The sequence below is a fragment of the Pongo pygmaeus genome, chromosome 5 (assembly GCF_028885625.2).
Source record: "Pongo pygmaeus isolate AG05252 chromosome 5, NHGRI_mPonPyg2-v2.0_pri, whole genome shotgun sequence".
In the NCBI taxonomy this organism is placed as follows: Eukaryota; Metazoa; Chordata; class Mammalia; order Primates; family Hominidae; genus Pongo; species Pongo pygmaeus.
In genome coordinates this window covers 37,559,245-37,814,415 of record NC_072378.2, presented here as the reverse complement: position 1 = coordinate 37,814,415, position 255,171 = coordinate 37,559,245, and the positions used below count along the sequence as shown (strand labels likewise).

Genomic DNA, 255,171 nt, shown 5'->3' with positions numbered 1-255,171 from the left:
AGAATGAGGACAATGTCCCACCAAATAGAGAAAATAAAGAGATAAAAATTACTTTTTAAAAAAGAACCAAATAAGACTTAATTGTCTTCTCCAAAAATTTATATGTTGGAGTCCTAACCTATATCATGACTGTATTTGGAGATGGGGTTTTAGGATGTATTTAAAGTTAAATGAGGTCCTAAGGATGGGCTCCTAATTTGATAGAATTGATCATCTTATGAGAAGAGGAAGATCACTCACTATCTCCCTCTCCCCTTCCCATTCCTCCATCCCACTCTTCCTCCATGTGCACACAATGAAGAAAGGCCATGGCCCACAGAGAGAAGGTGCCCATCTGTAAGCCAAGAAGAAAACTCCCACCAGAAGCTGACCATGCTGGCTGCAGAATTGTGAGAAAATACATTTCTTTTGTTTAAGCCACCCAGTCTATGGTATTTTGCTAGGACAGCCCTGGCTGACTAAGACAGCACTCAACAGCAGAGTTGAATTGTCAAAAAAAGAATCATAAAACTTGAAGTCAAATGAGATTACCCAGGCTAAGGCACAGAAAAAAACAATAGTGATGAATAAAAATGAACAAAGCCTCAGACACCTATGGGACACCAGCAAGTGTACCAACAAACACATAATGGGAGCCTCAGACATAGAGGATAGAGAGAGGAGCAGAAATAATATTTGAAGAAATAAGGACCGAAAACTTCCCAAATTTACTGAGAAGCATTAATCTGCACAACCAAGAAGCTCAATGACCTCCAAGTAGGATAAACTCAGAGATGCACACTACATATCATAGTCAAAGTATCAAAAAAAACAATGAGAGAATCTTGAAAGCAGCAAAAGAAGCAACTCATCACATATAAGGGATCCTCAATAAGATTAACAGCTGATTTCTCATTAGAAACCATGGAGGCCAGAAGGCATATTCAAAATATTGAAAGAAAAAGACTCGCAACCAATAATTTTTTTTATCACTCTCACTAAATTTGTCTAGCTTATTAATACTTTCAAACAACTACCTTTTTTTTTTTGAGATGGAGTCTCACTCTGTTGTCAGGCTGGAGTGCAGTGGCACGATCTCGGCTCACTGCAACCTCCACCTCTCGGGTTCAAGTGATTCTCCTGCCACAGCCTCCCACGTAGCTGGGACTGCATGCACGTGCCACCACACCCGGCTAATTTTTGTATTTTTAGTAGAGACAGGGTTTCACCATGTTGGCAAGGATGGTCTCGATCTCTTGACCTCATGATCCTCCTGCCTCGGCCTCCCAAAGTGCTGGGATTACAGGTGTGAGCCACTGTGCCCAGCCACAACTACCTATTTTTAAAGAGATGGTGTCTCACTATGTTACTCAGGCTGGCCTTCATCTCCTGGGTTCAAGTGATCCTCCCACCTGAGCCTCCCAAGTAACTGGGATTACAGGCATACGCCACTATGCCCAGGTTCAGCCAAGAATTCCATACCCAGCAAAACTATCTTGCAAACGTGAAATAGAGGCCGGGCGCTGTGGTTCATGCCTGTAATCCCAGCACTTTGGGAGGCCCAAGTGGGCAGATCACGAGGTCAGGCGTTCAAGACCAGCCTGGACAACATGGTGAAACTCCATCTCTACTAAAAATACAAAAATTAGCCAGGTGTGGTGGCTCATGCCTGTAGTCCCAGCTACTTAGGAGGCTAATGCAGGAGAATCGCTTGAACCTGGGAGGCGGAGGTTGCAGTGAGCCGAGATCATGCCATTGCACTCCAGCCTGGGCAACAAGAGTGAAACTCCATCTCAAAAACAAAAAAAAACAAAAAAAAAGTGAAAGAGAAATGAAGACATTTCCAGATAAACAAAAACAAAAAAGAGAATTTGCTGTTAGCAAACTTGCCTTACAAAAAATATGGAAAAGAGTCCTTCATGCTAAAATGAAAGAATACCAGACAGTAAATTGAATATACACACACACACACACACACACACACACACACACACACACAAACGAACAGATGTTCCTCAACTCAATACGGGGTTAGACCCCAATAAACCCATCATGAGTTAAAAATATAGTAAGTCAAAAATGCATTTAATACCCCAATAAACCCACTGTAAAGTCAAAAAATTGTCCATTAAAGCATTGTATGTTGTCAACTAGCTGCCTCAAATCTATTTTGGGAATAGGAACTGGAAAGAAATTATACTCAGAGTTCTCTGTTTCATATTCTCTTCCATTTTCATCCTTTCCTCCTGAGCAGAAAATCAAGTGAGAAGCAACTTGAGAAGACGGATTTTTTTCTTCTTTTAAAAATAAATAAAACAAATACCAAAAATAGTCCAAATTCACTAGAGCAATTAAAATTGAGTATTTAAAATTTTCAAATAATCCAAAAGAAGGCAAGAAAGGGAAAACAGAAGTACAAAAAACAGAAAAAAAAAACAGAAAACAAATAATAAAATGGTAGACCTAAGTCCAAACATATCAATAGCTGCATTAAATGTCAATAATCTAAAAAAAAAAACAATTAAAAGACAGATATTATAGAAGGACTTTTTAAAAATCAAGAACCATTTACATGCTGTGTACAAGAAACTCACTTTAAATATAAGGGTATAAGCTGGGTCTGGTGGCTCACCCCTGTAATCCTACCACTTTGGGAGGCCAAGGCAGGGAGATTGAGCTCAAGAGTTTGAGACCAGCCTGGGCAACATGGCGAAAACCCGTCTCTACTAAAAATAGAAAAAAATTAGCCAAGCATGGTGACATGTGCCTGTAGTCCCTGCTATCTGGGAGGCTGAAGCATGAGAATCACTTGAACCCTGAAGATAGAGATTGCAGTGAGCCAAGATCATGCCACTGCACTCCAGCTCAGGAGACAGAGAGAAACTCTGTCTCAAAAAACAAATAGACTACATATATATATATATATATATGTACACACACACATACATACATATATACACATATGTACATATATACACACACATATATACTATTTATTTATATTATACATTTTATATATGGATATAGGTAGATAGAAGGGTATCAAATGATACAACATGCAAACACTGATCAAAAGAAAGCTAGGCTGGGCTCAGTGGCTCAAGCCTATAATCCCAGCACTTTGGGAGGCTGAGGTGGGCATATCACCTAAGGTCAGGAGTTCAAGACCAGCCTGGCCAACATGGTGAAACCCCGTCTCTACTAAAAACACAAAAATTATCCAGGCATGGTGGCATGTGCCTGTAATCCCAGCTACTCAGGAGGCTGAGGCAGGAAAATCGCTTGAACCTGGGAGGTGGAGGTTGCAGTGAGCCAAGATCGTGCCACTGCACTCCAGTCTGGGTGACAGAGCAAGACTCGGCCTCAAAAAAAAAAAGAAAAAAAAAAAGAAAGCTGACGTGGTTATAATAATATTAATCAAAGTAGACTTCAGAGTGAGAAAAATTACCAGACATTAAAAAGAGGCATTGTATAATGATAAAAGTAAAATCAAGAAGGGATAACAATCCTAAATACGTATGCACATAACAACAGAGCTTCACAATAAATGAAGCAGTCTGGTGTGGTGGCTCACACCTATAATCCCAGAACTTTGGGAGGCCGAGGCAGGCAGATTGCTTGAGCTCAGGAGTTCAAGACCAGCCTAAGCAATATGGTGAAACCCTGTCTCTACAAAAGCTGGATGTGGTGGCATGTGTCTGTATTCCCAGCTGCTTGGGAGGCTGAGATGGGAAGATTGCTTGAGCCTGGGAAGTCAAGGATGCAGTGAGCCAAGATGGTGCCACTGCACTCCAGTATGGGCAACGGAGCAGGACATTGTCTCAGAAATAAATAAATAAATAAAATGAATGAAGCAAAGACTGATAGAAATGAAAGGAAAAATTAACAACTCCACAATTATTGTTGGAGATTTCAATATTCATCTCCCGGTAATCAGTGGAATATTAGATAGAAATCAGCAAGGATTTATAAAAACTGAATAAAATCATCAACCAGCTGGATCTAATTGACACTTATAGAACACTCCATCAAATAACAGCCGCAGAATACACATTCTTTTTAAGTACGTGTGTACCAAGATAGACCATATCCTGGATCATAAAACAAATGTGAACAGATTTACAAGAATTGAAATCATACAAAGTAAGTTATCTGACTATAATGGCATTAAAGGAGAAATTAATAACACAAAGATAACGAAAAAATCTTCAAATACTCAGAAATTAAGTGATTTAATTTAATAGTTAAATAGTTATTCAAAATACTTCATAGGTTGTAAAGATATCTCAAGGAAAATTAGAAAATTAGAAAATGTTTTGGTTTGGGCGCGGTGGCTCACACCTGTAATTCCAGCACTTTGGGAGGCCGAGGCGGGCAAATCACCTGAGGTCAGGAGTTTGAGACCAGCCTGGCCAACATGGAGAAACCATGTCTCTACTGAAAATACAAAAATTAGCCGGGCATGGTGGCACATACCTGTAGTCCCAGCTACTCGGGAGGCTGAGGCCTGAGATCACTTGAACCTGGGAGGCGGAGGTTGCAGTGGGCTGAGACCACACCACTACTCCAGCCTGGGCAACAGAGTGAGACTCCATTTTAAAAAAAGAAAAAAGAAAGAAAATGTTTCGAAGAAAATGAAAATAAAAATACAACATATCAAAATTTGCAGGATGCAGCTAAATAATGCTGAGAGGGAAATTTTATAGTATTTAATTGTATTTAAGAAAAGAAGAGCCAGGCGTGGTGGCTCATGCCTGTAATCCCAGCACTTTGGGAAGCTGAGGTGGGCGGATGACCTGAGATCAGGAGTTTGAGACAAGCCTAGCCAGCATGGCGAAATCCCATCTCTACTAAAAATACAAAAATTAGCTGGGCATGGTGGTGCATGCCTGTAATCCCAGCTACTGGGGAGGCTGAGGCAGGAGAACTGCTTGAATCTGGGAAGTGGAGGTTGCAGTGAGCCGAGATCATGCCACTGCACTCCAGCCTGGGTGACAGAGCAAGACTCCATCTCAAAAAAAAAAAATTAAGAAAAGAAGAAAGGTCCCAATTCAACAATCAAACTGTCTGCCTTTAGAAATTAGAAAAACAAGAGCTAATAAACCCAAAGCAAGGAGAGGAAAGACATAGTAAAAATATAAAGATAAATTAATAAAATTCAAAACAGTAAAATGAGGGAAAAATAAAGAAACCAAAAATCTGGTTATTTGAAAAGATTAATAAGATTAATAAACTTCTTGTCAGACTGACAGAGGAAAATAAAAGAGGATACATATTACCCATATCAGGAATGAAAGAGGGGCTATCTCTACAGACACTACAGTCATTAGAAAGTTTGGCCGGGCACGGTAGCTCCCACCAGTAATCCCAGCACTTTGGGAGGCTGAAGCGGGCAGATCACGTGAGGTCAGGAATTCAAGACCAGCCTGACCAACATGGAGAAACCCCATCTCTACTAAAAATACAAAATTAGCCGGGTATGGTGGTGCATGCCAGTAATCCCAGCTACTCGGGAGGCTGAGGCAGGAGAATCGCTTGAACCCAGGAGGCAGAGGTTGCGGTGAGCCAAGACCACGCCATTGCACTCCAGCCTGGGCAACAAGAGTGAAACTCCATCTCAAAAAAAAAAGAAAAGAAAAGAAAAGAAAATTAATGAGAAATACTGTGAACATCTTTACACACATAAGTGGACCCATTGATAAGGGCCAACTTCTTAAAAATTGCAAACTACTGAAACTCATCCAAGAAGAAATAGATTTCTTGAACAATCCTATATCTATTAAAGAAATTGAATTCATAATTTTAAATGCCATCTTCAAAAATTGAGGTCCAGATAGCTTTGCTGGTGGAGTCCACCAAACATATAAAGAAGAAATGATACCAAGTCTACAGAATCTCTTCCAGAAAATAGATTAAGAAGAAACAATTTGGCCAGGCCTGGTGGCTCACGCCTGTAATCCCAGCACTTTGGGAGGCCGAGGCGGATGTATCATGAGGTCAGGAGATCGAGACCATCCTGGCTAACCCAGTGAAACCCCGTTTCTACTAAAAATACAAAAAATTAGCCGGGCTTGGTGGCAGGCGCCTGTAGTCCCAGCTACTGGGGAGGCTGAGGCAGGAGAATGGCATGAACCCGGGAGGCGGAGCTTGCAGTGAGCCCAGATTGCGCCACTGCACTCCAGCCTGGGTGACAGAGTGAGACTCTGTCTCAAAAAAAAAAAAAAAGAAGAGGAACAATTTGGCCAGGCACAGTGGCTCACGCCTATAATTGCAGCACTTTGGGAGGCCAAGGTGGATGGATCATGAGGTCAGGAGTTCGAGGCCAGCCTGGCCAACATAGTGTAACCCCGTCTATGCTAAAAATACAAAAATTAGCCAGGCATGTTGGTGCGTGCCTGTAGTCCCAGCTATTTGGGAGGCTGAGGCAGGAGAATTGCTTGAACCTGGGAGGTGGAAGTCGCAGTGAGCCAAGATCGCGCCACTGCACTCCAGCCTGGGCAACAGAGTGAGACTTCACCTCAGAAAAAAAAAAAAAGAAAGAAAGAAACATTTTCCAACATATCTTATGAGGCTCAGCATCACCCTGATACAAAAAGCAGATAAAGACAGTAGAGTGAAATAAAATCACAGACCAATATCCTTCATGAATAAAAAACAAATATCCTAAACAAAATACTAACAAATCAAATCCAGCAATATATAAGAAGAATTATACACCATGGCCTACTTGCAAGACTGGTTAAATATTCAAAGATCAATCAACATAATCTATCATATTAACATACTTAAGTATCAAACCTTCACATTAATTGCTGCAGAAAAAGCATTTGACAAAATTCAACATCCACTAATTATTAAAAATTAGTAATAAAAGGGAACTTTTATAACCTGATAATGAAGGATATATGTGTATATTCATATTGGTGTGCATATATATATATATATATATATATATATATATATATATATATATATGCATATATGGCTAACATCCTATTCAAATCCTAGTGGATGTCCTAGACAGTGAAATAAAGGCAGGGGAAAAGGGCATACAATTGGCAAGGAAAAAAGAAAAGTGTCCTTTTCAACACATGATGAATTCACAGAAAAATCGCAAAGAATCTACCAAAAAATCTCCTAGAATTAATAAGTGAGTTTTCAAAGTTTGCAGAATCCAAAGTCAACAGATAAAGATGAATATTTCTACACACGGCAGGGCGCAGTGGCTCATGCCTGTAATCCCAGCAAGCCCTTTGGGAGGTCGAGGTGGGTGGCTTATCTGAGGTGAGGAGTTCGAGACCAGCCTAGCCAACATGGTGAAACCCTGTCTCTACTAAAAATTCAAAAATTTGCCGGGCATGGTGGCGTGCACCTGTAATCCCAGCTACTCAGAAAGGTGAGACAGGAGAATTGCTTGAACCCAGGACTCAGAGATTACAGTGAGCCAAGATTGCCCCACTGCACTCCAGCCTGGGTGACAGAGCAAGACTACATCTCAAAAAAAAAAAAAAGAATATATATGTATATTATATGTTATATATAATATATGTGTATATTATATGTTATATATAATATATGTGTATATTATATGTTATATATAATATATGTGTATATTATATGTTATATATAATATATGTGTATATTATATGTTATATATATGTATATTATATTTTAAATATACTTATATAATATAAAATATATATTTCTATATGCTTGCAACTAACAATTGGAAATTAAACATAAATTTAAATTATTTACAATAGCTTAAAGAAAATGAAATATTCTAACAAAACTTGTGCAGGATATGTCTGCTAAACAATATAAAATGCAGATGAACTAAATCGAGGAAGACCTATATAGAGAGACGTAAAACATTCATGGATTAAAAGACTCAATATAGTTAAGATGTCAGTTATCTCTAAATGATCTATTGATTTAATACAACTCCAGTAAAAATTCCAGCAGGAATTTTTGTAGAAATAGATACATGGATTTTAAAATTTATGTGGAAAGGCAAAGGAACATAGATATCCAGCAACAATTTTGAAAAAGAAGAATAAAGCTGGAGGATTCATACTACCCAATTTTAAGACTCGCTATAAAGCTACAGTAATCAAGGCAGTGTGGTGCTATAAAGTAATAGAAACACAATCAGTAGGACAGAGAATAGAGTTCAGAAATTGGCCACAAAAATACTGCCAGTTGTTTTCCCGCCTTGAGACACACAAAAATACAAACCAATTGCTTTTTAAAAATTTTTTACCAAAAACAGGTATATTTCTGATCAAACTAATTGCTTTTTGACAAAAGTGCAAAGGAATAGGATATTATTCAGCCATAAAAAGAATGAAAGCCTCTCATTTGCAGTGACATGGATGAAACTGGAGGCTATTATGTTAAGTGAAATAAGCCAGGCACAGAAAGACAAATATGTTATCACCCATATGTGGGAGCTAAAGAGGTAGATCTCATGAAAATAGAGAGTAGACTGGTGGTTTCCAGAGGCCAAGAAGGGGAGGGAAAGGAGGGATGAAGAGAAAAAAAAGAATATAAATGTAATTATTACCACTGGACTGTACACTTAAAGTTGACAAAGACGGTAAATTTTACATGAATATTTTACCTCAACAAAAAAATAAAATTGTTTAACATACAAAGACTTAGTTGTGGAGAAAGGGTTGCCTTTTAACAAATGGCGTTAGAACATCAACTGAATATCCATATGCAAAAAATAAGCTCTATCCTTATAGAGTTTGGAAACTCTGTACAAAAATTAAACCAAAATAGATCATAGATCTAAACAAAAATCGTAAAACTATAATGCCTTGAGAAGAAAACAGGAAAAAACCTTAATGACCTTGAGTTAGGCAAAGACTACTTAAATATGACACAAAAATCATGATTCATAATAAGATTGATAAATTTGGCTGCATCAAAATGGAAAACTATTGCTCTGAAAAAGACGCTGTTAAGAAAATGAAAAGAAGCTGCAGAATGGGAGAAAATATCTGCAAATTGTTTATCCCACAATGAATTTGTATGCAGAATATACAAAGAACTCTCAATATTCAATCATAAGAAAACAATTCAATTTTTTAAATGGGTCAAAGATTTGAACAGATAGTTCACCAAGGAAAGTATGTGGATGACAAAGAAGTGCTTGAAATTAGCTATTATGGAAATGAAAGCTAAAACAATGGTTAGTTATACACTTATTAAAATGATTACAATGTTTTTTTAAAAAACCTGACAATACTAAGTGCAGGAGAAGATGTAAAGCAACTGGAAGTGTTTATTTTATTTTATTATTATTATTTTTTTAGATGGAGTTTTGCTCTTGTTGCCCAGGCTAGAGTACAATGGCGCGATCTCGGCTCACTGCAACCTCCGCCTCCCGGGTTCAAGCGATTCTCCTGCCTCAGCCTCCCGAGTAGCTAGGATTACAGACATGCGCCACCATGCCCAGCTAATTTTGTATTTTTAGTAGAGACAGAGTTTCTCCATGTTGGTCAGGCTGGTCTTGAACTCCCGACCTCAGGTGATCCGCTTGCCTTGGCTTCCCAAAGTACTGGGATTATAGGCGTGAGCCACCATGCCCGGCCGTTTATTTTTTTTGAGATGGAGTTTTACTCTGTCGCCCAGGCTGGAGCGCAATGGCGCGATCTTGGCTCACTGCAACCTCGCCTCCTAGGTTCAAGTGATTCTCCTGTTTCAGCCTTCCAAGTAGCTGAAATTACAGGCATCCACCACCACGCCCAGCTAATTTTTGTATTTTAGAGAGATGGGGTTTGACCATGTTGGTCTGGCTGGTCTTGAACTCCTGAACTCAGATGATCCACCCACCTTGGCCTCCCAAAGTGCTGGGATTACAGGCGTGAGCCACTGCTCCTGGTCACAACTGGAAGTCTTATACATTACATGGGAATACAAAATGGTACTGGCAGTTTGGATAACAGTTTGGCAGTTTTTTATAAAAAAACTTAAACACATGCTTACTAAATGACCCAGCAGTCCCACTGAACTATTTAATAACTAGAATCTTATGCTCACAGATAAATTAATCTTATGCTCACAGAACAACCACAAACAAATGTTTTTAGCAGCTCTTTTCATAATTGTCAAAATCTGGAAACCAAAGGTTGTTCAACAGGAGAATAAATAAACTGTGTATAACTATACAATGGAATACTATGCAAGTAATAAAAATGAAGAAACTGTTGACAAAAGCAATGGCATGAAAAAGTTTAAAATGCTGACTGGAAGAAGCCAGGCTCCAATTGTTACATACTGTATGATCCCATCTACATGACCTTCTGGAGAAGGCAAAACTACGGGACAAAGAATATATCAGTGGTCGCTGGGGGTTAGAGATGGGGAGGGGGGGAGTTTGACCACAAAACAAAAGGGAATCTATGAGGGATTTTTCAGGGTGATGAAACTGTTTTACATCTTGATTGTGGTGGTGGTTACACAGCTCTACATATGTATTAAAACTTATAGAACTGTATACCAAAAAGCCAATGTAATTGTATTCTATTAGTTATCCAGAAAATGCAAATTAAAACCACCACAATGAAATACCACTTCCCACTCACTCGAATAGTTAAAATTAAACATACAGACAAAACCAAATTCTGACAGGGTATGGAGCAACCATAACTCTCACACATTACTGTGGGAGTGTAAAATGGCACAACTATTTTGGAAATCAGTGTGGCAGTTTCTCATGAAGTTAAATATACACCTACTCTATGACCCAGCAATTTCACCTCCAGATATTTACAACAGAATGAAAACATGCACACAAAAAGGCTTGCACATGAATGTTCACAGCAGTTTTATTCATAATCACCTCAAAAATAAAATGCTGTGAAAAAAACCATGCACAGAAGAGTATGAACGCTATGATTTTATTTATATGAAGTTCAAGAAGAGTCAGAACTAATCTATGGTGATATTTGAGCAGTAGTTGGCTCTGGGACTGAGGAATTACTGAAAAGAAGTATGAGGGAACTTGGTGGGATGCTGGAAATATTTTATACTTTGATTGATGTGGTGGTTACCCAGGTACATACATTGCCAACACTTATGGAACTGTTCATTTAAGATCTGTGAATTTGGCTGGGTGTGGTGGCTCACACCTGTAAACCCAGCACTTTGGGAGGCCGAAGCAGTTGAATCACTAGGTCAGAAGTTTGAGACCAGCCTGGTCAATATGGTGAAACCTCATCTCTACTAAAAATACAAAAATTAGACGAGTGTGGCAGTGCGTGCCTGTAGGCCCAGTTACTTGGGAGGCTGAGGCAGAAGAATTGCTTGAACCCAGGAGGCAGAGGTTGCAGTGAGCCAAGATTGTGCCACTGTACTCCAGCCTGGGCGACAAAGTGAGACTCCTTCTCAAAAAACAAAACAAAATAAAACAAAAAAACTGTGACTTCACAGTATGTAAAATTTAACACAATAAAAACACTTAACATACATATGTGCGTGTGTGTGTGTGTATGCATGTATGGTAAAATTTATAAAGGAAAGAGCTTTAATCAACTCAGTTCCACATTGCTGTGAAGGCCTTAGGGAACTTACAATCATGGCAGAAGGCAAAGGAGAAGCAGGTACCTTCTTCACAAGGTGGCAGAACAGAGTGAGTGCAAGCAGGGCAAACACCAGATGCTTACAAAACCATCAGATCTCATGAGACTCATTCATTTATCACAGAGGAAACTGCTCCCATGACTCAATTACTTCACCTGGTCTGGCCCGTGACACATAGGGGATTATGGGGATCATTATATGATTCAAAGTGAGATTTGAGTAGGGACACAGAGCCAAACCATATCAGTATATATGTGAAAAGGCTGTTACTTAGCTTAAATAAGAAAATTAAACTGTAAGATGATGTTTGACAATGAATGTTTTGTTACACATTAAATCAATCTTCAAAGGTCGTAAGTGTTGAAAAATCCCCATCTGTGGATTCAAAAACTATTGTTGTAAACAGAATTAAAGTTTCTGGACCTTGTTAAAAATCAAAGCAAAAATAATCCTTTCTTAAGGAATTCAATAATTTTTCAAGGATTTTTGAGTTAAACTTCAACTGTATTTTTTATCCTAAGATCAATTAATTCATCTTCAGTTAGGTCAACATCTTAACATCTTTGATTCAGTTTGTGTAAGAAAGAAATAGATTGCATGTCTCTGGGTCAACTTAGAAGCCATCAAGATAGACATAGCCTTTGGAAGACATCTGAAGTGTTCAAGAAATTTACAGATTTCTGTTTTCAAAGAAAACGACAGAGAATTGTGTATTACAACTCCATCTTAGAACAGCATATCCTCCAGCTTCTTTCTTATTGACCACTTAGCCAAGAATGTTTTTAATTTTTTCAGTAGCATCTATAATGTTGATTTCATAACATTGAATTGAAGGTTCAGCTCATTCATATGGTTTAAAGTATCTGCCAGGTAACCAACACATTGATAAAATTCCTTTTCTCATAATGTCCCAAGAGTGGGTTTTCTTTTCTTTTGCTCTGGTTTTATTTCAGTTAAAGTAAAACTTCAGTCCTTAGTTTGAAAAAGTGCTTCAAGGCATATTCTCATGAAGGTCAGCAAACCTCTGTGTGGAGAGAAGCAATTCATATTTTGCTCTCACATCTTAATGGAAAATTTTTAACATGTTTGACTCGGAGACCTGCCTCTGATAAAGTTGATGATGTTTATGGCTGTTGACACACCTTATTTTTCAGGATTGTTGAAAGAATCTTTCTTGTCAGTACATGCCTCTGTAAAAAAAAAAATAATAATGATGATGCCTATGTGAAGAGTTTGCTTTCTCATTAAAGTAGGAAAACTAGATGCAATATCAAGCATTGCAGGAGCTCCATCTGTGCAGAGTATGAAAGTTTTCATTCCAAAGTTTTATTTGGCAAAAAATCCTTTCACCATTTCCAAAATGAACAGGTTTTGTAGTTTCCAAAAGGACTCACAAAATAAGAATTCTTATTTGATGGCATCAGCATGCATACAGAAACAAAAAGAGGGAGCTGGCTACATTGAGAGATGTCTGCCAGGAGACATGTCTTACTTAGATGCCCTTTCAAGCTGGGCAGATGTGATATACTCTTTCAATTTTTCTGATGTCATACTTCAATTCACATTAATTGTTATAGACACACACACCACTCTGCCTTTTGTGTCCCATAATGTTCAATAATGGAAGTTAAAAAATATAACATATGATCTTCATCATTTGTCATTTTCTGTGACATTTCATTTTAAATTGGGTTTGTAAAAAATATGCAAAGTAGGCCAGGCGTGCTGGCTCACGCCTGTAATCCTAGCACTTTGGGAGGCCAAGGCAGGCGGATTGCTTGAACTCAGAAGTTTGAGACCAGCCTGGCCAACATGGTGAAGCCCCGTCTCTATCAAAAATTCCAAAAATTAGCCGGGGGCCAGGCGCAGTGACTCACGCCTGTAATCCTAGCACTTTGGGAGGCCAAAGCGGGTGGATCACCTGAGGTCAGGAGTTCGAGACCAGCCTGATCAACATAGTGAAACCCCATCTCTACTAAAAAGGCAAAAATTAGCTGGCATGGTGGCACACGTCTGTCATCTCACCTACTTGGGAGGCTCAGGGAGGTGAATCGCTTGAACCCAGGAGGTGGTGGTTGCAGTAAGCCGAGATTGTGCCACTGCACTCCAGCCTGGGCAACAGAGTGAGACTCTGTCTCAAAAAAAAAAAAAAAAAAAAAATTAGCCAGGCATGGTGGCATGCGCCTGTGGTCCCAGGGAGGCTGAGGCCAGAGGATCATTTGAACCTAGGAGGCGGAAGTTGCAGTGAGCCAAGATGGCACCACTGCTCTGCAGCCTGGGCAACAGAGTTAGATTCTGTGAAAGAAAGGAAGAAAAGAAGAAAAGAAAAGAAAAGAAAAGAAAAGAAGGAAGGAAGGAAGGAAGAAAGAAAGAAAGGAAAAGAAAGAAAGAGAGAGAGAAAGCAAGCAAGCAAGCAAGCGCGTGAGCGAGCAAGCAGGCAGGCAAGCTAAAATAAAAACTTTGATCCAATTTACTTGTTTTAACTTTTTTATTTTGAAATAATTCCAGACTTATAGAAAATTTGCAAGAATAATACAAGGAATTTCCATATACTTTTGCTTGGATTCTCCAGTTGCTAACATTTTACCACATTTACTCTGTCATGTTCTTTCATATACGTCTCTTTATGTATACATAGTTTTCTGTATTATTATTTTATATACACACATACTTATCTCTTTATATAAGTAAATATTGTTTTTATGAACCATTGAAAGTAAATTACAATGAGGCATAATGCCTCATTATCCCTAAATGCTTCAGTGTTCATGTCATAGAAACAAGGATAGTCTGTTACTTAACTACAGTATAATTATAAAAATCAGGAGGTTAACATTGATATGACACTTGAATCTATATTCATATTTCACCAGTTGTCCCATAGTGTCCTTTGTAGTAAACAAGAATTTTTTTTTTTGAGACGGAGTTTCACTCTTGTTGCCCAGGCTGGAGTACAGTGGCAGACTTGGCTCACTGCAACCTCTGCCTCCTGAGTTCAAATGATTCTCCTGCCTCAGCCTCCCAAGTAGCTGGGATTACAAGAGCCCGCCACCACGCCTGGCTAATTTTGTATTTTTAGTATAGACAGGGTTTCACCATGTTGGCCAGGCTGGTCTGGAACTCCTGACCTCAAGTGATCCGCCCGCCTCAGCCTCCCAAAGAGCTGAGATTACAGGTGTGAGCCACTGCACCCAGCCGTAAATAACATATTTTTTCCCCCAAGGACCATTTCAGGATCATATATCAAATTATATGTAATGCCTCTTTAGTCCCCTTTAATCTGGAACAGTTCCTAAATTTATCTTCGTCTTTCATAATCTTGACATTTTAAAAAAGTTATCTAGTCGAAAGTCTCTACCAGGTGCATTGGTTCATGCCTGTAATCCCAACACTCTGAGAGGCTGAGGTGGGAAGATTGCTTGAATTTGAGAACAGTCTAGGCAACATGGCGAGACTCCATCTCCACAAAAGGAAATAAAAAATTACCCAGGCATGGTGGCATGTGCCTGTAATCCCAGGAACTTGGGATGAGGCGGAAGGGTCGCTTGAGCCTGGGAGGCGGAGGTTGCTGTGAACCTTGATTGCACCACTACACTCCATCCTGGGTAACAGAGCAAGGCCCTGTAACAACAACAATAAAAGGAAAGTCTCTCAAATGTAGTTGTCTAAGTTTCTTCATGATTAAATTGGAGTCATGTACTTTTGGCAATAATACATCGAAATGATAGTGTCCCTTCTATCAGGAAGGACATGATGTCAGTTTGCACCATTACTAGTGAAGTTAACTTTGATCACCTTGGCCAGGCACAGTGGCTCATGCCTGTAATCCCAGCACTTTGGGGGGCCAAGGCAGGTGGATCATGAGGTCAGGAGACTGAGACCCTCCTGGCTAACACAGTGAAGCCCCTGTCTCTACTAAAAATACAAAAAATTAGCCAGGTGTGGTGGCGGGCCCCTATAGTCCCAGCTACTTGGGAGGCTGAGGCAGGAGAATGGAGTGAACCTGGGAGGCAGAGCTTGCAGTGAGCCGAAATCGAGCCACTACAGTCCAGCCTGGACGACAGAGCAAGACTCCATCTCAAAAAAAAAAAAAAAAGAAAGAAATCCCCATCAAAATACCAAAGTGATTTTTCACAGAATTAGAAAAAACTATCCTGAAGTTCATATGGAACCAAAAAGAGCCTGAATCGTCAAAGAATCCTAAGCAAAAAGAACAAAGTTGAAGGCATCACGGTATCTGACCTCAAATTATACTGCAAGGCTATAGTAACCAAACCAGCATAAAAATAGATATAAAAACAGTATAGAAATAGACACATAGATCGATGGAAGAAAATAGAAAACCCAGAAATAAAGCCACATATCTACAGCCAACTGACATTTGACAAAGTCAACAAAAACATACACTGGGAAAAGGACACACTTTTCAATAAATGGTGCTGGGAAAATTGGATAGCCATATAGGGAAGAATGAAACTGGGTCCCATCTCTCACAGTATACAAACATTAACTCAACATGGATTAAAGACTTAAGTTTAAAACCTGAAACTATAAAAATACTGGAAGAAAACCTAGGGAAAACTCTTCTGGACATTGGCAAAGAATTCATGACTAAGACCTCAAAAACACAAGCAACAAAAACAAAAATAGGTAAGTGGGGCTTAATTGAACTAAAAAGAAATAATCACACAGCAAAAGAAATAATCAACAGAGTGAACAACCTGCAGAATGGGAGAAAATATTTCCAAATTATTCATGTGACAGGGGACTAATATCCAGAATTTACAATAAACTCAAACAACTCAACAACAAAAACATAAATAACCCCATTAAAAATTGGGCAAAGGACATAATAGACATTTTTCAAAAGAAGACAGAGAAATGGCCAATGCGCATATGAAAAAATGCTCAACATCACTAGTGATCAGAGAAATGCAAATTAAAATCAACAGATGTCATCTTACATCAGTCAGAATGGCCATTATTAAGAAGTTTTTAAATAACAGATATTGACAAGGATACAGAGAAAAGAGAACGCTTTTACACTGTTGGCGGGAATGTAAATCAGTAAAACCTCTAAGGAACACAGTATAGAGATTTCCCAAAGAACTAAAAATAGAACTACCATTCAATCCAGCAATCCCACTACTGGGTATCTACTCAAAGGAAAAGCAATCATTATATCAAAAAGATATGCCAGGCACCATCTGTGCGAAAAGATATGCCTGCAATCCCAGCACTTTGGGAGGCCTAGGTGGGCAGATCATCTGAGGTCAGGAGTTCCAGACCAGCCTGGCCAACACGGTGAAACCCCATCTCTACTGAAAATACAAAAAAATTAGCCAGGCATGGTGGCGGGCACCTGTAGTCCCAGCTACTTGGGAGGCTGAGGCATGAGAATCACTTGAACTCAGGAGGCAGAGGTTGCAGTGAGCCACTGCACTCCAGCCTCAGCGACAGAACGAGACTCCATCTCAAAAAAACAAGCAAACAAACAAACAAAACCCCTGCACTCATTGTTTATCACAGCACTATTTACAATAGCAAAGATATGGAATCAACCTAAGTGTCCAACAGGGGATGATTGGATCAGGAAAATGTGGTATATACACACAATGGAATACTACTTATTCATAAAAAAAATAAAATCTTGTCTTTTATAGCAACATGGATGGAATTGGAAGCCCTTAAGTGAAACAACTCAGAGGCAGAAAGTCAAATATTGCATGTTCTCACTTATAAGTGGAAGCTAAATAGTATGTGCACATGGACATAGAGTGTGAAGGGGCAGGCATTTAAGACTTGGAAGGGTAGGGAGCAGAAGGGGGAAGGTGATGAGAAATTACCTAATGAGTACAAGGTACATTATTTGGGTGATGGATGCTAAAAGTCAAGACTTCACCAGTAGGCAATGTATCCATGTAACAAAATTGCATTTGTGCCCCTTAAATTTATACAAGAGAAAGTAGTTTAGGTGCTGTGCTAGAGGGCAACAAGGACAAATATAGGTGAGATAGTTGCAGGAAAAGGGCAGAAATCAAAGAAGATTTTTGCAACATTTCATGACAATGTGAGGTGGGAAATTAAAGAAAAATAAAACTAAAAAGAAAGAGAAATAAGCTTTTCTGTATTAGGCTTACTTGACCCAGAGGCGGCAACAAGCACAGGCCAGACCCAGGAAAAGTCTTAATAATATTATCTAACGTGCTCTGCAGACTCTCCCAGCACTCCCTCAACATAGGGAGAAGAAAAACAAATTTTCCTTTGTTTTATGGTATGAGTTTATAGATTCTTGTTCTCTGTAACTAGTAACTTCAAGTATTCTGTTTTATCTAATACGTACAACGAAGGTCATGAGAAGCCTGAGCAGGCCTGAACTACAGCTGCCTGGGCACCATAGTGAAGGTTATGAGATAAGCCAGTGCAAGGCTCTTTAGAGCAAAACCTAGATAACAGACATCTGGGGTGCACAGCAATGGTCATGTGCAATCCTAAGTTATGAACCTGTTACAATTTAATTAACTGTCTTTGTCCTGCCTCTGTATCCCCGCTTTCACGCCACTGTAAGCTTGCCCAATCCCTTTTGTGAAGTGTGTATAAAAGTCACGTGCTGCCTTTGTTCTGTGCCCAGTCTTTGGACAATAAGTCTGCTGGGTCTGATTGCACTCAATAATAAAGATATCCTCCTGTATACACCCCAAGGTCTCTCTCTGGTCCTCCTAATTCCACAACAAATGCATAATTTGTTCCTGCTGTTGCAGCTGAAAATTAAAGAGAAAAGAGAGTGGGAGATTAAGAGGTATAAGAAGAATATATTATTGAAAATGAAGAGTTCCTATGGACATTTTGTTTAATATTTATTATTTTTAATATCTGTAAGACAAATATAGCCACAAGAGCAGTATATTCATGTATATACATATATATGTATGTGTACACACACACACACGCACACACACACACGCACACAGTTGGTCCTCCATATCCATGGGTTCTGCATCCATAGATACAACTGAGTGAGGATCAAAAATATTCAGAAAAAAAATTCTACAAAGTTCCAAAAAGTAAAACTTGAATATGCCATGTGTCAAGTACTATGTTGAATCCACACAAATGAAGTGATGTGTAGGATTGTTTAGGTATTATAAGTACTCTAGAGATTATTTAAAGTATACAGGAGGATGTGCATAGGTCATATACAAATAGTATGTCATTTTATATCAGGGACTTGAGCATCTGTGGATTCTGGAACCCATGGGGCGTCCTGAAACCAGCAATCCCCCACAGATACCAAAAGATGACTCTGTGTGTGTGTGTGTGTGTGTATTTGTGTGTTTACACTGTTCTTTGACCCTGCAGGTAGCTTCCCCAGACCCTGGACCTCCCTACTTTCTACTTATCAACTCCCTCCTGTTTTCATTTTCCACCTTAGCCAGCCCTGAATCCAAGTTCCATCACTTTAACCCCTATTCATCTCCATGGTACCCCATTACCAAAATCCCAACCCTGGGTCCATCCAGCTGCATTTTCTCCAGATGTAGGGTCTGCCAGGGAAAACCACACAAAAGTGCCTGCTGGTGTCATAAACACCCATGGCCCCCTCATCACCATGCCCCCACACAGCCCAGCAATCCTTCTGTTTCCCTAGTGAGCACTCCCCTGTTCTCTGCAGTAGCTATTTTAGACCATCTCCTCCTTCTTCCAACCTTCCATCCAAACACCTCTCTCCCTTCACACTTGTCAGAAGATCCCTTTTCAACTTCACAGCATAAATAGAAACCATCAGTAAGAAAATTCCTCAACTTCCCTCTTCCATATTTTCAGACTTTTCTTTCCATCTCTATTCTATTTTTTCTCTTCTCCTCCTGAAATATAAGTGCTTATTTTTCACTCAATCCCTAATGCAGGGCAAATGGTTGTTTTGCCTCTACTATGCTACTAAAACTGCTCTTCCAACAGCCTCCTGGTTGCTAAACCTGTTGCTACTTTTTAAATATCTTATCTTACTTGACCAAACAGCAACCTTTGACCCAGTCGACCATTCTCTACTTCTTGAAGCACTGCTCTGCTTTATTGGTCAGGGTTCTCCAGAAAAACAGAACCAAAAGGAGAAAGAAGGAAAGAAGGAAAGAAGGAAGGAAGGAAGGAAGGGAGGGAGGGAGGGAGGGAGGGAGGGAAAGAAAGAAAGATGGGGAGAGAGAGAGAAGGGAAGGAGGGAGGGAGGGAGGAAGATCGGTTATATGGCATGAGCCCACACAGTTATGGAGGTTGACAAATCCGAAGATCTTCAGTCAGCAAACTAGAGACCCAGGAGAGCTGACGGTGTGTGTGGATCTAGTCCAAATACCTGAGGCTTGAGACCCAGACAGAACTGATGTTTCAGTTCAAGTCAAAAGGCAGGAAAAAAAACTGATGTCCCAGCTCAAGGCAGTCCAGCAGGAAGCAATTCTGTCTTACTTGCCAGAGGGTCAGCCATTTGGTTCTGCTCAGGACTTCAACTGATTGGATAGGGCCCACCCACATTAGGGAGGGCAATCTGCTTTATTCAGTATAGCTTCAAATGTTAGTCCTATCCAGAAATACCCTCATATACCTAGAATAATGTTTGACCAAATGCCTGGACACCCCATGGCCCAATCATGTCTACACAGAAAGTTATTTATCACATTTGCCCTCTCAGCTATATCACCATTTCTATCTCTTACCTCTTGCCTCCTACCCTTTATCGGTTTCTGCAAGCTGCTCTCTTGAATGTCTGTTATCCTCAATGTTCTGTCTTGGGTAATTTTTCCCTCGCCCACTCTCCCTAGGGATTTCACCCTCTCTCAGGACCCCAATGACCATCTATACATCCATGAGTCCCACATTTGTATCACCAGCCCAGCTCTCACCTCTGCACTCTCAACTCTGTTGAGAAGCCACAAAATCCTTATGATTGACACCTTCTCCTCCACCCAAGGGCAGCAGCTCCTTCATGTCCTGATATGGGCAGTGATTTCATAAGTTCACTTATTGGGGCATTTCTTTTTGTCAATGTCAACCACAAGGGTTACTTGAGTACATTTCACATGTGAATTTTCCCACAACTGTGAGAGGAAGGTCTTGAAGCAACAGCTCTCCTGCCCCAGCACTTATGCTCTCTCAGTTAGTGGATACTTATCTTGACAACCAATTCAGTGGATGCTGGAACGGGTGTGGGTGTAATAGCATATGGCACACTTAACAACATGTGACGATTTGCTTTTGGGCGTTGTGAAAGAGTAAATTCTCAAATCTACACAATCTAGGACAAATTTAATAATTTCCAGCCATGGCTATGAAAGTTGATGCCCAGAAGACTATGAGGAAAATCTAAATTTGTGTGAATAGCAGAGGGGAGCACACAAGTCAGCATACATAGGGACTCTGTAGACATTCCACGAAATTTTCTCTTTTTTTGAGATGGAGTCTCGTTCTGTTGCCCAGGCTGGAGTGCAGTAGCGCAATCTCGGCTCACTGCAACCTCCACCTCCCGGGTTCAAGCGATTCTCCTGCCTCAGCCTCCCGAGTAGCTGGCACTACAGGCATGTGCCACCACACCTGGCTAATTTTTGTACTTTTAGTAGAGACGGGGCTTCACCATGTTGGCCAGGCTGGTCTCGAACTCCTGACTTTAAGTGATCTGCCCACCTCGGCCTCCCAAAGTGCTGGGATTACAGGCATGAGCCACCGCGCTGGGCGAAATTTTCTTTTTGACATCCCAAAACAGAACTCATGCTTGCTCAACATCTCTAGTGTCTTCCCCAGGCGTGTTCCTCTCCCTGAGTTATTTCAGTGGCGTGTTTCTCTCCCTGAGTTATTTCAGTGAACACTATCACTGAGATTGTTGTCCAAGGCGGAAACCCATGGTCATCTTTCCCTCCAGGCTCTCCCTCACCCCCACATTCAATCAATCATAAATCTTGATCTCTCATTGCCTTCATTTCTCATCTATAAAATGCGAGACCCTGTTTCTACTAAAAAAAAAAAAAAAAAAAGAGTTCCTCATCTAAAGTACTGGTAACAATGCTCAACCAAAGTTACTGTGCTGCTACTAGCTAACATGATTATTTATCTCCCCAAACTCTACAATCCAGTCACACAGAATGCCTTTCACTTCAAGAGGCCATGCTGTTTCTCACCTCCACACCCTCCCACTTCCTTGTCTGCTCCCCAGCCCTATCCTTTTCCCACTCTTACTCTGCTGACCCCTAGTCATCCTTCAAGTCTTAGCTAAGATGCCACATGCTCCTGGAAGCCTTCCATGCTCCTCAGTCTGGGCTAGTTGTCCCCTCTCGGTGCTTTCTTGGCTCCCAGTACTATGCCTACAAACACTTGTTACTCTGTGTGTTCTCCATAAGACAAGCTCCAGAAGGTCACGTATTGTGCCTGTCTTTTTCAGGGTTGTAACCCTAGTAGCTAACACAGTGTCTGGCACGCTAGGTATTTGGTAACTATTTGTGCAACGAAGGAATGTGAGCACTTCTTTCCCGGGGGTTCAGAAGCTAAGTTCCCCTTAGAAGGGACTGGGCAACTCCAGAAGAGCAGGGGAAAGTGAGTAGTCCGCCTGGGCGCGGTGGCTCATGCCTGTGATCCCAGCACTTTGGGAGGCCGAGGCAGGCAGATCATGAGGTCAGGAGATCGAGACCATCCTGGCTAACACGGAGAAACCCTGTCTCTACTAAAAATACAAAAAATTAGCCGGGTGAGGTGGCAGCAGGTGCCTGTAGTCCCAGCTACTCGGGAGGCTGAGGCAGGAGAATGGCGTGAACCCAGGAGGCGGAGCCTGCAGTGAGCTGAGATCGCACCACTGCACTCCAGCCTGGGCAACAGAGCAAGACTCCATCTCAAAAAAAAAAGAAAGAAAGAAAATGAGTAGTCCTACCCTTCACATTCAGGCATGGGAAGAGAAGGTAGGGGAGACTCTTTCTGTTCCTTGAATTTCAGGACCTGACCTGTGGCAGAAGGGTAAGGAGATTTTCCAAACGGGAAGAGGATGGCCACAGCTGCTCTGTGAGGACTAAACACTTAGAAACAAATTACATGACTAGAGGCATTCACTGGGAAACCGGTCTGCTCTCCAGGTTAACCCTCAAGCCCCACGCTATGATCTTTGAGTCAAGGGCAGCTGCCAGCTTCCAGGTCATAGCATGCTTGGGAGGGATTTTCCCAAAAATCAGGAAAGACGCTACCCATGACAACCTGTGCCTTTGCTGGAAGAAGCCAGAGCTGCCTTGCATGGTGGGAACCTCCTGGGTAGAAACCATGTGTCCCAGGGGAGGAAGGGCTAATATCCAGATTCACGTGGCTCAGGGTGAAATGTAGTTCACATCATTCAGCACTGTCTCCAGCCCTGGAGAAATGCCTGGTGCCTCAGCCACAATGCTTTTTTCTCTGTTAAAAGAATTTTTGTAGGAGGCTGGAGGTGGTGGTTCATGCCTGTAATCCCAGCACTATGGGACGTCAAAGCGGGAGGACTGCTTGAGGTCAGGAGTTCAAGACCAGCCTGGGCAGCATAGCAAGATTCTGTCTCCACAAAAAAATTTTAAAAATTAGCTGGACGTGTTGGCATGTGCATGTAGTCCTAGCTACTTGGGACGCTGAGGTGGGAGGATCACTTGAGGCCTGGAGTTCAAGATCAGCTTGGGCAACATAGTGAGATCTTGTCTCTACAAACAATTTTAAAAATTAGCTGGGCGTGGTGGCACATGTCTTTAGTCCTAGCTGTTCAGGAAGCTGCGGCGGGAGGATTGCGTGAGCTCAGGAGTTCGAGGCTGCAGTTAGCCATGATGGTGCCACCATACTCCAGCCTGGGTGACAGAGTGAGACTCTGTCTCTTAAAGTAAAAAAGCTTGAGGCTGGGCATGGTGGCTTACGCCTGTAATCCCAGCACTTTGGGAGGCTGAGGCAGGCAGATCATGAGGTCAGGAGTTCAAGACCAGCCTGGCCAATATGGTGAAACCCCATCTCTACTAAAAATACAAAAATTAGCCAGGTGTTGGTGGCACGTGCCTGTAGTCCCAGCTACTCGGGAGGCTGAGGCAGAAGAATTGCTTGAACCCAGGAGGCGGAGGTTGCAGTGAGCCAAGATTGCGCCACTGCACTCCAGCCTGGGCGATAGAGCGAGACTCCGTCTCAAAAAAAGCTAAAAAAAAAATAAAAATTAAAAATTAAATTAAAAAGCTTGTAGAAGGCAGGCTTGAGGAAGTACAATGGAGCACACTGACTGACTGGCTATGCTGAGGACTGAGGCTATGCTGGTTGCAATGACATCCCTTGCCTCCACCCCTTCCACCAAGTGTGTATCTTAACTACATTGACAGCTATGAGGAAGGAAATGGGGGCTATTTACAGGGGGCGCCATGACATCTACCTTCTCCCTGGCCTCTGGGATAAGTTCTGGGTTCCAGTCGTTATGGTACTGATGGTCAGCAGCAACTTGGTTGAGAAACTGAGAATTCTAAAGGTGTTGGTGATACCAAAGGTGCCAAAATGTGGCCTCAAGTTTTTGGAAGAGACGTTCTCCTGCCTCTGTAGTGACACCGCTACCACGCTGGGCAATTCCAGAGCACCAGGAAGGAGAAGCATTCTTAGACTGAATGGTGGCTTTCTCACAAGAACAGGGAAGACCTGGGGTGAGCAGGCTTCAGGAGTCAACCATGTGGGGAGATGCCAGTGATGCTCTGGTGAATGTTTAACCGCCTCTCCAGGGGTGGGGAAAGCTCCAACTTACAGCGTTTGCCAATTTCCATGGTGTGAATACCCCACCATGGCTGATTACAAACTACCAACATGACCTCACTGAATGTAGAGTTGGGAAGAGACGCACACCATCAGCTGCAGAGCCAGGGCGGCACTGGGACAGGCCCAGGGAAGACGGGCAGGAATTTAGATCAGGAGAGCACCCTCACAGCCAGGCTGAAACTCACAAAGGCTCATGGTCCTGAAAACTTGTCCAGCCCCATCCACCACCAGGTTAAGTTTGGTGCCAATATTCGCATTAGAAACATTCAGCTGTGCTTACCTTGGCTGAAGTATCTGAGGCTTCCACAGAGGTCTCCTGGGTGTCTGCCTACACAGGACAGTGGTATGTGGTGCTTCAGGGCCTATTCTCTATGCTAAGGTGCCAAACTTGCCCTGAAACCTGCCACGGAGATGCCCTTGAAGGCCCCTGGGTAGAGCTGAGTAGAGGCCCAGGAGAGCTTGATCTCTAAGGAGCTGGTCCCTACATCCTGAGGGCCGGTGGGTGGTGGTAAAAGCAGCAGACTGTAAAGGCTTGGGCTACCCAGGTCCTAGAGATGTGAAACGCCAGTTCTGGATCTCGGGATGGGCCAGCGTAGCCTGCTGGCTCTCCTGCGTGGAGGTTGAGGAATGTGAGGAAACACCCAATATTGCTAGCTCAGTAGGTAGCAGTGCCCCTCCCACAGCATCTGATAAAACCTTTGAAACACGTTTGACACCTTTCTAGAACATCAGCTCACAATGGTTGTGTTTTGCTCATTGCCATACCAAACACCTAGAGCAGTGCCTAGTAAGAAAATGGGCATTTGATAACTATTGCTGAATTGAATTTATTGAATACATGCAGAGTACCAACGGCCCCAAATCACAGCAGGTTGAAGTATTCACAGAGCCTGAAGGAAAGTGGACAGCAGAGATAGTGGCTCTGGAAATTGGATGAGGTGGGCATCTGGAATGTAGTAAAGCAGCAGCAAGCAGGAGATACTGCTTGGCGACTAGATGAGCTCAGGTAGCCCATCACTGGTACATTGTTTGGGGATGCTGTAGACAAAGGAATGACAGCATTGGAGTACTTATTGAATACCTATCACAGGCTCAGCCCTTTCCTAGGATTCATATGCTTTTCTCAACGGAAGAATCAAGAAGATAGTTCATTATTTCTCCTTAATACAAGGCCCCATCGTCTTCCCAGGAACCCCACACTCCTACTGCCTCAACTCCCATTTGTGGGAGAAGCTGAAAAAGCTGACCAGGTAGGAAGTTTCTTTCTCTGAATGAAGCTAAACTAGGGTTCAGAACAAGCCCTTGACCTATTGTGACCAATGGCAGATCCTGTTCCAATCAGGCCCCACACCTATGAACAAGTCTGTATCTCAGAGCAAGAGACAGATAACAATTCCAGGTTTCTCCTGATCTTCTTAGATTAGGACCACAATACAAAGTAGACATTCCTTCTCTTACTTTCTATGTCAAATTTAGCTAATCATTGGATTCATCAGAAGCCTAGGGGGTTCAGTGTCGAGATAAACATACCTAGAGCACCCCATGTTTCTGGGTTATCCTTAGATACGATGAGGTGGAGAGATTCCAGTCACCGGCTGTAAAGAGCAAGCAGGCAGTTGGAGACAGCTACCAATCCCAGACACTCCATCAGTTATGGTGACTGCCTGGATGGTCACTCACAGAGGAGGAAAAAGTAGTGAGAGAACTGGAGATAAGGGGGAAATGCAGGTCTTTCTATACAACAGCAGCTTCCAATCAGAGAAACAGATGATGGGTATCCAGCTATCCAATCCACAAAGGACAAAGTCCCCTGCTTTGGCACAGTCTGATTGTTGGGATGAAACATGCCTAGAGGTAGTGAGCCCTTTCTAGGTTAACATAACCAGATATGGGACACCTGCCATTCACTGCAAAGTGCTTCATATAGCTGGCTGCATTCATCTGCTTAATAAAACCAGATAATGAAACAAACCCCCTTTTCCAGTTCCCCAGAGCCCTGCTGTAAAGAATGTGCCTTTAATTAGAGCCAGGCTGCACAGCACTGGGGCTCAGCTGTACTATAGTTTGATGCTGCAAGGCAGAAAAGTTACCATGTATTTTCTAGGCAAGTAAAATGCAGATGATGTTTAATATCAGATATCTCTCCAAGGAAAGAACATTCTGTAGCTCAGACAAATAATGCAAGTTTGGGTTAATTTTTGGTTTATCTTTTAAACACAGTACATTCAGGCTTTTGTTTGTGATCAGGGCAATGATGACAGATATAATTATTTAGAGATGAAGAAACCAAAACCAAGACACAAGGAGGCTGAGTAACTTGCCCAAGGCTCACACAGTTACTAACAGCAGGGCCAAGATTCAAACTCCGCTAGTCTGGCTTTTAATGTTGTTGTATTGATTTATTATTCTTTTTAGTCTGTCTTTAAGAGCTCACTTTCCTAGATGTTGTGGAACATTTGAGAGGGATGTGGTATTCTGTCTGAAAGGAGGGGCTGCAAATCACTCTATGCCCAGCAGCTGTGGGATGGAATGGTCAGTCTGTGAGGTCAGTCTCTGTATGTAGTCTTCAGGCTCAAGTCAAGATGTCTCTTCTTGGCCAGGTGCAATGGCTCATGCCTGTCATCTCAGCACTTTGGGAGGCCAAGGTGGTAGGACTGCTTTAGCCCAGAATTTCAAGACCAGCCTAGGCAACATGGTCTCTATTAAAAAACAATAAAATAATTTTTAAAAAGGTATTTCTTTTTAAAATATCTTTTCTCTAAAGATGTATGTACAAGGGTGTTAACTGCAGCATTGTTTTAAGAGTAAAAAGGTTTGAACCAACCTAGATTTTTATCAAAAGTAAGCCAGAAAAGTAAATGATGGTGCAAATACACAATGAAGTAACAGGCAGCTGTAATAAAGAAAGGAAACTATGTACTGACATGGAACTGTTGCCAACATATATCTGAAAAAAAGCAAGGTTCAGAATAGTGTACAGTTTACCATTTGTGCAAAGCAAGGAAAAAGACTACATGTGTTTTTGCTTGTGTAGACAGATCTCTGGAAGAATACACAAGCAACTGTAATACTTGTTGCCTCTGAGTGGGAAGTAGTCACCGTGGGGAAAGGGTGAGAGGCATTTCATTCTATGCCATTTTGTACCTTTCATTTCAAACTATGTGAACATATTGCCTACTCAAAAAGTGTATGTCTGTACTCTCTTAAAAATGAATTACAATATGTAAACTAAAGACAGAACATATAAAAATTGACATATACCCATGCAATCTGTAAGCAAAACACATGTATGGGGAAACAAGAAGTTATTAAATCAAGGTGGTAACAATCTTTTCCTTTTGTTCTCTATTTTTCCAGAATTGTTATGATGTGGTTATAGTAAGTACCTTTAAAGCATTTTTTCCACATTTAACTTACTTCCTCCATGACTCTACCAGTATTTTGATCAGTAATCATGGGCAGAAGAATGGAAATGAAGACTAAGGACTCCAGAATCCCAAAATTCACAGTATATTCAACAAAGAAAAAATCCCTACCATCCTTAAAAAGTTGGCAAAATAGTTTCCAACCCTTTATGAAAATACATGGGGTATAGGCTGGGAGTGGTGGCTCATGCCTGTAATCCCAGCATTTTAGAGGCCGAGGCAGGTGGATCACTTGAGGTCAGGAGTTTGAGACCAGCCTGGCCAACATGGTGAAACCCCATCTCTACCAAAAATATAAAAATTAGCTAGGTGTGGTGGCACTTGCCTGTAATTCCAGCTACTCAGGAGGCTGAGTATTTCAATGTAATCACTTGAACCTGGGAGGCGGAGGTTGCAGTGAGCCAAGATCATGCTATTGCACTTTAGCCTGGGAAACAAAGTGAGACTTCATCTCAAAAAAACAAAAAAGAAAATACATGGAGTATAAAGAACTATAAAAGAATGGTTCTTGGCTGAGCATGGTAGCTCCTTCATGTAATCCCAGCATCCTGGGAGGCTGAGGCAGGAGGGTTGCTTGAGATCAGGAGTTCGAGACCAGCATGGTCAACAGAGCAAGATTCCATCTCTACAAAAAAAAACAAAAAACAAAAAACAAAAAACAACAAAAAAAGCAGTCGAAAAAGGAATGGTTCTCTAGGTAGGCAGTAAAAAGGCAGAGGGAAGCAAATCATTAAATTACATAACGCACAGTTTCACAACCCTAGCAGAGGGCTCCTAGTTTCAAATGACCATTCTTTAATTTCTCATATTTTCCCTCATTCTCATTGCAGGAAACCAAGGATGCCACAGGTTATCCCTAACCTTCTATCTCCTGAACACCAAAACTAGTTTCCTTTCTGTTTAAAAAGGGGAGGTTGGCCAGGCATAGTGGCTCATGCCTGTAATCCCAGCATTTTGAGAGGGTGAGGCAGATAGATCACTTGATGTCAGGAGTTTGAGACCAGCCTGGCCAACAGGGTGAAACCCCGTCTCTACAAAAAAACAAAAATTAGCTGGGTGTGATGGCATATGCCTGTAGTCCCAGCTACTCGGGAGGGTGAGGTGGGAGGATGGCTTGAGTCTGGGAGGTGGAGGTTGCAGTGAGCTGAGATTGCACCACTGTACTCCAGCTTGGGCAACAGAGTCAGATCTTGTCCCAAAAATTAAAATTAAAAATAATGGAGAGGTGGAGAAAAGAGAGAAAACTTTTAATTTAAAAGAAAAATAAAGAAAAAAGGACATCAAGTTGTCATAAAATCATTGCCTGTGTGTTCATGACGTCAGATAAAATAGATTTGGAAACATTCAAATGCCAGCTGAAGTAAAGGAGTCCCTCCCACCCCTGAAACAAGGCAAACAGTGACTCACCTCTGTAATAAAAAGGAAACCCGGCAGTCAGGGGGTTAACAGAGCTCATCTGTGGCCATGATCTGCGGCTTGGCCTCTTAGGCTGACATTCACTTGAAGTCTATCATCTGATACAGTCACTTTCTTGGTTGTAATCTATGAGCTGCTGGTGTTTACTTGTGAGACTCTCTGGGAGCAGGAAGGGAAGGAAGGTAAATACACCAAAGCCCAGCTGAGCAACTGACAGGTTTTACATTTTATTTCCAGGAAATGAGATAGTATTTTCACAAAGAAGAGGTAAGCCATCCTCTCAAAATAGACACTGCCTTCAGAGGCAGCCATGGGGTAGCACCCAACCTATCCAAAACAACTGTCAACGGAGGTGTTTCTGAGGTATCAAAACAGTAACAACAACAAATTAAAAAAAACAGAAGAGAACTCAAATAACTCTTTTGACATGTAGTGAGGCAGAGTCTATGAAGTACCCTGAAGCAGTTGGGTGCCGTGAATCCTGGTGGTGCTTCAGCCATTGATGGCAGCAGGGCTGGCCACCGTGGAAGGCAAGTGACTGAGGGCTTCCTAACTCAAGTCTCTGTCCCACAAGACCTCTCAGTTGACCTTCAGAGCAGCGGAGTCACGGCTAGAGAGAATCCTCCAGACCATCTCAGGCTCCCATTGCCTGGCAGTCTTTCAAATGCCCTTAGAGCATGGTCTTCAGAACAATCTCTTTGCTTTGGAGAAAAAGAAGAGAAATAAATAAATGAGGAGCCTGCATTTCCCTTCCCTGGACTCCCTGCTTCCAGCCTCGCCACCCTGTCTCTTCCTCACACAGCAGCCATAGCGAACTGAGAAAACAGCAGTCAAATCATGTCACTCTCTGCTCAAAGCCCACTCCTCATTCCTCTCACAGTAAGAGCTAAAGTCAAAGTCCTTTCAAAGGCCTACAAGGCCCTACACAATCTGCATCTTGCCCAAGCTTCCTCTCCTCATCTCCTACCCACTCCCCAGCGCTCACTCCACTCCCCAGCACTGGCCTTCTTGCTGCCCCTCCCACATACCAGCATGCTCCCCCTTACCATTCCCTCTTTCCCTACATGGCAGCATGGCCGCCTCCTTCAGAGCTTCCCTCAAATAGTTCCTGCTCAGAGGTGCTTTCCTTGATTACCCTATCAAGAATTGCCCAGGCTTTCACCATCACCCCTTCTCCCCTTCTTGCTTGATTTTTCTCCATAGCATGAATTACATCTAACTTAGATTTTCAACTTTTTACATCCTCAGCATCTAGAACAGTGCCTAGCACAAACCTGGCCCTCAATATATCTGTTAAAGATGTTAAAGAAGGGAATGAATTATATACAGGAATAGGCAGGGAGAGGCGGGACTTCTTCCTGTCTTCAGAGAGGGAGGGGACAAGAAAGGCTATTTACTTACTAACCTCCAGGCTTTTCCAATAGCTTCTGCTTCCTTGTGGGGATCCTGGCCTATGCCAAAGGCACAATAAAGTCACCAACCAAATTGTCCTCTTTCTCTGAGACTGAATTCTGGAATGCTTTGGTAGGGGATTGAAAGGCCTACAGAAGTTATTCGTCTCCCACTTCTGGGTAGCCTTTGAGGTGGTGGGCCTTGGGGCTGGGCATGCCCTCAGCCTTGGAGAGAGAGAATCAAGTGGGGTTCCCTCCCTCTTAGCTAACGGCCTCAACTATTAGCTCACAGAATACAGAAGCCACAAGAAAGAAATTCTCTGGACGCCCCTCAAGCAAACTTCCTTGCCCCACCCCCCGACATGATACTCTTCTTTCTATAAAATAAAGAATGCACCCTTCTCCTCTTAAAGACTAATTGCTTTCTGAGCTCTGTACTCCCTGTCTTCCCCTGCTTTCCAAAGAATCATGCCCTATCCACTATCTTGGCTTTCCAGCATACCCTTCTCTACAGGCTCCTTTCAATCGGTAATTGAACATGCTCGAATCTCGTCTTAAAAAACAACAAAAACTCCATTTCACCCTACTTCCTCCTAAAATACAGCCTTCTTTTGGTGGTGGTCCTCCCCATCTTAGTCACAGCCAAATTTTGTGAAGAAGTTATCTATCCTTTCTGTACTTCCTCACCTCATACTCACTCCCCAATCACCGTAAACTGACTTCTGACTCCACCATCCCCCACAACTTATACTAGATGAAGTCACTGATATCCCACATGCCTGCACACTCAATGGGCAATTTTTCATCTTTATCTTGTTTAATGTCTCAGCAGCATTTCAAACGCTGACTTCTCACTTCATAACTCTTCATAAACACATATTTACTGAAGAGCTACCATGTGCCAAACACTCTTCAACACCCTGAAAATACAAGCAGTAAGATAAAATTCCTGCCCTCAAGGAGTTCAGAAATCTAGAGGCAAGAGTACACTAACAAATATTATTTCAATCTGGTAAATGCTTTCAAAGAAATAATAGGGCAATGTAATGGGGGGGGGGGGTCTACCCTAGACAAGAATGTGGCCAGGAAGGCTCAAAGGACACCATTTAATGTCCTTTTTTTTAAAAAAAAAAAAAAGAGATGGGGTCTGGCTCTTTTGCCCAGGCTGGAGTACAGTGGCACAGTCACAGCTTACTGGAGACTTAAACTCCTGGGTTCAAAGGATGCTCCAGCCTCAGCCTCCTAAGTAGGTGGGACCACAGGCATGTGCCACCATACCTAATTTTTTTTTTTGAGATGGGGGTCTCACTATGTTGCCCAGGCTGGTCTTGAACTCCTGGCTTCAAGTGATCCACTCACCTCAGCCTCCTAAGTAGCTGTGAGGACAGGCGTGTGCCAGCTCTGCCTGCCCCACATCCCTTTTTTCCATCTCTCTCTTTGGCCATTCATCAGTCTGCCCTGCAGGCCCCTCTTCTACTACTCATCCCCTAATGTTGGTGTTTCTCATGGCTAAGAACTTGCCCTTTGGCTCCTAATACCACAGAGGGGTAACAGTGGTTCATCCACTTCCACGGCTCATGATCCCCAAACCCAGAATCTCAACTTGGCCTGTCCTTCAGGCTCCAAATCCATACATTCAAATACCCACTGAACAGCTCCACTGATGTCCTCAGGTGCCTTAAACTTTCCAGTTGAAAACTCAATTTGTCTGCCCCAACTGCTCCTGTTTTAGTAAATGCATCATCATCAACTCAGGTGCCCCAGTAGAAAGAAACCTGGACATGATCTGAGCTCCCTTGCAGTCCCCACAGCACATCAGTCCCACAGACCTGTGGATTCTACCTCCTTAACTACCTCTTGAATCTATCCACTCTGGCCATCCCTGCTGCTACTTCTCTAGCCTAGCCACCATCATCACTGGCCATGATTACTGCCTTTATTCTTGTTCCCAGCACCATGTCGTCTCTTCACTACAGCCAGACTAACCTATCCAGAAAAACACAAACATCAACAGTCAGATCTCCACTTCATATCTTCTGATAGTTTCCCCCTGCCCCTAGACTAACCCTGCAACATGTCTGTAACACCCTTCATGACCCAGTCCTGCCTACTTTTCCAGGCTGAATGCTCAATATTCTCTCTAGCACTCTGTACTTCTCTCAGCCCCTAAAAACCCCTTGCTTTTGCTTCTTGTCCTTTCACCTAAAATATACACTCCATGTCCTTCACTGACTCAGGGAAGCCTTTCCTTGACTTAGCACCCTTTATTTCTCATATTGTAGGACTTTACCGTAAGGAGCCTAGGGGCCTGTACTTAGAGCAAAAGTTCCATGAGGGGTGAGGCTGCACATGCCCCCTTTGCTTTTATCCCCAAGCACTTAGCATTTAGTAGGTGCTAAGAAAAAGGAAAGACCCAGGACTGGGCATGGTGGCTCATGCCTATAACCCCAGCACTGTGGGAAGCTGAGGTGGGCTGATCCTATGGGCCCAGGAGTTCGAGACAAGCCCAGGCAACATAATGAAACCCCATCTCTACAGAATATACAAAAAATTAGCCAGGCATGGTGGCGCACACCTGTAGCCCCAGCTACTAGGGAAGCTGAGATGGGAGGATGCTTGAGCCCAGAAGGCGGAGGTTTGCAGTGAGCTGAGATCATGCCACTGCACTCAGCCTGGGCGACAGAAAAAAAGGAAAGACCCAGAAGAAAGGAAGCAAGGAAGAGATATTTCTTTGGGGTTGGTTCTGGTTCAAGTTTAATGAGACAAGGGTAAAAGCAGTCCAAACTCTCCAGGATACAGAAAGTAACTGAAGTAGAAGCCCTAGCCAGGAAAAGGAGCATGTCTAGTTATATCAGATTTCTTAAGAACCATAGCAGTAGGCAGTTGGACAGAATATATATCCAGCTGATAAGGTATAATCAGCCATTCTCTATGATTAGTTCATAGAATATCAACTTATTTGAGCTTGCTCTAAAAATACTCAGTGTTCATCTAGGGTTAACCAAGAAACTCAAAGAAAAGCTGCTTTGGTTAACGATGCTACTCTATATTTGCACAGGTAGTCTCCCACAATTGACATTCCTGGAAGTAGGTATGAAAAATCATAAAACTACATGTTAGAAGGGAAGGAGGATCCATTTTTTAGAGGGCCAAAATAACTGTGTTTTCACTAAAAATCAAAAAAGGGCAGGAGAAAATTTTACTGTGGGAAATAGCAATGAACAATCTGAAGTGTCTTCTGCTAAACACCAGAGATGGCCAGAACTGCTCACGTTCCATCTCCAGGCCCTTTTCCCAGCCTGATGGACAAGCTAGGCTGGTGGGCTGATAGCTGGGCTGCAGCCTCCAGCAGCAATGGGATCCCACCATGGCCAGCAAGCACTGATTTTCACTTTCAGTACAACATGGTGGGGGGCTCATTGGAATCACTGACTCTCCTGCATTGGACTCCTCAGGGTGTATTTAAAGCTATTGTAGCCCAGCAGTCAAAGTCAGCCCTGGATCTCTCAACTCTGGCATGCATGGTTCCCTCAAACTCAATCTTCCATACATTTAGGGTGTACTGAAAGATGATTAATAGCATCTAGGAAAGCCACTCTCCTAAGCTGTGAAAACTTTTCCGGGTGCCTGCAGGGCGGTAGCAGCTTTTGGTGAAAGGGAGAAGACACTCTACCACAGAGCACAAAGTCAGAGAACAGCCTTTTGACCTCCAGATGGAAGGACCATTCGGAAATCACAAGGATTACAGAGACAATAAACAAGTCAAGGTTCTAGGACTGCCTGGGTTGCTACTCCATACAATCCAATTAATCCCGCAGCAGACTTCTACTAAGTTTCACCAGGTGAATGGTTCCTATGATGCCCTTGTCATTTCAAACTATGTATTCTGAGGTGCCAATAAGAGTGATAGGGGAAAAAAATTAGGCCAGGCGCAGTGGCTCACACCTGTAATCCTGGCACTTTGGGAGGCTGAGGCAGGTGGATTGCTCGAGCTCAGGAGTTCAAGATCAGCCTGGGCAACATGGCGAAATCCCATCTCTACAAAAAATACAAAAAATTAGCTGGGTGTGGTGGCACGCTCCTGTGGTCCCAGCTACTTGGGAGGCTGAGGTAAGAGGATTACCTGAGCCCAGAAGGCCAAGGCTACAGTGAGCCGTGATCATGCCACTGCACACCAGCCTTTTTCAAAAAAAAAGAAAAGAAAAGGAGTGACAAGGGAAAGGAATTAAACAGAGGAAAAACCACATCTTGATGACAAGGAAGGATACTAGGACACAAAAGAAGAGAAGGAAAAAAGAAGGGAGATGAATAGGGAAGTGGTGATAGAAAAATTAAAAAGCTTCTAGTAACAAGTCTGATAATGTTCTATCCCATTACAATTTTGCAAAGCATACTTTTGCTTTTCTTCTTCTTTTTTGTTTTTTTGAGACAAAGTCTCTCTCTGTTGCCCAGGCTGGAGGGCAGTGGCATGATCTCGGCTCACTGCAACCTCCGCCTCCCAGGTTCAAGCGATTCTCCTGCCTCAGTCTCCTGAGTAGCTTGGATTACAGGTGTGCGCCACCACACCGGGCTAATTTTTGTATTTTTAGTAGAGATAGGGTTTCACCATGTTGGTCAGGCTGGTCTCAAACTCCTGACCTCGTGATCCGCGCCCCCTCAGCCTCCCAAAGTGCTGGGATTACAGCCATGAGCCACAGCGCCCGCCCTGCATACATTGTTTAAAGTAAAAAAAATCTTAAGAGCCGGGTGCGGTGGCTCACGCCTGTAATCCCAGCACTTTGGGAGGCAGAAGTGGGCGGATTACCTGAGGTCGGGAGTTCAAGACCAGCCTGACCAACATGGAGAAACCCCATCTCTACTAAAAATACAAAATTAGCCAGGCATGATGGTGCATGCTTGTAATCCCAGCTACTTGGGAGGCTGAGGCAGAAGAATCTCTTGAACCCAGGAGGCGGAGGTTGTGGTGAGCTGAGATTGCGCCATTGCACTCCAGCCTGGGCAACAAGAGTGAAACGCCGTCTCAAAAAAAAAAAAAAAAAAAAAAATCTTAAGAATATAGTGTTATATGCTATCTGAGTATAAGCATGTGGACACTCCCACCTCATCCTGACCTTGCCAAGATCCATTTTCCCTTAGACAAACACTGTTTTATACAAGGCAGACAGAAATGCTAATTTCATGCAAATGACCCTGATTCTCCAGGGACAGGACTGAGTAGGTTACAACTACCTGCTAACAAGTATTCTGTCTGGAAGAGAGAGGATTACTGCTGCCACTCCCTCAAACATCCCTTTAAAAGGCTGTCTTTCAGCAAAGGAGGATGGGCAATATCAGGGAAAGCCTTACAGATAGGCTGATGGGTACTCTTCAGAGCCTGGGCTTTGCCAGTTTCTCCTGTCCTGTGTTGAGACCACCCTCTACTTAGCCTATAGGAAGCTGGCAGGAGATACAGGCCATGTGGTCTAACCTGGGTCCATCTTCCCAGACACCCCCAACCTCTGGAGGGGTCTTTGTGTCACAGATTCACACAATAGTTCACAAATGCCTCTCCCCACCTCAGCACATGTGAAGGCCATGGCACAGTCTCACTAGTAGCCGCAATTCACTATTACAGTAGCAAGGGGCCAGGCGCGGTGGCTCATGCCTGTAATCCCAGCACTTTGTGAGGCTGAGGGGGGCACATCACCTGAGGTCAGGAGTTGGAGACCAGCCTGGCCAACATAGTAAAACCCCATCTCTACTAAAAATGCAAAAATGAGCTGGGCGTGGTGGCGTGCACCTGTAATCCCAGCTACCCAGGAGGGTGAGGGAGAAGAATCACTTAAACCCTGGAGGGGGAGGTTGCAGTGAGCCCAAATCGTGCCACTAAACTTCAGCCTTTCAGCCTGGGCAACAAAGCAAGACTCCGTCTCAAAAAAAAAAAAAAAAAAAAAAAAAAAAAATAGCAGCAAGAGAGCTAAGGAATGTAGTTTGAAAAAGCCCCTTGGTTGAAAATCACTGTTCTAAAGGACCAAGATTTTATTTCTACATTGCTTGTTTTTTTCTGAGTACAACCTAAAGAAACTGTTAGGAAAAGCAAAACACAAGAGTTTTAACACTCTTGTCAACCAACTAACATCGAATGAGAACGGAAGAAACAGGAGGGGAGCAGCTGACAGAAGACTGCTCTCTCACCTCACCAGCTCCAGAGGGAGATCCTCTATAGGGATTTCAAAAAAAACTTTTCCATTCAGAAAAAATCTCACGTCAATATCCCAGAGAGCCACATTGACTCATGATACAAGACTTACTGAATGTCTCTTATCTGTCCTAGCTCCAGAGCATCCAACTCCAACTCAGGACCCAGCATCCTAACATTCCCATCCTCCTCCTCCCCTCTGATCTCACACAAGAGATCAATGGCTAATCAGTCATGAGACTCTACTCCTCCCACTGACATGTGAAACTTCAATAACCAGCCCAGAAGGCCTAGAAGTGAGGCTGCTCTTGGTAAAATCAGAATACAGGCATGTCTGTATGGGCAACCCCCTGCTACCACAGGCAGGCAGGTCTCTGAATTTATAAGAGCAATTCCTGCTCCAGGGCCTACAGTGTTGGGACTCTGACAATTACAGGCTTGCCAATCCTAGTTTCCAGATCCTAAATTTGGTCCTTTTAAAAAATTCCCATGCAACAGGGATTAAACCAGCTTTCAATTGGCCCTGGAATATGGAAGGAAGGTTGGTATTTAAACTGAGAATTTTCTCTAAACCCAGTGAAGCTGTTGATAGCTCTGGCATGTCTTTCCCTAAATCAGGTCTCAGAAAACCTGTCTGTCTCTAGAGAAAACTTCAAAGCTGCATTCAGTGCGATAACTACAGAAACCAAGATGGGTGCCAGAACTGCTCCCAGCCAATGCATGTAACAGGGAAGCTGACTCGTTTTACTGTGTAGCCCCCTAGTGTTACCAAAAAAGTGAGAGACACCCTCTTTAGCCTTTGGAGAGAAAAGGGGGATCTGTTATTACTCTGCAGAATTAACTCTGTGTAATAGGAGTCAGACTTAAACTTAGGACACAGGGCCCAGGGCCCTTCTTTCCTTTTTTTTGAGACAGAGTCCCACTCTGTCATCCAGGCTGGAGTGCAGTGGTGCAATCTTGGCTCACTGCAACCTCTGCCTCCCAGGTTCAAACAATTCTCTTGCCTCAGCCTTCTGAGTAGCTGCGACTACTGGTGTGCGCCATCACGCCCGGCTAATTTTTGTATTTTTAGTAGAGACGGGCTTTCACCATGTTGGCCAGGATGGTCTCGAACTCCTGACCTCGTGATCTGCCCACCTTGGCCTCCCAAAGTGCTGGGATTACAGGCATGAGCCACCGTGCCCAGCCTTTTCTTTCCCTGATGTTTTGTGAAGCCATTTGCCATGCTTAGATTGCAGGGAAGGAACTTAGGTGGTAGACTGGGCGAAGAAAGCCCATGGGTGTCCCTAGGTCCACCCCACAACCCCGTCCCCCGACTCAGCTGATCTTGGCCAGATCTGGGTTCCTAGATCACTGCTCCTCTCAAAAAGGGAAAGAGGGAAGAAAAAAACATTCGCAAAGCCTCTGTAGATACTTTCTAAGCCTTGACATCAGGTGAATATTATGTCTTGTGTGGGCCACACTGGGAACTGGGGCAGGACAGGTCACTGCTTCTCATGCCTGTGTTTTGCTTGTGCTACTGCCTCTGCTTAGAAAGCTAACCTCCTAGGGAACCTTTAAGGCTCATTCAAATGTCATTTCCTTGATGAAGCTTTTTCCCATACCTGCACCTCCCCAGGCCAAATCAGGTGTGTCCCCTTCCTTTGAAGTTTCATAGCACCCTGATAAGGAACTCATCACACTATCTACTTGCCTTTCTATCTCCTCCGACAGACTGTTTGTGCCGTAAGGGCTGAGATAATGTCTTATTTATCTTTTTCTCCTGATGCCTAGTGTAGTATTCCTATAAATGCTTATGGAGTGATGGGAGGTGAAAAGGAAGAACAATGGGATTCTGCCAGATCAAGTAGCTCTTGGAAGTGAAAATCTGTGGGGGCTTAAATTTAGGCACAAAACCCAGTAGCATACAGCTGTTAGTAAAGTGGTAAAACTTCAGTTCCAAAGAACCAACTTTCAAAGTCCACTCTGCCCTCCCACAGGTCAGAATGTCTTCCTTGGGCATAAGAGGCTCAGACACACGTCCTGCTCAGCCTCTGTGACAAGCCTGCTGCCTCCATTCTGGCTGACCAGCCGAGGGCCAGTTTCAAACCACAGGTGCTTGCAAGTCAGCATCAGATTCCTGGCCCTACTATCCTATTTATAACTCACTGTATACTTAACTCAAGGTTTTTTCAACACCTGGACAGCAACTGAAGTGTCTTGACAACAGCACCATCTAGTGATTGGTAGAGCAAAACGTCTGACTGTGTGTATTTTTTTAAATCACATCTTTATTTTATCCCCACAACCAAGGCACACATACTTAGCCTCCCACTTCCCTGCTGCTCAAATAACAGTTGCGGTTAATTCTATCTCAACTCTTCCTCTCATGCATTATCTTTAACTCCCTTTACTCCTCCCCATTTATTCCATCTCTTCCCTAGTTCAAGAATTGTTTATCTGACTCTTTCTCTTTCCAAAAATATTTGTTGAAGTTTGGAAGTAAATAAGTCCTTTCTTGAGGGGTAGGAATTCTCACACCCACTCACCTTTTCGTTCCCTAATGAGAACAATTCGTCGTTCTTTCACTTCTGAGCTCAGATTATTTACCATCTTATTAATGCAATTGTCCAGAACCAAAGAGTACGTTTTGGACTTAATGTCTTTCCGACAAATGGGGCATTCTATCTTCCGCTTCATCCATTCATTGATACAGTAGGAGCAGAAACTGTGGGCACAGTTCAAGGTGACAGCCTACAATAGGAGTGTGGACACACATATCAGAACTTTCATGCTTACTTTCTCAGGATGCTTGTGATCTCAAAGTTAGGACAGGAGTGAATTTCAAAGGCCAAATGGAAAATTAACAACAATCCCATCTTGAGGGCTTATAAAGAGTATCAGAATCATTCTTGGGGTTGGGCTGGGAGTGATTGCTCATGCCTATAATCCCAGCACTTCGGAAGGCCAAGGTGGGTGGGTCACCCGAGGTCAGGAGTTCGAGACCAGCTTGGGCAACATGGTAAAACCTCGTCTCTACTAAAAATATGAATATTAGCCAGTCACAGTGGTGCACACCTGTAATCCCAGCTACTCGGGTGGCTGAGGCATGAGAATTGCTTGAACCCAGGAGATGGAGGTTGCAGTGAGACAAAATCATACCACTGCACTCCGGCCAGGGTGACAGAGGCAGAAATCGTTTTTAGGGTTGGGAAATTTTTTTTTTTTTTGAGACGGAGTCTCGCTCTGTCCCCCAGGCTGGAGTGCAGTGGCGCGATCTTGGCTCACTGCAGGCTCCGCCTCCCGGGTTCACACATTCTCCTGCCTCAGCCTCCCGAGTAGCTGGGACTACAGGCGCCCGCCACCACGCCCGGCTAATTTTTTGTATTTTTAGTAGAGAGGGGGTTTCACCGTGTTAGCCAGGATGGTCTCGATCTCCTGACCTCGTGATCTGCCCGCCTCGGCCTCCCAAAGTGCTGGGATTACAGGTGTGAGCCACCACGCCCGGCCTGGGTTGGGAAATTTTAAGCTTTATGTTAGACAATTCTTTTCTTTTCTCAAAGTTAAGGTCACAGACTCAGGCTCCAGGCAGGCTGATTTCTCTTTTTCAGTCCACCAACTTAGACCACGCTCCCAATGTGGGCTGGCCACTTTGCAGACAAAATGTTACTGGATATGAGTAGGACTATTAAGTGCGTGAATGTTTACACCTGTAATCCCAGCACTTGGGGAGCTGAAGAAGGTGGACTGCTTGAGCCCAGGAATTTGAGACCAGTCTGAGAGACATGGTGAAACCCCATCTCTACAAAAAAAGGAAAAAAAAAATAGCCGGGCATGGTGGCAGTCTGTAGTCCCAGCTACTCAGGAGGCTAGGGTGGGAGGATCACTTGAGCCTGGGAGCTAGAGGCTGCAGTGAGCCATGATGGCATTACTGCATTCCAGCCTGGGCAACAGAGTGAGACACTGTCTGGAAAAAACAAACAAACAAACAAAAACAAATAATAAAAATTATTATTTTCCACCAATCTGATGCTTTTATAAAACAAATTTTTTAAAAAGAAAAACAAATTTATGTCTTGCTAATTAACATATGAAAGGAAACACATACTAAATATTAAGTATACAGAATTATATAAGATATCATCTCTAAAACTAAAAAAGTAAAATAATATAGAAGGCAACTAAAAATGCTGGGCAAAAAAAGAAACTAAAAAAGTAAAAATGTAGTGGGTTCATTGACAATGCCTGAATATCTAAGTAATGTGCCAATGAAGAGAGAAAGCAAAAGGAAGCCTGTATTTGTGGGGCTCCTCTGAGTAATCCCTCTGGTCAATTTCTGCCTGAGCCCTTTTCACTCAGAAGAATACAAACCTTTTTCTTTGTTACTCTTGTTTATGTACATCTCCTAAGATACAACTTTTTCTGAGGCTCAAAAATGCTCATTCCTGCTCTTAGGATAACAGTGCAAAATAACACAGATATTACATATTTTTCAAATGCCAAGTTGAGCACAGAAGCTAGGAAACATTGTGTTTATTACATGAGACAAGCTCTCGTAAACAGTACTGAAAACCTATCTGATAAAAATGAAGCATCTGGCCGGGATCACTGTAATCCCAGCACTTTGGGAGGCCGAGGCAGGCAGATCACCTGAGGTCAGGAGTTCGAGACCAGCCTGGCCAACATGATGAAATCCCATCTCTACTAAAAATACAAAAAAATTAGCCAGGTGTGGTGGCGGGTGCCTGTAGTCCCAGCTACTCGGGAGGCTGAGGCAGGATCACATGAATCCAGGAGGAGGAGGCTGCAGTGAGCCGAGACTGCGCCACTGCACTCCAGCCTGGGCAACACAGTGCGACTCTGTCTCAAAAATAAACAAATAAATAAATAAATAAATGAAATAAAACATATTTCTGAGACGAATTTTAAGAGGTGAACAGTAGAGTAGATAAGATAGTATTCTGTAAACAAAACATAGGTCAAGTTGTTTACGTCTTATATGTTTCTGCAGATGCTCCAGGTTGGCTAACTCATCATTTATTTCAACCCCCATTCCTTGTCTTCCTCTTATAGAGTCCATAAGCCCTGTCAAAACAACATAGAACTTCTCCAAAGTAGAGAATCAGATGACTAGAAATTATGGGAGAAGTTACGATCTGAAGTCTAAATGGACCCAGAGCAAAAGAAACAGTTCTGCCCAGGAGAGATTTTTCAAGAGGCTAACAGACCCAACTTCCCTAAAGATCACCTGAGAAAAGAAAGCTGTGTGTATATGCGTTGTCCTTTTTTTTTTTTTTTTTTTTTTGAGACGGAGTCTCGCTCTGTTACCCATGCTGGAGTGCAGTGGTGTGATATCGGCTCACTGCAAGCTCTGCCTCCTGGGTTCAAGCAATTCTTCTGCCTCAGCCTCCCGAGTAGCTGGGATTACAGGTACACACCACCATGCTTGGCTAATTTTTGTATTTTTAGTAAAGACGGGGTTTTGCCATGTTGACCAGGCTGATCTTGAACTCTTGACCTCAGGTGATCCGCCCACCTTGGCCTCCCAGAGTGCTCGGATTATAGGCATGAGCCATTGCACCTAGCCTACATTTTTCTTTCTCTTTTTCTTTTTTTTCATGCCTTGCTCTGTCGCCCAGGCTGGAGTGCAGTGGCTTGATCTCGGCTCACTGTAGCCTCTGCTTCCCGAATTGAAGTGATTCTCCTGCCTCAGCCTTCCGACTAGCTGGGACTACATACACACACCACCATGTCTGGCTAATTTTTGTAGTTTTAGTAGAGATGGGGTTTCACCATGTTGGCCAGTCTGGTCTCGAGCTCCTGACCTCAGGTGATCCTCCTGCCTCGGCCTTCCAAACTGCTGGGATTACAGGTGTGAGCCACTGCGCCTGGCCTTCTTTTTAAAGGAATCTGAATAGCACTGTCATTCAGCAACTTGAGTCTAACATTTGTGGTCTAAGGTGAACTGGTCACAAATGGCAGAATTTGTCAAATAAATAAGCCAGTGCAAAAATATGATAGGCTAACAAATGGTAGAGGTTTCATTTCCATAAGGAGCCTCAGAGTCCCTGAAATATATTCAACTTGGGCCCTGAATTCCCAAAGTGACCACATTTTAATGATGTTTACCCCCTCGTTTAAAAGGTTGCACTATAAGCATATTCTCGGCATTGTGCCCATTCAGAGTAAAGAAAGAATAGCTTTTATTGAGCAGTTTTATTCTGATACTTCCAAAATCTAATTTGGCCCTGTTTTCTCCTCAACAACAAAGAGATAAAGGCTTCACTGCAGCTAAAAATGTTAATCATACCAAATAAACATTTAAGAACAGATGAAATGCCAAAAAAGGACAGTGAAGGGAAAGAAGATTATAAAAACAAATGAGAGGTGGTCATCTCTAGAGGTGACTTTGAAATCAAATAGTTATAAGTTCCTGGAAGAAAATCTCTTCAGAATGTTCCCCTATAGTAGAAGCAGCCTGTGTAACCCAGGCTCCATTCAGGGTTGGGAGAATAAGAAGGGGTCGGCTGGGTGTGGTGACTCACACCTGTAATCCCAGCACTTTGGGAGCCCGAGGTGGGCAGATCACCTGAGGTCAGGAGTTCGAGACCAGCCTGGCCAACATGGCAAAACCCCATGTCTACTAAAAATACAAAAACTTAGCCAGGCGTGGTGGCATGTGCCTGTAATCCCAGCTACTCGGGAGGCTGAGGCACAAGAACTGCTTGAGCCCAGGAAGTGGAGGTTGCAGTGAGCCGAGATCGTGGCACTGCACTCCAGCCTGAGTTGACAGAGTGAGACTCTGTCTCAAAAAAAAAAGAAGGGGTGAGCAACTGTTCATAATTACCTCAATGAAGTATTCTGAACAAATAATACATTGGAGCTCATTCTCTAGCACATCATTCATGTGGCTGAGAACTTCTTCCTTCTGTGCTTGCACCTTCTCCTTCTCTTCCTGCAAGACACACAATCCTACCTGTCATTCAGAGAACCAACAAAAATGCAAAATGGGACAGGGAGCAGGGTCAATTATTTAGAAGAGGATTCAGTCTTAATGAATGATTCATTCTGGTGCAGCAACATTAAGAATAGAACACTTTCCCTAAGGGTTATTGTTTCTCAATAATTGTTTCCTAATACAGAACACTAATCTCCTTTCTTTCCTCTTCCTACTTGCTATGATCTGAATGTTTGTGCTTCCTCCCAAATTCCCATGTTGAAACTTATTTTCAAACATGATGGTATTAAGAGGTGGGGCCTTTGGGAGGTAACTAGGTCATGAGGGCTCTATGCTCATAAGTGGGGTTAGTGGCCTTAAAGGGGCCCAAGGAGAGCTCGTTTACCCCTTCAACCATGTAGGGACAGACATGGCAAGACTCCACCTATGAATCAGAAGACAGCCCTCACCAGACACCAAATATGCCAGCATCTTGATCTTAGATTTCCCAACCTCCAGTACAGTGAGAAATAAATTTCTGTTGTTTTTAAGCTACGCAGTTTATGGGTCTTTTTTGTAGTAGCCTGAATGGACTAAAATACCACTTTTTCAGTATTTGCATTGCAGTTTCTGTCTCCTTCCCCAAAATTAATCAAATGAGAAAAATGCAGGTGGCATACTAACCACACCAACCACCCAAGACCAGATGGGACATTAAGTAGTTTATAGCAAGCTGTAGTTCAGACGTTACATAAGATTATCCCGAACAATTAAAAACTCACTGGACAAGAAAAGAGGCATGAATAGTCCAGAGAGGCAGGAAACTTGAATTAGTTATAAAGTTGCTGTGTTCTTTGCAGCTGCCTTTTCTATAAAGTAAGGTACACCTCTGGAGGCAGAAGGCTGGAGAGAGGCCTCTTGAATTACCTTCAGGCTCCATGCTCTAATACCTGCCACTTCCCACTCCTGCAGAGGCCTGCAGTACCATCTCCCCGGCTTTCCCCAAGAGGTCAGACTGCGTGTGGACACAGTTTTTAAGGAGGCTCCTAGGTATGCTCTCTTGAAGCAGACATTTATTTTAGCACTTCATCCCCAAAACAAAAAGCATTAAGAGCCCCTGAGGGGGAGAGGATAGGCCATTTGAGGTATATTTGAGTGGCTGGCTCATTTTTCATAATTTTATTTTCTTTTCCACTCAAAGCAAAGACTGGCAGACTGCTTAGGACAGTGAAGAAGGTCTGGACCCATTTCTAACTATAGTCAAATTCCCTGAGAACTTATGAATCACTGAGTTTAAAAAGATGTGGCAGTTTCTTGGAGGTTGGAGAGGAAGGTATTATGTGATTTAAACAGGAAATCAAACCAATTAAAACAAGTCCCTCCTTCAGCTCTAGGTTGGTACATGGAGGGGGTGGGATGACAAATGCAGTCAGACTCAGGTATTAATTTCAAGTCAGAGGTTGCAAATTGGTGGCCTGTGGACTGGATCCACCCTGCAGACTTGTTTAGTTTGGCCTTCATATTAAAGAAAACACACACAAAAAGCTGAAGTTGTTGCCAATATTTAAAATTTGGGATATTTCACTTAAACATTTGGACTTTCATCTGCTGTGGAAAAATCAGAAGATCTGACAACACTGGGCCTGCACTTCTGGATGGCAACAATTGGCTGAGCAGAGAAGAGTTGCCTCCTGGGATGGGGGTGTGGGCAAGTACCCCATCCAATGAGCCATAGCCCGCACAGCTCCCTACTGTGTTCTTACATTCAGGCCACTTCGCTCACTTTGATTACCAGTCTGGCCCTGGTGGGCATTTAAGTTTATAACCCCTAATTCAAGAGTTCTCCTGATTTGACATGGGAAGGAACTGCATTAAGTAATTCACTTTACTTTATGTAATTCAAATTACATAGTTCAGGAGGAACTATTTCTTGACTACAATATTCCTCAGTCTGTATCAGTGACACACCCTGAAGGAGTACCCACCATAGACAAAGGACTAGAATGCAGGATGCAAGTGCCGTATTCCCAGCATTTTGCTTCTTAACAAGGGAAGGAAATAGATGTTGTCTGACAGGCAGAACCTGCTATAGGCCTCTATAATTTTATAGATTATTTCCCCAGAGGCAAGGAGCAGCCATAATTTCTCTCTTCATTCTCCATAGCAACCCTTGCACTGTTAAAAATGCTGAGTTGCATGCACTAACCAAATTCTAAACTTCCATCTTCTTTCCAGTACCTTGGTCTGCTCTAATTCTTTGTTCTTGGCTTGAATGATTGCTTCAAAGTCCTTCTTGCTGCGATTTAGCTCTTCCATTAGAGCCCAATGCTGCAAAAACATAGCAGACACATACTCAGGATGAACTACAATGCATCCTTCCTTTTAGCCATAAACATGCCTGTTCTCTCCCTCTAGTTAGTGACTCTGGTTCAGGGATCGATAAATTGGCAGTCTCAAAATAATACCTTTATTCCATCGGGCTATCTTACCTACCTGCTGCTTTTTTCAGAGGAGAGGGCAGTTAGGGAAGGCGGCCACCAAATGCACTAGGGCCTCTAAAACTAACCCAACATTGGTGGCCATCCAAGTCAACTGAAGAACTTTCACTGTGTCCCACAGTCTGCTTCTATAGGTTTGGCTTGGAGCCCAGAAATGTGCTTTTTTTTTAAAGGCCACCCAAGTGATTCTGGGAACAGTATTTAAGAACTAGTAAGTAATTAAAAGCTATTCAGAACTGGAAGCGGCTTTTATGAAATAATCAGGAGGAAATGGGAATCAGCGGAATTAGACAGTCATTTTTATTGAAATAAAAAAGATCTTTAACCTATTTATTCTACAAATCACACATTACATGCTCATAAGACAATGCTGCCTGAACCCTGCCAGTGTCTTCTGGAAGAAGGCACACCCAGGAGCTAACAGCTCATTCATTGTGACTAAATGCCTATGATGAATGTCAAGAGGTTCCACATATATGAAACATAATTTATGAGTACTCTCATGCTTAAGTATAGCTTATACTTTAGAATCTCACCTCAAATTATTTTTAAAAGAAGGTGGAGTAAAGTTAAGTATTTTTGAAAAGATATTATTCAAGAACCAAATTTTAAAATGTGTGATCTCCTGACAAAAAAAAGCAGTTATGTCAGAAGGCCTGGGTCTTCAACTTGACTCACTAATTAGATATGTGTATTTTAACTTTCTCATCTATAAAATGGGAAAATATGGCCGGGCGTGGTGGCTTATAGTACCTGTAATCCCAGCACTTTGGGAGGCTGAGCTGGGTGGATCGCTTGAGCTCAGGAGTTTGAGACCAGCCTGGGCAACATGGTGAAACCCCATCTCTACCAAAAACACAAAAAATTTGTCGGGCATGGTGGCGCATGCCTATGGTTCCAGCTACTCAGGAGGCTGAAGTGGGAGGATCACTTGAGCCCAGAAGGCAGAAGCTGCAGTGAGCTGAGATTGCACCACTGCACTCCAGCCTGGGTGACAGAACAAGACAATGTCTCAAAATAAAAATAAAAGGAAATGGGAAAATAGATGCCCCCTCCTCCCTCAGTGTTCATAAGAAAATAACAGGTATGAAAAGCATTTAGAGAAGTTTTTTGAGCTGTATATAAACGCATCTTTTTATTTTCTTTTCCACTCAAAGCAAAGACTGGCAGACTGCTTAGGGCAGTGAAGGTCTGGACCCATTTCTAACTATAGTCAAATTCCCTGAGAACTTATGAATCACTCGGTTTAAAAAGATGTGGTGGTTTCTTGGAGATTGGAGAGGAAGGTATTATGTGATTTAAACAGGAACTCAGTTATAAAAGATTATTATAAAAACAGTTTTTATAATGGTCTGGTAAAGAACAGCTTTCAAAAGTATCAGCATGGTGGAACAAAAAACCACCATTGCATGAGAGTGGCATGTCCCCCAGGCATGATGGTATAGAACCATGACCTCAAAGTATCACTTTTTTTTTTTTTTTTTTTTTTGAGACGGAGTCTTGTTGCCCAGGCTGGAGAGCAATGGCATGATCTCAGCTCACTACAACCTCCACATCCCGGGTTCAAGCAATTCTCCTGCCTCAGCCTCCCAAGTAGCTGGGATTACAGGCATGCGCCACCACGCCCGGCTAATTTTGTAATTTTAGTAGAGACAGGGTTTCTCCATGTTGGTCAGGCTGGTCTTGAACTCCCTACCTCTGGTGATCCGCCTGCCTTGGCCTCCCAAAGTGCTGGGATTACAGGCATGAGCCACCGTGCCCGGTCTAAAAGTATCACATTTTAAGCTAATAAATGCATGGCCAAGTAGCCCATGCAAAATGATAGTGTGTTTTCCTGTCTCAGGAGAGGGTGCAGGGTACTTAGTGATCCCTCAGGGATTTCCAACTAGCAGAACCACATTCTTTTTCAATTTCAAAACAATGTCTGAATATTAACTGAATAATGCTCCAAATGGGAAACATGCCTACTCTCCCACCCTAGAAAATAAACAAGCTCAAAAAATAAAATTCTAAAAAGATTGAATTTATTTTCATCTAATTCTTTCCAAAGCTGTTTGTGCAACCCTCAAGGAGATCAAGACAGGCACCCTGTCGTGCTTACAATACTGTATGACTGTTAGCACTGTAAGGTTGGGAAGTAGGTTTACGATAAAAGGATAAATTCCCCTGAACAAATTCCTATGCGATTTGCTCACTCTCTCCAATGAGATTTGAACCATCCTAACTAAATGGCACTAAACTACTAATCATAATACATAAAAGGTAGAAGACACAGTAGGTTTTAAAGATGCAAAAGAGCACACACACACAAAAAATCAAATGAGAGTAGTCAGGTTAAATTAAATAAATTACAGGCAATCTTTTAGGAGAATTTTAGTCCTGTTGAGCTTTACCCTTTCAATAAATTGATATGTGTTGTTGATTGTTAAACTGCACATTCTCAACCTGGCCTAAAATGCTTAACTGGAACATTCCCGAATTGTTTCTGGTTGGCTACAGCTCAGGAACATTGTGGTAACAGAGGCCTTCACGGGCCCTAGTGGCCGAGTCATACCTCACATTTTCCCTCTGCTGCCCTCACCTTTCTGGAAGTGGAGCCACTTCCCCAGAGAGCCTCTTAACTGCTAAAGCTCCATTCCATCTTCACCAGAGCAACTTCTGCTCAGACGAAGATGTAAGTTTTCATGCCGAGGTCTGGCATGTTTGTAAGCTCTAAATCTCTGATCTGATGGTGTGAGCAGCTGCCACCTGCTCTGTTTACAGACTGGGGATGACACAGAGGTATGGGCTAAGCAGCAAAGGCAGCCAGTGGTCATGTGATGCCTGGTTGCTCCCCACTCCACAGCCCACTATAATCTTAGTACTATGGCAAAGTTACCTCCTGTAGAGCCTGGGCCAGCTGTTGCTTCAGGTCCTCTTCTCCTTGCGCTATCTCCAAATCCTGCAAAGCCAAAACAAAATGGAAGGTTTCTCTGCAGGGAAAAGAAAAAAGGAACACAATCCAGCAACAAGCAGGGCAGACCAGCTAGTATGAGCATCTGGAAACAACAGGGGTGAGGGAGCAGGTGGAAAATCTCCTGTTTTACTTCAAGCTGTTGGCAGTAAAGAATTTGAGCAGAGTTATCTGCTCGAATACTGCACACTTCAGGACTGTCAGCTTTAAGCCACCAATTGGGTTGTTCTGGAAATACTACGGCCTAACAGTCCAAGCCTCCTTCATGGACTAATGCCATGATTCCCAAAAGGATGTAAACTGAGAACTTCTGAGCCCCCAAATACCTAAACTCAGATGTAATCCCCAGTGCTGGCACTCACAACATCTAGCATGCTTCTTTTCCCTCTACTCTGGCCATCCTGTCTCTCATTCTGAGTCTTTACCACTTCAGTTTATACACTGCTCCTCTGCTCCTTCTCTCTCCTTGCCTGAGCTTATGCTGTATTTCCTCATCAGCCCCCTCCAATATGGAAGCTTTCCAGGTGATCATTAACCTACATGTCCAGCACCTTCCAAAAGAACTTCTGGGCCGTTCTGTCCTTAAGAATTACCTACCCATTTAATATGCCAACTTGAAATTGTTCTCTAATTTACTATATTGACTGAAAACTATTCTCTGATTACATCATGTGTATGAAACATCTTGCCTCCTCAACAAGATAAATTCCTTAATGGCAAAAACCATTTGGTAAGCATCTTTATAACCACCAGAATTCCCTAGTACCAGGCAATTTGAGTACTTAAAAAAAAAAAAAAGTGTTAAGGAGCAAGGGTTTAATGAGCTTCTAAACAAGTAGTAGGGGATAGGATAAATCCTTAGGGCTTGGTGGGCAGAGGGAGATGCAGCTGATAAACAAGGGACTAGATACACTTCACTATGAGCAATATATACATGACCAACTCATACCCAGAGAAATTCTCTAAACCAATCCTTTCGCCTTTAACATTTTGGTACAGAAAAAGATTTTGCAGCTACACCTTGAGGCATGTCCAGAGCAGCCACAAATATTAATCAACAGTAACTTGTTCCTGAACATATTAGCCTTTACAGAGAGTTCTGTCCTGGTGAAGGTGTGATATACTAAACACGTAGACACAAACCACCCTCTATTAATTTCAAGAACTAGTCTAGGCTGGATAAGGGAAGCAAAAAGGTACACATAAGCAAGCAGTGTATACTCTCAAAAGACCTATTTAATCCATGGCCTTTGCTAATACTACCACTTCAAGGGGATAGCAGAGATCAGAATGAAATTTATAAATTGCTCAGAAATAAGCCAACACTACCCCTGGCTGTTCCTCACCCTGAGCAACCCAAACAAAAAGCTTATTCACTGTAGTTGTGACTGGTCTGTCTGAGTTCTAAGTCAACAATGGGGAATTCTTGACATTCAATATTATCTGAGCAACTGGGTGGGAGCAAAATGTGCGGTTCCTGCCAGATAGGAAATGACATTTTGAGCAGGGACAGGATCTGCTCTAGCCTAAAGCTTTGTGCAAGAGCTTGTCATCTAAGCAAATGACTGAGGGATGGAAACACATTTGGTCTTACCTTTATACAGGTAAGACAGTCATTATTTTACCTTCCTACTATAGGCACTCTGGAAGGTGGTTTATCATTCAACCCAATAATGCAGTCATGGTGCATCTGTCCCATCACATGCTGGCTGCTCAAAATAGAAACAAAAACATTTTCTGCCTTTTTAGCCCCTCACCTCCTGGCTTAGCTACAGAGTTAACTAACCTTTATAGCTAACAAACTGTCAGGTACCAGGGCAGAGGAACCAGCTGACCTGTACCTGCCCTGAGACTAAGTGATTTGGCCTTGGCCACAGAGCAAAAATAGGTAAGTCTTGAAGACAACTACTGATTTAATTGGACTCTACTGTGGTTTTGTGGCATCTTGACCTTCACCTAACTTCCCCCTGAATTCATGTTGGTTCTGAGTTGCCTCAGCTTTGCATCCTGAGATAAGTTATGCCCTGGCTGGCTCTGCTGGTCACTTTACCCTATCTTGGCACTCTAACCCTGCTCCTGATCTCATCAGCATGCTGAAGCCTTAACCCTCTACTCAGTCCCCTTCCCTTATCTCAAAAGTTTACTGTTCCCATTCCATTTCCTGTCTTTGGTGCTCAGAATTTGGTACCTGGCCCAGAAACTGAGAACTCTGGCCAGAGGCTCATGAAGTGCCTGCCCCACCCCTGAAGACCACTCTTGCCCTTCCCTTCCGTGTGGTACCTGAAGATGCTGTTCCTCTTCCTGGAAAGTCTTCTCTAGTTGCTCCACTCTTGCCTGCTGCTGAGCCTGCTCTGCACACAGCTGGGACTGTAAGTCCTGCAGTTCCTGCTCCATTTGCACAATTTTCTTTGAGTTCCCCTTTTGGGTCTGCTTTTTCACATTCATAACGGCTTCATGTTTTTCCTGCATCTGTATTTTCAGCCTCAGAATCCTGGACATGGTCACCTTAAACATCTGTAAGCCTCTCTGAGATGCTGAAGAGTTTGAGGCTGTCTGCTCATGATGAACCTCTGTGACTTTGGGGAAGCCAAGGTAAATGGGAGCCCCTGTGGTCTTCTTACTTGGCTCAAGGACAGTCAACTTAGGATCCAAATTTTCAGAAGGTGTACTGGACACTTCACCTTTCCCCTGTGATTTCACTGACTGACCAGATTCACAAGACACTTTATTTATTTTGGATTTCAAATTTGAGGGGCCTTCAGCTCCAGGACCTGCTAATTCATCCAAACTGAATTTCCTTTTAGTTCTCAATTCCTTATTTTTTTCTATCACTTGGTCATTCTTGGGGGAAAGACAAGGATATATTGTCTCCCAGTCTTCTTCAGTAACTTCATATTCATACTCCGCATTCTCCTTATTTTCCAGAGGCACTCCAAGTTGGATGTAGTCTCCCTGATGAATGGAATAGACCCTTAAAGGTTCCAGACGTGCTCTGTTCAGCCAAACACCATTTAGACTCTGGGGAAAGTGAAAGAAAGAAGAAATAAGCTTCACGATTTTCGTCTTAAGGGAATCTCTCTCCTGCTGCTGTAAAATCTTCTGCCTTTTCAGAAGGAAAACTCTTGATAACAAATAGAAAACAAAGATTCATAAACGACCATCCTTAGAAACAGCATTCGTCAAGCAGTGCTTTGGCTTTTTACCTATATTTCACATTCATGCCTCCACAGAGAACTGCCATATAACAGGCAGGAATCACCTTATTATTGGTGGATAATTTACTCAAACACATGGAATAGCATTAAAGGAAACCGAAATTGGATAGCTCCTATTAACCTAAACTGAAGCAATGTCCCAAAACTAGAAAAAATGCTATTAGCGAAGAAAGCAGTAGCTAAGGGTGAGGTCCATGAAGTAGGTTCAAATGCTATCTCTGGATGTGGTTCCTTAACACACTGGTAAGCAAGCAAGCACACATAAACCAAAAAAAAAAAGAGAGTACTATATCCGGTACTAGGGTCAAATGGCAGGTAGGATCTGACCCAATTAATACCAACAGGGGTATATGGGCAATACAGGATAGCGGTTAAGAGCTGGAGCTCTGGACTCAGATGTGGGTTCATAGTCTGCACGGCATTCGGCAATTTACTTAACCTCTCCATGCCTCAGTTTTGTCTGCAGAACAGGGATAGTACAGTACCTACCTCACACTGTTCCAGTGAGGAATGAATAAGATAATGCATGTAAATCACTTAGCACAATGACTCACATAGAATAAATGCTTAATAAATATTTACTGTCTGGGAGTGGCGGCTTAATGTCTGTAATCTCAGCACTTTGAGAGGCCGAGGTGTGCGGATCACTTGAGGCCAGGAGTTCAAGACCACCCTGGCCAACACAGTGAGACCACCTCTCTACTAAAAATACAAAAATTAGCCAGGTGTGGTGGTGGGTGACTGTAATTCCAGCTACTTGGGAGGCCAAGGCATGAGAATTGCTAGAACCCAGGAGGCAGAGGATGCCATGAGCCAAGATTGCATCACTGCACTCCAGCCTGGGTGACAGAGCGAGACTCTGTCTCCAAAATAAATAAAATAAAATAAATATTTACTTTTATGGTTTTAATGAAGTCATAGATTGAGGTTAAGAGCACAGATCCTGGAGTCAGACTGCCTGGGTTTGTAATGTGAATCTCTCTCTATCATTTAGCAGCTGGGTGATGTTGGCCAGGTTTCTTGACCTCTTTATGGCCCAGTTACTGCACTGATAAAATGGAGGAAAATAAGTCTCTCCCTCATGGTGTCTGTGTGGATTTAATGAGATAACATATGGCAAGTATTTAGACAGTGCCCGGGCATCGTATTACATAAGTGTTCACTACTATTACTATGCCTTGGTTCAACTGATTCATTAACAATCATTTCAATTCTATGCTCAATGTCATGCAAGGTAAATATATTGAGTGGAAAGGACATGAAAACTTTCAGCAGCTGATGGTAAAGACAATACAAGGACACAAATAAGTAAATGTGGGATTACATGGCATAGCCCGTAAATGCAAAGAAATATCATGTGCAGCTGGGATAGCTAATGGATGCTAAATGGAGATGATAGGTCCTAAAATAGACTTGAAACAAAGGCAAGATTCAGAGTTGAAATATACTGGTGAGCATTTTAACCCATACCAAGGACTTAAGTTCAGGGGATAGGCCAGAGATGAAGCTCACTGCTGAATTGGGACCAAGATTTATGTTTACACTGGCAACTACAGCTACCTTCTTTCAGCTAGAAAAAAATCCCTAGTCAACCCAAATATGAGGGACAGGGGGCTTGACCACAAGGCACAGAGGGTAAAGGGAAAGTAGAGATCAGATCTTAGCTCTGGTTTGGCATTAGGCTCTTGTTTCCAGTTTTATCTTCTATTACTTGGTTTACACGGAAAGAAAGACTGGTATAGATACATACAGAAAGATTAGTCTTAACCCACTATGCATTGGGCCTAACCTGGTTCATCTAGGAAACCTCCTCACACTCTTTCTATTCAGCCTGAGAAACTATGGGGAGTGATAAGTTTTGCTAAATTTTGAAACAACATATGAGAAATAACAAAGGAGAGGGATGGAGCCAGAACAATCTATCTGAGAACAATTTTAGAGCAGGACAGTCAATTTTAGATTATACGCAGGAAAAAGGTCTCAGAAAAAGTAGTAAGACACAGAAGGCCACCTAATGCCAAGGTACAGAAATTTAAGGAAAGTCTCCAAAGCTAAGATAAGGTAAAATAAATAAATAAGATTACAGGAACAGCCCACAGCTAAAGAGAGTAAGAATCCCTCAGAAGCTGGGGCAAACTTTCACGATATGTTGCAGCCCTCCATTAGATCCTCTACATTAACCCATTGCCTTCAGAGCCCTTTTAGCAGCTGGAAAGTAAACTCAAAATTCTCCCATCACGTTTTGTCTTTGGATCCTTGTACATTTACCCATTCATCCCTTCTTGGTGTCATCTAGTGGTATAATTTAAACCAAAGCCCTGAGTCAGGTCTGTTCATATAAGGAGACTAGAAAAGGACAAAAATGCCACGGCTGTACAAGAACAATCAAGTACTGCCGGATACGATCTCAAATACAATGGCTTAAATAATCATGCTCTGTTCAAGGCTTTCTTAATGTTGGTTTTCATAACTACCCACTTGAATAATGCTAGCAGCAGAAAATCATACCCAGAAAAGTCTGCCTGATGTCTCTTATCCACCAATGGGAAAAAAGTGGGATAACTCACATCCACTTATACAGGAATTACTTCACTAGATGCTCAATCTCTGTCCAGCTGCTTTTAAACAGTTATTGAGGAAAGTGGAAACTCAAAACCAAAAGACAATGTTTTCTTGGAGTGCTTTAGATAATTTAGGTAGCTCAGTGGTCCTCAACCCTGGCTATACAGTAAAACTACCTGGGAAGGTTTAAAACAAAGAGTGGTGCCTGGGTTTCACCCTCGGAGTGAGTTAAGTGGTCTGAGATAGAAACTAAATATCAGTATTTTAAAAGTTACATTTATATACCAACACATATAGTTGTGTAACTATATCAAGAAACAGCGCCCCTTGGTAGTCAACCTTTCCTGCATTTCCAGGCAACTACTTATCTGTTCTCTTCCCTTTCTCAGAATGTAATACAAATGGAATCTTATTATCTACACTTTTGAGTCTTGCTTCTTTCACTTAGTGTAATGCCTCTGAGATTCGTCCATGCTGTTGCATTATCGGCAGTTTGTTATATTTTATTGCTGAGTAATATTGAAGGTAGTAGGAGTGGAGCACAGTTTATTCATTCCCTAGTTGTTTTTTTTCCAGTTTTTGGTGAATATTAATAAAGCCACTACAGGCCGGGCGTGGTGGCTCACGCCTGTAATCCTAGCATTTTGGGAAGCCAAGGCGGGTGGATCACCTGAGGTCAGGAGTTCAAGACCAGCCTGGCCAACATGGTGAAACCCATCTCTACTAAAAATACACAAATTAGCCAGGCGTGGTGCTGCATGCCTGTAATCCTAGCTACTCGGGAGGCTGAGGCAGGAAAATCGCTTGAACCCGGGAGGCAGAGGTTTGGGGAGCCGGGTTCGCGCCATTGCACTCCAGCCTGGGCAAAAAGAGCGAAACTCCATCTCAAAATATAAAAATAAAAAAAACAAAGCCACTAGAAACATTCACATACAAGTTTCTGCAAGAACATAAGCTTTCATTAATCTTGGGTAAATACCTAGAAATAGGATCACTGGACAAGTGTATATTTGACTCTTAGAAACCACCAGTTTTTCAAAGTGGAGGTACCATTTTATATTCACACTTGAATGTTGAGGAGTTCCAGTTATTCTGCATGCTTGCCAGCACTTGGTTATCATCAAGTCTTATTTCAGCAATTGTATTAAGTATGTATCCATCAATATATTTTTAAAAGTCTTTACTAAAGCAGAACATGCAAACATAAAAGTGCACAAATCATAAATGCACCAACTCGATGAACAGTCACAAAATGAACATCTTAGTGTAACTACCATGAGGTCAAAAACAAAACAAACCCCACATTATCAGCATCCCAGAAACCCCTGTGTGCCTCCTTCTAGTCAGTAGCCACCTTGGCAATAAGGTGACTACTATCCAGATTTAACAGCACATGTAAATTTTGTCTGGTTTTAAACATTGTATAAATGTCATCATATAATATGTATTCTTTTGTGTCTGTCTTCTTTCACTCAATTTTTTTTTTTTTTTTTTTTTTTTTTTGAGATGGAGTCTCGCTCTGTCACCCAGGCTGGAGTGCAGTGGCCTGATCTCGGCTCATTGCAAGCTCCGCCTCCCGGGTTCATGCCATTCTCCTGCCTCAGCTTCCAGAGCAGCTGGGACCACAGGCTCCCACCACCACGCCCAGCTAATTTTTTGTATTTTCAGTAGAGCGGGGTTTCACTGTGTTAGCCAGGATGGTCTCGATCTCCTGACCTCGTGATCTGCCCACCTCGGCCTCCCAAAGTGCTGGGGTTACAGGCGTGAGCCACCGCGCCCGGCCCTCTTTCACTCAATATTATGTGAGGTTTATCCATGCTATTAGATATAGTAGTTCATTCATATTCACTACAGTATAGTGTTTCAATATAAGATTATTCCACAATTTATCCATTCTATTGTTGATGGACATTTGGGCTGTTTCCCTGGGAGTGAAAATACTGTGTCAAGAGCTATATGTATGTTCAACTTTAATGAATAATGCCAAATAATTTCCCAAAGTAGGTGTACCAATTTACACTCCCAACAGAAGGGTAAGAGCATTCTATCACTCCATATCCTCAATACCTGGCATCACTAGTCTTCAATTTTGGCCACTCTGGTGAATGTGTAGAGGTATTCCATTATGGTTTTAATTTAAATTCCCCAGATTATTAATGAGGTTGAACAACTTTTCATTGGATAGAACCTTTTGTGAAGTGCTTGTCTCTTGCTCATTTTTAAATAGGGCATATCTGTCTTTTTCTTATTGGAGTTCTGCAGATACCTCAGTATAGCCCTTCATTGACTATAATGTGTAGCAAACATCTTCCTCTGAGTTTGCCTTTTACTCTCTTAATGGTGTTTTTTGACGAATGAACGTTTTTATTGTACTACCACCAGTATTTTTAAAAAGTGACCCAGGTGAGAGTAAAAACTGGAAATGGGGTTGATAACCACTGCTCTAGTTGCTGGAGGACCAGAAGCTGAACTGTCCCAAGCAGCAAACTTTGTTCACGTAAGAGTACACTTACCAGAGACTTCAAATGCCAGAGTCTGCAGAAGAACAAAGGTAGGAATCACCAGGCAGCAGGTGAAAAGCAACAGGAGAGGAGGGTAAGAATGGGAAAGGCTCAAGTAAGACGTGACCGAACCTCTAAGGCATTTCATACTGTGACTTTAAAACAGCCAATTTTCTGAAAGGGCTGGATACCAATACAAAGGATGGGCCATCTGAAGAGCTTATGAATTGACCAAAACCTACACAACTAGAACCATCCTCATACTGTGTGCAGACTTAGCTGTCCTCCAAGGTTTTTTTCTATATTTTAAGCCAATTTTAAACCAAAATAACATTTCTTGCAATTTTTGTATCTATACTTAAGCTCTTTCTGACCATTCCAGCAGATAAGAGAATGCAGCTCTGAGTTTTAACTTATTAGAAACACCTATCTCTTGAAAGAGACTTGGCAAATGATTTCAAACACAACCACAGCAATAATACCCTACAGCTGAAATTCAGGTCTCTTATCAGCAGAAGAGGGCTGCCATGGCATCATGCCAGGAAGAAGCCAGAAAGGGGGCATCTGCAGTCAAAAGAAAAGTGCAGGGAGGAGGGGGGATTTACTTGTAAGAATTGTTCTATCAAAACACCCCAGTGCTAGCTTCTCTTAAAAATCAGTTATCTCACAAACAATCACAGCTAAAAAGTTTAAACAGGTTGTTAAGAAACCTATCTTTCCTCTCTATTGCCTGACTGAGACCTGAGAAGAATCACATGATAACAGCAACCCTAGAAGGAAGGGTACAAAGCAAACACTGGAGAGCGAGCCTGGAGCACAGTCATGATCTCATCTTGCACAGGCTGCCTCTGTATCCCTGGGGTTGACATTCAAATAACACTAAAGTTGATCAGCTGTTGGCTTCCCAACCTATGAAAATCTGCTAATCCCATAAGTGGATCACATCTACACTGCACATAATTAAGAAAAGCAGCAGCAGAGAACTCACCTCTATAATATTGTAATCCTAACTCTCATACAGCCTACTCTGATGAGGAAAACATCTTTTCCTAAGCTGTTTTGATATATGCTATTACAGAGGCTTTAAAACCTTGCAGCTATATTTTAAATATGCATAATTAATTGTTTGACGTCATAAAGCCAGTATAGCAAATTGCTTACGTACTTTACTGGTATTTGACACAGGGTATCGCAGAGAAACTTAAGACCTGGCTCATTATAGAGAAGGCCTTGGGCAAGACAGTTTATCTCTCTGGGCCTCAGATTCATCTGTCTACATAAGGGGTTAAAGTAGATAATCTCAGTGCCAATTTTTATCCTGCTCATGGTGCCTTGCTAAAAGTGCTGAACCAATTTACTTAGCATTTATGTACGGTCTCCTTCAATACAGTGCCAACTCAACTTAATTCTAGAGCAGGAAGATACTTTCCAACAGCTTAAATCTAGCAGTTTTATGCACGCAAAATGAGGCTGGCGGGCAGACCTGTGGGATACCCTCCCTTCTAATGGTACCTTTAAAATCCTAACTGGGGCAGTGAAAAAATATGAAATGGCACTTAAAGACATGTTATACTTCCTAAACATTAACTGTTTATGTTAGAATTTCTCTCACCTCATAGTCTGTATTTTCATCACATTCCTGGGTGCTTGTATATGTGCACTTTAGGTATTTTCTTTTCTTTTTGATAGAGACAGAGCTTCACTATGTCAGCCACACTGGAGTGCAGTGGCTATTCACAGGTGCAATCCCTTTGTTGATCAGCACAGCAGTTTTGACCTGCCTTCCTTCTAACCTGGGTCAGTTCACCTCTCCTTAGACAAACTGGTGGTCCCCTGCTCCCAGGAGGACACCATATTGATGCCGAACTTAAGGCAGACACCAGAACGGCATAGCACACTATAACCCAGAATTCATGGGCTCAAACAATCCTCTGGCCTCAGCTTCCCCAGTAGCTGGGACTACAGGCATGTGCCACCACACCCAGCATATTAGGTACTTTCTAATTGCTGGGCTTTATATACTATTGCACCTCCCTCAATATATTTACCACTAAACTAGTGGTTTTCAAATTTGTTTAAAGGAGAAAAACCCATTATTCAAAGGAAATCTTCAGAACACCAATATTTAAAACATGTTTTAAAAGCCAGGGGAGGTTGCTCAGATTGAAAGGAGTGAGGAAGGAAAGGAGCTAAGCGCAATCAGATCAGTTTCTCCCTCCTCCCCCTGTCCACTGAGCCATAACTGTACTCCAGAAGCATCAGCAGATTTTGCAGATTCTCAGGGTCTCTGGGAGCTTCACCTCAAACAGGCTTATTTGCCCAGTAACTTAGTCTAGTTTCTGGAATAGGACCTACTACCCCAATTCAGGTATTCTCTTCAAGGTAACAAACTTCAACCCAAATCAAGAGAAATTATTTTAGCATAATCGAATCTCTGGCAGCATATGGAAGTGGCTGCCTCTGGAAAAGGGAACTGGATGGCTAGGAAAGAAAAAGTTATACTTTTGAATTTTATACCATGAATTACCTATGCAAAAAAAAAAAAAAGTAATTTAAAAACAAATAAAAGTCATTAGGCTTCTGTGAATTCCTGTACCTTGTTGTCCATAATTGTCCACTGGCCCTCAGGATTCTGCTTCAAAACACAGTGGTTTCGAGAAATCATCAGGGGGCAGATTTTTGATACCAGTTGGTATGTGACACCAAATCCTCGTCCTACAGTCACCTGGGAAGACAACAACAATGCAAGCAATACCATCAGTCATTGTGCTGAAAAGGGAGGTCCTTTACAAATCTCATCAACCAGCAGCATATGCAGGTCCTGACTTAAGAAACCAGACACCTGTGGAACCAAAACAGTGCATCAGCTATCTCCTCTTCAGCTGCCTTGAGAACCACCAAGTAGAAAAAGGCAAACAGTTGTGACAACAAGAGAAAGCTGAAAAAGAGTTATCCATGTATCTCAGGGTTGGCAAGATCTTGAGAGGTCATCTGTTTCAGTGACTATGAGATAGAGGAATTCTTTCTACACATCCCATCAACGCATAAATACTGCCAGTAACTTTACATAAGGCAGGCCCTCCAATTTTTAAAATGTCTCTGACTTGGCATCTTTCTCCTTGTAAATTCCATCCATTGGCACTGGCTTTGCCCTGGGCACCATCAGGAAATCTCCAATCCCCTTTCAATGTCGCAGCTATAAAGTGAACACGGTGTTTTCTCTTTTCCTGGTTCTGTATTCCCAGGTACTTCAACTTAACTCCCAGGGGATGGGCTTGAGTCTTTGCCATTCTAATGAGTCTTCAAAAGGACTACTGGTTTATCTTTATTCCTGGATGACATATTAAGAAAAATAAACTTAATTTCTATTACACAGTCAAACGCAAGTGTTACTTTCCCAGTTCTAGATATTATCACTGGAGCATATAAATTGCATTAGCTTTCATAGCAGATCTAGTACACTGCCAGTGTATCCTCGAACTTAGGAATGATTAAATTTCTTGGTCTCCCCCTCCTCCAAGAAATGCTATCCTAAGTCCCGTCTCTTCTGCTCTATACTTGACTGGATGGAAAACTTTGGATTCAAGCGCAGGACCTTAGATTGATTCCTGTTAAATTTCATCTTGCTAGCTCAGCCTATCAAACCAATTTGTCCAGACCTTTCTGAATTTTTAATCTGCCATCAGATCAGACATACTTAATATCCCTTCCACCAAATTTATATGAGATGATGCCTTCTATACCTTCATTTGAGACACAGAATGGGATGTAGCCAAAGGCAAAGTTTTCAGGAAAACCTAGTAAACATTAATCCACACAGTCTGGATACACCTTCAGCCATTTATAATTCAACCAAAAGTCTTTGCATTGGAGTACATATTCTCTGTCTTATCCACAAGAACAGCTTGAGAGCTTCCGGAAAAGGTTGAAAAGAAGCCCCAATTCACATCTATCATACTTTCCTGTTGGACCAGTCTAGTTCATAACAACCCTGTGAAGGAAATGAAATTCTTCTGAGATCCAGATCACAGAATTCCCTTATTCTTTTTTGTTTTTTTAATTTTTTTTTTCTTTTTGAGACAGAGTCTTGCTTTATCACCCAGGCTGGAGTGCAGTGGCATGATCTTGGCTCACTGCAACCTCTGCCTCCCGGGTTCAAGCAATTCTCCTGCCTCAGCTTCCCGTGTAGCTGGCATTACAGGCGCGCATCACCACGCCCAACTAATTTTTGTATTTTTAGTAGAGACGGGGTTTCACCATGTTGGTCAGGCTGGTCTCGAACTCCTGATCTCAAGTGATCTGCCTGCCTCAGCCTCCCAAAGTGCTGGGATTACAGGTGTGAGCCACCGCGCCCGGCTCCCTGCATATTCTTCTTAGTGCACAAACAACCTCTTTAATGACCCATATCACAACCTTAACTGGGAACTTTAAACCAAAGTTAGCTAAAACTGCCTTCTTCTCTTCTTTTTAAAATCCTTCAGAATGCCTGTCCTCCTCAGTCCCTCAAAGACCACCACGACTCACTGACCTAATCTATTCCTCCCCACAAACTCTCATCTCAGTATTCACAATACTATCCAACCAACTACTCAACCCATAACCCAGAAGCCATCTTTGACTCCTCTCTGTCCCTCATCCCCACATTGAAATTACTGGTAAATTATATGGGCTATAATTCAAGTATGTCCTAAGTCTGTTCATTCCTATCTCTGCAGCCACAACCTTAGTCCAAACCACCTGGCCTCCTACTGTTTCTGTTCTCACTCTAGCCCCCATAAGCTTTATATAGTAACTGGAATAGAAATCAGATCACTTTCCTTCTTTCCTTAAAACTGTCCAATCATTCAAACTTCCTTCCACAGCCTATAAGACCCTCAATGTCCTGAGCCCCTCTACTCTCTAGTCTTAGCTCATACCATAGTGCCAACACTAGCTGCTCCAGCCCCTCAAACTTTTTTTTGTTGTTGTTGTTCCTTATGCTCCTCTCCCCGAAGTACCAGCCTACCTGAGGGTCTTTTCACTTAGCCCCTCTGCTAAGAACACTTTTCTCTCAGATCTTGCACAGGCTCCTTATCTTTCATGTTCCAGCTACTCATAAGCCTACTCTATTACCTCTGTCTAAAGTTGGTTGTCTGCTTCCCATCATATTTCTTCAGTTATTAGGACGTACTTATCACAAACCAAAATTATCTTGCTTATTTTACTTTTCCACTCTGTCCCCTTCATAGAATATAAATTAGATAAGCAGGGACTTTATCTGTCTTGTTTACCACTGTGTTTCTATACCTGGCATAGTGTTCAGTTAAGTATTTGAGAATGAATTAAAGAATAAAGAGGTCTTGCATATGAGTCCTCAAGATTTTAGGGTGGGTGTTTTTAGGTCAGAAGTTAGAGACTGTATTACCATTGGAAAATATGGAGCAGCAGTTGGAACTCATACGGTCTCACTTGTTTCTCTTTAAAATGTTGTGGTGATCACTCCACCAACACTGAGCACAAAGATTTTCAGTTCTTTCACACTCTGCCAGAATTATATTAATTATAGAAGTTCCTCTGAATACACATATCTGTTAAAAATGGAATGGCTAGGGATTTATCTGTCATCCATATTCAGTAAAATTTCTATTTAGGTAGCTTTATCTCTAAGAGAGGAAGCATCTCATATTACATGCTAATATTTGAGGGTAGACAGCCAGACTGCCATTGTGAGTAGCCTGGGGAAAACAGTACCAAAAAAGTAGAAGAGTACCTTTTCCTGACATTGCCTCCAACAGACTTTGAACCCAGAAAAAGGAATCATTCTTTTACATCCTTCCCTGCACTGCCTGGTCTTAGAATTTACCAGGCAGTAAATTCTGCCTGGTAATTTCACTGATATTTCACCTATACTGTAGTTAAAGAGTACAGTGAGGTTACCTGGAAATCTCAGGACCACTCAACATAACACTGAATTTCCCGTGGAAACTGACTGACGACCCACATGTGAGGGGTTGTTTTCATTTACAATAGTTTTGCAAGCCTTTGAGCTTACACACATTATTGATCTAAAAGATCATCTTGTCTTTGCCCACCTTCACTAAGACTATCTCCTTCCTCCTGGGCACAATTCCTACTGTTTCTCAAATAACAAGTAAATATGGCCAGGTGTGGTGGCTCACACCTGTAATCCCAGCACTTTGGGAAGCCCAGGCAGGCGGATCACATGAGGCCAGGAGTTCGAGATCAGCCTGGCCAACATGGCGAAACCCCGTCTCTACTGAAAATACAAAAAGTAACTGGGCATAGTGGTGCATATCTGTAATCCCAGCTACTTCGGAGGCTGAGACAGAAGAACCACTTGAAGCAGGGAGGTGGAGGTGTGATCACACCACTGCACTCCAGCCTGGGTGACAGAGGAAGTACTCTCTCTCAAAACAAAACACCCCACAAAAAAGCCCCAGTAAATATAACCATCCTTTCCCTTTTTTCCCTTGGGGCAGAAAACTTAATGAAAACTAAATACAAGAGAAGAAAAGGGGAGAGAAGGTTCTGTTGTTTTCCCCAAAGGCCTAGATACTTTATAGTACCTGAGAACTAGCTAATTTGCAATAAATCTCTACTTGTTTTTCCACCAAACTCTATGCATTGCTTTAACAAGCTTAAAGCCACTTATTTAGACAATTTACTACAGTGTTCCCATCAATGAAATGAAAGGAACTCTGTTTTATTATTTTATCCACAACATCTGAGACTAAGAACTGGAAAGGCAGGGAACTGACCTACCTTTGCTGTTATGTTATTAGCATACCTTTTAAAATCTTGTGCAAAACAGCTTGTGCTATGATTTGGGGACCATAACAATAAGTACAACTTCTTCTCTTGCCTTTGATTCAGACTTCTTTTCAGGCTATGCTACGACCTGACCTTGCAGGCAGCCAAGACTGGCAGGCTTCTCCTACACACAGGTCCCTGAAGCCAGCCACAGTCTTACCACTGGGTTTATATGGGTCCCTCCCCTCGCAAGTAGCCCCACAAAGAACTATCAAATGGTTTTGTGTAAGAGTGCTTTATAGTCTTCTTGCCCTTTCTTCAGGTGCTTTCATTCTTCCTCCCCATCCCACCTGCCCAAGACTGCAGTACTAACAAGCTATTCAGAAGAGTCATAAATTAATCCACAACAATTGAATCTAAAGGAATAACACTTGCCCACTAAGTTACCTTATACGGTTGTGTGTATGCGGGGATCAGATTAAGTAATGTATGTGAAATTAACTAATAGTTATGCACAAAAATAATTTATTTTTGTGTGTATTATTTAGGTTATCATTCAGGTGTTCGTGTTTTAATTTGTTAAACTTCTCACAAACATATGCTGTTGGAAAGGGCCAGGCAGGGAAAGATCGGTGCTCAAGCTAAAAGAATGAATGCTTAATGTGGACTTTTAGGCACTAATACCTGGATAGAAGAGGTATTTGGGGGCAGAGATGTTTTCTTGGTGTTCCTCAAATCACAGCATACAAGTAACCCTTTATAATACCCCCTAATCTAGCAACTAAATCTGAGCCTGGACATGAATTCCTCCTCTGACTTGAAGAACTACTGCTCTGGGATGGAACTAAATAATCCACATCTTGGCACTTGATCATACAGCCCATATGGATGTGCTTTATACAATGACTGCTTCATTGTATAAATCCTCTCTCCCCACTCAAGCCTTAAACTCTTCGAGCGCAGAAATTTTGTCCTCATTGTACACCAAACAATGTTAAATACTCAGTAAATACCTGGCAGACTGAATTGAGGCAGTACGGCTTATAGGAAAAATCTACCTGAACACCCATAAGACTCAAAAGACTTCTTGAATTTACAACATCATGGCCAACCATCCACTTTTACTGCAAAGAGAACTTTTCATACAGATTATTTCCAAAACCCAAATGGTTCCCAGTCATCACAAGCTTGTCCCTGACCCAGTTCTCCTTCTCAACCTGATTGCAATCTAACAACTCCCTCCTCCCTTCTCTCGCTCTTTCAAGATGCACCACGCTGGTGCGTCTTGAACCGTGCCAGGAACCGTGCCTCATCTTTCCCCTTAAAATTTTTTTCATTTGCAACTGCATTAATAAAGACGACAGGCAGCCTCTGGAGAGAACTCTGAATACCTGCCCGACCCACCTCAGGGAGTGCCACTCGGCCGTACCGAGCCTCACGGGAGAAATGTGGCCCAGCCCAAGCCGCCCATGTTCCTCAGAGTTGGGAAGGAGGAAGACATTTCTACGTGAAAGTTTGATTGCTTTAAGGGACAAAACCCAAAATTTGCAATCGTTTTCAAAACAAACTCGAGAAAGTTCACGCGCCGGGCCCTGCCTCGGCTTCCCGGCGGCTCGCGGCCCCCACCACCGTTCCCCGACCTGGGCACCGCGAGGCTCTGTGCACCCTAAACGGGATCTGGCCAGCCCCCGCCCTCCCCTCCTCCACACCTCCGCGTCTCCTCACGTTCTCTGCGCGTCCTTCTCCTTCCTGTCCCCGGCCCGGCTACCCGCTGACCCAGGCCTCTCTGGATGGGGCCCGCTTCTCGCCTCACAGGCCGCGGGTCAGGGTCTCCGTCCTCACCCCAACCCTTGTGGCCCCCCCGGGCTCCCCAGAGCCGAACTCTCTTTTTTTCCTTTCTCCCACTTGGCCCCTATTTCTCCCCCAAACACCTCCCACCGCAGCCTTCAGCCGCTCGCGCCAGAACCGCTTTCTCCCTTCTCTCCCCAGGAATTCACCCCGCACAGACACTTCGCTCCTCTTCCTGGTGCCCGCCTCCTCTCTGCCATTCATTCAGCCCAGCAAGACACCTTCCTCCCTCCCCGGAGCCCCGCTCCCTCCAGCCCCTGCCCTCCGCTCCACAGGACCCCTTCCCCCGTACCTCGCACCCATCTTCCAGCAGCAGCCACCCGGCGCTCATCCCCACCCGCCGCAGGCACCAGCTCCGGCCACCGGCGCGGTCTCCTGTGACGAAGAAGCCGGGCTCCCCCATCGCCTACTCGACCCCGGGAGCGGTCAGCACCGAGCGAGACCCCGACCCAGGTTCCGGCTGCCTCTGTGCATCCCCTCAGCTTCCATATCTAAATAACAGACAGAAGCAATCGCCACACGCTCGCGATCGCTGCGAAAGCAGGATCCGCTCGCCCGCCCTAGGCCAGGAAGCAGGAGCACTGCGCCTGCGCAAGAGGACGGCTGCCGCCCTGGAGCAAAGAGGGTAGGTTGGGAGCCAATCCGGCCCTGGGCGGGGCGGGCGCGACTCGAGAGCTCTTCTCCCCTCACACCTTCCCTCGCCCTCTCCAGAACCATCACCCCAGTCCTAGTCGCCCCAGACTGGAACCTCTCCTCACCGTTCCTCTTTTTAAAAAAGTCATGTAAAACTATAGACCACTTTTAAACAACTTTAAACTTTCCATCAGATTTAAGTCTGCCTAGTCTGTTCCTAAATAGTCTCTATTTTGCACGACCTCCTTATATTACCGAAGTAAAAAATAAATTACACTAGGCAAATCTACAAAGACAGAGAGCACAGTTACCTGGGGCGAGGTGTGGGAGCGGGGATTGAATGCAGATAGGCTTGAAAAAATTGGAGGAAAGCGGTAATAGAAATGTTCTAAAAGTGGATTGTGGTGACAATTGCACAACTGTATAAGTTTATTAAAAAGTCATGGAAGTGTGGCCGGACGCAGTGGCTCACGCCTGTAATCCCAGCACTTTGGGAGGTCGAGGGGGGCGGATCGCTTGAGTTCAGGAGTTGTGACCAACCTGGCCACATGGGGAGACACCGTATCTACAAAAAAAAAAAAAAAAGAGGAAGGGAGGGAGAGAAAGGAAAAAAGAAAAAAAAGAAAAATTAGCTGGGTGTGGTGGTGCACACCTGTAGTCCTGCTACTTGGGAGGCTGAGGTGGGAGGATCACCTGACCCCAGGAGGCAGAGGTTGCAGTGAGCCGACATGGCGCCACTGCATCCCAGCCTGGGTGACAGAGTGAGACCCTGTAAAGTGAAGGAAGTGTACACTTCCAGTGGGTGAATTTCATGGCATGTAAATTATACTCAATAAAACTGTTAATTTTATTATTATTATTACTGATTACAGACAGTCTCGCCCTGTCACCCAGGCTGGAGTGCAGCCTGGAGTGGTGCGATCTCAGCTCACTGCAACCTCCGCCTCCCGGGTTCAAGAGATTCTCCTGCCTCAGCCTCCAGAGTAGCTGGGATTACAGGCACGTGCCACCACGCCCGGCTAATTTTTATGTTTTTTGGTAGATACCGGGTTTCGCCGTGTCTCCTGGATTCAAGCGATCCAACCGCCTCAGCCTCCCAAAGTGCTGAGATTACAAGCATGAGCCCCCGAGCCCGGCCAATTAAAAAATTGTTTTTAAACTCAACCTCTCCTGTGGATTTTCCATATAGTGTGATAGCTGCTGCCTGTAGTGAGTACATCCAATGGTTGAGCCCCTTTTGTCTTTTCAGTTTTCCAACACCCAGTTAACAATTTCTTTCTTCTTTCTTTCCTTCCTTCCTTTCTTCCTTCCTTCCTTCTCTTTCTCTTTCTTTTCTTTTTTCTTTCTTTCTCTTTCCTTCTTCTTTCTCTCTCTCTCCTTCCTTCATTCCTCCCTTCTTCCTCTTTCTCTCTCTCTTTTTTTTTTTGTACAAGGGGAAAGAAGGAAAACAATTTTCCTAAATAAAATTCTGTCAAAAAAACAGCCAGGGCTGGGCATGGTGGCTCATGCCTGTAATCTCAGCACTTTGAGAGGCCGAGGCAGGTGGATCACCTAAGGTTGGGAGTTCAAGACCAGCCTGACCAACATGGAGAAACCCCGTCTCTACTAAAAATACAAAGTTAGCCCAGCATAGTGGCACGTGCCTGTAATCCCAGCTACTCAGGAGGCTGAGCCAGGAGACTCGCTTGAACCCAGGAGGCAGAGGTGGCGGTGAGTCGAGATCTCGCCATTGTACTCCAGCCTGGACAACAAGAGTGAAACTCCATCAAAACAACAACAATAAACAAAAACAAAAACAAAACACATACACAGCCAGGTGTGGTGGCTCACGCCTGTAATCCTGGCACTTTGGGAGGCCGAGGCAGGTGGATCACCTGAGGTCAGGGGTTCCAGACCAGCCTGGCCAACGTGGTGAAACCCTGTCTCTAGTAAAAATACAAAAATGATCCGGGCATGGTGGTGAGCACCTGTAATCCCAGCTACCGGGAAGGCTGAGGTGGGAGGATCCCTTGAGCCTGGGAGGCAGAAGTTGCAGTGAGCTGAGATCACACCACTGCACTCTAGCCTGGGTGACTGAGCAAGACTCTGTCTCAAAAACAAATACACAAACAAAAGAAAACAACAAGAAAAGAAAATACATACACTAAATGAATGACACAGTGTACAATAGTAAATGGCTAACATTTACTGAGTGCTAAGTGCCAGGTACTAGGCCAAGCACCCCACATACTTTATTTGTCCTTTGCAAACAAAAAGAAAAAAGAAAAATTAGCCAGTTATTAGTGGTTACAATTATAATCCCTACGTTAGAGATGATGAGACAGGAGGCACAGAGAGGTTTTGGTAATCTTCCCAAAGTAACAAATGAAATGGCAGAGTAGGATGTCAATTCAAGTCTGTTTCAAAAGCCTAGTTTCCTAACCATGGGTACAATCCCAACCTGGAACATTTTATCTGTGTTGTGCAATCAGATCAAGAAATGCAGGCCCTGACATCACAGAGGGCCAGGAACATTGGTGAGAATCATAGCTGCACTCATGGAGATGCTTCCCTAAGCTGTGCATAGGTATCTCTTGGTGCCCCCACCCCACCTTAGCATTCTATCCCAGGAACAGCAAGCACACCTAGAAGCCACCCTGACATTTAGTCTGTGTGTCTCCTTATGCTCCTCTTGGCTGTGATAGATTCTCAGACTTTTCTTGTTTTTGATGACCTTGACAATTTGAGGAGTACCAGACAGAGATTTTGTAGAATGTCCCTCAATTGGGATTTGTCTGATGTTTTTCTCATGATTAGACTGGGGTTATGGATTTGGGGATGGAAGACCACATAGCTAAAGTGTCATTCTCATAGCATCATATCCAGGGTACGTGTTATCAACATGAACTATCATTGTTGGTGTTCATCTCGATCACCTGGCATTTCTTATTTCTTGATCTGACAGTGCCACACAGATAAAATGTTCCAGGTTGGGATTGCAACCATGGTTAGGAAATTAGGCTTTGGAAATCTAGGTAGTGTTTGTCAGGTTTCTCCATTGTAAACTTACTTTTTTTTTTTTTTTTGAGACAGAGTTTCACTCTTGTTGCCCAGGCTGGAGTGCAATGGCTCAATCTCGACTCACTGCAACCTCCGCCTCCTGGGTTCAAGCGATTCTCCTGCCTCAACCTCCCGAGTAGCTGGGATTACAGGCATGAGCCACCACGCCCGGCTTATTTTGTATTTTTAGTAGAGACGGGGTTTCACCATGTTGGCCAGGCTGGTCTTGAACTCCTGACCTTAGATGATCTGCCCACCTCGGCCTCCCAAAGTGCTGGGATTACAGGCGCGAGCCACTGTGCCAGGCGTTTTTGTTTTGTTTTGTTTTGTTTTTTGAGACGGAGTCTCACTCAGTGGCCCAGGCTGGAGTGTAGTGGTGTAATTCTCAGCTCACTGCAACCTCCACCTCCCAGGTTCAGGCAATTCTCCTGCCTCAGCCTCCTGAGTAGCTAGGACTACAGCTGCATGCTATTATGCCTGGCTAATTTTTGTATTTCTAGTAGGGATAGGGTTTCACTGTGTTGGCCAGGCTGGTCCCGAACTCCTGACCTCAGGTGATCTGCCCACCTTGGCCTCCCAAAGTGCTGGGATTACAGGCGTGAGCCACCACGTCCAGCCCAAACTTACTCTTTTTTTTTTCTCTTTTTCCACACTGTACTCTTTGGAATGAAGTCACTATTCCTGGGCCAAATTTAAGGAGTGAGGAATTATGCTCCACTTCCTTAACTGCAGGGTCTCTACAGAAACTGTATGGAATTCTGCACAGGAGTTTGTCTCTCCTCCCCTGTTGATTTATCTATTCAATCATTTATTTGTATCAGGCCAGGTACGGTGGCTTACGTCTATAATTGCAGCACAGCACTTTGGGAGGCCAAGATGGATGGATCACTTGAGCCCAGGAGTTCAAGATGGGCCTGGGCAACATAGCAAGACCCCCCTCTCTGCAAATAATAAATTAAAAATTTAGCTGTGTGTGGTGGCATGCACCTGTGGTCCCAGGTACTTGGGAGGCTGAGGCAGGAGGATTGCTTGAGCCCAAGAGGTCAAGGCTGCAGTGAGCCACTGCACCCCACAGCCTGGGTGACAGAGCAAGACCTGTCTCAAAAATAAATATGTAAAATAAAAAATATATCAGTGTGAACCCATGGATATTTATTTTATACTTTGGGTTATAATCTCATACTGCTTTATTTTGTTTCTCAGATTGTTCCTACTTTGGCCATTGAGAGCTCTTTCAGGTGGCTATGGTGTCCTTTTGACATACTCCCATTGTTGTGTTTTGCTAAGTACTTCCTTACTTTCTGGCACAAGATGCCCTAGATCTAGAATCAGCTATTTCTCCAAGGATCTCTGGTTCCTTTATTGGAAAATGGTACTAGAAACCAAGAAACTCTGGGCACTAGGTGCAGTCATTGCTAGTGGGATGTCATTGTTTCTAGGCCTTCTCAGCTGACAGAGCAAATAAATATATGGGTGAATACTAACCCTTGATATGCACATATTTATAAATATTTACGCATATATACACATTTGTGTTATATGTGTGTGTGTGTTTCTGTAAGCTAGGCATGAGCTCATTCTGATGTCTTACCACTCTAATCCATTCCCACCTGAATCATTCTAGCTATCTCCCCTTGTTTATCTGTAAACTTCTACTTCAAAAGTGGGAACCCAGAATCCCACCATCTGCCATCCCTTGACTTAATCTTTCATTTCTAGTATACATGTATAGTGATTTCAGAATTGTTAAGCCATACACTTATGGAGACAACTTTATCACTACAGTACAGTACTTGTATGCAGGTCTTTTGCCTTCAGTCTTACAGTCTTACAGACTCCACTCATGTCCAAAGTGGCTGAGGTCAGCACCCATTTCCCTCAACCCCCTTCAGAGAGGTTGTTTCATACATTTGTAATACAGTTAGAGTGTTTTGTCATAGTCTATTCTATGTGGGATCCTCTGACCTGCTAAATGATTGCTTAGAATTTGTATACATTTTACATTAACAATTGACTAGTGTACACATTAAGGTTAATATATACATTAAGGTTCACCCTTACTGCAAAGTTCTGTGGGTTTTGATAGATGCATGGTGTCATGTATACACCATTACAGCATCAGAGAAAATGATTTATCGCCCGAAAGAAAATCCTCTGGACTTCACCTATTCAGTCCCACTCCCACCTACTGTACCTCACTTGTTTTATTTAACTAAGTATCCTGGAGATTACTCCATAACTATATATATATATATATATATATATATATATATATATATATATTTCTCCTTTCTCTCTCTCTTTTTTTTTTTTTTGAGACGGAGTCTTACTCTGTCACCAGGATGGAGTGCAGTGGCATGATCTTGGCTCACTGCAACCTCCGCCTCCCAGGTTCAAGCGATTCTCCTGCCTCAGCCTCCTGAGTAGCTGGGATTACAGGCATGCGCCACCATGCCTGGCTAAGTTTTGTATTTTTAGTAGAGACGGGGTTTCACTATGTTGGCCAGGCTGGTCTCAAACTCCTGACCTTGTGATCCGCCTGCCTTGGGCTCCCAAAGTGCTAGGATTACAAGCGTGAGCCACCATGCCCAGCCTCTCTTTTTTTAATTTAATAATAGTAATAAAAAATCCCTCAGCCTCCCAAAGTGTTGGTGTGAACCACCGCGCCCCGTCCCTCCTTCCTCTTGACAGCTGTATATTACTCTGTTGTGTAGATGTTGATGGCTGTTGTGAGACCTCAGTTCTTGTCTTCTTAGTTTAAAATAATTTAAACAAGAGACACACAGCAGGAGATGCAACATAGAGCAATTTATTGCAAAGGAAAAAGAATATTTTGAAAGTTAAGTGCAGAAGAGACAGTCCATCCTAAGAAAGGATTCAAGGCGGGACAGCCAAGACTGGCACTAGGGAGACTCCCTTTACGGGAGACTTACATGGATTATTCATAAAGGAGTGGGAAGAGGTGTTACTAGGAAGCATGCTCTGGGCAGTCCTCTGGGTGCACATGCGCAGTAGCTGTGCATGCCTATTCATTCCCCACGTGTCTCATTAACACCTTAAATCTCTACCCAGGGGTGTGGTTTTTACTATTATAATGAGCAAAGGGTCAGTCTGAGGACAGGTAAAATCAAAATATGCATGCTCTCTATGGGGGAAATTCTCTACTAGAGACAGTTTTGCTTGAATGAGCTTGACTACAATGTGAATGCTGGGGCTTACTGTGTTGACTGTACAGTCACCACGGTTGTTGCATCCTGAGGACATGATTACTTCCTTGAGTACCTATCCTGCTTCCTAGATATACCATTGTTTATTCAACCAGTCCCTTGTTGATATGCAGTAGGGCTCTTTCCAGTCTTTTGCTGTCACAAATAGCCCTGCCATGAATTCACAGGCACCACTTTTGTGTGCCTATTGTATGCTTATCATATATCGTCTTATTAATCCTCAATACCATCCTGCAAGTTATCCTCATTTTGCCTATGAGAAAACTAAGAGTTTCTTGAAGGTTACATCTTGTTTTCCATTGCATTCCTGACATTTTATTGAATGAATAAATGTAACTCAACTAGTAAATGGCAGTGCAGGAAACTGAAGCCAGGGCTGTAAGCCTAGATCTGTCTAGACCCAGAGGTTGCATTCATTATGGTCTAGCACTAGAAATGGCCACCCACAGGGAGTGCACAAAATGATTCATTTGTTTGTGGGTAGAATATAACAGGATATCTAATTAGTTTTTTTTTTTTTTTTTTGAGACAGAGTCTCGTTCTGTTGCCCAGGCCTGAGTGCAGTGGCACAATCTCAGCTCACTGCAACCTCTGCCTCCCAGGTTCAAGCAATTTCGGGCTAATTTTTGTATTTCTAGTAGAGACGGGGTCTCACCATGTTGGCCAGTCTGGTCTTGAACTCCTAACCTCAAGTGATCTGCCCGCCTTGGCCTCCCAAAGTGTTAGGATTACAGGCATAAGCCACCGTGCCCAGCGGGGTTTTTTTTTGTTTGTTTTTTTGTTGTTGTTTTTCCTTCCTTCTTTCCTTCCTTCCTTCCTTTCCTTCTTCCTTCCTTCCTTCTCTCTCTCTCTTTCTCTCTCTGTCTCTCCCTCTTTCTTTCTTTCTTTCTCTCTTCCTTTCTTTTCTTTTTTTTTTTTTTTTTCATGATGGAGTCTCACTGTGTTGCCCAAGCTGGTACTGAACTCCTGGGTTAAAGTAATCCTCCTACCGCTACCAATGACTTTCTTCACAGAATTGGAAAAAACTACTTTAAAGTTCATATGGAACCAAAAAAGAGCCCACATTGCCAAGACAATCCTAAGCCAAAAGAACTAAGCTAGAGGCATCACGCTACCTGACTTCAAACTATATTGCAAGGCTACAGTAACCAAAACAGCATGGTACTGGTACCAAAACAGAGATATAGACCAATGGAACAATGGAACAGAACAGAGCCCTCAGAAATAATACCACACATCTACAACCATCTGATCTTTGACAAACCTGACAAAAACAATAAATAGGGAAAGGATTCCCTATTTAATAAATGGTCCTGGGAAAACTGGCTAGCCATATGTAGAAAGCTGAAACTGGATCCCTTCCTTACACCTTATACAAAAATTAATTCAAGATGGATTAAAGACTTAAATGTTAGACCTAAAACCATAAAAACCTTAGAAGAAAACCTAGGCAATACCATTCAGGACATAGGCATGGGCAAGGACTTCATGACTAAAACACCAAAACAATGGCAACAAAAGCCAAAACTGACAAATGGGATCTAATTAAACTCAAGAGCTTCTGCACAGCAAAAGAAACTACCATCAGAGTGAACAGGCAGCCTACAGAATGGGAGAAAATTTTTGCAATCTACTCATCGGACAAAGGGCTAATGTCCAGAATCTACAATGAACTCAAACAAATTTACAAGAAAAAAACAAACAACCCCATCAAAAAGTGGGCAAAAGATATGAACAGACACTTCTCAAAAGAAGACATTTATGCAGCCAACAGACACATGAAAAAATGCTCATCATCACTGGCTACCAGAGAAATGCAAATCAAAACCACAGTGAGATACCATCTCACACCAGTTAGAATGGCAATCATTAAAAAGTCAGGAAACAACAGGTGCTGGAGAGGATGTGGAGAAATAGGAACACCTTTACACTGTTGGTGGGACTGTAAACTAGTTCAACCATTGTGGAAGACAGTGTGGCGATTCCTCAAGGATCTAGAACTAGAAATACCATTTGACCCAGCCATCCCATTACTGGGTATATACCCAATGGATTATAAATCATGCTGCTATAAAGACACATGCACACGTATGTTTATTGCGGCACTATCCACAATAGCAAAGACTTGGAACCAATTCAAATGTCCATCAATGATAGACTGGATTAAGAAAATGTGGCACATATACACCATGGGATACTATGCAGCCATAAAAAAGGATGAGTTCATGTCCTTTGTAGGGACATGGATGAAGCTGGAAACCATCATTCTCAGCAAACTATCGCAAGGACAAAAAACCAAACACCACGTGTTCTCACTCACAGGTAGGAATTGAACAATGAGAACACTTGGACACAGGAAGGGGAACATCACACACTGGCGCCTATCATGGGGTGGTGTTGGGGGAGGGATAGCATTAGGAGATATACCTAATGTAAATGACGAGTTAATGGGTGCAGCAAACCAACATGGCACATGTATATATATATGTAACAAACCTGCACGTTGTGCACATGTACCCTAGAACTTAAAGTGTAATAAAAAAAATTAAAATAAATAAATAAAGTAATCCTCCTACCTTGGCCTCCCAAAGTGCTGGGATTACAGGGGTAAGGTACCACACCTGGCCTCTAATTAGGTTTTTATCTCATCCTTTTAAAAATGCCTATTTTTGTGATTATTTTATAATTACAAAAAAGAACAACATAGAAGATATGTATAGACTTTACATGAATAAACAAACATGCATATATTGGGCTGTATTCTCAGACACTGTTTTGTTACTAAGGGTGCATGAGCAAAATGGGTTGAAGACCACTGACTTCTGTCTATGGCCATACCACCCTGAACATGCCCGATCTCGTTGAGACCACTGACTTCTAAGATTTGGAGATTTTATCAACTCTACCTCTCCTATATATTCCCTTTTAACAGTGGCTCTTAACTGGGGGTGATTTTCCTCTTTCCAGGCAATGTCTGGGGACATTTTTGGTTGTCATGATGTGGGGAGGGGTGCCACTGGCATCTAATGACTAGAGGCCAGGGATGCTACTGAACATCCCACAAATCACAAGATAGTCCCCACAACAAGAGCTATCCCATACAAAATGTCAACAATGCTGAGGCTGAGAAACCCTGTCTCATACCCATCTCAAGAGTGAAAACTGAAATAGGAAAAGACAGCAGGATGTGGAAAAGTTAGTAGGGGGTTATCTATGTGAAACTGACAACTGTCACATTATATATGCTCAGTTAATGTCAAACAGAACTGAGGAATGTTAGAGCTGACTGTGGAGAGGCTTGGGGAGTTGGGAAGGAACATGACAATAAGGGGAGAAAGCACAGGGCAAGAAGAAGAAAGAGAAAGAGATGAGAGAAGTATGGAAAAGCCAGGCACGGTGGCTCACACCTACAATCCCAGCAATTTGGGAGGCTGTGGTAAGAAGATCGCTTGAGCCCAGGAGTTCAAGACCAGCCTGGGCAACATAGGGAGATCTTATCTCTACCAAAAAAAAAGGTTTTAAATTAGTCAAGTGTGCACCTCAAAAAAAAAAAAGTGTGCACCTGTGGTCTCAGCTACTTGGGAGACTGAGGTGGGAGGATCACCTGAGCCTGGAAGGTCGAGGCTGCAGTGAGCCATGATTGTGCCACTGCACTCCAGCCTTGGTAACACAGTGAAACCGTGAAACCCTATCTCAAAAAAAGAAAAGGAGAAGAAAAAAGAAAAAGAAAAGAAAAAAGAAAAGGAAGGAAGGAAGGGAAAAATAAAAGAATTATGAAAAGGAAGTGTGTTCTCAGTAAACTATCGCAAGAACAAAAAACCAAACACCGCATATTCTCACTCATAGGTGGGAATTGAACAATGAGAACACATGGACACAGGAAGGGGAACATCACACTTCGGGGACTGTTGTGGGGTGGGGGGAGGGGGGAGGGATAGCATTGGGAGATATACCTAATGCTAGATGACGAGTTAGTGGGTGCAGCGCACCAGCATGGCACATGTATACATATGTAACTTACCTGCACATTGCGCACATGTACCATAAAACCTAAAGTATAATAAAAAAAAAAATTGTTAAAAAAAAAAAAGAAAAGGAAGTGTGGCAGATCACGCTTTTAAAAGATGATTACAAGATCTCCCATCCTGCTTGCTCTTACCATATGACACTGACATTCCTCACATTGCAAGGTGGAGCTTATATTTCCTCCCCTTGAATCTAGATGGGCATGGGACTCCACCAGAAGTAATGCTATGTCATAAAAGGTGATACAACTTCCACCTGGTCTTTTGGGGATGCTTGCTGCTGGAACCTAGTCTACATAAGGAAGTGGAGAGGTCACATGAAGAGGCCACATGTAGATGTCCTGCCTGACAACCCCAACTGAGGTCCCAACTGAGGTCCCAACTGACATCCAGCATCAATGGCCAGTCGTGGGAATGAAGGTGCCCCTAGATGACATCAGCCCCGACCCTGAATCATCCCCAGTCCTCTGTGTCTTCCAGCTGAGGCTCCAGACATTGTGGAGGAGATCCAAGCTCTCTCTGTTGTACCCCACCTGAATTCCTGACCCACAGAGTTGGTGAACATAATGCGATGGTTGGGTTAAGACACTTAGTTTTGACGTGGTTTGTTATGCAGCAGTAAGGAACTAGAACAGAAAGGGTGCAGGGACATGCTGGGGGCTCTTGGACAGTCATTGGTTGCGTGCTTTATATATTAGTTAGGGTAATGCTAGCTGCAGTAACATACAAACCCCAAGTTTCAATGGTTTAACACAACAGAAGGTTATTTCTTACTCACGTATTTGTTCAGTGTCCCTAGTGAGTGGACAGCCTACCACTAAGTCATTCAAGTACTCAGACTACTTTCTTTCTGTAGCTTCTCTGTTCCCTAGGGCTTGGAGTCCTCTGCATCAAGAAAGCAAAACAAGGAAAGAGAGAATGGAGAAGGTACACTTGCTTCTTCATTGTCTTGTCCCCAAAGTGACATACATTCCTTTGGCTCACACTTTACTGGAGAGAACTGGTCAAATGACCCCACCTAGATCTGAGGGAGGCTGGGAAATTCAGACCCTGGTTGATTAGTCCTTACTAGAAACAACTCTAAATTGTGGGAAGAGGAGCATGAATTCTGCCAGACTTTAGAACTCAAGTTACAAATTAAAATAATGATAATGACATTATCTCTCCCATTTCCTTTGCTTTTATCTCCCTAGAATAGAAGTAAAAGGGTGGAATTTTTGCTCACTCCATGGCTTTTGTGTAAGACCAGCTTTTAATTCAGTGGTAAACTAGAGGCTACTGTAGCGTGGTAGTTAGGGACATCGACTCTGGAGCCCTGCTGTTCAAATCCTAGCTCGGCTACTTGCTACATCAGACCTTGGGCAAGCTTCTTGACCACTCCAAGCCTCAGTTTCCCCATTTGTAAGATGAAGGTGATGCTAAGTATAGCACCTAACTTATAGGATTGTTTTATGGGTCAATTCTTGTAAGATACAGAGTAAGTACCAATAATGGTCAGCTACTGTTGTGGAAGAAGAGAGTGTCGGCTTCTGCAGATACAAACACTATCTCCCCATGCCTTTTCTACACTCTTTCATCCAAGAGACTTAAAAATAAAAACTTCCTCCTCTTTAAATTGGTGATATTATAAAGCAGAAATCTCTTCAATCAATTTTATACTTTTTAAAAATAACCCATGTCCAAGCAAGATGGGTTTTTAAACTGTCTAATAAAACAAATAGTTCCCTCTGTAAGCAAGGGTTGATCCACTTTGGGGGCATAGCTCTGCCAACTGAAGTGTGGTTTCCCTGCGTGAGTTTCAATAAAAGCGAGTTGGAATTTTTTCATTACGTTTTCAAAAGATTGAGCAGAGAAGAAAAGGGTCTTGATGTAGCATCTCAAGGAAAGTCCTGTGTTTCTCCGAGTACTTTCTATCTTGAGACCACAGGCCAACTTTTCAATAGATTGCTGCATGTAGCCATCTTGGGGGTGGGGTGGGCAGTGAGTGCTCAGATTGGTACCATAGACTGGGAGGACTTCAGGGTGACTGGGGGAGATGAAATCTCAGATGGGATGATGCAGCCTGAGTGTGTGGTGGGGAGAAGTAGGGAGGTGGGACTTCTCATTCATCCTACCTTTTCTCTTACTCCTTTATTCTACCACCTTCTCTTCTCCACCCATCCCCAAAATGTAAAGCTCCACGCTGAAGGAATCAGGAAAGGATGTCTTTCATCTTGGAAAAGGAAATGTTTTAGAAAACCAGAAGATGACGAGAAGGGGAAAAGTAACCACTTGCTTTGGTCAGCTTGTGTGTTCAGTGATATTTTATGTAAACATGGGGTTTCAAGTATAGAGTTGTAAGATATTTCTGATACCTTCAATCAAGTTTATTATATTTCAGAAGTACTTGTAATAGGTAATCAAATTTACGATATTCTGGAGGTGTCTTTTTTTTTTTTTTTTTTTTGAGATGGAGTCTTGCTCTGTCGCCCAGGCTGGAGTGCAGTGGTGTGATTTTGGCTCACTGCAACCTCCACCTCCCAGGTTCAAGCAATTCTCCTGCGTCAGCCTCCCGAGTAGTTGGGATTACAGGAGCGTGCCACCACACCAGGCTAATTTTTGTATTTTTAGTAGAGACGGTGTTTCACTGTGTTAGCCAGGATGGTCTCAATCTCCTGACCTCATGATCCACCCGCCTCGGCCTCCCAAAGTGCTGGGATTACAGGCGTGAGCCACTGCGCCCAGCCTGGAGGTGTCTTTAATCAGTAATTAAGGTGGATATTTTGGAGGTACTTAAAATTAGTAACCACCTTTTCGGTGGGGGCCCTGACTGTTTAAGCATCCACATCCTTTAACTTGCCAAGGATCAGTATCCAGATCAAATATTTATTACCAGCTGGGCTGGTGGCTCATGCCTGTAATCCCAGCACTTTGGGAGGCCGAGGTGAGTGGATCACCTGAGGTCAGGAGTTTGAAACCAGCCTGGCCAACATGGCAAAACCCCGTCTCTACTAAACAAAAAGTAGCCGGACACGGTGGTGGGTGCCTGTAATCCCAGCTACTCAGGAGGCTGAGGCAAGAGAATTGCTTGAACTCGGGAACTGCAACAGAGGTTGCAGTGAGCCGAGATCGTGCCATTGCACTCCAGCCTGGGCGACAGAGAGAGATTCCATCTCAAAAAAAAAAAAAAAAATTTATTACCCAGCTGATTTTATTCAGGAGGAAGAGGGGAGGAAGGAGAGAAGGGAGGGGAGCCAAAGGGGGGGGGGGTGGTGGTGGGGGGCAGCAGCAGCAGAAGGCAGTGGGAATCAGACATCAATAATGACCACCTTGTTTTCCTCTGAGTTGGCTTCAGTCTGTTTATTTTGCAAGTAACGTGTGTATCAGGCACCTGATATAAAATTTAGATTTTAGATGACTTACAGTTGAGTCAACTTTGAGTTGGCTATTTTTGGACTACAAAAGATCACAAAGATCCCTAACTCTGTTCACCTTTGTCAAGGGTTGAGGAAGGGGAGCAGAGAGTCGGGTGTTTCTCACATGGAGAGCCTGGAGTTCTACAATTCAAGGTTATAATGCAATTCTCATCACATTTTTTGACTCATAAGTTTATTGTACCATCAGCTGTGGTATATATTATTCAGGACTTGTTTAAATGTGCTTACTTCAGCTAGTAGCAGCCTTGCCTCTCCTGTTTCAGTGACAGTGTTTAGAGCTGTGTTTTTCAAACTTAGGTTAACGCCGAGTAATGAGTCTTAGCACTATTTATTTATTTATTGACAAGATCTCACTCTCTCACCCAGGCTGGAGTGCAATGGCATGATGATAGCTCACTGTAACCTCAAACCTCTGGCCTCAAGCAATGATCCTCTCACCTCAGCATCCCAAGTAGCTAGGACTACAGATGCGTGCCACCATGCTGGGCTAATTTAGGTTTTTGTATAGATGAGGTCTCACTATGTTGCCCAGGCTGGTCTCAAACTGCTGGCCTCAAGCAGTCCTCCCATATGAGCCATCACACTGGTCTCTTAGCACCATTAAAAAAACAAACAAACAAAAAACAGAAAAGGAATACAATAGCATAAGTAAGAGGCCATCACACACAGTAAGGGTAAGCATTGTTTGTGAAACATTGTGTGTGTGTGTGTGTGTGTGTACTGAGTCTCAATGTAAAATGTGTTTTTTCACTATAGGTCGTGGTCAGAAAGAAGTTGGGAGGCTTCCAGTACCAGACAAAATGGAGTAAGGTACTGCAGTCTCTGCCACTGATCACAACTAAAAATGCTGGACAAAATGTAACTAAGGACTCCGAAAAGTAAACAAGCAGCCAAATTGTGGAAGGGAATCAAAGCTTGAAGAAACTATCTGTATGGGGTAAGTTTCCCCCAATTTTTCTTCTTTTCTATCACAGCTTTGAGCTGAGAATAGGTCCAGTTGGGGAGCTGCATGGTAGCAGAGACAGCAGAAACTCTGAGAGAAACCCCATCTCTCTGACCAGAAGACTTAGGAAAAGGATCCCTGTGAGCCAGGGAGTGTAGAGTGAAATCCCCATTGAAACTATTTCATTTTCTCTCTCCTAGATCTGTCCCCAAGATGGAGAGACAGAATTTGCAGTTTGAACCTCATTAGATTGACTGCCTGCTAAAACAAACAAAACAAAAACAAAGTCAACACTTTTTGTTGTTTTTTTAGACGGAGTCTTGCTCTGTTGCCCAGGCTGGAGTGCAGTGGCACGATCTCGGCTCACTGCAAGCTCCGCCTCCCGGGTTCACGCCATTCTCCTGCCTCAACCTCCAGAGTAGCTGGGACTACAGGCGCCCGCCACCACACCCGGCTAATTTTTTTTTGTATTTTTAGTGGAGTCAGGGTTTCACTGTGTTAGCCAGGATGGTCTTGATCTCCTGACCTCGTGATCTGCCCACCTTGGCCTCCCAAAATGCTGGGATTACAGGCATGAGCCACTGCGCCCGGCCCTACACTTTCTAAAGCCGAGGTGAGCAAACTTTTTCCACAAAGGGCCAGATAATAAATATTTTAAACTTTGTGCCATACAGTCTTCTATCACAACTACTCAACCCTGCCATTGTAGTGCCAAAGCAGCACAGTATGTAAATGAATCAGCCAGGCTGTGTTCCAGTAAAACTTTACCTATAAAAACAGGGGGAAGGCTGGATTTGGCTTGCAGGTCATAGTTTGCTGACTCCTGCTGTAGAAGAATTTTAACAAGATTCAGAGTCTCACACCATATTAATACTATTCAAAATATCCAGGATGCAATCCAAAATTATTCCACAAAGCTCTAGAAAATGTTATCGATTTTTATGGGAAAAGATGATCAAAAGATGCCAGCACCAGAGAGGATGTGGAGAAATAGGAATGCTTTTACACTGTTAGCGGGAATGTAAACTAGTTCAACCATTGTGGTAGACAGTGTGGCGATTCCTCAAGGATGTACAACTAAAATACCATTTGACCCAGCAATCCCATTACTGGGTATATATCCAAAGGATTATACATCATGCTACTATAAAAACACATGCACACATATGTTTACTGTGGCACTATTCACAATAGCAAAGACTTGGAACCAACCCAAATGTCCATCAATGATAGACTGGATTAAGAAAATGTGGCACATATACACCATGGGATACTATGCAGCCACAAAAAAGAATGAGTTCATGTCCTTTGCAGGGGTATGGATGCAGCTAGAAACCATCATTCTGAGCAAACTATCACAAGGACAGAAAACCAAACACCACATGTTCTCACTCATAGGTGGGAAATGAACAATGAGAACACTTGGACACAGGGTGGAGAACATCACACCCCGGGGCCTGTTGTGGGGTGGGGGGAGGGGGGAGGGATAGCATTAGGAGAAATACCTAATGTAAATGACGAGTTAATGAGTGCAGCACACCAACATGGTACATGTATACCTATGTAACAAACCTGCATGTTGTGCACACGTACCCTAGAACTTAAAGTATAATAATTTAAAAAAAAAGCAAAATAAAAAAGATGCCAGCACCAATATGACCAAGAGGTGGGAATTATCAGATAAAGACTTAAAACATCTATTATAAGTATGCTGGATGAAATAATGGTAAACACACTTGTAATAAAGGGAAAGATAAAAGTTCTCAGCAGAAAAATAGAAACTATAAAAAGAACCAAATGGGAATTTTAGAACCAAAAAACACAGTATCTGAAATAAAAATTAACTGGATGTGCTTAATAGCAGATGGAGACCATGGAAGAGGAAGTCAATGAACTTGAAGATAGATGAAGAGAAATTATCTACTCTGAAGAACAGAAAGAAAAAAAGATTGAAAAAATAATGAACAGTCTCAGGGTCTAATGTTCATATTATTGGAGGCCCAGGGGACAAATAAGAGATTGGTGCAGAAAAGGAAATACTTGAAGAAATACGCTCAAATTTGATGAAAGATATAAAATTACAGATTCAAGAAAATTAATGAACCCCAAACAGGACGAATGCAAAAAATGAACAAACTCCAGAAAACAAACACAAACAACTTACACTCAGACACATAATCAAACTCCAGAAACTTAAAAAAAAAACAAACTCAAAAGCAGTCTGCAAAACAATACAGAAGTTCCCGAGAAAATTAAAAAATAGAATTACCAGCAATTCCACTTCTGAGTATATACTCAAATAATTGGAAGCTGGGTCTCGAAGAGATGTTTGCACACCATTGTTCATAGCAGCATCATTCACAATAGTCAAAAGATAGAAGCAACACAAGTGCCCGTCAACAGATGAATGGATAAACAAAATGTGGTACATACACACAATCAAAATTTAATCTTAAAAAAGGAAGGAAATTCTGATCCATGCTAAAACGTGGATGAACCTTGAGGACATTATGCTTAATGAAAGAAGCCAGTCACGAAAAGACAAATACTATATGCTTCCACTTCTGTGAGGTATCTAGAAAATTCAAATTCAAAAAGACAGAAAGTAGAATGGTGGTTGCCAGGGGCTGGGGGCAGAAGAGAATGGGAGCTGTTGTTTAAAGGGTATAGAGTGTCACTTTTGCAAGGTGAGAGTTTTGGAGATTGATCGCACACAATGTGAATGTGCCTAACACTACTGTACACTTAAAAATGATTAAGATGCCAAGTTTTCTGATATGTACATTTTACCAGTTTTTTGTTTTTAAAAAAAGCCTGAGAAAAATAATGAATTAAACACAGAAAATTATTCAATGACTGTGGATTTCTTGTTTTTTTTTTTTTTTGAGATGGAGTCTCGCTCTGTCACTCAGGCTGGAGTGCAGTGGTGCAACCTCAGCTCACTGCAACCTCCACTTCTCGAGTTCAAGCGATTCTCCTGCCTCAGCCTCCTGAGTAGCTGGGACTACAGGCATGGGCCACCATGCCCGGCTAATTTTTGTGTTTTTAGTAGAGACGGGGTTTTTCACCATATTGGCCAGGCTGGTCTCGAACTCCTGACCTCGTGATCACCCCGCCTCGGCCTCCCAAAGTGCTGTGATTACAGGCATGACTGTGAATTTCTTATCAGAAGCCATGGAAAAAAAGATGATGGAACAAGACGGGTAAAGTGCCAGAAAGTAAAAAAAAATCTATATCACGAGAAAATAGATTCAGGAATGAAGGCAAAATAAAGGCATTCTCAGATGAAAGAAAACTAAGAGAACTGTTGGCAGATCTGTTCTAAGTGCTAAAGAAAGTTGTTTAGGCTGAAGGGAAACAACTGTACCAGAAAGAAACCTGGAACTTAAGGACTGAAGGAAGAACATGACAGGTAAAGTCTCCTCTTCAGTTCCTTCAAATATGTACGACTGTTGAGAACAAAATGATAATAGTATCTGGTAAGGTTTTCAATGGATGTAGATGTAATTCATGTAATGATTATAAAGGAAGGAAGGATTAAGGACCTAAATGGTTGTTAAGACTTCTGAATTTTAATTGAAGAGATAAAATATAAACTCTAAATAGACTGTGAACAACTTTAGGTACGTATATTGTAATCTTCAGAGCAATCTCTTAAAAAATATAGAGATATAGCCAAAAGCCAATAAATATGTTATTCAAATAATTCAAAAGATGACAGGAAAGGGTGGGGGGAAGTAACAAACATAAAAGGGAACAAACAGAAAAAGAAATAAAATGGTAGATTAAATCCAACCATATTAATAATATTAATTGCAAATGGCTTAAATGTACCAATTAAAAACAAGAGATTGTCAGACTGGATTGGAGAACAAGACCCAACTACACCGTCTTTAAGAAATCCATATTGGCCGGGCGCGGTGGCTCATGCCTGTAATCCCAGCACTTTGGGAGGCCGAGGCGGGCAGATCACAAGGTTAGGAGATCGAGACCATCCTGGCTAACATGGTGAAACCCTGTCTCTACTAAAAATACAAAAAATAAGCTGGGTGTGGTGGCGGGCCCCTGTAGTCCCAGCTACTCGGGAGGCTGAGGCAGGAGAATGGCATGAACCCGGGAGGTGGAGCGTGCCGTGAGCTGAGATCGTGCCACTGTACTCCAGCCTAGGCAACAGAGCAAGACTCTGTCTCAAAAAAAAAAAAAGAAATCCATATTGAGGCTGAGCACGGTGGCTCATGCCTGTAATCCTAGCACTTTAAGAGGCCGAAGAGGGTGGATCACCTGAGGTCAAGAGTTGGAGACCAGCCTGGTTAACATGGCGAAACCCCATCTCTACTAAAAACACAAAAATTAGCAGGGTGTGGTGGCGGGCGCCTGTAATCCCAGCTACTCAGGAGGCTGAGGCAGGAGAATCACTTGAACCCAGGGGGCAGAGGTTGCAGTGAGCCAAGACTGACCCACTGCACTCCAGCCTGGGGCGACAAAGCAAGACTCCATCTCAAAAAAATAAAAAATAAAATAAGAAATCACATTGGACATAAAGACATAGATAGGTTAAAAGTAAAGGAAGGAAAATAAGTTTGGAGACCAGCGAGTGGTTTGAAGAGGTTTGGGCTTTCCTTTCAGATAGCTGGGTTGAGTGGGGCAGGTTTAGTGGGGTCACTATTGAGACAAGCTTAGTATCCATACAAGCAAAAGTAGCCCAGGGTCTGGCTCCCAGATTCCCCACAATGGCTCTCACTTCAGGCAGGGACTGTCACACTCACCCTGCAGAAGCCACACCACCTGCAGAACCAAACTGAACGGGAATTCTCCTTGCTTCCAAGAATTCTAATTCAGCCTTTGCCAAAGCAAGGGGATGCCTTTCCTTGGGAGATGCCTTGGTTGGCCATGGTTGTGGGCGTGTGGCACCTATCCTGGCAAGCTGGCACAGGCTCAGAAGACCCTGGTCTTGTGGTACTGCACTTTAGGCTGATTCTGTGGGAAGCTCATCTTTTTCATCATGAATCTAAAATCATCACCTTGGCATCTATGGCAGCTTCCAAAACTGTCTCCAACCAGGAAATGAATATTGGATGTCCTGAGAGAGGTAGAGGTATGAAAGGCTCAGTTACTGGGGCTTAGTTTTTGCCTCCAATCCTCCAAGTTTTACATAACTGTTTTGAAATGCAAAGTCCAGTCCAAGGCAAGCCAAATGCTGTCAACAAGAGGCTCTTGCCTCTAGAAGCAAATAAGGTCACTGTTTGAGGAATCTGTGCTACTATCCCTTTGCAGATCAATACAAACAGAGGCAGGGCCTATTTTAAGTAGAACCTTGTAGAGATTTAAATTGTAGAAATATTGGATAAACTGTAGGTTACAGTATGCCAGGATTAGTTCGGAAGATTTCGTCAATTTTCTAATCATGATTAAACAAACCTGTCTCAGAAAATGCTTGACTTCCTGCATAAATGAAAAACAGAATGTTTGAATGAAGATTAGTTCAGGTTAGTTATTTTTAGCCTCAGGAACAATTAATGGCTTCAGTCCAAATAATATCAAGTAGAAAGTATTCGTGTTTTATGACAAAGGTTAAATTACAAAGTTAATTGTGAAGAGTGACTTAGATTTTGAACACACATTCCCTTTCTGTATGCTTATGGGAAAGTCTGTCTCTATTGTCAACTTATTTTTATAAGTTCTTTTTGTAGAGACTGTTACCTGAATCCTAATGTCTGTGTTCCCCTTCCTCCACAGTACCAGAATCCTTTTAGCCAGGCATATGGCTGCCTGCAATGGACTCATCTTCCCAACCTCTCCTACAACTAGGTGCAACCTACCATGGACTAAGTTCTGCTGTGAGTTGTAGGAGGAGGTACAATGGGGCACCTTCCTGGAACCTTCCTTACAACACTGCTGGCACATTTCCTTTTTCTTCTTTGTCACCTCTTTAATTCATCTGTGTAAAAATAGCTGGAGTGCTGGCTACTATCCTGACCAAGAAGACCTAGGGAGGGAGTCCAGGTACCTAAGCACTTTGTGAAACAGAGTCATCTTACTAGCCCTGGGTTGCCTACTTTTGGGCATTTATGTGAGGGAGAAGTAAATTCTCATCCTGTGTAAGTCACTGTTATTTATTTATTTGTTTATTTATTTAGAGACGGAGTCTCGCTCTTGTTGCCCAGGATGGAGTGCAATAGTGTGATCTCGGCTCACTGCAACCTCCACCTTCCCGGGTTCAAGTGATTCTCCTGCCTCAGCCTCGTGAGTAGCTGGGATTACAGGTGCCCACCACCATGCCTGGCTAATTTTTTTTGTATTTTTAGTAGAGACGGGGTTTCACTATGTTGGCTCGGCTGGTCTCAAACTCCTGACCTTGTGATCCACCTGCCTTGGCCTCCCAAAGTGCTGGGATTACAGGCATGAACCACTGTGTCCGCCCTATTTTGGTTTTTATTACACACAGCTGAATTTAATGTTTATGTGGTTCCTAATGACTGAAACCAAGAAATACTCTCAAATAAATCCTAGGAAGGAATTCTGGGTGGAGAAACCATTCCAACCTGTCCTTTGTAGATGAAATGTAATCAGCTACCTTTCTTGAGATATTTCACAGTAAGGTTACCAAGAAAAAAAACAACAGCTGACAACCAAAAAAAGACTTAAAGACAACCCTACATGGCGGCCGTCTTAGTTCTTTCTGCTTTGGTGGAAACACACTGAACAGGCAAGCCAGGAGGACACCGGATCTCTGGTTCTGACTTTGATGCTGTCTTCCTTGGCCTTGGCTTGGATTTTCCTCCGTGAATGAGGGGGTTAAACTAGATATCTCCAAGTTTTCATCCAGCACTGAAATTCTAGTCTGTTTTCTACCCTCCATCAGATGACATACTTCTTTTAGATGAATGAAATAATCCATGTAAAGTGCTTCTCAGAGTGGTTGGCAAGTTAACTCTTTTTAGTAGTTTCATTTACCAAGTTACTCATTTTTGTAGTTTCCACAGTACCTTTCACAGATGGATGTCGGCTAAGTGTTTGCTGGTTGATCCTCTGCTGAGGCCCTGCTCACCTCACAGAAGGCCTGACTGCACACCTACTAGTATCAGCAAGAAAAACTCAGGAAGAGGAGACTCTTTAGGTTCCATGGACACATACGGGAGAAAAACCAGCAGATGGAGGAGGAAATACACCATTTATTTACAATTCTTTTCACTTTATCCACAATTTCCCATACAAACATAAAAACTAAAAAAATAAAACCACCACTTGGGAACACAAGTGTCTTTCTTTAATTAGTCCGGTTGAGGGAGGGTCTCAAGCCCTCTCACTCTATGAAGGAGACCACTGAGGCACACCGAAGGGGAAAAGGAAGAGGGTTGGGAAGAATGCCTGAGAAACAGCTCCAGATGAGAAATCTAACTCACACTGATGTGGTGGGGCCTCACTGGCAAAGAGACTTGAGGATGTTACCCACCAGGGACACTGCTCGGCTTCCCAGGAGGATGACAGCTGCTGGCCCCCAACCCCCCACCCTCCACTACCAAATACCAAAACTCAAACAGGGGTCACACATCTCATGAGCTGTGTGGGGAGTGAAGGTGACAGTAAGGGACATGGAGTGCTGCTCTCTGAGAAGAGCCCCAAACCCAAGGGACACACAAGAAGCCCCTTTCCTTGGCACTGAGTCTTCAGTCACAGCTTCTGTCCGAATACAATGCTGAACTTGAAAATGTAAAAACAAAAGCCCTCCCCAGATTCCGGGGAAGGTGGGGATAAAAACACATAGAGAGGGCTTGCCCGCCTCTGCAGTCCCTTCTTGGGGGGGCTGCTAGGAGCAAAGGGCAGATGCTCCAGGAAAGTCTGGGGGTTGGGGGGTGGGGTGAAGAAAGGGGCGAGGGGGACTCTGAGACACTGATGCTTGGGATGGCTCCAGCTGCTCAGCCACTCACTCCAGCAGCCTCCCGTTCTACCCCTCACAGCAGGACACCCAGAACCAACCTGGAGGCGCTGAAGCCACCTTCCTGGCAACTTCCTCTGTGCTAGTGACCTAGATTGCTTTCACATGTTGATGCACATTATAAATATAAAATCATATCTGCTACAAAGAGGACATATATTTGTACATCTTTACCCATATACATAATAACACAATTTACACATAATATCTTGGAGTGGGTCATCATGGAAAAGGGGTCTGGAGAGCCCCTTCTGCCTCCCCTGCCCCGATCCCTCTTCAAGGGATGCTTATACACTTGGTCACTGGGGCCCTTCCCAACTAGTCTGATGGGACTCGTCTGGACACAGAAATTCAGACATGTGACTAAATGCTGATGGGCATGTATACACATTCACACCCACACACACATGCAGACACCTGGTGAGAAAAGGAAAAATAAAATTCCTAGCCCTTGGGTGTAGGCCTCTTCCCAGAGTTACAAGCATCAGTGCCTCCTCCATCTAGAATCATGGTTTTAAAAAGCTGCCCCTCACTGGCTCAGACTGGGGCAGAAGGGGAAGGGCTAGGAAACCAGGAAGAGGGAAGAGGGGCCAGGAGTCTTTTGAAAATATAAGGCGTTTCTGACCTGTGATCAAATCAAACTATGTTCACAAAAAAAAAGCAACGGTTATCAGTTGGGGCCTGTCCTTGCAGGGACAATGTGAGGTGAGACCCTGAGCCTTCCCCTTCTTTGTCCAGTTTCTTTTAAAGGGGTAGACAACCCTGTACCACCTTTTCTGTCCTCTCCCAGAACTGGGTCCATCCACGCGGCATGGAATACTGACAGTGGTCCAAGTGACACATCCAGAGACATGGAGTGGTGGACGCCAGAAAGTTAAGACCTGGGCGGCGGGTGTGAGCTTTGTACAAACAGGAGTGGTTCCTGGCCGGGGTCCACGGCTCGCACAGTGGCCACAGTGATCAGACTGCCATCAGAGATGAGGGCAGTCTGGGTCCCCGGAGGAGACAGCACCTATCGGCGGTAGTGATTTGGGGCATCGGCAAACATGTACTTGAGTCTGTATGCCTCGGCGAGAAGCAGCCCAATCTCTTCGTTGCCCCAGTGTATTGTAGGTAGGTTCTGTAGCAGCATGAGGAGACCCTGGAATGCAAGAAAGGACTTTTATATCATGCCAGACTGTAGACCAGCGAACCCATTCTTAGAGACCAAGGCCTAGAATGGGGCCCCTTCCTCCTGGCTCACACATGTCAAAGAGTCCAGCCTCCTTCCTCCCAAACAGTACACAGCTTTCAGTCCTAGTTCACCTCAGGAAGCCTTGAAAGCCTCTGCTGATTCTCTAGTCCACTAACACCTGCCTCTTTAAAAACATAAAAACATAAATAGGGAATGACAACAATAAAGATTTTTAAGAGAGAAAAATAATCACTTATCCAAATATACCTCTCTTAATCTTATTCATTTTCAGTCTTTTCTTCACATGCATATTTCTTTAAATAGTTGTAACAATAATTATGACTTTTTTTTGAGACAGGATCTCGTTCTGTCACCCAAGCTGGAGTGCAGTGACACAATCATAGCCTGCTGCAGCCTTGAACTCCTGGGCTCAAGTGATCCTTTGACAAAGTTAAAATATAGGCCAGGCGCGGTGGCTCACGCCTGTAATCCCACACTTTGGGAGGCTGAGGCGGATGGATCGCGAGGTCAGGAGATCGAGACCATCCTGGCTAACACAGTGAAACCTGTCTCTACTAAAAATACAAACAATTAGCCAGGCAAGGTAGCGCACGCCTGTAGTCACAGCTACTTGGGAGGCTGAGGCAGGAAAATCATTTGAACCTGGGAGGTGGAGGTTGCAGGGAGCCCAGATCGCGCCACTGCACTCCAGCCTGGTGACTGAGTGAGACTCTGTCTCAAAAAAAAAAAAAAAAAAAAAAAAAGAAACAGACAAAATATTTATAACATCTATAGAAGATAAAAGGTTAATATATGTAATCCATAAGGACTGCCTACAAATCAGTAAGAAAGAAGGCAAACAGCCAAATGGGAAAACAGACTAGCAATGTGAATAGCTAACGCACTAATGCCAGTGGCCACTCACACTATGATGACTTACAAACCCTGCTCCTAGCTGATCCGAATACTCCAGCAGCATTCTGCAGTTCTCAGTGTAAAGGTCTTGTGCATCCTTTATGAGATTTCTTCCTCTAGTACTAGAAGTGTGGCTGGGCACAAAACTGCCCAATGCACATCACTGCTATGTGTGGCCAATACAATTAGGTTCTGGCCAATTCTGGATGTGAACAAAAATGATAGGTGTAACTTCTATGTTTTGCTCTAAACTTCTCTCCTTCTTAGAAAATGGATATGAATGGAGGAGTAGAAGTGATCATCTTAGACCATAAAATTAAAGCATGTGTTGAAGATGGCAGAGTAATAAGACAAAAGAAATCAGAATCCCTAACACTCCAAAACCATAATGTTAGCCCTGGACTGCTTACACTTAGACTGTTAGTTGAAGGGAAATAAACAACTCTCTTGTTTTAAGCCAGTTATTTTGAGGTCTTGGTTACAGTAAACAAGTTTATAGCATCTTAACAAATACATACCATATTTATCAAAATAAGAAATGCACGTGGTCTTTCATCCAGCAACTCTGCTTCTAACTATCCTAGGGAAATAGTCACACTACTGTGTGTACAAAGGTATTCACTGCATCATTGCTTCAAATAGTGGAGAAAGGATACTAGAAAAGCGTCTGGCAGTATAGGAATGGTGAGATAAACCATGGATTATCTGCATCATGAGACGCAAGGCAGCACTTGAAACAAGTAAAGCCGGTCTACATGTACCAGTATATGAAGATACAGAAGACATTTTGGAAAGGATACAAAAGGCAGTTGCAGAAAAATATTTACAGTATGATCCCACTTAGGTAAAAGAAAAAAACACAACAATATATTTGTATATGTACATGTACACATAAACATTTTAGAGAAGTGGGAAACTGTTCACAGTGGTTACCCTTTGGGAGGGAAGCCTTTCACTTTTCTCTCACTATACTCATGTATCTTATAAAATAAAATATTTGTATATTATTGTGTTATGAAATAACTTTTTTTGAGTAATAGCTACTCTGGGCTGGGCGCAGTGGCTCATGCCTGTAATCCCAGCACTTTGGGAGGCCGAAGTGGGCCAATCACTTGAGGTAAGGAGTTCGAGACCAGCCTGGCCAACATGGTGAAACCCCGTCTCTATGAAAAATACAAAAATTGGCCAGGCATTGTGGTGGCCGCCTGTAGTCCCAGCTACTTGGGAGGCTGAGGCAGGAGAATTGCTTCAATCTGGGAGGCAGACGTTGCAGTGAGCCGAGATCACGCCATTGCACTCCAGCCTGGGTGAAGCTACTCTGTGGAAATTTTGTTTACTAAAAAGTAAAAAAAAACAGAAAATAAATTATCCATAACTTCACGATCATGAGGAAGCCATTTTAAAACATTTTGGCATATCTCCTTCCAGTCCTTTTCCTACATATTTTACATACTTGAAATATTTTCTCTATATAATTTTGAATCTATGCAGCATTTACCATAAGCATTTCCTCTAATATTAAAAATTCCTTGTAGATATTTTCAATAACCAAAGAATTTTCCATGATGTAAGATGTACCATAATTTACACCCTCCTGTTCTGAGCATTTAATTATTTCTGGTTTTTCACTATAAAAAATTATAATGAACATCTTTATGCACAAAGTCTTATCTTGGATTATTTCCCTAAGCCAAATTCCTAGAAATGAAATTACTATTTCAAAGGGCATAAACATTTTATTTTTATCTATCTATTTATTTATTTAGAGACAGAGTCTTGCTCTATTGCCCAGGCTGGAACGCAGTGGCACAATCTCAGTTCACTGCAACCTCCACCTCCCAGGTTCAAGCAATTCTCCTGCCTCAGCCTCCCAAGTAGCTGGGATTAGCCACCACACCTGGCTAATTTTTGTATTTTTAGTAGAGATGGGGTTTCACCATGTTGGCCAGGCTGGTCTCGAACTCCTGACCTCAGGTGATCCGCCTGCCTCAACCTCCCAAAGTGCTGGGATTACAGGCATGGGCTACTGCGCCTGGCCTGCCACAAACATTTTAAAGGTCTTTAACATTTAACCAGAAAATATATTCCAGAAAAATGCCCATTTCCCTAGATCTCTACCAGCACTAAATATTCTCATTAAAAAAAAAAACAAACTTTGCTAATGCTAAAGTCTTCCCTTTGATCCCCAAGCCTGAGAACAGAACTCAAAGCCGTAAGTCATGATGGTGGTGAACCGCCGGAAGAGTGCACATCCCAAGGTCCCCACTCTCCCCTCCACGGTTGCTGGCATCTGCTTTCTCCAACCCTCCAGGCAAACCCCTCCAGTCACATGGTTACGGAAATTCACTCAACCAGACCAGTTATTCAACCAGTTATTGATATTCACTCAACCCAGCAGATGCTCTGCTTTTAAAAGCTCTGCCTTTAGCTGATCAGAACATCTTTGGAATACTCGCCTCTCACAGGAGTAATTCTCTCTTGGTTCTATTCTGGCCTGAGTCCTGTCTGCCTCAAAGCTTTTTTTTGTTTGTTTTCTTTGAAAGAGAACCATCATTTCTATCTCAACTTATTTTTTAAAATGTTGACCTTGGACCATACTACATGCCCCCACCCCCACGCCACCATGTACTCCCTGGCCTCTGGCCCCTTTGACTCACCTCTGCTGCTTCCTACCTCCTTCCCACAACATGCCCCTATCCCACAACAACTGGAAAAGGCGTTGCCTCTTTTTGCTAACATTCTCCTCAGGTAGACAACTTGTATCCTAACTTAGGCAGGCTCTCTTTATAATGGTCTCAGTCTTTTCTGTACCTTAGACTCTTGGGCTGTCTGGTGAACCCCACCAATCTCCTCAGAATAATGGTTTTAAATATTAATACATAAAATAAAATGCATATTAATCAAATTTTTTTTAAATTTGTGATATTCACCTCTGTGTGGTAAGATTTCTTTTTCTTTTTTTTTTTTGAGACGTAGTCTCGCTCTGTCACCCAGGCTGGAGTGCAGTGGCAAGATCTCGGCTCACCACCACCTCCACCTCCCAGGTTCAAGCAATTCTACTGCCTCAGCCTCCTGAGTAGCTGGGACTACAGGCACGAGCCACCATGCCTGGCTAATTGTTTTTTATTTTTAGTAGAGACAGGGTTTCACCGTTAAGCCAGGATGATCTCAATCTCCTGACCTCAGGATCTGCCTGCCTCGGCCTCCCAAAGTGCTGGAATTACAGGCGTGAGCAACTGTGCCCAGCCTAAGATTTCTTACTGGAATTTTCTAAATTTTTCTATGATGGTTACATACACTTGCAAACTGATAACAAACAAGAACAGCCAACAAAGGACATAGCTCTCTAGAAGAGAATACTTTTTTTTTTTTTTTTTTTTTGAGGTGGAGTCTCGCTCTGTCACCAGGCTGGAGTGCAGCGGCAATCTTGGCTCACTGCAACCTCCAACTCCCAGGTTCAAGCGATTCTCCTGCCTCAGCCTCCTGAGTAGCTGAGATTACAGGTGCGTGCCTCTGCGCCCGGCTAATTTTTGCATTTTTAGTGGAGACCGGGTTTCACCATGTTGGCCAGGATGGTCTTGATCTCTTGACCTCATGATCTGCCCGCCTCAGCCTCCCAAAGTGCTGGGATTACAGGCGTGAGCCACCACGCCCAGCCGAGAATACTCTTTGTTGAGATGATATCTACCTATAATTTCCAATTCTTCCAGTCTTAACAGAAACCTCAAAAGCTTCCAAATAATTCCACCCCTGGACAAGTGAATGTCCCCACTTCCCCCAAGGAAAGTGACGCTTAGCCGTAAGGAACCAGTCTGCCACCTGGTGGCTACGCCTAAAACTGCAACATCCCCACCTCCAGCCCCGACCCTAGTCTACAGCCTGCTGTCCTCATGCTGCAACAATGGGAAACCCTGCCCAGTGGATTAAAAAGTAGAAACTCACTTTGGGAGGCCGAGGTGGGTGGATTGCCTGAGCTTAGGAGTTCACGACCAGCCTGGCTAACATGGTGAAACCCCATCTCTACTAAAATACAAAAAATTAGCTGGGCGTCATGGCGTGCCCCTGTAGTCCCAGCTACATGGGAGGCTGAGGCAGAATAATTGCTTGAACCCGGGAGGCAGAGGTGGCAGTGAGCCAAGATTGTGCCACTGCACTCCAGCCTGGGCGACACAGTGAGATTCCGTCTCAAAAAAAAAAAAAAAAAAGTAGAAACGATAATTATGGCTGGGGGATGAAGGTGCTAATCAGAAATCAGGAGCTTTTATCTAGGGGCAGAGAAGAGACACTACTGGGGCAGGGAACAACTGAAGATTTGTTACAAAGCCAGTTCATGGGAGCACTTAAGTATGACATGCAGTTAGATGAGATACTATAGTCAGGAAGAGGAGAAAGCTTGTAGGGCAAGTATCAGAAAGAGATTCCCAATTAATAGAAAGGGAGCAAACACCTTTTGTAGAAAACAGCTGGAAATGGCTGAAATAGCAGAAAAGGGCCAGGCATAGTTACCTGCTGAAAATCCACACAGGAAAAGGCAATATGGCAGAGAAGGACTTTGAGCCATATGTGATGGGTGGAAAAAAAACAATTAGCTAAGAGGTAAAGGGATAGTGGGTAATAAGCAGAGACTTTGAAAAGGGAAAGGTATAGGAAAATTCTACTAAAGACTGTCCAATAAAGGTGGGAGAATAATTGAGGAGGAAGAGGAAGAACACCAAAGATAATCAGTATAATGGCATTTATTATTTATTGAGCACTTATTACATAACAGATGGGGCTCTAGATGTTTCACATGTACTTTGTACTAGTTCGTTTAATCCTACATCTATTCTATGAGATACGTATTAACCTCCATTTTACAGATGAGGAAATTGAGGCACAGAGGTTAAGGAACTTGCCTAGGGTCACAGGGTAGTGCTGGCCAGGGATTTGAGCCCAATCTGGACATGTGCTCATAATCACTAGACTATATACTGCCTGCCCTGGTGTGAGAAGTAAGGCATAAAGTAGAAGGAACAAAAAGAAGAGAAGTCATAAAAGAGGCTGTTTGAAGGAAATCTAGAAGCATTCACTTTTTTTTGTTCATTTTTACTTTTATTTGGGCTCATAGTAAGGCTTGATGCCATATTGGTGTCACACTGCCAAGCGATCCAAAGCATATGTTAGCCTTCTATTTCAACTTCTTCGCTTACTAATGCATCACTGGACCCAGCAGGCGGCTCATCCAGACAATTTCAGTAAGGGATTTTGGTGCATAATAGGCCACAGTCCTTATAAAGTATCCAGTTTGTCTTACAGCTGAGAGATTTGAACCTGCTGCAGATGTGTCACAGCTAAATTCTTGAATGGATTTTTATCATCAGTGCCACCTCTTCTCTGCCTCTTCTTGGTCTTTCCCAGCTACCAGTGTGACCCAGCTGGTGACTAAGAGTTGACTAATTTTACTCTGCAATAAGGGCTGGCACAACCAAAGACAGGATGTATAATGATGAGCAACAAAAGAACATTAAATATGTGCTATTAAATAAGATACCGTATCTAGAATCACTTTGCAGTACTGGAACATTCTTTGTAAATGTAAAGTGTATTCAAGCATGTAAAAATGCCTTTCTGGTCAAATAAATACTTTAAAACAAACCTCTTCTATTTTGAGAATCAGTGAGGTAGCAAAACATTTCCTCTGGTCCCAATACAACTTTTCAAAAACATGTCCCTACGATATAAGCTTGTTGAGAGTCAAACTTTTATTCATTGGCTCTTCCTGAATCTAGGCATTTGGCAAAGTTTCCTCTCAAAGAAAGCTGTGCAGAGTTCCCCTCAATGGCTTGTTTTTGTTCACATGTCTAGGAACCATGCCCTTTCTCACACCAGCTTGTTTTGGGTGGAAAGATCTTCAGTTCCCAGGGTTCCCTCTGAACCCTTGTGTGAAGGATTCAAACTGGCAATTCACCAAATGTCTGTAAAGACAGGACCTCCATTTGGCAATGTTCCACAATCGCACCCTTGAGTTCTTGAAGAAGTGGTGGGTGGATGCCATCTGGTTCAAGGGATTTATTTACATTTACTTTATTATTGAGGTCTGGAACATCCCATGGGCTTAGCACTATTTAATAACCCTGACCTGTCTCCTACAAAAGAAACCTTCAGAGTGGGAATCTCTCCAACATTTTCTTCCAGCTGACCCCCTTGTCATTTCACTCACTTACTTACTCACTCATTTGAGACTCACTCTGTTGTCCACTGATGGCTCATTGCAGCCTTGCCCTCCCTGGCTCAGATGATCCTCCCACCCAACCTTCCTAAGTACCTGGGACTACAGGTGTGTGCCACCATGCCTGGCTAATTTTTAAATATTTTTTTAGAGACAAGGTCTCCCTATGTTGCCCAGGGTGCTCTCGAACTCCTGGGCTCAAGCGATCCTCCTGCCTCAGTCTCCCAAAGCGCTGGGATTACAGGCATGAGCCACTGCGACTGGCCTCTTTTTATGCATTTAAAGAAACTTTGATTATTAGTCCTTAGAGTACCCTGCATGGTGCTTCTCAAATTCCGTCCTGAGCCCTCTGAGGCCTCACTGGCGCCTGCTGACATCTTCCTGGGCTCCCATGTTCTGGGCTTCACTGCTGCTGCTGCTTTCCCGATGACTTTTTAGAATAGAGTGACCAGGTATTTGCTCAGGCGCCTGTCCCCTCTGACTCAGGCACACACTGTTCATAGAAATATTATCCTAGAGTCAGTTTTCAGGCCTCCTATGGGTTGCTTTATTCTGTACAGAGTTTCTGCCTGCTGCTCATCTAAGTGCCCACAACTGGGCACAGCTCATGCTCGTCTACACGTGCAGTGAATTTTTGACTTCTGGAGGTGTTCCCCTGCTCCCTGTTGTAACCCCTTGGTTTTGGGTTGTAATTATGTGGTGCTGCACTGACCACAGGGGGCTTGTCATGCCTTTCCTCATCACAGAACTCACTCAACCAGTTCCTGTCCCGAGGTCTGACATTAATCTGCTTTGGGAAGTCTTCCCCAAGTCTGACATCTGCAACCTGCCTTGATGGCATATTCTGCCAATGGGTGTTGGGAATAAAAACATGTTTTTATTACAAACACCTGTGGGGATAGCACGCCTCTCAGCACTCACAGGCTCCAGCTTTGTTCCCTCAAAAGTTCCCTTTGCTTACTTCCTTTTTCTTTTTCTTTTTTTGAGACAGAGTCTCACTTTGCTGCCCTGGCTGGAGTGCGCTGGTGCGATCTCGGCTCACTGCAATCTCCGCCTCCCAGGTTCAAGCGATTCTCCTGCCTCAGCCTTCCGAGTAGCTGGGATCACAGGTGCGTGCCATCACGCCTGGCTGACGGAGTTTCACCATGTTGGCCAGGCTGTTCTTGAACTCCTGACCTCAGGTGATCTGCCTGCCGTGGCCTCCCAAAGTGCTGGGATTACAGGCATAAGCCACCGTGCCTGGCCTCTTAATTCCTTTTTCTAGGACCAAAGTGGCAACAGGAGGCCCTGACAGGTCTCCTATTGCTAGCCCAGATGGCCCTGTCCTCTGGGCATATACAGTCCTCTTCAGGCTCACCGCTGGGTAACAGAAGCTCCATTCACTTCCTTAGTAGTACACAACTGTACATGGTGGTAATGAATTGTGATTATGTAAAAATGACCCACATCAAAATGGGTAGAAAACATCTATTTGTCTATTTAGGTAGGTAGGTTTGAGCACTCTTACACTGTCTCCACCATTTACTTTCCTCCCTACCTTTTGAGGGTGGACTTATGACATAAATCTTAAGCATGCAGGTTGATGACTTTTTACATAAGTACACACCCAATTGACCACCACCCAGATGAAAACAGAGAACACTTCCTGTGTCTCAAAGACTCACGCTCCTCCCCAGTCAACACAGCCTCCCCAGCCACTGACCTAACCGAAGCCTGAGAGCTCCACCAGGGCCCAGGCAGGCTCTAGGGCTCCACAGACAGGCCCAGAGCTGCTCTTCACCCATAACCTGCACCAGCCCTGGGCACTCCCTGCTGCAGTCCACCCTGGAGCATTAGAGCCTCTGCTTCCCCCAGGGGTGTGTGCGAGGTGATTTCAGGCCACTTGGAGGGAGAGCATGAAAGGGCAGCAGGAGGTCACAGATCTTTCTGGAAGGAGAAAAACCCAGAAGCCAGAATAGGAGGAGGCCACAAGGAAGACCCTGGGAGGAATTCTTTTTCAGTTTTAAAACAACAAGTTTTTGTTGTTGTTGCTAAATGTTTCTTTGTGAGGAGAAAGCCTGCTAGCAACCTCCACTGTAGGGGGAGAGATGGGGAAGAAGAAATCTTGAGGGGAGGTGGAAACCTAAGCAGATCCTTGCCTGGGAACAGCCACCATGTGAGTTTAGCTCAAGAGCTCCAGGAAGCACCTGGCAGGCCTGGGACTGACAGGCAGCAAAGCACAGTGGTTCAGAGAGTGGATTCCAGGCCTCTACCACTCACTCAGGTGACCTTGGCCTGGTTACTTAAAAAAAAAAAATCTTGCTATGACAGTTTCCCCATTTGTAAAATGGGGTATTATAGCCCACCTTGTAGGATTGTTGCAAGGATGAAATGAATTAACACAGGAAAACATTTAGAATAGTGCCTGTATATTCAAAGTGCTAAGAATTAGCTATTAGATTGAGCCTCACGAAATTGCCAATATTCAACCATTTTAATCTACAAAAACAATTGCATATGATTCAACCTAACATTATTATTATGATTCTATTACACTAGCCCAGGCTGAGGGCAGGAATTGTCAAGGGTCCCCTACTACCACAAAAGAGGCTTTGGCCCAGGTCTGCTGGCAGCTCTCATTTCAAGCCGCCATGGGCCCCGGAGGATCCAGCCATTCTGCTCCCAGAGTACTATGTGCAAATGTGCCTCAGGCTCCTTTGCCCAGCGGTCTCAGGAAGGAAACCTCTCAGTGTGATCTCCTTTGTCAGTTTTTGGTCCTCTCTGCCAGGCAGCGGCCCTAGACAACTGCTTGGCCAGGGAGAAGCACGCACCCTTCCTGCTGGGGGCTTTTGCCGCAGCTGGGACCCAGCCCTTTGCCCTGTACTCTGATGCCTTCTCTCCAAACCAGTTTCCCCCGGTATGAACCTTGTATGGTCTACTCATTATGTTAAAAACCACTTAATTAGAAAAGTGGGTTTTTAAAGCTCGCCTCATTGCTTCCAGGACTCATGAATACACTAAAGGAAGTATTAATATTAATGATAATAAGCTCACTGTTTTGAGGCCTATATATCAAGTACACTATTCTAACTGCCTCACATGTATTTGTTTCTTTAAACTCATCATAGCCCAAGGAGGTAGGTACTATTGCCCCATTTATAGATAAGAAAACGGAGGCACAGAGAAACAAGTTACTTACAGCTGCATGTTTAGGAAAGTGGGAGAGCTGGGATCCAACCCAAGGCAGTCTGGCTCCAAAGACCATGGTTTAACCACTGTACTATTCTGCACAGTCCCTAACCTTGACAGGAAGATATCTGCTTCCTCTCTGAACCCCTTACTGGCTCCCCTTGTATCTGGCTCTTTTTCCCTGTTCTTCAAGTGTAACCAGTTTGCTGGTCTGCTAAAACTGCTGCAACTACCACTTTTATTTCTGTAACCACTTCAGCTGGTTTTTCTTTGAGTCACTTAACATGGCTTTTAGCCCTAAAACTTCTCTCCTAGGCTGGGCATGTTTGGTTTTTTACAACACCTGTATTCATCTACACAGCTTCCTTCACAGTGATTTCACTACAAGCAGCCCTTCAGCAGTTAGGATACACGTGCCTACTTTCTCTGCAAAAGTCACACCCAACAGTTCACAACCTCACACAATGCTATGTGCCCTTGTTCCTCACACCTCTGCCATGATTCTGTCTCCTAAAAGACACTGCCTGTCTAGCCTAACACCCAGGCACATTTTCTTCTTTTATCATTCATAGAATTTTAGAACTATGGAGGTGGGAGGAACTTTTCACCTTATCCAGTTTAATCGCCCATTCTATTTTGTCTAAAAGAAAGATGTGAGACTCCTCCATGAACAGGATTAATCAAGGTGTTAATACGGCAGCAGACAACAGCCTCCGATGCTGTTCTGTTGGGTACTGCCAAAAGACCTCAGACCTACCAGATAATTGAAAATGCTACCCAGTAAAGAATATCTCTAGGATTAACATAGCTGTAAAGTCACAGAGTACTGTCCTCTGTTCTGCCGATATTGTGAACTGCTAAAAGCCATTCCAGGAATCGTCTGCACCTCCCTGAGCTGATCTGGGAAGCACTTTTATCACATATGGCAAAGCTCTGAGCCTGGCTCATGATAACTAAATTAAACTTCATGCTCTTACTATCCGGCTCCACCTCAACCACATTATCAAAATGGATAGCTCATCCCAGCATACAGCCATTCCAGCCCCTTGTCCTCATTTATCCTGGAATGCCACACATGCTGCTCACTGGAAGAAGCCATGGTTCTTAATCAGTGGCCTGAAGCCTCGGCACCATGGCTAGCATCTACTCACAGAAGTCAATGCATCTGCTCTCCTTTTTCTTCCAAAGCCCTTACTTGGGCAAGCTGGGTCCTGTCTTTCCATCTATCTACTAAATAGTCTTCTGTTCTTTTGCCCCCTAACACCAATCACAGAGTGGTAATGCTCAGGGATCACATGGAGACGCTACCACTCTTGAGAACATCTATGTTATTAGTTAGAACTTAGAAAAGCATTCAACTTTCTCTGGCTTTTCCCCCTGCTTTTAAAAGAGGTATATACCTATTAAAAACAAACAAACCAAAAAAACTCTCAGTTCAGAAACGTGCAAAGCATAAAAGCAATACACTCGCCACCCCCAACCCCAATGATTCTCTCTGGAGAGCCTGACAATCTCCTCAATCCTTATTTCCCTGACCCTGGAACAGCTCCTAGCCCACCCACCACCTAGCATAGGCCCGTCTTGAGTTTTCTACATAGGGACTCTGAAGCACCCCCACCCAGGGGTTCCAGGAGGCTGTACTCTTGCTGGTCATCCCCTCTCAGCCACCTCTCCTCCCTGACCTCTTCATGTAGTCATATAAGAGTGCATCAAGGCTGTGGCCCTGGTCCCCTTCTCTGTCCATCCTTACTTCCTTTGGGATCTCATCCAGTGTGTTGGCTTTAAGTAGCATCTAGGCAAAGGCTCCTACATTTATAGGTCCAGTCCAGATCTCTCTTTCAAACTCCAAACTCAAGATATATTTGCCTAGTCTGCATCTCTATTTAGACGTCTAATGGCACTTCAAATCCAATATGCCTGAAGCTGGACTCTTGCTGTCCCCACTGTAGCCTTCTCCATAAACTGTAAAGCCATCCAGACTCACCCCTTTCTGTTGTACTCTACACCCAATTCATCAGGAAATCTTGTTGGCTCTACTTAGTAAATAGATCCAAAATCTGGCCACTTCTCATACCTCCGCTGTCACCATCCAGGTCCCACCACCTTCATGTCTCATCTGGAGGACTACAGTAGCATCCTGAGTGGTCTCTGCTTTCACTCTTGCCCACACCTACAGTCTACATAGAAGCCAGGGTGGCCCTATTGAAACGTAAGTCAGATTGTGCCACTCTCCTCTGCTCATGGCTCTTAAGAGTTCCTCTTCCACTCAGAGTAAAAGCCAAAGTTCTTACAGTGGCTACAAAGTCCTCTGTGATCTGGATCCCTGTGACTCCTCTGACCTCACCTCTTCCTATTCTTCCCTTGGATCACTCTGCTCCTGGCCACACCGGTGACCATCATGATTCCTTCCATAGCTCAGGCATGCTGCTGCCTGAGGCCCCTGCACTGGCTGTTTCCTCTGCCTAGACACTCTTCCTGCTGATGTCCACGTGGCTTGCTCCTTCACTTTCCCCAGGTCTTTGCTCAGATGTCACCTTTTCAGTGAACCTATCAAGACTATTTTATTCGAAATTGCAACCTGTCCCTTCTCTACCACCTAATAAAACCTTTACCCTGCTCTACTTTTTAAAAAAATATTATTTCGTAGCACCTTTACATTCTTTTCAATTTACTATTTACTATGATGTTATTTACTGTATGTTTCCCCACAACTATCAGAGTATGTAAGCTTTATGAGAACAGAGACCTCTCTGTTTCACTTCTTAATATAGCCTTTGTCTTTGACAGTGCTGGCATGTAGCAAGCATTCAATAAATGCTTGTCAATGAATGACTGAAAGATCTCTTAGGCCTGCCCAGTCACTCTGCAGCCATTCTGGCACAAACACCCTTCTCACACTGAAGAACCCCTGGGCTCCAGTGACTTCCTGCCAACTAAGAGGGACGACCCCTTCAGAGCACCCCTTCTCCCTTCCTACTCCCAGCCAGGTACCTGCTATGGCATCTTCTGTCTGCGCTGCCCACTGAGGGGCTAACTCCCATTCTAACGTTCATTCCCTGCCCACGCTAAGCTCTTGGCCACTCACCTGAAAATCCTCCTCATCCAAGATCTCTTTCCTCCACTTGATCAAGAAGGCTGCACACACGTAGAGATGAAAGTGGGAGAACCCTTCTGGTTCAGACTGGGAAGCAGAAAAATAGAGTTAGGTCTCCCAGCCCTGACAAGGACTCAGCTCTGGTCCTCAGTTCCATTCCTTCTGGGAGGTGGGAAACTCTTTCACGGTTGGGGAGATGGTGTTCTGAAGAGACTTAGCAAAGGCCCTGCCCTGAGGCTAAAGCAGACATGGAAGTAGAAAAGGGGAGAAGGGGAACTTCTAAGCAGCTACACTCCACAACATGGCAGGGAGCTGGACACCTCAGGGACAGCCTGGCACAGAGAGGCCGGGGAATCCCTCCTACCTGATATGTGTCCCACAGGCGGATGGTGCAGCGAAGAGGAAGCTCCCGCATAAGCAGGTTGTTCATCCAGCGGAAGGCAAACTGCAGGTATTCTACCTCGTACCTCCTGAAGTGATTATGTACCTGCTCTGAAACAGGAAGCATCATTGGGGATCAACCTAGGGGACTGGACCCTGAAAGGGCCACAGGAGCCAAAACAGCAGCTCCCACTTCTTACTGCCCCCTCCCATGGGTAAGCAGACACAGAGGGGGCAGACAGGCAACTGATTGTCCTTTATGTTTGATTCCATCATCTCACAGCAACACTGCATGGTTAACTCAGCCCAGCACACAGAACTATTTTAACATCTCCCAGTGATGTTCTAGGAGCCCCGCTTCCTTTGCGGGGCCGCTCTGGCCACAAAGCAGAGGATATGAGGTTCACTTGGCTGCCCGACCTTAGTACTCATCAGAGAAGAAGCCAGAATGGAAAAGAACCATGGAGGTCACCTTGGCCACCCTCCTACTGGCGAGGAACTCCTCTTCAGCATCCCCGCCAGATGGCTAGACAGCAGGGATGTGAACACTGCCAGCGAAAGGGGCTCAAAAACTCCACTCAAGGGCAGCCTCTTCCACTGATGTATGAAGTGATTCACCAGAAAGCACTTCACCATATTCAACAAAACCAGCTGCCTCCTCTCTCCCACCCTTTGGTGTTCGTGTGGTATTCTCAGGCAAGCCCAAACAAAACTGATTGCTGTTCCACAAGACAGCTCTCCAAATAATGCTTAGTGGGATTGTTTTCTAAATGACTGTCCTCAGTTTCCTACCCTATAAAACAGGAATAATCATTCACATCTCAGAGGGTTTCAGGGAAGATAAATGAGAAAACACAAGTAAAGTGCTTACAATGGCACCTGGCATGTGGTAAATATTTCAAACAATTCTTGAAAGAAGAACTATCAACAATGGTTATGGCCAGGTGCTGTGGCTCACACCTGTAATCCCAGCACTTTGGGAGGCCGAGGTGGGCAGACTGTTGAGCCTAGGAGCTCAAGACCAGGCTGGGCAACATGGCAAAAGCCTGTCTTTACTAAAAATACAAAAATTAGCCAGGCGTCATGGTGTGCACCTATAATTCCAGCAACTCAGGAGGCTGAGGTAGGAAGATCCTTTGAGCCAGGAGGTCAAGGCTATAGTGAGCCAAGATCGCACCAGTGCACTCCAGCCTGGGCGACAGAGCAAGACTCCATCTCAAAAAACAAGTTATTTCTGGGGAGAAGAATTTAAGGAGAGGAAGGATTCCTACCTTATCACCCTGGCTGGAGTACAGTGGTGCGATCTTGGCTCACTGTAGCCTCGACCTCCTGGGCTCAAGTGATCCTTCCATCTCAACCTCTTGAGTAGCTGGGACTACAGTCGTGTGCCAGCATGCCCAGCTACTTCTTAAATTTTTTGTAGAGATGGGGTCTCACCATGTTGCCCAGGCTGGTCTTGAACTCCTGGGCTCAAGTGATCCTCCTGCCTCGGCTGGGATTACAGGTGTGAGTCACCATCCCCAGCCTGTTTAAATTTTTTTAATGAGGAAGTATTACTTCTACAATGCAAAGAAACATCCAAGATATATATACTTAAAAATCCACTATTCCAAAGTATTATGCCTTTATGTATCATGTATTTGTAAGGGCGGAAAAAATAAGGACACAGTGGCAGAAACCACAGCATCTGCCTGTTGGAACCTGATTGATGACCAGCCTCTGGCAGCCAGCTTATCCCCCAGAAGAGGGCAGCATACACCCTGTGCTAGGCTCCAGTTGAGGGATGTCAGAAACCTGCACAAGAGGCCCAAACATGAGGGCTAACAGCTGGGCCAGAGTGATAAGACACAGCGGAAAAAAACATTCCACATGTGACATATGGGAAGTAACTGTGAATAAACAAATGGGTTCAGAAGACTGAAATGCTAAGTCATAAAACAGAGTGAGTGGAACAACTCAAGGAAGGTTTTCATGAAAAGAGAACCTGGGAAAGAAGAGAGAAAAATATACAATGTTGGGGGTGGGGGTAGGCAGCAGGTAGGGGAGAAAGGCTTTGCATGGATGACGCAGAAAATCCGATGAGTAGGAAAGCCTGGGAATAACATTTGTTAGCTGGTGTCAGGACAGGCAGAGTCCTACGGGAGCTACTACAACTTCACTAGTGTTAGAGATCCCACCGGCTTCTCTCCCCGTGCCTCAGTTAAACATCAGTCAACAGCAGAGCTTCCTGAGTTGTCCTTTCGTTCTAACATTCTATGACTCTAGGCCAAAGCTGAGGAATTCCTGTAAGGCTGTTCCTCAAAGACATGTGCCTTAGGAAGAGCCACAACTCAATTTCCCCACCCCACACAAGTCCTGGGAAGCTGTATAAAGTCCTGCTGGGGTATCAGCCAGGCCTGAGGACCTCATGTCAAGCCCAGGAGTTCTGAGTTACATCATAATGTGAAGGACAAGGCCGGACGACAGGCTGGATGCTGAAGGCAATGGAGAGCTATGGGAGGCTTCAGAGCAGAAGAAGGACGTGGCCAGAACAGAGCTGCAGAAAGATGCAGTTGTGTGACAGATAGTTTGGAAGAGAAGAGTATGGAGAAGGCAAGCCCTCTGAGGAGGAAGCTGGACTACAGCTGTGGCTGGGGAAGTGCGGAACGGGCATACTGAGGAGAGCTGCTGAAGGAGAACCGACAGAGCCTGGTGATAGGAAACCAAGGGGAAAGAAGAACTTGATATAACAGCACAGTTCTCACTTCGCCTTCCTGCTGAGATGTGGTAGGATCCTGGTGTTGCCAGCAGCACTCAGTGCACTGGAAAGGGTCATGGCTAGGAAGACAGCTGAGGAGAGGACCCACAAGTACAACCGGCTCATAACAGAATCAACTCTGCTATTGCTAGAGAACTCTTCTCCCTCTGAACCTACCATCAATCCGGCTGACGAGCTCTTCCAGTGCCTTCACCTTCTTCTGGATTCCTGGTTGTGCAAAGGTGTAGTTATCCTGCAAATGACATAGAGCCCAGGATGAACATGGACTCTAACTTGTGCTATCACCTGACATTCACTGAAACACGTTTAAAAGTTCAGGCCGTTTTCCAAAGCTAGTACCAATGGTCAGTGACAGTGTTCTGGGAAACAGAAATCTACAGAACAACAGTGTGGGGAGAAAGCCCGATGGAGACCTGCAGTGTGGAAGGAAACCCACATGCTTGGGGTGCAAAGCAGAAAGGAGCAGTCTACTCCAAAGACAAAGCCAAGGCAACATGGAGATTTCTGCAGACTCCAAGGGACACTACACCATCACTGTTTTTTTTTTTTTGTTTTTTTGTTTTTTGAGATAGGGTCTCACTCTATTGCCCAGGCTGGAGTGTAATGGTGTGATCATGGCTCACTACAGCTTTGACCTACTAGGCTCAAGAGATCCTCCCGCCTTAGCCCACTGAGGACCTGGTACTATAGGCACACACCATCATGCCTGGCTAATTTTAAAATTTTTTGTAGAGAAGGGGTCTCTCTATGTTGCTTAGGCTGGTCTCGAACTCCTGAGCTCAAGCGATCCTCCAGTCTTGGCCTCCCAAAGTGTTGGGATTACAGGCGTGAGCCACCGTGCCCAACCCACCATTGCTGTTTGAAAGCTGTAAAGCTAATGAAGAAGGATAGAGATGCATGAAAAGGAGGAGGAGCCATAGTGGCTGGGTAGTAGTCCTGCCTGATACAGAAGAGCAAGAAGGAAACCAAAGGCCTGCTGGGAGCCCCTGGACCTAGATGTTTGTTCCCACAAGGACAGAAGCAGCTCACCTGGATTCCATCCAGCAGCTTGCTCATGCACCAAAAGCTGTCAGCCTCAATGCTTCGCAGCATGTCTTGAGACAAGTTGGTCACGTCAAAGTTCTCCACATCCTCTTCTGTAAAACAAAAGGTGAAGAAAGTCCAGAGGTCTTATCTAAAAATGGAGAGAGAAAGATAGATTCGAGTGTCTTCAACAGGGTCTTTAAGGCCAAGTGAGGACCAGGCTAACCTGATGTTAAGAAATGAGGGCCTGCCCCTCTACTCTCTGTGTCAGGTGGACAAATATGTCCCAGGGAAGTTCTTGAAGATCTCATTACAACACTGGACAGGCCATTTCTCATGCTAGTCCCATCAGGTCCAACATATCTTTCTCTTCCTTGGAATTTGTTCATTCAGTTTTAGAAAATGATACTTCAGGTCTCATGTTCAATGAATTATACTCAGCTCCCTGAAGATGGCCTGGAAAATTTCTTTGATTTCAGCTCAGTGAGCTGTCTAGCACACTCACACTCATATGTAGGGAGAACAGCTAGGATCAGAAAGCCCCCACAGTTTATTTTAAAGATGGAATTCCCAAGTTCTGATAAGGCAGACCCACAGTCTTGCCACTCAAAAGAGAAGGTATGCATGTAAAGGAAGATGAGTCAAGCCTGTGAGTGCTTCTAGGACTTAATTCCAACAAGATGGTATTTCTCAAGATGGGTTCTGCAAAACATCAATCCTACAGGACACTCAAAAAAAAAAGGGGGGGTTCCACAGACAAATATGGTTGAGCAATGTTGCATTAGATATCCCCATCTTGGAGATTAGCAAAGATCACAGCACACAAAAGGGTTTGAGAAGTTAACAGAAATTCTGCATTAAGTAAATCTGCTTAACTTTGTTTATCCAGCATTTCCCAAGTTTATCTAGCCACGAGACCTCATGGCTTCTCATAAGCTTCTCATGGAAACCTCCCACTGAGTAACAGGAGTGAGAATCTGTCTCGTCTGAGGTGCAAGTGAGGAAAACATAAGCAGCCTTCCAGAAACCTGAAGAAGGAAAAGGCTATGTGATGTGTCCTTCCTAGCTCGTGTTTAACTCCTCCTTCCTGTCACAGAGAGGTGAAGTAGTAAGAAGCACTGTGTTTGCCCAACAAGAAAGGCCCCTGTGTATGCCTGTCAGAGGCCACACACAGAAACAATCAAGCCCTTGAGTTCTCCACCAGACAGCTTTTCTCCTCAGACCCACAATCCCTATACTGGAAACAGATGTTCACTGCAATCCCTTGTGCTACAGAGACACACGCATTAGACAAAATGTATTCAGAATCTAGCCTTTTCTTTCTTTCTTTCTTTCTTTCTTTTTTTTTTGAGACAGGGTCTCACTCTGATGCCCAGGCTGGAGTGCAGTGGCAAAATCTTGGCTCACTGCAGCCTTGACTTCCCAGGCTCAGATGATCCTCCCACCTCAGCCTCCCAAGTAGCTGGGACTACAGGTGCATACAACCACGCCCAGCTAATTTTTTGTAGTTTTTGTAGAGATGAGTTTTTCCCATGTTTCCCAGGCTGGTCTCAAACTCCCGGACTCAAGTGATCCTCACACCTCAGCCTCACAAAGTGTTAGGATTACAGGTGTGAGCCACTGCACCTGACCCCAGCCTTTTCATTTCTAAGCATTGTTACTAAGACCTATATCTGAACCTCCTCGAGAAAACATGTAACAACTCTCGGATTCTTACCTGTTTAAAGAGACATTTTTTAAATGAACATCAAGGCTGAAAAAAAAAAAACCCTCTTGAGAAGGGTGGGGTGCTTTATCAGAAAAGCCATGACTCTATGAACGACCTAAAAAATCTAACTTGAAGGCCAGCTGCAGTTAATATATATAAAGTGCTAAATATAGTGCCTGGCACACAGTAGGCACAATATAGCTATCTTAGATGAAATTTATTAGGAACTTGTAATGACATAAAAAAGCATGCCACAATATTAAGGAGAAAAGAGGGGAAAAATTATTTATGGCATACTTTCTTACTGTGCATACAATATTTATGTGTTTATATAAGCACAGAGGAAAGACAAAACATCTCAAGGTTTACAGTATTTATTCCCCAGGTGGTACAAATGAAGGATTTTATTTTCTTAAAGCTTTATTGAACTTTTCAAAATTTCTATAATAAGCATAATTTTTATAGTCATTTTATATGCACAATATTTTAGGAAAAAAGAGCCACAATTGACTACATCTGCCTTTTATCACCAAAAAAGAATAAAGAAGATTTTGTAAAACAACACTAAGTTTGCAGAAACTAAAAATCTAGATAGCATATAAAGATCAATTTGAGAAATCACATTTTATTTTTATTTTGAGACAGTTTTGCTCTTATCTCCCAGGCTGGAGTGCAATGGCACGATCTCGGCTCACTGTAGCCTCTACCTTCCAGGTTCAAGCAATTCTCCTGCCTCAGCCTCCCAAGAGGCTGGGATCACAGGCATGAGCAACTATGCCTGGCTAATTTTGTATTTTCAGCAGCGACGAGATTTCACCATGTTGGCCAGGCTTGTCTCAAACTCCTGACCTCAGGTGATCTGCCTGCCTTGGCCTCTCAAAGTGGTAGGATTACAGGCGTGAGCTACCGTGCCCAGCCGAGAAATCATATTAAAAAAATTCTTCCAAGAAATATCATTTTTCTTTTATTCCTATTTTTTTCTTTCATTCCTATTATTCTTATTATTTTTCTTTTATTCCTATTATTCCTTTTATTCTTTTATTGTATCCTAACTTAAACATTTACTATGTAGGTTTTTTGTTTTTTTATATATGTAAGTATATATACATATTTGTTTTCTTAAATATGGAAGTATATATACATATTTTAAAATATATGTAAGTATATCTATATAGATATACTTACATATATAAAGCTATATTAAAATATAATTATATATAAAATTATATTTCACATATATTTAAATATAATTATAAAAATAAAATTATATAAATATAATTTTATATATTTTATAATATATATTTATATATTAAGTTTAAATTATTTTACCTAATATTTTATATGTTTTATATTATATTTTAATATTATATGATTAATTAATTTAGTTAAATGATATTGGGCTGTAAAACCCAGCTCAGGATCTTCCTTTGACTTTTTGCTTCATGTTACATTTCTAAGGTCTGTGTTCCTGTACATACATACCTCTAGTTCATTGCTGCATGGTATGCCTCCCATCACACTTTATCCATTTCCTCAGGGATGGATATACCCAGGTTGCCTCCAACTCTCATGACCATAAACAATGCCCCAAGGAACTGTCTCCTTTGAGAACTGCTCTGGGTCAGAGGCTCAGGCAGACTCTTCTCCAGGACTAGCCTCACAACAGTGCACAAGGGAGGAGAGCCCTTTCCCTATCCATGAGCATGACTTCTAATCCATCCTAGGCAGCAGCTCCCTCTTTATGAGAATAGGGTTGTTGGAAAAAAGTGAAACCCACAAGGAAGGATGGAGACGAAAACCACCCCCACTCCTCATACACATTTCCCAAAGGAAGATCCAGAGCTCCATAATAAATTGAAATGTCTTTTCCAACTTGGGCATTTTAGGATTCCAGAACATTGCAATGCAAATACAAGCAGAATTGGAAACCACACATGGCAGGGTAAAAAGAGAGCAAGAGCCCCAGTTCCTGGGGGCAACAGGAGCATCGCTCTCACACCAGCCCTAGTGACCTGTGGCTTTTTTGTCAGACAGAATAGCAAGCACTTGGCTAAGAGCAGACTCTGAAGCCAGACTGCAGAGCTCAAGTCCTGGCTCTGTCACTCAGTAGCTATGTGACTTTGCAAAAATGGCTTTACTTTCTGTGTCTCAATTCCTCATCTGTTAAAGTGGTAATATCAGTACCAGTGTCATAGGATATTTTATGGATTAAATAAGTTAGTTAATATACGAAAAGTGCTAACAACAGTGCCTGGCATAAAGTAAGCATTACATAAAAGTTAGCTGGCATAATTATTATTGTTACCAAAGGAATAAATACACTTCTATCTTATTTAAGCCACTGGCATTGTCTTTTTTTTTTTTTTTTAAGAGACAGGATCTTACTATATTGCCCAGGCTGGTCTTGAACTCCTGGGCTTAAGTGAACTCCCACCCCGGCCTCCCAAAGTGCTGAGATTACAGGTGTGAGCCTCCATGCCCAGCCAGCACTGATATTCTGGATCTCTATTATTCACAGCCAAACTTAATCCTAACTGATATACCTGCCATCCCAAAATATACCTTAAAAATAAGTCAGTTTTAAAAGTTCTCTACTTCTGCCTTTCATCTTAAGGAGGAAAACCTGACTAACAACATGAGGTCATAAGTTGGTAAGGTGCCATGCTCGGTAACTGTACCCACTCCAAACCGTTAGCCATCTAGGGAGCAAAGGGAACAACAGACAAGGCGCTGAACCCTATTTTGGGGCCCTGAATTGGGGGCTGTTGTTTGCCCATTAGCCCTTTGTTTTCACAGCCAGTGAGATAGTTCCCCAGCACTTCAGAGAGTGGGAGGGAGGGTTTAGTTCTATTTTTCTGCCTGCTGGGTGGATAAAATTCAAACATTTAGTCAAAAACTGTGAGCTGAGTGCACCAGCAAAAAGCAGTGGAGAAAGGGAGGAGCAAATGCTCTCTGAAGGGCTTCATTCAGCATAAACAATCTGTTCAGAAGGATCATTAAGCGTCCACTTGAGGAAATTCAACACATAATTGAAGCTGAAATGGGAAACCATGCCAGCAGTGTAGTCTCGAGTGAGGGCAGCGTCTCTGGTTGTCATGACAGAGCATACAGCAGCAGGACTCAGATGGGAGGAAATGAGATTTTAAGGGATATTTTATGGCTATTTTAAGAGGCAAGGCATCCAAAAGGAGGAAACTCAAAAGCTCTTTACAAAAATCAAATTGGCCACTCTGGGCCTTACAAAGAACATGCCCATTTATTAGCTGATGAAATGTACTTGAGTGACGGCTCCAGTCAACCGTTTATTTTTCCAAGAACTCTGAGCCCCAGTCCTAAAAAATCAGCTTAATATATGCCTCAAAAATTCCCTGACAGCTTTAGGAAGAACTGGTTTTGCCTATACTGACAAGAGTAACTTGTCTATTCACTGCTCTAGGCATTTCCCAGGAAACATCTGTGATCTCAGGACAATTTCTAGATGTGATGTGGTGGGCCAGCATGATTCAACCTGACCAGCCAGACCAAGAGGCTCCAATGCCTCAGCTGCAGATGGCCTTTCTATTTTCCAAAGCCTCTGGTTTACCTGATTTGGGTCCTTGTTGTTGTTGCTGTTGTTGAACTGGACTCATAAGAATACCTTGCGTAATATTTTCTGATAACAGGCCAGGCGCTGTGGCTCACGCCTGTAATCCCAACACTTTGGGAGGTCCAGGCAGGTGGATCACAAGGTCAGGAGTTTGAGACCAGCCTGGCCAATATGGTGAAACCCCGTCTCTACCAAAAATATAAAAATTAGCCGGGCATGGTGGCAGGCACCTGTAGTCCCAGCTACTCAGGAGGCTAAGGCAGGAGACTCGCTTGAACCCGGGAGGCAGAAGTTGCAGTGAGCCGAGATTATGCCTCTGCACTCCAGCCTGGGCGACAGAGCAAGAAGACTCCGTCTCAAAAAAAAAAAAAAAAGAAAAAAAAAATTTCTCATAACAAAAGTAAACTGAGAAAAATAAAAAAATATTTTTGACCATATCTAAAGAACCTCTTAAAACAGCAACAAATATTTCATTCAGAAAAAAAGCAGTTTTAAGAAAACCGTCAAGAATTCATCTTATCACTTCTATGTAATAATTTTGAACTGGTTCAAGTGCTATATATAAACATATTGTTGGGTGTTATGCATCTGGCATTTTCAGGCAAGTACCTGATGGCAGCAGCTGAGACAATAATAGCACTGCAAACCTGTAAGTGTAGAGAGGGTGGAGAGGCCCCTCGCTAAACCTGGGAAAGCCAAACCACCTGACAAAGACAGGGGGAGGTGGTCTCTGAGAGAGATGGCCACTCCAATGAGATGGTTGGAGGAAAGACTTATTTCGAGATTCCCACAGAGAAGAGACCCGCTGGGAGGTGGTTCTGTTTCGCAAGGCCCATGTTTCTGACTGTCAGAGGAGATGTGCTATTTTGAAGATGCTGCTTAGCTGACCATACAGCATTCTGACACTGTGCCTGTCAATCAGGGTGGTGACTATTAATTCAGAATAATACTTGAACTCTGGCTGCTCAGTATAGGATAGCATGGGTATACATGTATCATGATGCCCTGGTTAAAATTAATTTTAAAAACCAACATACCACCAAGTTTTCACTATTTTCCTTAGGTTGCTGTATTACTTTTACTTTTATTTAGCAAACATTAGTTGCTGCTGGTTAAGTCAGCCTCCTGACATTGGCTGTAGGATCCCAGCTTATATGAGCCCAAACTCTGAGTATTTGGGTTACGGAGTAAAGGAAGAGGAGGCAAAGGAAAGGCAAGGTCCAGCACATACTTAACCTTCTAGGACCTGCCCAAAGACCACTCACAGAGATGGGCAGCATGTTACTAAGATGCTGTGGATGTGAACAGGCTCTGGGAGGCTCAGGGTCCCCAGTGCCAATGTCAGCTGTTCACAGAGGCTACTCATGTAGGCTCAAATATCTTGAATATGTTGGCTACCTCAACATCTCCTCTGTTACGATTTCTCACTTATCCCTGGGGTCAGATGAGGGACAGAGAGCAAATGTGCACCACACCCTGCTCAGCTCATTGCCAGGGTAGAGGATTAGGCTAGGTCTTATAGTCTCAGAAATGACAAGCCACAACTTGCCCTTGGAGAGCTCACCTCCTGCAATAATAGGAAATCCAGCACTGGACACCCCACCAAACGCACACACTGTCTTCAAGTGTCACTGAAAGCAGCTCAGCATCCTGGCTGGGCTACCTCCACACACTGCTGGGAAGAGCCTTAATATTTCTCAGCTGCCTATCACATGGGAGGCTGCTTCATCTATGAAGATGGGGCCAGGAGGCAGCTTGAGTCCCAAATAGGGTAGCTGCTAAAAATTCAGCATCAAGCCCACTCCCCACCAATTCCCTCCAAACTAACAACATTAAAGTGGAAAATTCTTACTATATGATTCAAATTAGATAAAGCTTAGAAACAGGCAAAACTAATCTAGGTGTTAGAAATCAGTGAAGTAGTTACCCCCGCAGGGGCAGGGGAGGAGAGGATAGGGTAGGGACTAGGAGGGAACACAAGAGGACTTCTGAAGTCCTAGAAACGTTCCATGTCTTGCTATGGGTGCTGGTTATTTTGGGGAAATTCATCGAACTGTGCATGTATGATAGATGCACTTTTCTAAATGTACAATTTAATATGAAGTTCACATTTTAAAAAGCAGAAAAGGAATGGCTTCTTGAGACAATAATAAAGTTTGTCCAGTTTCATCTTTGGCCTAGCCAGGCAGGGAAGAACAGACTGGGCAAAGCGGATGCAAAGAGTCAGATGTAAGATGGAGGATGCTGCCTCCCAGGACTGAGCGTGGGGGGCAAGCACAATCCACAACAGCCCAGGAGCAAGACAAGGCAGCAGGATCCACAGTACCTTTTCTTTGAAAATGTGAGTGTTAACTATCAAAAATTAACTGCACAGCTCCCTCCCTTACCTCCTTCAGGGCTCTGCTCAAATGTCATCTCCTCAGTGTGAAGGCGGCTCACCACCCGGTTTAAAACCTGCCTCCTGCTCCCACACTTGCCAGCGTGGCACATCCCTGTCCCTCTTTCTTGCTTTGTTTCTATCCATAGCACTTATCTCAATCCTACAAATATCTGTTTTTTCAGTTGATTGTCTGTTTCTGCCCACCAGAAATTAAACTAAGAAAGCAATTTTTTTTTAAAAGTAGAATTAAGCATAGTAAACTGCACATATGTGCACAGTTCTATGAGTCTTGACACATGTTTATGTCTATGGTTTAAAAAAAAAAAATGCCCCCATCCAAATAGAGAACATTTCCATCATCCTGGAAATGTTTCCTTATGCTCATTCTCAGCCCACCTCCCACCATAGGCAAACTTTGCTCTCATTTCTATCGCCATAGATAAGCTTTATCTATTTTTAACTCCATATAATGTGAATCATACAATATATATATTTTTTGGTATCTGGCTTCTTTCATTCCGTTTCATGGTTTCTGAGACTCTTCCATGTTGCTGTACTACTAACAGTATGTTCTCATTTATTGCTGAGTACTGCTCCATGGTATGGATATCTGTTCTCATATTAACTGATACTAGGGTTGTTTCATTTTATGTCTGTATAAAGTTGCTGTGAATATGTTTGTGCATGTCTTTTGGGGCTATAAGCCTTCATTTTCCTTGAATAAATACCTAGAAGTAGAAGGCAGGGTTTTTGTCTACTTTGTTTATGGTCATAACCCCAGTGCCTAGAGCAGTGCCCTGCACGTGTGGGTGCTCATCAAAGACTTGTTGACTAAGTGGTGGTGCTCCACCTCCATCCCTTAGGGGAGAGAACTTCCGGCTAATTCGGCACAGTATCAGAAAAGTGTAACTCACTGCCCTCCAGTGGCCAAGCCTAGTGAAGCTGTACTAATTTCTGAGTATTCTGCAGTTATCATGGAATTTTCATTCTCTCATTCATCTGGACATGTGTGGAATGCCTATTTTGGACACCAAAATGAAGGTACCGGGGATATGAAGATGTTTAAAATACTCTTTGGCCTCAAAGAATCAGAAAGTCTGGTGGCAGAGAGTAGGAGGGAAACACAAACAACAACTAGCGAGGTAAAGTGCCACAGGAGAAATCTACGGAGTGACAGAAATAGCACTGTTAGATGCCAGGGGTCAGGGGGACCCCAGGGAAGGCTTCTAGGAGGAAGGGGAGTCTTAAAGGGTGCACGAAGATTAGCTCAGGAGATAAAGAGGTGGTGCAGGACAAGGCTTTACATTTACAATGTCCATTTTGGATTGCTGAGTTTAAGGGGCGAAGCAGGGAGCAGGTCACAGGGCCTTTACATGCCAAGTTAGAAAACCTGGACATTTAACCTATAGGTGATGGAACGCTAAGGAAGGATTTTTGTCAGAGGAGTTCTGTGGGCGAGTCTGTGTTTGAATGGTGTGCAAGATGGGTTTGAAGGAGATAAAACCGGGGGTGAGAAAACATGCTTGGCTGGTTCGGCAATCCAGGCCTGACCTAGTGCATGCATAGTGAGAATGAAGAAGAAGCAGATTAAGAAACATTTAGGACGTAAAATCACCAGAGCTTTGTAAATGATTGGATATAGAAGAGTAAGGAAACAGAATCATGGACAATTCTTAGCATTTCTGACTTAAGTGACAGGAAATGCTGCCAACTAAGAGAAAAGGGTGCCTGGGTAAGGGAAGGAGAAGAGCCAAACACCGAGTCTGAGGAGCCTAGGAATAGCAAAGATTGCCTGAAAATAACTGTTCTCTTCTTCCTCCTTGGTGACAGGACCCCTAAGTGTTGGCCACCTAAGACAGACTGTTTCTCAGCCTCACTTGCTGCTAGGTGTGTCCACGAGATTAAGATCAGACAAAAGAGAATCAAGCCCCAGAGTCATGCACAGCTTTCAGAAATGTTCTTAAACAGAAGAAGTATGCCTTGCTTCCTTTCCTTCTCCATACTGGCTGGAATACTGATGTGATGGCTGGAGCACAAACAGCTCTTGGATCATGAGAAAGAAACCATATGCTGAAGATTGCAGAATGAGAGAGAGGAACCTGGATCTCTGATATTTTGGAGCAGCAGATAAGCCCCAGATCACTTACCTCTGGACTTTTAATGTGAGAGAAATAAGCTTTTCTATCTTACTTAAGGAACTGTTACTTGGGTTCCCTGTTATGTGCAGCCTAGCTAATCCTAAGTGATCATCTATGACATAATCAGGCGGAAATGCCATGTAGGGAACCGGACACAAGTCAGAGGTCTGCGGAGGACTTCCTTTCTGAGAGTTCCACTGCTGTCATGCTTCCAGGTAAAATCTATGGTGAAAATCCTACTGTGCTGTTTCATGCAGAGGAAAAGAGAAAAGATTACTTGATAATTGGTGTTGCATTTTGTACCTAAAAATATCATCAGACACCACTCTTCTTTTGAAAATAGGAAACATCATGAGTCCTGCTCTTTTCCATGACTTCCTTATATGAATCACGTCTGTTGTTCCTGTTAAGCGGTTTATTTTGATGATGGCTGCATGGTCAATTATATCGGACCTCAGTAGTTCAGAGCTAGACTAATATTGCCTAAGCCTAAAAGCTCTTGGAGGAAAGAGTTTAGAATTATACCACAGTCTCAGAGATAAGATTCCAGAGACTTTATCTCCCCAGGGGTGACCTCCTCACCTGCAGCACTGTCACCACTAGACCCAGACACAGCTGGCTTATCTGCAGAGGACCCACTTTTACAGGAGCAGCTGGCTTCAGCAGATAAAGAAGCTGCTTGGGGGCAAGGCTAGAGCTATAGACAACTTCTCTATCAACTCACAGGGGAATCACTGGAACTCACTGTTTCCAACTACTTTACAACAAACATAACATAAAGCGTGAAGCAGGCTCAGGTACTAATTTTTAAAAGTGATAGAGGTGGTAGAGAATAGGTAGGGGAAGAGATATGAGAGAAGCCAAATAATGTCCCAGTGGCATGTTGACCCCACAGCTCTACTGGGGCAGATCCCCTATGCTATGATTCAGTGAGATGGGGCAGTGAGGTAAGGATGCCTGGAGAGACCTACCCAGGATAATGAGGGCAACTGCTGGCCTGTTCCATGAGAAAGATACTTGAGGCTTCCTACAGTAGGGAGAGTCACACCAGAAGGGCCATAGCAAAAAACCTTTGACAGCAGCTGCCTCATCCAGATATGCCAACATGAGAGAAGTACAAAAGAGAAGCATCATTGCCCAGACAAAAAAATGATGCTTGATGGCCACAATGTTGTATCTATCTCTGTTCAAGAAAGGTGTGAGGGTGGGGAGAAGTCTGTATTTCTTTGAAATTTAATTTATATCCAGCAACTGACAGGTGAATAAGATGTAGTACATCCATATAATAGAATATTTGGCCATAGAAAAGAATGAAGTACTGACACGTGCTACAACATGAATGAATCTTGAAGACATTACGCTAAGTAAAAGAAGCCAGACACAAAAGACTCCATACTGTGTGGTTCCATCTATATAAAATGTCCAGGATAGGGAAATCCCTAGATACAGAAGATTAGTGGTTGCCCAGGGATACACAGGATGGGAGGCTTAGAGGTGATGGCTAAAGAGTACGAGTGTTCTTTTTGGGGTGATAAAATGTTTTAAAATTGATTGTGGTGATATACAACTCTGTAAATATACTGAAAATTATTCACTGTACCCTTTAAATGAGTAAATTGTCTGGCATATGAAGTATATCCCAATAAAGCCGTTACCAAAAAACCCACAAAAATTGTAATTTGTAAATTTATTGCAACTCCAATAAAAATTGTATTAATAAAAGGTCCCCCACTCCTAAATTTGACAAAAGTTGATTCTCAAGTTCAACTGGATGAACCTGGAAGACATTATGCAAAGTAAAAGTTGGTTTACAAAAGGACACATGCTATATGAATCCACTTATATGAGGTATCTAAAATAGTCACAAACATAGAAACAGAGCAGTGGCTGCCAGGGGATGGGGGAAGCGGAAACAGAGGGTTGACGTTCAGAGGGTACGAGTTTGACAACTGTAGGCAAGATGAGCATGTTCTAGAGATCTACTGTGCAACCATGTGCCCACAGCTTACGATACTGTATTGTGCACTTCAAAATTTGTTAAGAGGGTAGACCTCATGTTAAGTGCTCTTATCACTATGAGAAAGCGATAAAAAATAAACAAAATTGAAAAATAAGTTCATCTGGAAGAACAATCAAGACAGTATTTTTTTAAAGGATAATGAAAGAGACTGGCCCTGGGCGGGGGGGGGAATTTAAAAAAAAAAAGCCACTAATAAAAAATAATAGCCAGGCGCGGTGGCTCATGCCTGTAATCCTGGCGTTTTGGGAGGCCGAGGTGGGTGGATCACTTGAGGCCAGGAGTTCCAGACCAGCCTGGCCAACATGGTAAAACCCCGTCTCTACTCAAAAATACAAAAATTAGCCAGGCATAGTGGCGCATGCCTGTAGTTCCAGCTACTAGGGAGGCTGAGGTGGGAGGATGGCTTGAACCTGGGAGACGAAAGTTGCAGTGAGCCAAGATTGCGCCATTGCACTCCAGCCTAGGCAACAGAGTGAGGCTACATCTCAAAATAAATAAATAAATAAAATATATAATAATAATAATTTAACAACTTTATAAACTCAAAAAATCTAAGCTGTGTGGTACTGGATAGAAATGGAGACAAATAAAATTAAACCAACAAAGCAGCAGAACCATGTAATTAAAATTACATAATATTATGAAGAGAGATTTCACATCGGTGAAAAGATGGTGTATTATTTATAAATGGTGTCGAAATAATTAGCTATGCAACTGGAATAGTAACTATAAATCTCAGTTCTCATCATACAAGAAAATAAATTAGTAATGGAATTTAAAAAGTTAAATGTTAAAACCACAAGAGTATTAGAAGAAAACACGGGAGAGTATTTTTATAATCTTTTTTTTTTTTTTTTGACAGAGTCTCACTCTGTCACCCAGGCTAGAGTGCAGTGGCGTGATCTCGGCTCACTGCAACCTCTGCCTCCCGGGTTCAAGCGATTCTCCTGCCTCAGCCTCCCAAGTAGCTGGGATAACAGGCAGCCGCCACCATGCCCAGCTAATTTGTGTATTTTTGGTACAGACGGGTTTTGCCATGTTGACCAGATTGGTCTCGAACTCCTGAGTTCAGGTGATCCACCTTTCTCAGCCTCCCAAAGTGCTGGGATTACAGGCGTGAACCACCATGCCCGGCCAGTATTTTTGTAATCTTGAGGTGGGGAAGGAAAGAGTTCCTAAGCAAGATACCAAATCCAAAAACTCTAGAGGAGAAGCTGCTTCCTTCAGAGGCTTCATCACAGTTTGCAATTATCTTGTGACTTGTTTGTGAGCCTCCCTACCAGACAGGAGTTGCCACAAGGGCAGGCCCATGTCTATCTCCTGGCACATAGTAACAGCTCAATAAATACTTGTTGAATGGACAGATCTGACTGTATAAAAATTAGTAAGTTCTATATAAAGAGACACAATTAGCAAAGTTAAGAGATAAATAATGGTCTGGGGAAAATATTAGGTTGGACTATATAAAATTCCCATGTTGGGGGGTAAAAAAAAGGTTGAGTATTAATAATTTATATGATTCAACCTAATATTTTTAACACAGCAGATCAAGGATGAATTTATCTAATATACAAAAAGCTCTTACAAAACAAGACAGGTCAATAATCCATTAGAAAAAATAGGTAAATGATTAAACCAGCAGACCACAAAAGAAAATGATAATACAGATGAGAAAGGATACATAATATCAGTGACCAGCAAGTGGAAACAAAAACTGAAACACAAACCATGGTTTACCTGATAGACAGGTGAAATACACTAGACTTCATCCATACACAGGTTTTGCTAAGGAGGTGAGGAAAAGTGCATCCACACATTTCATGGCTGGAGTACAAACTGGTAGAAACATTTTTGGATTATAATTTAGTAGTACCTATTTGGCATGCTTTTAGGATTAGTAATTTCACTTCTAGGACTCTTTCAGAGAAATACATATTTTAACAAGTGCACAAGAAAATATGTACAAGGATATTCACTGCAATGTTACTTATAACAGCTAAAAACTATAGGCAACTTAGGCCAGGCGCGGTGGCTCACGCCTGTAATCCCAGCACTTTGGGAGGCCAAGGCGGGCAGATCACAGGGTCAGGAGATCGAGACCATCCTGGCTAACATGGTGAAACCCTGTCTTTCCTAAAAATACAAAAAATTAGCCGTGCATGGTGGCAGGCGCCTGTAGTCCCAGCTACTTGGGAGGCTGAGGCAGGAGAATGGCGTGAACCTGAGAGGTGGAGCTTGCAGTGAGCCAAGATCGTGCCACTGCACTCCAGCCTGGGCAACAGAGCAAGACTCCATCTCAAAAAAAAACCAAACAAACTGTAGGCAACTTAAATGTTCTTCTAGAGAAGAAAATTAAATAAACTATAGTTAAGTCTTATTATAGAAATAATGGAATTGCTGAAAATAATGAAGTGGATCTGTATGTTCAGGCTTTGAAAGCTTGCTATATGATGTTTTTAAATGAACACAAGCAAAATATAGAAAAGTATGAAAGCTTGATTTCATTTTTCTGAACCCAGTAAAGAAAAACAATGTATGCAGCTCCATCCATACATAGGAAAAGGTCTGGAAGAACACACAACAAGAGGTTAACAACTGTAGTTATCTTGGAGGTAGGTGTGTGTTTGTTAACACTTCTATATTGTTTTGATTTTTTTTTTTTAATTATACTTTAAGTTCTGGGGTACATGTGTAGGACGTGCAGGTTTGTTACATAGGTATACACATGCCATGGTGGTTTGCTGCACCCATCAACCTGTCATCTACATTACGTATTTCTCCTAATGCTATCTCTCCCCTAGGCCCCCCAACCCCTAACAGGCCCTGGTGTGTGATGTTCCCCTCCCTGTGTCCATGTGTTCTCATTGTTCAACTCCCACTTATGAGTGAGAACATGCGGTGTTTGGTTTTCTGTTCCTGTGTTAGTTTGCTGAGAATGATGGTTTCCAGCTTCATCCATGTCCCTGCAAAGGACATGAACTCATTCTTTTTTATGGCTGCATAGTATTCCATGGTGTAAATGTGTCACACTTTCTTTATCCAGTCTATCATTGATGGGCATCTGGGTTGGTTCCAAGTCTTTACTATTGTGAACAGTGTTGCAATAAAATACATGTGCATGTATCTTTATAGTAGAATGTTGTTTTGATTTTTTTAATGAACATACTTCTACTACAATTTTTTTTAGAAAGATAAGCAATAAGAAAGGTACTGCCTGCTTTAGAGCATTAAATATAATAGGTGAAGCCATTAGAAGTCCAAGAACAAGGATTGAAGTTGAGACACCACCAAGTCATATAAAGAGCACAGGTATTAAGGCCAAGCACAGGTATTTGAGTTCAAGAAGCTCATTAGACCCCTGAGTCTTGGATTTTTCACCTTATAAAATGGCTTGATACATCTACCTTAAAGAGATATTGGGCCCTACTAAAGGAAATCAGGTATGTCCAAGTTCTTTGCAAATAACAAAGTACTTTAAAAACCAGTGTAATGTTACTGCTTGGCCAGAAAAACAAGGGCTACAGCTACGAACTCCTAAGGGAAAGAGAGACGGATGGGAGCTGGAGGATTAAGAGAGACAACCAACTATAATATGCAGCTCTGATTTGGACCCTGATTCAAACTGTTGAATAGATTTATGAATACAACTGTATATTAGATTACATAAAGGAGCTATTACTACTTTTTAGATGTGATAATTGCATTATGGCTGTGTGTTTTAAAAAAATATCTTTGGCCAGGTGCAGTGGCTCACGCCTGTAATCCCAGCACTTTGGGAGGCTGAGGCAGGTAAATGGCTTGAGTTCAGGAGTTCAGGACCAGCCTGGGCAACATGGTGAAACCCTGTCTCTACAAAAAATACAAAAATTAGCCGGGCATGGTGGTGCAAGGCTATAGTCCCAACTACTCGGGAGGCTGAAGTGGGAGGACTGCTTGAGCCCAGGAGATGGAGCTTGCAGTGAGCTGAGATCGTGCCACTGCACTCCAGTATGGGCGACAGAGTGAGACTGTCTCAAAAAAACAAACAAAAAATTATAATATATATATATGTGTGTGTGTGTGTGTGTGTGCGTGTGTGTATGTGTGTGCATATACATATATACTTTTCAGAGATACATATAAAAAATTTATGCATAAAATGATATGATGTTTGACATTGAGATTTGCTTCAAAATAATTCACAATGGTGAGGGAGTAGACAATGGATAGAGGCGATGAGACTAGGATCAGGCATGGCGGCTCATGCCTGTAATCCCAACACTTTGGGAAGCTGAGGCAGGAGGACGCTTGAGCTCAGGGGTTCAAGACGAGCCTCGGCAACGTGGCAAAAATTTATCTCTACAAAAAATAAAAAAAATTAGCTAAATGTGATGGCACTCCCCTGTAGTCCCAACTATCCAGGACGCTGAGGTGAGAGGATCACGTGAGTCAGCAGATTGAGGCTACAATGAGCCATGATCATGCCACTGCACTCCAGCCTGGGTGACAGAGACCCTGTCTCAATCAATCAATCAATCCAGCCTGGGTGACAGAGTGAGACCCTGTCTCAATCAATCAATCAATCAACAAATAAATAATACTTTTTTATTTATTATTATTTTTTGAGACGGAGTCTCTCTCTGTTGCCCAGGCAGGAGTACAGCGATGCGATCTCAGCTCACTGCGACCTCTGCCTCCTGGGTTCAAGCAATTCTCCTGCTTCAGCCTCTCCAGTAGCTGGAATTACAGGTGCATGCCACCACACCCCACTAATTAGTAAATAATATTTTATTGTTAAAAAGTGCTAACAATCATCTGAGCCTTCAGCAAGTCATAATCTTTTTGCTAGTGGAGGATCTTGCCTCAATGTTGATGGCTGCTGACTGATCAGGGTGATGGTTGCTAAAGGCTGGGCTGGCTGTGACAATTTCTTAAACAAGACAGTAACAAAGTTGGCCACATTGACTGACTTTTCCTTTCACAAAAGATTTCGCTGTAACATGTGATTCTGTTTGATAGCATTTTACCCACGGTAGAACTTCTTTCAAAATTGAAGTCAGTCTCTTGCCTGCCACCATGTAAGACATGACTCTGCTCCTCATTTGTCTTCTGCTATGATTGTGAGGCCTCCCCAGCCATGTGGAACTTTGGCTGGGGAACAGACCAGGGAATCGATGGATTTGGACAGGAGCCAGGAATTAAATCTCAGCTAATGAACCTTATTTGATCTGTAAGAACCTTGATGAGAGTGCCATTGATAATAGTAAACTCAACTGCAATTGTGTTTCTCTTATTATTTGGATGAATATCAGTGGAGGAAATGGAGACTCAGAAGACATGCCAGCAGAAGTTATTACTTCAGTAATTATTGGAAATCTTAGCTGGCTGACCTTGCACTTGACAAAAATGTAAAGCTTAAAATAAAACTAGACTTTCTATTTATCTGAAAAAAATAAAAAAATTAAAAAATGAAGTCAATCTGGCCAGGTGTGGTAGCTCACGCCTATACTCTCAGGACTTTGGGAGGCCAAGGCAGAAGGACTGCTTGAGGCCAGGAATTGAAGACCAGCCTGGGCAACACAATGAAACCCCCATCTCTACAAAAAATAAAAAAATTGGCTGGGTATGGTGGCGCACACCTGTAGTCCTACCTACTCAGAAGGCTGAGGCAGGAGGATCACTTGAGCCCAGGAGTTTGAGGTTACAGTTTGAGCTATGATTACACCACTGCACTCCAGCCTGGGCAACAGAGTGGGACCCCATCTCCAAATAAATAAATTTAAAAAAAAAATTGGAGTCAACCTTCTCAAATCCTGCCACTGCTTTACTAGTTGAGTTTATGTAATATTCTAAATCTTTTGTTGTCATTTCAAATGTTCACAGCATCTTCACCAGGAGTAGATTCCATCTCAAGAAAGTATGTCAGCTATAGCTTTACTAAATAACTAAATATATTTCTTAAATAATAAGACTCATGAGTTGAAATGACTTCTTGATCCACAGGCTGCAGAACAGATGCTGTGTTGGCAGGTATGAAAACACTAATCTCCTTGTACATTTCCATCAGAGCTCTCAGGTGTCTAGGTTCGTTGTCAATGGACAGTGATATTTTGAAAGAAATATTTTTTTGTGAGCAAGAGGTCTCAACGGTAGCCTTAAAATATTCAATAAATCATGCCATAAACAGATGTGCTGTCATCTAGGCTTTGTTGTTCCACTTATAAAGCACAGGCAGAGTATATTTTGCATAATTCTTAAGGGCCCTAGGGTTTTCGGAATGGTAAATGAGCACAGGCTTCAACTTAAAGTCACCAGCTGCCTTAGCCCCTAACAAGAGAGTCAGCCTGTCCTTTGAGGCCAGACATTGACTACTCCTCTCTAGCTATGAAAGTCCTAGATGGCAGGCTGGCCATAGTGGCTACTACGTACTTGTAACCCCAACTACTCAGGAGGCCAAGATGGGAGGATCACTTGAACCAAGAATTCAAGACCAGCCTGGGCAACATACCAAGACCCCCTCTCTACAAAAACTGTTTTTATAAAGTTAGCCAGGTGGGTGGGTGTGCATCTGCAGTTCTAGCTACCTGGGGGGCAGGAGGATTGCTTTAGCCAGAGTATAAGGTTACACTGTGCTATGATCATGCCACTGTCTCTTAAAAAAAAAAATTAAATTTAAAAAAGAATGTCCCAGATAGCATCTTTTTCCAATAGAAGGCTGTTTTGTCTGTATTGAAAATCTGCTGTTTAGTGTACCGCCTTCATCAATGACCTTAACTAGATCTTCCGGACAATTTGCTGCAGCTTCTACATCAGCACTTGTCGCTTCACCCTGCACTTTTATGTTACGGAGATGGCTTCTTTCCCTAAACTTCATGAAAACCAACTTCTCCTAGCTTCAAACTTTTCTTCTGCAGCTTCCTCACCTCTCTTAGCCTTTATGAAAGTGAAGAGAGTTAAGGCCTTGCTCTGGGTTAAGCTCTGGATTAAGGGAATGTTGTAGCTAGTTCATTCTTCTATCCATATGAGCAATAAGGCTATTTTGATTTCTTATTATTTGTGTGTTCACTGGAGTAGCATTTTTAGTTTACTTCAAGAACTTTTCCGTTGCTCACAATTTGGCATGCTGGCACAAGAGGCATAGCTTTCAGTCTGTCTCAGCTTTTGACCTACCTTCTTCACTAAGCTTAATCATTTATAGCTTTTGATTTAAAGTGAGAGAGACATGTAACTCTTCCTTTCCCTTGAACACTTACAAGCCATTGCAGGGTTATTAATTGACCTAATTTGAATACTGTTTTGTCTCAGGGAATAGAGAGGCCCAAGGAGAGGGAGATGAGGAAGGACCAGCTGGTGGAGCAATCAGAACACACACAACATTTATAAATTAAGTTCACTGTCTTATATGGAGGCAGTTCATGGCACCCTGAAATAATTACAATAGTAACATCAAAGTTCGCTGATCACAGATGACCATGACAGATATAATAATAATGTAAAGTTGGGCCAGGCACGGCGGCTGATGCCTGTAATCCCAGCACTTTGGGAGGCCGAGGTGGACAGATCATGAGGTCAGGAGATCGAGACCATCCTGGCTAACACGGTGAAACCCCATCTCTACTTAAAATACAAAAAATTAGCCGGGCATGGTGGCAGGTGCCTGTAGTCCCAGCTACTCGGGAGGCTGAGGCACGAGAATCGCTTGAACCCAGGCGGCGGAGGTTGCAGTGAGCCGAGATCACGCCACTGCACTCCAGCCTGGGCGACAGAGCGAGACTCTGTCTCAAAAAATAATAATAATAATAATAATGAAAAGTTAAAAATACTGTGAGAATTATCAGAATGTGACACACAGACATAAAGTGAACACATGCTTTTGAAAAATGGCACTGATAGACTTGCTTAACGCAGGGTTGCCACAAATCTTCAATTTATAAAAATGCAATATCTACAAAGCTCAATAAAACAAGATATGCCTGTACCAAGATCAGAAAGCAGTCATATCTATCACAGGAAGGCACACTGCTTTGATGGGGTTGAGGTAGTAATGGGATGGGCACCTGAAGAAAGTGAAGACATGCTTGGAACAAAATATAAATGGTAGCTAACAAGATAATTAAATATCTAATCAGAACTACAGCTGCTGAGGATTATTTTTAACTGGCATAACACTGTTAGCAAGATTTCATGACAGCATTTAGACTTCAAATGTAGATTAATGAATGGATTAATACCATCCTAGGCTCATTCTTCAACACTATTTTAGAAAATTACTACTGCAAGAAGCAACTAAAAAATCCCAACAGATCAGCTGAAATGCTCTCTTGATAAAATTATACAACACAGTAGAATTACGCTGTTTCCAAAAGTTGATCTATTGTGGGGGGGCGGGCGGGGGAGATGTAAAAAGTCCTCTAGAAAAAGCTTTCTTAGTCAGTTGCCTTAATTCTTAATTTTCTGAGACTGCCTCATGAAAGACCTCATCATCCCTTTGAGCCCCACCGCAAAACCTGGATAGGATAGACCAAGTGAGACATTTCTTATGCTCTCCTCTTCAAAGGGCTCCACTCTCACCCATTTCTCATTACCCAACCCCCTAACCCCTCCAAATGGCTTCCTCCAAAAACCACAATCATCCACTACCCTCAGAGTCTAAAGAAAATGGTTTTAGTTCTAGCTCTGCCTCTAATAAGGAGACAGAGAATCTCACAACTTCTCAGTGAAATGAGGGATTACATGAATGGCTTTCTAAGATCCCTTTCGATGTTCTTACTCCTACATGAGGTTCTCCTTACCTAAGGAAACAAAGCATCAGAACATGGCAGATGGGTTTTCCTGTGACTCTCTCAGCACAAGTGATTAAGGAAACCAAAACAGAGAAACACAGGATCCTCAACTCCTTTGACTCTGCTTAACTTAGGCTGGCTGGCAGAGGCTGGGACTACAAGAAAACCTAACTGCTGCCATGAAATCTAATCTCTCTCCAAAGTGACAAGAACCCAGTGGGGTGAGAGGTGAAGAAGGTGTGGGAGAAATCAAGGTCCTGGAGTTCTCCTTGGCCCATTCCATCACTTCCCGTATGTGCTGGGTTCTGGTGCCACAACTTTTTGTCCTCTGCACATCCACATCCTGCTCCTAAGATACAGCAAGTGAACTGGAGTGTGCAGGCCTGATGTCCAATCTAAAATTCCAGTTTACTTGGATGAGGGCCTGCGTCGGAAACAAGTTCAAAATAATCCTAAAATAATCTCAAATAAACCATCAAACCACAAAACTTATCAATGTGGTCATTCTTGTGACAAAGCAGGTCTTTTTAGGTGAGATCTGTGACCATCTTAAGAGATAAATTCCAGGCAGCAACCGCTGTTAAAAGTAGTTTTAGCTGTGTATGCCAAAGGCACTCTCTATTTTCTAGCAAGACATACCCACTGGCTGGACTCTTGGAAAAAACAAACAGACAGACGGCAGATAAGAAAGAGCAATAGCTTGTTCAGCTTGGTACTAATGCTTCTTACCCACATATTCTGAGAGGAAGACGACAAAGAATGGAGTGACCAGGTCATTAATTCCCTGGACATACCCACTGGCAGGGTGGCGGATGGCCCAAATAAATAGAATTCTTTCAAAGATCTAGGAAAATGAGAGAGAAAGACACAAGTGTTAAATCATGGGGACACACACTCCCTCCCTCCGTTTACCTACTTCACAATTTACCTCTAGGTTGGTGTAGAATTTTTAGGAAAATTTTAAGATACTGTGGGATAAAGAAGTATATAAATGCAAAAAGTTTCTAAATACACTAATTGTTTTCAAGTAGGGGTAGATACTTCTTGCCCTTTATTCATTTTTTCATTATCTGGTCACCACAATATGAAATTGGGAGAAGGAAAGAATAGCAAACCCAAATGCCTTAGAAAACATTTGGGATGAATGCTGTTAATTCAGGCCACCACATTCTCATCTGTAGATACGGTTTCCTATTTCCAAGAGCAAGATATCAGGACATCCCAGTTCTGATGCTTTTTTCTAAAATTTTTTTTTTTTTTTTTTTGGTCATTATAGGATTTAGAGAGGAAATACTTTTTCTACCACCCTCCCTTCTCCCTGCTGAGAAGAAAGGAGGTCTTGATTTAATTCTAACCCAGCCTGACTAGGACCAAGTGACAGACTGCACATTGCAGGAAGTCACTTCACATATCAGGATACAACCCAGACATTTGCTAAGGATAGGAAGTCAAACAAAATCCTATGGACTCCTATAGCTGGGAATTTGAGAACAGAGAAACCAGCCAGGGCCCCATGGGAAAGGCCCTGGGGTTTAGCATATTAGCCACAAGAAGCCAGAGGCCTACACTGGGGACAAAGGAAAGATCTTTATGGTCCCTTTACATAATCATGCCCTGTCCCACTCAACTATATTACCCTCGCTTTCATTAGGCCCTCTGAGCTTCTCCCCACCTTCTCTCAACCTGATAATACCCATTGCCTGGTTTCATCCTGGTGGCCACAACTCCTGAGTCTGACACATTCTTGAGACTGGCTTTGACTGGGCTGCCTCATGCCTCTGTGAACCACACCAGAGAGATGGCAGAGGTGATGTGAGTACATGCAGATGATAGGGTAGGAGATTAGAAAGCACGTGGACTTGGGAGAATCTCAGCCAGTCACCACTGCATCAGATTGAAGAGGCCCTCTCAAGCAGGTGGAAGGGAGAAACCTCCCAGGGAGACCAACAAACAGGAAATGGTTATATGGTTTTTGGAGATGGTTATCTAGTGTAGGAGGGACATAGAGAATCTAGAGACATAAACGATGCTTCCCAGCCTCTCTGTCATAGATAGTTGTGCCTACAGCTGGCAAACAGAGCTGAGAAATGGTTTCTTTCACTGTCAACACTGCTGCCTTCATAGGCAGTGAGAACAAAGCCCTCCCTGGAAGGGAGCTGGCCTCTCTGCCTTCACTAGACCGACCCATTTGCTTTGTGTGGCTGAGGAAAAGGCATAGCACCCTCATTTGCATTTGGCCCAACACTCTAATGGGAGCACTCTTACACTCTATTTTCTCTCTGTTGCTAAATGATCCCTCTATCTTGAAAATACAGCCAAAGCTAGAACCACCATTTTCAGGAAAATCTCAAGAATTCCCTGCCTCACTCTCTTTCTTTGCACTTCTCGTGACCTGGGTCTGTCTAGACGCCTCTATTAAAAAGCTCCTCCAGGCTGGTCTTTCCAAAGGACTTAGAAGGGCTTCTACTCTATAGGATCGGCCCCTTGTAAATACTCAAATCCTTGGCACCTGGCTGTAACAATGGCCAAGCACATGGAAGCTAGCTGTTCAGAATCAGAAGACCTATGATCATCCTCTCTAGTCAGGGTGGGACAGCACAGACACACTCACGTGGTACAAGTGAAGTGGTCAAAGAGATGGAAACTGAAGAGCACCAAGCCTGGTAATCAGGGGAGACCATGGGATGTTCACTATAGAAAAAGTCTGGGATAATCCTGCCTTATAGAGGAGTGGATAGGAGAACCGCTGGAGGTCTTCCTGTTTCTCTTCTACTAGTGTGGGTAATTCTTACATACTATAGTCAATTATCAAGTATCTTTCAGGTTTTCAAAGCAAGCCTTTCCATATTCAGTGTTACTTAGTTCTTTGCTTCTTGGTTGGCATTTTTACCAGCCTGGATGGTGGCTCACGCCTTGTAATTCCAGCATTTTGAGAGGAAGAAGCAGAAAGATTGCTTGAGGCCAGGGGTTCGAGACCAGTCCTGGGCAACAAAGCAAGACCCCATCTGTACAAAAAATTATGAGAAAAAAAATTAGCCAGGTGTGGTAGTGCATGATTGTAGCCCCAGCTACTTGGGAGGTTGAGGCAGGAGGTTGAGGCAGGAGGCTTGAGCCCAGGAGGTAGAGGCTGCAGTGAGCTATGATCACGCCACTGCACTCTAGCCTGGGTGACAGAGTGAGACTCTGTCTCTTAAAAAGTTAAAATAAAAAAAAATTTAAAAGATGACTGTAGCCTGCTAGATGAAATGGTCATTCAGGAAAAATTGGGAAGAATAAAGTTTGAGTTCCAATATTGTATTCAGGATGCACTACTAAAAGAAGCCACCACCCCCCAATCTTTTTTTTTTGAGACAGGATCTTGCTCTGTCACCCAGGCTGGAGTGCAGTAGCACGATCATGGCTCATTGCAGCTTTGACCACCTGGGCTCAAGAGATCCTCCCTCCTCAGCCTCCCAAGTAGCACAGGCACAGTAGCACAGGCACGCACCACCATGCCTGACTAATTCTGTAATTTTTTTGAGACAGGGTCTCACTATGTTACCCAGACTGGTCTCAAACTCCTGGGCTCAGGCTGGTCTCAAACTCGTGGGCTCAAGCAACCCTCTGGCCTTGGCCTCCCAAAGTACTGGGATTATAGGAGTGGGTCACCATGCCTGGCTGAGAAGCCTTTTAAACTGACTACTTTTCCCATCTCCAAATTCAGAGTAAGCATGCACAGGTAAAAGAAAAGTCTCTGAACATCTCCAAGTTAAAATGAGGAATAAGCAGTGCTGAGCCATGGAAAACTGTATGGGAGGATAAAGGGATCGTGAATGGGTTTTTGGCTTCCTGTGAGCTGAATCTTATAGTTAAAATAATGATGTTACCTTCAAAATCTTCTTTATGCTATGGGTAAGACATGAGGGACCCCACCAGTGGAGACATCTATATTTAAACAAAATTATAAATATAACCCAAAGTCAAATAGAAATTATTTTCAGCATTTTAACCACCACCCCTCTCTATTATGAGAACTGAAAGTTCTGTTAAAAGAGCACTAATACTTAGTGTCCTGGCTACTGTAAAGTTGCAAAGGAAATCCCTAATCTTAAGAAGTTTACAGTTACTGCTTAAGTCAAAACATAATAGCCCCACTGACACCTTCCATGTACTTCATTAACTTGTTAGATCTCAAAATATAACTACTAATCCCACTTCTAAATATATACCCAAAAGAATTTAAAACAGAGACTCAAACAGATATTCACATACCCATACTAGCAGCAGCATTACTCACAATAGCCAAAAGGTGAAAGCAACCCATGTGTCCACTGACAGATGAATAGCTCAACAGTATGTGTTACATATGTACAATGGAATATTATTCAGCCTTAAAAAAGGAAATTCACACATGCAACAATAGGGATGAACCTTAAAGATATTATGCTAAGTGAAATAAGCCAGTCACAGAAGGACAAGTATTGTATGATTCCACTTATTTGAGCTGCCTGGAGTAGCCAAATTCTTAGAGACAAATAGAATGGTGGCTGCAGAAGAGAGTTAATATTTAATGGATACAGAGTTTCAGTTTGGGAAGATGAAAAATGTTCTGGAAGTAGATGGTGATGATGGTCATACAACAATGTGACTGTACTTAATGCCACTGAGCTGTACACTAAAAAATGGGTTAACACAGTAAATTTTATATTATGTATATTTTACCACAATTTAAAAAATCACTACTTCCACCTTGATAAATTAGAGCAAATACAGGAATAGGAATTCTAAGATGTGGGTTCTTCATTCTGCCACCAGGTAGTCTCAAAATTCTGAGCAAGTTCCTTAGCCTTTCAAAGTGTTATTCTGCTCACAGATTTGTAACGAAGATCAAATGAGAATGCTCTGAAGGAACCAAAGCTGCATATATGAACATAAGGTACTATTATGATTACCCGCAAATCTGTAAACAGGTGCCACAGAACTACACGGGGAGAAGCGCCAAAGAACATTAAGTAATTCCCTCACCTCCTGTACAAGTGGTTGCTGGAACAACGGAATGAGAGGATTCGTCCTTGGAATGTCAATGTGAATCTGAAAAAGAGAAGGCATGTCCAAAAACACAAATGCCAGGTTTTTTTTGTTTGTTTGTTTGTTTGTTTTGAGATGAAGTCTCGCTCTTGTCCCCCAGGCTGGAGTGCAATGGCGCTATCTCAGCTCACTGCAACCTCCGCCTCCAGGGTTCAAGTGATTCTCCTGCCTCAGCCTCCCAAGTAGCTGGGATTACAGGCGCCTGCCACTACGCCTGGCTAATTTTTGCATTTTTAGTAGAGACAGGGTTTCACCATGTTAGCCAGGCTGGTCTTGAACTCCTGACCTCAGTGACCCACCCGCCTCGGCCTGCCAAAGTGCTGGGATTGCAGGTGTGAGCCACCGTGCCTGGCCCAGTTTGTTCTTTTGACAAGTTTTTTTTTTAAAGAAATGGGAATCATCTGGCCGGGTGCAGTGGCTCACGCCTGTAATCCCAGCACTTTGGGAGGCCAAGCCGGGCGGATCATGAGGTCAGGAGATCGAGACCATCCTGGCTAACACGGTGAAACCCTATCTCTACTAAAAATACAAAAAATTAGCCGGGCGTGGTGGCGGGTGCCTGCAGTCCCAGCTACTCGGGAGGCTGAGGCAGGAGAATGGTGTGAACCCGGGAGGTGGAGCTTGCAGTGAGCCAATCGGGCCACTGCACTCCAGCCTGGGTGACAGAGCGAGACTCCATCTCAAAAAAAAAAAAAAAAAGAAATGGGAATCAAAGTAGTAAGAAAACACAATTTATCTTCAGAAAGAAGTGATTGACACAGAAAAAAATATAGTTATACCTACCTGCCCATGTGGAACATGTTTCCATGATAACAGTAGCTTATTAAACAGTGAGGAAACCTCCCAAAAGAAACCACTAAAGTCAAATGGCAATAGGCTTCACAGCCTAAGGGTTTTTTCTTATTGCTCTGAAGTCTGTTTCACTCCGGGCTGGCATGTATGTAGTAGGTATGATCCAGGTAGGTACCCATCTTTCAGAATCTTACGCATCAACAGTACCTAAGAACTAAAAGAGCTCAGAAAACTGCAAAAATGTCCTAAAATAGGGAACCAGAGATGAACTTGTTTATGAAGTCATGACGTGTAAGAAGCGGGGAAGGGCCAGGGCGATGGCTCATGCCTGTAATCCCAGCACTTTGGGAGGCTGAGGCAGGTGGATCACTTGAGGTCAGGAGTTTGAGGCCAGCCCGGCCAACATGGTGAAACCCCGTCTCCATTAAAAATACAAAAATTAGGGCTGGGCGCGGTGGCTCATACCTGTAATCCCAGCACTTTGGGAGGCCAAGGTGGGTGGATCACCTGAGGCCAGGAGTTCGAGACCAGCCTGGCCAACATGGCAAAACCCCGTCTCTACTAAAATTACAAAAATTAGCTGGGTGTGGTGGTATGCGCCTGTAATCCCAGCTACCCAGGAGGGTGAGGCAGGAGAATCGCTGGAACCCGGGGGACAGAGGCTGGAGCAAGCCGAGATTGCACCACTGCACTCCAGCCTAGGTGACAGAACGAGACTCGGTCTCAAAAAAGATAAACAAAAAATTAGCCGGGCCTGGTGGCACATGCCTGTAATCCCAGCTACTCGGGAAGCTAAGGCAGGAGAATCACTTGAATCCAGGAGGTGGCGGCTGCAATGAGCCAAGATCACACCACTGCACTCCGGCCTGGACGACAGAGCAAGACTCCATCTCAAAAAAAAAAAAAAAAAAAAAAAAGAAGTGGGGAAGGACCAAAAGGAGTTGGCCTTCAGTAACTGAAGCTGAAAGTTCTTACTTCTGTTACCTAAGACATCACTATAGTCCATTTCAACTCAGGGATTTTCCAATGCCCAGTCTAACTATGCAAAAGACTGTGTCAGCAGCAGCAGCAGAGGCTACTTCAGTTCTTGAGGCTTGTTGTAAACAGCTGCCCACCTTTCACTTTCTGCAACCCCTGGCCTACTCTTCTCCTCCCTCCACATGTGATGTTGGGAGCAGACCTTTCCGCAGACCATGAGGACCATTATGGGCAATGACAGAAGACTCCCTGACAAGACTACTGATAGCTACAGCTCCTACAGACCGTCACAGATGCCAAAACAGCACTGGAGCTGCCAGAAAGACATACTGATGTCATAGTCCAGAGGGACTGGACCACTGCTAAGTAAGTTTGTCTTTCCTCTCCATGCTCGATAACTCTTACTACTCACAGTGTGGTTGGTGGACCAGCAGCAGCAGCATTGCAAGGGAGCACATTAGAACTGCAGGCTTTACCTGAGACCCGCTAAATCAAAATCTGCATTTTCTCATAATCTGTAGGTGAGATCTTATCAAGATCCTAGGTGATTTGTATGTACATTAAAGTTTGAGAAGCAGTGCACTGATTAGTGCCAAAAAAGTCTGTCTATTTAAAATGGCTAAAATCAGAGCTGCTGAATGAAAAGAGGGGAAACAGTTTTGAGGATAAATTTGACTCCTAACCAATATACCACAGCCGGGAAGACTTGGAAAGCCTGTACCCTGAGAGCACTACCATGAGACATACCTAAAGTGTACGACTGGTAAGCAAAGAGGCAGCAGGTGATGACTGTACCTGTCTGTAGGTATCCTGGTGATGTTCCTCATTTCGAGAGTCATAATACTGTTCAATGAAGCCAAAATATTCTTCCCGCTTCCGCTGCAGGGTCAACTTCCTCCTCTCAGTGTTTGCTGGGAGATAGCCCTATAGACAAGACTGCTGGTCAGATGGGGAAAGACAATGGTTGGATAAATCCTTAATTTTTATTTTAATCTATGCAGTGGTTTGGAAACTATCAAGAAGGAAAACTGCCAAGGGTAAATCCCTTTTTGGTTCTGGCCACCCATTTTTTGCCCTCTCCTCATTCAATGAGATCCACATGTGAGCAGATGAAGCAAGGCCAGCTTTCCTAGGATTATTTACTCCCTTGGCCCTGCACTGTGCTGGAGCTTGTGCCACTGGTGAGCATTCCTCAGCTCCCAGAGCTGGCACAGTACAGGAGTGAATGTAGGTCAGTGGGAGGGAGCTGGACCCAAGTCATGGCCTCGGAGGGCTGTGTGTGTCCAGCGCCATACTTCTGAGAAATGCGGGGATATAGCAACCTCTACAGCACATCTCAGCAGTGTGCCAAGTAAGGTGGTGTCAGTTACATTCTTTTCCAGTGTAACTTTCAGAACTACCAGCTTAGGAAGCAGCTGAATGGAATCTGTGACATACAGCTACAACACTTAGACAGAACTTCTGGCAGCAGCCCCCGGTCTAGCCAAAGCTCCAGGCCAACTTTCATTCTTATCCCTGGTCTAGATCCCACTCTCATTCTTATATTTTCTGTTCCCCTTCCGTTCTCACCAAATCTACTCTGAATAGCATTTAAACTTATTAGAAGTGGCAGAGGCAATGATTACATGGTTGCAAGAGTAGAGGTGGGGCGAGCAGTCAGGAGACAGACCCTTCTTCTTGAAAACATTTATGTAATGCATTCTGCAGTGAGTGCCTGGAGAGTGGGGACTGTGGTTTATTCATTTTTGCATCTGCTCAAAGCATCTGACACTATGCCTGGCAAACAGCAGGCTCTCAATAAATCCTCACTAGATGAATGAATGAATTTTACAGGCTCAGGAAACCCACGTGTTCCCATCATAGTGGCTGGCACAGTGCTCTGTACTTGGTGAAAGCAGGACTAGTAAGGCTTCCAAGGGAGGCCAATTTATCAACTCTTCACAGATCAAAGTGGGTTTCAACTTTTGGTTATTCCGGCTGAAACAGGAGTGAAGCACAGGGAACGTTGGAGCTTACTCAAAGCAAGTGCTGGAATCACCCTATCTCACTCTATTCTTCTTCCTCGCTGTTAAGAACATGAGACCATGACTATTGGTACAAGTCTGTGTACCTCCACATGTGTGTGAATAAACTCTCAAGAATGTATTTCTTTATGCACAGAAATAGGACTACAGTCCCACAGTTCTGTCATATCCAGTAGGACTAGAGAAGTCTATGGAGTTAAGACCAATGTGTCCAGACTAACCTCATCAGGCAAGAAGGGCTGTGTGAGGCTCACACTTCTCTACACAGTGGGTAGAACTCACCGACAGGAGTCTCCAGGTTATAGGTCGAACCTCCCTGGGAACCCCTGGCCAGCTATACTTCCTCAGTTCATCTGTAAACAGAAAACAGCCTTGTTGGGTTAACTCTCCACAAATGCTCTAAAGCAAACCGCAACCAGCACTGCCTGATGTCTCCTTCCATCCATGTAAGACCACCACCACCACCTGCTACCCATAAGCACACGGAAAAGCCCAAAACAGCCCTGAGCAGCCAAGTGCCAAGGACACAGCCTTGCAGTAGCAGTCCTGTCAGCTCAGAGATGAAAGTTAGAGGGGAAGGGAAAGACCAGTGGGTGTAGATTTTAGTAAGAGTCACCTTGAGATAAGGGAGACCAAAGTCAGAATAGTTGCACTAGGGTCTACAGGCCACAGAAACCAGTCCCACCTAATTTGGTCCATAATCTCTAGTAACATATGTCTGACTTAATACCTGCATGTCACTGCAATGGGCACCAGGTCAGGAGAAGCTAGAAAAGTAAAAGAAGGAAGAATAAAGAGCAGTAGCTTCCAGGTCTCTGAGAATTCCAGTCACCCAAAGCTCCTACCTTGCCTGGGCTCACAGGGACTCACCTAAGTCAGTGTTGTGGCTGGAGAGAAGCTGACGGAATTTTTCTAGGCGGGTTTTCTCCCGGACAGTCATTGGGGGGGCCCCAGAAGCGTTCTGATCCGAGATCCGGGCAACGAGGGGGATGATGGGCCGGAGAGGGAGTGATTGCTGTTTGTGGAGTGGGTTCCTCAGGCATGTATCACCTGAGATCATTTGAAAAAAAAAGAGAACGGGCTGTGTGAGGAGCATGGATTCTGAGAGGCCTTAAACCTAAGCGTTCAGCATCGTGTTTCCTCCCCAAGGCTGTGGCTGCCTGTGTGCACTGTCTGAGGTGCCCAGCTGAAGGGCAGCAAGGGGCCAGAACCCAGCCACACCCCATTCACTGCCCAGAGAAAGGGCTGCATTTATATCAAACACACCAAGGCACCTTAGGTGGTAACAGACGCCAGATGCTGCAGCAACTTTTGAGAACTTTTTTGGTGACTCTAAAGGAAAATCAAATGTTTTCTTTCTACCCTAACTTGGAACTTTTCTTGGTGCCAAATAGTGAGTTTAGTTTAGTCTAAGGCAGTGTTTTCCTTCCCATTCCACACCACAGAGCACATAAGGAATGATGACACTGCAGATGACACCACAAAGCACAAGGCTGCAATAAATGGAGGTGGTTGCTCTCCACAAGCCCCAGAACCTCCGGCTGCTCCAAGGACTAAAAGGATCAATATCCCCGCACATCCAGTACCCGGTTCTTGGCCCACCAGTGTGCCCTGCACAATGGTGAGAAGCTCCGGCCTAAGGCAATCCTGCCTTCGGTGGCTGCGGTTCCTTTGTGCTCCTACATTTCCCACCAAAATCAACCAGTTCTTAATTCTGCCAAGATATGACTGAAATAACAAACAAAGACTCAAACTGAACTCTGTCTTGTTCTCGACATTTCTACACTAGATGGTGGGTAGGGGGAATAAGCAGTACAGGACTCACGTATATTGAGTGCTTCGTATGTATAAGGCATATAGGTCACTTTTACATATGATCTCTCATTTGATCCTTAGAACATACGGTAGGAATGTCTAACTATTTTACAGACAAGAAACTGCAGCTCAGGGAGGTTAAATAATTTGCAAGTGAGAGGTGAAAAACCACCTTAGGTAAGCCTGACTCTAAAACTCTTTTATTACCACAAGCAAAACTCGGTTTTTAATTCTAGCTGTGCTTCCATGACTGTTTCATATTCTTTACACGGCTGGGCCTTAAAAAGTAGTAGTCACAACAAAAATTCAACAGTGACTATCAACCAACCAGCACTACTAGAAGGTTTACAAAAACAACTTCCATGAGGCAGTTGGCTGAGACGCCTAGTGTAACAAGGGGACTAGAAAATGCAGACACACACTGCAAAGCTGAGACAGAGGTAAATCTCTGCTATTACCTATTTACAGACAGATGACGGCAGGAGAAGAACTCCTCAGGAAGAATGCTCTGGGCTGGGCGGGGGAGGTCCTGGCTGCACAGGGCAGCTCATCATGGATCATGGTAGGGGCCTTCCTCACACTGGAAACCTCTGGAGACCCTCCATCACAGTGTGTAGACACCTTCCACAGCCTGCAGCTGTGGCCACCTGGTCCAGTAACACTGAATGCCTATCTGTGCATGGCACTGAAGGTTCATGCTAGAGACCAAATCAGTGATGGAAAATAACTGCGGAATGATTGCAAAACCTTACAGCCATGAACAAGTTCCCTCAGAACATGAGCCAGGATACACTCCAGGGCTCTGATGTTCTTCTACTTCCTTTTCATCCTGTACCAGCTCACTGCTTTAACTCTCACTGTGATGACAAAGCTTCCCTCTCCAGCTCCCAACATACTTTCATAAAACCCATTAGGGCAACATTAAACACAACCATGAATATTTAAAGGAATACACTGAGAGTCCCCAAAGGTCTAATACAACCACCATCACATCCACCATTACTGTGGCCAGTTTCCTGAAAAGAAACAGAGAGGCCTCTACTTCTACCCCACCCAACCTGATGGGACCTGCCTGATGGTCAGGAAGCTGGGACCTGGGGCCTTTAGGCCCATTTGCTCCCTCCCTCAGGAACAGGAAAAGACAACCTTATGCTAGTGGCTGTTCCCTAGGGCTGAGAAAGTCAAACCACAGTGCCAAACAATTGTGAAATTCAGCCACTAACAGCTTTAAATACATTAGTTAATATTTCTAAACCTGACCAGGCCTAAAGCAATGTGAAGCAATCAAACCAGAGAAGTTGTGGACTCCACCACAGGGAAAGGAAGAAGAGAAGAGGAGAATGGCAAACAACACCTGGGTGTCAGAGAGTGAAGGCCCAGGTCACCAGACTGGGCAGCCGCCACTGTGGGAGGGGCAAGTATAGCTTGTGACCACTCAGGCTTAATGATGTCATATCTCAGGCTTGAGTTTATTTACCACCCAATTGAATATCTACCTGAGTGAGGCCCCAAAGAAAAATCGCTTTTATTTAAAATGCACGCTGCTGAGAAGGCTGAGGCTATGAAGGGAGCAGGAAGGACTTACTAGAGTTTCTGGACAGCTGGGCATCACTGCTGGACTTTATGACCTTGTAGCTGGCAGGAACGTCCGATGTCGTTGACTGGGACCGTTCTGGTTTTACTCTCAGCTTGCTGTGGTTTTCTAGAACTTGGGCTGCAGTTGCCAAAGCAACTTTTGAGTTCAGAGTTTGGAAAGAAGGTGAGGAAAAGTCCTCTTCCTCATCATCGCCAATGTCCCAAGCATCACTGGTATTCCGTGCAAACTCATGAAAACTGGAGGCCTTCTTATTCTTCAGAGGAACTGTGTTGACTTTTGATCGTTCTTTAATGAAACTTCAAGAAAGGAGACACGATTACCAAGGAATGGCCTGACACATCTGACCACCTGCATTTGCTTATTATTATAATATTAATAAATTACAAACTACCCCATACATAATCATTAGCTTCTTCAAACAAAAACTGCCCACATCCATTCTTCATCTAGATACATCCAGACAGCCTGAGATCGCAGAGACAGATGTAGCAGAGACAGCAATGGTCACCAAATATCCCATGTGCTCTTGTATACTTCCCAGCCCCCATGCACTTAGGTGAGGCCATATGACCAGTTCCAGCCAATGGACTGAGAAGAGAAATGAGGCGATTACTTCCAGGCAAAGTAGAGAATAGGTGTCAGTTCTGTATAACCTCTCTCTTTTTTTTTTTTTTTCTTGAGATAGAGTTTCTGTCACCCAGGCTGAAGTGCAGTGGTATGATCATGGCTCTCTGCAGCCTTGACCTCCTGGGCTCAAGTGGTCCTCCCACCACAGCCTCTTGAGTAGCTGGGACTACAGGTGTGCACCATGATGCCTGGCTAATTTTATTATTATTTTTTGTAGACACAAGGTTTCACTATGTTGCCCAGGCTGGTCTTGAACTCCTGGGTTCAAGCGATCCTCCCACCTCGGCCTCCCAAATCGTTGGGATTACAGGTGTGAGCCACCATGCCTGACCTATAGCTTTTCTTCTAACATGTCATGATGACTGGCAAGATGGTAGAGCCTCCCTCAGCCTAGGTAACTGAGTGGCTATGTGGAGCAGCAGTAACTATGTCGAGAAGCCTGCCCTCTGCCCTTACCCCACCCCCATTTTAGACATGTAGCATGAGCAGGAAATAAACCTTTACTGTGTTAATCCACTGAGATTTGAGAGTTGATCTGCTGTCACTTAGAGCAGCACATAAACTACTGGCAGAAAACGAGATAATTTTAGGTAGTTCACATATGTAGCATTAAACATTAAGTCCCAAAATAAAAAAGTTGCTCCATTTTTTATTCTGTTAAAAGTTCTTCTGCTAGCCTTGAGAAGAAAGTTGAAGTTTGGTGCTACTCTGTCTTTAAGACCATTTTCTAACCAGGTGCCAAAGTGAGGGCAGCCTCAGAATCAATATATTTGCTAGCAACAAGATCTGGCTCTGGATTTAATAAGATTGTTTGGTTTTTCACTGGGTATTTATATGGTTCTTTTCTTTTAAGAGTCAGGGCCTTGCTCTGTCACCCAGGGTGGAGTGACGGAGTGCAGGAGAGAAATCTCGGCTCACTGCAGTCTTGAACTCCTAGGCTCAAGCAATCCTTCCACCTCAGCCTCCTGAGTAGCTGGGACTATAGGCGCACACCACGTCTAGCTTTTTTTTTTTTTTGAGAGATAAGGGTCTCATTATGTTGTTCTCGCTAGTCTCAAACTCCTGGCCTCAAGTGATCCTCTCACCTGAGCCTCCCAAATTGCTGGGATTACAGGCATGAGCCACCATGCCCAGAAGTTCTTCTTATTTATAACAAATGTTATTTGTTTTCTATTTATAGAAATGATAATATTTGTTTTTAAAACAAGTCTATTTGAGTGGCCAGGCACGGTGGCTCACGCCGGTAATCCCAGCACTTTGGGAGGTGGAGGCAGATGGATCACTTGAGGTCAGGAGTTTGAGATCAGCCTGGCCAACATGGTGAAACCCCATCTCTACTAAAAAAATACAAAAATTAGCCGGGCGTGGTGGCGCATGCCTATAATCCCAGCTACTTGGGAGGCTGAGGCAGGAGAATTGCTTAAACCTGGGAGGTGGAAGTTGCAGTGAGCCAAGATCACGCCACTGCACTCCAGCCTGGATGACAGTGTGACACTCCATCTCAAAAAAAAAAAAAAAAGAGCTATAGAAGACAAGTACCCAAATCAAAGAAAATAAAACTGAGGCTGCATGTTCTGGACTCATCCACCATGGCTGCTTCTCCTTTGTAAGACGGGACCTGATCTACCACCTGCAGTACCATCTCAGGGGATTCACTGTCGAGAACAAACATGCAGCTGTGTAAGAAAGATCTGTCATCTAATATACCACCCAGGAGTATGTGGTTATTACTGTTTTTCCTTCTTAGAGGCCATGTGTACATTAAGATTGCATAAATACTGGATGTTCTGAGAATTCTTTAATCAATCATCAAATCAAGAAGTTGAATTTTAACTCAGGTCAAAGAGCTGACTTGAAGCTGGTGGCCTAACACAGGGTGACACACACGCACACCAGGACCGGATGAACACACTACAGGGAGAGACGGGCAAGGCTGGCTGTCAGGTTCTAACAGGTGCTGACTTCTGAGAAAAATGAAGGCGGTTAACCAGCTGAGGAGTGGGTACCAAGGTGTGTGTTGTATTTTTCTTCATACGCTTTTTATGCATTTGAAGGTTTTTGTTTTATATATGTATTTTTTTGTTTGTTTGTTTGTTTGTTTTGAAAAGGAGCCTTGCTCTGTCACCCAGGCTGGAGTGCAGTGGCGCTATCTAGGCTCACTGCAACCTCCACCTCCTCGGTTCAGGCGATTCTCTTGCCTCAGCCTCCTGAGTAGCTGGGACTACAGGCACGCACCACCATGCCCAGCTAATCAGGCTGGTCTTAAATTCTTGACCTCAGGTGATCTGCCCGCCTCGGCCTCCCAAAGTGCTGGGCTTACAAGTATGAGCCACCATGCCTGGCCAGTTTTCATTATATTTCTGAAGCAGATGATGATTCAATATATATTTGAAGTAGATTAAGAATTGGAATTTACTCAAATGAAGACTTGCCAATAGAAACTGGGAGGACACTTTCCAACACAATGAAGAAGAAAGACGGGAGAAAAGGCTGTCATTCCCCGTGACATAAAGACATGAGATTCAAGGCAGACCATTTTGAGGCTGCTAGAAATGATTTTAAGGATACCTAGCCCACAAAACCCAAAATTCAACCAACCAATTTAAAAGTCAGCTCTGTCCTGAGGAAAGAGGCCTTCATGGAGGAAGGGGTTGGTTTCACCTAGAAAAGGGGAAGAGTCTGAGGACAAAACAAGGTTGGTGAGAACCACCCACAAGAATGAAAGAGAAGGCTGGGCGCGGTAGCTCATGCCTGTAATCCCAGAACTTTGGGAGGCTGAGACAGGCAGATCACCTGAGGTCAGGAGTTCAAGACCAGCCTGACCAACATGGTGAAACCTCATCTCTACTAAAAATACAAAAATTAGCCAGGTGTGGTGGTGCACACCTGTAATCCCAGCTACTCAGGAGGCTGAGGCAGGAGAATCGCTTGAACCCAGGAGGCAGAGGTTACAGTGAGCCATAATTGCGCCACCGCACTCCAGCCTGGGTGACAGAGCAAGACTCCATCTCCAAAAAAAAAAAAAAAGAAAAAAAAGAAAAGAATGAAACAGCAAAGCAATTAGTGAAAGGTACTTTGGGTTACCACTGAGAGAAGGCAGAGAATCCACAGACCAGGAGCAATAAACAATGATGGGTAAATGTAAGGCTTTAAAGCTTTTCCATGTTTACTAGTTATGCTCTCTCCAGAGGAGATACATAAATTCACAAATAAATACACATAAATATTGACTACTCACTAGCTACCAGACCCTATGCTAAATTTTAATATATACCCATTTTTTAATCTAATGCCCATTAATAATCCTATAAGGTGGGTATTATTGTTAGTCCCATTTACAGATGGGGGAACTGAAGCCTACTGAGATCATGAGCAGGCAGTGAGGTCTGGGCTCAAATCCAGGTCTACCTGACTCCTGGGCCAGCATGTGCTACTAACTACTTACTTTACCTTGAAAAAAGCAGCTAAAAAGAAGAAGGTCAGGGCCTAGAAGGATCTGTAGCCTTGGAAGAGAAGTCACCAAGTAAACTGAGCCACACACCACCACAGTTATAATTCTCCCCAACTATACACAGCCAATAGCCCGACTCTCACACCCTGTAGGAAAAAAAAAATCTCAACTTGTAGGAAAAGACTTAGGAATGACACACATAGCCTATTCTGACTAGACAGGAAAGAAGCCACATCTACGCATGGGCTCCCTGTAAGAGAAATGTCACCCCTTTCTGTTGACCCCAGTAGTTGCAGCAAAAAGTTAATCCAGGTAACTCCAGCTGGGGATGCCTTCGGTTTATATACTCCATTTAAACACAGTCCCAAGTAGTTTACACTTAACTCAATGTAAAAGAATGCCACAGTGTGGCTTGAAGTCTAACCAAAATTATTTATTATTATTATTATTATTATTATTATTGAGATGGATTCTCGCTCTGTCTCCCAGGCTGGAGTGCAGTGGTGCAATCTTGGCTCACTGCAACCTCCGCCTCCGGGTTCAAGCGATTCTCTTGCCTCAGCATCTTGAGTAGCTGGGATTACAGGCGCACGCCACTACGCCCAGCTAATTTTTGTATTTTTAGTAGAGACAGGGTTTCACCAATGTTGGCCAAGATGGTCTCGAACTCCTAACCTCAGGTGATCTGTCCACCTTGGCCTCCCAAAGCGTTGGGATTACAGGCGTGAGCCACCATGCCCCACCCTAACCAAGATTATTTAAACACAACTCTATCAAAGTCACAACCAAACTGGCCTCTGACGAACACCTTCACCATACCTCCTTACAACTGTACAACAAATTATAGTTTAGAAAGCACCTTTGCAGATACCTCATGAAATCCTCACAAATCTGTGAGGTGAGTCTTACTATCTCTATTTTATGAATGAAGAAACTAAGGCTCAGAAAGTTTCAGTAATGTGCCCAAGGTCATGGAGATGGTAAGTGGCAAAGAAAAAGGGATTCAAGAAGTGCAGGGAATACTAAAAATTTCAAAAACCTAATAAATGGCACATTTGACTTGGTAAAGTGTTTGGTGATGAGTACCTTAGTAACACAAACACCTAAGGATATGTTGAAAAAGAGTGGCCACAGGTTACACTGCTTAGGAGTACAAAAGATCAAGCATTCTGTAATTTGATCATACTACACTGTCTTACTAATACGGATGTTCTACTTAACAGAATTTTCTAGAAAAATGTTTGACACTGGCAAGTGATGTGAAGTGGAGAAATTTAGTAACAATCAAATAAATCCAGATATCTTAGTAACTAGTGTGGCTCCATGTGAACTAGTTTTATAACTCGGAATTAGGACCTAGCATACTTGAGCATCAATTCAAAAAACAATAAACTTAGAAGCTTGTCATACCATCAAGTGGCCAATGGAGCTGCTCAGCAACGAGAGTAGTTTTATCTGAGCTATAAAAATTATTGCTGGCAATAGTATCACTAATAGTAATCATTTGGCAAATTAAAGTCAATATACATGGACAGGGAATGACTTACTGTGTTTGTGCAGTTTAGATGATTGAAGACCCAATGTAAAGGCTTCTGCTGCGATGTGTATTAACCACACAGTAATTAATGATGGGCTGAAGTGGAACGATAATCATGTAGCAGAGAAAGTCATAAGAATGTCCTGACAAAGGTACTAAAATAGAGGCGATAAATGTTTTATGGCAACAATCTGAAATTGTAAAATGGTCTGGTGCAGATGTAGACGTGGCCCCATGTTGTAAAATATCAACATCAAACCACCACATACATGAAAAAGGGAACCAATTAATCCAGTGACAACTAAACTCCTCCCAAACTGTAAAGCTAAGTAATTACTCCTATTGAAAGCATGACTGAAACTCTGCTGAAAGATCAGTGAAAATATTCATGATTTTATATCATCAACAGGTGAGAAAACAATAGTATATAAAGTTTGCCTTGGCAGTTTGGGATATGGAAATATTCCTGAAGATCTGTCCTAAATACAAAATTAGGAAAAGCTCAGTTGATGACAGGTGCAGACAAGGTATGGTGATCTTGATCAAAACATAAAATGGACAGTACACTCAGTGCTTTATATATGAGTGGATGAACGGCTTTATAGGTTAGCCACGTGTTTGTCAAAGGTTGTGCTAGAACAGATCTATTACCAGTCAATAACTCCTGGCTGTGACCAGAATGGTTGTAGTTACACGTAACATAATTCTCAACTATGATCCTTAAATCCCAAGACCACGATGTAGGTCTAGGCCGTTGTCTTTGCTATTCTCGTCTTTTTTTATTTTTGCCTCGGGGTTACGAGTCGGCTGCTATAGCTTTCAGAATCACACTCACACTACCACATTCAAATGCAGGAAATGTGAGTGGCAGCAAAAAGAGGCTTTCTTCACAGAACCGTCTCCCATTCTGATCAAAAAAGAAAATCTTTCCAAGAACCCTCCCCCAGGAGACTTTCTTTGATTGGCCAGAACCAATGAGATGAGACCAGTCTATGCCAGTGACTGGGATTACTAAAGAATTATCATGAAAGGTTTAAGCCAATGTTAATACCTCCCCTAAGTGCATTGTTACTTACTCAATATCTGAACAAAATTACGGTTCTTGAGCATGAAAGAAGCAGGCACAGGGAAGACTATCAGTTAGGTAACCAGTAATGCCTGCCTCACTGGCCAACAGACCAGAAAGTCGATTCTTGATAAAACCAAAGAAGAGTAGAATTCATTCTATTTAATGGGACGATCACACAGATATCACAGAAAACATGCTCCCCTTAAGAGCTAACAGACAGGTGCGGTGGCTCACCCCTGTAATCCTAGCACGTTGGGAGGCCAAGGCAGGCTGATCACTTGAGTCTGGGAGTTTGAGACAAGCATGGGCAACATGGTGAAACCCCATCTACACTAAAAATACAAAAATTAGCCAGGCATGGTGGCCCATGCCTGTAGTCCCAGCGACTGTGGGTGAGGTTGAGGGTGAGGCATGCGGGAGCTGAGGCAGGAGGATAGCTTCAGCCCAGGAGGTCAAGGCTGCAGTGAGCCCTGATCATGCCAGTGCACTCTAGCCTGAGCAACAGTGCAAGACTGTTTAAAAAAAAAAAAAAAAAAAAAGGCCGGACACAGTGGCTCATGCCTGTAATTCCAGCACTTTGGGAGGCCGAGGCAGGTGGATCACTTCAGCCAAGGGGTTCGAGACCAGCCTGGGCAACATGGCAAAACCGTGTCTCTACAAAAAATACAAAAATTAGCCAGATGTGGTGGTGCACGCCTGTAGTCCCAGCTACTAGGGAGGCTGAGATGGGAGGCTTGCTTGAGCCCAGGAGGCGGAGGCTGCAGTGAGCCAAGATCACACCACTGCAAGCCAGCCTCAATAGAGCGACCCTATCTCAAAAGAAAAAAAAGAAGACCTAACAAAAGGGGCAAACCAAGGAACATTAAAGAAAAGCCTGCTGTTTAAGTAAATGAGACAGTTTCATACCTTCATTCAATAAATATTTACTCACTGCCTACTACGTGCCACATGCTGTTCTAGAGGCTATGGGTACAGTAATGAACAAAACAAAGTCCCTGCTCTCAAGAAATCTACACAATAGTGGTTTCTGATTTAAAAAAAAAGCATGCACCTTGCAGACAAGAACAGCAGTCGTGCTTCCTCAGTAATTCAGAAGACTGTGCCTTATACACACACCAAATCGCAAAAAGAAGTTGGTAGAATTATAGAAAGTGTACTACATATTCAGCTAAGTTATCTTTAAAATTTTTAAATACTGATAATGCATATTTGATACAGCATTCTTCTAGGTATTCAAAATACTTTAATGTATATTATTCTTTTTTTCTTTTCTTTTTTAAAAAACCACATTATTTATATATTTAGAATAGTTTTAGGTTCACAGCAAAATCCAGAGGAAGGTACAGAGATTTCCTATACACTCCCTTCTCCCACACAGGCACAGCCTCTCCATTATGAACATCCGCCACCACAGTGGTACATTTGTTACAAGTGATGAACCTACACTGATACATTATCATCACTCAAAGTCAGTAGTTTGAATTAGGGTTCACTCTTGGTGTTGTACATTCTGTGGGTTTGAACAAATGCATAATGACACGTATCCACTGTTTTTTGTTTTGTTTTGTTTTGTTTTGTTTTGCTTTGTTTTTTGAGACAGAGTCTTGCTGTGTTGTCCAGGGTGGAGTGCAGTGGCTTGATTTCAGCCCACTACAACCCCTGGCTCCCAGGGTCAAGCAATTCTCCTGCCTCAGCCTCCGAAGTAACTGAAATTACAGGCGCCCGCCACCAGGCCCGGCTGATTTTTTTATTTTTAGTAGAGATGGGGTTTCACCATGTTGGCCAGGCTGGTCTCAAACTCCTGACCTCAAGTGATCCGCCCACCTCCGCCTCCCAAAGTGCTGGGATTACAGGCATGAGCCACTGCGCCTGGCAGTATCCACCGTTTTTATAGTATCACACAGAGTAGCTGCACTGCCCTAAAAATCCTCAGTACTCTACCTATTCATATCTCCCCTCAACCCCACCCCTTGGCAACTGATCTTCTCACTGTCACCATGTTTTGCCTTTTCCAGAATGTCATGTAGCTGGAACCATAATTGTACATTATCTTTACTTCCCTATTGACTGTGAAGGAAGAAAGGGCAGCTACTAATACACAGGCCCCAGGAAGATGAGAACCTAGGTCTGTATCTCCCTAACCATTCAGCTTTCATTACAAACAACAACTTTCCCAGAAACTAGTCTCTAAAATTAAGCACGTCCCCACATAGAGGCCAAAGTTCTTAGGAAATCTCTGAAGGTGACCTATCCCCTCATTTAAAATCACTGTGGCCCAGTGATGGTCCATGAGAGAAAGATGGGATAAAGGGAGAATTGGAGGTATGGATACACAGCCACACATCTTGGATTTAACTAGAGTCTCTGTTGCATTTGAAAACAATTTATTAGAGTTCCACTAGAGAAATAGCCTCCTAAATAGCTTTTATTTATTTATTTTTATTTTTATTTTTTTGAGACGGCATCTCGCTTTGTTGCCCAGGCTGGAGTGCAATGGCATGATCTCGGCTCACTGCAACCTCCGCCTCCTGGGTTCAAGCGATTCTCATGCCTCAGCCTCCCAAGTAGCTGGGATTACAGGTGCCTGCCACCAACCCAGCCAATTTTTGTATTTTTAGCAGAGACAGGGTTTCACCATGTTGGCCAGGCTGGTCTCGAACTCCTGACCTCAAGTGATCCACCTGCCTCGGCCTCCCAAAGTGCTGGGATTACAGGCGTGAGCCACCATGCCCAGCCCTAAATAGCTTTTAACTCTACCGTACATATGCCTGGGTCTCTTTGAGTGTGTCAAAGGGAAAGAGGAACTAAAGAATGCCAGCCTACAGTTATATTCCGTTGCCCTAGTTCTCATAGTAAAAGTGAGGAAAAGGTGGCAGACCTACCTATTATTCAGAAGCAGTGAACCTCAGAAACCAGATCTCCTGCTAAAAGATCTGGAGGTCATCAATGTTCTGGTTTCAGGGACAACATTTAATCAATAAAGACCTTTTGACTATTCTCTTTTGACCACAGAATCCAATACCAAACCCTACATATATCAGTTCCCAATATAGGAAAACACAAAATCTCTAATGGGAGTTAATTTCCCATTTAGCAATGGATCATTTGGAAGTAAGAACATTGCTCATCTCCTGGTCCAAAATAGGGCAGAAGAGAAGCTAAAAAATGTCAAGGTGGAAACTGTCATTTCAACAGAATAAGGGAGGGTATAGGGGTGACAGCAGTAGATAGATAAAAGGAAAATGTCTTGACTTACTTTTTGGTGAGCCGTGGGTCAAGAGGAGGATGCTGTGCTCCATATACAGGCTGAATGCTAAAAGCAAAAACAAAAGGAAGAAATAAATTGTTAGTTTAGCTGGGAAACTAAATATGTTGGCTGAGTGCCATCTGCATCACAAAACTGGATGAGACTTTGATAAATAGGTTATCTCTAATAACTGTACTCAAGCCATCCCCCAAAGAGAGCAATCTACCCGTTAAAAAAATATATTTGATAATGTTCATTTTCCCTGGTGAAGTTTCAGTGCCTTACACACCTGTCAGGATGTCCTATGTGTAAAGAAGGCAGGATGGAAAGGTAACGGGCTTTAGAGCTGGAGAGAGCAGAGTTCAAACGCCAGTTCTGGCACTCAGTACCACCATGAACTTCCAGTAAGCTTTTTGACTCCTTTGAACCTGTTTCCTCATCTAAAGTGGGAATATTGCCTAATTGAAAGGCTCACTGGCTAAAAGACAGTGAAGGGTGACCTAAGGAGCTCACACACTGCAGGAGAGGTATAAACGTAATTTGGTCATATCCAGGAAGAATGAAATATGCATACCCTAAGACCCAGTATTTTCACTCCCAAATATGCATCTTAAGATAAATATATACATATATGTATTAGGAGATATATATAAGACTATTCAAAGCACCATGGCTCGTCTTAGCCCCAAACCAGAAATAACCCAAATGTCCATCAACAGTGACAAGAGAAATCAATTGCAATATGTTTATATAGCAGAACATTACACACCAATGATAATATATGTGAAGTAGGGCTTCAAGTAACAACGTGGATGGATCTTACAAATGTCATGTTGAACAAATGAAGTAAAGCATAAGAATAAATACTGCATGATTCGACTTATATAGACTTCAAAAACTGACAAAAGTAGTTTCTACTGTTTAGGGATGCATGCAGAGTAATATTATAAAGAAAGAAAGGAGTAAATGACATAAAAGGATATAGTTCTCTCTGGAGGAAAGAAAGGAGAAGACAGCAAATAGACACAGAAGTTTCTGGGGTGTTCACTTTGTGATTATTCATTAAGCCATCATACCACACATTTGTGCTTCATGTGCTTTTCGGTAATGTACCACAATTAAAAGAAAATGAGCTGGATGGGGTGGCTCACACCTGTAATCCCAGCACTTTGGGAGGCCAGGGCAAAATGACTGCTTGAGCCCAGGAGTTCGAAACCAGCCTGGGCAACAAAGTGAGACCCTGTTTCTACAAGAAAATAAAAAATTAGTTGGGCATGGTGCCAAGTAGCCTCAGCTACTTGGGAGGCTGAGACAGGGGGATCTCTTGACCCCAGGAGGGTCCAGGCTGCAGTGAGCACACCACTGCACTCCAGCCTGGACCCTGTTGGAAAGGAAAGGGAAAGAGAAGGAAGAGAAGAAAGAAAATGAGAATAAATGACTCAAGAATAAGTATATATCAAGCCAAACTATTGTTTAAGTATAAAAGTGAAAAAAAAACTACTTTTCAACATGTAAGAACTCAGGGAAAATGTGTTCCTTAACACCTGTCTGAAGAAGCTGTGAGAGAACAAACTTCAACTAATCATGAGATGGAGAAACCATGGCAAAAGGATTGGTGGAGAGCCCTGAACAGACCCAACCTTACGACTAGGTATTACATTTGAGGCAAAGAGAATGTCAAAGTAATATAATTGGCTAATGTTAAAAGGAGGAAAAAGTGGACAAATGAAGTGCATCGACTTCTTCATCTTTTACTGACAGGGCTCAGAAGATATTTAAAGCAGATAGCTCAATTTGCAAATCTATGTCACTACCTGCTTAACATTAAATCCTAATGTAGATTTGCAAATGTTAATAGACGAATATGTATGTTTTACAACAGAAAATAAAACCAAGAAAAATAATATAATCAACTAGAAGCAGGTGGGAAGAGAGGGGTGAGGAAATATACTTACTAATTTCATCATTGCTCATGGTAGGGAGCCAACGGGTACTGTCTGAAGAAATATGGTATAAAGTTACACTTATAAACACAATCACTAGAATAAAAAGATAAATCTTCCAAATTATCAGAATATATATATATATTCTGATATATATATATATTCTGATATATATATTCTGATATATATATATTCTGATATATATATAGATATATAGATATATAGATATATAGATATATGCCCTCCCCTCAAAAGCAAGCACAGTCCACATAGTGAAAGATTTTTTTAAGAAGAAAATATTTTTAAAAGGCCAAGCATGGTAGCTCACATCTGTAATCCCAGCACTTTGGGATGCTGAGGTGTAAGAACTGCTTGAGGCTAGAAGTTTGACCAGCCTGAGCAACATAGCAAGACCTTGTACCTACAAAAAATTTAAAAATTAGCCAACTGTGGTGTGCATGCTTGTAGTTCTAGCTACTTGGGAGGCTGAGGTGAGATGATTACTTGAACCCAGGAGTTTGAGACTACAGTGACCTATCATCGTGTCATTGCACTATAGCCTGGGCAACAGAGTAAGTCCTATCTCAAAAAAAAAAAAAAAAAAAAGACGAAGAAAATATTAAAAATTGAACTAAAACTAAATAACTAAATATATCAGTAATTCCAATAAATATAAAGGAGCTAACTTACCTATTAAAATAGAAAGGATAATTACCAACAGGAAAGTAGGTAAAGTACATCTTTTAAAAAGAATGAGGCAGTTCTGGCCAGGTGCGGTGGCTCACGCCTGTAATCCCAGTACTTGGGGAGGCCAAAGCAGGCAGATCACCTAAGCTCAGGAGTTCAAGACCAGCCTGGCCAACATGGTGAAACCCCATCTCTACTAAAAAACACATAAATTAGCCGGGCATGGTGGCAGGCGCCTGTAATCCCAACTACTCAGGAGGCTGAGGCAGGAGAATGGCTTGAGCTGGGGAGGTGGAGGTTGCAGTGGGCCGAGATCGTACCACTGCACTACAGCTTGGGTGATAGAGCAAGACTCTGTCTCAAAAAAAAAAAGAATGAGGCAGTTCTATATTCACTGACATGAAATAAACTCAGACATTAATTGAAAAAAGATGCAGAACTACATGTATGACACCATTTTTGTAAAAATCTTTAAAATAGATACATGCATTTTATGTATGATTAGGTCTATGTATCTGAAAGAATATCAGAGTTATCTGCAAGAATACAAAAGACACTGTTAGCAGCAGTTTGGAATAGGAACCAGATGACTGGAAGATGATGGGACACCAAAGAGACTTAGTTTTCACTGCAAACCGTTTCTGATTTAGTATCATGTACAAGTATCACCTTTATAAGAAATAAGCAATCTTGAGAAGGTTAGAAGGTTTAAGTGGGATAATATGTCGAAAGCCCTTTAGCACAATTCCTGGTGGGTGGTAATGCTCATTTAATGTTAAGCTGGAAGTGACGTAGATTTGCAAATGTTAGAACACTACCCAGCAAACACTCGGTGCCCAAGAAATGTTGATTTTCTTCCTCCCTCCCATTTTTATAATTTAATCCATACTCAACATTTAGAAATTGAAACAAGCTTACCAAATACTTGTTTCACATAACAGAGGTGATCCTAAAGGATGCTTTTAAATAAAAATATAGCCAAATCAATCACTTTCACATTGATTCCTATTAAGATTTCAGAGGAAATTTTATATATAATCTTTAATTTATGAATACAGTCCCTACTTCTTTGGCTATAAGAATCTTTACTCCCAAGAAACTCACTCAAAACCGCTCAACTACATGGAAACTGAACAACCCGCTCCTGAATGACTGACTACTGGGTACATAACGAAATGAAGGCAGAAATAAAGATGTTCTTTGAAACCAACGAGAACAAAGACACAACATACCAGAATCTCTGGGACACATTCAAAGCAGTGTGTACAGGGAAATTTATAGCACTAAATGCCCACAAGAGAAAGCAGGAAAGATCCAAAATTGACACCCTAACATCACAATTAAAAGAACTAGAAAAGCAAGAGCAAACACATTCAAAAGCTAGCAGAAGGCAAGAAATAACTAAAATCAGAGCAGAACTGAAGGAAATAGAGACAAAAAAAACCCTTCAAAAAATTAATGAATCCAGGAGCTGGTTTTTTGAAAGGATCAACAAAATTGATAGACCGCTAGCAAGACTAATAAAGAAAAAAAGAGAGAAGAATCAAATAGACACAATAAAAAATGATAAAGGGGATATCACCACCGATCCCACAGAAATACAAACTACCATCAGAGAATACTACAAACACCTCTACGCAAATAAACTAGAAAATCTAGAAAAAATGGATAAATTCCTCGACACATACACCCTCCCAAGACTAAACCAGGAAGAAGTTGAATCTCTGAGTAGACCAATAACAGGATCTGAAATTGTGGCAATAATCAATAGCTTATCAACCAAAAAGAGTCCAGGACCAGATGGATTCACAGCCGAATTCTACCAGAGGTACAAGGAGGAACTGGTACCATTCCTTCTGAAACTATTCCAATCAATAGAAAAAGAGGGAATCCTCCATAACTCATTTTATGAGGCCAGCATCATCCTGATACCAAAGCCGGGCAGAGACACAACAAAAAAAGAGAATTTTAGACCAATATCCTTGATGAACATTGATGCAAAAATCCTCAATAAAATACTGGCAAACCGAATACAGCAGCACATCAAAAAGCTTATCCACCATGATCAAGTGGGCTTCATCCCTGGGATGCAAGGCTGGTTCAATATACGCAAATCAATAAATGTAACCCAGCATATAAACAGAACCAAAGACAAAAACCACATGATTATCTCAATAGATGCAGAAAAGGCCTTTGACAAAATTCAACAACGCTTCATGCTAAAAACTCTCAATAAATTAGGTATTGATGAGACGTATCTCAAAATAATAAGAGCTATCTATGACAAACCCACAGCCAATATCATACTGAATGGGCAAAAACTGGAAGCATTCCCTTTGAAAACTGGCACAAGACAGGGATGCCCTCTCTCACCACTCCTATTCAACATAGTGTTGGAAGTTCTGGCCAGGGCAATTAGGCAGGATAAGGAAATAAAGGGTATTCAATTAGGAAAAGAGGAAATCAAACTGTCCCTGTTTGCAGACAACATGATTGTATATCTAGAAAACCCCATTGTCTCAGCCCAAAATCTCCTTAAGCTGATAAGCAACTTCAGCAAAGTCTCAGGATACAAAATCAATGTACAAAAATCACAAGCATTCTTATACACCAATAACAGACAAACAGAGAGCCAAATCATGAGTGAACTCCCATTCACAATTGCTTCAAAGAGAATAAAATACTTAGGAATCCAACTTACAAGGGATGTGAAGGACCTCTTCAAGGAGAACTATAAACTACTGCTCAATGAAATAAAAGAGGATACAAACAAATGGAACAACATTCCATGCCCATGGGTAGGGAAGAATCAATATCGTGAAAATGGCCATACTGCCCAAGGTAATTTATAGATTCAATGCCATCCCCATCAAGCTACCAATGACTTTCTTCACAGAATTGGAAAAAACTACTTTAAAGTTCATATGGAACCAAAAAAGAGCCCGCATCACCAAGTCAATCCTAAGCCAAAAGAACAGAGCTGGAGGCATCACGCTACCTGACTTCAAACTATACTACAAGGCTACAGTAACCAAAACAGCATGGTACTGGTACCAAAACAGAGATATAGATCAATGGAACAGAACAGAGCCCTCAGAAATAACGCCGCATATCTACAACTATCTGATCTTTGACAAACCTGAGAAAAACAAGCAATGGGGAAAGGATTCCCTATTTAATAAATGGTGCTGGGAAAACTGGCTAGCCATATGTAGAAAGCTGAAACTGGATCCCTTCCTTACACCTTATACAAAAATTAATTCAAGATGGATTAAAGACTTAAACGTTAGACCTAAAACCATAAAAACCCTAGAAGAAAACCTAGGCATTACCATTCAGGACATAGGCATGGACAAGGACTTCATGTCTAAAACACCAAAAGCAATGGCAACAAAAGCCAAAATTGACAAATGGGATCTAATTAAACTCAAGAGCTTCTGCACAGCAAAAGAAACTACCATCAGAGTGAACAGGCAATCTACAAAATGGGAGAAAATTTTTGCAACCTACTCATCTGACAAAGGGCTAATATCTAGAATCTACAATGAACTCAAACAAATTTACAAGAAAAAAACAAAGAACCCCATCAAAAAGTAGGCGAAGGATATGAACAGATACTTCTCAAAAGAAGACATTTATGCAGCCAAAAGACACATGAAAAAATGCTCATCATCACTGGTCATCAGAGAAATGCAAATCAAAACCACAGTGAGATACCATCTCACACCAGTTAGAATGGTGATCATTAAAAAGTCAGGAAACAACAGGTGCTGGAGAGGATGTGGAGAAATAGGAACACTTTTACACTGTTGGTGGGACTGTAAACTAGTTCAAGCATTGTGGAAGTCAGTGTGGCGATTCCTCAGGGATCTAGAACTAGAAATACCATTTGACCCAGCCATCCCATTACTGGGTATATACCCAAAGGACTATAAATCATGCTGCTATAAAGACATATGCACACGTATGTTTATTGCAGCACTATTCACAATAGCAAAGACTTGGAACCAACCCAAATGTCCAACAATGATAGACTGGATTGAGAAAATGTCGCACATATACACCATGGAATACTATGCAGCCATAAAAAATGATGAGTTCATGTCCTTTGTAGGGACATGGATGAAATTGGAAATCATCATTCTCAGTAAACTATCGCAAGGACAAAAAACAAACACCGCATGTTCTCACTCATAGATGGGAATTGAACAATGAGAACACATGGACACAGGAAGGGGAACATCACACTCTGGGGACTGTTGTGAGGTGGGGGGAGGGGGGATGGATAGCATTAGGAGATATACTTAATGCTAAATGGCGAGTTAATGGGTGCAGCACACCAGCATGGCACATGTATACATATGTAACTAACCTGCACATTGTGCACATGTACCCTAAAACTTAAAGTATAATAATAATTAAAAAAAAAAAAAAGAATCTTTACTCCCTAAACCTCTCTGGAAGATTAATAAGTAATGTGTAAGCAAACTATTACATATATTACTACAGAAATACAAACTTTGAAAACAATACTAATTGATGTGTTTAAAGGGTTTCCTAGGCAGAGAGAAAAAAAGAGGAATCAAAGAGTAAAGGGAAAGTTCTGCTGAGAGAGGAAGGGGGTGTTACACACCCCCACCAACTGCGGGGAAAAAAAAAAAAACCCCAAAGGGCTACTGATATGCACATTAGCAGCTGCAAATAATCTAAGAGTACACCTGAATTCTTCAAGCCCACAAGACCTCTTCACAGTAAAATATAAAATCAGAGGATAAACTGCAGGAAGATCTCAACAGGCCGGTTAGGTAAGGTGACTGGGTAGAAAAATAAGAGAGGGTCCTCAGATCCTCTCCTTAAAGAAGTATTACCATCTGCCAGTAACCCATGCAGAGAAAAAGCAAACCTAATTTGTGCAGGCTGAAGGGCCAGAGGCCATCAATTACCATCTAGGAAAGGAATCTTAAAATCACAGTAGACTATTTTCTAAAGCTGTCAGCCCAAGGTGCTGGCACAGCCAGGAAGGCTAAGATAAATGATGGACTTCATCAGCAAAGGTATCAGGGCCCAAATTGAATTTGTTAACATATTCTTGAACTAAACCATGATGTATCTAAAACTGGAACACTCTGTATAATAAATCAGTTTATTGCAGCTTAAAAAAGACAGGCAAGAAGTTAGAAAAGAGAAACCGAGATGATCACGGAGACTAAATGGAGATAGACCAGAAGAGCCCAATGATTAAGGTGCTCAATTTCCTGACATTTATAATTCACCTATCACTGTCTGTACCATCCCTACTCCTTCCAAACCCAAACTCAGCTCTAAGAAAGACTGATCTCCACTCCACCTTCCAAACTTATTAAACCCATTATTAAATAAGGCTCTTTTCCCTACTTGGAATGCTTTTCTATTTTCTACATCCCTTTTCAAAATTGTATCCATCCTGCAACATTCTCTTCAAATTCTACACCCCTCATGAAACTTTCCATACCCCTACCCCCAGCATCTACTAACTCAAGTCTTCTCTAGTTCCCTAACATACATAAATTAGGGCTTATATTACTTTTTAAAAATAAACTAGATTTAGATCATAATATAAGACACAATCAGGGCTGGGCACCATGGCTCACACCTGTAATCCCTGCACTTTGAGAGGCCAAGGCAGGCAGATCACTTGAGTCCAGCAGTTCAAGACTGGCCTGGCCAACACAGCAAAACCCCATCTCTACTAAAAATAAAAATTAGCTGGGCTTGGTGGCACACACCTAAAATCCCAGCTAATCAGGACGCTGAGGCATAAGAATTGCTTGAGTCTGGGAGGCAGAGGTTGCAGTGAGCCGAGATCGTGCCATTGCACTCCAGCCAGGGCAACAAGAGTGAAACTCCGTGTCAAAAACAAAACAAAACAAAACAAAAAACCCTGGAATACCCCTGCCTCCCTTCCTAGGAAGTCACTCTATTGGATCTGGCATTTTTCACACTCATTTTTATATTTTTATTTTCTATGTATGTATCCCTAAATAATGTATGATTTTGCATGTTTTTTAAACTTTATATAAATAACATCAGACTGTAAATAGGACTTATTTTGACTCTAAATCGTTACTTTAAATTTTACTTAATTCCATGGCTAACTAGCTGATCTCTCCAACACAAGTTAAAAAAAAACACAAAACATTTGCTCTAACACAAGTGAAAAAGCATTTAATTGACATTTTCAAACACAAAGAAAAGTACAGAAAATGATACAATAAACATCCACGAACCCATCACTCTGATTTACAAATGTTAACATTTGTCACATTTCATTTAAGAAAAAAAGTGTTAGGCCAGTCACAGTGGCTCACGCCTGTAATCCAGCACTTTGGGAGGCCAAGGTGGGTGGGTCACGAGGTCAGGAGATCAAGACTATCCTGGCCAAAATGGTGAAACCCCATCTCTACTAAAAATACAAAAAAATTAGCTGGGCGTGGTGGACGCATCTGTAGTCCCAGCTACTCGGGAGGCCAAGGCAGGAGAATCGCTTGAACCCGGGAGGCAGAAGTTGCAGTGAGCGGAGATCAGGCCACTGCACTCCAGCCTGGCAACCGAGTAAGACTCCATCTCAAAAAAACAAAACAAAACAAAACAAAAACAAAGTGTTAGACTACTGATGCCCCAATTGCAGTCCCTAGTCCTGTTCCTTCACTTCCCAAGAGATAACAATTATTCTGAAATTGGAGGGAACTCCTCCCATCTGTTTTTATACCTCTACATATATTCACAGATCCATAAACAACACACAGTATTTTTTATGTTTTTAAACTTCACATAAAAGACTGCACATTGTACATATCTTTCTACATCTTGCTCTTTGCATTCAACAATGTGTTTTCACCCAATTCCACTTTTAAGTTTGTCTGATTACAAATGTAACATACGTTTAGTGGAAAAACCAGAAAGTCAATCATACACAGCATCTTCTCCAGAGGAAGCCATGATGCCAAGAAGATTTTTTAGCTCCTAGAAAGCCATAGTGGTGCCATATCTTTTTCTGTAGCCCCCTTGCCACCTGGCAGAGCATGACACATACCAGCAGGCACTTAACAATATTTAGTAAGTGAAGATTAGATCTCTACAAAACCTAGGCCTCCACTTAAGCTAGAGCTAAAAACCAGAGGTTAGTTAACACACTGCATCTTGAAGAAATCACACCACATATGCAGAGAAAAGAATGCCATGGAATATGCTGCCACGCAGACAAAATGGAACAAAAGTTCTGATTAACCTCCGTCACTCTCTTTAATAAAACCAACACCATAGAATGTATTGACATAGCTGTTTTGCCTAGTTGAAACAGTGCAAACATCTTGGTAGGAAAAATCAACAGGTGTTTGTTTAGCACTGATAAAAGAGCTAGCGCAAATATGGGAAAAAGATCTATCAAATTTAAATGCCAAACATGTTGGCAACTGATCTAGGTTCACACACTCACTCCACATTAGTCTTCCAGAACAGGTGATCTATGCTGTTTCAACGATAATTTAGTATCTTCTAGTCACTCACTCTACCAGTAAAACATCTCCAAGCCAAGAACAAGTTGTAACGTACCTGCCCAGACAGGCTGTGACTTTTACACTAAATCTCCTATCAGATTCATTATTATTTTAGGATTGGCTTCAGGTTCTTAACTTGGCCTCTCTTTCTAACAACGAAGGGCCTGGAGGACTCAGGTAATTTGGATTTTGGCCAGACGCAGAGGCTCACACTTGTAATCCCAACACTTGGGAGGATGAAGTGGGCAGACTGCTTGAGTCCAGGAGTTCATGACCAGCCTGGGCAACATGGCAAGACCTGTCTCTATAAAAAATACAAAAATTAGCCAGGGCTGGGCACGGTGGCTCACACCTGTAATCTCAGAACTTTGGGAGGCTGAGGTGGGCTTGAGGTCAAGAGATCACTTGAGGTCGAGAGTTCAAGACCAGCCTGGCCAACATGGCAAAACGCCCTTCTCTACTAAAAATACAAAAATTAGCTGGGCATGGTGGCATGTGCCTGTAATCCCAGCTACTCAGGAGGCTGAGGCAGGAGAATCGTTTAAACCTGGGAGGCAGAGGCTGCAGTGAGCTGAGATCGTGCCAGGCTGGCGTTGCACTCCAGCCTGGGCAACAGAGGGAGACCTCATCTCAAAAAAAAAAAAAAAAAGGTGATTTTTTTTTTCTCCTGTGCCCAAGCTCCAGACACACACACACACACACACACACACACACACACACACACACTGACCAAAGCTTTTTTCTTTCCCCCCACAGGTTTGTGCCACCAAGCCCAGCTAATTTTTTTGTGTGTTTTTAGTAGAGACGGAGTTTCACCATGTTGGCCAGGCTGGTCTCGAACTCCTGACCTCAAATGATCCACTCGTCTCAGCCTCCCAAAGTGCTGGGATTACAAGTGTGAGCCACCACACCCAGCCAGATCAAAGCTTTTCAATTTCAGTTTCAAAAACTGAAGCAAGGAGAGAAAACAAAAATGATAGCTACTATCATCGCAACTATCATTCCTACAATAGCTAATATTATTGTGTACCTCCTAATCAATTATTACATATTATCTCATTTAATCCTCATAACAGCCCCATGGAACAGATACTCTATCCCTATTTTAGAGATGGGGAGACTGATGCACCGAGACGTTAATTAAATCCCATAAGATCACATAGCTAGAAAGCAGAGCTGGGATTTTAACCTAGGCAGTCAGATTTCACAGCCTGCATTTTTTTTTTGAGACGATCTCTCGCTCTGTTGCCCAGGCTGGAGCGGAGTGACACAATCTCAGTTCACTGCAACCTCCGTCTCCCAGGTTCAAGAGATTCTTGGGCATCAGCCTCCTGAGTAGCTGGGACTACAGGCGCACACCACCAAGCCCAGCTAATTTGTATTTTTAGTAGAGATGGGGGGGTTTCACCATGTTGGCCAGGCTGGTCTCGGACTCCTGGCCTCAAGCAATCCACCTGCCTCAGCCTTCCAAAATTCTGGGATTACAGGCCACCACACGTGCCAAAGCCTGCAATGGTACAGATTGCCTCTTATCTTCTAGGCATTAATACAATGACCATTTGATGTGCTGAGTACATGGGGCTCATGTGAATAACTGAGAGAACTTAAAAGATGCTTAGTTTCACCAAGTTACTACACGACCCAGCGATTCCACTCCTATTTATCAGCAGAAGAATAGAAAATATATATCCAAACAAAAACCTCTGCATAAATGTTCATAAAAGCATTATTCACAATAGCCCAAAAGTGAAAACAACTCAAATATCCATCAACTGATGAATGAACAAAATGTGGTGTACCTACACTATGGAATATTATTCAGCCACAAAATGGAATGAAGTACTGATACATACTACAGTGCGGACAAGCCTGAAATCACTGTGCTTAATAAAAGAAGCCACTCACAAAAGGCCTCATATCATATTACTCCATATATATAAAATGTCCAAAAGAGGTAAATCCACAGAAACAGAAAGTAGATTAGTAGTTACCAGGGTCTGGAGTGGGGTGGATGGGGAGTGACTGTAAACAGGTATGTAGTTTCTTTTCGGGATGATGAAAATGTTCTGAAATTAGTGGTGATGGTTGCACAAAACCATCTATACTATAAACGAATATACTAAATACCACTGAATTGTACACTTTAAAAGAGTGAATTTTATGGTATGTGAATTATATCTCAATAAAGCTGTTATTTTTAAAAAGAATGTTTCATTCATTTGCAAGTTATTTTATTTAATAAAATTTCTATTTGTTGTCACTAAGATTGTTGGATCATGATCAGACAAATGGAAAGAACCCTGTCATCGCTTTTTTCACCTTTCAATTTGCAAAGAAGAGTAAACTAGTTTCATTTCCAAGTTTCCATGCATCTAGTACAGTTATTTGTGTCATTTCCCCACCCAGGAGAAAGTTTTTCTTCTCTAAGACTGAAAGAGTACAGATGCAAAAGTTCTATTCTTGAGAAAATGCCCTAACATTTTCTTTAAACCAAAGTACCTTTCTATCTAAAAGAACCTTAGTTTTCTCCCATGACCAGAGGCTCGTGGGCTTCACTGCTAAAAGCACACAGCTGAACAGTATTTCTCTTTACAAAGTAAGGTACTAAAAACTATTATGAATTATGACAATATTTGAATACCTTAAAACAAACAACGAAGACAATGAGCTGGGGTAAGGATCTGAGTAACATTCCTTTAAATGTTTACTTGCTCTAATAATGACAGCAATGTTAATAACTACTATTTTTTGAGCAACTATAATGTGCTAAATAAACACTGTCCTAGGTTCTTTACAAATAGGGTATTTCACTTAGTCCCCACAGTAACTCTGAGGAAAGTATTTTTATTTCTCATTTCGTAGGTAAGGAAATTGAGGCCTAGAGAGATTATTTGTCTTGGTCACACACACAAGAGAGCCCAAATAGTAACCCAAGTCTTTCTGAACTCGAAAGTTCTCTATATATCTACATTCTTCAAAATGAAAAAGGAATCCAGAAACTTGAAGAAACTGAAAAGACTTCTCTTCCTATCTCAGAAAAGTAGTGCTTTAAAAAAGTTGACTGTTCTTATAGCTAAATACAGGAAATATATGAAAAAGAGATTGTTAATAGCAACCAGCAGTCAGAAAGCACAGAAGCCCATGCCATGTCCCACATCTCTTACGTTGCTTCCTGATACAACAGTCTTCCTATTGATTCTGATTATAATCTTAGGATGTCAAAATTTAATGATCTCACTATGGAAAACCCCAGAGAATAGCAGTTAACACAACTAGAGAGCTCACTAGACCAGGAAGGAAAATGAATCAGTTGGCAGGAAGTGTGCTTACCTAAAAACACAGAACATCTTTAACAGTAATATTAACACTGTAAGTCCACAGCACATTAATCTGAAGTCATCTTTGCATTCCTTTCTATTACTTTAATAAGTATTACTAAAAGCTGATTTCCACCCTATTCTCCATATGTCTACTAGGATCCTTAATAAAATAAGACTCTTGGTGGGGCATGGTGGCTAACGCCTGTAATCCCAACACTTTGGGAGGACAAGGCAAGAGGATCACTTGAGGCCAGGAGTCAGAGACCAACCCTGGCAACATAGTCAGACCTTGTCTCTATTTCATTTAAAAAAAAAAAAAAAATTAAGGCTCTTACCTAGCCACTACCGACCCTCATCTCTCTCTCGCTTAAAAAAAAAAAAAAAAAAAAAAAAAAGTCACGAGTTCAAAAGATTAACCCAGAAGGAAAAAACCCGAATCCATTAGAAAAGGTAGCACAGGGGACACAACCAAACATGAATTTCATCACCAAGTAGACTGCAGCTGGCAGAAATCTTAAATTTACGACTGAAATACACACTCTTCCTTATACTTCTCAGGACTTTGCCCAAAATAAACTGAAACAGTAAACCAACAGTAGATTGATGGATGGATAATTTGCCAAAAGTCTCAACATACACCGAAAAGAGGGTGGGGGTAGTCTTAGGGGGTCTGCTCTCCAGTTAAACAACTGAAGAATGAACGAATTTAGTGCATTTGCACAAGAAGTGCATTACAATGCAGAGGAGGAAGAAGTCACTTGGGGTTGGACAAATCCTTAGAAAATGCCAAAGGAATAACCCTGATTCTGTGGTCATCTTGTAATAATTCCTAGTGGGAAAGGGCCAACTCAAGATAAAGTAAGGTCAGGGTTGAGAATCGTCCTCACTTTTCCTGCCTAACCCTCTCGGCAGGCGGCCCCAAACTTCCACCGGAATCCTTCGGGTAAGCGCCGACCTCGGGGAGCAAGGGAAGGGGCCATCCTCGAGCGACCAACCACCTGTGCGTGGTGGGCACCCCTGAGAGGGAGTCCTAATTAGAGTGGGAAGCAGCTCTGGGGAGGAACCTCCGAGACCAGGGCCGACACTGACTACTCACCCAACTCCATTCCCCTTTACACCCAATCTTCGGCCACCTTCCCGCTGAGGTCACCCCTCCTGAAACCTCCGCCCCCAGACCCTGGTCTACACCCACATCCAGCCGTCCCCAAAGCTCGCTGTTCGCTTCTCTGCCTGACAGCTGCCCTGCCGCCACCTGGCAGTCCCAGCTTCCCCAAACCAGTCTTCCGGCCTCTGCGGCGCCCCAGGCCCGCGGGATTTAGGGATTAGGATCTGGAAGGGTTTGGTCCAATCCCCTCTCCCTCTCAGCGTCCTGGGCTCACCTCCCCGGCAGCTTAGCGCTCCTCTTCCAAAACTGCTTGCTGTTCTCAGCGGCCATTGCTCTGGCCTGGGGAAGGCCTTGTAGGCGGGCCAAGGGGTTGCCCGGCGAGATGCCCCCAGACCCCGCAATCTGAGGGCCAACCCAGGCCGCTTCCCCGCCGCCGGTCACCCGCTCCCAGCTCCTGGGGACGCCATCTTGGATGTGGGCACCCCTCCACCCAGCACCGCTGCCATTGGTGAGCTGCGCAAGCCGTGGACGGGCCGACCAATCGGGAGCCGGAATCCTGCAGGCTGCTGAAGCCAACGGGCAACGTCAGGGGCTGGGCACACAGGTGGACGGGGAAGGCGGAGCTTGGACGAGCAGAGAGGCGGGGCTCAAAGTTCCTACCCGAGAGAGGGAAGAAGCAGGTAAGATAAGGGACCTATGGGCAGGAAGAGAGGGGATTATCTTCTTTGTGAGGAATGAAGTTCCTTAGGCTAATATTTCTTGGCAAGAGAGAGCATACTATGTATTTATATATAGGAATCTTTCACCTAAAAGTAAGGGCCCATGTGTTGGTTGTGGCCCATTTTTAACATCTCTCAATTCAATTACACTCTGGTTATTACCCTCCCTTCCTCATTCCGTTTAGATGTCCATTCGTTTTTCTGAAGGAACGTCAGCAGGGACCCGATAGCCCGGGATTGCTAACTGTTCAACACGTGAGCAACGGTTCATCAGAGTCTCCCTCTCCCTCTGTTTATTGAAAACGATTGAAGGACTTGTGCTGTGGGTGAAAAATTCAAATGATCTAATCCCCATGTCAATCCATAACTCTCCCTTTCTGACTATGCTAACAGTGTATAGGAAATGGTTTATGATAGCTGTCCAACTCAGATTACCAAATACCATTTCTTTGAAGGACACAGTATTGCTCCATCGTGTGAATCACAAAGTTAAGGATGTATCTCCTCCCGGCCCCACCAACATCCTTAATTTCCCTTGTTAATCTATTATAAATCTTGCACCCTTGAATTTATTTTCAATTTAATTTTCCCAGACAATGAGATTTAGTATTAGCATTTTGAATCCTTTGAATGTCTTGTCAGTGTTTTTTGCTGGTTTTGAGTTTCTGTGGTTGTATTCCGTGGTGATTTGGGGAGAGAGGGAAGGCGGGCACCAGTCCAGAGTGGTTTTTGTCCCTTCAAAGGACTGTTGAGGTGGGCTGCGTGTCCCCCACCCCCACCCCCACCCTCCATTTACAGCTACCACATGTACTTCCACATATTGGAGAATACTTAAAGACCCGACCCCCGGCCCCAGCCAAAGAAGGACCTTCTTTTGTATGTCCTCCAACGACGGTTTCTTCATTACTCCCATTTTCAAGCTTCTTTTGTCCCCTAATTTTAGAATTATAGGATTGGATGACAAGGGCTATTTTTACTTCCTCTGAGTCTTTCATGCTATAAAAGCATCTTATATTCTTTATGGGCATTTAACCCAGAGAAAAAAAGCCCCTCTATTCTTTTAATCATTTTACCTGCCTTTCTCTGGCGCTTCTTTTTCTTAGGATGCAGTGACCAGCACTGCACACTAAGCCCAAAGAGGGACGTACTGAGGCTTTGTTAAGGCTCATGTTTTGTCTTTATTCTGGACAGCCAGACCTTTTGCTGGCTGTTTGGACTTTAGAAGAGTTGACGTCTTGAAGGATTAATCTAAAACAACTTCTAGATTCCTTACCTTGGTGGCAACCAGCAGTTCAGAGTTCATTGTCTTAAAGGTATCCTCTGAATTGTCTTCCCCTATGTGAGCTGCCATACACTCATCCATGTGACAGGATACCTGCCACTTTCCAGCTTATGCACATGGCTTTAGAGATATTCCAGAAGCTGCTTCCTATTGATTTGACATTTTACTATGTAGAAAGCAAAGTATAATTTGTGTACCTAGACATATCTCAAAATACTCCTTTTTCTTAATCTTTTATGAAATGTTAAATAACACTGATTCCCAGGGGGTGTTGTTAACAGTGCTCAACCCAGAAAAGCCCTGTTATTTCTACAGTTTGTTTTCTATATCAGTTTCCCCTCCAAGATTTTTTAAAAATTCACATCAGTTACCTTGTGATGACTTTTTAAATAGGGAAATTGAGATTGTTGGAGCCTTTTTCACCACTACCACTTGGTCACCCTAATCTTCACCAACCACACGCCTGCTTACAGCAGCCTGCTGTTTGGCTCCCTGCTTCCACTCTTACCCCCTTAGAGTCCATTCCCCATATACCAACCAGAGAGACCTTTTTTTTTTTGAGACCAGGTCTTGCCCTGTCACCCAAGCTGGAGTCCAGTGACATGATCTCAGCACACTACAACCTCCACCTCCCGGGCTCAAGCAATCCTCCCACATCAGCCTCCTGAGTAGCTGGGACTAACAGGCACATACCACCATGGCCAGCTAATTTTTTGTATTTTTGTAGAGATGAAGTTTCACCATGTTGCCCAGGCTGGTCTCATACTCCTGAACTCAAGCAATCCACCACCTTTGGCCTCCCAGAGAGCTAGTATTACAGGTGGGAGCCATCGCACCCAGCCCAGAGACACCCTGTTAAAATGTAAACCATATCATGTCACTCCTCTGCTCAAAACCTTGCAATGGCCCCCGCATTGTACTTGGCATAAAATCCAAGCTCCTTAAAGACCCTACATGACTTGGCTCCATTCACCTCTCCAGTCTCATCTCATTATGCTTTCTTTCTTGCTTAATCTGCTGCAGCCATGCCCATTGGTCTTATTGCCTGGCTCTATTTTTCTTTAAAGCGCTATCACTACAGGCCATATTATGTACTTGTTTGCTGTCCATCTCCATCCGCTAGAATAGAGGCCACCTGTCTGTTGCCTGTTAGGAACCAGGCCGCACAGCAGGAGGTGAGCGGCGGGTGGGCATGCAATCATTACTGCCAGAGCTCCGCCTCCTGTCAGATCAGCAGCAGCATCAGATTCTCATAGGAGTTTGAACCCTATTGTGAACTGCTCATACAAGGGATCTAAGTTGCGTTGCGCACTCCTTATGAGAATCGAATGCCTTGTGATTTGAAGTGGAACTGTTTCATCCTTTAACCCCCCTCCCCCAAAATTTTCGTGGAAAAGTTGTCTTCCATGAAACTGGTCCCACGTGCCAAAAAGGTTGGGGACTGCTGCCCTAGAGATTGTGAACCCCACTAAGACTGGGACTTTGTTTTGTTCCCCGCTGTATCCCCAGCACCTAGAAGTGTTTGGAACATAGTGAGTGCTTAGTAAATATTTACTGAGTGAAAGAAGGAAGAATATAAATATTTCTTGTCTTTAGATTCTATGTTGTTCACATATTTTTTGGTTAGGAAAGATGATAGAAACAGTGTTTCCTAACCCCTAGTAGGATGTGTCCACTTTACCAATGATTCTACATCCTTGCCTACATCCTTGGTTGAAAAACAGTCTTCTCTGAGAAAGACTGTATTCTTCAAACTCTTTTGCAGCTTCAAAGGAATGTGCCTGTACCTGGAATGATGAGGGAGGGAGGCCACCCACCTAGTCAGGAGATCAGTTGGTAGCTGTCATCAAAGGGCTGATAGGTATGGCAGCCACCCTTGCCCAGCAAGAGGTGTAAATCATTGGTTTGAGGTTCCCAAGGGGTCCTTAGAGGCCTTCTGATGGAGGTCCTTCTGGGCAGACATTCACTGGTCCACTAGACCAGTGCTTCCTATACAATATTGCACATGTGAATCACTGAGGATTATATTGAAAACCTAGATTCTGATTCAGGAGGTCTGAGGTGGAGCCTACAACTCAGAATTTCTAACAAGCTCCCAGGTGACACTGATGCTGCTGATCCATGGACCTCACTTTGTAGATCTTCTGTTACTAATACAGTGTGGCCTGTGATTGTTTAATTTATCTCAAGAGTTTATTTTGAAACTGTAAGTAGAGGCTTCTGCAAGTCTTTACTTTCCCCCGCTCAACTTCATCTTCATTCAAGAGGGTTAAACAACTTAAAATGTGGCAAAGTATAGTTAAGGGATGAGATATGCCTGGGTTGACTGTGGACTCAAAAGAGGTAGGCATATCTCAACCCTTAGAAAAAGTTTTATGAAAGAGATAATCCTTGAGTAGGGAGAGAAAAGGAAAGAGAAAGGCCTGAAGAACTGTAGGAGGAAAGTCACTTCAGGACGGGAGCTCCAATGGGAAGATAAAAATAGAGAAAAAAGCCTTTGGACTTAACAGAGAGATCACTGGCAGACTTTAACCTTAGCGAAGGAGTGGAGTGGAAGGAAGGAAGTAGACGCTGTGATGAGGGGAAGGGTTAAGAAATGAGAGCAAGAAGCAGCCCTCACAATGCACTGTGCAATGTTGGGCCACCTAAGACATAGTGAGGTCAAGCTGGGATTTAACAGCAAGAGAGCTTTATAGTATCTAAACAACCACCGTAAGAGCCAATGGCAGAGATCAGTTCTATTAGAGAAGGCAAGGGGATAAGCAAGAAGACTGAAGAAGTAAGAGGTTATAGGAATAAACAGAGGAAGAGAAAGTTTTTAGAATTTGGGGGGTGAAGGGAAAACTAGGTATTTCGTTCCTAAGAATTTATTCTAAGAAAAGAAGTCACCGTACCTGGCAAGAAGAAAGGGGAAAATCTCTGTGTACAAAGATATTCTTTGCCTTGCAACCAATAATAAACAGGGGAAAATGAAAAGAATATGAAGATTTAAACATGAGAAGGCAGTTACGTAAATTATGGTGTGCAGTTTATAAACTTGAACCATGTTATACCATTAAAGAGGGCAAATTTGAATGCTACATAGCACATCAAAAAGGTGTATGAAATGATCTACAGCAGGGAAAAGGTAGAGTATAAAATATCTTTGCATGATTTCAATAAGAATATATGGGTTTTGTCAAAGATTGGAAGAAAACGTGGAAAAATTAAGCAAATTTTGGTAGAGGGTAGAATTATACATCTTGGTACTTCTGGAACTTTTCTTTAATGTCACTGTTTTTTAATATTATAAAATATACATCACCTGGGTACAGTAGCTCACACCTGCAATCCCAGCACTTTGGGAGGCTGAGGCAGGTGGATCACTTGAGCTCAGGATTTCGAGACCAGCCTGGGCAACATGACAAAACCCCATCTCTATCAAAAATACAAAAAATTAGTGGAGTGTGGTGGCACACACCTGTGGTCCCAGCTACTCAGAGGCTGAGGTGGGAGGATCACTTGAGACCAGGAGGCGGGGGTTGCAGTGAGCCGAGATTGTGCCATTGCACTCCAGCCTGGGTGACAGAGTGAGATCCTGTCAAAAAAAAAAAAAATATATATATATATATATATATACACACACACACACATACATGCACACACACACACACCCCTCACAACATATACATGTTGACATATGTGTGTATGCATATATATGCATACATGTATATGTATGTTATGTATGTATACATGTGTGTATATATGTCAACCAGGGGTTGACAGACTTCTTATATCAAGGGCAGGATTGTAGATATTTTTAGGCTTTGCCAGCCGTATGGTCTCTGTTGCAGCTATTCATGTCTGCCATTGTAGTGTGAAAGCAACCATAGACAATAAATAAGCTCTTGGGGCTGTGTTCTAATAAAACTTATTTTATCCACATTGAAATTTGAACTTTATGTTACATGTCATGGAATATTATTCTTCTTTCAAGTTTTTCAACAATTAAAAAATGTAAAATCCAGGCCGGGCGCAGTGGCTCACGCCTGTAATCCTAGCACTTTGGGAGGCCGAGGCAGGCGGATCACCTGAGGTCAGGAGTTCGAGACTGGCCTGACCAACATGGAGAAACCCTGTCTCTATTAAAATTACAAAATTAGCTGGGCATGGTGGCGCATGCCTGTAATCCCAGCTACTCGGGAGGCTGAGGCAGAAGAATTGCTTGAACCTGGGAGGCGGAGGTTGCAGTGAGCTGAGATCGCGCCATTGCACTCCAGCCTGGGCAACAAGAGTGAAACTCCGTCTCAAAAAAAAAAAAAAAAAAAAGTAAAATCCATTTTTATCTCCTAGGTCATATAAAAATAGCATACCAGATTTGGCCAATCGTTGGTAATTTGCCATCTCCTGCAATAAATAATAAAGAACAAATAAGAAAGAGATTAATAAACAAAAAATCTTAAAATATAATTAAAGTTCCATTTTGTTCCTCTCTGATCTCACTCCCCTCCCTCTCTCCAGTGGAAACCACGATCCTGAGTTACATGTTCAGCATTCCCATGCGTGTTTTAGAGTTTTATTACATATGTGTGTATCCATAAACAACATGTTTCTCATGTTTTGAAACTTTATAAATAACATCATACTGTACATATGCTTCAGCAACTGGCTTTTTCACTCAACATTCTGTTAATACATTGAGCTCTAGTTTACTCATCTTAACTGCAATATATCGTTCCATTATGTGAATATTCCTCAATTCTCATTTCCTGTTATTTTTATTTTGAGCATTACTCATTCAACATTCTTTTATACATTATCTCATGGAAATTTTTCTCTAGTGCAGTTTTTTTCAAATTATGGTTTCTCAACTGTCTTAGTCCATTCAGGCTGCTATAACAAAATATCATAGATCAGTCCTTTTGCAGTTCGTAAGCAAGATGAATGGGTGTTCATGCCCATATGTGAGATGTGCCTCCCTCAAACCTTGTGAAGACGTCGGCACATTACCTGTCTGACATGAAAAAATAAAAAACAAAATATCATAGATTGGATAGCTTGTAAACAGCAGACATGTATTTCTTACAGTTCTGGAGGCTAGGAAGTACAAGATCAAGATGCCAGCAGATTTGGTGTCTGGTGAGGGCCCATTTCCTGGTTCATACATAACACCTGCTGGCTGTGTCCCCACATGGTGGAAAGGGTCAGGCAGCTCTTTGGAGCCCCTCTTAAAAGGGCAGTAATCTACCTTCATCACCTCCCAAATATCTTACCACGTAATACCATCATATTGGTGATTAATTTCAACATATGTGTCTAAATCCAATTTTGAGAGGACACAAACACTCCATAGCATCAACTACTAATGAATTAAAGTAAACTTAAAGGTTGGGACCTTTAATGAAATAGAATAGACAGAAATAGAAAAGATCAGAATGTGTTGCATGTAATATGGGCATTGTTTTGCAAAATTTTTTCCCAGCTTTTTTACACTTACACATACATACATGTGTGTGTGTGCGCACATGCACGCCTGAGAGAGATACTTGGTTGTGATGTAAAATGTACTTCTCAATAAGAGGTTGTGATCAGCATGTTTGAAAAGCACTGTTTTAAGGTACAGTACCTAGGAATATCTAGGAAAGGCGTTGCTAAATCACAGAACATGTACAACTTCCACTTTACTAAATGTTGCAAAATGTTCTCCAAAATGGCTTTTCAAACTTATCCTCACAGCAATGAATGTGAGTTTCCATTGCTCCACATCCTCACCTATAGTAGAATTTTTTCATGGGATGTTAAATATATCATACACACAAGAGAATGTATAAAATTAATATGCACAGTTTGATTAATAACATTTGCATTCGTGTATCCACTCCCCATGCTATACAACAGGATATTACCAATACCTTAGAAGCCTCTTAGGGGTCCCTTCCTATGGGCATTCCCCTTTTCTCTCTCTTTCAGATGTAACCACTCTGCAGAATTTTGTATTAATAATTCCCTTGTTTTTATATTTTCTACCTATGTTTGTAACCTTAAGTAACATACTATTAATATTGTATATATCTACTCTTCTGTTGCCTGATTCTTTTAGACAATAATATGATTTTGATATTTGCCTATGTTGATGAGCACAGCTATAGTTCACTAATTTTCACTGTTGTAATAGTCCATTTTATAATACCATATTTTATCTATGCTACTACTGATGGACATTTGGTTGTTTCACATTCTGTGCCACTATGAACTCTGCGGCTACAAACTTTCTTATGTGTGTCTTCTGGATAAGTGAACAACTAGAAAGATTTCTCTAGGTTGTTGACATGGAAGTGGAATTGGTGGTCTGGAGTGTATGCGTAAGTTCAACTTTGCAAAATACTGCCCAACTGTTTTTCAAAGTGGTCATACTACTTTACACTTCCAACCACAGGGGATGAGAGTTCCATTTTTATTTCCTATAACATGGTTTCAACAGTAAATAAAAACTGGAGGGAAAAGGTAGTTCAAAGTCAGATCCTAAGGGAAGAACAAAATTTGGTTGAACAGGAAGCAGAAAAGTAGAAATCTTAGTCTCTGTTCAGTCACATAGAAATCTTCCTTCCACTGGGTGCGGTGGCTTACACCTGTAATCCCAGCACTTTGGGAGGCTGAGGCGGGTGGATCACTTGAGGTCAGGAGTTCGAAACCAGCTTGGCCAGCATGGTGAAACTCCGTCTCCACTAAAATACAAAAAAATTAGCTGGGCATGGTGGCACGTGTCTGTAGGCCCAGCTACTTGGGAGGGTGAGGCAGGAGAATTGCTTGAACCTGGAAAGTGGAGGTTGCAGTGAGCCAAGATTGCACCACTGCACTCCAATGTAGGCAACAGAGTGAGACTCTGTCTCCCCAAAAAAAAAAAAAAAAAAAAAAAAAAGAAGAAGAAGAAAGAAAAGAAATATTCCTTTCTTCCTTTCTATTGTCATAAATTTCTGCATGGCACAAATTCAAAGTCTACAAATGGATATGCTTAATTGTGGCCCCAAAAAAGATATGTCTACATTAAAATCCCTGGAACCTGTGGATGTTATGTTATTCAGAAAAAGGGTCTTTAACAGATATTAAGTTAAAGATTTTGAGATGAGATCATCTTGGACTGCTTGGCTGGGTCTCAAATCCAACGACAAGTGTTCTTTTATGAGAGAAGATACAGACAGAAGAGAAGGAGGCAGTGTGACCACAGAGGCAGACTGGAGTGATGCAGCCACAAGCCAAGGAATACCTGGAGCCACCAGAACCCAGAACAGGCAGGAAAGGATTCTCTGCTAGAGCCTTTGAAGCATGAGTTTACTTGATTTAGGACTTCTAGCCTCCAGAACCTTAAGAGAACAAATGTCTATTGTTTTATGCCACTATGTTTGTTGTTATTTGTTGCAGAGAAGTCCTAGGAAGCTCATGCAGGATATAAAGAAAAAGTTGATCTCCCTCACAACTTTTTGCCCATTGCCACCTATTTTGCTCCCCAGAGGCAACCACTGTTGCCAGTTCCTTGTTCGCCATCCTTATAGAGATATTCTTAAAGAGACCCCTAGTAATTGGCAGGAACATTGAAAATCATTTTACAGATGAGAAGACTGAAGCTCAAAGAGAGGAAGAGGCTTGCCTGAGGACCCTCAAGCTAGCCAGCGGCAGATGAATAGCATCCCAGGTTTCCTATTTCTTGTGCTCCTTTAATGTAAGAGAAGTATCTAGAAGCAGATTTTGATATTAGGCTAGAGAGAAAGAAGAGCAAGGTATTGGGTGAGTGAAGGGAGGGGAATGCCATGAAGGTGAGAATGGGGGTAAAAAAATATGATTTTGCCTCAGGTTGACCTCAATTCAATGCAGCACTGCACCAGATCATTGCCACACACTGTAGATAGAAATTAATTATTCTAACTAGCTTTTATTGAACATCTACTATATTCCTGGCACTAAACTATATTAAGAACTATAAACATACAGCCCCTGTCCTCAACAAGTGTATAATCTAGTAGAGGAGTCTGGTTAGTAAGTAAAGCAGCATGACAAGTGATAAAAATGGAGGTGTATACTATAATATGTCCTAAGAAAACACAGAGTGGAGCATGATCCTCTCTGATTGGGAAGCTGAGGAAGGCCTTGAAAGATGAGTGTGATTTTACTAGGTAAAGAGGGAGGGAAAAGCATCCTAGGCAGAAGAATGAAACCTACATGGAACTATGGATGTCTACAAGGAGAAATTCCATATGAGAAACGGTAGGAGATGCTGTCAGTACCTCACCCACATCCCTCATCCTCTTCATGTGCTAAGTGCATCTCTTTGCCTGAAGGCTCTTCCCCCAGCTCCCAAGAACTATGGAAAACCATGCTGTTCACACTCACGGCATACTGGAAATGTCTAAGAGTTAACTCCTCCTGGGAGCAGCCCTCAACTAGTGACTGACTCTCAGGAGTTGGTAAACACCCAAGCTCCTTCAACACTTAGAGGGGATAATTCTGAGGTGTGTGTTTCTCAGAGTTTTTTTACAGGATTAAGCTCCTGTTGTCCATTGTGGTAGTTGGCTTAATAGTTTTCCCTTGCCGGGTTCACGCCTGTAATCCCAGCACTTTGGGAGGCCAAGGTGGGTGAATCATGAGGTCAGGAGATCGAGACCATCCTGGCCAACATGGTAAAACCCCGTCTCTACCAAAAATACAAAAATTAGCTGGTTGTGGTGGCACGCACCTGTAGTCCCAGCTACTTGGGAGGCTGAGGCAGTAGAATTGCTTTAACCTGGGAGGCGGAGGTTGCAGTGAGCTGCCACCACACTCCAGCCTGGCGACAGAGTGAGACTCCATCTCAAAAAAAAAAAAAAAAAGTAAAAAAGTTCGCCCTTTATTGACTGCCTTCCTTCCCCTATATCACTTCTACCTCTTTCCCCACTCGTGTTTCTGTCACCTCCAAATAAACTACTTGCACTCAAATCCTTGTCTCAGGGTCAGCTTCTTGGAGAATCCAAACTAAAATTAACCATAAGTAGCTCTACATGGTAAGACCAAAGAGTACAAGGAATGGTGTGCAGGGACAAAAGATACTGCAGCAGGGGTCTATCATAGTAGACTTCTAAGGCCATGTAAGTCTTATGTTACCTTTTCCTCTAGGCAATGGGACATTCATTGCCAGTTTAAGCAGGGACATGACATGACCAGATCTGCATTGTAGAAGGACCACTCTAGTCACATATCTATTAAATGGCTTCTGCTACACTTAGAATGAAATCCAAACTCCTAACCATGCCTGATAGGTACTGCAGGACCCGGCACCTGGCTGTCTCCCCATCTTCTGAGAATTTTTTTTTTTTTTTTGAGGCAGAGTCTTGCTCTGTTGCCCAGGCTAGAATGCAGTGGCACAATCATGGCTCACTGCAGCCTCGACCTCCCATGCTCAAGCGATCCTTCCACCTGAACCTCCTGAATAGCTGGGATCACAGCACGTGCCACCACATCAGCTAATTTTTAAAATTATTTTGTAGAGATAGGGTCTCACTATGTTGCCCACGCTAGTCTCAAACTCCTGAGCCCAAGTGATCCTCCTGCCTCGGCCTCCCAAAGTGCCGGGATTACAGACATGAACCACCATGCCCAGCCTGAGAAATGTCTATTTGATTTGGCAATTGTGGGTTGATCCTAATGGCACAGCAGGGTCAGAAGCCAGATGAAGAGTAGAAGTAGACTAGATTATTGTTGTCAGTTTTTCACTCCCTCTTGCAGTGCATGAGAGTAGATGGAGTATATTTCCCTGCAAGACTTCTGGCCAGTGGAATGTGAGCAAAAGTAACAGTTTGCCTCAAGAAGTATCATATGTTTCCACTCCCATGCCTGCACTATGAGAAGAGCATGCCCTGGGGAGCTACTGGCCCAAGGAAAATAACAGACATGTGGGAGCAGACAAAAATCCAGACTGAAGCCTGGAACCCACTCCAGGCAACCTTCAGCCTGAAGCTTGAATAAGAAAAATAGATGCTTGTGGTTTTAAGCCACTGAATTTTGCATCATTATTGTGGCAAAAGCTGATTACTGCAGGAGAGAATTAGAGGAGAAGTAGAAGAGAAAAGTGAGCCAAGAATACGCTTTCAAGAAACTTAGCTGTCAAGAAAATGAGAGCCTGTTGGCCGGGCGCAGTGGCTCACACCTGTAATCCCAGCACTTTGGGAGGCCGAGGCAGGTGGATTACTTGAGGTTAGGAGTTCGAGACCAGCCTGACCAACATGGAGAAACCCCCTTCTCTACTAAAAAAAATACAGAATTAGCCAGGCTTGGTGGTGCACGCCTGTGATTACAGCTACTCGGGACGCTGAGGCAGGAGAATCACTTGAACCCGGGAGGCAGAGGTTGCAGTGAGCCAAAATCGCGCCATTGCACTCCAGCCTGGGCAACAAGAGCAAAACTCCGTCTCAAAAAAAAAAAAAAAAGAAAGAAAGAAAGAAAAGAAAAGAAAATGAGAGGCTAGTAGATATCCTCCTCCTCCTCCTCCTCCTCCTCGTGCTCTTCCTCCTCCTCCTCCTCCTGCTCCTCCTCTTCCTTATTGTCACTGTTGTTCTGTTTTGGTGTTTTTGCTGCCCATGATATAAATCCCTTTCCCACATATGGAGAATTTCTCACTCTATGAAACTCTGTGAGAAGCAGAGCCCACCTCCTAGTATTATAGCTGAAAACACCAGCTACTTATTTTCCCAACCTTCCTGTGAACTAAGTCATGGCACATGTTGTAGGCTCTGCTAATAAAATGCACCCACTCTAGACTTCGAATCGGGAGGAGTTTGTGATGCAAAGAAGCAGAAGTAGCACAGAATCCATTCCACTGATGGGCAATGCCAGCATGGCAGCAACCCCCAGTTTGGGAGAATAGCTGTGGCAACAGCAACATTCAGGATCTGGTGCTGGGCCTCTCAGTGTACCTATGGAGTCAAATGCTCATTAGCAGCAGTGGCAGTGTCTTCAGTGACCCAGCTCTGTGATGTGATGTTGGGGCTACCTACCGCCCTGTAAGGAAAAACCTCTGAACATAGTATGGTAGATTGGTTGCATTAACGATCTTAATTCTTCGCTGGAGGATCTCATCTTGTTGGACTTCCTCATTCTGACTGGGCTCACCCTTTTGACTTACTTTGTTCAGTGGGATGTTAGTAAACATTACCCAAGCCATGGCTTGCAAAGCACTTGTGTGATTGGCTTGCTGTCACTGTTGCTCTCTGTCATTGCCATGAGAACATGTCTAGGCTAGCCTGCTGGATGATGAAAAATGTGGAACTAGGCCAAGTCTCCCTAAGTTATCCCAGCTGAGGCCGTCCTAGTTCAGCCAACAGCCAGTTGAGCCTTGGACATATGAATTAGCTGAGCCAAAATCAACAGAATTGCCTGGCCAACCAACAGTTGACCTCAGACACTTGAGTGAGTCCAGCTGAGATCAGCTCAGCTCAGCCCAGCCCAGCCCCAGATAAACTGAACCTCACAAACTTGTGTATTAAATCCATGTCCATTGTTACATGCCATTCTGGTTTTATGGTTGTTTATGTGATGTTATTGTGATAATATACAGCCAACACACATATGATTCTCCAGATTTCTCCACAAGTCTGTGAGCTATGGTTTTTCTGCTTAAATCAGCCGAGAGTTGGCACTTGTTGCTTGCTCTGACTTACGCAGAGAAAGACTGAAAGTAAATTAGAGAGAAACATGGGGTCAAGGGAGAAGTTGAGGTAGACGAGACTTCAACATGTTTATAGGCCAAGGATTGGAGGCAGTTGTATTTGTTAGGCTATAAGTGTAGCTGGAAAATAATAGTGCTTTAGACACAATAGAAGTTTACGGTTTTTCTTCCTCATGTGAAAGAAGTTTACAGTTTTTCTCCCATAGGGTTCAGCCTCTGGTGAAACTGCCTTTGCAAAACTACGACAGTAAGAGAAATCTGACACAGTTGACTCCTTCTTGCTTCTAACCTCCAAATTCTCCTTGTTCATTCCTATGCATAAGCCAAACTTTGGAAAGAATTTAGTTTACATTTTAACCTTAAAGCAAAGATGACAATAGCCCTTCCCAAAACTAAACCACCTTTGTAAAACTAATAAAAGGCCACAAGGTTAGGATTATGAGAGGGGCCTGAGTTCTACTAAAATGTAGGTGGAGTTAAATGATAACCAGCCACTGTTCCAGAGGTCACAAAATTTGTAACTTCCCCAGTTCCCCTGTAGATAACATCACTACTGTAGAACCTAAGATTGGCCTTTTGAGATGTCTTTTCAGACTTGCATTTCTGAGGACTGGCTGACTCCATGTGGGCTCCTGGCTCCTGACTGAACCGATCCTGTGCACCCCCCCATCCAGAGGCAGACTCAGCACACAAGGAGTTTTCTGCATCCTTATGATGGCATTCCCCACCAGTCAGCACCACCCATTCCCTAGTCCTCTGCTCACCAAACTATCCTTGAAAAACCCTAGCCAGGTGTGGTGGTACATGCCTGTAATACCAGCTACTTGGGATGCTGAGGCAGGAGAATCGCTTGAACCCGGGAGGCGGAGGTTGCGGTGAGCCAAGATCACGCCATTGCACTCCAGCCTGGGTAACAAGAGAGAAACTCTGTCTCAAAAAACAAAACAAAACAAAACCCTAACCTCTGAGCCTTTGGGGAGATTGATTTGAGTAATAACTCCATATCATCCCATGTGATATGGCCAGCCTCATATCAATTAAACTCTTTCTTTACTGCAGTGTCATGGTCTCAGTGAATTGGTTTTGTCTGTGTAGCAGGCAGGAGGAACCCATTGGGCAATTACACTGGGATGAAGGACAGGGAGAACATGACCTTTCTCTTCAATACCTGGTGGTTTCCTCCATTTTTTCCCCCTTTCAATCCAGTCTCAGAACTTGGTCACATGACCACACTCAGCTGCACAGAAAGCTGGAAAATGTAAACCTTATTCTGGCCAACCGAATTTATAACTAAACGCCCTGTTTCAGAGTGGAAGAAGGGGCAAACAGAGAGTAATAGCCCTTGCCAAATTAAAGAAGATGGAATAATTAATGGGACAGCATCTCCGTAGTGGACTTTCTTAGTTATTTCCTTCCATATTCTTTTTTAAGGGGGCTTTTTTTTTTTTTGTAGGGGAAGGGCAACGGTGTTCACAGTGTGGGCATAAATCATAATTTACCTAAACAAGTTATGGCGATCCCATTCAACTTTGCCAGGAACTTGCTTTCCCAGCTTCTCCTGAAGCTACATGTGCCATGTGACCCAGTTCTGACCAATGAGCCATGAGAAGAAGACTGCTAGGGGTTTTCTGGGAAATGTTTTATTTCCTATGAAAGAGACAAACATGGAGGAGAGCTTACTGGCACACTCCTGCCTGGGATACTGGTGTGAATCACTGGGGCAGTCAGCTTATGACCACAAAAGTAAGGCCAAAGGAATTACAGATGCCAACCTAGAGCCCTGACACCTTTTTAAGGATCTGAATACCTTGAGAGATGAGCAGGTGAAGAAGGGGAGAAAAAATATTTGAGGAAGTAGGAGTATTAGATACATGAGAAGGAATGCTTAGCAATACCCCTGGAAAGTTGGATCCCAGTCAGATCATGAGGGCTTTGTATGAAGTAGTGTGATTTACTGTCAGAATTACCTCATTCCAAGCTGGGGCTGGTTTCCCTGTTTGTCAGCTGATTCACCACCAAACCATGACAGGCTTTTCTCTTTGTAGGCTTAAGAAGACTGCCCATCTCTTCCCCACTCAGAGAGTTAAAGAACTTTTGTTTTGGAAAATCTAGGCTCTTAAAGGCAAAGAAAAGCTCTAGATGATATGAGTGAGTAGGGAGTGCTGATTTGAAAAGTTGAGGGTGAATAGCATGGTTCCCAGCTTTCTACAGCATGTGGAATTTCCTTCCCATGGGGGGAATAGAGAGGTACAGGTTCTGCCCACTGTGGGGGCCTGTGTTTGACTCTCTCGCAGACCCCAGAGTGGCAGAATGTTTGATGGGTTAGCTGAGTGGACACTTGGCTGGGGACTGAGCTCTAAGCCATAGTCTCCAGGGCTATGAGCAGTGGGACCACTGAAGTTTGGACATTGAGCCCTTCACAGTGACCGCAGTGTCTTGAAGTCTAGAACTCTTCCCTCAGATTCCAAGATTGGGTGAACTCAGGGGGCTCTATGTGACTCCATCAAGGGGCAGGGAAAGAGTGGGCCAAAAAAAAAAAAGAAAAATTGAGATCGAATTTTTCCCTAACTCCCTGAGGAAGCAGGCCAAAACAGACTTCATATTAGTTTTTGAAAATAAAGACAACGCGATAAAGCCATCTCTTGTATTAGTGTTTAGTTACAGTGCAAATTTACACGGTTACATACAAAGCCAAGGGAGAGGAGTGAGAAGAGGTCATAAATTATCTCAATAACTTTTTTAAAAAGTTAATGGAGTTTTAAATAAGAAAATATAGAATGTATGTCTCTAAGAATTCAAGCTTATATATACACAAAATGTCCATTTGTATTTTTAAAATCTAATTAAATTGGCCTGGATATTGCCAGACTAGAAAAAAATTCAATCTCTCTTATCACTGGGGATCCCTCTGGCTCCCAGGGATGACCCAGAATCCAGATGTAGAACCTGGAACAGAAAACCTGTAGCATCACTGGGAGTGCTGACAGCTGCCTCATGCCAGCCCAAGAATGGGGACCTTGGATCCTGCCAGCACCTGCTTCTAGCCTCACATGAGTTGTAGGAATCCTTACTGAGGTTGGAGGAGGGAAGACAGAATCCCTAGTACTCAGGGTCCAGTCCCCTCTCCAGGTACAATGCTGAGATGTCGCTTTTGAGGTCCTGCTTCCCTCCTTGGAGCTCTGCCGGTGAGGAGTGAAGGGTCTTCATATTCCCCACCACATAGACAGCCACCTTTTTTTTCTTTGGCAAAGAGTAATACCTTTAGCCTGGGCAACATAGTGAGACCCCGTTTCTAAAAAAAAAAAATTAACCAGGTATGGTGTCACGCAGCTGTAGTTCTAACTACTTGGGAGACTGAGGCAGGAGGATCACTGGGGCCCAGGAGGTCAAAGGTGCAGTGAGCCAAGATTGTGCCACTACACTCCAGCCTGGGAGACAGAGCAAGACCCTGTCTCAAAAAAAAAAAAAAAAAAGAGTAATACTTTTATTATATATAGAACTCATGCACACTGAAAAAATGCTGATATCCTGATACATTAATATATTAAGTAAAGACGTAACTTGCAAAAAGGTCAATAAAACTGGTTAACAAATACTTCATAAATGTTCAACCTTAGGAATAATCAATAAGATACAAAAATTAAAATATTACTTTTCACCTACTACTAGGTTAAATGAAGAGAATAAATCAAAATAGAATCTTAAAATAGTAATACAAAATGATAGCAAATATGTGCTAAAACAGATAGGTACATATATTTTGATGGAAGAGTGAATTAGTAACAACCATTTGATGTTTTGTTTTTATGTCTTTTTTAAATTTATTTTTCTGTTTTAAATTAATCATGTTTCTCAAATACACACACATACATGTATACATACATAGAGATGTGATAGCCGCCTCAAGTTTGCCTCAATAATCCTGGCCTCCTGGTATTTACACCCTTATGTTGTCCTCTCCCCATAGTCCCCTGCAGGGTCAGTGAGTGTGACCAATTAAATATGTGCCCCTTGATGGAGTCACATAGAGCCCCCTGAGTTCACCCAATCTTGGAATCTGAGGGAAGAGTTCTAGACTTCAAGACAGTGTGGTCACTGTGAAGGGCTTGATGTCCAAACTTCAAGTGATGGATATCACTTCTGAGATTTCTAAGATAGTGCAGCTTCCATTTTGGTCTCTCTCTCTCTCTCTCTCTCTCTCATCAGTTACTCTGGGGGAAGCCAGTGGCCGTGTCATGAGGAAATTCAAGTGGCCTATAAAAAGGCCCAGGAGGTGAGGAACTGAGTTCTCTGGCCAACAGCCAAGAAAGAACTGAGGCTTCTTGCCAACAGTCAGAGAGAGAGAGCTTGGATGAAGCTTCCCTCCCACAAGTAGAGCCTTTAGATGGCCCCCAGCCCCAGCCAACAGCTTGACAGCAGCCCTGTGAGAGACCTTGAACCAGAACCACCCACCTACGCTACTCTTGGATTCCTGACTCATGGAAACTATGAGATAATAAATGTTTTATATCATAAGTGTCTAAGGTTTGAGGTAATTTGTTACAGAGCAATAGTGACTAATACAAGAGTTCAGAGGGCAAAACAGTCACACATACTTAAAGGCTTTAAAAAGTCCCAGCAGTTTTCTGTCTCACCTCTTCTTAGCCACCCAGACACACTCCCCAGAGGCTACTGACCAAGTGCTAGGCTGCCACTGCCAGATTTCCTGTTAGAAGAAGAAAATAAATCTCTAGTTGTTTAAACTACTATTGTTTGAGTCTCTGTTCCTTGCAGCCAAATGCATTCTTTTTTTTTTTTAATGAGCTAGGGTCTCACCATGTTGCCCAGGCTGGTCTGAAACCCCTGGGCTTAAGTGATCCTCCCACTTAAGGGGAGCATCTTAACCGATATAGATGAATTAGGCTCTAAAGCTTTATAATGTGTTCATTGTCATTGTTATTTTCCTCCCTAACCCAGTGTTGCAAGAGATCGGTCTGAAATGAGCTGGCAGCAACATATTCTACTGAGATCACAAGTCAACTTGTGAGAGCAATTGAAAATATAAAGTTCTTACCATGATTGAGTAAATCTAAGGTGCCATCAACTGCAAAATGCATCATTATCTTAGGTACCACTGAAATACAAATATCATTAATTACATTATGCTTCAATGCTTTCTCATATCTTAGAATTTTATTTATTTATTTATTTATTTATTTTTTTTTTTTTAAAGACAGAGTCTTGCTCTGTCACCCAGACTGGAGTTCAGTGGCACGATCATGGTTCACTGCAGCCTCAGCCTCCTGGGCTCAAGCAGTCCTCCCAAGTAGCTGGGACTACAGGCGTGGCCACCAAGCCCAGCTAATTTTTGTATGTTTTGTAGAGATGGGTTGTTGCCATGTTGCCCAGGCTAGTCTCAAACTCCCGGGCTCAAGTGATATGCCCACCTTGGCCTCCCAAACTGCTGGAATTACAGGCATGAGCCACTGTGCCCAGCCCATGACTGAATTTTTATTGTATGCTTATCAAAATAATTTTTAATACTTATTTAGACATAGGGCTTTTGTTTTTGAGACAGAGTCTCTGTCACCCAGGCTGGAGGGCAGTGGCATGATCTCGGCTCACTGCAACCTCCACCTCTTGGGTTCAAGTGATTCTCATGCCTCAGCCTCCCTAGTAGCTGGGATTACAGGCATGTGCCAACATGCCTGGCTAATTTTTGTATTTTTAGTAGAGACAGGGTTTCACCCTGTTGGCTGGCTGGTCTTGAACTCCTGACCTCAGGTGATCTGCCTGCCTTGGCCTCCTCAACTGCTGGGATTACAGGTGTGAGCCACCATGCCCAGCCTAGACATAGATTTTTTAAAATCATATATCAATACTTAGAAGAATACTCAACCTCAAGAGTAATCAATAAAATGTAAAAAGTAAGTCTCTCCCTTTCATGTTGGCATCCTTAGCCTACTTGTTTTTGTCTTCATGCTTGTTGCTTCAGTAACAAAATAGCTGCTGAGGCTGCAGGCATCACACCACGTTCAAGGCAAGAAAAAGGAAGAAGTGAGAATGGTGCCAGCCACATCATCTTCTCTTACCAGGAAAGGCAAAAGTCTTCCTAGATCTCCCAGCAGGTTTCTGCTTATATGTCATTTGCTAGAACTGTGTTCCATGAACACCCTGGATACAAGCAAAAACCTGGAAAAGCACATATTTTGCCTGGGTCTGGGCTCATTGCCATCCTGAGAAAAAGCAGACTTCTGGTAGCAAAGAAGGTGGAAATAGGTATTGGGAAGGAAGCTAACGGTGTCTGCTGCAACACAGCTTAATAAATAGTAGTTTTATATGCGTAATAAATAGTAGCTACTCCTTGGCATAAAGTAAAAATAATGATAACAAAAATACTTACATAATTATATTGTGTAAGTGCTTACTATGTGCCAGGAACTGTTCTGAATGTTTTAAATATGTTAACTCATTTAATCTTCCCAGCAATTTTGTGAGGTAAATGTTACTATCCTTGGTTTTTTTTTCCTCAGTGTTTTTAATTCTACTTTATATACATACAATTAGATTGGTCATAATCCCTGGTTCATGACATACCCTCATTGGTCCATGCATGGCTCTCTTTTGTTTACTTTTTAAATATTAGTTATTGTAAATAATATATAGATACCTTCAAATCCCCTATCCAAAATAAAATTAGTGTCTGGTCAGCAATTTGCATCAGGCCGTATGGTACCCCCAACATTTACTTCCTCCCCTGGCAAAGGTGATTGTCATCCAGAATTCTGAGCTCATTATCCTTCACTTTGCTTTTCATACAGTTTTAGAGTTTTCTTGTGTCTATATAAAGTCCTAAAAATATGTGTGTGTAGTGTGTGTGTGTGTGTGTATATATATATATATATATAGAGAGAGAGAGAGAGAGAGAGGGTTATTTTTAACTGTATGTCTTTAGTACTTTTTTCACTTGATATTACATTGTTAAGATTCTACCATATTGTTGTATGTTGCTACAGTTGTTCCTTTTGACACCTGTTTAACACTCCCATTGTGCAAACATGTAGCAGTTTATTCATCCTGAAACCATTCTTTACTGAAGTGCCTATAACATTCTTATTGATTTTCTCTTTTCTGGTTATTAACTGGTCTAATTCTGTTACATTCAAGCTTTGCATATGATTCTAGCAGTTTTCCAGTATCCTTTTTAATGGCTGCATGAAGTCCTGAATCTTCTGCAAGACTTGCAATAATTTCTTGCAAATGACTTGCCGTGTGTTGTGTGTTATCAGATATTTACATTGGGCTACCAGGGAGAGGCTGACCAATAAAGATTTTGACTTGATGGGGGCTTGGTGCACACAGAGAGACCTTCATTTCAGCAAGGAGGAATGTTGCAGGGCTGAGGGAGGCAGGGAATGTCAATTCACTTGTGAATATTTTCTTGTCATGATGTCTTTTGTTTCCCTGGGCAACCTGGCAAATGCGGGAACTTTGATTGTGAACACTCAGATACCCAGAAGTCCCTACATCTTGGCAAATTCTTTAACATTTCTCCCACAAAAGGTAGAATCTAATTCCTCTCCCCTTGAATATGGCCTTGGTGACTCACTTCTAAAGAATAGCGTCCAGGAAACGTGTTGCTATGGAACTTCTGAGGCTAGAATAAGAAAAGGTGATACAGCTTCCATCTGGCTTGCTCTTTTTGGGACACTCATTTTGGAGAAGCCAGTCAGCAGGCTGTGAAGGATCCCAAAGGAGCCCACACGGACAGACCATGGAGAAGCCCACGTGGATGGGCACTGAGGCCTCCAACTGACAGCCAAGAGCAATCGCCAGGCATCTGAGTGAGTCTTCTAGGAGAGGCTACAAAGTTTGTGGAGAAGTAGCAAGTCATCCTGGACATGCCCTGTCTAAATTCCCCACAATGTACAAAATTAAGCTAACTGTGCTCTGTCTGAAGTCCTCACCCATAGAATCCATTCACATAATAAATGATTATCTTATGCTACTAAGTTTTGGGGTAATTTGTTATAGAAATTAATAAAATTAGTAAAAAAAAAATAGTAACTGGCACATCCAATTTAAAGATGAGCAAACTGAGTCTTGGAGAGAATAAATTCACAGTAAATGGTGAAGCCAAGATTGAAGCCTGGCCATTTGACTTGAAAATTTGCGGATCTCAACCTTGACACCCTCCCTATAATGGCCTATTATTCCCTTGCATTTTCAGGATATCCTTGGTTACTCAGAACACAACTAATTAGCTTATTCTCCCACCCCAGGATTGAACCTGGGAGGGCAATGCTATCACCAAAAAAATACACATGCTCATACTCTAAAAATAACCCACTCAGAAAGGGTTAAACTGAGCTGCAGATTGGCAAATGATAAATGCTTAGTTCAGGGCCTAAAAAACAAAGAGTATTTAAAAATAAATGGCCGGACACAGTGGCTCATGCCTGTAATCCTAGCACTTTGGGAGGCAGAGATGGGAGAATCACTTGAGCCCAGGAGTTCAAGACCAGCCTGGGCAACATAGTGAGACCCTGTCTCTGTTTTTTTTAATTGTTTTTAAATTAAAAATAAAATAAACACTACACACTTTTTTGAGTTCAAACACGATGATGTTAAAGTGGGATGAAAGGATAAAGATCAGCTTTATTTTACAATGTTTTGTCATGTTAATGATTTTTTATTTATCTAGCTTTATTTTTCTAGCGTGAATATTTTAAACTCTACATAAAGATATTGCTGTGGTTTGAATGTGTTTGACCCCTCCAAAATTCATGTGTTGAAACTTAATCCCTATAGTGGTGGTATTAAGAGATAGGGACTTTGGGGAAGGGATTAAGTCATGAGGGTTCCTTCAAAATGGGTTAGTGCTTTATAAAAGGACTAGAGGGAACTAGTTTAGGTCCCCTTGCCCTTCTACTTTCCTCCTTGTGAGGACACAGCAACAAGGCATCATCTTGGAAGCAGACAGCAGTCCTCACCAGACACTAATGCCAGTGCCTTGATCTTGGACTTTCCAGCCTCCAGAACCATAAGAAATACATTAGGCCGGGCGCGGTGGCTCACGCCTGTAATCCCAGCACTTTGGGAGGCCAAGGCGGGCAGATCACAAGGTCAGGAGATCGAGACCATCCTGGCTAACATGGTGAAACCCCATCTCTACTAAAAAATAGAAAAAATTAGCCAGGCGTGGTGGCGGGCGCCTGTAGTCCCAGCTACTCGGAAGGCTGAGGCAGGAGAATGGCGTGAACCTGGGAGGCGGAGCTTGCATTGAGCCAAGATGGCACCACTGCACTCCAGCCTGGGCAACAGAGCGAGATTCTGTCTCAAAAAAAAAAAAAAAAAAAAAAAAAAAGAAATACATTTGTGTTCTTTATATATTACCCAGTCTGTGGTGTTCTGTTATAGCAGCATAAATGGTCTAAGACAGATATCTTTAATTTAAAACAATTTCAAACGTTGCCAACATTCCAAGATGGAATTGGAATCACTTCCAATTGTGTAGTATTTGAAGTAATATATCATTTCCAGAAATTTTCACAAATAAAAAAAGCTTTGTTCTATCCCCGGCTACTTCTCATGATAATGTTTTTAGCTCTTGGTTTAGACTATGACAGAGTTATCCAGCTGTCCTTCCACATTGCCAGCTTTAACCATTTTTGCAGTTGAGAAGATATTGTATTTTTTAAAAAGCCACACCAGCATAAGGGTAGCCAGTGGGATTTATTTAATGACCTGGGTTTATTAGGAATTCATGAAATAATTACATTTTCATAAATTTATTTTTATTAAAATTGTGCATGTGTGTGTAATATTAACATGTAAACCTTGTAATAAAACCAGCATTTCTCTTTTCTTCCTTCCCTATCCCTATTCATACTTTTCACAGGTAACCACTTTCAGTTCTTCTATTTCTCCTCCTATTTATCTCTTTATCTCAAAATTATATGTGTATACCGATATTTATTTTATTTTTTTTTTTTTGAGATGGAGTCTCACTCTGTCGCCTAGGCTGGAGTGCAGTGGCACCATCTCGGCTCACTGCAACCTCTGCCTCCTGGGTTCAAGTAATTCTCTTGCCTCAGACTCCTGAGTAGCTGGGACTACAAACACAAGCCACCACATCTGGCCAGATGTGGACTTCTTATCCTCTACACACACACTCACTGCCATTCCTCCCAAACTCTTAACTGTATCATCACTAGTGGCTATATCAAGATTACAACTTCATAAGCACAGGTACTCCTCAACTTACGATGAGGTTATGTCCCAATAAACCCATCATAAGTTGAAAATATTGTTAAGTCAAAAATGCATTTAACTGGCAAGGTGCGGTGGCTCACACCTGTAATTTCAGCACTTTGGGAGGCCAAGGTGGGAGGATCGTCTGAGGTCAGGAGTTCAAGACCAGCCTGGCCAACATGGAGAAACCCCACCTTGACTAAAAATACAAAAATTAGCTGGGTGTAGTGGCGCATGCCTGTAATCCCAGCGACTCGGGAGGCTGAGGCAGGAGAATCATTCAAATCTGGGAGACAGAGGTTGCAGTGAGCCAAGATTATACCACTGTACTCCATCCTGGGTGACAGAGTGAGACTATCTCAAAAAAAAAAAAAAAATTCATTTAATACACCTAACCTACCAAACATCATAACTTAGCCTAGCCTACCTTAAATGTGCTAAGAACATTTACATTAGCCTACTGTTGGGCAAAATCATCTAATACAAAAATACAAAGACTATTTTATAATAAAGTGTTGAATATCTCATGTAATTTATTGCATTACTATACTGAAAGTGAAAATCAGAATGGCTGTATGGGTACTCCAAGTATTGTTTTTACTGAATGCATATCACTTTTGCACCATGGTAAAGTAGAAAAAATTTAAGTCAAACCATTGTAAGTTAGGGACCATCTGTATGGTTAATTGTCCAAAGGAGACGTGATGGTTTTTGGACTATGATGATAGCAGTGGAGATGGTGCTACAGTTAGAATGTATATGTCCCTCCAAAATTCATATGTTGGAACTTAAACCCCGGTGTGATGGTAGTAAGAGGTGGAGCCTTTGGAAAAATGATTAAGTCATGAGGGCGCCAACTTCGTGAATGAGATTAATGCCCTCGTAAAAGAGGATTCAGAGAGCTGCCTCTTGCCCTTCCACCTTCTGCCATGTGAGCATGCAGCGGCAAGATGCCACCTGAAAGCAGGGAAAGCCAGCCCTGCTGGTGCCTTAATCTTGGACTTCTCAGCCTCCAAAACTGAGAAATAAATTTCTGTTGTTTATAAATCTCCCAGTCTGTGGTGTTGTGTCATATTGCATGAATGGACTAAGATGGATCAGAAAAATAATGATTCAAGAGATTGGTGGGAAGGAGAGTTGATGGAACTTAGTGAGTTTTTTTGGATGTTGAGGATGAGCAAGAGGAAGGTACATGGGGAAATGGGTAGAAGAGTGTTAATATCATTTACTTGAATAAGGAAGACCAGAGAAACAGCAGGTGGGGGTGGGAGTTTGGCACAAGCTAAGTTTAAGCAGCTCCAAAAGAGTTCCCAAATGGAGGCATTCTCGTTGAATACGTCAACTGAAGCTCCAAACTGAAGACCAGATTGGATTGGGAGTCACCAGTGTAGTGGACATTGCATTTGTTCTCAGTGTAGACGGCAGCAGAACCACAGTGAGGTTACCAAAGAAGAGAGTATAAAGTGAGAACAGTCTTGGTTTGTGCACTGAGGGAGACTAGCCTTTAGGAATAAGCAGAAGGAAGCTAATAAAGGAGTCTGAGAAAGAGTTGCCAGACAGGTGAGAGAAAAACAAGGTGAGTTTGGTGTCAGAAGTCAAGAGAAGATTTTTGAAGAGATAAGGAGTGGTCAACTGAAATGATAAATGGAAGGTTCCGGGGAGGGCAGGAGCATGGGCTCTGGAACAGAGATAACAACAGGGTAGAGGAGGAAAGATACTTCCTCTTTGTAACAAAGGAAGGAAGTGTATATGTGGAAATGGGGTTTGTGGATCTGGGACCAAAGGCTCGGACTAGCTGTTGCAGAAAACGGGAGAGGAAGTTAACCAGAGAAAGGTAGTAGGATTTCCCAGCAGTGTTTAGGGCCAGTTAAACTGGTGACCATTAATAGGGTATAAAACTATTGTCAGGAGGCTGAGGCAGGAGAATGGTGTGAACCCCGGAGACAGAGCTTGCAGTGCGCCAAGATTGCGCCGCTGCACTCCAGCCTGGGCGACAGAGCGAGACTCCATCTCAAAAAACAAAACAAAACAAAACAAAACAGAAAAAACTATTGCATAGGGCCCTTAGTCTAGATTATCCTTGAAGGTTTGGAAAAAGTATATAGAAAATCCATTATGGGCAGGAGCCTTGTGGTAGAAAGTTCTCCTGACCTTCGCTATTTCAGCATGTTATTCTGTTTGTGATCTCTGATTCTATTTGCATCAACTTGGGAAAATTCTATTTTTTGGAACGAGGCGTCCTTTTGTACCCATTAATCAAATCTATTAGCCCAGATTTAAGAATAAATTCCATTTCACCCCTCTCTCCCCCTCAACAAAAGACTTACACAAGCAAAAAAGAAAATACCTCATAAGGTGACTTATCCTTCAGCTGCCTAGTTTCAGGTAAGGAGAAAGCAGATAATTCGGTTCCTGCAAGCTTGAGATTTTTGCCTGGGTCCCACCTCCAGAGATTCTGATTTTAGTAAGTCTGGGCTAGGGACTGAGATTCTGTAATTTTTTTAGCCACACAGTCAGGAAGACCTAGGAAGCAGGGGTCTGAGGAAGAATAATGGTCTGAAAGTGGGAAGAAAATCCAAGAGCAGAGTAGCTGCATTTCCTGAAAAAAAAAAAATTGTACATTTCTCTCTACATTGAAAAATATATATATTATATAAAATAACATAATATATATATATTATATATATAAAAGATAAAACACCCAGGCAGCATGAACTTTCTGTTGAATCTTTTTTTTTTTTTTTTTTTTTGAGATGGAGTCTCGCTCTGTCGCCCAGGCTGGAGTGCAATGGTGCAATCTCGGCTCACCGCAACCCCGCCTCCCAGGTTCACGCCATTCTCCTGCCTCAGCCTCCCGAATAGCTGGGACTACAGGTGCACGCCACCATGACTGGCTAATTTTTGTATTTTTAGTGAAGATGAGGTTTCACCATGTTGGCCAGGATGGTCTCGATCTCCTGAACTTGTGATCCACCTGCCTCAGCCTCTCAAAGTGCTGGGATTAGAGGCGTGAGCCACCGCGCCCAGCCTGATTTCTTAAAAATTAAATGGAGGCCAAGTGTGATCCCAGCACTTTGGGAGGCTGAGGCAGGTGGATCACTTGAGGTCAGGAGTTCAAGACCAGCCTGGCCAACATGGTGAAAGCCCGTTTCTACAAAAAAAACAAATAAATAAATTAGCCAGACATGGTAGCTTGCACCTGTAATCCCAGCTACTTGCAAGGCTGAGGCAGGAGAATCGCTTGAACCCGGGAGGTGGAGGTTGCAGTGAGCAGAGATCATGCCCCTGCACTCCAGCCTGGGACAGAGTAAGACTCCATCTCAAAAAGAAAATAAATAAAAATTCAATTAAACTAAATTAAATGGAATTTAGTGACAGTGGTTTAACTAGGTTCTTGAATTGATTTGGTTTAATCCCACAGCCTAACTTAAACAACAACAACAACAACAACAAAAACAAACAACAAAAAAAACCTTTGTGTTGTTATTTAGTTTCACTGAAAAGAAAACTCATTGTTAAAACCCTTTTCAAAAAAATTAACAATTTTTATAAGACAACTGCCCAGTTGTAGAGAAGCAATTTACCCAGGTCCAAAGAAGAATTGAAAGGCTGTTTTGCTTAACTGTGTTAAGCAGAATTTTGGCCCCTTTATTGGTTTGCTAAGGCTGCTATAACTACATATCACAGAGTGGCTTAAACAACAGAAATTAGTTTTCTAACAGTTCTTGAATTCTGAGATCAAGGTGTCAGTAGGGTTGGGGTTTTTTTGAGGCTTTTTTCCTTATTTTGTAGATGGCCACCCTCACCACCCCTGCGCCATGTATTCACATGGTCATCCCTCTCTGTGTGTCTGTGTCCTAATCTTCTCTTCTTATAAGAAATGTCAGATTAGGTCTGACACTAATGACCTAATTTTAACTTAATTACCTCTTTAAAGACCCTATCTCTAAATACAGTCACATTCTGCAGTGCTGGGGGTTAGGATTTCAACATAGAATTGAAATCCCTGGTGACGAGGGGCACAATTCAGCCCATAACAACCCTTATGGCCTTTGCCCCGTCGTATCACACCTGTGAGTATGCAAAAGGGACTTTGCAGATGCAATTAAGGTGAAGGACCTGAAGGTAAAGAGATTGTCTTGGATTAGACAAGTGGGTCCAGTCTAACCACATGAACCCATAAATGGAGAGAACTTTCTCCAGTTAGAGGCAGTGAATTGTGACAGAAGGAGAAGGCAGAGAAATTCCAAGCGTGAGAAGGACTTGATGTACCACTGCTGGCTCTGAGAGCTCAGGAGCAAGGCCTGGAAGGAGGCCTCTGGAAGCCAGGGGTGGCCCTCAGCTAACAGCCAGCAAGGAAGTAGGGATCTTTGTTCTACAAATGCAAGGAACTGAATTCGGCCAACAAACTGAAGGAGGCTAGAAGGGGATTCTTCCCTAGAATTTCCCAAGAAGGGTCCCGCTAGCCCAGGATACCTCCATTTCTACCTTGTGAAACCTGGAGCAGAGAAACCACCAGTTGAGTATTGAGGCAACTGGGACTGGTGACCTACAGAACTGAGACACTATTATAACTTTGTATTGTAACCACTCAGTTTGTGGTAATTTGTTATGGCAGCAATAGAAAACAAATCAACCAACTGCAGAGTCAGCGCATTAAGGAGAAGTACTAGAAATTAAATCTATAGATGGCTGTAACTTAGAATGAGCCAAATAATAAAATGAATCTAATGAAGTTACTAGTAAAACTGAAAGTTGTACATTGGCCTGGCGCAGTGGCTCACGCCTGTAATCTCAGCACTTTGGGAGGCCGAGGCGGGCGGATCACGAGGTCAGGAGATCGAGACCATCCTGGCTAACATGGTGAAACCCCGTCTCTACTAAAAATACAAAAAATTAGCCAGGCATGGTGGCGGGTGCCTGTAGTCCCAGCTACTCGGGAGGCTGAGGCAGGAGAATGGAGTGAACCCGGGAGGCAGAGCTTGCAGTGAGCCGAGATAGCGCCACTGCACTCCAGCCTGGGCGACAGAGCGAGACACTGTCTCAAAAAAAAAAAAAAAAAAAACTGAAAGTTGCTAGGGAGACGAGTCTGATTTTCCAAAGTCCTGTTGAAGAGCGACCTTCCACAGGACAAGGGCTTACTCTGTTCAGTTGAGTTGGCACTAAATTCTGAATAGTTGTTAGTAAATCTCCTGACAGGTAAAAATCTTTTTCTGGGTGTCTGAATGCATAAATAATACAAATACACCTCCCTCTTGAAACTATCAATGAGGAAATAAATACATACAATTACAGCTATCCTCAAGATAGTTATGAAACTCTAATACAGTGCCTGGCACAAAGTAAGCTTTTATTAAATGTTTGCTATTATTATTATTATTTTGTTTTGTTTTGTGTTTTTTAAGACGGAGTCTCTCTCTGTCACCCAGGCTGGAGTGCAGTGGCACAGTCTCGGCTCACTGCAAGCTCCACCCCCCAGGTTCATGCCATTCTCCTGCCTCGGCCTCCTGACTAGCTGGGACTACAGGCACCCGCCACCAAGCCCAGCTAATTTTTTGTGTTTTTAGTAGAGTCGGGGTTTCACCATGTTAGTCAGGATGGTCTCGATCTCCTGACCTTGTGATCCGCCCGCCTTGGCCTCCCAAAGTGCTGGGATTATAGGCGTCAGCCACTGCGCCCGGCTATTATTATTATTATTGAGACGAAGTCTTGCTCTGTCTCCCAGGCTGGAGTGCAGTGGCGCAATCTCGGCTCACTGCAACCTCTGCCTCCCGGGTTAAAGCAATTCTCCTGTCTCAGCCTCCCGAGTATCTGGGACTACAGGCGCATGCCACCACGCCTGGCTAATTTTTGTATTTTTAGTAGAGACAGGGTTTCACCATGTTGACCAGGCTGGTCTCGAACTCCTGACCTCAGGTGATCCACCCACCTTAGTCTCTCAAAGTGCTGAGATTACAAGCGTGAGCCATCACTCCCGGCCTTATTATTATTTTTTGAGATGGAGTTTCACTCTTGTGAAAATTGCAACATGGCCCTCAAATATGTTTTGTTTGAACAGCACAATCTATTAAGGAAATTTGAATTCAAATACTTTCAGGCAGGTGGACACTGTCCTAATTGCTACAATCTCTACTACTCCCTGGTAACTTTTTCTTTCTTTTTTCTCTTTTTTGAAATGGAGTCTTGCTATGTTGCCCAGGCTGGCCTCAAACTCCTGGGCTCAAGTGATGCTCCTGCTTTAGCCTCTCAAGTAGTTGGGACTATAGGTGCAACCCACCACACTCAGCCCTAGTATCTTCATACCCCTCAACCTCACCCATTTATTTGACTTGCCTAGCTCTGGAAGGCCTTAGAGTTTGAGACTCTTGCTTTAGAAGTCTCTTTATCTCACTTGATAGAGCAAATGTGAAACTTTCCGTAACATGGAAACATTAACTTTTTTTTCTGTGTTCCTATTTGTGACTTTTTAAATCTCAGTATTGGATCATTTTTTTCCTACAAACTTTTTTCCTATATATATCTCTCAAGATATATACAAAGTAAGTATTAAATTATGTTTTAATTTTGCAAATTAAAATATTTACCTCACATAAGGATATCAGTCAAATGAGATGATGTAATAATGATAAAGATAATGGTAATAATAAACATTTAGGCTGAGCGCAATGGCTCATACCTGTAATCCCAGCACAGCACTTTGGGAGGCTGAGCCGGGTGGATCACGAGGTCAGGAGTTTGAGACCAGCCTGGCCAGCATGGTGAAACCCCACCTCTACCAAAAATACAAAATTAGACGGGCATGGTGGTGTGCCCCTGTAGTCCCAGCTACTTGGGAGGCTGAAGCAGGAGAATTGCTTGAATCTGGGAGGCGGAGGTTGCAGTGAGCCAAGATCGCGCCACTACACTGCAGCCTGGGTGACAGAGCGAGACTCCATCTCAAAAAAACAAAACAAAACAAAAAAAACCTTCGCTTAGAGCAATCAAGAGTATGCACTTGGAAGTTTTGCAGCATAGATGGGAAAAAGAATGGGAAGGAAGGGAAGGAAGGAGAAGAACTAAGAAAGAGAGAGAAAGAAGAAAGGAGAAAGGAACAGAATGGCCCTGAGAGTTAGTGAGGAAGATGAGTCAGATGAGAGACAATGGAGGAAGAATTGCCAACATTGACCAAAGGCCTACTTTAATCAAGGCCTTACTCTAGTCGAGGCCCTCCTTAGGAACTAGGGGATGGATGGAGTCTCTGGGCTCAGTGGATTCAAAAATCCCTGAAACACACAAAACACAAGTAGGTTGAGCATGAAGGCAAGTGAGTCAGTTTTGGAGGCAGAAAGTTGTGAGTTCAAATCCTAATTTTGCTGCTGTGCAGATATACAGGCCTGGGCAAAATTAATTAGCTTCTCTAACACTCAATAACCTTATTGGTAGCTATGAAAATGATTATTATAAGTATAAAATATTTAAATAACAATTTAAGACAATATATAATAAAATATGTCATAAGACAATACATGAGTTATTACCAAGTTAATTGTAAGAGAATGGTGATCTTGGACCAGGTGCCGTGGCTCACGCCTGTAATCCCAGCACTTTGGGAGGCTGAGGCAGGTGGATCACGAGGTCAGGAGTTCAAGCAGCCTGACCAACACGGTGAAACCCGTCTCTGCTAAAAATACAAAAAGATTAGCTGGGTGTGGTTGCACGCGCCTGTAATCCCAGCTACTCAGGAGGCTGAGGCAGGAGAATCGCTTGAACCCGGGAGGCGAGATCATGCCACTGCACTCCAGCCTGGGCGACAGAGCAAGACTCTGTCTCAAAAAAACAAAAAAAAACAAACAAAAAAAGAGAATGGTGATCTTGAGATAAAGGGGAGATATCTCTTTATGAGGAGATGGTGAATAAGCATAGACTCCGTGAAATAAGCATGTAGACAGGAAGAATCTGCTGGATTCTTCAAAAGAGCAAAGTCAAAGGAGGTGCTAGATCCCAGTAGATCACTATTTCTCATTACACTTCTTCAATAAAGAAGTTTAGGTAGTATCATATGGTACAAGCTAAGCCACTGTAACAAAGAAATCCCAAAAGACAATGACTTATTTATGATAGGAGTTTATTTCTCTCTCACGTAGCAATGACCCACGGCTGATAGGGTAGGTCATAGATCAGTTCCAGTCATGGCCAAAAAACAGGAAGGGGGAAAGGGAGAAGGTGAGAGCACTCCTAATTCTTTTATGAGCAAGACTGTAGAGTGGCACACATCACTTCCATTTGTATCCCGTTGGTCATGGGGCCACACAAATCCGCAAGGGAAGCTGGGAAATGCAGTTATTAGCTGGGCAGCCATGTGTCTAGCTAAAGGTAAAAGTGAAAAGGGAGAAATGAATGTTGGGAGACAATTGTCAGTCTTTGCTAGGGATAGACCAATGGGAACCCAAAATTTTAATGAGATTTTTAAGAAGTACAAACAGGACGTTTGCTATCTGTTTTAGTTGGATGGGAGGCAATGAACACAGCAAGGCCAATTACGCCACAGTATGCCACAGGTGTGAGATTAGATTACATGTCTTTTTCCACTCTTTTTATTTTTTTCCTTGGGGAACTCAGGTATACAGGATTGGACTATTCATAATCCTAGGTCATAGAAAACAGTCATCATTAATACATGCATGGCCCACTTCTGTTCTTTTATTTACTAGTTTGTTTTTTTAACTATGATGAACACTTGTGAATCTCTCATTCAACCCAAGAAACAGAATAAAACCTCACAATTATCTATGTGCCCCTGCCCCTATCCCTGCCCCTCGCACTTCAGAAGTAACCACAATCCCAAATTTTGTATCTATTATCCTCTTACTTTTGGTAATTTTTTTTCTTTTTTTTAGTCAGAGTCTCGCTCTGTCACCGAGGCTGGAGTGCAGTGTCACAATCTTGGCTCACTGCAACCTCTGCCTCCCAGGCTCAAGTGATTCTCATACCTCAGCCTCCGGAGTAGCTGAGATTACAGGGATGTGCCACCACCACACCTAGGTAATTTTTGGTTTTGGTGGTTCTTTTTTTTTTTTTTTTGGAGAGATGGGCCATGTTGGGCAGGTTGGTTTCGAACTCCTGTACTCAAGCAATTCACCTGCCTCAGCCTCCCAAAGTGCTGGGATTACAGGTGTGAGCCACCATGACTGGTCTTCCCTTACTTTTATAATAAAGTTTTATTCACATATATATGTAGGGCCAAAAAATATATTCTTAAATTTTGCTTGGTTTTGATTTTTATGAAAAGATTATCATCATACTATGTGCTCTCAATCTTGAAAAATATTTTAGAAAAATATTTACAGTGGCTCACTCCTGTAGTCCCAGCTGCTCAGAAGGCTGAGGTGGGAGGGTCACTTGAGGCCAGGAGTTTGAGACCAGCCTGGGTAACATGGCGAGATGCTGTCTCTCCAAAAATAAAAGTTTTTTTTTTTTTTTTTTTGAGAGGAGTCTCGCTCTGTCACCCAGGCTGGAGTGCAGTGGTGTGATCTCGGCTCACTGCAAGCTCTGCCTCCTGGGTTCACGCCATTCTCCTGCCTCAGCCTCCCGAGTAGCTGGGACCACAGGTGCCCGCCACCACGCCTGGCTAATTTTTTGTATTTTTAGTAGAGACGGGGTTTCATCGTGTTAGCCAGGATGGTCTCGATCTCCTGACCTCATGATCCGCCCACCTCAGCCTCCCAAAGTGCTGGGATTACAGGCAAAAGCCACTGCACCCAGCTAAAAAAAAATTTCTTTTTTAATGAGCTGCATGTGGTAGTGTGCACCTGTGGTCTCAGCTAGTTAAAAGGCTGAGGCAGAGGCCGGGCGCGGTGGCTCACGCCTGTAATCCCAGCACTTTGGGAGGCCGAGGCAGGTGGATCATTTGAGGTCAGGAGTTCAAGACCAGCCTGGCCAACATGGTGAAACTCTGTCTCTACTAAAAATACAAAAAAATGAGCCAGGCATGGTGGCAGGCGCCTGTAGTCCCAGCTACTGGGGAGACTCAGGCAGGAGAATCGCTTGAACCCGGGAGGCAGAGGTTGCAGTGAGCTGAGATCGTGCCACTGCATTCCAGCCTGGTGACAGAGTGAGATCCTGTCTCCAGAAAAAAAAAAAAAAGGCTGAGGCAGGAGGCTCTGTTGAGCTCAGGAGTTTGAGGCTGCAGTGAGCTATGACTGCATTACTCCATTCTGGCCTGGGCAACACAGCAAGACTCCATCTCTATAAATAAATATATAAATAAGAAAAATAGGCTAGGCGCAGTGGCTCACGCCTGTAATCCCAGCACTTTGGGAGGCCGAGGCGGCAGATCACCTGAGGTCAGGAGTTTGAGACCAGCCTGACCAACATGGTGAAACCCCGTCTCTACGAAAAATGCAAAAATTAGCTGGGCATGGTGGCACACGCCTGTAATCCCAGCTACTTGAGAGGCTGAGGCAGGATAATTGCTTGAACCCGGGAGGCAGAGGTTGTGGTGAACTGAGATCATGCCACTGTACTCCAGCTTGGGCGACAGAGCAAGATACTGTCTCAAAAAAAGAAAAATATTTGAGTTGAGTATAGAATCCTAGGTTGGCAGGGGTTTCTGTTTGTTTGTTTTGCTTTGTGTAGCACAATTAAAATATTATTCCATGGGATTTTTGTTTCCTGTAGAAGTCTATAACTGTTGGTCTTTTAAATAAAAAGCCCATTGGCTGCTTTTGAGATTTTCTTTTTGTGTGTGGTGTTCCATAGTTTGAGTACCATATGTTTTGTGTAGATTTTCTTTCATTTATCCTTCTAGCAATCAGTTAGGTTTCTTGAATCTGTGCATTGGTGTTTTTTTTTCAGTTGTGCAAATCCTCAGCTATTTTCTCTGTAAATATGCTACCCCCATTTTGTCTCATCTCTCTTTCTCTATCAGAACATCTTATTATATCTTTCATGTCTCTTAACTTCTCATTCATATTTTCCATCTTTTTGTCTCCCTGTGCTACATTCTGGATAATTTCTGCTGATTTATCTTGTTTCCTGGTTAACTAATTATTCCTTAATCTGTGTCCAACCTGCTACCATTTATGTCCACTGAATTTTTAATTTAAGATACTGAGTTTTTCATCTCTAGAATTCTGTTTGGTTCTTTTTCAAATCAGCTAGTGATGGCAGTGGCTGCTGCCATCATTCCGGCTGTCACTCCAACTGCAGCAGGGAGGCGCGGCTAGGGCTACACACTCCATGGAGCCAGTGGAAGCCCGGCCCCTTCTGAGTTAAGGCGGGAGCTCCCTGGGTGCTACTGCAGCCGCCCAAACCACAGCCGCAGACCCCACCTCCGGCTCCACGGAGCAGGCAGAAGCCCCGCCCTCTTGGGCGGGCTGCAGCTGCCCAAACCGTGGCTGTGCATCCAAGCCTCCCTGTGCTCTTGGAGGAGGGCCGGGAATAGGCAGGATCTGCCCTCCCAGGTGCAGCTGCAGCTGCCAGGACCCACGGCTGCAGACCTGGGCCTCCCACTTCACTGAGCAGGCAGGAGCCAGGGACAAGTAGGAGACCCGCCCCTTCCGAGTTGGCGGGGCAGGACCTCCTAGGTGCAGGACACGGGCGTCTCTGCAGCCTGCACCCTCGTGGACCCCAGGAGGACCCCCTCACCGGCCTCCTCCCATCCCTGCAGGCTCCCGGATGTCTGCTCCCGCTGCCTGGCCTCTCTCCAATCCCGGCACCAGTTCAAATCTCGGAGCCGGGTTGGGGCCGAGCCCTGGGGGGCCATGAATGGCAGCGGGAGGCATATCCATTCCCGGGTGGAAGGGGTCGGGTCCTCAGTAAGGCCCCACCCTCAGGCCCGGGAGAGCCTGAAGGCTGGGGCCAGGCCGCCAGTCCTGCACACCTAAGTGGTGCCTCTTCCAGCCTGCCCATGGCCCCCGATGGACCAATCTGCGTGCACTTCCTCCCTTCTGAGGTCCATAAAAGACCTTGGCTTAGCCAGAGCAGGGCAGAGGATGGCTAGAGGACGAAGAGGGCAGAGAGATGATAGGACGACCAGCTGCAGAGAGGAGCTATCCTCTCTGCTGATAGCAGGAGACAATGGGAGGACCAGCTACAGAGAGGAGCTACCCTCTCTTCTGAGAACCTCAGAGACCTGCGGAGACGTCAGGACTATCAGCTGCATAGAGGAGCAACCCTCTCCAGGACCTTCTCCCTGCTGAGAACAGCAGATATTAGCATGACTTGCCTACAGAGCGGAACTACCCACTGTGAGTCTCCTTTTAGCTGATCTAACACTTAAAGCTCATCTTCATCTTGTTTACCCTTCACTTGTCTGTGTACCTCATTCATCTTGGACACAGAACAAGAACTCAGGCAAAGGTGCCACTGGCCACAGAGGTTTCTGGCCAGAAAATTGACGCCCCAGAGATCCTATAACACTAGGTCATTTTCTATGGTTTCCTGTTTCTTCATATATTTTCAGTTTATCTTTTATTTATTTTAATGCAGTAATCAAAGGAAATTCTGACACATGCTATAACATAGATGAACCTTGAGGACATTATGTTAACAGAAATAAGCCAGTCACAAATGCTATAAGATTCTACTTGCATGGCCAGGTGGGGTGGCTCACCCCTGTAATCCCAGCACTTTGGGAGGCCGAGGTGGGAGGATCACCTGAGGTCAGGAGTTTGAGACCAGCCTGGCCAACGTGGCGAAACCCTGTCTCTACTAAAAATACAAAAATTAGCCAGGTGTGTTGGTGCACTCCTGTAGTCCCAGCTACTTGGGAGGCTGAGGCACGAGAATTGCTTGAACCCAGGAAATGGAGGTTATAGTGAGCTGAGATTGCACCACTGCACTCCAGCCTGGGCGACAGAGTGAGACTCCATCTCAAAAAAAAAAAAAGACTCCACTTACATGACATATCCAGAGTAGTCAAATTAATAGGAACAGAAAGTAGAATGATCGTTTCCAGGAGCTGGGGCAGGGGGAAATGGGAATTTGTTGCTTAATGGGTATACAGTTTCAGTTTTGCAAGATGAAAAAGTTCTAGAGATTGTTTGTATAACAAAATGAATATACTTAACACTACTAAACTGTCTACTTAAAAATGGTTAAGATGTAAAATTTTATCTTGTGTATATATATATTATATATCTGTGTATTATATATGCATGAATTATACTATAATAAAAGTAAAACAAAAATTTTAAATAATGCAAAAATATGGTAATCATAGTTGTTTTATGATCAGATATTACGCAGTTCCGTTGCTATCTGTTGTTTCAGCTGGTTCTCACAATGCCTTGTTCCTTATGTGCTTGGTTATTTTTCACTATGTACTTGTCATTGTCCCTGAAAAATTACTGATGAAGATTCTTAGAGGATGAAGACCAGCATAAAAGTACAATCCTCCAGAGAGGATTTGAATTTGCTTCTGCCAGACACTTAGACACACTTTCAGTTTAGGACGACTTTAAACTAGATTTATAACTTAAAGTTAAAAAAATACTTCATGTAATATGGGCTATAAATCTACAAAAAAAAAAAAAGGGCCAGCTATGATTACAATGTCTCAAGGAGAGTTTTCTCCTCACCTGCTCAGTGTAGTTAACAAGCCAACTTTTCTTGAAGTTTCCTGGCAGAAAGATGTAGGGGAGGTTTACTTCTGATTCACCTTTCCCCTAATCGTAGGCCTTTGGGGATGCTCACAACTAATATAGGAAAGACTCTTCACCTTGGTGGAGTCAGAGCTTTGATTTTGTTCTTCTTTACCCTGCATTGCTGTCATAATGAAATCCAAGTTTGCCTAGATTGGCAAATAACTTCAGAGCAAAATTTACTTCCTTCCACTTGGGGAGCACTTCTATACTTTATATTTTTAAACTATTTTATCCAGCATTTTAAGTTGCTTTTTGGCAACATGTCAGCCCAAATAACCTAACCAGTCAGAAATCCCTCTACTTTATTTCCTGTTTCATTGACTTATGCGCTTCTATTTATTTTCTTCCTCCTACTTTTGTGTAGTTCTTATTTTCCCTCTAACTTCTTGAGTTGAATACTTAGCTCATTATTACATTTTATTTTCTATTATAAGGCTAGTCTGTCCTAAGGCTCTAAATTTCCTTTAAAGTATACATCTTTCATTGTAATCCATATTTTGATACGTAGTAGAGAAGCGATTGCCCAAAGTCAGTTGGCGTCCACCTGTTTTTATCATCTCCACCCTACAGGGTTCTTGTGCTGCCCTGGTTATATCCTGAAACATCTGCACTCAGGTCTGAACAAGTACAGGCAATTTTCACCATCTGGGCAGCAATGGAAGCCCAAGGCAATGCTAGGAGAGTTAACAGCATAATTTTTTTTTTGGATGCAGGGTCTTGCTCTGTCACCCAGGATGGAGTGCAGTGGCATGATCTCAGCTCACTGCAGCCTTGACTTCCTGGGCTCAAGTGATCCTCCTACCTCAGCCTCCTGAGTAGCTAAAACTACAGGCATGCACCACCACACCTGACTAATTTTTGTAGAGCTGGGGTTTCACCATGTTGCCCAGGCTGGTCTTGAACTGCTGGACTCAAGCAATCCTCACACCTCAGCCTCCCAAAGTACTGGGATTACAGGCATGAGCCACTGTGCCCAGCTAAGAGCATAATTTAAGCCATCTTTTTCTAACTCAGCTTTTTCCAACACTGGCTACATGCGAAAATTACTAGGAAGTTTTGAAAAATACTGCTGCCTGGATCCCAACCAGAGAATGTGATTGGTCTGTGGTGGGGCCTGGACTTGGGTACTTTTGGTGATTCTAAGGTGAATCCAGGGTTGAGAACCACTGCTGTAATTTTATCTGGTCATTGCCACCAGCTTGACTGAATCCTCTCTCTTCCCCACCCCCAGTCCATTGTAAACAGCCTGTGTCTTCCCAAAGCTGTAGTTTCCCAGTTTTCGTATTTCTGTCTATATTTCTCCAAAGTAGATTTGGGAAAGGAGGCAGAAACCCTGGTTATTTACCATGTTGGCAGGAACTAGAATTCTCCCTCATGTTGTTTGTCTTCACAGGAGGTCTCAGCATGAAACAGCAGCAGTGGTGTGGGATGACTGCCAAAATGGGCACCGTGTTGTCAGGGGTCTTCACCATCATGGCCGTAGACATGTATCTCATCTTTGAACAGAAGCACCTAGGGAATGGCAGTTGCACTGAGATCACACCAAAGTACGAGGGTGCAAGTGACATCATAAATAACTTCATCATCTGCTGGAGTTTTAAAATCGTCCTCTTCCTGTCTTTCATCACCATCATCATCAGCTGCTTCCTCCTGTACTCAGTGTATGCCCAGATCTTTAGGGGCCTGGTCATCTACGTTGTCTGGATTTTTTTCTATGAAACTGCAAACATCGTAATACAAATCCTCACCAACAATGACTTTGGCATTAAAGAGGTCAGAATCATGCGCTGGTTTGGCTTGGTGTCTCGTACAGTCATGCACTGTTTCTGGATGTTCTTTGTCATCAACTATGCCCACATAACCTACAAAAACCAGAGCCAGGGCAATATAATTTCCTACAAGAGACGAATTTCTACAGCGGAGGCTCTCCACAGCAGAAATAAAAGATTATCAGTTTTGAGTGGGTTCAGTGGCTCACACCTGGAATCCCAGTACTCTGAGAGGCAGAGGTAGGTGGATCGCCTGAGGTCAGGAGTTCAAGACCAGCCTGGCCAACATGGCAAAACCCCGTCTCTACTAAAAAAAATAGAAAATTAGCCAGGCATGGCGGCACACGCCTGTAATCCCAGCCACTTGGGAGGCTGAGACTGGAGAATCACTTGACCTGGGAGGTGGAGGTTGCAGTGAGCCGAGATTGTGCCACTGCACTTCAGGCTGGGTGACAGAGCAAGACTCTGTCTCAAAAAAAAAAAAAAAAAGTTAGCAGCTTTATCCACCACTATAAGCAATCGTGTTGGCCCTTTTCTTTCCCCTGAGAGGTAGGTCTCTCAGATTCCCAGGGTAGTTCTATTTCCTTTTTTTCCCCCCACTTTTGCTTAGCAGTTCCACAAGTAGAGACCCTACTGCCACTCTTTCAGGAGAACATGGAGAGAAAATGTGATTATAATCACAACTGGAATATCCTGCTCATTGAGCGTATTTAGTTAAAGGATATTGTGATTTATCAAACCTTCTGTGAACTCCACATTTCTACCACCTGATTGGTCAAAATGAATGGAATAAGATGAAGCTGAATTGCAGTATGGCAATCCTTTTTTCTTGGCATCTTCATTAGCCTTCAACCCACAACTCTTTAATTTAACCCTGGGATAAGCAAATCTGTATTTATATCAGATTTTTGTAGCGCAAAGGATACTGTTGGCCCTGGGGTGGGTTTGTGCTATGATTTCCCCACTGTGTCTTCTGTTTTATTCCAGATAAGAAAAAGAATAAAAATAGAGAAAATTCATCCTTCAGTTTATGTCTCGAATTTCCCCACCCTTCCCAAATTTGTCAAGGTGTGTGAAAGGCACTTCCTTAATCAAAAGATATATGTTAAACATACTTCTGTATCTGTTGCTGTGCTGTACTCTGTAGTGTGAACACTGTACTGAACATTGTGTATATACTATATACAAAAATGTATAAGATATGAATGACTATGAGAATTTTGTAGTTTAGTGGAAGAAAGTAAATTATTGTTTATGAATCAATTAGCCATTCATATAAGACAGTATATGATTACATACTATCACAAATAAACAGACATCACTTTGCATTCAGGTCCAGAGACTGTCTGAAGCACGTTTTTTATTTTTGAGACCGACTCTGGCTCTGTCGCCCAGGCCGCAGTGCAATGGTGCGACCTCGGCTCACTGCAACCCCTGCCTCCAGGGTTTAAGTGATTCTCCAGCTTCAGCCTCCTGAATAGTTGGGATTACAGGCACAGGCCACCATGCCTGGCTAATTTTTGTATTTTTAGTAGAGACAGGGTTTCGCCATGTTGGTCAGGCTTGTCTTGAATTCCTGACCTCAGGTGATCCACCTGCCTTAGCTTCCCAAAGTGCTGGGAGTACAGGTGTGAGTCACCCACTGCTGCTATAATAACTGAGTAATTTATAAAGAGCTGAGATTTATTTTCTCACACTTTTGGAGGCTAGAAGTTCAATATCAAGGTGCCAGTAGGTTTGGTGTCTGGTAAGGGCCTGCTCTCTCTGCTTCCAAGATGGTGCAAACACTGTCCTTACATGGCAGAAGGGATGGAGAGGCAAAAGAAACTAGCTAGTTCCCTCCTGTCCCTTTGTAAGGTCACTTATTCCTTTCATGAGAGCTCTGCCCCTATGATTTAATCACCTCCTAAAGGCCCCATCTTTTAATGCTGTTGCATTAGGGATTAAGTTTCAACATGAATTTTGGAGGGGACAGTCAAACCACAGCACTCACCATTTGGCAAGCTATCCTCGTCATTGTCTTCCCCGCTCCCATCCTAAGTACTCTCCTGCCCCTGTGCTCCTCACCTCAGAGGATGGGCTGTCCTCCATCCAGGTGCTCATCCCAGACTCCTCCCACAGCCGCAGGCCCCAAATCTGTCCCCCAACATCCCTCTGCTGCCTTACTTCACCTTATTTCCTTCCATAGCCTCTCAACTGCTCTGCCTACCTCCACCTTTGCTCCCTTTCTGACCCATGGCCCTCACAGCAGCAAGAAAGATTTTTCTAAAATGCAAATCAGGCCAGATGCAGGGGCTCACGTCTGTAATCCCAATACTTTTGGAGGCCAAAGCGGGCGGATCACTTGAGGTCAGGAGTTCAAGACCAGCCTGGCCAACATGGTGAGACCCCTTCTCTACTAAAACTACCAAAATTAGGTGGGTATAGTGGCAGGCACCTGTAATCCCAGCTACTCGGGAGGCTGAGGCAGGAGAATCGCTTGAACTTGGGAGATGGAGGTTGCAGTGAGCCATAATTGCACCACTGCACTCCAGCCTGGGCAACAGAGTGAGACTTTGTCTCAAAAATAAATAAATAAAATGCAAATCTGATTATGTCTGTCTGTCTGTCTGTGTTTCTCTCTCTCTCTCTCACAGACACAGACACACACACACACACACACACACACACACCCTGAAGAACCTCTCCTTTGCCTTTCAGAGAAACATCCACATGGCTGGTAGTGGGTAAGGATCCTTCCGATCTGGCCCCTGCCAACCTATACAGCCTTCCCCTCTGCTCAAGCCAAGCCAAACTTGCTGTTTCCAAAATGGCTTTTGCCTATCCCTGTGCCTACCCCTTTGTGTTGTCTCCTTTGCTGGGCGTGAAGTCCCTCCTTTTTCTGCCTACTTAGTGCCCACGTCTTTGAAGACCCAGGCTCAGCTATTGCCTACTCCAGAAAGCCTCCCCTGATTCTCACCCACTGATTTTTCATCTCTCTCACTGTTACATCTTGACAACACTGAGCCATCTCTTCCTCTATCACATTTATCACGTTGCATTGTAAGTTTTCTTTTTTCTTTTCTTTTTTTTTTTTTTGAGACGGAGTCTCACTCTGCAGCCAGGCTGGAGTACAGTGGCGTGATATCAGCTCACTGCAACCTCTACCTCCCGGGTCCTGGTTAAGCAGTTCTGCTGCCTCAGCCTCCCAGGTAGTTGGCGCGTGCCACCATGCCCAGCTAATTTTTGTATTTTTAGTAGAGATGGGGTTTCACCATGTTGGCTAGACTGGTCTTGAACTCCTGACCTCGTGATCCGCCTGCCTCAAGTTTTCTTTTCTCTTAATTAAAAACAATTTTTATTCATTTTTTTTATTTGTCTAGCTTCCACACTAGCATATTTACCTGTCTGTCTCCAGTGTCTTCAGTGCTAGGTACCACCAGCACCTAGTAGATACACAATAGATGTCTGCTGAGTGAGTGTTGAATGAATAGAATGTACCAGAGGACCTTGGCTAGCAGCAGAAAGAGAAGTTAGGCCATTATTATAGTGACCCAGGAGAGAGGTGCCAAGGGTGGAGACCAAGGCTGGGGCAGCAGAGCTGTGGAACCAGTGGGATTTATACAGACATTTCCTTGAAACTCGCAACATAGACATAAAGCAAAGGAAGAAAACTGTGTGGTTCAGGGCCTTGTTTTTAGACAATTCAGGTGAGTACCCCATGGGTAGTGGCTGCTCTGGAAGCTGCGCTGTGGACCGAGCAGAGGTGAGGTTTCGTTGGTGCAGACGGGGAAGCGTCAGTGCAGCTACCCACCAGACAACACACTGCCTCCCTCCTGGGCCCTCCAGGTTCTAGGGTGCACTGAGAGTTTTGTGTATCTGGAGTCACACAGGGTTGGTAGGATGGTGGGGAATAAAGTATAAGAATATTTGGGATGAATCTGGAAAACATTATGCTAAGTGAAGTAAGCCAGATACCAAAGGACAAATGTATGATTCCACTTACATGAGACACCTAGAGCAGGCAAATTCATAGAGGCAGCAAGAAAAATGGTTAGTAGGGAGCAGGGGAAGAGAATGGGGAGTTGGTGTTTATAATGGGTACAGAGATTTTGGTGGGGATGATGAAAAAGTTCTGAAGATGGCCGGGCATGGTGGCTCATGCCTGTAATCCCAGCACTTTGGGAGGCCGAGGCGGGCAGATCACTTGTGGTCAGGAGTTCAAGACCAGCCTGGCCAACATGGTGAAACCTGTCTCTACTAAAAATACAAAAATTAGCTGGGCATGCTGGCGCACGCTTGTAATCCCAGCTACTTGGGAGGCTGAGGCAGGAGAATCACTTCATCCTGGGAGGCAGAGGTTGCAGTGATCCAAGATCGTACCACTGCACTCCAGCCTGGGTTACAGAGCAAGACTCTGTCAAAAGAGAGAGAGAGAGAGAGAAAGGAAGTTCTGGAGATGGATAGCGATATGCTTGCATGACAACGTGAATGTACTTAATGTCACTGAATTGCACATTCAAAAAGGGCTGAAGTGGTGAATTTTACATTCTGTATATTTTACTGTATTTGGAGTTGATCCATTGAGTGAAGAGGAGAGGGTTGGAGGGAGGCCAGTGGCAGCCTGTCTGTGCTCTGCCTGGCTGGACAGGACCCATTCTGGTCACCTCAGAGAGAGGCCAGGTCAGGCTTCCAACAAGTTGTCCCCCATTGGACATTCGTCAGCCTGAGGACAGCCCTGTGTTCTCCCCATGTGTGACTGTGCCCCTTCCTTTGCCCCACAACAGAGGTAGCTCGCCAGTGTAGTGAATGATGAGGAGAGAGGTTTGCTCAGGAGTCCTCTGAATTGGGAACCAGTAAGAAGGAGATTCAGGTTGTGGAGGAATGTTTGCGCTGTAGGCCCAGCCTACTCCAGCCTTAGGTCCCCCATTATCAACATGCCCTCAGCAGGGTCGGCTTGGGCACCAGGTTCCTGCTCCCTGCCATGAGTTGACCTCTAGAGCTCAGGTGTAACCTAGGTTGCAGCTGGAGGTCTGCCTGCTGGGCCTTCACCTGCACAATGGTGGCTTATTGTTAAGGCATCTTGGCCCTGGGCAGAGTCTTGCCTGGATCCGTAAACCTTTACCCATTCCACTCCTGCTGGCCAAACCCTGTGACTTGGGACAAGGCTGCGCCATGCCCAGGGAGCAAATCAGGGAAATTTCTAAGGACTTGGAAGGAAAGAGTAGCGGGGGCAGAGGATGTCAGGGATGATTCCAAGCTCTTGAGGAGCCATGAGAGTTTTCTGACTTCAGAGAAGCGAACTCCCCAGATGGGAGCTTCGTTCATACCATCATTATTCTCAATACAGGAACCTCTGAATTCCTACAGACCTACATCAACAGGAGCACTCTTTTTGCCACTTTAAAGCAAAGCTGAAGCTGGAACAGCAGAATTGGAAGCTACTTAGGAAGTCCCAGCCCAGTGATACATTCATTTCCCAATGATGTGGTCACATCTAGCAAGTTAGGCCACAGCAGGGGCCAGACCCCATGTCCCTTAACTTCCAGCCTATTGCCTGTCCACACACCATCATTGCTCTTAGCTCTCTGATTTATATCTAGTGACTTGGGGGATTTGTCTAAGGCTACCTCTGCCATCTTGTCACTTGTCTGTATGATTTTCTTCCTGCAGGAGGTGCTCTGCTAAAACAAGTATAAAATGAATGTCAGGATGTTCTCCCTCATGATGGGCATCTTCTCTGTCCTTAATACCAGCCAGTTCTTCATCTTTGACCTGAACCAGAAGACACACATTTGCTGTGACGCCAAGTTCAGCATCTATGTGGACTCAAAGTCGGAGCTAGTCACTTGGATCCTGTTCCACAGGGCTAACATCAGCACTGGCCTCTCCCTCACCACCATCATCATCAGCTTCTTCTTCCTTTATTGTATCCACAAGAATATCTACATGGGGCTTCTGATCTATGCCATGTGGATCATCACTTACGAGCTCATCAACTTCTCCATAGTCCTGCTCCTCAACAGGATCATCAAAGATCACTTCAAGACGCTGAGTTACTTGCACTGGATCTTCCAAATCTCACACATGCTTCTGCACTTTTTCTGTCTGCCCTTCATCGTCAAGCACGCATACAACCTTTACAAGGAATCCCAGACCGTGAGCAGGAAACGCCGCCCTAGGCTCTCCTCCAACATTGCAGTGAACTGATGACTACCTGTCCGTCGGGGAATGTTGTACCGGAAGTTAAACTGAACCATGCCAGATGCCAGGAAAGGTGGGAGGGAATGGTGCTCCTCAACAATGGAATCCTCCCTACCCTGCCTGTCTTCTGTTGATGCTGCTTGGTTTGTCAGGGCTTTTGAGTTTTATGCACTAAGGAATGATTCTCGGGAGAGGGCAGGTTGTACGGATGAATTATTTTACAGATGTGTTGTGTGACTTGTTTTAGCAGTTAATGATATGTGGCCTTGTGCTTACCTAACCATCTCACTGGTGTCTGTTTTTGCCTCCCACTGTCCCCTCTCCTCTGCACTTCCTTAGTTTCTAGTTCTTCCTTTATGGGTTGGCCCACAGATGCCAGTTCTGCTGAGTCCTTTGGAGCAGTGTTGTCCAATAGAACTTCCTGTGCTGATGGAAATGTCCTCTATCTGTGCTGGCTACTAGCCATGTGTGGCGACTGAGCACTTGGAATGTGGCTATTACAACCCAGTAACCAAATTTTAAATTTTATTATTTTTTAGCTAATTTCCATTTCAATAACTATGTATGGCTGGCTCAAGACTAGCCTATTGGCCCAGCATGGTGGCTTACGCCTGTAATCCCAGCACTTTGGGAGGCCAAGGCAGGTGGATCACTTGAGGTCAGGAGTTCAAGACAAGACTGGCCAGCATGGTGAAACCCGCTCTTTACTAAAAATACAAAAATTAGCCGGGCGTGGTGGGTGCCTGTAATCCCAGCTACTTGGGAGGCTGAGGCAGGAGAATTGCTTGAACCCAGGAGGCAGAGGTTGCAGTGAGCTGAGATCGTACCACTGCAGTACAGCCTGGGCAACAAAAGCGAAACTCCGTCTCAAAAAAGAAAAAAAAAAAAAAAAAGACTACCCTATTGGACGGCACAGTCTTCTGGAGATTCACTTTACTCCTGTGTAACCATAGGAAAGACCCCTTTCTAGAGTCATGCCTCACCCTGCTTCCCTCATACTTTTCAGAAAGCAATTTCTCATATTGGTTCATAATAACATAGCAAGAAGAATCCCCATTTAAGAAAGTGCCAGGATTTCTCAACTGAAGCACTATTGACATTCTGGACTGGATAATTCTGTCCTGTAGGGGGCTGTCCTTTGCATTGTAGAATGTTTAGCAGCATCCCTGGCTTCTACCTACTATTTGCCAGTAGCATCCACCTGTCCCTCATGCTGTCATGACCAAAAATATCTCCAAGGGATTAAGCCCACCCATCCCCTCCTGGGCCGGTGGATTATGTAGTTTTCAAGTCAGATAATAAAACAGGATTGGCTGGGCAAGGTGGCTCACACCTGTAATCCCAGCACTTTGGAGGCCGAGGTGGGTGGATCATTTGAGGTCAGGAGTTCGAGACCAGCCTGGCCAACATGGTGAAACCCCGTCTCTACTAAAAATACAAAGATTAGCCGGGTGTGGTGGTGCCTGTAATCCCAGCTACTCAGGAGGCTGAGGCAGGAGAATCGCTTGAACCCAGGAGGCGGAGGTGGCAGTGAGCTGAGATGGTGCCACTGCACTCCAGCCTGGGGGACAGAGTGAGACTCCATCTCAAAAAAAAAAAACAAAACACAAAAACAGGGCCGGGTTCGGTGGCTCACGGCTGTAATCCCAGCACTTTGGGAGGCCGAGGCAGGCAGATCACGAGGTCAGGAGATCGAGACCATCCTGGCTAACACAGTGAAACCCCGTCTCTACTAAAAATACAAAAAATTAGCCAGGTGTGGTAGCGGGTGCCTGTAGTCCCAGATACTCAGGAGGCTGAGACAGGAGAATGGCCTGAACCCGGGAGGCGGAGCTTGCAGTGAGCCGAGATCTCACCACTGCACTGCAGCCTGGGTGACAGAGCGAGACTCTGTCTCAAACAAACAGACAAAACAAAAACAAGGACCAACCCTTTGAAAAGCAAAAAGAACCCCCCAAAATATCTCCAGGCATTGCCAAACATCCCATGGGGTGGGGGGGTGGGGGGGCAAATTTGCTTCTAGTTGAGAGACACTATTGTAAAGCCACAAGCCCTGTGTTGAGAGCTGGCAGGCCCCTGCCTTGAACTAGGAGCGCCACTTTTCCTGAGAACTCTTCACATTCACCAGTTGTGCAGTCTTCATCCTAATGCTGCTATTTTATGGTTTGACGAAACTGAGACTCACTGGGCTTCAGTGATGAGATCAAGGTCACATGGTAGCAAAAGCAGGACTTGCATCTCATCATCTGACTTCATACACGAAAGTCGGCTCCCTGATTCGTTCTTCTTTTACCAAGATAAGAAGGAAGCACCTCCTTTTAGGGTAGTTCCTTTTCCCTTGAAAAATGTTGGGAGTGAAGTCAAGAGACATGTTTGTTTGTTTTGGCCATACTCTTCCAAATCATGAGCATAGTAATGACAGTCGCTGGCTTTTACTGAACACTCAGTGCCAGGTACTAGCCTACAATTCACTCAACTCTTTCCACCACCAATTTAAACCTAGGCCAGTTCCCCAAATGACCACAAGATGGCAGTCAGTAATAAGCGTTTGCTTAGAGCTGTTGGCCCCTAAACCAGATCCTCTAAGGGTGGCTGTTTAGGATTTTCTCCCGTATACCTTGCCCTAACTCTCAGTCTTTGCCACCTCTACCCTTCCATTGCTCAAGTTAAAGACCCAGCAGGCATCCTTGGGTCCTCTCTTTCTCTCAGCCTGAATCTAACTCCTCAACACTCCCCATCAGCCCACCCTTCAATATAGATCCATATCCAACCACTTCATATCACCTCCCCTGCCACCTCCCCGACCCAGGCCATCAGCATCTCTTGCCTAGGCTATTGCAGTAGCAGTTCCTGACTGGCCTCCTCATGCCACTGTTCCCTTTACAGTCAGTTCTCCGCCCAGCCACTGCACCCAGCCTTCTTCCCCTCCTTTCTAAGGGCTAAATCATACTATCTTCCAGGACTCGGCTTAAAGGTTTTCTCCTCCAGGAAGACTTCCTTGACTTTCCATCTCCAAGGCCCCCTCCTGCGGCCCCCAGTGCTTCCTCTAGCACCTATCGTCCTGGGTCCAAATGGCCTAAGTGGCTTGGCCCCTCACTAGGCTGGGAGCCCCTTGGAATGTGGGCTGTGTCTTGCTTCCCCAGGTATTCCTCAATTCCTAATTCAGGGTCTGCAACACAGTAATAAACTCTATGAAGAAAAGTAGGACGGAAGGCTGGGGGATCTTCACGGACTGAAAGTGTCAGGGGTGGGTGACAGCTCTTAGAGTGTTGCTTTTCCCGGGGACACCTGCACTGTTAGAAAGACTTGTTTTCCACTTGGTGAGATGGAGCTGGGAGATGAGGTGGTGCTTCTAGTGGCAGCAATTGGTGCAAGGGAACAGGACTGGGAAAGGAGGAAAGGAATAAGGGGCTGAAATCATATCCTTTGTGGGTATTTTCCTACCTGTGTCTAGATTCTTCACCAGAGACTGCAGAATTGAATGAGAGAAGAAAGGAGTAGGAACAGGAGGCTGAAAGAACAGTAATAATTTGCCCCTCATAGGCCGGGCGTGGCGACTCACGCCTGTAATCTCAACACTTTGGGAGGCCAAGGCGGGCAGATCACCTGAGGTCAGGAGTTCAAGACCAGTCTGGCCAATATGGTAAAACCCCATCTCTACTAAAAATACAAAAATTAGCCCAGAGTGGTGGTGGGCATCTGTAGTCCCAGCTACTCAGGAGGATGAGGTAGGAGAATCGCTTGAACTCAGGAGGCAGAGGTTGCACTGAGCCACAATGGTGCCACTGCACTTCAGCCTGGGCGACAGAGACTCTGTCTCCAAAACAAAAACAATACTGAGAGTCTATGTCCATTCATTCCACAAATCTTTATCAAGCACCTGCTACATGCTGGGCATTGAACTAGGTGCTGGGAAAACATCAGTGAAGTAAATACGGTGCCCACATTTTTGGGGGGTGGTGGGAGAGGCAACTGCATAGAGTGAGTCAGGTGATAGTACATGTTATGAAGAAATGTAGCACAGTAAGTGGGAAAGAGACACATGGGATGGGGTAGGGAGGGGCTGTTTCACACCCGTTGGTAGGGGAGGCCTCTCTGATGCCTTCTGAGCAAGAGAGGAAGCTGGTGAATAGCTGGAGTAAGAATATTCCAGGCGGAAGGCACAGTGAGTGCAAAGTCCCCGAGGCTGGAGTGTGCTGTCTGTGTTAGGGGGAACGAAAGGAAGACAGCATGGCTGCAGGAGAGGGAGGCGGGGAGGACAAAATGGTTAGAAAGCAGATCAGAGGGTGACAGGGGACTGGGTTATTTAGCAGCTGGCATGCCATGGTGAAGACTTGGGATTTCTACCCTGAGTGTGGTGGGGAGTCCTGGCAGGTGAGGAGCAGAGTAGAGGAGGGACTTGATCTGACTCAGGTTTCAACAGGAAGTCCTGGAAGATAGTATGATTTAGCCCTTAGAAAGGAGGGGAAGAAGGCTGGATGCAGTGGCTCATGCCTGTAATCCTAGCACTTTGGGAAGCTGAGGCGGGAGGATGGCTTGAGCCCAGGGGTTCAAGACCAGCCTGGGCAATACAGTAAGACTTCATCTCTACAAAAAATTTAAAAATTAGGCTGGGCGCGGTGGCTCATGCCAAGCCTGTAATCCCAGCACTTTGAGTTCAGGCAGATCCTTTGAGTTCAGGAGTTCGAGACCAACATTGCCAACATGGCAAAACCCCGTCTCTACCAAAAAATACAAAAATCAGCTGGGCGTGGTGCTGGGCGCCTGTAGCCCCAGCTACTTGGGAGCCTGAAGCAGGAAAATCGCTGGAACCCGGGAGGTTGAAGTGAGCCAAGATCACTCCACTGCACTCCAGTCTGGGTGACAGGGCGAGACTTTGTCTCGAAAAAATAAAAATTAAAATTAAAATTAGCCAAACATGGTTTGGCTGGTGGTGCGCGCCTGTATCCCAACTACTTGGAAGTCTGAAGTGGGCGGATCACTTGAGCCTAGGGGGTAGAGGTTGCATTGAGCCAAGATTGTGCCACTGCACTCCGCCTGGGTGACAGTGAGACCCTGTCTCCAAAAAAAAAAAAAAAAAAAGAAAGAAAAGGAAAAGAAAAAAAAGAAAGGAGGGAGGAAAAGGAAAGTTGGGAGCCTGAGAAGGGGCAGGTACCCCTGGGATAGCAGATCTGTAAGCTTTTTTCAGTCATTTCCACCTAGGGTGACAGGAGGGGCTGTGTGCAGGGGACGATAGTGTCAAGAGGAAGCAAGCAGGCATGGAACTTCCCCAGAGAGAAGAGGGTCTCCACTTTCCCACGGCCTCTGCACTTAGGTGTCTAACCACCAAATATTTCTTCAGCAACTTTCCCATCTAACCGTGGATGCCTTTAACTCCAAGTCATTTCTAGCAATGGTGTCCCACGGAGGATGAACTTCATTCTCTGTCAGTTTCCCCCCATTGGTTCAAGATGTGTCAATGTTTCCATGAGGTTAACTTCTTTTCACCTCACAGCTTTCACTCTCCATTTCCCTGGCCTCCTTTCCCCTGGTCCTCCCCACATGGATTGCTACCTTTCTTCAGTCTCTTTTTTTTTTTTTTTAATTTTTTAAATGTTTTTGCTGTGTCACCCAGGCTGGAGTGCAGTGGCCCCAGGCTCAAGTGATCCCGCTTCAGCCACCTGAGTAGCTGGGACTACAGGCACGTGCCACCACGCCTGGCTAATTTTTGTATTTTTTTGTAGAGACAGGGTTTCGCTATGTCGCCTGGGCTTGTCTTGAACTTCTGGGCTCATGTGATCCTCCGGGCTCTGCCTTCCAAAGTGTAGGGATTACAGGCGTGAACCACTGTGCCTGGCCTCCTCGGTGTCTTCTGACTGTTGGTCTGTACACATGGACTAAAGCTTTGCTTCCCCCCAACCCCTGCTGCATCCCTTTCTCCACCCACCAAGTGTTTTATGAAGGGCCCTGGGAGCCAGCCCTGGAGGAGGCTGCCTGGAGACAAGGACTGAGCCCCTGACTCCCAGACACACAGGGAAGATGCGCAGGGAAGCTCTCCCAGCCTCCCTCCCATGTCATCCTCTCACCAGCTATTAGTAAAAGAGGGACTCATTTAAATGCTTACTTTTTTCCCCTGAATAAATTATGATTTCATTCCCTGGGAAATAGTTTTTACAAATGCCTCTGATCATATTTTGTTTCATTAACAAGGGATTTTTTTGTTTTGTTTTACACCTCTTTTATTATTATTATTTTACATTTTATTTTAGGTTCAAGGGCACGTGTGCAGATTTCTTTTCTTTTCTTTCTTTTTTTTTTTTGAGATGGAGTCTCACTCTGTAGCCCAGGCTGGAGTACAGGGGTGCGATCTCGGCTTACTGCAACCTCCACCTCCCGGGTTCAAGCAATTCTCCTGCCTCAGCCTCCCGAGTAGCTGGGATTACAGGCACTCACCACCATGCCTGGCTAATTTTTGTATTTTTAGTAGAGAAAGGGTTTCACCATGTTGGCCAGGATGATCTCGGACTCCTGACCTCAAGTGATCTGCTGGCCTCAGCCCCAAAGTGCTGGGATTACAGGTATGAGTCACTGCACCTGGCTGGATTCCACAGTTTTGTGATCCTCACCCTTCTCCAACCTTCCACCCTCTAGTAGGCCCCAATGTCTGTTGTTCCCTTCTTCGTGTCCATATGTACTCAGTGTTCAGCTCCCACTCATAAGGGAGAACATGCAGTATTTCTTTTTTCTGTTCCTGTGTTAGTTTGCTTAGGAAACAAGGGTTTTATGCATGTGTGGTGTATGATTGTGTGTGTCTGTGCATCTGTGTTGTGCGTGTGAATGTATGCATTTAGGTCTGTGTGTATGTTTGTAATCTGGGTTTGTGCATGTGCATGGTTGTATTTGTGTCTGTTGTGTCTATGTGTGTATGTTTGTGTAACTGTGTTTGTGTATGTGTATGTGAATATGTGTGTGTATTTGTGTATGTTGTGTCTGTGTGTATGTTTGTGTGTCTGTGTTTGTGTATGTGAGTAAGTGCGTGTATTTGTATATGTTGTGTCTGTGTGTATGTTTGGGTATCTGTGTTTGTGTATGTGAAAATGAGTATATATTTGTGTATGTTGTGTCTGTGTGTATGTTTGTGTGTCTGTGTTTGTGTATGTGAGTAAGTGCGTGTATTTGTATATGTTGTGTCTGTGTGTATGTTTGGGTATCTGTGTTTGTGTATGTGAAAATGAGTGTGTATTTGTGTATGTTGTGTCTGTGTGTATGTTTGTATGTCTGTGCTTGTGTATGTGTGTGTGTGTGTGCTTGTGTGTGTGTGTGTGCTTATGTATATGTAAAAGACTGAGTTAAATAATTACTTGGTAGCTTCTATACTGGAAGGGCTTAAAAAGAAATAATTACTTGGTGATTATCAGAAATAACTTTCATATTAAAGATACACAAAACTCAAAATTTTTTTCAGACTTTACATGTTTTTAAAATCTCCTTCTGCCTCTTACCAAGGATACAGAAATGTATCCCGTGAGGGGCATCTTATTTAAAGTGTATGTTTGGTTTCTCCTCCTGACAGTGTGGCACTGACAAGATGTCTTTTATGAATGATGTGATGGAGAATGGATCTGAAGTCAGCCTGCTTCTCAGAGTTTTGGGGGAAATAAAGGATTCCTTTCAGAGGCATTGGGAGAAAGTACTTGTAAAAGTGTCCCAGTGGCTGGGCACAGTGGCTCATGCCTGTAATCCCAGTATTTTGGGGGGCCAAGGCAGGAGGATCACTTGAGCCCAGGAGCTCAAGACCAGCCTGAGCTGGTCACTACAGGGCAAAGTGGTGAGACCCTGTCTCTAAAAAAAAAAAAAAACAAGAAAAGAAAAATAAAAAGTGCCCAAGCAATTAAGAGTCCTGTCAATTCAGCAAATAAACATTTTGCAGCTCCTTTTCAAGGATTTCCCAGCTCCCGGCATCTTCCTCTCCAGCCTCCTCCCTGCTACCCGGACCTCAGCCTGGCCCCACCTGCCCCACCCTTTGATCTGAAGAGCTCTTGCATTTTTTGGCCTGATTGGGATTATTTTATTAAGCATTTGATCACCTGTGTACAATAACCATCCACCTTCTCCAACTTCTGATATCCTGGAGCACACCTATGTTTCCCAAACATATGCATTCACGCCTTCTTTCATTCATCAAAATTTATTCATTCATCAAAACGTATGGCTTGTCAAATATATGCCAGGCATTGTGCTAAGTGAGGCAAAAATAAAAAGCAAAATGCAGTCTTGGCACTGAATCAAGAAGGGAGCATGTCAGGAAGTCATTACAGTACTATGTGATAAATCAGGTAAGAGAGGAAGTCCAAAGTGCTATGTTATCTATATTTGTCAGTGATTCATTCAACGAATCTTTATTGAGTTTATACTAAATATATCAGACCCTGTTCTAGATATTGGAGTGACAAAGGTGAAGAAAACAGATAAATTCCTGCTCTCACGAAACTTACATTCTGAGGAGGGAAGACAGATGATAAGCAACGAAACATGCACATCTGTATAATCATTTCAGCTATGATAGGTGCTGGGAGGAGAATAAGACAAGGTAGTATAATAGAGAGTTTGGTCCCAAATAACAAGACTTTGCCAGTCCTAGTAAGTCTGTCCTCTCGTGATTGACTGGCTCAGGAATAGGCTCATGACTCAATGGAGACGGGCAGCCAGGAGGCCTTTGGACAAAGGATGTCTCTCTGGGGAGGTGATGCTTAACACGACTAAGAAGATCTGTGGGACATCTGAAGCAAAGAGCAAGTGCAAAGTTCGAAGCAGGGGGAGCAAGTCTGGGTTGTTCAAAGAACAGTCAGGAAGCCAGTGACTGGGCTGGGCGCGGTGGTTCACACCTATAATCCCAGCACTCTGGGAGGCTGAGGCAGGCAGATCATCTGAGGTCAGGAGTTCAAAACCAGCCTTGGCCAACGTGGTGAAACCCTATCTCTACTAAAAATACAAAAATTAGCCAGGCATGGTGGCAGGCGCCTGTAATCCCAGCTATTCAGGAGGCTGAGGCAGGACAGTCTCTGGAACCTGGGACGCGGAAGTTGCAGGCAGCCAAGATTGCGCCATTGCACTCCAGCCTGGGTGACAAGAGTGAAACTCCGTCTCAAAAAAAAAAAAAAAAAAAAAAGCCAGTGACTGGAGCACAGTAAGGAGAGTATGGAAGACAAGGTGGACCAGTATGCCTTTCAATCCCTCTAATGTACCTTCCTGGGCCTCAGAGCAGAAAGCTAAAACCAACATTCCGGATGCCTTGGCAGATACAGTCTTGGAGGCTGCACCTGGAGAGTGAACTTGGGGAGGTGGAAGTGAGGCAGAGCCCATCTTCCTGCTGCCTTTGACTTTGCTGCTGGCAAGTAAGGTCATGGAGACTCCCTGGATCTCTGCGGCAACGTTCCAGTGTTTGATCACTAGCTTAGTGAGCTGCTGCAGCTTCCTGATCCCTGTCTTCCTGTCGGGAGCAGTGGCAGCGGCTCTCCTGGGGGACCAGTTCAGTGGTGTTCTTTCAGGAGTTACTCCCAAAGGCCAAGCATGAAGCCTCCTATACCCCTCCTTCCAAGGATATTGAAGGAAGCAAGTCCCTGTATTAAATCCCTTTCTGCTGCAAATACCTGGAGTAGTCTCTGGTTCTCTGCAACTGGTCCTGGGTGATGCAGAGGTTTGGGGGACCCAGCTCTCATCCTCCAGGAGACCCCACCATTAAGCAGAGAAGAACCCACTAACCCTACTCTCTGTTTCCCACGACAGAGCCAAGTCCTTATTCATAATGAAACATTTCTCCTAACTTCAGGGTAGTTCAAACTTGGTCAAAGAATTGTGGGCAGTCTTAATAAACATAAATCCACAAGTTTCTCTTTGCCATATTTGTTGAATTGCTCAAATAATTTTTATTTTTTATTTTTTTTTAGAGACAAGGTCTCTCTCTGTTATCCAGGCTGGAGTGCAGTGGTGTGGTCACAGCTCACTGCAGCCTCACACTCCTGGGCTCAAGCAATCCTCCTGCCTCAGCCTCCCAAGTTGCTGGAACTACAGGCACACACCACCATGCCTGGCTAATTTTTATTTTTTGTAGAGATGAGGTCTCGCTTCGTTGCCCAGGCTGGCCTTGAACTTCTGGCCTTAAGTGATCCTCCCCACTCAGCCTCCCAAAGTGCTGGGATCACAGGCGTGAGCTACTGTGCCTGGCCTTAAATAGTTTAAGCAGATGTGGCAGGCTTGATTTCCTTGGGCCACCTATTTCTGAGTAGGTTACACTTGGCTAGATGTTCAATGACCTGCTCATTATTACAATTTTATAGACTAGCCAGGTATGGAGGTGATACTGGTCTGCATTTCCAGGCGACTTGCCAGTGAAAATCAACACTTATGGAGTGCTACTGTGAGCAAGACCTGGACAAAAAGCACTGGGGGAGATTTTCCCTCCAGGTGCTTACCGTTTAGTGGAGAGAAATACGTAGATAAGCCATCAGAACTAACACTGATTGAGTGTTTACCAGGTACTGCTCCAAATGCTTTACATGAATTAACCAATTTATTTTTCAAGACAGTGAAATAAATCATATTGTTTTTCCTATTTTACATATAAGGAAACTGAGGCCCTGTGTTCCTGCCCTTGAGGTGCTCACAAGGTAGGAGGGGAAGCTGACAGCTAAGTACATTAATTGTGATACGGAATAATAAGGGGTTTGGGGGTACCAAGGGGTAGGTTAACTCTTTGTAGGTGACTTACTGGTAAGAAAGCCTTCTTGGGAGAGGTGACACACAAGCTGGGTTTTGAAAAACGTAAAATGAAGATGGTCTGCAAGGCCAATGGTTGTGGAGTGGAGGGTAGGTCAAGCGTCGGGGTTAGGGCAGAAGGCATTCCAGATGGAGGGCACGGCAAGTGCAAAGACAAGGTGGTGTGGAACAGGATGATGTGTTGCAGAAAGCGGGAGCTCAGTTGGGTTGCAGCAGTGCTAGTGGGCAGCAGCTGGAGGGGAGGCTGGAGAGTGAGCAGCTGCCATTTCTTGAAGGGGACTCCCCTCCGCCACCCGCCCCTCTCATCACCCCCAGCCCCCACTGCTGTGCTGAGTTTGCACTTTTCTCTGGGGCGGTGGTAAGGGTTGTAATTCATCCGTTAGAGTATTGTGAAATCAGTTAAGCAGGTCAAAAAGGAATAGAATGGAACAGACTAGACTGGAATAAAAGAAAGATGCAATATTCTCGTATTAAGAGTAAATGCTATTCTGTAAAAATGCTTCCATTTTATATATTGCGATAGAGGCTGCAAGTTTTCCATCAATCCATCCTCCTCTTCTGTATCTTAATAATCAAATCCCTGGCCGGGCACCGTGGCTCACACCTGTAATCCCAGCACTTTGGGAGGCTCAGGTGGGCAGATCATGAGGTCAGGAGTTCGAGAACAGCCTGACCAACATGGTGAAACCCCGTCTCTACAAAAATACAAAGTTTAGCCCGGCATGGTGGCGGACAACTGTAATCCCAGCTACTCGGGAGGCTGAGGCAGGAGAATTGCTTGAACCCGGGTGTCGGAGGTTGCAGTGAGCCAAGATCCTGCCATTGCACTCCAGCCTGGGTGTCACAGTGAGACTCCGTCTAAAAAAAAAAAAATGTTTTAAGCAAGTGAGCAATGTAATCAGATTCATGTTCCCAAGCTGAAAGGAATCTTAAGGATCACTTAGCCCAGTTATTCCTTCTTATAGATGGAAAACTTAAGCCCACTGAGGTTAAGCAACTTATTCAAGGTCCTGAGGCTCAGTGGCAAGAGCTAGTTTTCGAACCCTGATTTCTGAATCCAAGACCAGACCTCTTCAGTGTCATTAACTGACAGAGATTCATTTATCTTGCTCTCTCTCTCAATCCTCAAATACATTTCAACATCACTTTATTCCTCTAATTTTCTAATTAATTTAATTCAATTCAACAAATATTTGTGTATAACCCTATTATATACTAGGTTATAAAGACAGAGGAACAACCTTCATAAAATTCTCCTTAGCTAGTATCATAAATAGATACAGAAGTAAATATTTCTAGGTTTCTGCATGGATTCATACATATACATAGCTTTCCTAGCTCTGACCACTGAGAGGGCATAGAAGCAATGATATCCCTGTAGCAATTGAGCACATCTAGAGCTCAGATTTTTTTTTTTGAGACAGAGTCTGGCTCTGTCATCCAGGCTGGAGTGCAGTGGCGCGATCTCGGCTCACTGCAAGCTCCGCCTCCGGGGTTCATGCCATTCTCCTGCCTCAGCCTCCCAAGTAGCTGGGACCACAGGCACCCGCCACCACACCTGGCTAATTTTTTGTATTTTTAGTAGAGACTGGGTTTCACCATGTTAGCCAGGACGGTCTCGATCTCCTGACCTCGTGATCTGCCTACCCTGGCCTCCCAAAGTCCTGGGATTACAGGCGTGAGCCATCGCGCCCGGCCAATCTCAGATTTTTTAAAAAATGGATTTAGGGGGCACAAGCTCATATTTGTTGCAGGGATATATTGAACAGCTGGGCTTTAAGTGTGACCATTGCCCAAATAGTGTGCATTGCACCCATTAGGTAATTTCTCATCCTTCACCCTCCTCCCATCCTCCTACCTTTCCAAGTCTCCAGCGTCTATTATTCCACTCTCTGTGTCCATGTGTACAGATTATTTAGATCCCACTTGTAAATGAGAACATGTGGTATTTGACTTTTTGTTCTTTTTTTTTTTTTTTCTGAGACGGAGTCTCACTCTGTTACCTGGGCTGGAGTGTGATGGCGCAATCTTGGTTCATTGCAGCCTCTGCCTCCTGGGTTCAAGTCATTCTCCTGCCTCAGCCTCCCAAGTAGCATGTCACCACACCCCGCTAATTTTTGTATTTTTAGTAGAGATGGGGTTTCACCATGTTGGCCAGGCTGGTCTTGAACTCCTGACCTCAAGTGATCCGCCTGCCTCGGCCTCCCAAAGTGCTGGGATTACAGGAGTGAAGCACCATGCCCAGCAGGACTTTTTGTTTCTAAGTATGCCACTTCAGATAATGGCCTCCAGTTCCATCCATGTTGCTGCAAAAGACATAATTTCTTTTTTTTATAGCTGAGTAGTATTCCATAGTATGTATATTTTATTTATATATATTATAAATATAATATGTATAATAGCCATTTTGACTGGTATAAGGTGATACCTCATTATGGTTTTAATTTGCATCTCTCTGATGATTAGTGATGCTGAGCATTTTTTCATATGCTTGTTGGCCATTTGTATGTCTTCTTTGAAAAGTGTGTGTTCATGTCTTTTGCCCACATTTAAATGGGGTTATTTGTTTTTTTCTTGTTGTATTGTTTGAGTTCCTTGTAGATTCTGGATATTAGTCCTTTGTTGGTGCATACTTTGTGAACATTTCCTTCCTTCCTTTCTTCCTTCTTTCCTTCCTTCCTTGCTTTTTTTTTTTTTTTCTTTCTTTCAGGATCTCACTCTGTCACCCAGGCTGGAATGCATGGAGTGTAGTGGCATGATCATAGCTCACTGTAGCCTCAAACTCCAAGACTCAAATTATCCTCCCGCCTCAGCCTCCAGAGTAGCTGGGACCACCAGTGCACGCTAGCATGCCTGGCTAATTTTTTTATTTTACTTTTTTTGTAGAAATGGGGTCTCACCATGTTGGCCAGGCTAGTCTTGAACTCCTGGGCTCAAGCAATCATCCCATCTCAGCCTCCCAAAGTTCTGGGATTATAGGCATAAGCCACTACGCTCGGCCTGCTAATATTTTCTCCCATTCTGTAGGTTGTATGTTCACTCTGTTGATTATATCTTTTGCTGTGCAGAAGCTTTTTCATTTAATAAAGTCTCATTTGTCTATTTTTCCATCTTCTTTTGAGTTCTTACTCATGAATTATTTGCTTAGGCCAATGTCTAGAATTTTCCTAGATTTTCTTCTAGAGATTTTGCAGTTTCAGGTCTTACATATAAGTTTTTAATCCATCTTGAGTTAATTTTGTATATGGTAAGAGGTATGGGTCCAGTTTCATTCTTCAGCATATGGCTATCCCATTTCCCAGCACCACGTATTGAGTAGGGTGTCCTTTCCCTAGTGTAAATTTTTGTCAGCTTTGCAAAGATCGGTTCACTGTAGGTATGTGGCTTTTTTTCTGGGTTCTTTATTCTGTCCCATTGATCTATGTGCCTATTTCTATACCAGCACCATGCTGTTTTGGTTACTTATAGCCTTGTAGTATAATTTGAAGTCAAATAATATGATACTTCCAGCTTTGTTCTTTTTGCTTAGGATTACTTTGGCTATTTGGGCTTAAGCCCAGGAGGTTGAGGCTGCAGTGAGCAAAGAATGTGCCACTGCACTCCAGCCTGGACAACAAGCAAGACCCTATCTCTTAAAAAAAAAAAATAGTCTGGGTGCAGTGGCTCACACCTGTATTCCCAGCACTTTGGGAAGCCGAGGTGGGTGGATCTCGAGGTCAGGAGTTCAAGACCAGCCTAGCCAAGATGGTGAAACCCCATCTCTACTAAAAATTAAAAAAATTAGCCAGGCGTGATGGCGGGCACCTGTAATCCCAGCTACTCAGGAGGCTGAGATACGAGAGTCGCTTGAACCCGGGAGGCAGAGGTTGCAGTGAGCCAAGATCACACCACTGCACTCCAGCCTGGGTGACAGAGCGAGACCCCAACTCAAAAATAAATAAATAATTAATTAATTAAAAAAATAAAAATAAATTTATTGAGACCTGTTTTGTGGCCCAACATAAGGTCTATCCTGGAGAATGTTCTGTGTGCTGATGAGAAGAATGTATATTCTATTGTCGTTGGGTAGAATGTTCTGTAAATGTCTCTTAGGTCCATTCGGTCTAAAGTCCAATTTAAATCCAGTGCTTCTTTGTAGATTTTCTTCCTCGATGATCTGTCTAGTGTGTCAGTGGGGGTGCTGAAGTCCCACACTATTATTGTATTCCTGTCTATCTCTTTTCTTAGGTCAAGTAGTACTTGTTCAGTGAATCTTGGTGCTCCAATGTTGGGTGCATATATATTTAGGATTGTTGCATCGTCTTGTTGAATTGATCCCTTTATCATTATATAATGACTTTTTTTTTAAAGTGTAAATACATACTTACTTTATTTATTTATTTATTTATTTTGAGACGGAGTCTGGCTCTGTCACCCAGGCTGGAGTGCAGTGGCGCAATCTTGGCTCACTGCAAGCTCTGCCTCCTGGGTTCACGCCATTCTCCTGCCTCAGCCTCCTGAGTAGCTGGGACTATAGGCGCCCGCCACTGCACCCAGCTAATTTTTTGTATTTTTAGTAGAGACAGGGTTTCACCGTGTTAGCCAGGATGGTCTTGATCTCCTGACCTCGTGATCCGCCCGCCTCAGCCTCCCAAAGTGCTGGGATTACAGGCATGAGCCACTGTGCCCGGCCTATTTATTTATTTTTATTTATTTATTTATTTTTATTATACTTTAAGTTCGAGGGTACATGTGCACCACGTGCAGGTTTGTCACATATGTATACATGTGCCATGTTGGTGTGCTGCACCCATTAACTTGTCATTTACATTAGCTATTCCTCCTAATGCTATCCCTCCCCCCTCTCCCCACCCCACGACAGGCCCCGGTGTGTGCTGTTCCCCATCCTGTGTCCAAGTGTTCTCATTGTTCAATTCCTACCTATGAGTGAGAACATGTGGTGTTTGGTTTTCTGTCCTTGCGATAGTTTGCTGAGAATGATAGTTTCCAGCTTCATCCATGTCCCTACAAAATGACATGAACTCATCCTTTTTTATGGCTGCATAGTATTCCATGGTGTATATGTGCCACATTTTCTTAATCCAGTCTATCATTGTTGGACATTTGGGTTGGTTCCAAGTCTTTGCTATTGTGAATAGTGCCACAATAAACATACGTGTGCATGTGTCTTTATAGCAGCATGATTTATAATCCTTTGGGTATATACCCAGTAATGGGATGGCTGGGTCAAATGGTATTTCTAGTTCTAGATCCCTGAGGAATTGCCACACTGACTTCCACAATGCTTGAACTAGTTTACAGTCCCACCAATAGTGTAAAAGTGTTCCTATTTCTCCACATCCTCTCCAGCACCTGTTGTTTCTTGACTTTTTAATGATCACCATTCTAACTGGTGTGAGATGGTATCTCATTGTGATTTTGATTTGCATTTCTCTGATGGCCAGTGATGATGAGCATTTTTTCATGTGATAATGACCTTCTTTATCTTTTTTTTTTTTTTTTTTTTTACTGTTGTTGATTTAAGTCTGCTTGATCTGAGTATAGCTACTCCTGCTCACTTTTGGTTTCCATTTGCATAGAATATCTTTTTCCACCCCTTTACTACCTTCAGTCTATAAGTGTCTTTACCAGTTAGGTGGATTTCTTGTAAGCAATATATGATTGGATTATTTTTTCTTATCCATTCCTCCACAGATTTGGCTTTTAAATAGCATTCTTCAATAAAAGGACCAAGGTTTCTTGGAGAAGTGGTTGATTTCAGTGCTGGGAAGGGAAAACACACAAGGAACCCGGAGTAGCTTATGGTGGCAGAGAGAAAGTGCTCAAAAAAGGATGGGAGCTCATTGAAAGGACTCAGGAACCAATCTGAAAGAGCTCCCAAGGGCTAAAGCTGAAGCAGTTTGAGTAACAAAATAATTAACGATAGTGATGGATTCTATAACCCATAGAATAAAATACATATCCATGAGTCCATACTGATATAAATAATTGAATAAACAAAATGACCTTTACTTATCTAGATGACTGGAAATGTGAGAATTTCAATACTCATAGCTGTGGGTAGGCTTGAATAATTATACTTTGTAGTATCTGGAATTAAAACCAGTTGTAGGCCGGGTGTGGTGGCTTACGCCTGTAATCCCAGCACTTTGGGAGACCAAGGCGGGCAGATCACCTGAGGTCAGGAGTTTGAGACCAGCCTGACCAACATGGAGAAACCCTGTCTCTACTAAAAATACAAAAATTAGCTGGGCATGTTGGCGGGTGCCTGTAGTCCCAGCTACTCAGGAGGCTGAGGCGGGAGAATTGCTTGAACCCGGGAGGCAGAGGTTGCAGTGAACCGAGATTGCGCCACTGCACTCCAACCTCGGTGACAGAGTGAGACTCCTACTCAAAAAAAAAAAAAAAAAAAAGAGAGAAAAAGAAGGTAGCAGAAGACAAATAGCAACTTGAAACAAGGAAGACTTTTCTAACTGTGTTGGGAGGTGAATGGACTCAGCTAAGGGAGAATGCCTATCTATATGGTGGTGCTGATTCCTGTACTGAGGAGGAGGGAGCTCTAGACAACAAGATGGACCAAGATGCAGGGTTGGGATGGGGAGATTGACTGGAAAGAGCAAACTCAAATGTCTGAGTCCACAATCTACTGTTTTGTCTGAGCTCTAGAATTCCCAAAGTATTGTTTTCATAGCAATTGTATAGTATTTCAGCCACCTCATGTGTTAACTCAGCATTTGAGGGCAGAGCTGAGAGCTCAACCTCCATTTGTAATGCGGTTTCTATAGGAAGATGTGTTGGATTTCAAGCAAATGATACAAAAACAAACTTTTGAAACATGACCCTTTATAAGCAGAGAACTGCCTGCTCTTCTTTTTACTGGTTCTTAAACTCCTTAACACTCCCAGCTGTCCTCATGCTACTGTTCCTGGGTTTGGTGATTAAATCTATGTTTGTCTTATTAAATTATGATTTTCTAAACCTCAAATTCCAGCATGAGTTTGACCAGACAGGAAAGAAGGAAACCCAAGACCTGGCCCCTTCTGAGTCAGATTTTTCCAACCCGGGCTGAGGCGGGTGGATCACTTGAAGTCAGGAGTTCGAGACCAGCCTAGCCAACATGGTGAAACTCTGTCTCTATTAAAAATACAAAAGTTAGCCAGGAGGCCAGGTGCGGTGGCTTACACCTGTAATCCCAGCACTTTGGGAGGCCGAGGCGGGTGGATCACGAGGTCAGGGGTTCGAGACCAGCCTGGGCAATATAGTAAAACCCCATCTCTACTAAAAATACAAAAAAAAAAAAAAAACTAGCCAGGCGTGGTGGTGCACGCCAGTAGTTCCAGCTACTCAGGAGAGTAAGGCAGGAGAATCACTTGAACCGAGGAGGCAGAGGTTGCAATGAGCCAAGATTGTGCCACTGCACACCAGCCTGGGCAATAGAGGGAGACTCTGTCTTAAAAAAAAAATTAGCCTGGCCTGGTGGTGCACATCTGCTGTCCCAGCTACTTGGGAAGCTAAGGCAGGAGAATCACTTGAACCTGGGAGGCGGAGGTTGCAGTGAGCTGAGATTGCACCATTGCACTCCAGCCTGGGCAACAGAGGGAGACTCCGTCTCAAGGGGGGGAAAAAAAGATTTTTACAACCTAGCTTTATTAGTTTGTCTGAAGTAAATGCCTAGGTTGATAGATAATCCTGCCCCCTCCCCGCTTCCCGAGAAACCTGCTGTGACACCTGCAGCCAACATTCTCTTCTTAGGCCCTCAGTAGTGATTTGTATCTCTATAAAGCAGACAACATGTTTTGGTGCTGGGTTACCATTTACTTTATCATGTTATTATGTATCCTCTTGTCTGTTCTCTAGTTGTTCCCTGTACCCTACACCTGCCTTTTCATAAAACTGTATGCCTTGACCTTACATTAGCCTGTAACATATTCATCTGTTAGAGCCTCCAAAAAGCCAAGGACAGCAACAACACAGTGTGGTTTTTTTCTGTTTGTTTTTTGTTTTTTTGAGACGAGGCCTTGCTCTGTCGCCCAGGCTGGAGTTCAGTGGCGTGATCTCGGCTCACTGCAGCCTCCATCTCCCGGGTTCAAGAGATTGTCCTGCCTCAGCCTCCCGAGTAGCTGGGATTACAGGCGTTTGCCACCACGCTCAGCTGATTTTTAGTAGAGACGGGGTTTCACTGTGTTGGCCAGGCTGATCTTGAACTCCTAACCTCAGATGATACTCCTGCCTCAGCCTCCCAGAGTGCCGGGATTACAGGCATGAACCACTGCACCTGGCCAGCAATGCAGTGTGTAAGGAAAGACCCTAAACTTGGGGACACGTAAACTTAGAATTCTACTCTGCCTTTTACTAGCCATGTGACCTTGGTAAATTATTCCATTTTGGAGTCTTTATTTACTAGTCTCTAAAAGGGAAATGACTGTACACTTATAAAGTGTCTGTCACATGCTAGGCACCCAATAAATCATCATTCCCATAAATAAGCACATGATGTATGACACCACTTAAATAAAATCCTACAACAGGCAAATCTAATCTACAGTGACAGAAAGCAGATCTGTGGTTGCCTGGGGCCAGTGAGGGTGGGATGGGGAGATTGACTGCAAAGGGCCCAGGGAACTTTTGGGGGTGGTGGAAACATTCTGTATCCTGATTGTGGTCATGGTTACAGGGGCCTGTACGTTTGTCAAAACACATCAAACTGTGTGCTTAAAATGAGTGCTATTTAGTGTATGTAAATTACACCTCAATAAAGTTTTTTTTTTTAAATATGTATTCTCGCTGGGCATGGTGGCTCACGCCTGTAATCCCAGCACTTTGGGAGGCTGAGGCGGGCAAATCACAAGGTCAGGAGTTCGAGACCAGCCTGGCCAACATGGTGAAACGCCATCTCTACTAAAAATACAAACAATTAGCTGGGCATGGTGGCGGGCGCCTGTAATCCCAGCTACTCAGGAGGCTGAGGCAGGAGAATCGCCTGAACCTGGGAGGCAGAGGTTGCAGTGAGCCAAGATCACACCACTGCACTCCAGCCTGGGTGACAGTGCGAGACTCCATCTCAAAAAATAAAATAAAATAATGTATTTTCTTTTTTATTTTTTGAGAAGGAGTCTCGCTCTGTCACCCAGGCTGGAGAGCAGAGGCACAATCTCAGCTCACTGCAACCTCCGCCTCCTGGGTTCAAGTGATTCTCATGCTTCAGCCTCCCGAGTAGCTGGCATTACAGGTGCCCGCCAACATGCCCAGCTAATTTTTGTGTTTTAGTAGAGACGAGGTTTCACTATGTAGGTCAAGCTGATCTTGAACTCCTGACTTCAAATGATCCACCCGCCTCGGCCTCCCAAAGTGCTGGGATTACAGGCATGAGCAACCACACCTGGCCGTATTCCCTTTCTTCCTCCATCAATTAAAATACGTTGGATTTGGCTGGGCACGGTAGCTCACGCCTGTAATCCCAGCACTTTGGGAGGCCGAGGTGGGTGGATTACCTGAGGTCGAGAGATTGAGACCAGCCTGGCCAACATGGTGAAACCGTTTCTACAAAAAATACAAAAATTAGCTGGGCGTGGTGGTGCGTGCGTGTCTGTAACCACAGCTACTTGGGAGGCTGAGACAGGAGAATTGCTTGAACCTGGGAGGAGGCTGCAGTGAGCCAAGATCATGCTACTGCACTCCAGCCTGGGCAACACAGCGAGACTCTGTCTCAAAAACAAAAACAAACAATAAAATAAAATATGTTGGATTTAGGAATACATTCTAGTGCCAAATATACATTTTAAGTTATCTTTCATTTTAGATTATTCATACTATCATATACTTTCCCCATGGATTGATGTAAATAAATGAGAATCGGCTCGATAGCCAAGCTCTTTTTATTTTTTATTTTTTGTTTTTTAGAGACAGGGTCTCACTCTGTCACCCCAGGGTGCAATGCAGTTGCAACGTCATAGCTCAGTATCACCTCGAACTCCTGGGCTCGAGTGACCCTCCTGCCGAAGCCTCTGAGTAGCTAGGGTTACAGGTGCATGCCACCATGCCCAGTTTATTTTTATTTTTATTTTTAAATAGAGATGGGTTCTCACTATGTTGCCCAGGCGGTTCTTGAACTCCTAGCCTAAAGCTATCTGCCTGCCTTGGCCTCCCAGAGTGCTGGGACTACAGGCGTGAGCCACTGCACTCAGCCTCCTATCTCACTTTCCAACGGACTTGCAGTATAAAATTGGACAGATGTGTCATGAGGAGTTGGAAGGAGCAGACACTGGAAGCATGAGAGAGTGAAAATATACTTAAAGATACCACACATTTTTTGAAAAATCACTAACTTAGAGGGGAAAAGTATGTTTCTTGTGAAATATTAAAAGCTTGTCACAGGCCCAGGCGTAGTGGCCCATACCTCTTATCTCAGCACTTTGGGAGGCTGAGGCAAGAGGACCACTTGAGTCCAGGTAATAAACCTAGTACCCAATAGTTATCTTTTCAGCTCTTCTCCCTCCTCCCGCCCTCCCCTCTCAAGTAGATCCCAATGCCTGTTATTTCCTTTTTTTTTGAGACAGAGTCTTGTTCCATCACCCAGGCTGGAGTACAGTGGCATGACCTTGGCTCACTGCAAACTCCTCTTCCTGGATTCAAGCAATTCTCCTGCCTCAGCCTCCCGAGTAACTGGGATTACAGGTGCCCACCACCACGCCAGGCTAATTTTTATATTTTTAGAAGAGATGAGGTTTCACCATGTTGGCCAGGCTAGTCTTGAACTCCTGATCTTAGGTGATCCACCCGCCTCTGCCTCCCAAATTCCTGGGATTACAGGCGTGAGCCACCGCGCCCGGCCTGTTGTTTCCTTGTTTGTGTTCATAAGTTCTTATCATTTAGCTCCCAGGAAATTACCAAAATTAATTATGTACATCCACATTATGGCCATATCAAAATGATTGTGTTTATCCACAGTTCTTGAAATGGGAACATACCAACAGCACTTTGTTAAGTGGGTAAAGGTTACTAAAAATACAAGCTCTGGCTCGTGTGGTGGCTCATGCCTGTAATTCCAACACTTTGGGAGGGTGAAGTAGGAGGATCACTTGAAACCAGGAGTTCAAGACCAGCTTGGGCAACAGAGTGAGACCCCATCTGTACTAAAAAAAAAAAAAAGAAAAAAAAAGAAAAAAAAATATATGCACACACAGAGAGAGAGAGAGACAGAGAGAGAGAGAGTCTGGACATACTCAAAGTATTTCTCTCTGGGGTGGTAGGATTACATCGCATAACTTTAATTCACTTTATATTATTATTTTTATAAAAAAAGCATGTGCCATTTTTATAAGCAGAACCAAAAAACTGTATTTTCACTTAGAAATACTTGAGCATCTGTGTCTCTCAGGCACTTCCTGAGTGGAGCTGAAAGGCGAGTTGTGGCAGGGTGGGGTTCAGAGTTGGGGGTGTCTTCCCTCCAGCACACAATGGTACTGAGTGACCCGGCATCTGGGAGCCCCTAGGCAGGGGTATCTGGGAGGCCTGGAGCTCAGGAGCTAGCTCGATGCTAGAGTTCCAGGAATAGTCATGAGGGGAAAGCAGCGGTACTGGGTGTCTCTTTGGCCTCCCAGGAGCTGCTCCCTGCCCTAGAGAGGGAACTACGCAGACTGCAGCACCCCAGACTCCCTGCCTTCTGGCTTCCAGTTGGTTCAATGGGAGGCCCTGCTGGGAGATGAGAGGGTGGCTCCCACAGGGTCGGGTTATACAGGCTGATTTCTCAAATGAAGGTCACAGCTCTTGTCAGGCAGCCTTCTGGACAGGTATGCAGAGCCCCCAGCTCTGGTCCCTGCTCCCTCCTGTAGCCCCTCCGCCCCTGCCCCAGGCCGCAGGGTAGGAATGCGCCCCAGGGTACAGCACTGCCCCCTTGGAGTGCTTTTTTATGCTCTCCTCACATTACTCGATTTGAGCTGGCCATTTGATTTGAGCTGGCCATTTGAGCTGGCCGTCTGTCTCCTGCCAAGATCCTGACTGCCACAGAGGGCTTAGCAGTGAGAAAGGGGAAAGACACTCAAGTTTAAACAGCAAAGAAGAGAAGGAGGCAAGCCAGGGGTGGTGGCTGATGCCTGTAATCCCAGCACTTTGGGAGGCCGAGGCAGGTGGATCACCTGAAGTCGGGAGTTCGAGACCAGCCTGACCAACATGGAGAAACCCCATCTCTACTAAAAATACAAAATTAGCCGGGCGTGGTGGCGCATGCCTGTAATCCCAGCTACTCGGGAGGCTGAGGCAGGAGAATTGCTTGAACCCGGGAAGCGGTGGTTGCGGTGAGCTGAGATCGCGCCATTGCACTCCAGTCTGGGTGGTAAGAGTGAAAGTCCATCTCAAAAAAAAAAAAAAAAAAGGAAGAGAAGGGGGAGAAACTGTGCCTAAGTGGCAGAGAAGTTGAAGGCAAACCAGGGGTTATGAAACCAGGGGAGAAGTTTCAAGAAGGAGGCAGGGGTCAAAAGTTTTGTGGAAATTGCGGGGAGGTCAAATAAGGATGGGATCTCAAAGATGCATTGGGATGTGCCATCTGGAGGAGGAGTGGGGAAGATGAATGAAGAGAATTGGGTGGCTGGTTATGGAAGGAGGGGTCTGATTTGCAGGTTGGGAGGAAGAGGAGAGATAAAGAGAGGTGAAAGAAAGAAGGGGGGAGCGGAAAGGATTGGTGCAGAGGCAGAAAAGGAGGTAGCCAGGCCGCAGAGGGAAGCATGCGGTGTTAGCCAGCTGAGGTAAGACAGGTGGTAACTCCAGGAATGAGTATGTATGTACAGGGACACACACGTACATAACACCCACCCACTATATGCACACGCACAGCCCCGCCACCACACACACATAGACACCACCTTCTTTCACCTCTCACACCACACACACCAAAGAGACACATTTGCACACGTACATACACCATACACGCCTACACCACACCAGAGTCCGCACCACGTACCCAACACTCAATGCCAGATCTATCGATCTCACTGAGAGGCCACTGACACCAGATCTTTGCTTCGCTGCAACGCTTGTCTATTTGCTGGCTGAAGAGACGATAGGCAGACCCTGGTTCTGTCTACTCACACGGGAAGAGGAGTTCACAGGTGTTTACAGCATGGTGCCTGGTTCAATGTGGGTGCTCCATGAATGGAAGGGCTACATGGTCCCTGCTCCTGGCTCCTGGTTATTTTATAAGGGCAAAACCTTGCTGTGTGTATTGATCTCCTAAGCAATTTAACCCAGGGGACATCTAAAGACTGGCTTCTGCTGGCCATAACCCAAATGCCTGCTCATACAATGGAATATTCTAGAGTGAAAATGAACTACAGCTACATGTTATAACATGCATGAGTCCTTATAACATAATGCAGAGTGGAAAGAACAAGTTCCAGATCACTACCTACATGCATGATACTATTTTTATAACGTTCAAGAATAATTGAAACTAAATAGGCTGGGTGTGGTGGCTCATGCCTGTAATCTCAACGATTTGGGAGGCCAAGGCAGGAGGATCGCTTGAGCTGAGGAGTTCAAGACCAGCCTGGGCAACGTAGCGAGACCCCCATCTCTACAAAAAAAAAAAAAAAAAATTAGTTGAGCTTGAGTGCAGTGGTGCACACCTGTGGTCCCAGCTACTCGGGATGCTGAGGTGGAGGGATCACTTGAGCCCAGACAGGTCAAGGCTGCAGTGATCCTTGATTATACCACTGTCACTCCAGTCTGGGTGACAGAGCGAGATCTTGTCTCAAAAAAGCCCCAAAAGGGCCAGGTGTGGTAGCTCGCCTATAAGCCCAGCACTTTGGGAGGCCAAGATAGGTGGATTATTTAAACCCATGAGTTTGAGAGAAGCCTGGGCAAGATGACAAAGCCCTGTCTCTACAAAAAATACAAAAATTCGCTGGGTGTGGTGGTACAGACCTGTAGTTTCAGCTACCCAGGAGGCTGAAGTGAAAGGATCGCTTGAGCTCAGGATGGGGAGGTTGAAGTGAGCCGAGACTGTGCCAGGGAACTCCAGCCTTAAGGACAGTGTGAGATACTGTGTCAAAAACCACCAATAACAATAACAAACTAAATACAGCTAGAGCAATCAGATAAGAGAAAGAAATAAAGGGCATCCAAATTGGAAAGGATGTTTGCAGATGATATATTATATTTGGAAAAACCTAAAGACTCCACACACACACACACAAAACTATTAGAACTGATAAACAAAATCAGCAAACTTGCAGGATACAAAATCAATATACGAAAATCAGTAGCGCAGGCTGGGCGCGGTGGCTCATGCCTATAATCCCAGCACTTCGGGAGGCCGAGGTGGGCGGATCATCTGAGGTCAGGAGTTCAAGACCAGCCTGGACAACATGGCAAAACTCCAACTCTACTAAACATACAAAAATTAGCCAGGTGTGGTAGCACACACTTGTAGTCTCAGCTACTTGGGAGGCTGAGGCAGGAGAATTGCTTGAACCCAGGAGATGGAGGTTGCAGTGAGCCGAGATTGCACCACTGCACTCCAGCCTGGGCAACAGAGCAAGACTCTGTCTCAAAAAAAAAAAAAAAAAAAAAAAAGCCGGGTGTGGTGGCTAATGCCTGTAATCCCAGCACTTTGGGAGGCTGAGGCGGGCAGGTCACCTGAGGTCAGGAGTTCGAGACCAGCCTAACCAACTGGAGTAACACCGTCTCTACTAAAAATATAAAATTAGCTGGGTGTGGTGGCGCATGCCTGTAATCCCAGCTACTCGGGAGACTGATGCAGGAGAATCACTTGAACCTGGGAGGTGGAGGTTGCGGTGAGCCGAGATCGCACCATTGCCCTCCAGCCTGGGCAACAAGAACAAAACTCCGTCTCAAAACAAACAAACAAACAACAACAAAAAAAGTAGCATTTCTATATGCCAACAGTGAACAATCTGAAAAAGAAATTTAAAAGTAATCTCATTTATAATAGTCACAAATAAAATTAAATACCTAGGAATTAACCAAAGAAATGAAATATCTTTATCATAAAACACTGATGAAAGAAATTGAAGAGGACACCAAAAAATGGAAAGATATTTTATGTTCATGAATTGGAAGAATCAATATTGTTAAAATGTCCATACTACCCAAAGCGATCTACAGATTCGATGAAATCCTTATCAAAATACCAATGACATTCTTCACAGAAATAGAAAAAATAATCCTAAAATTTATATGGAACCACAAAAGACCCAAAATAGCCAGAGCTATCCTAAGCAGAAAGAACAAAACTGGAGAAATCACATTACCTGACTTCAAATTATACTACAGAGACAAACCTGCGCATTCTGCACACGTACCCCCAACTTAAAATAAAAGTTGGAAATTTTAAAAATATATATTATACGGCCAGGCGCGGTGGCTTACACCTGTAATCCCAGCACTTTGGGAAGGCAAGGCAGGTGGATCACCTGAGGTCAGGAGTTCAAGACAAGCCTGACCAACATGGCGAAACCCCATTTCTACTAAAAATACAAAAATTAGCCGGGCATGGTGGCAGGTGCCTGTAATCCCACCTACTTGGAAGGCTGAGGCAGAACTGCTTGAACCCGGGAGGTGGAGTTTGCAGTGAGTGGAGATTGCACCATTGCACTCCAGCCTGGACAACAGAGTGAGACTCCATCTCAAACAAAAAAAAAATTGGCAGGGTGCGGTGGCTCACACCTGTAATCCTACCACTTTGGGAGGCTGAGGCAGGAGGATCACCTGAGGTCAAGAGTTCGAGACCAGCCTGGCCAACATGGCGAAACCTGGTCTCTACTAAAAATACAAAAATTAGCTGGGCATGGTGGCGCATGCTTGTAATCCCAGCTACTCGGGAGGCTGAGGCAGGAGAATCACCTAAACCCAGGAGGTGGAGGTTGTAATGAGCCAAAACTGTGCCACTGCACTCCTGCCTGGGTGACAGAGTGAGACTCCATCTCAAATTAAAAAAAAGAAAAAAAAGAAAAAAATTATACTACAGAGTTATAGTAATCAAAACAGCATAATACTGGCATAAAAATAGACATATACTAGCCTGGCCAACATGGTGAAACCCCACCTCTACTAAAAATACCAAAATTAGCCAGACATGATAGTGTATGCCTATAATCCCAGCTACCCAGGAGAATGAGGCACGAGAATTGCTTTAATCCAGGAGGTTGCAGTGAGCTGAGATTGCACCACTGCTCTCTAGCCTGGGAGACAGAGTGAGACTCTGTCTCAAAAACATTTTAAAAAACTGGACACATAGACCAATGAACAGAATAGAGAACTCACAGAACTCAGAAACAAATCCAGACACCTGCAATGAACTCATTTTCAACAAAAGTGCCAAGAACATACACTGGGGAAAAGACAGTCTCTTCAATAAATGGTGCTGGGAAAACTGGATATCCATACACAAAAGAATGAAATTAGACCCCTATCTCTCACCACATACAAAAATCAAATCAAAATTGATTAAAGACTTAAATCTAAGACTTCAAACTATGAAACTACTACAAGAAAATTTTGGGGAAATTCTCCAGGACATTGGTCTGGGCAAAGATTTCTTGAGAATACCCCAAAGGCACAGGCAACCATAACAAAAATGGACAAATGGGATGACATCAAGTTAAAAAGCTTCTGCACATGGCTGGGCACAGTGGCTCACACCTGTAATCCCAGCACTTTGGGAGGCCAAGGCAGGCGGATCACCTGAGGTCAAGAGTTCAAGACCAGCCTGACCAACATGGAGAAACCCCATCTCTGCTAAAAATACAAAATTAGCTGGGCCTGGTGGCGCATGCCTGTAATCCCAGCTGTTTGGGAGGCTGAAGCAGGAGAATTGCTTGAACCTGGGAGGCAGAGGTTGCAGTGAGCCGAGATCACGCCATCACGCCATTGCACTCCAACCTGAGGAATAAGAGCGAAACTCCGTCTCAAAAAAAAACTTGTGCAGCCGGGCTTGGTGGCTCGCACCTGTAATCTCAGCACTTTAGGAGGCCAAGGTGAGAGGATCGTTTGATGTCAGGAGTTCGAGACCAACATGGTGAAACACTATCTCTACTACAAATACAAAAATTGGGCCGGGCGTGGTGGCTCACACCTGTAATCCCAGCACTTTGGGAGGCTGAGGCGGGCAGATCAGGAGGTCAAGAGATCAAGACCATCCTGGCTAACATGGTGAAACCCCATCTCTACTAAAAATACAAAAATTAGCTGGGCATGGTGGCATGCACCCGTAATCCCAGCTACTCAGAAGGCTGAGGCAGGAGAATCGCTTGAACCCAGGAGGTGGAGGTTGCAATGAGCCTAGATCGAGCCACTGCACTCCAGCCTGGGTGACAGAGTAAGACTCCATTTCAATTAAAAAAAAAAAAAAAAAAGCTTCTGCACAGCAAAGGAAATAATCAACAAAGTAACAAAGTGAAAAGACAACCCAGAGAATGGGAGAAAATATTTGCAAACTACCCACCTGACAAGGGATTAAAAACCAGAACATATAAGAAGCTCAAACACTAGGGAAAAAAATCCAATAATCTGATTAAAAATGGGCAAAAGATTTGAATAGGCATTTCTCAGGAGAAGACATACAAATGGCAAACAGACATATGAAAAGGTGCTCAACATCACTGATCATCAGAGAAATGCAGATCAAAACTATAATGCGATATCTTCTCACCCCAGTTAAAATGGCTTTTATCCAAAAGACAGGCAATAATGAATGCTGGTGAGGATGTGGAGAAAAGGGAAGGAACCCTCCTACGCTGTTGGTAGAAATGTAGATTAGTACAGCCACTATGGAGAACAGTTTGGAAGTTCCTCAAAAAACCAAAAATAGAACTATCATATGATCAAGCAATCCGACTGCTGGGTATATACCCCAAAGAAAGGAAATCAGTGTGTCGAAGAGATATCTGCACTTTCATGTTTGTTACAGCACTGTTCACAATAGCCAAGATTTGGAAGCAACCTAAGTGTCCATCGACAGATGAATGGATAAAGAAAATGTGGTACATATACACAATGGAGTACTATTCAGCCATAAAAAAAGAATGAGATCCTGTCATTTGCAACGACACGGATGGGATAGGAGGTCATTACGTTAAGTGAAATAAACGAGGCACAGAAAGACAAACATTGCATGTTCTCATTTATCTGGGAATTCTAAAAATCAAAACCATTGACCTCATGGACAGAGAGTAGAAGAATGGTAACCAGAGGCTGGGAAACGTAGTGGGACCCTGGTAGGGAAGAGAGGATGGTTGATGGGTACAAAAAAAAAAAAAAAATAGAAACAATGAACGTGACTATAGTCGACAATAATTTAAGTGTACATTTAAAAATAACTACAAGAGCATAATTGGATTGTTTGTAACACAAAGGATAAATGCTTCAAGAGATGTATACCCCATTCTTCATGATGTGATTATTACACATTGCATGCCTGTGTCAAAACATCTCCTGTACTCTATAAATATTTACACCTACTATGTACCCCAAAAATTAAAAATTAAAAAACAATTGGCTGGTCACAAGTGGCTCACACCTATAATCCCAGCATTTTGGGAGGCCAAGGCTGGTGGATCACTTGAGGTCAGGAGTTTGAGACCAGCCTGGCTAACGTGGTGAAACCACATCTCTACTAAAAATGCAAAAAATAGCAGGGCATTGTGGCGCGTGCTTATAATCCCAGCTACTCTGGAGGCTGAGGCAGGAGAATCACTTGAACCCAGGAGGCAGAAGTTGCAGTGAGCTGAGATTGCACCACTGCACTCCAGCCTGGCCGACAGAATGAGACTCCATCTAAAAATGAAATGAAATAAAATAAGACAAAATAAAAATACTAAATACTACATAATTTAGGGATACATACCTATAAAATAAAATTTTATTTTAAAATAAGAGAATGCTGCTATGCTGTTAGCCAGGTGCGGTGCCTCACATCTATAATCCCAACAATTTGGGAGGCCGAGGCGGGTGAATCACTTGAGCCCAGAAATTTGAGACCAGCCTGGGCAACATTGCAAAATCCTATTTCTATAAAAAATTTTAAAAGTTAGCCGGGCACAGTGGTCACGCCTGTAATCCCAGCACTTTGGGAGGCTGAGGTTGGAGGATTGCTTGAGGCCAGGAATTCAAGACCAACTTGGTCAACATAGTGAGACACCCATCTCTACAAAAAATTTAAAAATTAGTAAGGTGGGCCGGGCGCGGTGGCTCACGCCTGTAATCCCAGCACTTTGGGAGGCTAAGGTGGGCGGATCACGAGGTCAGAAGATCGAGACCATCCTGGCTAACATGGTGAAACCCTGTTAGAAATTTTCTAACCCTGTTAGAAAATTTTTTTGTAGAAAATACAAAAAAATTAGCCAGGTGTGGTGGTGGGCACCTGTAGTCCCAGCTACTCAGGAGGCTGAGGCAGAAGAATGGCATGAACCCAGGAGGTGGAGCTTGCAATGAGCCTCGATTGCGCCACTGCATTCCAGCCAGGGCAACAGAGCAAGACTCCATCTCAAAAAAAAAAAAAATTAGCAAGGTGTGGTGGCAACATGTCTGTGTCTCAGCTTCTTGGGAGGCTGAGGCAGGAGGATCACTTGAGCCCAGGAATTTGAGGCTGCAGTCAGCCTCGATTGTGCCACTGTACCCCAGCCTGGGTGACAAGCTCAAAGTAAATGAATAAATAGGCCAGGCGTGGTGGCTTATGCCTGTAATCCCAGCACTTTGGGAGGCTGAGGCGGGCAGATCACCTGAGGACAGGAGTTCAAGACCAGCCTGACCAACATGGTGAAACCCTGTCTCTACTAAACATACAAAAATTGTGGTGGCACATGCCTGTAATCTCAGCTACTTTGGAGACCAAGGCAGGAGAATCGCTTGAACCCAGGAAGAAGAGGGTGCAGTGAGCCAAGATCATGCCACTGCACTCCAGCCTGAGCAACAGAGTGCGACTCTGTCTCAAAATAAATAAATAAAATATAAAGTAAGAGAATGCCAAACACAAAATTTAGGACAGTGGGTTGTATCTGGGGGAGGTAAGAAATGGACTAAGAGAGGATCATATAGATAGATGGATGTCATTGTTAATATTCTGTTTCTTGAGCTGGGTGGTGGGTTCACTACCCAATATGATAAAATATAATAATAACGGGCCGGATGCGGTGGCTAACACCTGTAATCCCAGCACTTTGGGAGGCCGAGGCAGGTGGATCACCTGAGGTCAGGAGTTTGAGATCAGCCTGGCCAACATTGTGAAACCTGTCTCTACTAAAAATACGAAAAATTAGCTGGGCGTGGTGGCAGGCACCTGTAATCCCAGCTACTTGGGAGGCTGAGCCAGGAGAATTACTTGAACCTGGGAGGTGGAGGTTACAGTGAGCCGAGATCGCGCCATTGCATACCAGCCTGGGTGACAAGACTCCGATTATATATATATATAACAAAAGACCATTCTTGGACCAAGGATGAGAATATATGATGAGCCAAGGATTATGATGAATCCACTTCTGTACATCGGATGTCCTGTTACAATAAATAAAAATAAAGGCAGTCCTCTGGGCTTGCCCCTAGTTCTGCTTATTTTTGCACTTCCTCCCACAGCACTGCTGAGGGGACACTGCAACCTTGCTCTTGGCAATCGGGGTTAGTAGTGCAAGGCTGGGCAGGAAATGAACTGGGGGATGAGGCCATATCTTTTTTAACACTGTTCTTGATAGGTCTTTTGTGGTGAAGGTTTCCAAGAACCAGCACAGCAGTTGAAGGAGCTGAGCAACATTTACAAGAAATGTGCCCTTGCCCCACCCCAACCCCCCCGGGTCCCCTTTCTTCTCCCTTTTCAGCCTCCAACTCTTCCTCCCCAGCCAGGCCCAAGTGAAAGATAGTTTACAGGAGTTCATAATGACTATTTCCACAGAACAGAATGGCTTACCCAACTCTGGAGTCTGGGGAAGAACCGTTCTCACCTCCAGATCCTGGGCCCTGAAGGGACCTTGAGGTGGCTGATCCACACAAATGTTTGCAGTGAGCCAAGATCGCGGAGTCCAGATGACCATAGAACCACAGATGGCCTAGGTCCAAATTCTGACCTGACCACTACCTAATATGTGGCCTTTGACATGATACTTTACTGCTCTGCACGTGTTATCCCCATCTGTGAAATGGGGATACATAACTGCATCAAGCCGGGCTAGGCGGCATGTACCTGTACAGTCAGCTACTCAGGAGGCTGAGGCAGGAGAATTGCTTGAGGCCAAGATTTTGAGGCCAGCCTGGGCAACATAGAAAGACCCTCATCTCTAAAACAATAAAATAGACCGAGCGGAGTGGCTCATGCCTGTAATCCTAGCACTTTGGGAGGCCGAGACGGGTGGATCACCTGGGGTCAGGAGTTTGAGACCAGCCTGGCCAACATGGTGAAACCCAGTCTCTACTAAAAAAAAATACAAAAATTAGCTGGGCATGATGGCACATACCTGTAATCCCAGCTACTCAGAAGGCTGAGGCAGGAGAATCGCTTGAACCCAGGAGGCAGAGATTGCAGTGAGCCGAGATCGCACCATTGCACTCCAGCCTGGGCGATACAGCGAGACTCTGTCTCAAAAAAATAAAATAAAATAAAAATAAAAAATAAAATAAAATAAAACAAATAACAGTGTTTCCCCCTATACTCTCCAATAGTGTCATAGAGAGTTGTTGTAAGGATAAATAAGTTAATGCACGCAAAGCATGCAGAATAGTTCTGGGCACATAGTAGGTACTGCATGTTAGCTATTATCACTAAGGAACTACTACGTGCCTGGCACTAGGTTAAGAGTTATCAGGCCTGGCGTGGTGGCTCATGCCTGTAATCCCAGCACTTTGGGAGGCCGAGGCGGGCAGAACACGAGATCAAAAGATCGAGACCATCCTGGACGACATGGTGAAACTCCGTCTCTACTAAAAATACCAAAAAAATAAAAAAATTAGCCGGGCGTGGTGCCTGTAGTCCCAGCTACTTGGGAGGCTGAGGCAGGAGAATGGCATGAACCCAGGAGGCTGAACTTGCAGTGAGCCGAGATTGTGCCACTGCCCTCCAGCCTGGGTGACAGAGCAAGACTCCGTCTCAAAACAAAACAAAACAAAACAAAAACAAAAATTAGCCAGGCATGGTGGCAGGCGCCTGTAGTCCCAGCTACTTGGGAGGCTGAGGCAGGAGAATGTTTGAACCAGGAGGTGGAGGTTGCAGTGAGCCGAGATCATGCCACTGCACTCTAGACTGGGGACAGAGCGAGACTCCATCTCAAAAAAAAAAGAGTTATCAAAGATGTAGTTCAGACCAGGCACAATGGCTCATGCCTGTAACCCCAGCACTTTGGGAGGCAGTGGCAGGAGGATTACTTGAGCTCAGGAGGTTGAGGTTGCAGTGTGTCGTGATCGCACCACTGCACTCCAGCCTGGGCAACATTGCAAGACCCTGTCTCAAGACAAACAGACAAACAAAAAAACAAACTAGCTGGGCACAGTGGTGCCCACCTGTAGTCACAGCTACTCAGGAGGCTGAGGTGGGAGGATTGCTTAAGCCTGGAAAGTCAAGTCTGCAGTGAGCCCTGATCGAGCCACTGCACTCCAGCCTGGACAACAGAGCAAGACCCTGTCTCAAAAAAAACCCCAAAAAACGAGTCAATGGGACCATAATCTAGTGTAGAGATTAGCAAATTTCTCTGTAAAGGACAAGATAGTAAATGTTTTCAGCTTCGCCAGCCATACTGAGTGTCTTAACTACTCAACTCTGCCATCGTATCACAAATGCAGCCATAGACAATATGTAAATGGACAAGATTTATTTATGAACACAGACAAGTTGTATATGTGTGTACAAGTGTGTGTGTGTGTGTGTATATATATATATATATTTTTTTTTTTTTTTTTAAATGTAGTCTCGCTCTGTTGCCCAGGCTGGCATGCAATGGAGAAATCTTGGCTCACTGCAAACTCTACCTTGTGGGTTTAAACAGTTCTCCTGCCTCAGCCTCCCTGGTAGCTGGGATTACAGGTGTGCACCACCACACTGGGCTGATTTTTGTATTTTTTGTAGATACAGGGGTCTCACCATGTTGGCCAGGCTGGTCTCGAACTCCTGATCTCAGGTGATCCGCCCACCTAAGCCTCCCAAAGTGCTGGGATTACAGGTATGAGCCACCATACCTGGCCTCTTTTTTTTTTTTTTTTTCTTTTAGAGATAGAGTCTTGCTCTGTCAACCAGGCTGGAGTGCTGGAGCGCAGTAGTGCGATTATAACTCACTGCAACCTCAAACTCCTGGGCTCACGTGATCCTCCTGTCTCAGCCTCCCAAGTAGCTAGGCCATCATGCCTGACTAATTTTTATTTATTTTTTGTAGAGTTGGAAGTCTTACTAGGTTGCCCAAGCTGGTCAGGAACTCTTGGCCTCAAGCAATCCTCCCACCTCGGCCTCCCAAAGTGCTGGGATTATAGGCATGAGCCAGTATACCCAGCCAATTATTATATAATTTTTACATATCACCACATATTATTCTTCATTTGATTGATTTTCAACTATTTAAAAATGTAAAATCTAGTCTTAGCTTGAAAGCCATACAAAAACACTATAGGGACCAGTTCAGGCAGCAGGCCATAGTTTGCTGATTCCTGGTCTAGTGGGGGAAAAACATTTAGCATACCCAGATTTCTCTGCTGCATCTGCATGTTTGGTGCCTATTTTACAGGGAAACAGGCTGAGGCTCCATCCATCAAAATCCAGGTGAAATGCCACCTCCTCTTTGAAGCCTTCACAGATCACCTCAGCCAAGGGCAGTAATAACTCCATCTGCTGCCTCCTACATGATAAGCACAAATATATTCATCACTTTTAAAAGCTTATCATAGGCTGGGCATGATATTCCACACCTGTAATCACAGCACTTTGGGAGGCCAAGGAGGGAGGATCACTTGAGGCCAGGAATTAAAGATTAGCCTGAGCAACATAGTGAGACCCTGTCTCAATTAAAAGAAAAAGTTAAAGGCTGAGCACAGTGGCTCATGCCTGTAATCCCAGCACTTTGGGAGGCCGAGGTGGACGGATCACCTGAGGTCAGGAGTTTGACACCAGCCTGGCCAAGAAGATGAAACCCCATCTCTACTGAAAATACAAAAATTAGCCGAGCATCGCGGCAGGTCCCTGTAATCCCAGCTACTTGGGAGGCTGAGGCAGGGGAATCGCTTGAACCTGGGAGGCAGAGGTTGCCGTGAGCCAAGTTCACGCCTCTGCACTCCAGCCTGGGATACAGAGCAAAAATCTGTCTCTCAAATGAAAAAAAAAAAAAAATGGACCGGGTGCAGTGGCTCACACCTGTAATCCCAGCACTTTGGGAAGCCAAGGCAGATGGATCACTTGAGATCAGGAGTTCAAGACTAGACTGGCAAACGTGGTGAAACCCCATCTCTACTAACAATACAAAAAGTAGACAGGTGTGGTAGCACACGCTTGTAGTCTCAGCTATTTGGGAGGCTGAGGCACGAGAATCGCTTGAACCCAGGAAGTGGAGGTTGCAGTGAACTGAGATTACGCGACTGCACTCCAGTCTGGGTGGCAGACTGAGACCCTCTCTCAAAATAAATAAATTTTATATATATATATATATATATATTTTTTTTTTTTTTTTTTTGAGACAGAGTTTCGCTCTGTCGCCCAGACTGTACGTGATCGTGGCTCACTGCAGCCTCCACCTCCTGGGTTCAAGTGATTCTCCTGCCTCAGCCTCCTGAGTAGCTAGGACTATAGACATGGGCCACCACGCCCAGCTAATTTTGTATTTTTGGTAGAGACTGGGTTTCACCATGTTGGTCAGGCTGGTCTCGAACTCCTGACCTCAGATGATCTGCATGCCTCAGCCTCCTAAAGTGCTGGGATTATAGGCATGAGCCACCGCGCCCGGCTAAAATAAATAAATAAATTTTTAAAAAGAAAGAACAAAGAAAAAAAAATTTTTTTTTTGAGACAGAGTCTCACTCTGGCGCCCAGGCTGGAGTGCAGTGGCTAGCTATCTCAGCTCACTGCAACCTCCGCCTCCTGGGTTCAAGCGATTCTCTTGCCTCAGCCTCCTGGGTAGCTGGGACTATGGGCACGTGCCACCACGCGTGGCTAAGTTTTTGTATTTTTAGTAGAGATGGGGTTTCACTGTGTTAGCCAGGATGGTGTCGATCTCCTGACCTTGTGATCCGCCCGCCTCAGCCTCCCAAAGTGCTGGGATTACAGGTGTGAGCCACCGCGCCCAGCCAGAAAAAAATTTTTAAAAATAAAGTTTATCATAAAACATTTAAAACAACCCAAAAGTTGAAAAGAATAATACAAACACCTTACTCCTACCATCTAGTTTATGGAATAAAGCATTGCCAAAATAGTTGAAGGTCTCTTTCTGCAAATCACAACCTCCCTCCCTTCTCCCCAAAGGTAATAACCACTTCCCTGACTCTGGGAATTTATTATCACCCTGTACTTTTTTGTTTGTTTGTTTGTTTGTTTGTTTTTTGAGACAGGGTCTCGCTCTTTCACCCAAGCTAGAATGTTGTGGTGCCATCTTGGTTCACTGCAGCCTCCATCTCCTGGACTCAATCGATCCTCCCACCTCAGCCTCCCAAGTAGCTGGGACTACAGCATGCACCACCACGTCTGGCTAATGCTTCTATTTTTTTGTAGAGATGGGGTTTTGTCATGTTGGCCAGGCTAGTCTCAAACTCCTGGGCTCAAGTGATCCTCCCTCCTTGGCTTCCCAAAGTGCTGGGATTATGGGTGTGAACTACCACACCCTACCCCACCCTGTACTTCTTTGTACTTTTACTACATATGTATGCATCCATAAGCGGGAGATAGTATTTTTTCCGTATGTAAGTATATCTGTTATTTAACCCAGTCTCCTAATAATCCAATCCAGGAGTATCTCTGTTTAGAGATTAGTTTTAGAGGGTGTAATAACTTGCCCAAGGTTTCTAGATAAGTAAGCTCAAGGTTGATTCCCAAGTCAATGCTTTTAACCATTGCTCTCTATATTCCTCTGGCCGTGACATTGATCCCCCGCGGACTTATTAGTTATCTGATTCCCTTTCCATGCTAGATGTCAAGCTGCCCCTGAGAAGAGACTAAATATGACCTTTCACCCTCCCCCTAAAACTCTTAATATCTTGCACCCAACAGGAGCACGATCTGTCTTTATTCAGAGATACTTTCTTCCATTCCCCCCGCAGCAGTCTCATTAGATGGGGAAACTGCCAGAAACTCACTTCGAGAAAGAGAAGGGTGGGGCCTTGCCTGATTTCGTTAATAGTTTGCGGCAACTTTTAATTATCCAAGTGTCAGCTTTACTGGAAAGGATGAAGCATGCAACCCTCAGGCTCCAAGATGTTGGTAGTGTGTGTATGTTGTGTGGGGGATGGGAGAGATTAGAGAAAAGGGGAACCTCAGAAAATCAGCCCCCCAGAACCAAGACATCCTTCCTTCCTCTTTATAGCCACATGGGGGCTGAGCTGAGGTATGGGATCTAGTCTAAGCTTAAGGGTAGACATACACCAGAACCCAATGAGGAGTGAGGGGTATTATGGTCTGCACCCTCCAGCAACCTGGAGGGTGTATATGGGCCAGTGTCCAAAGGGTGTGTGGATGCATTGAGGGTTGGGAGCATGATGACCCCCAGGAAGAGAGTATTATAACTGTGGATATTTATAAAGAAACAAGAAACCAACATTTACCAATACTTAATATATGAATTGACAATGGCACTCCAGTGTGCTTTCAAAATATCAGGATGTATTCAGGCCACACGTACAAAGTGGATTCATGGGTCTTGCCATCCAGTTTAACTAAACTCACACAAAATGGACAAAGGGCCTATTAAACAGAGCCCTGCAAAGAAACCATGGACTAAAAATACTAATTATTCAAGAATAAGCAGTAAGAAAATTGCAGAGCTAACATTTCACCTACTCCCAATATTAGCCCTTTGTCAAACACATCAGAGGGGGAAACCTTAAGTCAAACTCACATTTCTACCCATCCACTAGTGTGTGTGTGTGTGTGTGTGTGTGTGTGTTTTAAGTGGGGTTACCTGTTGCCCAGGCTGGAGTGCAATAGCGTGATCATAACTCACTGCAACCTTGGAGCTCCTGGGTTCAAGCGATCCTCCTGCCTCAGCCTCCTGCATAGCTAGGACTACAGGTGTATGCCACCACGCTCAGCTAATTTTTACTTATTTTTTGTAGACCGGGTCTTATCTGGTCACTTTAGTGTCACCACAGTGTTCTATTATTTTTTCTATGCTGCATAATAAATTATACTATTGTTAAAGACTAGGCCAGGCACGGTGGCCCATGCCTGTAATCCCAGCACTTTGGGAGGCCAAGGCAGGCAGATCATTTGAAGTCAGGAGTTCCAGACCGGCCTGGCCAACATGGCGAGACCCCGTTATCTACTAATACAAAATTAGCTGGCGTGGTGGCGAATGCCTGTAATCCCAACTTCTCGGGAGGCTGAGACAGGATAATCACTTAAAACCCGGGAGGCGGAGCTTGCAATGAGCCTAGATTGTGCCACTGCACCCCAGCCTGGGCGACAGAGCAAGACTCCATCTCAAAAAAAAAAAAAAAAAAAAAAAAGGCTGCGGAGCACGATGGCTCACATCTGTAATCCTAGCACTTTGGGTGGCTGAAGCAGGTGGATCACAAGGTCAAGGAGCTCGAGACCAGCCTGGCCAACATGGTAAAACCCTGTCTCTACTAAAATACAAAAATTAGCCGGGCATGGCAGCGGGCGCCTGTAATCCCAGCTACTCAGGAGGCTGAGGCAGAATTGCTTGAACCCGGGAAGTGAAAGTTGCAGTGAGCCGAGATCGTGCCACTGGCAGTGGCCAGCTGGTCCAGCCTGGGCGACAGAAACTCAGTCTCAAAAAAAAAAACAAAAAAACTAAACCTCACACTAAAGGTGAAGGAAACTTGAATCAGGAACCAAGAGTAATATAGGCAATAGTTTTTCAATAAACTTAACATGTACCAAGGGGACATGCTCAAAATGTTTTACTATCAGTGGGAGACAACTGATAAAAGCTTCAATGGTTAGTTTGGTAATAGGTATGTATTTGTTATCTCTAGATCAGCCCTGTCCAATAGAACTTTCTGCAATGATGTTTTATATGAGGTGGCCACTACCCATAAATGGCTATTGAACACTTGAAAATTGTCACATCTATCCTATTTGCATAGCTTTAAAATTTTAATTTGGAAAAGGTTATTTTACTAGGCCCCCCATGCCAGATATTGCCCAAATCTTGACAATACTGGTCCTACCCCTTGACCATACATTCGTTTCGGGAAAGTGACTATCCCAGAAATCCTAATGTTGAAAGAAGCCCGATTTAGGCTGAAAATCCCTTTCTCCTCCTACAATTCTTTGGCACTTACCAAATGCTCAATAAATGCAGGTTAGCAATGCCTCTGCACAGACAACGATTAGAAGAAGCCACGAGTTAAGACAAAAGGTTTTTATTCAAAAAACGCCAAGTATAAAAAAAAAAAATAAGATCTCTTTTATTCCCCTGTACAGTATTTCACTCAGATAAAACCAGCAGGCTACCTGCTGCTCAAAACACAGCCCCAGAGAGGATCTGGAAGGCACACCATCCAGAACTGCTTTTCATTAATTATCCTATATACACAGTCAGCAATGCCCCTCCCCACCACCCACGGAGCCAGGACCCACCTGGGGAAGTAGGTGAGGGGCCCCACAGAAGTCAGGGAGCTGCAGCACTGTCCCGCCTGAGTCCCGTCACCCCACAAACAGAGCAAGCGTCGCAGCCCTCCCCCAAAAGGTCCCCGAGTCAGAGGAGGAAAGGAGGAAAGAAAACTAGGGCAGCAGCTATGGAAGCTTGGAACAGGAAGGGAACCAAATAAATAAATAAATAAATACATAAGGTTGACCTCCAGGTTAGAATGCGCATCTTTCAAAACAAGAAACAAAAACAGGTAAAATAACTTAAAGGCAAAATTTCTTAAAAATTAGATCAACTACAATCTTTTTGTATACTACCATGCCAACTATACACACATTTACAGCTTTTCTGTCGATTGCATTGTTTGTGCATTTTGTGTGTGTGTGAGGTCTCGGCTTTGAAACAGTTAAGTAAAAACCAAAAAGGAAGACCAGTTCACTCGGAGTTTTACTAAAGGAGGCAGAAAAAAGGGCAGGTGGCTCAGCGTTTGGCCCTGTAGCCTCTTCCATGGCACCTTTCATATGAAAGAGAGGGTGAGGGAGGACAGGAGAGAAAAATAGGGAACCAAACCCAGGCAGATTTTTGGAGAAGCAGCAGGTAAAAGAGGCAAGTTCAAGTATTTCTCCCAGCACAGCCGGAGTCCCCACAGAAGGCACTCAGAAAGAGTCGGAAGAGGTGACAGGGACTTAAAATGGTGCTAGTCCTATCCCATCCCAACCTGTTTCCCCCCTACGTGACCCATCGCGGCATTCAGCAGAACTCGTGATGAAGGAAACAGTTCCATGGCAGGGTTCTGACCCACCCCCACCCCCCACCCCCGGGATATTTCAGAGTCCAGCAATGCTGGACACCTATGAGAAAGAGAGAGTATCTATGGGAGGAGTTGAGGCCTAGGACCCCTGGAGAGTCTCTCTTCCCCACTGTTGGGAGGCAGCCTCCAGAGGCCTAGGATCTGGAATGAGTTGTAAATGTTGTTCCTGTATCAAGCACTGTCCTGCTTGGCGAGAAGTGTCACTGGTACTCGGGAAGCTGGAGACAGAAGTTTCCCCTCCCTTGGGCATCTGACAGAGAGGGGAGGACCTGCCAGAAAGGCTGCTATTTGCTGGGCCCCGGCGACAGGCTGTGGAGGTGGATCTCAGCAGTTTCCTGGGGCAGGAGAACATCTTGCATCCATGGATGGTTCTGGATTTCTTCGAAGGTTGGCCTATCTGATGGTCTCAGGGCCAAGCACCATCTAATGAGATGCTGACATTCTGCAGAAAGGAGGATAGACAGAGGTTATGAATGACTCAACTTGTTTTTACACTGCAAAGGTCTTCCCCATTTGCTTCTCGGAGGCCCACAAGTCTGGGGTCCCAGGGAGGCCAAGCACTTTCTAGAACACTGTGCTGGGTACCCTTCAATGGGAAGGTATTGACTAATATCTGGGTCCTCCAGTCTGCTTTCAGCTAAAAACTGACTCCCCTCTTAAACCTGTGGTTTTCAAACTTCAATAGTGGGGACCTTTCCCACAACACCCACTCACCAGAAATAGGAAGGATGATGACAAGGGATTTTGATGAGACACCACTGAGCATGATGAGATGATTCAATTCACCTACCAACTTACAAACAGGAACACCACCCACAATGAGGTCACTGGTACCAAAATATTTGGAGCTGCTGCCTTAAAGGAGATGCTAAAAGAGCTTTTAACTTTTTACTCTCTGGCAAAACAGCCAGGAGTTATCAGGTTTGTGTTGGTACCTTTAACTTTTTGGGCAAGCCAGATTGTCTTTTCTTCTTAATATGCTCACACATGCTCTTCCTCTGACCTCCCAAGGAAAGCTCAAGTGCAAACTACGTGATTTATGAGGCCAGCTCAAGTGTAAATCACTCACCTACAATTCTAAGCCAAGGGTCACGGAATCTACTGGAGAGTAAAGCTCTCCAGAATTTCAAAGACTGTCCCATGAAGACTAATAGCCCATGAAGACCAATAACCCCATGGCCAGGGGTTTCCATCAGTTACCTGAAGAGACCCTCTGCCTGAAGAAAACCTGGCCCCTGATGATCTCTTCATCATGCTCGAAAGGAATATCTCCACACACCATATCATATAGCAAGATCCCCAGGGACCAGACTGCCGCCGACCTGCCATGGTAGCGATGGTAGCGGATCCACTCTGGAGGGCTATACACTCGGGTCCCTGGGAGCCAAAGGAATAGAAGAGAAAACACACTTTTAGCAAAAAGAAGCGCAAAGAAACTAGGCGGTATATATAACTCTTTCTTTTTTAAAAAAAAAAGTCCCTTCTCTCAGGAGCTGGGTGAACTCCATTTTTCCCCTGGGCTAAGGAGAGTGGAGGCGCAGCTTATGGCATCTCTCCAACCCAAAGCATTACCCACCTCTCTGCTAGCCCAAATCATAAACTGAAATTCTTTATAAACTGCTCCAAGAAACAAACACAGCTGGCCGCAGACCCAAAACTTGAGGCCCTGTGAGGCAGGACCGCCTGCGGAAGGATGAAGGGATGCATGTCTGCACAACCAAGAAAGGTATCTCATAGACCATCCTTAAACTGCATTCACCACTGCCCAGGAGCCCGGGTGAGATTCTCACGGCCGACAGGATCCAAGCAAGGATGCTTGCACAACATCCTAAGGCAGGGTGCCCTTTGGGAGGCCTTCCTCCCCACCCGATGCGCGCAGGAGCAAACACCCACACCCTTTCCTCCCTAGACTGGAAAGGTAGACAGAGCTGCAGGGTTGGTTTCAGACCACGTGATTCCTGTTTACAAACTTTGGGTAGTAAAAGAAAAAGGAGGGGCCATGCCGCTGGTGCTCACCAGGGGGCAGCAAAGACTTGAAAGAAAAAACATGGGAGGACCCGGCCAGCCATTAACTGTTAAATACAAAAAATGCAGCCCAACCCAGCGTCCTCCAAGGGCAAATAAACATAAACCACAAGCCCGAGTCACAAGTTTTGAAAGGCTGTCGTTTGTTAAGTTAAGCCGCTCAGATGATGACCCACCCTCCGCAGCTTTGATCTTAGGCTCTCCATTCCTTCTTTTCTGAAAGAACCCGCTCCAAGCCCCTCCCTAGGATAGGTTTTCATCCTCTCTGCGGAGACACCCAACTAATTTTCAAACCAGCGACAGATCTTATTTCACAACATTCATTCCTGACTCTCTCACCCCATAACACTAAAAAAAAAAAAAAAAAAAAAAAAGCCACCAGTAATAGTATAGTTCCTATTCCTTAACCTTCCCTAGATCAGAAAGGAGGAAATAACTGCAGCTCTAAAACTACCATACAGAAAACTAACTCCCTTATAAAACAAAACAAAAATTACAAAACCGGCATCAATTTCCACCTCTTCCCCCGCCCCCATCCTTTTACTGGCGGGGAAACTGGGTCAGACTTAGAAAAATCTGGGCTACCGCCGGTTGCCCACAACCTCTTATTCATCGGGAAAGCCTGGAACTAACTGAATTCCACTTGGAGAATAAAATCATGCCAGAAACATTACAGGTTCAGCTGGCTGAAAATCCCCGGCTTTACTACGCTGGGAGGCTCTCCTGCGTCCCACCCCGGCTAGCATCGAGCCAGGCGGCCCAATGACCTTTACAAAAGGCTGGCGCGGGAGACTGGCCGAGGCCTCCGGGCTGGGCCGGGCCGGGCCGGGCCGGGCCGGGCCGAGTCACCTGGGCAGCTCCCTCCCGGGCCTGGCTCACCATCGAAGTCCGTGTAGACGGTGTCCTTGAGCAGCGCCCCCGACCCGAAGTCGATGAGCTTGAGCTCGCCGCGATTGAGGTCGATAAGGATGTTTTCGTCCTTGATGTCGCGGTGGAGCACCCCGCAGTTGTGGCAGTGCCGCACGGCCTCCAGCACCTGCCAGAAGAAGCTGCGGGCCAGCTCCTCTTGCAAGGCCCCCCTTTCCGTGATAAAGTCGAAGAGATCTTGCACCGGCTCGGGCCTCTCCAGGATCAGGACGAAACTGTCGGGCCTCTCGAACCAGTCCAGGAGCCTAATGACGCCGGAGAAACCCGAGCTCACCTTCTTCAGCAGGACCACTTCCATGGGCACTCGAGTGCCATTAGGCTGCAGGGGCGAGGGGGCCGCATTAGGGCGGGAGTCGGGGGCGCCCCTCACCCTACCCACTCATCCTGGGGGTCGCTCCTGCAGGGCACTCACCAGCTCTCCCCAATCGGAAATCCGGTCCTTCTCCACGTGTTTGATGGCCACCTGGAAGCCCCAGAGTCTCCGTCAGGTCCCCTCGTCCGGGCTAAAGCACGCCCGTGCGCCCCCCGCCCGGCGCGCCCTCCCCACCGCAGGGCGCCCACTCACCGGCAAGTTGTCGGAGACGCGGATGCCTGAGTAGACCGAGCCGAAGCCGCCGCTGCCCAGTAGCGGGCCCACCTGGTACTGCGACTCCAGGGGCTCCTTCTCCTTGCCTAGGAAAGGGGGAGGCACGGGTACTCAGTGCCGGCCCGCGAGCCGCCAGCTCCCCACCCAGGAGATCCCGCCGCCGCCCCGCATCCCCGGGCCGGAGGCGGGGGGGTGCTCTCACCGGGCGCCAGCTTGGTGGCGTGCAGGTCGTTGCAGGGCGCGGCGCGCAGGTGGGCAAGCGAGTTGATTTTGGACAAGAGCATCCCAACCTCCAGGATGTCGGCGCAGGGACGGTGCCCAGAGGAGCTGCAGCAGGAGCCGGAGCCGGGGCTGTGCCGAAGGCTATGCCTGGGGCTGTGGCTGTGGCTGCGGGTGGCGTTGCGGCTGTGGCTGCGGCTGGCGCGGAAGGCCGAGGGCGAGTCGGAGGACAACTGAGGGCGCTGCCGGGACTGGCGGCGGGAGGGCGCGCCAGCGGGGTCGGGCAGCGCTGAGAGCTGCGGGGTGAGCAGCTAGTGGG

At 43.7% G+C, this 255,171-nt stretch overlaps 5 protein-coding genes, 1 long non-coding RNA gene and 1 other non-coding gene across 16 annotated transcripts in view; 4 read left to right on the top strand and 3 right to left on the bottom strand.

Annotated features, from left to right (window-relative positions):
* Positions 1-29,377: 29,377 nt before the first annotated feature.
* On the bottom strand, positions 29,378-66,587 carry RNF8 (ring finger protein 8). 6 transcript variants are annotated; one of them, XM_054490762.1, is made up of 8 exons: positions 66,279-66,587; positions 59,985-60,113; positions 51,391-52,128; positions 49,036-49,098; positions 45,898-45,987; positions 43,570-43,677; positions 39,272-39,476; positions 29,378-29,875 (listed from the first exon to the last, which is right to left on the bottom strand). In XM_054490762.1, the coding sequence occupies exons 1-8, from the start codon at positions 66,387-66,389 to the stop codon at positions 29,859-29,861; spliced, it is 1,461 nt and encodes a 486-aa protein (XP_054346737.1). In that variant the 5' UTR covers positions 66,390-66,587; the 3' UTR covers positions 29,378-29,858. The 6 variants fall into 6 exon arrangements, 5 of the variants coding, with proteins under 5 accessions (XP_054346737.1, XP_054330638.1, XP_054330636.1 ...); XM_054474663.2 differs by lacking the exon at positions 39,272-39,476 and having other exon boundaries at positions 66,279-66,571; XM_054474661.2 differs by lacking the exon at positions 45,898-45,987 and having other exon boundaries at positions 66,279-66,571.
* Positions 66,479-88,526, top strand: LOC129038147 (uncharacterized). 2 transcript variants are annotated; one of them, XR_010126700.1, is made up of 4 exons: positions 66,479-66,611; positions 81,083-81,263; positions 83,131-83,840; positions 87,006-88,526. It is a non-coding gene; the product is annotated as an uncharacterized LOC129038147 (long non-coding RNA). The 2 variants fall into 2 exon arrangements; XR_010126699.1 differs by having other exon boundaries at positions 83,131-86,364.
* TBC1D22B (TBC1 domain family member 22B) lies at positions 88,422-165,876 on the bottom strand. Its single transcript, XM_054490761.2, has 13 exons — positions 165,589-165,876; positions 150,734-150,790; positions 140,782-141,089; positions 138,252-138,431; positions 137,664-137,734; positions 136,153-136,281; positions 133,525-133,590; positions 129,250-129,364; positions 107,933-108,039; positions 107,060-107,135; positions 104,129-104,256; positions 103,756-103,851; positions 88,422-90,346 (listed from the first exon to the last, which is right to left on the bottom strand). Exons 1-13 carry the CDS (start codon positions 165,642-165,644, stop codon positions 90,218-90,220), a joined length of 1,518 nt encoding a protein of 505 aa, XP_054346736.1. The 5' UTR covers positions 165,645-165,876; the 3' UTR covers positions 88,422-90,217.
* On the top strand, positions 165,418-211,083 carry TMEM217 (transmembrane protein 217). 4 transcript variants are annotated; one of them, XM_054490768.2, is made up of 3 exons: positions 165,418-165,994; positions 204,238-204,617; positions 210,266-211,083. In XM_054490768.2, the coding sequence occupies exons 1-3, from the start codon at positions 165,787-165,789 to the stop codon at positions 210,278-210,280; spliced, it is 603 nt and encodes a 200-aa protein (XP_054346743.1). In that variant the 5' UTR covers positions 165,418-165,786; the 3' UTR covers positions 210,281-211,083. The 4 variants fall into 4 exon arrangements, with proteins under 4 accessions (XP_054346743.1, XP_054346741.1, XP_054346742.1 ...); XM_054490766.2 differs by having other exon boundaries at positions 204,238-204,853; XM_054490767.2 differs by lacking the exon at positions 210,266-211,083 and adding an exon at positions 205,601-205,804 and having other exon boundaries at positions 165,787-165,994; positions 204,238-204,853.
* Positions 172,211-172,314, top strand: LOC129039790 (small nucleolar RNA U13). The gene has a single exon (XR_008503489.1). It is a non-coding gene; the product is annotated as a small nucleolar RNA U13 (small nucleolar RNA).
* TMEM217B (transmembrane protein 217B) lies at positions 210,293-210,802 on the top strand. Its single transcript, XM_054490770.1, has one exon. It carries the CDS (start codon positions 210,293-210,295, stop codon positions 210,800-210,802), a length of 510 nt encoding a protein of 169 aa, XP_054346745.1.
* A 38,958-nt stretch (positions 211,084-250,041) lies between the features above and the next one.
* Positions 250,042-255,171, bottom strand: part of PIM1 (Pim-1 proto-oncogene, serine/threonine kinase) — a 5,372-nt gene continuing 242 nt past the window's right edge. The window contains exons 1-6 of the mRNA XM_054492427.1: positions 254,836-255,171; positions 254,613-254,719; positions 254,460-254,510; positions 254,000-254,366; positions 252,296-252,472; positions 250,042-251,537 (exon numbers count right to left, since the gene is read on the bottom strand). The exon at positions 254,836-255,171 is cut by the window's right edge and continues 242 nt beyond it. Of these exons, the coding sequence (XP_054348402.1) occupies positions 251,380-251,537; positions 252,296-252,472; positions 254,000-254,366; positions 254,460-254,510; positions 254,613-254,719; positions 254,836-254,917 (942 nt within the window). The 5' untranslated portion in view covers positions 254,918-255,171 and the 3' untranslated portion in view covers positions 250,042-251,379. The remainder of the gene's footprint in view (positions 251,538-252,295; positions 252,473-253,999; positions 254,367-254,459; positions 254,511-254,612; positions 254,720-254,835) is intronic.

Excerpts from the sequence above, each read along its gene's own strand:
- RNF8 (XM_054490762.1), bottom strand. The coding sequence starts at position 66,389 with ATGGGGGAGCCCGGCTTCTTCGTCACAGGAGACCGCGCCGGTGGCCGG. Across the intron at positions 60,114-66,278 it reads TGCTGGAAGATGGGTGCGAG|GTGACTGTAGGACGAGGATT; the intron begins GTACGGGGGAAG and ends TTGTCTTCCCAG. Across the intron at positions 43,678-45,897 it reads AAGAATTAGAGCAGACCAAG|GAAGAGAAGGAGAAGGTGCA; the intron begins GTACTGGAAAGA and ends TGTGTCTTGCAG.
- TBC1D22B (XM_054490761.2), bottom strand. The coding sequence starts at position 165,644 with ATGGCCGCTGAGAACAGCAAGCAGTTTTGGAAGAGGAGCGCTAAGCTG. Across the intron at positions 138,432-140,781 it reads CCAGCTGTCCAGAAACTCTA|GTGATACATGCCTGAGGAAC; the intron begins GTAAGTCCTTCC and ends AAATGATCTCAG. Across the intron at positions 103,852-104,128 it reads GCCTGTGGGACACATATCAG|TCTGAACCAGAAGGGTTCTC; the intron begins GTAGGAGGGATT and ends TCTGCTTCCCAG.
- TMEM217 (XM_054490766.2), top strand. The coding sequence starts at position 165,787 with ATGTGGGCACCCCTCCACCCAGCACCGCTGCCATTGGTGAGCTGCGCA. Across the intron at positions 165,995-204,237 it reads CCGAGAGAGGGAAGAAGCAG|GAGGTCTCAGCATGAAACAG; the intron begins GTAAGATAAGGG and ends TTGTCTTCACAG. Across the intron at positions 204,854-210,265 it reads CAGTACTCTGAGAGGCAGAG|GAGGTGCTCTGCTAAAACAA; the intron begins GTAGGTGGATCG and ends TTCTTCCTGCAG.
- TMEM217B (XM_054490770.1), top strand. The coding sequence starts at position 210,293 with ATGAATGTCAGGATGTTCTCCCTCATGATGGGCATCTTCTCTGTCCTT.